The sequence below is a fragment of the Mirounga leonina genome, unplaced genomic scaffold (assembly GCF_011800145.1).
Source record: "Mirounga leonina isolate KUSES-001 unplaced genomic scaffold, KU_Mleo_1.0 Mir_200, whole genome shotgun sequence".
In the NCBI taxonomy this organism is placed as follows: Eukaryota; Metazoa; Chordata; class Mammalia; order Carnivora; family Phocidae; genus Mirounga; species Mirounga leonina.
In genome coordinates this window covers 23,887,205-24,097,334 of record NW_023270503.1, presented here as the reverse complement: position 1 = coordinate 24,097,334, position 210,130 = coordinate 23,887,205, and the positions used below count along the sequence as shown (strand labels likewise).

The window sequence follows — 210,130 nt, the reverse complement described above, 5'->3', positions numbered from 1 at the left end:
GGTGGAGGTCGTAGTGATGGTGGTGATGGGGGTGTTGGTGGAGGTGGTGGTTGTAGCGATGGTGCAGGTGGGGGTGGTGATGGCGGTCGTAGTGACGGTGGTGATGGGGGTGTTGGTGGAGGTGGTGGTTGTAGTGATGGTGCAGGTGGGGGTGGTGATGGCGGTCATAGTGATGGTGGTGATGGGGATGTTGGTGGAGGTGGTGGTTGTAGTGATGGTGATGGAGGTGGTGGTGATGGTGGAAACGGTGGTCGTGGTGATGGTGGTGATGGGGTCGTGGTGATGGGGGTGTTGGTGGAGGTGGTGGTTGTAGCGATGGTAGTGATGGGGGTGTTCATGTAGGTGGTGGTTGTAATGATGGTGGTGGAGGTGGTGGTGATGGCAGTCATAGTGACGGTGGTGATGGGGGTGTTGGTGGAGGTGGCGGTTGTAGTGATGGTGCTGTTGGGGGTGGTGATGGTGGAGGTGGCGGAGATGGCTGTGGTGGGGAAGTGCTTCCTTCTCTGAATCTATTCCTCTGGCACAATGGAGGATAATGCAGTATCCCAACCTCAACTTCCTCCACTTTTCCCGGGAAGCAGGACTTTGAGTGTGAGGATTGTGCTTAACAGAATTCTCTCTTTTTTTTTTTTTTTAAAGATTTTATTTATTTATTTGACAGAGAAAGACACAGCGAGAGAGGGAACACAAACGGGGAGTGGGAGAGGGAGAAGCAGACTCCCCGCTGAGCAGGGAGCCCGATGCGGGACTTGATCCAGGGACTCCAGGATCATGACCTGAGCCGAAGGCAGTCGCTTAACCAACTGAGCCACCCAGGCGCCCTTAACAGAATTCTCTTAAGGTGGATGGAAAGTTCCATCTAGGAGTTTAGGTACTTCTCTGAAAGCTCAGGCCCTGGGCAGGCCATACTACAGAACTCAGGCCCAGGAGGATGGGGCAGGGAGAGCCTGGGCACCACAGGGCCGAGAGTGTGTGAGCACCGTGAAGGCTGCAGTGGAGAGGATGGGTTGGGGCCTGAGACCACCCCAGGGTTTGGGGGACTGAGGCATGAGGGCCTACTGGGAAGTGCCTCTGGGGGGCTGGCTTGTGGCTTTGCTCCCCACTAGGAAGCTAACTAAGGTTAGAGACAGTGGCGTGCAGTTAATATCTAGCAACTGACCCTCTGAAAGAAAAGCATTGAAAAAGCCCCGATTCATAGTGTTTGCTGATTTCCGTGGTGTAAATACTCCTGTGATGGCTGATTTCAAGCTGCGCACGTGGTGTCACTGAATGCAGAGTCGGGAAGAGCCGGGCAGTCATGCAGCTGTGTAGTATTTCCGTCTTGCAGGAACAAAAGATGTAAATCACTTCAAGAGCAGAGATAATAGTGAAATGTAGGAAACGAACTGAGAAGTGATGATTTTTGAGTATTTATTACCTTGGCTTATAATGCAATGTATTTAATTGTAAGTTTATATAATTTAATTTTTAAATATGGCGGCATATAACCACTGGCTGGCACACTTCTTGGTCACTTCCAGTCGGTTCTCTCGCGGGATGCAAGCCGACTCCAGCACACCACCGAGAGCCTTTGCACGGGGGGCGGCCGTCTGCGCGGTTGGGGGGCTGACGGATGTCGGTGGGTCTCTCTGTTCTCCTCAGGCGGATGTTCCCATTCTTGTCGTTTACTGTGGCGGGGCTGGAGCCCACCAGCCATTACCGGATGTTCGTGGACGTGGTCTTGGTGGACCAGCACCACTGGCGGTATCAGAGCGGCAAATGGGTGCAATGTGGAAAGGCTGAGGGCAGCATGCCAGGTAGGAGCGCCCTGGGCAGTGGTGGGCACTCTTTTTCACCGAGGCTGGGCGCCCCCTGGTGGATCCAGGAGGAACCCCCAAGCCCTTGCCCCCTACACCTGAGATTTAATTCCCCATCCCACCCTTATCCCCTCCCACTTCTCACTCCCATTCTGTCTGTCCTCTTTTCTCTGTTCTGCGTTAGCCTGTCTTCTGCTCAGTCCCCTGCCCACATCCCCCCTTGCCCTGCTCCATCTGGTCCTCCCCCTGCAGCCTTTTTGACATCCCCCTCAGAACAGGCAAAGAAGCCCCACATCGCCAGGGGGTCTGGTCCCCAAGGGGGCTGCGTGCCAAAGAAGTTAACTGTCCACAGGAAACCGCCTGTACGTCCACCCAGATTCCCCCAATACTGGAGCCCACTGGATGCGCCAGGAAGTTTCATTTGGGAAACTAAAGCTCACGAACAACAAAGGGGCCTCTAACAATGTGACCCAGGTGAGAATCCTTGCCACCCCCCACCACTCCTGGCTGATTCTGTTCTGTAAAAGTCATTTTTCTTCCTCTCTGGCTCGTTCTTTTCCACACGCCTGAGGAGGTGTGGAGATGAGGTGGGAGGAAGCTGAATCTCAGGGGCAGACATGGGCTCGTATTCAGGATGACATGGGCCAAGCCAGCCTGGGGGTTTCTTCACCGAACCCCAGGCTGCCATCATTTGCGCACCATGCTGGGCATAGAGTTGGTGCCAGTTGCCCCAGGGAATGGATGCAGAGTCTCTCTGAGTTGAGCAATACTGTTAACAGAGCCCCATCCCTGAAAAGCCCCGCTTGTGCTAATATCTTGGTTACGATGCACATCTGGGTGGTAGGAAACGGGGCAAGAGGGCAGAGCTGGTGCCCTGGAGAGGCTGGGGACCGGAGCTAGAATGCCTGGGAAGTGGCATGGTAGCAGAGCAGGGCAATGGACACGATGACCTCAAGGTCCCTTCTAGCCTGGCCATCGGGCCAGCCATGGGTGGGGTAGAGGACCCTTCGACCCCCACAAGCATCCGGCTCTCTCATAGATGATCGTGCTCCAGTCTCTCCATAAGTACCAGCCTCGGCTGCACATCGTCGAGGTGAACGACGGGGAGCCGGAGGTGGCCGGCAACACTTCCAACACGCATATCTTCACCTTCCAAGAGACCCAGTTCATTGCCGTGACCGCCTACCAGAACGCGGAGGTGAGGGCCACCGGTCCCCCTGAGCTGCGAGGGGCAGGAGGGGGAGAGTGGGGCCCACGGTCTTCCTCGGTGGGGAATTCGGAAGTTCCCTAGCCCTAGACTCAGGACTCAGGTGCCTCTATTTCCCCTCTCTCTAGATTACTCAGCTGAAAATTGATAATAACCCTTTTGCCAAAGGATTCCGGGAGAACTTTGAGTCGTAAGTGCCGCTGGGTTCAACTCACCAAGGGCCTCCTCTTGATATCTCCTGAGACCTGACTCCAGACATGTGCTGAGCATGTCTCCTCTCTGCCCCTGGGGGTGGGAAGAGATGGCATGGAGGCTTGGAGGGCGGTAAGGCCAGGGAAAGAGGGTCCAGGGAGGGATGTACAACAGGCAGGCTCACAGATGACCGGTTCCGTTTGTGACCCCTGCGTTCTTGCCTTCTGTTTTGTTTTGTTTGTTTTAGCATGTATGCCTCTGTTGACACGAGCGTGCCCTCCCCGCCTGGACCCAACTGTCAATTGCTTGGGGGAGACCACTACTCTCCTCTCCTACCCAACCAGTATCCCGTTCCCAGCCGCTTCTACCCCGACCTTCCTGGGCAGGCAAAGGATGTGGCTTCCCAGCCTTATTGGTTGGGGGCCCCCCGGGACCACAGCTATGAGGCTGAGTTTCGAGCAGTCACCATGAAGCCTGCATTCCTGCCCTCCGCCCCTGGACCCACCATGTCCTACTACCGAGGCCAGGACGTCCTGGCGCCTGGAGCGGGCTGGCCGGTGGCCCCTCAGTACCCTCCCAAGATGGGCCCAGGCAGCTGGTTCCGCCCCATGCGGACTCTGCCTATGGAACCTGGTCCTGGAGCTTCAGAGGGACGGGGGCCAGAGGACCAGGGCTCCCCTTTGGTGTGGACTGAGATCACCCCCATCCGGCCAGAGTCCAGTGACTCAGGACTGGGTGAAGGAGACTCTAAAAGGAGGCGTGTGTCCCCCTATCCTTCCAGTGGCGACAGTTCCTCCCCTGCTGGGGCCGCTTCTCCTTTTGATAAGGAAACTGAAGGCCAGTTTTATAGCTATTTTCCCAATTGAGCAGTTGACATGACAGAAACCGTGTCATCGGGTTGGAGGACGCCAAGTAACGCAGACAGCCGACTCAGGACTGGGAGGCCCCAGCTCCCTCTGTCCCTTCTCCTTTTGTAGTTGGTTGAGAGAGAGGGGGGCAAGAAGGCTTCTGGGGTTCACTTGCTGCTTTGGGCCCACAAGGAAACCTGAGAGGCATGTCCCCTGCCCCTTCCTTTGCCCTAACTACGGTCATTTACCTGGTGCTGCTTCTGGCTGTGGGCTCCCAGCTGGAGAACAGACGAAACAAGAAGGTCTTGGACACAAAGGAGCTTCCTCTCTTCTGTGGGGTGGGGTAGGGGTCAGGTGGGGCAGGCTGGGCACTGCAGACTCGGCTGTCTTCCTTTGTAGAATGTACTTTCGGCAGTTCTGTTTGCGGGTGTGAAAATAAAGATACCGTGGATTTGATGACAGCCAGCCAGCCAGCCAGGGTCAGCGAGAGAACTCGGATGACTTTGGGGCTGCTGGCCTGGGCCCCACCCGCTCAGAGACAGTGGGGTCCCGAGGAAGGGGCTGGGAAGGGGGGGGTTGGTGCACATCTCAAGAAGCAACGTCTTGGGGTGGGGGTTGGTTGTGTGTGTGCGCGTGCGCTTTTTTCTTTTTTTTTGGAACGGGGAGGCTATTTATTGTACGGAGAGTGGTGTCTGGATATATCTCTTTTGTCTTCATCACTTTCTGAAAATAAAAATGAAACTGTAGAATGTGTCCTTCAGTGCCCTGGAGGGGGACATGGATGGGGACTCCAGTGGGAATTGTGAGGGGCACCATCGCTCTCCGGCTGCAGCTGAAGCTCCCAAGAACTGGAGCCTCCTAGAAATCTGGAGTGGCTTCATTCAGGGGACAAAGGGAGTCAAAGCAAGGCCACGTGCGTTACCATTGGTGCTCAGGTTGACGGTTGATTCCACCTCGTAAGGCATCTTGGGACAGAGAACGGTCCCTCTGTCCATGTAGCACCTGACCTGTGGAGGAGGGGAGGGAGGGCAAGACTGGAGGGCTGGGCCGGGTGGGGGCCTGGGGGCTCTGCTCGGAAGAACAGCCTTGATTTCTCTCGGCATGTCTAGCAGCTTTGGTTCTCCATCTTCATCAAGGGTGTTCAAAGGTTAAAGAAGTAAATGTAAATTGGATCCCATGAAATTGCTCTTTTTGACGGTCAAGAACAGCCAAATATTGGCAATTTCACATGATTCAAACTAGCATCTCTAAAGGGTTTCGAACAGTGCCTGGTAAACAGTAAGCTATCAATCTGTACATTACTGTTGCTGTAATTCTCTAGCTTTGTTTTTTTCTCTCTTTTTACGCACATACTAAATTATGTTCGTAAAATGACATCTGCTTTTTTTAAAGAACGTAAGCAAGGCAGAAAAGTAAAAAGACAGCAGTAAATTTCCCCAAATCTTGCCACCCATCCATAATTATCATTTAATGTTAAATGGGTTAAATAGATAGAAATATATTTTTATAACATTGGAATCATACGGAAAGTACTTTTTTTTTTTTTAAAGATTTTATTTCTAAGTCATCTCTACACCCAGTGTGGGGCTCAAACTCCCCACCCTGAAATCAAGAGTTGCACGCTCCACCGACTGAGCCAGCCAGGTGCCCCTGAAAATGCTTTTTCTTCATGAAAACTATTGAATTTTAGTTCACAGGATTTAATAATATAAAAATAAAAACCTCATCAAGCAAAGCGTTAGAAACTGAAAAACTCTCAAGTGAACAAAGAGATCACAGGCCTCGAGATAAGTTGGGTTTTTTTGTTTGTTTTCGACGATTAAGAGCTATTTCCTGAAAGAGCACTCTAAGGTTAAGAAAGGAGCTCCTTTCTTACAAGGGTGGAATTAGCGTTTGCCTCACCCCAGTTCAGGGCATAGCCTTCTAATGAGGCGGGGCGGGGGGGTGGGGGTGTTCTCTCACTTCTGTTGGAGCTTGGAAAATTTCATTTCTGTCACAGTTCACATCCCCTCCTTTCTTGGTCTCTCTCCAGAGGCCATTTTCATCACTTTATAGTCAGAAGAAGGAAAAGATAGGAAGGCATAGTTGGTTCCATCCTCCTTGGATTTGGACGCTCATAACTTTGTAAATGACATTAGGAGTTCCGTTATACTGAGCTCTGTGAGTGCAGATTATTCCTCCCCAGCCCCACCCCGTTCGCTGTCATTCTCTGAAGTTATTAAGTATTGGTATTAAATTGGACCTTGGGAACTGTTGTTGGTAATTACAGTACTCTTCTCCCCCATTGTTTTTATTTTTAAATTTTAAAGTTTATTTATTTACTTTTAGTAATCTCTACACCCAACACCCAACGTGAAGCTCGAACTCATGACCCTGAGATCAAGAGTTCCATGCTCTTCTGACTGAGCCAGCCAGGTGCCCCATCCCCCACTGTTTTTAAATGGTTTTTGTTCACTACATTAGATTTAAGTGAGGGGAGTTGTCTTTACACACTTTACTTTTTCCAGAAGTGTGGGGGCATATGTTTTGATGCTTTGTTATTTGACTCATAAAGGTTCATTACTATTATTCATTCACTATTAAATGTACCATTTACTGAAAAGGTAAAATACAAAATACTAAAATATATCTTTATATTATCTTTCTATGCATGAACATGGGGTATTTCTTCATTTATTTGGGTCATTCTTAAGGTCTTTCAGTAAAGTTTTACAATTTGTAGGGCTAGATCTTGTATATCTTTTATTATATTTATTCTTAAGTATTAAGGTGTTTTTCTCTATAAAGGGTATCTTCTAAAAATGCGTGTTTTCTAAATTTTTTAAAAGTAATCTCTACCCCCAACATGGGGCTCAAATGCACCACCCTGAGATCAAGAGTCATATACTTTATTGACTGAGCCAGACAGGCACCCCTCTGATTGTTTATTACAACTAATTTTTGTATGCTGATCATAAGATGCAGCCACCTTGCTAACCCTATTACTATCTTTTAGTGATTTGCTATAAATTCATCATTTTCTTTATGGCCGATCAGATTATTTCAAATAATGACAGTTTTATTTCTTCCTTTCTAATCAGCATGCTTCTAATTTCTTCTTCTTACTTTACTGTCCTGGCCAGAACTTCAAGTGCTAGTTTCTTGCCTTTTGGTGGCTAATTCTCCCCCACCTGATTTATTCCACTTTTCCCCTTTTGTTGGTTTGGCATTTCTGTAATCTATTTCTATTATTTTAGTGGTGACTTCATACATCTTAATATGTACATTTAACCTAACAAAATCTTAATGTCGAATGATATTTTGCCCTGCCTTCTGGTCAGTAAAACAATTTTGGATTAGCTCTTATCTTCCCTCTCCTGATTTGCTATTGTTTTCTCTCTTAATTTACTGATTTTGAACATTTCAGTTCTCTCTCTATATATGTTTAAAGTAAACTCTGTGCCCAGCGTGGGGCTCAAACTCACAATCCTGAGATCAATAGCTGAGTGTTCTACTGACTGAGCCAGCCAGGCACCCCTTCAGTTCTTTTTTAATCCCCACAGATTATACTCCTGTATTACTTTGTTGAGATAGTAGTTGCTTGGGTTTAACTTTCTATCACCATTCTCTTTGTTCACTATTCCTTTTTGCATTTCTATCTTTTTTTTTCTGGGATCACTTTCCTACTTCTTAAACTAAATCCTTTATAACTTCTTATAGAGATGGTATCTTTGTAAATTCCTCATAAGCTTGTTTCTTACAAAAATTATTATTTTTCCCCTCATTATTGGATAGTATTTTGCTGAGTAAACAATTTTAAGTGGATAGTAATTTTTTCTTATTTTTTAGAAGCTATTCCACCATTTTCTGGCTTCTGTTGTGAAATCTGCTGCTACTCTACTTATCATTCTTTTGTAGGTTATCTGTCTTTTTCTTTCTGCTTTCCAGATCTTCTAGATATATTTGATGTGCAACAGATTCGCTAAGATGTGACAAGGTATGAATTTATTTTTCTTGATCATATTTGGGATACATTTTACTTCCTGAATCTGTATATTCATGGTTTTCATTAATTCTGACATTTCCCAATCCTTATTTCTTTAAACATTACTTCTTTCCATTCTCTCCAATTTCACCATTTGGGACTCCAATCGGATGGATGTCAGACATTCTCATTCTATTATTATTCATGTCTCACAACTCTCTTATGTTTTTTCTCCTTGTCTCTCTTTGCTGCATTCTGTACAAATTCTTGAGATATATCTTTTAGTTTAATTCTACTTTCAACAATATCTAATATGCTGATTAGCCCACTCCTTGAAATTTCCTTTCACAGTTTACAAGGTATTTTTCATAATATTTTGTACATCTCCATTAAGATTTTTTTTAATGTTGTGCTTTGCATTTCTTTCTTTTTAAAAAATTTTTTAAGATTTTATTTATTTATTTGACAGAGAGAGAGCTAGAGAGAGAACTAGAGAGAGCACAAGTGGGGTGAAGGGCAGAGCGAGAAGCAGGCTCCCCGCTGTGCAGGGAGCCCCATGCGGGACTCGATCCTGGGACTCCAGAATCATGACCTGAGCCGAAGGCAGATGCTTAACTGACTGAGCCACCCAGGCGCCCTCTTTAAAAAAAAAATTTTTTTAAAGATTTATTTATTTGAGAGAGCGAGAATGAGAGAGAGAGAGTACATGAGAGGGGAGAGGGTTAGAGGGAGAAGCAGGCTCCTTGCTGAGCAGGGAGCCCGATGCGGGACTCGATCCAGGGACTCCAGGATCATGACCTGAGCCGAAGGCAGTCGCTTAACCAACTGAGCCACCCAGGCGCCCCTAAAATTTTATTATTTTTAAGTAATCTCTACACCCAACGTGGGGCTCAAACTCACAACCCTGAGACCAAGAGTTGCATGTTCTTCTGACTGAGCCAGCCAGGTGCCCATGCTTTGCATTTCTATGAGTTCTATTTTTTTTTCCAAATTGTATAATCCCGATGATTTCTCATTATATGTTTTCCCTTGTAACTGCATTCTTTATTTCTTTTTTTTTTAAGATGTTATTTATTTATTTGAGACAGAGAGAATGAGAGACAGAGAGCATGAGAGGGAGGAGGGTCAGAGGGAGAAGCAGACTCCCTGCCGAGCAGGGAGCCCGATGCGGGACTCGATCCCGGGACTCCAGGATCATGACCTGAGCCGAAGGCAGTCGCTCAACCAACTGAGCCATCCAGGCGCCCGCATTCTTTATTTCTGTAAACATTCTACACACAACCATTCTATATTTGTATTTGACGATTCCAGATCATACTGGAGGCTGTTTGTGGAGGGTGTGGTAGGAGTGTTCTCTAAATATGTTGATTCTTCTGATTATCACTCATAGTGGATTTGCCTTCTTGCACACTTGGTGGTCTTTGTAAAGTTACGTCTGATTTTTAACCCATGGAAGTCTTGTAAGACTAACTTGGGGGAAATTTCCTCTACAGCTGTTGCCTCTAATTCAACAGATGGAAAATACCAAATTATGGCTGGACTTTGCCCTCCAGCAATGTATTCAAATTTCTTGGCCCAGGGCTTCAAAAGAGTGAGACAGAAGCTTCCAAAGGGTAGGTCTGGGACTGAAACTGCATCACTCCCACTACATTCTATTGGTTGAGGCCAGCACATATACAAGGAGAGGGGAAATAATTTTCCTGCTGGATAATAGTGGCATGTACTTCAGAGTCATTACCCTAGGATTTTTCCTTCACCATCAATCTGGGGATTCCCTTCACATCTCTCTTGTACTGTTTTTTTTTTATTTTTTTTTAAGATTTTATTTTTTTATTTGAGAGAGAGAGCATGAGATAGAGAGAGCATGAGAGGGGGGAGGGTCAGAGGGAGAAGCAGACTCCCCGCCGAGCAGGGAGCCCGATGTGGGACTCTATCCTGGGACTCCAGGATCATGACCTGAGCCGAAGGCAGTCGCCCAACCGACTGAGCCACCCAGGCGCCCGCATCTCTCTTGTATTGGATCTCCTGTATCCTGGATCACATGTCTTTTTGTTTGTTTGTTCTTTTTTTTTTTAAGATTTTATTTATTTATTCATGAGAGACAGAGAGAGAGAGAGAGGCAGAGGGAGAAGCAGGCTCCCAAGGAGCAGAGAGCCCGACGCGGGACTCGATCCCAGGACCCTGGGATCATGACCTGAGCCGAAGGCAGATGCTTAACCATCTGAGCCACCCAGGTGCCCTGTTTGTTTGTTCTTTTATTTTTCTGAAGGAGCTTTCTGGTACACAGGAGGTAAAACTTCTGAGCTTTTAACATGTCCGAAAATGTCTATAGTTCACTTGCACATCTGAATGATAGCTTGACTGTGTATAAAAGCTTTGTTTTTTTTTCTTGGAATTTTCAAGGCATTTCTCCTTTGTCCATTTCTCCATTTTTTAGTTTTCAGTATTGCTCTTAAAAAGTCTGATGTCATTTTGATTAATGATTCTTTGTGTTATGTTTTTGGATCCTCTCCTTAACTCCAGTGTTTTGAACATTCTAGATTTTATGACTTGGTCTAAAGTACTTTTCCCCCATCTATTATTCTGGGGCACTGAATGAAACCTATCAATTCAGAAACTCTGTTCTTCACTCATAGAAAGTTTCCTTTTTATCCATTCTTCTTTTTCCTCAACTCTTTTATTTTTTTTTAAAGTAAGCTCTATGCCCAACATGGGGCTTGAACTCATGACACTGAGATAAAGAATTGCATGCTCTACCAACTGAGATAGTCAGGTGTGCCCCTTTCCTTAACTCTTTTTAATCACATGGTAGATATCTTTCACTGATTCTCTAATTTTATTTCCTAACTTTAATTTTTTCTCTATTATTATTTTTTAGAGAGTTTCTACTCTTTATCTTCCAATTCTGTTATTGACTTTTAAATTTCTCGTATCTTGTTTTCAATTCTAAGAATTCTTTCTTGTTCTCCAGATGTTTTTATACTTGTTTTACGGATGAAAGATCTTCTCATATCTCTAAGTATATTCACTGGAAGAGGGAGTTTTTCTTTTGCTTCTTGCAGTATCTCTGTTTTTCAAGTTCTATTTTTCTGCTTGTTTAGACTCTTTCATATTGGAGGTTTTGCTCAAATATTTGGTGATCTTTGACTGTTCATGTTTCAGAACAAAACAATAATAATAATAATCTTTAAAAAGAACAAGGTACTAGATCTTGTACAAAAGCTCTTGTGTGTGTATGGGGGGGAGGGATTAATCAGCCAGCGAGCTTCAGGATGATCAGATGGGGGAACTGTCAATGGTGTGCTCGAGCTGGCTTACATCAGCTTGCAAAAGCTGAATGTATACCTATGTCCCAATTCTGCATTCAGTGACATCATTTTGGTAGATTGAAATTGTCCATGAACATTTCCATCAGCAAATACTACAAGTGATGACACACTTCCTCCCAGATTGCTGGTTGTTAAGCATTTATTGTCACACCACTGGGAGCTGGTTTATTAGGTTGGGGCCCTCACAATGAAACCCGAGAGGACTGTAGAGAAGTCTTTTCTCCTAAGATATTATTCAATTCTCCTCAGTTCTCCTTTCAAATTTCTCCCTGGCTGACAGCATTCTACGAATGGGATATGAATCGGGCGCCTGGGTGGCTCAGTTGGTTAAGCGACTGCCTTCGGCTCAGGTCATGATCCCAGGGTCCTGGGATGGAGTTCCGCATCGGGCTCCCAGCTCAGCGGGGAGTCTGTTTCTCCCTCTAACCCTCCCCCCTTTTGTGCTCTCTCTTTCTCATTCTCTCTCTCAAATAAATAAATAAAATCTTTTTTTTTTTAAAAAGAATGGGGTGTGAAAAGAGAAATTGGGAATCCAATTTTTTCTTTTACAAACTTTCTGCTTTCAGCTTTGACTCACCTTTCTCAGCCACTGTCTTTGGCATACCCAAGTTCCATGTCTGTTCTCATTTTCTTCAGAGAATAATACCGTTCTTTTAGGACATATGTGCCTGCTCAGGGTAGGAAGCAGTCAAGGGCACCTCAATACCCATAATTTCAGACTTTTAGCCAACCCACCAATTTTCAGCACCATGCCTCAACTCCACCTGCCATTGTGCCTGATACCTCCAAGTCCTGAGCCTCTTAGTTATTTGGTGGTAAATCAGCTCACCTATTGCTCGTCCTGTTTGTAGGCATTTCAGGGTGTAGTTACATTTTAGGTTGTTGTTCCATCTTGCTTAATCAGATACTACTCTTCCATCTGCTTCCTATATTCCAAAAATTTGTTGAAATCTGTTGTCTGCTTCTTTTTTCCTCTCTTTGTTTCTGTGGTTCCATACATTAAGAAAATCCCTATATTATTGTGTTTGTAACCAATATACAAAATTTAAACTAAATACTCTTTATTGATTTTGAATGAAAACCTGTAAATCTTTCAGCCTTCATAAGTTGGCCTTTTAGGAAACTTTTATTTAATTTTGTCTCTGATTACCTTTTATCCAGTTAGTATTTATTTTCAGGGACATGTGTAATTCTTTCACTTGATCTCTACCCTTTGTTCTCTTTCTATTCCTTTATTTTCATCTTTTTAAACATATTCTGTGTTCTAGGAACGAATTCTAAATTTATCTTAGTAATGGAATGTTGACTTGGATGTGATTGAAGACTAATTTCTAAGGAGACAGTGGTCCAGAAGTTTAAATGCCTGTACTTATGGTTTATATGAATGCCTTGTGAGTGTCTTAGCTCATTAGTGTTGTAGCTATGTCTTAAATGTTGTTTTATAAGAGCTAATGATAACAGGAGTTATAAATAGATGGGTTTAAAAGTAACTGCTGGGGGGCGCCTGGGTGGCTCAGTTGGTTGGGCGACTGCCTTCGGCTCAGGTCATGATCCTGGAGTCCCTGGATCGAGTCCCGCATCGGGCTCCCTGCTCGGCGGGGAGTCTGCTTCTCCCTCTGACCCTCCTCCCTCTCATGGGCTTGCTCTCTCTCATTCTCTCTCTCTCAAATAAATAAATAAACTCTTAAAAAAAAAAAGTAACTGCTGGGGTTAAGATGTGAAACTAGATTAAGCACAAGTTTAATCTTTTCTCAGACTCAGCCAAACCCAACTTGTATGAGTTACCTATACTTACACTTAAATTACCAGTGCTTTCTCCAAGTAGGAAAGTGGGACACAGGAATTATTTCAGGAAATATCTAAGAAAACACAGCTGTCTATGCTCATATCCTTATGTGACAAGTATCCTTTTTCTAAAAAGTTTTATTCATTTAAGGAATCTCTACACCCAATGTGGGGCTCCAACTCACTACGCTGAGATCAAGAGTCGCATGCTCTTCCGACTGAGCCCCCCAGGTGCCCCCTATGACAAGTATCCTTATGTGATGAAAGAGGAATTGTGGCATAGATATGTGGCTGAATCGTATCTACACACCAAATCAGAATGTCTTTGACTACACTGACTTGGTTTTCCTTCAACTCAGTTGTGCTCTTTAGAGCCTTCATTGAGGGCTTAAATTCTGCGATTGAATTTTAGTTTTCTTTTCAATCCCATGTTATCTCATCTATCTCCCCTTTATCCTGGCCTGTATTTTTGTATCTCTCCTAAAGATTTCTTATATATTTTTTAATTTCTTTGATAATGAATATTTCCCTGGAATTTTCTTTTGGATCTTATAATGTTGCTCCCCCGGTTGTGCTCTCTCTCCCTCTCTCTCTAATAAATAATTACAAATCTTAAAAAAATAACAATACAAAGCTTTAAAAAAAAAAGAATCATTAGTTCGGGATATCGCTAGAGTTTGGGTTGTATAAACTGTGGTGCAACAAGGCAGCCAAATATATGAAGATGCAGAGAATGCAGTGTGTGGGGACAGGAGCAGAAGAAGATGTGCAAAGAGATAAAGTAATAAAATATGAGAGAAGGAGGGAGTGATAGCAAGAGCAAGAATGAGAGTGAGGAAGAACTTCCTGGTTCCAGTTCCTCTTAAGTTCCTACTAAACTTCCTCTCTTTGTCCTCTGAGCCACACCCATGTGTTAACAATTTTCCTTTAGTTTGGAGTGGGAGTCTGGGACTACTAAGGGAACTTTGATTAAGACATCCATTCCCAGTCATAATAAGCAAATCACATCATTGTGAGTAAGAGGATGAAGAAAATGCTGCACATTCAGTTCCTATTGTGGGAGGATGTAATCCTCAAAGTAATATCAGATGATTAGATGATTAGGAAACAAGGTAAAAAGGTGTGGGAGTGTGTTAGGGTGGGGAGACAGAGACCACATCCTCATTTTGCCCCTGTGGAAATTATTTTCTGATCCGTGAGAAGTTTGATCCTGTCATTCCTAAGTCTCAGTAAAGTATTAAAGTGCAGGTTCCATATGAGTAGCAAAAGCTTGTAAAGCTTAGCTTATGACCAATTCCTGATCACGGGGTTAAAGATGAGAGAAAGCAAAGCTTCTAGCTTGCTGGTGAAGACCACCACCAGGTGTATTTTAAAGTTATTTATGAACTTCATGATATTTCACCAAAAACTGTGGTCTGCATCTCTTAAAAATAAGGATATTTTTGGGGCACCTATCTGGCTCAGTTGGTAGAGCATGCAACTCTTGGTCTCAGGGTTGTAAGTTTGAACTCTACATTTGGTTAGAGATTACTTAAAAATAAAATCTTTAAAAAGAATGACATTTCCTTACACAGCCACAATGTCATTATCAAATCTAACGAAACCAACAATAATTCCTAATATGCTCCCATATTAAGTCCCTATTCACATTTACCTAACTAGTCCATTAGTTCCCCACTTGCAATGTCATCATGATCATATGTTAAATTCCAAGGTATACATGGGTATCTTTCTAGATATTTTCTTCCTTTTATTCATCTATTTGCCTGTTACTATGCCAATAATACACTTTTTAAATGAAATATTTTACTTTGAAATAATTGTAGATTCGTATGCCATTGTAAGAAATCATAGAGATTTCATATACCCTTTACCCAGTTCTTCCAATGGCAACACTGGCAAAACTATAATACAATATTACAGCTTGAATATCAACATTAATACAGTCAAAAGACAGAACATTTCCATGACCACAAGGATCCCTCATGATGCCCTTTTATAGACATGCTCACTTCTCTCCAGACCCCACCACCTCCTTAACCCCTGAGAGTTACCCACTAATTAGTTTGTTGTCAATTTTTCCTTCATATATTTGGGGGACTCTGTTATCAGGTGTGTATATGTTTATTATCATTATTGAAACTTTTATCAGTATATAACGTTCTTTGTGTCTTATAAACTTTTTTTGATTTTATTTATTTATTTATTTATTTTTATTCTTATGTTAATCCCCATACATTACATCATTAGTTTTAGATGAATTGTTCCATGATTCATTGTTTGTGCATAACACCCAGTGCTCCATGCAGAATGTGCCCTCCTCAATACCCACCACCAGGCTAACCCATCCTCCCACCCCCCTCCCCTCCAGAACCCTGTTTGTTTTTCAGAGTCCATCGTCTCTCATGGTTCGTCTACCCCTCCGATTTCCCCCGCTTCATTCTTCCCCTCCCGCTACCTTCTTCTTCTTCTTTTTTTTTTCTTGTGTCTTATAAACTTTTAAAAAACAATTTAAAATCTACTTTGTCTGGGCCTTTCTTTTTCCGTCATCTTGGAGTCTGGCTTTGCTGGCTTTTGTGGGGTCTCCAGAACCAGAGGGAGCACACAGCTCTTCTTAAAATCGAAGGTGTGTATGCTCGAGATGAAACAGAATTCTATCTAGGCAAGAGATGTGCTTATGTGTACAAGCAAAGAACAACACAGTGACTCCTGGTGGCAAACCAAACGAAACCAGAGTAATCTGGGGAAAAGTAACTCATGCTCATGGAAACAGTGGCATAGTTCGTGCCAAATTCCGAAGCAACCTTCCTGCTAAAGCCATTGGCCACAGAATCCGTGTGATGCTGTACCCCTCAAGGATTTAAATTTAATGAAAAGTAAATGAATAAAGGTGTAGATTTGTTCTCTCATAAAACAACACAAAACAAAACAAAAAATCTACTTTGACAATAATATAGCCACACCAGTTCTCTTTTGGTTACCATTTGCATAGAAAAGTTTTTCCATCTTTTCACGTCGACCTCTTTATCTCCTTATATCTAACATGAATCTCTTGGAGACAGCATATAGATGGATCATATTTTTTCAGTCCCTTTTGTAATATCTGTCTTTTAATTGCTCTATTTAGGCCATTTAAATTTAGTGTAATTACTGATATATTTGCTTAAAATGAATTGAGAAGTGTTTCCTCCTCTTCTATTTTCTGGAAGAGATTGTATGAAATTGATATTAATTCTTCTTTGAATTTTTTTTTTTTTAAGATTTTGTTTATTTATTTGACAGAGAGAGACACAGCGAGAGAGAGAACACAAGCAAGGGGAGTGAGAGAGGGAGAAGCAGGCTTCCCGCCGAGCAGGGAGCCCGATGCGGGACTCGATCCCAGGACCCCGGGATCATGACCTGAGCCGAAGGCAGACGCTTAACGACTGAGCCACCCAGGTGCCCCTTCTTTGAATTTTTGATACTATTCTCCAGTGAAACGATCTGGGCTTGGTGATTTCTTTTTTAGAAGTTTTAATATTATAAATGAACTTAATAGTTGTAGGTCAATTTAAATTTCCTATTTTATATTGGGCTAATTGTAGATTTTTTTTTTTGAGGAATCAGTCCAGTTTACCTATGTTATCAAATTTATGTGTGTAGATTTATTCATAGTATTCTGTATTATACTTTTAATGTCTGCAGTGTCTATAGAGGTATGCTCTGTTTTGTTCCTGATATTAGTAATCTGACTTTTCTTTTTCTCTTGCTAGAGTTTGCTAGAGTTTTGTTAATTCTATTTATCTTTTCAAAGAACCTGTTCTGGGGCACCTGGGTGGCTCAGTCGGTTGAGCATCTGCCTTTGGCTCAGGTCATGATCCTATGAGCCCCTCATCAGGCTCCCTGCTCAGCAGGGGGCCTGCTTCTCATTGAGTTTTTAAAATTTCTGTTATTATACTTCTCAGTTCTAAAATTTCCATCTTGTTCTTCTTTTTTTTTTTTTAAGATTTTTTATTTATTTATCTGAGAGAGAGAATGGGAGACAGAGAGCATGAGAGGGGGAGGATCAGAGGGAGAAGCAGACCCCCCGCTGAGCAAGGAGCCTGATGCGGGACTCGATCCAGGGACTCCGGGATCATGACCTGAGCCGAAGGCAGTAGCTTAACCAACTGAGCCACCCAGGCGCCCTCCATCTTGTTCTTCTTAATGTCTTCTATTTCTTGCTAAAACTTTCTATTTCTTGGGGCGCCTAGGTGGCTCAGTTGGTTGAGTGTCTGACTCTTCATTTCAGCTCAGGTGATGATCTCAGGGTTGTGAGATTGAGCCCCACATTGGGCTCAGCACTGACGGTGGAGCCTACTTAAGATTTTCTCTCTCCTTCTCCCTCTGCCCATCCCTCCCTCTCTCTCTCTCTCTCTCTAAATAAATAAATAAATAAATAAATATAAACATTTCTGTTTCTTTAATGAAGTTTTCTATTTTTTCATTTGTTTCAAGTGTGTTTGTTGAGATATATTTATCATGGCTGCTTTAAAATCTTTGTCAGATGATGTTAACATGTCTGTCATCTGTGTTGGCATCTATTGATTTTCTTTTTCCGTTCAGTTTGACAACTATCTAGTTCTTGATATGACAAGTGACTTTCTACTGAAATTTCTACATTTGGGCCTTATGTTCTGATACACACTGGATCTTATTTAAACTTTCTGTTTTATCTGACTTCTTCTGACACTGCTCCACAAGGAAAGAGGTGGTATCCCTTCCTTACTTCCAGGTGGAGGTGAATGTCCAGGTTCTGTACATCATTTCCGCTGATACTGTGTATGTTGGGGGTGGGGACTGCCCTCAGCAGGGATGAAATTTCTGACTCTATATTTAGCTTTGCCTTGACACCAGTCCAATGGGTTGGAGAATAGAAGAGTCAGTCACTTCTTTACAGCCTGGCAAGGTTGGAAGTCTAGGCTCCCCACTCGATCTTTGCTGGCATGTGTGGGAATTTGGCCACAGTTTTTACTGTATTGTCTGGCTCTAGTAAATTATCTGCTAAGTTATCCTTTTCCTGATATCCTTTAGCTCAAGAGAGCAATCTTTCACAGGGTTTATTTGTTTGTGTCTGTTGGTGTTTCCAGGTTGCTGGCTGCTTCAGCATCCAGTCAGGAATATATGGAGCAAAAAGAAAACCCAGAGACCTCACCACCATGTCATTTTTCAGATCACAATCTCCCTATGCCACTCTGCCTCCATCTTTCAGAGCCTTTTAATGTTTGTTTTATATATAAGATCCAGGGGTTTTTTGTTTGGTTTTGTTTTGTTATTTGCTATACTCCATCTACCTGGAAACTGAACCGTCCCCAATAACATACTTTTAATTACTGTATTTTATATTATGTTTTGACATTTGGTAGCAACTCCTCCCTTATTTCTTTTCTTTTCTCTCTTTCTTTCTTTTTTTCTTTCCTTCCTTCTTTCTTTCATTGTCTTGGTTATATCCATGCATTTCTCTTCCAGATTAATTTTAGGCTCAGCATTTCACATTCCCTTTTAAAAATCCCATTGGGATTTTGATTGGGATTATGTTAAATTTATAGATTATTGGAGGGAGGGATGTACTGCTTTAGAATATTGAATCATCCCATCTAAGACCAAGGTCTCTACTTTTATTCATGCTGTATTTTATGTCCCTCATTGAAGATTCATAGTTTTCTTGTACAATTTTTTTTAAAGATTTTGTTTATTTATTTGAGAGAGAGCATGAGTGGAGGGGAGGGGCAAAAGGAGGGGGAGAAACAGACTCCCTGCTGAGCAGGGAGAGACATGGGGCTCAATCCCAGGACCTTGAGATCATGACCTGAGCCGAAGACAGATGCTGAACCGACTGAGCCACCCAGGCACCCCTGTGCAATTCTTATTGGATTTATTCTTACATAGTTACAGTTTTTTTTTAATTATAAATGGGATATTAACTAGCACTTGTAATTGGTAAGTGTTAATGTCATCAGTTTCTATATATTTATCTTATATTTTGCCACTGTACTCAATCTTTAATTCTTTCAGTGGCTATTTTTTTTTCCTCTACTAGGCATCCCCTTCCCCCACATTTCTTCTGGTAACAGTTCTTCAGGTAATTCCCCACCTCATTTCTTCGAGTAACTTCTTTTTTTTTTTTTTTTAAGATTTATTTAGGGGCGCCTGGGTGGCTCAGTTGGTTAAGCGACTGCCTTTGGCTCAGGTCATGATCCTGGAGTCCCAGGATCGAGTCCCGCATCGGGCTCCCTGCTCAGCGGGGAGTCTGCTTCTCCCTCTGACCTTCCTCCTTCTCATGCTCTCTGTCTCTCATTCTCTCTCTCTCAAATAAATAAAAAAAAAATAAAGATTTATTTATTTGACAGAGAGAGATAGCGAGAGAAGGAACACAAGCAGGGGGAGTGGGAGAAGGAGAAGCAGGCTTCCCGCAGCACAGGGAGCCCAATGTGGGGCTCGATCCCAGGACCCTGGGATCATGACCTGAGCCGAAGGCAGACGCTTAACGACTGAGCCACCCAGGCGCCCCTCTTCGAGTAACTTCTAAAGTGCATGTGTAATCTGGTACAAGTCAATCACAACATCTCATGCTCCTGAGTGAAAGGTGGGCACATGAGCCAGACAAACCAGTCAAAACCCTTTCTGGAATTTTTATGGCTGTAGTTGACAGGGAAGAAGTTTGTTTCTTCTCTGGTCATGGAGTTATCAGATACAATTGTGGATGCCACCAGTAGCAGATGTTCCCTAATTGCACAGAGAAAGCCATTCTAATTTGGAAGACAATGAAACTGATATACAGTATGAAACCAAGACAATTAAGAGAAAGAGAGAGAGAGCAGTATTTATCCTTATTTCCAGTATACTCCTGCCATTCCTATTCCATGAGCCAATAAACCACCTCTTCTTTAAACTACTCTGACTCTAGTTGCTTTATTTGCAACTAAAAGAATCTTTTTTTTTTAAAGATTTTATTTATTTATTTGAGAGAGAGAGAATGAGAGAGAGCACATGAGGGGGGGAGGGTCAGAGGGAGAAGCAGACTCCCTGCCGAGCAGGGAGCCCGATGCGGGACTCGATCCAGGGACTCCAGGATCATGACCTGAGCTGAAGGCAGTCGCTTAACCAACTGAGCCACCCAGGCGCCCAAAAGAATCTTGACCATATACAACTGATACCAGAAGTGGGGTGTTGTAAGCAACAGAATTTAAAAGGTGGACCTGGCTAAGTGGTGTGGAAAGCAATAGGAAATCATTTCTTTCCAATCTGGGAAGATTATTATCCTCATGGAAATGGATCATCTAGCTTATTTTTATAAAGATTTTTTATTTTCAAGTAATCTCTACACCCAACATGGGGCTCAAATTGACAACCCTGAGATCAAGTGTTGCACGCTCTACCGACTGAGTCCGCCAGGCACGCCTGGATCACCTAGTTTAATCTCCTGTTGTGGGTTCAGACTATTTGCCCAATGGTATTGAAGTCACTGGGGATTTGATAGAAAAATATCAGATATTGAATGTGATATACTACCGGCAGTCTTCAGAATGGTGCTGCAAGATAACAAAAATCTTTCTTTTAAACTGGACCATCAGAGGAGGTTGGAAAATTAGCTTTGTTAAGAAAGATCTAGTCTCTTTGTGACCAATGATCTAAGACCACTGAGAGATAATTCTGTGCTACAAGTAATTGCAAAAGCTGAATTTTATTTTCTATGCTAAAGTTAGGAGGAGCCAGAGAAAACAATCCATTGTAATCGTAATCTGTTTATTTTTTCCCCCATCTTCCCCATCTTTCTTTTATGCTACCTCAGTGTTGGGTAACTTGCCTCACAGTCTTGACAACCCTTTTGGTTGACAGCAGCTCCTGGGGCTGCAAGCTTCCTTATTCAATATCATGAAGAAAGAGCAAGACAACGTCCCAGCATTTTCAGCAAAAGTCCTGTGATTCACTCTGATTGGCTGCTATAGAGCATTTGTCCATCCCTGAACAATCATTTCGACTTGGTAGATGGGAACATACTGATTGGCATACCCCCTTGATTTGGTGGTAGAAAACAATCCCAGATTAAATCTCTTGACCAAAGAATGGGGGTGTGCAGAGATGGTTCCCAAAGGAAAGTCAAGGTCTCAGTCCAGAATAGATGCTGAACAGTAAACCCCAGAAGTCCATATACTAAGGAAGAATCTTAAGGCCTAGATGGATAGTCAGAGCCTGTTGCTAAGAGACAAACCACAAGAGACCGGCTCAGAATCAAGTTTCATGACTGGGCAAGATTTCTGGCATTGGTTACTTGCACATGGCATCCCTAGGAACTGAAATGGCAGACAGCCAACTAGGATTTAAGGGAGCTGTATCACTAGAGAAATCCCAAGCCTGGCAAATGGGGGCCTCTGATTGCTCAGCCCTGAGATAATTCCAACTCTAACTATGCCAGTAGGAAGTGGGGCACTTGAGCAGGACACCTCCCAAGAGGAGAATTCTCTTTAAACTGGCCATGGAGGACAATGGATGAGATAAATCCAGGCAGCAGCCAAAATCAGGGGCAATCAGACTTGCTAAGAGACACCTAATTTCACTGCCAGGGAAGTGAGTCCTAGCAGGTCCTGTCCTTCTGCCTGTGGTATTTTCTAGACTGCAGACCTCTGTTATTTTCCCTTCCTCATTTTCTTTAAAAAATATATGTTTAAATTTTTTTATAAAAATAAGTGCTCATTTTTATAACACCAAATAAAAAAATAAAAGGTTATTAAGTGAGACCTTTGTCTGTTTCCCAGACCTTCCTCCATTGGTCCACTCCTACCCCTTGAAGGGTTACACCATTAAGAGTTGGGTATGTGTCCTTCAGAGATTCTCCTACATACATACAAGTAGGAACATACATCAAAACTGTGGAAGACAGTAAAATTGAAAAATTAAAGTCTCCCTCTATCAATTCCAAGGCCCATTCCCTAGAAGTCATCATTTTCAACCATTTATCTCTTTAGCCTTCTGATAGTACTTCCATAATGCCAGAAAATATATTAATATCTCTGTGCCTAATTCATCAAATTTAAACAGTATCTCCTGACTCCCTGCAGTGAAAGGTGATGAATTTAGCTTTCTTCCACTGCTTCCCTTCTTTCCCTAATCCCTGCCACTCACATATTTATTTACTTCTTTTATCATTTACTTTTAGGGCTTTAAATAATATATTTAAATGTCTATTTCCTAACTTCTCTTTGGATTGTTACCTGTATAAAAATGACTTTATTTTATTCTCACTCTTGATCGGTATTTTGGCTGGGTATAATTCCCCCCTACTATCAGTGAGGATTAAGTTTAGTTATAAAGAAGATACCCAAAATAGCAGTGGCTCAAACAAGTTGAAGTTTATTTTTTTCTCATGTAAAAGACTTCTGGGGAATAAGCCCCTCCCAGTTTTCTACTCTGACACATGTAAGATGTGGTCCTTGTCCTCACGGTCCAAGATGATGGCCTCATATTGGCTTTACAGGCAGCAGGATGGATGGAGGAAGGTGCAAAGAAGGAAAGGGACAGCCGGAACTTAGTCACATGGACACACTTAGCTTCAAGGGAGGCTGGAAATGTGACTTTGATTCTGGATGGCTATGTGCCCAGCTAAAAACCCAAGATTATATTACTAAGGAAGAATTACGTGCATGCTGCAGCAACTGTCCACGCTCCTGTTGGCCTACCTCTGGGGGGACAGATGCTGGGAACAACTAGTAGTCTTGCCATTCCCTTTGCCACCTGCAGGTTTTGCTCCACTGTCTTCTTGCATCGGGGTTGCTGGTAAGATGTCTGATGATCATCTGATTTTCGTTCCTTTGAAGGTAATCTGTTCTTTCCCATGAATGGTTTCAAATGAGAGAGAAGTGCATCTGCAGAGGACAAATCATTTGCTGACAATTTGCTTCTAACCTACACTTGTTCTTTTCTCAGACGCCTTTCTTCCTGTGCCCTCTGTGTTCACCCACTCATGTGGTGTGTTCGCCAGCTTTGTGTCTGCAGCTTTCCTCTCACTCTCCCTGGGTGACAGCCTCCTCCTGGGGCTCTCGCTACCAACCATTGGGATGAATCCTAATGATCTCCATAGCTTAATCTTTTCCTTCAACCTCTGGATCCAAAGCATCCAGTCATCTACCGACTTGACTGACCCTCGGCCACCCCACCACCCCCACCAAACATGCCATCTGAACTTGCCACTTCCTCTCACTGCACAGAACATTCTTCTGTGTCGCTCTTTCGAGGAACCACAGAACACTTTGCCCTTTTGCCCATGACAGAAACCTGCCATTTCTGTGTGGACATACATATGCCTCTGTATGTTCCTCCTTCTACTTGAACTTCCTTCTTCCTTTCTTCCCTGGACTAATTTTTTTTTATTTGAGAGAGAGGGAGGGGGGAGCAGAGGAAGAGAGACAAGCAGACTCCCTGCTGAACCTGGAGCCCAATGAGGGGCTGGATCTCACCACCCTGAGATGATGACCTGAGCCGAAACCAAGAGTCGGATGCTTAACCAACTGCACCCCCACCCTGGGATGCCCCCTTCCCTTGGCTAATTCTCATTCATCTTACATCGCTAGGCTGAGGGACACGTTTTTGGGAAAGTGTTTCCTTGGTTCTTTCTACCTCAGTCTCCGTGGGGTGCCCCTTTCTTGGATTCCCACGGTATCTGGAGTGTCCCTGTATCCCATCATCTTCATGATACTTTCTAATTGTCCAAACCCTTGTCTGGATTGTGAGCTATCTGATGGTAGAGACAAAATCTTGTTTCTGAATCCCCAATATCTAGTAGAGCACTTGGCACACAGAAGTGGGAGCTTCCATTTTTTGCAATCTGGCTCCCATTTCCCACATACCTCCTGCTAACTGCACCCCTTTTTCTTTGGGGGAACTCCCTCCTTCACGTGGTCTTGAGGAGCTATAAGCTGGACTTCTGCCTCTGCTTCTGCCTCCTCTACAGCAGTGGATGTGTAGCCGGGGTTGGATTAGTCACAGTCTCCCGCACCCCTGGCAACAGGTATCACTGACCAGAGCAGGACCAATCAGACTCTTCCTTGGGGTCAGATGCGGGGAAGGGGGTCCTCTTCACGCTGGGATTGCTAGTTGAGATGATACAGGCACGGGGCCATGGGTGACCATCCTCCCTCCACGTGGGAGGAGTCTCTGCAGAACACAGCCAGGCAGAGATGAGCAGAGAAAAGACATGGGCAGGGATGGAGTTCTGATGGCCTTGAGTCCCGCCAGGTCCGTCAGCTCTTGTGTTCCTTCCCTCACTCCTTCTCTCCCAGTACCTTCTCCATTTATGCGGACCAACAAATTCCCTTTTTGTTTAAATTGCTTTGAGTGGGTTTCTAACACTTGTAAGTGAAAGAGTTCTAATAGAGAACTCCGTAACAGTTTAATGAAAACCTGAATAGACGAAGTGAACTGTCCCCACTGCCTCTCTGCCTGACCCCCGCTCCCTCTGAGCATAGCGGGACACCTCCTCAACTATGCTCTTTGGAAAGGGCGATGCCCCCCCGCCTTGCCTGCACTTAACGGCATCGAGTCAGAACTCCTCAGCCTGGCAAGCGAGACCTTTGCCAGATGACCCCAACTGCCAGCCGATGTCCTGTCCTCTTCCCACGCAGCCTCTGGGCCAGCCAGATAAACGCTCCCCACTGCGTGCACTTGCCCTGTTGTTCCAGGCTGCTGAATGTATGCATAAGCCTCAACCAGGAGTATGCTTCTTCCCTCCATGAAGCCCGATCCACCCTCCAAGACCAGTCCTGAGGGGTACCTCCTTCACAGCCTCCCTGCCCCCCCAAGCAGAGTCCAGTTTCCTTTGCTGTGGCAGTCGCCACCTTGTATACCAGCACACTGACTCCTCTGATGGTTTCCTCATCTGTCCCTCCCTTGCTAGACAGAGTTCCTTAAGGGCAGAGAGCTGCTCCTCACCCACCTCTGTATCCCCGTCTCCCAACACCCACAGTGGGTTGTCAGCTAGCATGTGGTGAGTGAGTGGAGGTCTTAGGAAGAAGCTTCATTTCATTATCTGTAGATGGTAGAAATGGAGTGCTGATCCCACACACCCCCATGTTTCAGGTTTCAGAAGAGAGGCAAGTCCTATGATCATTCAGCGGGACCCATTCCATGCCGAGAGGGTAGAGAGCAGGAAGGCAGTGTGGATGCCACCTGAGTGGCCTGCGTCTACACTGGCTTCTGATGGCACCATATTGTCTCCCTGAGATTCTGAGCTTTGAGGCGCCCTGCCTCCTCCCTCACTTTCCACCTCCCAGCAGTGTTAGAAAGAAACAAGAAGGTCGGGCGCCTGGGTGGCTCAGTTGGTTGGGCGACTGCCTTCGGCTCAGGTCATGATCCTGGAGTCCCTGGATCGAGTCCCGCATCGGGCTCCCTGCTCAGCGGGGAGTCTGCTTCTCCCTCTGACCCTCCCCCCTCTCATGTGCTTTCTCTCTCTCAAATAAATAAATAAAATCTTTAAAAAAAAAAAAAGAAAGAAACAAGAAGGTCAAAAAAGAGGGGTTCTTGTAAATCTCCCAACTCTCTATTCACGTGGTAGGACAGACGCATCCCCGGGGGGCATGGGATGAGCTTTGGGGAAGTCGGAGAAGAAGCCTGGGGAGATTCTTCCTGTTGCATGCACACCTGTCCTCTGAGCGTACTTCTGTGTTTTTCTGTGTGACTTCCCACACCAGTGAGAGGCAGCATGGCAACAGTCTAGAATCCAGAGTGGCTGTGTGACCTTAGGTAAGCCACTTAACTTCTCTGGGCCACAATTTCCTCATCTGTAAAGTAAGGATGATAATGTACTTACCTCACAGTCTAGCTGTGAGGAATAAATGAGCTGATATTTGTGAAGTCCAAAATAAGTACTATGTAAATGTTTATCTAGATTATATTAGGATTTCGTGCATTGAAATCCAATTTGGGGATCCCAGAACACTTTTTGCCCTTAATAAAGAGATCCCTTGAGAGGCCTGTGGGTGTAGTGGAGGTGGTGGTTGTGGAGGAAATGGTCCTGGAACTACCTGGGGGGTGGAAAAGAGACAGTGAAATTTCTCAAGTACCCACAAGAGGGCACCCAATTGCCCCAAAGAGCCCATGGGCCTTATTGCCTTCATTTACTTCGACTTGAGTATCTGCTCCAAAGCAGGTCAGTCAAACCCAGACCACAAGGGTGTGATAATGGCTGACAGTGCTGCCCAGTCATGATAAATGACTCGTATGGAAACATCTCCAAATTCAGGCTGTGTGTACCCCAATACACACCATTTTCAGTCCTCAGACACCCAGATATCCCCAACCTTTAGCACTGTTCCTGAACATGCTATCCTGAGGACTGTCTGGATATTTAGGAAAAGGAGTGTCAAGTGCTTCTATGCCGAGATATGATGGTCCCCTCACTCCGACCCCCACCCCCGGGAGTCAGACCCGCTCACTAGCCTCACCCATTGGGTCCTCAAATGGTCCATCATGGATTCTTCTCCTACCCGTCCCCTAGCTACCGGAGGCTGACCAGAGTCTGGGCTGGGTTACTTGGCTCCAGCTCTGGTCCTCATCCTTGGTTTTTCAGAGAGAGTTGTAAGGGGGTTGGGGTAGAGGTGGTGGAACCAGAGACTTCTGTCTGCCCCCTGAGAGGGTGATGGCTGAGATGGGGAGAACAAGCCCAGGGCCTGAATCTGTACAGAACTCATGACTGACGAGAGACATCACTGCCCCTGGGTCACAAGGGGTTGGGAAGGTGGAGGATGGGGAAGGGAGGTCTTGCACACTCTCTCTCCTCCTCTCCCTTCCTCCCACAATCCAGGCCCAAGGCCACCTTTCCAGCAGCCAGCAATGCAAATATGCAGCCCTGCAGCCCAGAGAGGGCAGAACCACTCCTGACCCCTGCCCTCCACGACTCCTCCACACAGAGAGAGTCAGGGGCAGAGGGAAAAGCCCCGGCTCTAGAAGAGACCGGGCTTCCACACCTGGCCACTGTCACCTCCCTGCGCCTGTCTCCTCATCTGTAAGTCGGGGTGGGTGGGGGAAGAACGATGCCACCAGCTCAGGCAATGCAGCGACACACTGGTTCCTGCAGGAGATGGAATCGTGCTTGGAAGGTTGAGAGGAACAGGAATCCTGCCAGGCCGAGGTGGGAATCAAAAACAGTTCCTAAAACGACCTAATAGTTGGGGCGGGAACAGAGGACAGTGGAAACCTAAGTTCCCTCTCAAAAGACGGGGTCCCTCATCTCTGTGGCGCCCTCACCACCCGTCTCTGAGACAGAACACAGCATCCTTCTGTCCGTGAGCTGTCGGATCCCCTCCCTAGTCAGGGGGCCCCGGGCCGCGGAGCTCCTGCCGCCCCCCGCCCCCCACGCCCCGGGACACCTGGCGAAAACCCGCCAGACAGTCCTCAAGGCCAGCAAGGGCCGGCGGGCCAAGGTGAAGGTCGACGGGGCAGAAGTGGGCAGGTGCTCCCGGGCATCACCTGCAGCGCGCGCGCGGGCACCCCCACCGGGTGGCCGGGGCCGGCGCGGGACCGGGGCGCGTGCGGCCGGCCGGCGTCGCGGGAGCCCGGGGCCCAGAGCCGCGCCGCCCAGCCCGGCGATCGGCTGCAGCCGGCCCGGTGGCCGCGGGGCGGAGCCCGAGGACCGGAGACGCCCGAGCGCGGAGGGAGCGGGCGCGCCGCGTCCTCGGGCGCCTCTGCCCGTTGCCCCGGTTGCCCCGGTTGCCCCGGTTGCCCCGGTTGCCCCGGAGCCGGGCTGCAGGGCTGCGGGGCTGCCGCGCTCGGGACGCGCGGGGTGGCGGGGCGGCCGTCCTCGGACCCGGGGGCCCCGCGGCGGGGAAGCCCGGCTGCGACGCGGGACGGAGGGCGCAGGGAGCCCCGGCTCCGGGCCGGGACCGAGGGGGCCGGAGTCTCCGCTCACACGAAGGCGGCTCCCCTCCCCAACACCGGCACCCGGGGAGCGCGCCCCGTGCAGAGAGAGCAGGCCCACGGCACCCCTCCCACTGAGAGTTACTGACGCGAGTGGGGAGGCTATGGGACCAGACGGAAAGGCACCTCAGCTCCCACAGATTAAAGGACTGAGGGTCAAGAGGTGGTTGGATTAGGGGCGGGGGCACCTTGGAAAAAGAGGGGGGGTGTGGGCGGGAGGGGGTGGGGGGAGGTGTGGGAGACACGAGCCACTGCGAACATCATTTTATACAGGTTGAAATTCTCTTTGCACGTATTTAATTAAGTCGCTGCTGGTTTTTTTCTTGCAGATAAAAGCGATGCAAATCGATTGCCGAAAATCTGAAAATTTGCGACAAAATTCAGAAAATTATAAACTGCTCCTGATCTTATCACCCAGAGACAGTCCCTTGTCACCGAACTGTATTTAAATCCATATCCTGCTTTCAAGCTGGAACAGGATATCAAGATCCCTTCCCCATATCATCAAATAATTTGTGAAAGCATGATTTTTGAAGTTGTATCATATTTAAGTGGAAGAGTACATGACCACTTGTTTAGCCAAGTCTTTATTTGCTGGAAGGTGAGGCTGTCAATCTCTAAATAGTCTCCCGCTGCTGCAGCCAACATCCTCCCACGTGAATCTGTGCCAATGTGTAAGCTTAGTCTTTTAGCATAAGAGCTAAGAGTAGGATCATTGAGTGAATATACAAATTCTCTTTCTCAAACTTATTTGAATTCTAAAGGAAGTACCAGCTCCTTGTGAAATATAAAAGCAATCCTAAGGGTACAAGAGAGAACACGAAGTCCCACCCATTATTAAGAAATCTTAATAATCATCTTAAATGACCCGTAACCTTTCTTTGCCCACATACACCAAACCCTGTGGGTCCTCTCAGCTTGCTGGTCCAGTTGCTGGGTTGACATACAGACAGTTGTCTTTCTGCCTGAGGAAAGTGGGCTTTCATACTACTATGGCAGTTACTTCCCAGCTACATGGAGGAGAGAAGTTCGGTCCAGCAGGACTGGGTGGGTCAGGGGCAGCCATATCTGGGCAGGGAAGATGCCTCTTGGCTTGGAGGGCCAGGCTCCCAGGAGGGCCAAGAACTTGCAAGTCTTTGCTCCGGGTCCCACAAAAAGGCCAGTCCTTCCCCAGGCCCTTCAGGCCCCTGTCCTCTAGAATCATGAATCATAATGGCTCTGGCATCAAAGCTTCCATCCAACCTGCAGTAGCCCACTCTGGGGTCTCCCCTCCAGCACCCCAGCTTCAAGGGTCTGATGGCCTTTCCGCTAGACCTTCACAGAGAGTGGGCCAGGATTTATCACCATGACCACCAAAGCAGACGTGGGGACAGTGGGAGTCAGGAACAGGCCCTCAGTCCTGACTCTGCTTGTTTCCTAATGTTATTTGATTAGTTGTTTCTGTCTACAGGGAATTTGTATTTTTCTTACAATGATTGATTTAATTTCAAATAAATTTGACTTTGGTTGTGTGATCTGCGGTTGCCCTCAATCACTCAATGATCCTACTCTTAGCTCTTATGCTAAAAGACTAAGCTTACACATTGGCACAGATTCACATGGGAGGATGTTGGCTGCAGCAACGGGAGACTATTTAGAGATTGACAGCCTCACCTTCCAGCAAATAAAGACTTGGCTAAACAAGTGGTCATGTACTCTTCCACTTAAGTATGATACAACTTCAAAAATCAAGCTTTCACAAATTATTTGATGATATGGGGAAGGGATCTTGATATCCTGTTCCAGCTTGAAAGCAGGATATGGATTTAAATACAGTTCGGTGACAAGGGACTGTCTCTGGGTGATAAGATCAGGAGCAGTTTATAATTTTCTGAATTTTGTCGCAAATTTTCAGATTTTCGGCAATCGATTTGCATCGCTTTTATCTGCAAGAAAAAAACCAGCAGCGACTTAATTAAATACGTGCAAAGAGAATTTCAACCTGTATAAAATGATGTTCGCAGTGGCTCGTGTCTCCCACACCTCCCCCCACCCCCTCCCGCCCACACCCCCCCTCTTTTTCCAAGGTGCCCCCGCCCCTAATCCAACCACCTCTTGACCCTCAGTCCTTTAATCTGTGGGAGCTGAGGTGCCCTTCCGTCTGGTCCCATAGCCTCCCCACTCGCGTCAGTAACTCCCGGTGGGAGGGGTGCCGTGGGCCTGCTCTCTCTGCAGGGGGTGCCGGCCGGGGGCGCGGTCCCCGGGTGCCGGTGTTGGGGAGGGGACCCGCCTTCGTGTGAGCGGAGACTCCGGCCCCCTCGGTCCCGGCCCGGAGCCGGGGCTCCCTGCGCCCTCCGTCCCGCGTCGCAGCCGGGCTTCCCCGCCGCGGGGCCCCCGGGTCCGAGGACGGCCGCCCCGCCACCCCGCGCGTCCCGAGCGCGGCAGCCCCGCAGCCCTGCAGCCCGGCTCCGGGGCAACCGGGGCAACCGGGGCAACCGGGGCAACCGGGGCAACGGGCAGAGGCGCCCGAGGACGCGGCGCGCCCGCTCCCTCCGCGCTCGGGCGTCTCCGGTCCTCGGGCTCCGCCCCGCGGCCACCGGGCCGGCTGCAGCCGATCGCCGGGCTGGGCGGCGCGGCTCTGGGCCCCGGGCTCCCGCGACGCCGGCCGGCCGCACGCGCCCCGGTCCCGCGCCGGCCCCGGCCACCCGGTGGGGGTGCCCGCGCGCGCGCTGCAGGTGATGCCCGGGAGCACCTGCCCACTTCTGCCCCGTCGACCTTCACCTTGCTGGCCTTGAGGACTGTCTGGCGGGTTTTCGCCAGGTGTCCCGGGGCGTGGGGGGCGGGGGGCGGCAGGAGCTCCGCGGCCCGGAGCCCCCTAACTAGGGAGGGGATCCGACGTAGGATATTAGATGTAAAGGTGTGTTTTCTTCGCCGAGGCACTGTGTTGAAGTCGGGGCTTGGTATCCCCGCCTGACCACCAGAGGGAATGGGAACCTGGCCGGGAGGCACTGTGGGCAGCAGAAGGGAGGACTGTCCAGGCTGATAAGATCTCTAGTCTAGTGTCTTCTGAAGTTCATTTACTGCTTGTTTGACCCCCGATAGTTTATATTCTGCTCAGTGTCACTGCCCTCTTAGACATGTCTGTCAGCTTTTGGGGGGGGCAGGTGAGAGGAGGGATCAGGATTTAAGGCTGGGTCAGACAGGGCTGAGAAACTGACTGTCCTCGGAGTACCCATGGCCAGGGCTTTGTGCAGGAAACTGATCGCATAGGTTACGGCAAATCTGCTTTGGAGGCGCACTGGCATGGTAGATTAAGCACACCTCTGCACCCCTTTTCACACCAAATCCCAGGGAAGGGCAAGAAAGATGCAGGGGTGCAGGGATGGTGTGTGCAAACTAGAAATGCTGAAGAATTTCTATAATATGGAAATCAGTCAAGATCAGCCTCCCTGAGGAAGAAACTCACAACACACATTTATGGAGAAGACTGCTCTGGAACACGAGTCAGGGTAGCTGGTAGGCGTTGCATCTGGAGCAGTGATCCCCCTTAGTCACTGCAGCTGAGCAGCGGGCGTGAGTGACACTTGCAGAACTGGGGAAGCAGAGTGTGGGCCCCATGATGGGAAAGGCAGGATCTAGGTGTCCTCGCGTGCCGAAGACCAACTCTCAGCTCATCCCTCCGGGCAGCACATTTGCTGCCAGTGGAAGGTCTAACATCCTAAGAGTTAACTGAGCAAACAAGAGATGCATCAAGAAGTGCAGTTAGTGCCTCCAGAAGGCTGACTGGCAGTGAGACACGTGGGCAGTCCCCAGTGAACCATGCCTCCTGATGTCCGCGTCCTTGGTAGTCCCCCTCTCGCATTGGCCCTGGGCTAGCCTATGACCTGCTTGAATCAGTGCACTCTGGCAGAAGTGTGCCAGCTCTGGGTTTCAATCTTGTGCTCTGTGTTTGTGCTCTTGGCAGCCCTGAGTCACCACTTAAGAAGTCCAGATACCCCCCGCTGGCGAGATGAAGTATGGAGGGAACAGAAAGGCCCCTAGGCTGCATGGACAGAGAGAAGCCTGGCTGTCCCGGCTGACCCCCCCTCGACTGACCTGCCAGCTGAATGCAGCTATATGGGCCACCAGCAAGACCAAGAGAACTACCACTGAGGCTGCCAAGAGTACAGAACCACGAGCAAATAGTTTTTTTTTTTTTAAAGATTTTATTTATTTATTTGACAGAGAAAGACACAGCGAGAGAGGGAACACAAACGGGGAGTGGGAGAGGGAGAAGCAGACTCCCCGCCAAGCAGGGGGCCCGATGCGGGACTCGATCCAGGGACTCCAGGATCATGACCTGAGCCGAAGGCAGTCGCTTAACCAACTGAGCCACCCAGGCGCCCGAGCAAATAGTTGTTTGAAGCCATTTAGTTTCGGGTAGTTTGTTAAACAGCAGCGAGTGTCTGAAACAGGGTACAAGATAACATCACACACATACACACACACACACACACACACCCAGAAGTCCTGGAAATTAAACATTTGATTGTTGGGGGTAGGGGGGGAGAGAAACTATGTTTCCATTTTTTTTTTCTTAAGCAGTCTCATGTGTTTATTCTTCTAGAATACCAATAACATTTAGAATCACGTTGTCAAGTTGCAAAGACGATGCCATTAAAATTTATTACAAAGGTAATATATGTATATGTTCATAATAACAAGCCAAAGAATGCAAAAGGCATAAAGATGATTATAATGATCTCTCTCTCTTCCCACCCTATTCCATCCCCCCCTGACACAACCACTGTTTAGAGTTTAGTGTGTATCCTTGTATACCATTCTTTATGCTTCTAGAAACATGAAAATATATACATGTGGTCATTATTTTTTTCTTTTCACTTTAAAATAATGAATATTGGATCATATAGTTGACATTACTATGAAATTTGCTTTTCTTATTCAAGAGTAAATCATAAAAATGCTTCCTGGTCAATAAATATAAATCTTCTTCATCATTTATTTTTTTAAAATTTAGCTTTCCTTTCTAACTCATCATACAGTAGTTTAAAGAGCTCAACTATTCTGGAAAGCTTGTGAAAAGCTTTGTTGTTCTCGAGGCAACCTCCCTCAATTCCTTTAGCTCAAAATAACATGTTTAAAGATTTTTTTTTTAAATTTCATTATTTGACAGAGAGATAGCACAAGTAGGCAGAGTGGCAGGCAGAGGGAAAGGGAGAAGCAGGCTCTCTGCTGAGCAGGGAGCCCGATGCGGAGCTCGATCCCAGGACCCCGGGATCATGACCTGAGCCGAAGGCAGCCGCTTAACCAACTGAGCTACCCAGGCGCCCCAAAATAACATGTTTATATAGCTATTTATTCATTTTCCAATTTGGAGACAGTATCTATCTATTTATTTATTTAATATAAAGATTTTATTTATTCATTTGAGAGAGTGAGAAAGAGCAACAACAGTGGAGAGAGGCAGAGGGAAAGGGAGAAGCAGACTCCCCGCTGAGCAGGAGCCTGATGTGGGCTCGATCCCAGGACCCCAAGACCATGACTTGAGCCAAAGGCAGATGCTTAACCAACTGAGCCAGCCAGGCGCCCCAAAACAATTTTTTCCCTTTTTTTTTTTAAGATTTTATTTATTTATTTGACAGAGAGAGACACAGCAAGCGGGAGAGAGAGAAGCAGGCTTCCCGTGGAGCAAGGAGCCCGATGCGGTGGCTCGATCCCAGGACCCTGGTATCATGACCTGAGCTGAAGGCACACGCTCAACGACTGAGCTACCCAGGCGTCCCAATTTTTTTTTTCCTTTGAAGTTAATAGTTGTTTTTGTTTGCCTGTTCTATGAATATATATATCACTACTCCAATCCCAAACTCTTTGCCAATTATCTAAATTGCTTCTTAATACTTTTGGACACATCAGGTATTTTTGTCCATTTCATCTGATAGAAGTATCTTTCCTGAACCAAATCTTCCCTCCTGCTCTGATCTGGGCCTACTGCTGTCCACACTGCAGCCCATCGTCACTCTAGTGAGTCCTGTAGCTTTTCTCTTGAGTTGGAGTCCTGATTCCTCTGTCCCGTGTCTTTTCTTTCTTGGCTTCTGCCTTTGTTTCGGTAGAGTCTATGCTCCAGTACTTCCTGAGAAAGCTTATGTGGCAGGTAAGTATTTTCAGAATTTGCACATTTCAGATTTTTTTCATTCAGCTCACAGGAAACTACGTGTTTTCCTGGGTACAAAATTCTAAGAAATAACTTTCCCTCAGAGAAGTTATGGTTCATTGCCTTCTAACTTCCAGTGTTACTCTTGAGGGGTCTGAAGCCTTTCTGATTTTTTATCTTTCATCTGTGAACTCTTTTTTCCCTCTCTCTCAGGAAGCTTGTAGGGTCTTTTCCGGATCACTAGCCTGTGTGTTTTGTGATGATGTACTTTGATACGAATCTATTTTATCTTCACTGAAGAAATCTCTTCTGAAAGTTTTTGGCCTGCTCCAACATGAGAGGGTCAAAAATCCACATTTCGGGATGGGCTAAAGCTTGGGAAAGACTTATTACCAGGTTTGCAGACCGAGTGACCCTTTTGTCTGCTTCTGTTTGAGAACGGGGCACTAAAAATGTATTGGAAGAGCTGAGCTCATGAGTGGGCTTATCACAGCGGACTCGTGTAGAGGTCAGGCTGGACCTTTTGTGGGGAACCCTTTTGGGTCTTTCCTCATGAGCTAGTTGGACTCTCTAAGAAGGACCGTTTGACCCTTCGCCCATAAGGCTTAAGCCTCATGGCCAGAGCCTGGGCACTAAGTGGAAGAAGAGGTTTGGGAAGGCAGTTTTAAAATCTAACACGTAGACGTCGCTTATCCTCCTGGTTCTTGAAGGGTGGTCCTGCCCTCAGCTACATCTGGCATCTTGCAGCTCAGAGACCATTTATTCTGATCTCTCCACACAGTAAGCCCGCAGTTTTCTTTCGGGAATTGGAAGGGAAAGTTTCTTCAGCTGTGTAGAGTGTGAAGAGAATCTGAGGATGTACCTGTTTCTTTCCCCCCCCCTTTTTTTTTAAGATTTTATTTACTTTGGGGGCACCTGGGTGACTCGGTTGGGCAACCGCCTTCGGCTCAGGTCATGATCCTGGAGTCCTGGGATCGAGTCCCGCCTCAGGCTCCCTGCTTGGCGGGGAATCTGCTTCTCCCTTTGACCTTCCCCACTCTCATGCTCTCTCTCTCAAATAAATATTTAAAATCTTTTAAAAAAATAAAAAATAAATTTAAAAATATTTTATTTATTTTTGTGAGAGAGGGAGATAGAGAGCAAGTACACAAGCGGGGGGGAGAGGCAGAGAGAGAAGCAGACTCCCCGCTGAGCAGGGAGCCCGATGGGGGGCTTGATCTTGGTCCGGGACCACGAAAGTAGCCAAAGGCAGACGCTTAATGCACTGAGCCACCCAGGGGCCCGGAGGATGCACCTATTTCTTAAACAGTCTCTTAAATCATCCTCCCTCCCTATTTTTTCCAACCTCACCTTCTCCCCCATTTCCAGAAGTACCTGGCAACTTCCATGCCAGAGCTTTTGGGGAACCATGTAAAATCAGGGTCACACTAGGCTTTTTCCACTGCCAGGTCCACAGGCAGCTTTCTTGGGTCAGATATCGCTCACTGTTGGTTTTCAGCTTCCAAAATGTCATGGATCCTGTCTCCCATCTTGATTACTATGCTCGTCTTTTACTGTCTGTAAATGTCTTTTAAAAACAACCCTTTAGGGACACCTGGGTGGCTCAGTCCGTTAAGCGTCTGCCTTTGGCTCAGGTCATGATCCCGGGGTCCTGGGATTGAGTCCCACATCAGGCTCCTTGCTCAGCGGGAGCCTGCTTCTCCCTCTGCCGGCTGCTCCCCCTGCTTGTGTGTGCTCTCTCTTTCTCTCTCCGATAAATAAATAAAATCTTAAAAAAAAAATTAAAAAATAAAAAAAATAAAAACAACCCTTTGGATGTGATAGACAGAAATTTGGCTCCATCTAAAGAAATGGAGTGTGGTGGAAATGGTAAAAATTCAAATGACAGTAAGATTAATTTTTTCCTTATTTTTAATCCCTCTAAAGAGTATTTACTATAAAGATTAGTTCAGAACAGATCACAGATCTAAGTGTAAAACTATAAAAACATCTAGAAGAAAACACAGGAGACAGTATTTTTTATTTTAGGTTAGGCAGAAATCTACTAAATACCACACCAAAAGCATGATTTGTCAGAGAAAAAACTGGATCTCATCTAACTTAAAAACTTACACTGGGGATGCCTGGGTGGCTCAGTCAGTTAAGCGCCTGCCTTCAGCTTGGGTCATGATCCCAGGGTCCTGGGATCAAGCCCCACATCAGGCTCCCTGCTCTGCGGGGAATCTGCTTCTCCCTCTGACCCTCCCCCTTCTCATGCTCTCCCTCTCTCTCAAATAAATAAATAAAATCTTTTAAAAAAATAAATTAAAAAATATTTTATTTATTTTTGTGAGAGAGAGAGATAGAGAGCAAGTACACAAGCAGGGGGGAAGGGCAGAGGGACTGTTTCTCCCTCTGCCTACCGCTTTCCCTGCTTGTGCTCTCTGACAAATAAATAAATAATATTTTTAAAAAATAGCTAAAAACATAAAAACCAAATTCTTTTTTTTTTTAAAGATTTTATTTATTTATTGGAGAGAGAGTGAGTGAGAGAGAGCAGGAGAGGGGGGAGGGTCAGAGGGAGAAGCAGACTCCCCGCTGAGCAGGGAGCCCGATGTGGGACTCGATCCTGGGACTCCAGGATCACGACCTGAGCCGAAGGCAGTCGCTCAACCAACTGAGCCACCCAGGCGCCCTAAAAACCAAATTCTTGACAATAACAACTGTTGATGAAGATGAGATCTCACACATTCTTAGTGGGAATGCAAAATGATGCAGCCACTCTGGGAAATGATTTGGCGGTTTCTAATAAAGTTAAACATACACTCAACAATTTTTTGTAAAGTTAAGCGTACACCTAGCATAAGGTTCAGCAATTTCACTCCTCTCTCTCTCTCTCTCTCTCTATATATATATATATATATATTTTTTTTTTTAGAGAGAGAGAGAGGTGTGGGGAAGGGCAGAGGGAGAGGAAAAGAGAGAATCTCAGACTCCATGCCTAGCACGGAGGAGACACAAGGCTCAATCTTATGACCCCAAGATTATGACCCCAGCCAAAATCAAGAGTCAGATGCTTAACCAACTGAGCCACCCAGGCGCCCCTCCACTCTTCAATATTAATCCAAGTGAAGGGAAAACTCAAGTTCACACAAAAATCTATACAAGGATGTCTATTGTGGCTTCATTCATAATTGCCAAGAACTGGAAATAACCCAAATGCCCTTCAACTAGTGAATAGATAAATTATGATACATCCACACAAGGGAAAACACCCCAGTAACACAAAGGAATGAATTGTGGATACATACAACCACGTGGATTTCAAATGCATTATGGTTAAGTGAAAGAAGCCAGGCTCAAAGGGCTATGTGTTGTATTATTCCACGTATATGCCATTCGGGACCAGGCAAAACCATCAGTGATTGTTAGGGGCTGGGGGTGGGGGGATGAGTTGATAACACAAAGACAGAGAATTCTGGGAGGTGATCGTGGTGGTGGTTTCACGGTTGTATGCATTTGTCAAAAATAATAGAACTGCACTCTAAAAAGAGTAAATTTTAAAGTATGATAATTATACTCCAATTAAATGCATTTCATTTCATTTAGAGGTGCTTTGGCAGGGAGAGAAATTACGTACCAGTGCTCAATCCTTAGTCTTTACCTGAAAACCATTCCATATACATTTTAAATGTAGCTTCATAATTTCTTTTTTTTTTTTTAAGATTTTATTTATTTATTTGAGAGAGAGAGCGCACATGAGAGGGGGGAGGGTCAGAGGGAGAAGCAGACTCCTTGCTGAGCAGGGAGCCCGATGCGGGACTCCATCCCGGGACTCCAGGATCATGACCTGAGCCGAAGGCAGTCGCTTAACCAACTGAGCCACCCAGGCGCCCAGCTTCATAATTTCTATTGTTAGTTTTACTACACTTTTATATTGAAAAGCATTATATGGGATAATACAATATATCATAGACATTTAGAAATACTGCTTTGTCACTCTCCCATTTTATGAAACTATTTGATCCAAATTGCTCCTTTGGTATCATTATTCTTGTTTTCACTACTGGGACTGTTTGAGCACTTTCATCTGAGCTACTTGAAAATAAGCCATTTTTGCATCATGCAGGATGCTGTCCCTGGAAATTTTATCCCAAGATACCCACCAACTATTTGTGATCTTCACCTGTTTTGTAAATTATTAATTTTTACTATGAAAATATAAAACGGACAATGTAGAGAGGGCATATAATGAAACCCCATATTCTCGTCCCTCAAAATTAGCAATTATCAAGCTTTTGGCACACTTGCCTAATCTATTCTTTCTGTTATTATTGTTTTAAAGTCCAGAATTCACATCTCTTCAACTCTACATTTCTTTTTTTTTTTTAAGATTTTATTTATTTATTTGAGAGAGAGAATGAGAGAGAGAGAGCGTGCATGAGAGGGGGGAGGGTCAGAGGGAGCAGCAGACTCCTTGCTGAGCAGGGAGCCCGATGCAGGACTCCATCCCGGGACTCCAGGATCATGACCTGAGCCGAAGGCAGTCGCCCAACCAACAGAGCCACCCAGGCATGCCTAACTCTACATTTCTAACGTACGGATTTTTTTTTCAAAACCACAGTGCCATTATGATGCCTAAAAAAAAATAATAGTAATTATCTGGTGTCATCTAACACCCAGTCCATCTCTTTCCAGATTTTCCAAGTGTTCCAAGAATCTCTTTTTACAGTTGGCTCATTTGAATCTGGATCTGGTCAAGTCCACACACTTGACCAATGAGTGAGAGAGAGAGCGCAATTGAGGCGGGGCGAGCAGAGGGAGAGGGAGAAGAATCCCCGCTGAGCAGGGAGCCTGACTCAGGGCTTGATCCCAGGACCCTGGGATCATGACCTGAGCCGAAGGCAGACACTTAACCGACTGAGCCACCCAGATGCCCCAAGTCTGCACACTTTTATTTAAGAATTTATTTGGAGGTGAGGGATATTCTTTTTTTTTAAGTTTGTTTATTTATGTATATATTTATTTATTTAAGTAACATCTACACCAACATGGGGCTCAAATTCACAACCCTGAGATCAAGAGTCTTGTGTTGCACTAGGGAGTCAGCCAGGCACCCCAAGTCCACACACTTTTTTTCCCCCTCAGCCTCTAAGCTTCCTTTAGTTTTTCAAAATTTTTTTAAGTTTTTTTTTTTTACATTTTGTTCAAGTCCACACACTTTTAATCTAGAGTATTACTTGCTCTCACCCTTCTTCATGCTATTATCTTGTTGAAGAAACCAGGCCAGTTATCCTATACAATGTCCCATATTCCCGGTTTGTCTGTTTTGTGCCTTTGTGATGGTATTGAACTTGTTCCTTTAGCCTCTATATTTCCTGTGAACATGAAGTTAGGTCTAAAGGCTTGATTAGATTCAACTTTGACTCTTCTACTGGATAAGGACATTTCAGTGGTGCAAAGTGGTGGTGCTAAATACTTCACATTGCATGTCCCCAGAAGGCACATAATGTCAGGTTGTCCCACCCATTCTTAGTGATGCCAGTGTTGATCTGTGGCTTTGGTTGGTAATCACTCGAAGCCTCCGAACAATAAAGTTGCCCATCAACTTTTCATTGATGCCATGATTTAAAAATAACCTGATCCTCTTAATGCATAGAAAAATGTGGAAATGCAAAAAGGAGAAAATAATCATTCATGTTCCTGCCACCGAAGACCATGATAAATGCTGCCTTTTAGATAATTTCTTTCCATTTGGTGCATTCATTTTTCCTTGCTGTGGTCATACTGATGTAAAATTTTATATTCCACAGGAGCACTTTCAGGCATTACTAAAACTTTATGAATGTTACTTTAATCGCAGCAATGTACTAATTGTTGGCGTTACTAATACCTCTGAGCCTGAGTAGGGTAAGGCTGGCAGGCAATAGGGAAGAGGCTTGATTTCTCCAAGGCTGGGGGTTGGAGGGTTGGAGGGTGAGAGGTGACAATGGAGAGTTTTGCTCTTGTCCTGAGCAGCATTCACTCCTACCAGGTCCCTCAGGCTTTGGAGCTTCACCCCCTGCTTTCACTCACTCATGGAGAGAAATGCCCTTTGACTCTGGCACCCCAGTCTTGAAACTATCCCATATAAAAGCACAAAAGAGGAACGGATATTTACTGCAGTATTGGTTTTAATAGCAACAACTTAGTGTCCCACCCAGGAACAAATGAATGAATAAATAACAATAGAAATTATAAAGTTACCTTAAAAATGTGTATGGAGTGGTTTTCAGGTAAAGACCACAGATTGAATATACGCACATACTTTTTCTCTCTCAAATGAATTTATTTCAACAATATTAATTGAGGTATAATTATCATACAGTAGTGCTCCACATGCAGGAGCAGATGTGGGAAGATCCAAGGTTGGAGGCCAGTAGGAAAGAGAGGGACTAGCAAGCAGAGGGTTCCAGAGGGAGGCTGGTCCAATGAGTGAAGGCGGAGTCTAGGGGCTGAGACGGAAGCAAGGTGTGGATGGGGTTGGTGGATAGGGACATCAGTGCCCCCACCCCAGCTCAGTCCTTCAGGTGCCGTAACAGAGTACCGTAGACTGGGTGGCTTATCAACCACAGAAAGTTCTGGAAGCTGGAAAGTGCGGGATCAATGCAGCAGCAGAGTTGGTGTCTGGTGAGAGCCCACTTCCAGGTTCATAGACAGCCATCTTCTTGCTGTGTTCTCACATTGGGGGATGGGGCAAGCCAACTCTCTGGGGTTGCTTGTATAAGGGCACTAATCCCATTTATGAGGACTCCACCCTCATCACCTAATTACCTCTCAAAGGCTTCACTTCTTTTTTTTTTTTTTAAGTAATCTTTCCACCCAACATGAGGCTCAAACTTAAGAGTTGCATGCTCTATCAACTGAGCCAGCCAGGCATCCCCCCACTTCCTAATCCCATCACAGTGGGGATTGGGTCTCAACATACGAATTTTGGTGAGAGGGGACAAAAACATTCAGTTTATAGTACTAGCTGAGCGAGTGCTTTTGCTGGAAGTGGTGGTTTGCTCTTTGCTGCTCTCCCCAAAAAATTTGTGGTGCCCCTTCGTTCTGTCTTCTCACAAAACCCAAAATGCAATTTTGATAATGGTTGGAATTATGGTTTAGTTTCAATGGTATTAGGCTCAGGTTGCCATCTGCCAGAATCTATTTCTTTCGGGGTACACTATTGTACTATGATATTATTTGATTTGTTTTTATAATGAGTATGTATTATTTTATTTGTTTATTTGTATGGGGGGGGCGCTGTTGTTTGCCTGATATGCCATGTCCCCATCACATACGTATTTGGTTTTGAACATATACATGTATTTATACACATACACACACAGAAAAAGGCAGGGCCACCAGCACCAAACAACTAATGGGGACCCCCAGGAGTAGGAGAGAATGTGGGGGCAGGATGTTTATTATGTCTGAGGTCTTTTATACCTTCCTTTTTGTTTGAATATTTTTCTAGGGGGATATGTTACTTTCAGAATAAAAATAAATGGAGAGGGCGCCTGGGTGGCTCAGTCGGTTAAGCGACTGCCTTCGGCTCAGGTCATGATCCCAGGGTCCTGGGATCGAGTCCTGCATCGGGCTCCCTGCTCGGCGGGAAGCCTGCTTCTCCCTCTTCCATTCCCCCCTGCTTGTGTTCCCTCTCTCGCTGTGTCTCTCTCTGTCAAATAAAAAAATAAAATCTTTAAAAAAAAAAAAATAAATGGAGATAAAATGTTCCTACCCTTAAACCAGGGGTTGCAAACCAGGACTGCACATGAGAATCACCTGAGGAACATTTTCAAAAATAACAAGACCCAGGGGTGCCTGGCTGGCTGTCAGCAGACTGTGTGACTCTTTTTTTTTTTTTTTTAAGATTTTATTTATTTGACAGAGAGAGACACAGCGAGAGAGGGAACACAAGCAGGGGGAGCGGGAGAGGGAGAAGCAGGCTTCCCGCCGAGCAGGGAGCCCGGTGCGGGGCTTGATCCCAGGACCCGGGGACCATGACCTGAGCCGAAGGCAGACGCTTAACGACTGAGCCGCCCAGGCGCCCCGACCATGTGACTCTTGACCTCTGGGTGGTGAGTTCAAGCCCCACCTTCCGTGGTGAGCTTACTTAAAAAACAAAACAAAACAAAACAAACAAACAAACAAAAAAAAACGCAGGGCCAGGCCCCACCCAGGGCCTTTTGTAAAACTTCTCAGAGCAGTGGAATCTGCAGCCAGGCTTGAAACCACTGCATTAGATCTAATCATTCCATTTTCAGTAATTTAGCCTAAGAAGTCAGATGAGGATAAAGATGCAAGGATTTTCATTACTATATTATTATGATATATATATATTTTTTTAAAGATTTTATTTATTTATTTATTTGACAGAGAGAGAGACAGCTAGAGAGGGAACACAAGCAGGGGGAGCGGGAGAGGGAGAAGCAGGCTTCCTGCGGAGCAGGGAGCCCGATGCGGGGCTCGATCCCAGGACCCTGGGATCATGACCTGAGCCGAAGGCAGACGCTTAACCATCTGAGCCACCCAGGCGCCCCCTTAAAAATAAAATCTTTTAAAAGAAAAAAAAGATGGGGCACCTGGGTGTCTCAGTAGGTTAAGCGTCTGCCTTTGGCTGGGGTCATGATACCAGGCTCCTGGCATGGAGCCCCATGTCGGGCTCCCTGCTCAGTGGGGAAATCTGCTTCTCCCTCTGCCCCTCCCCCTGGCTGTACTCTCTCTCTCTCTCTGTCAAATAATTAAATAAAATCTTGAAAGAAAGAAAGAAAGAAAGAAAGAAAGAAAGAAAGAAAGAGAGAAAGAGAGAAAGAGAGAAAGAGAGAAAGAGAGAAAGAAAGAAAGAAAGAAAGAAAGAAAGAAAGAAAGAGAAAGACCCTCCCTGGGATATGAGATTGTGAGCTATTTGTATTTTTGCTTTTCTCTTTTTGTTATTTTCTAATTGTCCAACAATGAACATGCATTATTTTTAACAGGGGTGAAGAGGGGTAAAACAAAAGTCTTATGCGGGGCGCCTGGGTGGCTCAGTCGTTAAGCGTCTGCCTTCGGCTCAGGTCATGATCCCCGGGTCCTGGGATCGAGCCCCGCATCGGGCTCCCTGCTCAGCGGGAAGCCTGCTTCTCCCTCTTCCACTCCCCCTGCTTGTATTCCCTCTCTCGCTGTGTCTCTCTCTGTCAAATAAATAAATAAAATCTTTAAAAAAAAAATCTTGTGCTATGTTGTCTTTTTAAAAAGATTTTTTAATGTATGTATGCATTTATTTATTTAGAGTGTGGGAGTGGGAGCAGGGGGAGGGGCAGAGGGAGAGAGAGAATCTCAAGCAGACTCCCTGCTCAGGGTGGAGCCCCACATGGAGCCCAACCCCGGCTCCCATCCGGACTTGATCCCACAAACCTGAGATCATGCCCTGAGCCGAAATCAAGAGTCAGATGCTCAACCCACTGAGCCACCCAGGTGTCCCTATGTCGTCCTTTTAAAGAAATACAAGGAGAGCATGAAGGATGCCACAAATTCCATTTGGCGGCATCTTTGACACCATGAGCAAAGCTCCCCCCGCCCCGAAGTTGAAAAAATTTATGGACAAGAAATTATCATTGAAATTAAATGGTGGCAGGGATTCCATACCCTTATGAATCTTGTCCTAAATGAACGTGTGGAGATGGCAGCTAGTGGGAACAGAATAATGGGGTGGTAATACGAGGAAATAGTCTCATCATTTTAGAAGCCTTGGACCGAATGTAAACAATGAGTGTGTTCAGCGGAAAAATCAACTGCTTCCACATGTCCCCTCTCCATAACACCTGTTTTACTACAATATAAAAATCAGGTCAGGGGTGCCTGGGTGGCTCAGTCGTTAAGCGTCTGCCTTCGGCTCAGGTCGTGATCCCAGGGTCCTGGGATCGAGCCCCGCATCGGGCTCCCTGCTCCGCGGGAAGCCTGCTTCTCCCTCTCCCACTCCCCCTGCTTGTGTTCCCTCTCTCACTGTGTCTCTCTCTGTCAAATAAATAAATAAAATCTTTAAAAAATAAAAAAAATAAAAAAAAATAAAAAAATAAAAATCAGGTCATGTGCATTTTCTGTTGAACTTTTTTGTCAAATAAACATTTGTAATAGTAAAAAGAAAGAAGGAAAGAAAGAAAGAAAGAAAGAGAAAGAAAGAAAGAAAGAAAAAGAAAGAAAGAAAGAAAGAGAAAGAAAGAAAGAAAAGAAAGAAAGAAAGAAAGAAAGAAAGAAAGAAAGAAAGAAAGAAAGAAAGAAAGAAAGAAAGAAAGAAAGAAAGAAAAGGAGAGGAAAGAAAAGAAATAGAAGGAGACACTCACAACCTAGAAAGAGAACTTGGTCACCACCTCCTCTCCAGACACGGGGCCCTAGATTATTCTGCCTTCAGACATCCCTGCACCCACACCTCTTGTTCTCACCCCCTGTGGCTCTTCGGCCGCATGCTTCCCCTTTTCCATCCTCCCCTCAGCCAGGACACTCTTTTTCAGATGGTCATCCCCGGACACACCCAAAAGCCGTGGAGATGGAGGAGGGGGCGAGGGGTAGAGGGTGTAGTGTTGGGGAGGGGAGCCGCCTTCGTGTGAGCGGAGACTCCGGCCCCCTCGGTCCCGGCCCGGAGCCGGGGCTCCCCGCGCCCTCCGTCCCGCGTCGCAGCCGGGCTTCCCCGCCGCGGGGCCCCCGGGTCCGAGGACGGCCGCCCCGCCACCCCGCGCGTCCCGAGCGCGGCAGCCCCGCAGCCCTGCAGCCCGGCTCCGGGGCAACCGGGGCAACCGGGGCAACCGGGGCAACGGGCAGAGGCGCCCGAGGACGCGGCGCGCCCGCTCCCTCCGCGCTCGGGCGTCTCCGGTCCTCGGGCTCCGCCCCGCGGCCACCGGGCCGGCTGCAGCCGATCGCCGGGCTGGGCGGCGCGGCTCTGGGCCCCGGGCTCCCGCGACGCCGGCCGGCCGCACGCGCCCCGGTCCCGCGCCGGCCCCGGCCACCCGGTGGGGGTGCCCGCGCGCGCGCTGCAGGTGATGCCCGGGAGCACCTGCCCACTTCTGCCCCGTCGACCTTCACCTTGGCCCGCCGGCCCTTGCTGGCCTTGAGGACTGTCTGGCGGGTTTTCGCCAGGTGTCCCGGGGCGTGGGGGGCGGGGGGGGCGGCAGGAGCTCCGCGGCCCGGGGCCCCCTGACTAGGGAGGGGATCCGACAGCTCACGGACAGAAGGATGCTGTGTTCTGTCTCAGAGACGGGTGGTGAGGGCGCCACAGAGTTGAGGGGTGCTGCCCCCTCTCCCTTGACCCATGTGTGAGCCTCCTCACCATTTGGGGGAGATGCTTTGTATCTTTTCTTGGCAAAAGTATTGGGAAGCTTAGGGCAGCAACTGGCGTCCGCGCAGCCACACTTGGAACTCGGCTTCCCTGTCTCAGGAAGGACCTGCCGCTGCCAGGGGGTGGGGTGGGGGGCTCCTGTGCGGGGGCAGGGGAGCCTGGGGCGACACTGGCCACCGTTGCCTGGTGCTCCCCTGCTGGCACAACGCTGAGACCCAAGTTCTCCTTTGACAAAGGAGAGGAAAACCCAAGGAGGGGCTGGACTCTTAGGATTATGGCCACTCTGCAAAGGAAAAACGGGGAGAAACTGCAGAGCCAGGCCCGGAACTCAGACCCCCTGGCTCTTAGTCCGGTGCTCTCCCCTGCCCACCCTGCCTGGCAGGCAGCAGAAGGGAAGTGCGGTGGCCTCTGGTGGCCCAGCTAGGAGGGGGGAGGCTACCCTGTGCCTGAATGCCTTGCTAATGACAGAGAAGTGAGAGAGGGCCAACGGGATCTGCCTTCCCTGCCTCCCGCCTTCGCTGGCTCTCTCCAGGGGTCCTCGCTGAGTTGGCTTCCCGCACCAGCCAAGCTGGCCCTGGCCCAGCTTCCTTTTCGTCCCTAGTCTCATCCCTCCCAGGAGGCCACAGGGGGACCCTCCCCGCCATACCCTTCAGGAGCACTACGCAAGGGATCTTCTGAGGCCTGCCCTTAACATTGGGAGGGCCCAGGACAGGAGTAAAACATGGGCCCATATATCCTATGCTAAATACTGAAAGATGACAAACCGAGCTAATAGCTTACACTGTGTTCTGTCTTCCAGCCTTCACAAAATATGACTTCATTATGACCGGAGAAGGCTGGTTGGAATTTAGGATTCTCACACTCTCCTGAGCTCCTCGCCAGTGTAGGGAGACCTGGCCCTAGGCTAATGGCTGACCCCCACATCTGTCATGCATCAGGAGGGGGCAAACGCAGTGGCGGGCACAGTCAATCCTTGACAGGGTGACCTGGGAAAGATCTAGAGGTTGATCAGGAATTCCAGGGTCCAGGTATCTAGAATGTTATCTGTGAGGGGTCGGTAGCACATTCCCTCAGCCCCTCGGATCCTGGCCCCATGAGGCACTGTCATGGGCCCCGCTCCAGTGTGTCATGGTTCTAGGGGCTGCAGAAGCGGGAGGAAGCGGGAGGGGTGTTAGTAGAGACGGAGAAGGTTCTCTTCTGATGGCTCTGTTGAGGGGGGGGGTCCTGGGCCAGCTGTCCTTGGCAGGCAGTTACCTGGCAGGGATGAGGCAGAGGGGGCCTGACCACTCTCCCCCAGCCCACCTGGGCAGCTGCTAGGAGTGGTGGGGGACACCTGGGTCTCCCCGAGAAGGGGTTTCCTGACCTAGTGTTCTCTGAAAAGTGTAGGGGGCCAGTGGTTGAGTGCACTGGTGGTCTGCTGGAATGTGGGCAGGACAGTGTCTACACCGTCACTTATCACTGCTGAGCCGTGCCCCCGCCACTGCCAGATTCCTGGGGGCCTCTACTCGGAGTGGACGGTGGGTGCAGCCATCTGCCCGGTGGGCTCAGGATGTGCCTGAATTGGTCCTTTCAAGAGACCCAGGCGCCCTCTGGAGGATGCTGGAAGAATTTCACCACCTTGGTTCTGGTCGCACAGGCTCTGAAGCCAACTCTCATCCCCATTCCCTCTCCTTCCTGCTCGGGACCGACCTTCTGATTTCTTCTTCCACCCCCACCTTTCCCATAGCCCACCTCCCCATCATTTCGAGAGGCCCCTCATATTAGGAACCAGGAGGACCCAGCATCCTTAGGGTCCTGGCATCATGGGGCTAGGTGACGGCGGTTTGGGCTTACCTGGGGTTGCTGAAGGTGCTTCCAGAACCCTAGTGTATATGGAGGGAGTCCTTTCTGCAAACTGAGGATTTTGTACCATGGTGTCGGTCAGGAGCTGTGGGCACCCACCATTGCTCCCACGACTTGTCTTTCTTCTGCTGCAGAGTGGGGGGGGGTGGGGTGGCCCACACCATCCGTCTCAGACACACGCCATCGGAAGCAGGGAGGCAGGTTGGCCTCCTTCCACTGTGAACACCCACTCCAGCTTCAGGGGGATCAGGCCCTCACCCTGATCTCAAGGAGGGGATGTGAAGTGCCCGTGAGAATTGCAGAACCCAGCATATAACAAATCCATTCAACCCCCTGCACCAAACTCTAGCTCAGCTTCTAGAAGCATAGGGCTTGTTGGAGAGAATTTAGTGTTCATTCTGCCAAACACCTCCTGATAGGCCCCTGATTTACCTTTCTGAGAACATTTCCCTAAAAGGGTTTATGATGATGACTCCTTCCTCTGTCCCTTTGAGGTATACACGTATCTCCTACAACTCAGGAGTGTCTTTCTCAAGGACCTGAAAGCCATTCCTTTGAAATGTGATCATCAGGAAGGATAGGGCCTGTCTCCCAGTCTCTGTGGGAGGATAGAATCCAGCCTTTGATCATCGCCAGCTAGAAGGCACCCCTGGCCTAATTGCATTTACACCGGCCAATCCTTTGTCATTTATCACTTCTCTGACTACGGGAGCCCCCCCTCGCCCCTCCCTCCTTCCTTGAGATGCCGTGTCACCTCTGCGCGAATCGAGCCAAGCTCAGCTCTTCCCCCCACTGTCAGTGGTTACTGAATAAAATCTGTTTTCACCCCTTTAATGTCTGGCTGTGTTTATCTTTGACACCTAGCTCCCTGGCTGGCTCAGCAGTCTTTCCCTTCTCTGGTTTATTATAAACACATATGCATACACCCCCAAACCACCCTTTATTCAGAAGATTCCGGAAATTTGGAGGTTATAAGTATTCTTGGCCTTTTTGGCCCTGGCAACCCAGGTGTCCCCATCAGCTATTCAATGGCTAAATTGAAAAAGACCATTTTTACCTCTCTCTGGATGGAGAGGTTGGGGTCGGAGGGCCCAAAGTTGGTGAGGTGAGGACTGACACCTCCTGTCCACCTCCCTCTCCCTCTGCCACCATTGTTGGGCCCGTGTTTCCCTGCTTCTCAAGCTCTGACCTTTACTCATCCAGGGAAGCAGGTCCCTGGATTTACAAACCAGGTACATGCCTCGCACCTTCCCCAAGATGAGATGTGGGGCCACTAGGCCCATACTCCTCCCCTTTGCCCTATGCCCACCATATCCTCCAACCCAGACTGGGGGTCCAGGTCTGTGGGGGGCTGCCCCAAGCCCAGTGGTGAGCAGTGCTCCTGTGTGTCCCGGACTAGACTGAGATAGGCTTGAGAATGGAGCCCACTATTCCTTCGTCAGACCAGACTTGAGCACCCACACACCCATCTTCCCGGCTTCTGAAAGGTGGCCACAGTCCTCTGGACCCACAGCTGCTTTGGGCCCTGTACATCCTGTCCCCAGAGCACAGCCCAGGGCCAGAACTCCGGACTCCCCCAGGCCTGGCCTGAGCGCCCTGGCAGTGAGGACCCACCAAACCTGAGCCGGAGGAGGGGGTTTCTAAGAAGACAACAGTCCTCCAGCAGAGAATGCCCCAACAGGAGCAAAACCAATCTGAACCATCTTCCTGCCAGGGAGTTGGCACCCGGGGCTGGGAGAGGATGCTGGTCAGGCCACCGAGGGCCTGGTTCCTGTGGGCAAAGAAGTTAAAAAATAACTTTGGAATTTGGTCTGTTCGAAACCCTGTTTCTCAAAATATGTGCGAGTAGAACATGTGCTGGTCAGTCAGGTGCTGTGTTGCTCGGGGTGGAAAGGGGGAGGGGGGAGGGCAGTGGACCTTGGATTTAAAAATCCTCAATGTGTGCCTGCTTTGGCTTTTTTTGGAATGGGTTGAGGTTCTCTCTGGTACATGGTGTCAGGATGAGTGTATTTGTTTTGACTTTCACACCCTCGAAATAAACTGTGGAAATGGGAGGGGGAGGGGAGAAGAAAAGGAGTAAGGTTGGAAGGGCTGCCATAGTTCAGGGGTCCCCTCTGTTCTTGCCATACACACACACCCCCACCCAGAGAATGTGTGACTTGCTCTGGGCACATCCATCAAACCAGAGCCGGGCTTGGGGGCCTGTTGTCGCAGTGAGACAGGGTGAGGGGCTAAGGGACAGCTAATGAAATCCGGAGCCTGGGCCACTTCCCATACATTCTCCTCTGACGGAAGAGAAGCCGAATGAAGGAACGAAGTCTCTAAACTGAAAGGGAAGGCACTTGACTGAGACCACACAGCTGTGGTAACAGAGCTGGGATTTGGACTCAGTTTTGGTTCGGGTGGGGGAGCAGAACTTGTTCTCTGGTCCCTTCTAAACCCGGCCCCCAACTTCCACCTCTCCTTGGACACTCATCAGTCTGGGGTGGGGGGGGGGGAGACCTGACCACGGATTCTGGGTGCGGGGGTCAGCACTCTATGCCAGAGGGGGGCAGGGACCACACAGTTTTCAGCCTGGTGGAGAGTGTACTCGGTACTCGGTGCTTTCGGGACTCGGAAGCAATGGATGTATTTGAAACAGGCATGAGGCAGCCTATCTCCTCTTTTAAAATATCACCCTATATTATGTTGAGTGAAATAAGTCAAACAGAGAAAGACATGTATCATATGACCTCACTGATATGAGGAATTCTTATTTGCAGGAAACAAACTGAGGGTTGCTGGAGTGGTGGGTGGGGTGGGAGGGATGGGGTGACTGGGTGATAGACACTGGGGAGGGTATGTGCTCTGGTAAGCGCTGTGAATTGTGCAAGACTGTTGAATCTCAGATCTGTACCTCTGAAACAAATAATGCAATATATGTTAAGAAAAAAAAGAAGAAGAAGAAGGTAGCGGGAGGGGAAGAATGAAGGGGGGGAAATCGGAGGGGTAGACGAACCATGAGAGACGATGGACTCTGAAAAACAAACTGAGGCTTCTAGAGGGGAGGGGGGTGGGGGGATGGGTTAGCCTGGTGGTGGGTATTGAGGAGGGCACATTCTGCATGGAGCACTGGGTGTTATGCACAAACAATGACTCATGGAACACTTCATCTAAAACTAATGATGTAATGTATGGGGATTAACATAAGAATTAAAAAAAATAATAATAATAAAAATAAAAATAAAAAAATAAAATATCACCCTAAAAGTCAGCATTAGAACGGCTTCAAGGCGATAATCCAGGTAAGGGTTGCTAAAGGCCCAGCCTAAACCAGGGGCAATCCAGAGAAGGAGCCAGAGCTGAGGCATCTGAGACAGAATGGACAGGGTGTGAGGATTAAGGCAGAGAGAAGACATGGGATGTTTAGTCCGGGTGAGTGGGTAGCTGTGGGCCTTCACTGAACTCGAGCATATGTTTTTTATTCTTATTTATTATTTATAACATGGGATGGGGAGGGGCAGAGGCAGAGGGAGAGAGAATCCCTTGAGTGGGGCTCAAGCTCACGACCCTGAGATCATGACCTGAGCCGAAGTCAAGACTCAGACGCTTAACCCACTGAGCCACCCAGGCGCCCCGAGGTTATGTGTTTTTAAATGAATGGTCTCAGGCCAAAATTTGGGACGGTCTTTATTGGAGCTTGGAATGTCACTGCGATTCACCTTCCCCAGAGGCAGACTGTGCGGAAATGAGCCGCAACGGTGGCGGACACGTGGCACGGGCCGTCTGGGCTACGTGGGGGACCCTGCTCGCCTGCAAGCAGTACATGGGCACACGCACACACGCACATACTCCTACACAAACTCACACTCACGCGTGCTCACTCACTCCCAGGGGGTCTGAGGCCAGGCGCCCTGCCTGCTCCATTGGCTCCCTGCCTCTGGGACAGGCCTCTTCCACTCTGGGGGGACCTGCTGAGCTGCGACGGAAGGAAACCGCTCGAGGACAAGGCCGAAGGAGCTGGAAGCCGCAGGCATTTAGCAGTTTGGGAGAAGGGGATCCAGGAAGATGGGAGAGATTGCCAAGGACCAAGCAAAGGGAGCCCCGCCGGGCCAGAGCATGGGGCAGAAGATGCTGGAGAGGGGCATGGGAGGGACAAGGGGTGGAAGAAAACGCCATCTCTTCTCCTTCACTCACTCCAACTGCACAGCTGGGGCCAGAGCCCTGGGCACAGGAAGCCTGGGGAGCATCAAGGGGTCCCCTGTGTCCTAGGAAGGCACTAAATGGGGAACAGATCCTGGAGAGCCTCGAGTCTCCCCCAAGTACCCCAAGGGGGACAGAAGGGGAAATGACGGAGCGAGAAGGGGCTTACATGCTGGTTGTCCAGGGAAACGAGACTGGGGAAGCACAGATCCTGCTTCCCACCCCAAACAGGGGGTGGGCAATGGGCTGAGAGGCAGCCCCTCTGGCCGGCAGAGGGGACGGAGCCAGAGCTGCCCCTTTGGTCTCCAGGGCAGTGAGCGGGGGAGCCTGGCCTCACCCATGTGTCCGTGGGGGGGCAGAGGCAGGAAGGAGGAATCCGAGCCTCCTGCCCCCGAGGGCCGGGGCTACCAGAGCACGGCCCCGTCCAGGTTCCCATAGCCTGGCTCGGCCCGAAGCCTCCAGTACGTGTTGTTAGTCACCCACCACTCCTTCCCACTGCTGTCTGTCTGCCGCCTGGGGGAAGGAGAGGGGTGAACAGGCAGAATTAAGGCCAGGGTTCCTGGATGCTGCCTCCCACAGCTGTGCCCACCCCCCCATGCCCCCGCTCAGGGAGCTGGAGGGGAGCCTGGATGGCAGAGACCCTGGGAGAGGGCAGAGGTACCTGAAGAAGCGAGCCTGGTGGACGATGTTGTTCTCCTCCATCACTCTGCGCCTGTCCCGCTGAAGCTGCTCGATCCTTCTCTTCTGGGCCTCAGCAGCCTGTATGTTCCCCTCCTCCAGGTACCTGAGCTTCCAGACGGCAGTCAGCGGAACTGCCTCCTCCAGACCCAAGGCCTCTATCCCCTGCCCAGCTCCCTCCACAGAGGACCCATCTCCCTGAGGCAACTCCAAGAAGGAAGGGCAGGCCCAGCTCTGTGTGGAAACCCATGTCGGGGAGGGAGGAGCCCACGGTTCCAGGGTGAGGCCTGCCGGACACTGACCTCTGGTCTGGCCGGAGCCGCGTGTCCGTGGAAGGCAGAGACCGTTTCAGCTCTGCCGTCAGCTCATTCAGCTCCAAGGCAAACTGAGTGAAGCCGAAGTTTCGCTCATGGTCTGGGGGCATTGAGTCTGGGGGGAAGGCAAGGGGCTGGGGCAGGTGGACCGTGCCAGAGCCACCCTCACCCCTGCCCAGCCCTCCCCGACCGCCCCACTCACTGGGTTTCCAGATGCACTGACCGCCCGGCAGGGTCCCCCGGTAGAGCCCCTCGTGCCACTTCCCAGAGAGTCGGTGGAGGACGCGGCCACTCCGGCTGAACACGGCACCCTGCACCTCGTGGATGTTGGAGCTCCAGTACTTGGCCTGGGGTGGGGGTGGGGGCAGGGCACTTAGGGGTGTGCCCCTCCCCTTCCCCCGGGTGAGCCGCTGGGGGCGGACAGGCAGGGTCGGGGTGGCGTGCCCACCTTGCAGAAGGTGATCTTGCAGTGGCAGGAGCTGTCCTGTGTGTTCCGGATGAGCACCTCCCCATAGTGCTCGATCCAGCGCTGGCCACTCAGGATGTTGTGAATGCAGGACGTCACCTTGTTCCACTCAAAGTGGTCCCCGAACCTGAGAGAGACAGAGCGGGGGAGGGCAGCTGGCCGGCCCTGGGGTGCAAATGCCACCCTGAGCCAGGGAGCGGGTCGTGGGGGTCTGTGGAAGGAGCACGGGGGTCCTGGTTTTGCCTCTGCCGTGAAGGAGGACGTATTTATCAAGCAGAGCAGCCTTCGCAGAAAATTTTGAGCCAACACGTCTCCATTCATTTGATAAATCTCCTGAGGGCCTAAGTCATGGGAATAAATACATAGACAGGGTCCCTGCCCTTAGGTGCCAGGGACCAGGGTAGCTCTGTTCACATATATTATTACCCAGTTCACTTCCCACTTCTCCTGGGTACTACTCACTACTCTTATTTTATAGAAGAGCAGACTCAAGGCCCTGGGGCATCAAATCTCTTCGCTGCTTGCATTATTATTATTTTTTTTTTTTTAAAGATTTTATTTATTTATTTATTTATTAGAGAGCGAGCGAGAGAGAAACAGCATGAGAGAGGAGAGGGTCAGAGGGAGAAGCAGGCTCCCTGCTGAGCGGGGAGCCCGATGCGGGGCTCGATCCCAGGACCCTGGGATCATGACCTGAGCCGAAGGCAGTCTCTTAACCAACTGAGCCACCCAGGCGCCCTGCTTGCATTATTATTAAGTGGCAGAATCAAGACTCCCAGCCAGGACTTCTGACTCTGAAGTCCAGGAGCTTCCCGCTTGTGCACTGGCCTCTAGCTGATGCTTGGCCCATGCCGGCTAAGCCCGCTCCCCCTCTGGCTGCAGTCCCCACTTCTAAAACGACATGAGCTAATGAGGGTGTTTCAAATGTGGCTTGTGATTGGCCCTGAGGTCAGTTTAGGTTTCTGTGTGTGTGTGTGTGTGTGTGTGTGTGTGTGTCTGGGTGTATCCGGGCATTGGCTTGAAGTCTCAAATGCATTTCTCACTGTGAGTCATGGTCAAAAAGTGTGAAAGCCACTGCATCAGATGACCCTGATGAGCCCTTCCCGCTCTACTATGCTAAGATTTTTCACCTTTCTTTATACACAACACTGTAAATACGGGTGTAAAAGGTACAGACACTGCCCTGGCTCAAGCAGTCTCAGGCCAGACCTTTCTATCCTGTCCCTACTACCTCGCCACACCAGCCTGGAGGACAGCCTGTGGGCCCGGCCCGGCCGCCGAGCACTTAGGAATACTCACCTGGGCAGGCTGACGTTGACCGTCCCCACAGGCACAATCTCTAAGGATTTGCCCCAGAACTTGTTCTTCCACTTCATGTCTGGAGAGGGAGAGGGAGAAATGAGACCAGAGAGTATTCTAGCACTCCACGTGCCCTTCACCGCCATGTCCACCCCCCATGCCCCCCACTCCTCACCTTGCCAGAAGACGAAGTTCTCAGACTCCGCGTGGCACGCCGAGATGGGGGGGTGGTGGGAGACCTTGTGAGCAAAGAAGGGCTCTTGATGCTGCCCCTGAGGACTGTGGGGTCTGCTCCTGACCCCACGGCTTCCCGAAGCCCCTGACCCCCATTCCCAGTTCCCCTTCAACCCAGAAGACCAGTTAGTTCCAGGTCTCTTGCTTCTGTTGTCCTTTCTTTTCCCATGAGGCCTCACCTTCCCCCTTCTCATTCACACCCCCGAGAGCCCCAGAACCCCGGTTCCAGCCTGTGAAGTCTTCTAGCAGTGACGGCTGCGGCCCCCTCCTGCACCCTGCCTGGAAGCTAGCCCTGCCGAGGACCCTCTCTCCCCTCATCGTCTTCTCCCTCACCATTGTCACAGCCTCCACACCACAGCCCTGGAAAAACCTGGCCTTGTCCTCCTTGGAACGGCTCCGTATCTGGAACTTGAACTCGGGTAGCCCACAGCCCACAGCCTGGGAAAGCTGGCCTCTCTCCCCATTCCCTGTGGCCCCTGGCTCCTCCCAAGACATCCAGCTGCTCTGCTTTGTGGTGGCCCGTCAGCCCCGGCTTCACCTCCGTCCCCCCTGGTTGAGATTGCTCTGTCACCTGCACCCTCTCACCCGGCACCCTTGACAACCTGCTGCCACCACCTGCCACAACGCTTAGCGTCGATTGGCCTCCTCTGTGCCCACCCCTGGCTCCCTGCTCTTTAGACACAGCCACTGGGCCACAGAACACACAGTACCCACTGGGATCTTTTCATTCTACGCTGTGTCCAGCCCTGGGCCCAGTTCTCCTCCGGGGACCGACACCCAAACCATCCCCTTCACACATTAAGCCCCCACAATCAGAGGGAGAGCAGAGCTGGCGACTCCTTCCACCGACGTATGGCTCCCACCCTGACTCCAGTCCCCCGAAACCCACTGCCAGGCCCAGCCCCCCTCCTCCTCCTCCTGCCGCCTCGCTCCCCTTCCTGTGGGCTTCCTCCCTCCCCAACCCCCCTGCCCTGCAGCCTTTCCCTCTCCATTTCTCTTTCTCCCTGAATAGAAATATCTCCTGTTTCTTCCGTCTTAAGCAAGAGTAAACCTTGGAGCACCTGGGTGGCTCAGTCAACTAAGAGCGTCCGACTGTTAGTTTCGGCTCAGGTCATGATCTCAGGGTCCTGAAACTGAGACCCGCGTCTGGCTCCGCACTCAGCGCAGAGTCTGCTTGTCCCTCTGCTCCTCCCCCCTGCCCTTCTGCCCTTCTCTCTATCTCTAAAATAAATAAAATCTTAAAAAAAAAAAAAGATTCCACCTTTCTGAGGGAGGAATCCGTCATGTCTTTTTTTTTTTTTTTTAAGATTTTTACTTATTTGACAGAGAGAGAGAGAGAGACAGTGAGAGAGGGAACACAAGCAGGGGGAGTGGGAGAGGGTGAAGCAGGCTTCCCGCCGAACAGGGAGCCCGATGCGGGGCTCAATCCCAGGACCCTGGGATCATGACCTGAGCCGAAGGCAGACGCTTAATGACTGAGCCACCCAGGCCCCCTGGGAGTCATTTTCTACTGTACTATTGGACTATGTTAACTTTTCACTATGTTTTCAAAGACACTTAAAATCTAAGGTGCCTGGGTGGCTCAGTCAGCAGGGAGTCTGCTTCCCCTCACCCTCTGCGCCTCCTCCTGCTCATCTTCTCTCTCTCTCTCAAATGAATAAATAAAATCTTTTAAAAAACCAAAAACACTTAAAATCTAAACAAACAAAAAACCTGCTTCAACTCTTTATCCCCACCTCTGGCTGAAACCCTCTCTCCCTCTTCTTTCCCTCCAGGTAAAATTTTTTGGAAACAATTTGCATTTGTCTCTATTTTAATTTAATCTAATTTTTTAAAATTTATTTTTTTTAATTTTTTTTTTTGGGGGAGGGGGCTCACATACAAGGGGGGGGGGGTTGGGCAGAGAAGCCCCACACAGGGCTTGATCTCATGACCCTGAGATTATGACCTGAACTGAAACCAAGAATCAGTTGTTTAACTGACTGAGCCACCCAGGTGCCCCTAATTTTATTTTTTTAAGTAAGCTCTATGCCCAACATGGGACTTGAACTCACAAGCCTGAGATCAAGAGTCACATGCTCTACTGACTGAGCCAGCCAGGCGCCCCATTTAATTTTAAGTAGCACTTTTCTCTATTTTACTTCTTTTTACTACACACCCACTGTAATCCAGGCTCGGCCCCCAGCCTTCCTCTGAAACATCCCTCACTCAGTAAACCAACGACACTTTTTGAAGTCCTGTGGACCATCTGCCCACCCCCTCACCTCAGAGCTCCTCCGCCTTCCCTGCCCACCCTCCTGTCCAGACCCTCCCCGCGGAGCAGCCTGTGACATCATCCGTCCTCTAAGCTGGTGACTCCCAGGTCTGTTAGCCCCACCCTGTGCCCCCCAAGGAGCTCCATGCCCACGTGGTCCAGGGCCTACTGGACATCTCCCCATGGAAGTCAAGCCCACATGGATAAGGAGTCGCCCTAATTCAGTCACTCTCCTCTCGTCCTTTCCATCTTGCTCACTGGCACGGCCACACAGCCGTCGAATCCCCCAAACCAGAAATTCAAGGCCACCTCCGACTTCTCCCTCCCATCGACCCCCTCCCCTATCCCTTACGCGTGACAACATTCTGTTGACCACCGAGTCCTGTCGAGAGCGACACATACACAGCTGCCGAATCCACTGTCCACGCAATCCGGCTGCTAGCGACCAAGTGCAGGCCCTCAGCAGCTCTTACAGGGGTGACCTTCTCTGACCCATCCGCATGCGACCGCCTGAGTGCTCTTGATAGAGTGCAATTCAGAGCCTGTCCCTCTACGGCCGAAAACCCTCCGACGACTCCCCATCGCCTTCGGGATTTGAGAACAACCGCTTCGCTCACAGGGCTCCTCAGGGTTTGGCCCTGTCTGTCCTTCCAGCTGCGTCTCTTACTCTTCCTAAACATGCTCCATCTGTTCCTTTACACTGTCTGGAGCATCCCGTTCTCCACGCCCTCCCAGCCCGTACTCCTGGTGCCCGTCAATTCCTCCCTCAAGACTTAGCTCAGGATCAGCCCCCAGAGCCTGCCTTCCCGGGTAGGGCTGAAGAGCGGCCTATGAGCTTCCGGGCTCCCGGCTCTAGAACATGGCCCTGTAAAACTCCCTGGGTCAAGTCGGCCCGCACACTCGGCAGGGGGCTCCCCGGAGCAGAGAGCCCCGAGCGCCACCACCATGCAGCCCAGTGCCTGGCGCAGAGCCGGCCACCCCGCGCTCTCCCCCAAGCCCTAATCCCTCCGAAGCCCCGGCGCTTCCCGGCCCCAGGCCCCCATGAGGCCCACACCTGCTCACTGATGAAGCGGAAGCCCCGGTCAGGCCGCTCACACTCGTAGGTCTCCCCCAGGACGGGGTTGAAAGGCTTACAGCCTGCTCGGTGGTACGTGGACGAGTAGGCAGACACGGCAAAGGCTGCGATGTACACCTGCAGGGGGGAGGGCAGGGAGATGCCGCTGGGGGGGAGGGGGTCAGAGAAGGGGAAGTGCCACCCCACGGCAGGCAAGGGCTGGGGGGCCCCAGGTGGAAGTCCGGCAGCAAGGAGGGGGCCGGCCGGGAGTGGGCGGGGTACCATGCGCTCGCAGGGGTCGGCCGTGCGGCTGGCCTGGTCCAGGAGGCAGCTGTACTCCAGCTCCTCGCACAGCCGCTGCAGGGTGTTGAGCGGCTCGTTGAGCTGGACGGGCATGGACACCTTGGACAGGTCCTTGCCGATGTTGTTCCGCAGTATGTTCCACAGGCTCACGTCGGCTCCTGGCCCACTGGCTGCTGGCAGGCAGCGGCGACGCGGGGGCCCTGCAGCTCTCCCTGGAACACATGCCCCTGGGGCCCACCCGGCCACGTCACTCTCCCTCTGGGTGCGGCACCCAGACCCAGCAGGGGCACAGGCCAGCCCCGAGGTGCCCCCCCGCAGAGGGGGCTCCTAGATAGACTCACTCCCAAGCCCCCTCTGGACTCGGGGCAGGGTGGGGCAGCTGGGGAGCCAATTGCAGACAAGCTCCTGGGGGATTTAGGGGGGGCAGCGGGGCTGAGAACCACTCCGAGAGGGCGGTCCCCACTGGGGAAACCCTGCACCCCAGAAGCCCCTCCTGAGCCCCCCACCCTTATCATCAGCTCCCCACCATAAACACAGAAACCGATGTCAGGATATAGATTATTCGGCCCATTTTGTAGATGAGGAAGCAGGTTCCAAGAAGTAAAATGACATGTCCAAAGCCACACTGGTAAAGAGTGGCAAGGTGGGAGCTTCTGCCTCTGTATCAGGCCCTATGCGAACCTTCTCAGGCCTGAGCCGGACCCACCCCCGGAGCCACTTCTGGAACATTCTGTAGCTCACAGCTTAGCCTTCCTCATCTCCTAGGGTCACTTCTGGAGTCAGCACCCAAAGCTGTCAGCGCACCAGTCACCCCAAGAGACTGCCTCCCAAGGGGCCTGGGCTGTGGGCAAACACCATTTCTACCTGTTCCCCAGCGCCCCCATGGCTGCACACCCAGCGGGCACCTTTCTGATAGTGCTCAGCTCCCCTGAGGTCCAGCACCTCCTCGGACAGGCTGGTGGTGATTTCACTGGTGCACGACTCCTCCTCCTCTGAGCCCTGGCCGGGACAGATGAGAGGCTGGGCAGACTGGGCCTCCCCGGGCAGCTGGGCAGTGCCCAGGGCCTGGCAAGACTCTGCCCAGCCAGTCCTTTGATGAGAAGGGGGAAGACATGTATTTGGGTGGGTGGGGGGGCTCTGAGCCCTAAGACCGGCATCAGGGAGTGTGCCCTGCCACTTTGGGAGGGGGACGCCTGGCCCTCTCACTTTGGGGAGAAAGCTCAGGGACTTGGTGGTACACAAGGACAGGGCAGCAGGGCATTGCTGAGACCCCGGGTCCAGGGCAGGGGTCAGGGGAATGCTGGGGCCGACGGGCTCTCAGGAAGATGGCGGGTGGGACTGAGGCAGCCGTCTTGCTGGAGAACCAACGGGGATAAAGCACATCGAACTGGAAGAAGGGTCCCCAGCAGAGATTTCTGAGCAGGGACACCAACCCAGCAGGTCCGGACGTGTTGCCAGAGATAGCAGCCGAGGCGTTAGAAAGGATTTGGGAATCTACAAATTCTAGTCTCTCTGGACCCCATCCCAATTTTCCCAGGCCTCCCCCCACCACCTCACCTCATTTTCAGAAGAGCTGGCAGAGAGGAGAACCTCACAGGCATCAAAGAACTCTGTGTGGGACTCAGCGAGAGACAGGACGCTGCTCTGGGACAGCTGGGGGTTCAGCTCCCGCCCCTTCATGTACAGAGCTTCTTGCTGTGGGAAGGATGGGTGTCAGGCAGGGGAGAGAACACAGTGGAATAGGAAGGTGTGACGGAAGGAACTGGGAGCAAGGAGACACAGGTTCCCCACAGCCGCTCACCCTGCCTGGGCGCTGACTCTGAGCCGAGCTCCAAGGTTTCCGCGTGTATTAACACAATCCATCCTGATGCTCACCCTATGCAGCAGGCGCAATTATGAGCCCCCACTTTGCAGATCAGGACACTGAGGCTCAGGGTCACAAAGCGGGCGTGGAATGGAGCTAAACTGAAACCCATGGAGCCCGGCCCCAGAGTCTGTGCCAGCTCAGCCAACCAACAATCCGCAATTGTGGGAGCCTGGGTCCCCATCGGTCAGATTCTTTGAGTCTCCGTATCCTCCACCATGAACTTGAGGGTAAGGATCATGGCCTCATAGGACCCAAAACTAAAGGTAAAAGCACTCTGCACACACTGGCCAGGCAGGAATGACCACGATGAGGTTGCTGACAGTGTTACATGAAAGGGTTGGAGCTAGGACTTCTGGCCCTGTTTTGGGTCTGAGACCAACGGTGCCTTCACTTCACTTCCCCGAGGAAGAAGATGCAGGAGAAAGGGTCCCCACAGCCCAGCCTGGCTCCTACCTCCTCGGGGTTGAGGGAGCTGAAGGAGTCTGCAGTGGTGTCCGAGGAGACGGAGAGCGAATGGAGGCGCCTCGGGCCAGCGGAGGCCTGGGAGACCTGCAGGGAGAGGGTGAGGGGCCAGGGGCCAGGAGGACAAAGCCCTCCCCACCCCACCACACTGATCTCTGCACAGATTGCCTCTGCCAGCCACTCTCGCCCTGGACCCAGCTCTGCTCTCACCCCCAGGCCTGCGGGCCTCGGCCTCAAGCCCTCTCCTCCCACGGCTCCCCGGTCCCTGAGCCTCACCCCCACCTGTGACAGCTCTGAACCCTGGTGCAGGTCCCTCAGTTGGTCCCACTCGGCGGTCAGGGCAGCCAGGACGCTGCTGAGGGAGTTGTGCACTGTAGGGGCAGGGGCAGGCGTCAGACTCCTCTTCCTCTCCCTCCCCCTGCCTGCTCCCTGCCGCCCCTCCCGCATGCACTCACCCTTCTGGGCCAGGGCCCAGAAAGTACGCTGCAGGTGGGCATAGTCTGGGGGCGGCAGCCCGCGGGGGCCTGAGGGGTCCCGGGACTCCAGGTAGCGAGACAGGTTGGGAACAGAGCCGTGGAGACGACCAACCTGTAGGTGAAGGGCAGGGGTCAAAGGTGACAGCCTCCTTCAGGGCATCCCCCCCAGCGACTTCAGGTCCACGCCCCAGCTCACCCGTCCAATGGTGTCGTCCTTGGCAAAGCTCTGCGTGCACCACATGCGGCTGGTCCGCTTCCCCTTCCTGGGTCTCTCGGTTGTCACTGAGGCCTGGCACATGGAGGGGGGTTTCACTCAGGGAGAAGGGCAGCAACCATGAAAGCCAGGAGAGAGGCAGATGGCCCCGGAGGGGGGCACAGAGACATCTGACATCGCAGAGGAAGAAGACAGACGCCCCAGTAGATGAGTGGGCACAGCAGGCAGGGGTCGGCCCCAAGGGGAAGAGACGCGACCCTGAGACAGTCTGGACATGCGAGGTGAGTCAGCTAGGCCGATGCATGGCTCTCCAGGGAGTTGCAGTATATAAGGGGGCCTGGGGATCTGTCCCAGGGAAGCGGTGGGCATGCAGGCATCAAGCGGGAGAGGCCCCTGGGTAGGCCCCTGCTTCCTCCCCCCCGGCCCTCACCTGGTGCGTGGGGATAACTGGGGCTGAGGGGATTCGGTGCAGGGACTCCAGGCTCTGGAGGAGTCTGTGTAGTTCCTGGAGCTTCCCCTGACACTCAGACAGCTCTGCGGGAAGAATGAATGAGGAAGTCCCTCTCCCAACACTGACCGGGTACCCCAAAGTCCGTCCCTCAGCTTCCCTTCCTCCTCCCAACACTTCACCCGGCAGCCATAGAAACCCTGACCCTGGATCCCCCTCTTCGGCTCAGGAGCCCAAAGCAGTTCCCACGTCTCAGCCTGGGTCTGGCCTCACACCGGTCTCCTGAGAGGGCTGGCACGCCAACCCGCACTGTCTCCACAACACACCTCAACTCTGCTGCCTCCGCACGGACTGACTCTGTCCCCACTTGCTGGCACTTCCCTCTCCTGGGCCAACATCATAGGCGCAGTGCCACGGTCCCCTCACCATGAGAGCAGCGGTCTAGCCCATCACTGTCCCTTGGCCAGGAAGACACCTTCTCCCGAGGTCCAGCCCCAGGTGGAGCCGAGGCGCTGGTATCTGCTGGAAGCTGGGCACCAGGAACCTGCGGGGTGCGTCAAGGGTGAGGCGGGACAGTGCCCACATCCCTGGGTCTCATGATTCCCTGAAGCCACCACCCTTGGTGCCCCTGTCACCTGCCCCCACGCAGGGCCCTTCTTACCTTCCGGTGAGTGGTGCCGGGCAGCGAGCCTCGGGGCATGTCCAGGCGCTGGGCCAGGCGGTGGGCACGAAGCTGGGCCACCCAGCTCTGGAACAGGTCCTGGGATTTGATCTGCAGAGGCGATGGAGATGGGGAGGGAAGCATGAAAGGAAGGACTGCTTCACTGGGGCAGGAAGTCGGGGCTCTGATCCCCAGGCAAGTGGTCTCCCCCTGTGGTCCCCAGCTTGTGCTAAGGCTCCTTGCGGGGAGGCAGAGCCCAGGAGTCTGAGCGCTTAGCTCTGTGCCCATTTACAGAACAACCAAGAAGGCGGTTTGCCGTTGGCCATTGTATACGATGGGAAAGCCCTTGCTGTTGACCTCAGGGACAGACCCTCAGCCCCCGCCCCTCTCTCCGGTGTGCCCTTGTGTCTCCGCCAGGCTGGGACCCAAGCCACCACTTGGCTCCCAGGAATGTCACCTTGAGGTGGTAGATGTTATCTTCGGTGTCAAGGTCAATGCGCTGGGCCTTTTTGTTGATGGACATGACAGACAGTCGGACGTCAATGGAGCCATGAAGCTTCCCCTTGGTGATCTGGAGTGGAGGGTTAGCAGGGGGAAAATGGGACTGTTTTTAGGCCCCCGGGGACCATGGAGCCACCACCTTCCTGAGGTGACTCTAGGCTCCAGGGCCAGGCAGTGGGTTCACCCTCATCCCTGAGTCACAGCATCAGCAGGGACTTGTCAGCTGTCTGCCTGTGCACAGAACACCCCACTATGTCAAGTCACATACTGAACTCAAGGGAGTCACGGAGCCAGGAAAACTGCTCTCAGGAACCCGCAAGACCGAGAAGGCAAACACCCTCTCAGATGGTGAGCCTGAGCGTGTAGGCCTTAGGTTCCTGTTCCCAGCACAGGAACAGGACGAGGGCACGGATGAGAAAGCTCCTGCTTCCTGGACACTAATTTTTGTGCCAGGCACTGTCCCGAGGGCCCTCACCAAGAAGACTACCCTACAAACGGGGGGTCGTACTCTCTCCATCTTAGAGATGAGGGAGTTGAGGCCCAGGGAAGGAACTTGCCCAAGACCCCACACCCAGAAATGGTGTAGCTGGGATCAGACCCTGCTCTGATGGATTCCAGAAGTCCCCCGCCTATTCGGAGCATTCTGGGGCCACACACATTCCCACGACCCCCAGCAGAGGCCCTGACTCACATCTTGCCGAGTGGTTGCATAATGAAGGATCCCGTCCTCGAGCACAAAGTATCTCTGTGACGTGGCCCAGAAGGAACGAGAACCCAGGAGGCGAGAGGAAAGGGTATGGGGAGAGAGCAACCACACACATGGACTTTTCTTCTTCTCCACACACACAGCCCCTGTACTGCCCACACACTCTCCCATGTGCCCGTCCCACCCCTGCATCTGGCCCCTCCCTTGGCCCTGCCCACCCTACCTTGTGCCAGCCCTTCAGAGGCCACTTCCTTTTCTTGAGCAGGTGGCCTTCCTGCCTCTCCGGCATGATGCCCTCTGCTCCCAGCCTGCTCCGTGGCTCCTCCACCACCTCCCACAGCTCAGAGGCCTGCCATCCAGGACAGAGATGTAGGAAAGCAGCTGGGAAGGTGACCAAATCTGGCCCCCACTTTTGGGCCAAGTTCTATCCCCCCACTGCCTGCTTCCCCACCCTCAGACCTGCTGGGCACTGCTTGGCTTTGCAGACTGAGTGCTCTCGGCCAAGGAGTTAGGGACCCTCTCTTGGAAGTCCATGGAGAAGGGAGTGGCCACTCCCTGCCGAGAAGGTAGAACGGGGTGGAAGGAGAAGGATGTCACCTTGTCCTGAGGGGACCCTTGAAGCAAGAGAGAGACGCCATGAGCACAAACCCTGCTCTCACCTTCCCCACCTCCCACCCCTCCTGCATCGTCTGAGATAAGAGCTCACCCGCATCTGCTCACCTGCCAGGCCTCTCCGAGTTTGTCCCTTCCCCACCCTGGGCCGGTTTCCCTGCCCACACCCTCCAGCCGCGGCCACTGCTCAGAGAGGTGAACTAGCTGAACTAGCACGCAGCCCACAGGCCGGTGCCAAGAGAAAACCACAAAAGTCCGCCCAGCCCCACCTTGGGCCCACACTCTCAGGCTCTAGGAAACACTCAGTGCTTTCTCTGGAGGATTCCCTGGGGGTGATCAGAGATGAGGCATGGGAGTGAAAAAAGAGACTCTAAAAAAGGACAGAGGAATTCAGAAAATGGACAAGCAAGATCTCAATCCCGCTTCTCTTCCTTTAGGACCCCTGGACATCCCTCCACCCTGCCGCCATCATGGGCTGTAGACGCCTCTGCCACGATGCCTCTGCAGAGTGCTCCTAACCCCTTCATCCCAACTCCCCACCAATCGGTCTCCAGATCCTCTATCTTCTGCATGGGGAAACTGAGGCCTGAGACAGCCCTCTCCCCATTGTTCCCTGTGCCTCTACCCTAGGATGCCCACCTGAGACCCTGAGACCCCCGCCGAAGCCTCCCTTCTATCATCCCAGTCCTTGGGGCTCCTGATAAGTACCCACCCGGAGAGAGCAGGGGACTGGGCCCATGGAGGCACCGTGTGCAGGAGAAGAGGTGGCCAAGAACATGCCACGGTCCACACAGGTCCCGCAGCAGTGCCCACAGGCACCCTTGGCACCAGCCCTGGCTGCCCTGGCTCCACGGGGAGATCAATAATGCATGAGGCTCTGAGTGTGTGAGACAGGGAAGGGACTGGAGGGGCGAGGCTGGTCCGAGGCTGGGCAAACAGCTCAGATCTTCCCATGGAGCCAGCAAGCACCTGAGGAGCCGAGGCCAGGAAGGGACAGGGACGCGGTGGGGTCGTGGTGGCCAAGAGGTCGGGACAGAGGGGCCCGGAGTGCAAGAGGCTGACCCAGGGTGGGGGTGCAGGTAAAAACTCCTGCATCTGGCCATTGAAAGTTCCCAAACTTCCGGTGTTTGGGTACCTCTGTGCCCTTTTCCTGGCCCCGGATGCTCCTGGCCCCTCGCTGCTGGCGCCTGGAGGTGGAGGCTCTGCCAGGAGGTGGTACGGGGTCGAGGTGAGCCACGTTGGTGCCCCATCTCCACTTCCATTCCCACCCCCATCTCCGGAGGGGCAGACCCGCCAGCTTCAGGTGGGAGGAAGCCTGCCCAGGGGGTGTCAGCTGATGCCAGCGTGGTCCCCTTACCCCAGGGTCCATGGACGCCCGTGCTCCTTGGCCCGCGCACCGCTCTGCCTCTGAGTCACTGTCTCCGAGTGGCCCGCTCCCTCCTCACGGAGCTGAGCAGTGGCAGCAGCTGCTGCAGGAACCAGGAAGGAAGGAGACGTTGGAGCCTCCCCTCCAGCCGGATCTCCCCCCCCCCCCCCCCCCCCCCGGCCCCTCCTCCCGCCAAGCTCCGGGCGGCCGCTCAGCTCTGCCCCCCTGCTCCCGGGAGGACTCAGGGCTGAGCGGACTCCCCAGCACCGAGGTAGCTTGGGAGTGGGGGCAGAGCCCCCACTGGGCGCAGTTCCAGACAGATCATGGAGGACTGGGGAGCTGCTGGCCTCAAGCCAGTGGTGGTAAAGGGTTTACTCGGACTAGCATGGCCTTGACCCCAGTGAGTACCCAAGGCCATTTCCTTATTAACCGCCCCCTCTCGTTTTACATCTGCAAATAGATTGCAAAATTTGGAGCCAGCAAAGGAATCAGGTTGACGGGAAGGGACGGATGCCCCTGGGGGACCACAACAGACAGTGCCAACAGCACGGTCAGCAGGGCGGCCACCGCTGGGGAGGGACAGGCAGCGGCCCCCACCGAGGCTGTCATTGCGGGTGATACCCCACCAGGGCGGGACCCAAGGGGCCGGAGGCACCCGTGTGTAACACAAAACCCCCAGCTTGCAGTCTCTGGATCAGGAGCAGGTCTGCAGCAGTGACCAGGTGGCTGTTAGGGCTAGCTGGAGCCAACTCAGGTATCCCCGGCCTCCCTTTCTGAGCACCTCTTCTGCCAGAGTACTGTGTTCAGCTCAGTACTTGATTTCTAATTAAAAATCAACTCTTAAGGTCTAAACATGTAACACCTGGGTGGCCCAGTCGGTTAAGCATCCAACTCTTGATTTTTGGCTCAGGGTCTTGAAATTGAGCCCTGCGTAGGGCTCTGCCCGCTCAGCACAGAATCTGCTTGAGATTCTCTCTCTCCCCCTGTTCCTTCCCCCGTTCGGGCGCATGTGCTCTCTTAATAAATAAAATCTTTAAAAAAAAAAAAAAGTCTAGGGGTGCCTGGGTGGCTCAGTCGTTAAGTGTCTGCCTTCGGCTCAGGTCATGATCCCAGGGTCCTGGGATCGAGCCCCACATCGGGCTCCCTGCTCAGCGGGAAGCCTGTTTCTCCCTCTCCCACTCCCCCTGCTTGTGTTCCTGCTCTCGCTCGATCTCTCTGTCAAATAAATAAATTAAAAAAAAAAAAAGATTAAAAAAAAAAGTCTAAACCTCATTAAAATGAATGCAAGATGGACAGACAGCTTTAAGGACAGTGAAGCTGCTTTCTGGAAAGTGAGTTTTAATGGTGGGGCCTCAGGCATCGCCAGCAGGTGAAGAATGCAGTGCAGGATTCTTTGATCCAGAAAGGATGTGGGCCACCTCCCCCACCCAGGCCTTGGTTTACCCTACAGGATCTTACACATCCTTTGGGAGATGCCTGTTCTCTTGTCCATTCAGAACCTCAGCACGGCTCCTGCTGCCCCAGGAGGGCGTTGTTGGCACCCGGCAGGGTTCTGGGAGTCAGGGAGGGCACTGAGCAGCACTGGCAAGACCAGCTCTGACATCCACGAGCCTTAGGGGCCTTTTAATTCACTTCCTATTGATCAAGCATCCCTGGGGCATATGGCACCGACCTGGGCACTGTGGGAAATCGGTCCTGGACCAGGCCACAGAAAAGCTGCAGATCGTCACTGCTAGAGTGGTGTCTGTCCAGGACTAAGGAAGCTGTTGCACTGCCCCAGGTCTGGGAGGAAAGTTCGACAGCCACCTTCCCTGCTCCAGTCAAGGACAAGGGCAGGCTTCCAGTTAAACATTCTCTCTCCTTCATTAGGAACTTCTGGTTCTCCAAGATTGGGATGAGGCCTCCCACTCAAGAGCCTCCAGGCCCCCTCATTAATACAGAATTCTGGTTTGGCCCAGCTCTTGCTCAGAATCACCTGGGACACGTTAGCTACCGGGCAAAGTTGGCAGCTGCCTTCAAAAGGACAAACATGTAAGAGATGCCATTTGTGGGACTGGCCCAGGGAGGTAAGAGGCCTGGACACGGAAAGAGGAAGGATTTTCTAGGAGGGGAAGTGAGAATCAGAGGCAGCCCTGAGAATAAGTCTACACGGAGGATAAGCTCGCAAACAGCAAAACCGAGGAAATAAAATGCATTTCGTTTTATCAACAAGCAGTGCTCCCAACCTTTCCATAACGTGACACACCCTGAGGGTGGAGAATTAACGTTCAGACACACCCCAGACCCTAATGAGGAAGCTTGAGGGCAGAAATCCAGGGCATGGTCTTCAGAGCAGAGAGCCTGGTTCAAGCACCTGTTGGGTCTCTTATTAGCTGCATGACCTTGGGCAGACTCCTGAACTTCTCTGTGAAATGACGAATGTTAGGGTGACACGGCGAGAGGAATGGAGGTGTGTCAAGTGGTGAGCACAGAGCCTGGCTCTCAACAGATGCCATTCTCAGCACAAGTACCGAGGGGGACTACTGCAGCACGGCGGGCCCACAAGGGGGTAGGCCGGGAGACACGTGCGGCAAGGGACAGGGGACATGGAGGCAGAGGGCAACCTCCTCATCTGGTCAGCTTCTCTGCCCTGGACCCGGAGAGCCAAAAGCCTGCTCCTGTTAGGTCCCAGGGTGGGAACACTAGGGACAAAGACAGCAATTCAGAGCCTCCATTCGGAAATGGGGTGTCTCTTCATCCCTGGGTGGCCCCGTATCTGAGGAAGTCGGGGTCAGTGAAGTCAGGTCACGAACGCCACTCCCCACCCCAAGTGCTTCCACATTTCTGATTGATGGATGAGGGCGCAGCCAACAGGGGTAGAGTGTGTTTACGGGCAGGCTAGGTACAACAGGCTGGCTAGGAGTTCGGAACAGAGTCAGGAGAAGCAGGCTGCCCGCTGGCTGGCGCGATGGAGTGCCCCTCCTGTTGCTGTCTGATGTACTGGTCCAGCAGGGCCGTCAGCTGGAAGGGCTGGTGCTGAAGCAAGAGGTGGGTCTGGGCCATGTGGAAGGTGAGTCCTCCTACCAGCTCTCCGTGCACCATGGCCAGGCTGGGAAGCTGGGAGTAGCTGATGAAGCCCTGCCTGCTGAGGATGGTGCCGTCGATGCAGCCACCTGGAGGAACACAGGCTCAGCGGGGCCCCCGCAAATGCCTCTCTCCGCTGAAACCAACGGTCCAGCTCAAGGTTCCAACGCACGCTCTGCCACCCTCCTCCACCTCCCGGCCTTCCCCCAAATCTGGCTCCCACACCTGTCCCACCCAGCTCCCCCTCAGTTTGGGACTGATCCCCTCCCTTCCTTCCTAACTCTTCCCTAGAAAACACTCACATAAGACATCCACCTGGCCCACCCCCAACTAAGTCATGGTTTCCTAAACCTTCTTAACCGCAGAGGGGCGCCTGGGTGGCTCAATTAGTTGAGCATCTGCCTTCGGCTCAGGTCATGATCCCAGGGGCCTGGGATCGAGCCCCACATTGGGCTCCCTGCTCAGCGGGGAGCCTGCCTCTCCCTCTCCCTCTCGCTCCCACTTGTCTCTCTCTAATAAATAAATAAAATCTTAAAAAAAAAAAGAAAGAACCACAGAGCGTGTGTGTGTAGTGGGGTAGCTATGAAACCAGTCTTCTCTAGAAGAATCATCTCCTGGGATCCCCAGCATTAGGGGAGTCTGGGAAACATTGCTCACTGCCCTCAGTGCCCTTCCCCTGGGTTGTTTAAGTATCTCTGTCTGTGTGGCTTTCTGCACCCCACTGCTAGACTCAAGGTGTCTGAACTTCCTCTCCCTGCAGAGCCCTCTCTCTGCTTTCCCTCCTCTCCACCCCCCCGCCCCGCCCCTGCAGAAATGACACAGGACTGGGGCGCCTGGGTGGCTCAGGTGGTTAAGCATCCGACTCTTGGTGTTGGCTCAGGTCATGATCTCAGGGCTGTGAGATCCAGCCCCGCATGGGGCTCCCCGCTCAGCGCAGAGTCTGCTTCTCTCCTTCCCCCTCTCCCTCTGCCCCTGCCCCTCACCCCGCCCCCCTGCCTGAGCTCTCTTTCTCCCTTAAATAAATAAATCTAAAAAAGAAGGAAGGGAGTGAGGGAGAGAGGGAGGGAGGGAGGAAGGGAGGAAGGAAGTGAGGGAGGAAGTGAGGGAGGGAGAGAGGGAGGGAGAGAGGGAGGGAGAGAGGGAGGGCGGGAGGGAGGGAGGGAGGACAGACGCAGGGCAGTGAGAGCCAACACAGGTTCTGGAGGGACACAGGCAGCCCTCAACAAATGGTGCTACTGGGGCGCCTGGGTGGCTCAGTCGTTAAGTGTCTGCCTTCGGCTCAGATCATGGTCCCAGGGTCCTGGGATCGAGCCCCGCATCGGGTTCCCTGCTCAGCGGGGAGCCTGCTTCTCCCTCTCCCACTCCCCCTGCTTGACTTCCCTCTCTCGCTGTGTCTCTCTGTCAAAAAAATAAATACAATCTTTAAAAAAACACCAAAGAACAAATGGTGCTACTGACTCAGGCCCCATCCATGAGAGGATGTCCCCCGCAAGGAGGTCCACAGTTTTACCCACATGTACTTAGCAGATGGCACCAGGCTGCAGTAGCACCCACTCCCCTTCACCCCCATCCTCAACCCGCAGGGTGCTTGCTCACCGAGCAGTGGCAGGAAAGGCACACCCTTTAAGACTCGCACCATCTCCTTGACCTTGGGCTCCTCGCTGACCAGCAGGAAGTTGTGGCCCACAAAGAGGGGCAGCAGGTTTTGGTACTTGGAATCCTCTAGGAAGGGCTTCAGAACCTGGAACAGCAGGAAAGAGGGCTTCCTGGGGACAAGTGGGAGGAAGGGCTGCCCACCCTGATCACAGGCCAAGTCAGGCTGACGGTGCAAGCCGACAGTCTCCTCGGCCCCCAACCACAGCCTAGGCACCAGACTGGAGGGTTGCTTGCGGTGGGAGGGTCGAACACACCCGATCTGGGGAGGGGCCCCCTGTGGTCTGAGTTGGCGGGGGTGGGGGAACAGGGTGCCCGTATCAGAGGGCTGCTCTCTACCTGGTTGGGGAAGATCTTCATCAAGATCTTGTGCTTCCGCAGCCGGTGCCGTATGAGAAGCTTGTCCTCCGCACTCAGAGCCACATTCTGACAGACAGCTATCATTCGGTTCTCTCGGAAAACTGCATCTATCTCCCGACGGAGGAGCCGGATAAGGCCTGTCTCCTGTAGTCAGGAAGGGATGACCAAGGGGACATCAGCTGCCCTTCTCCTTGTCCCCCTTTCTCCCTGGGGGACTGGTGCTGGGGATGCCCAAACATGGGAAACTTCAAGTCCTTTCAAGACAAGAGAGATACTCTCCCCTACCTCCACCTGCTTGGATAACCTTCACACAATTTGGGGGAGACAAGTAAAGAAAGAAGGAAATCCAGGAGGCCCGTCTGATCCAGAGCCCAAAATGCCAAGCAGAATCAAGTGCACATTTCATTTTAAAGCAACTGGCCCACAGGGTCAAAGAGGGGAAGTAATGATGTGGAGGGCTGGGTCCTGGGGAGCTACTTCATTATGGCTTCAGAGACAAGATCACTTCAATCCACCATCCCAGCATCAAGGACAGGCAGTGTCCTCCTTACCTCCTGTGGGGGACTGGGAGGACACGGTAGGCATCTCGGGTTGACCACGGGTTTTGGGGGGATATACTCAGTCAGAGCCATCAGCTTCTGCCGCTGGAAATGCATCACACGACGATGGCGGGTAACAGCCTTGGAACCACAACGGACGGTCTGGAGGGTGGGCAGCCGGCCTGGGAGGGGAAATGGCAACACTGTGCTGTGCAGCCTCTGGGAGTCCTTAGTTGGCCTCAGATGGCAAAAAAGCCCACCTCTGGGCGAGACAACCATGGCTCAGAGAGTCTTGTGCTAGACTCAGCACGAGAGTGGGACAAGGAATTGTCTGCTAGGAATCCTAAATCCCCCAAACTCCCCTTCTCTTTAACGGGTGACCCTAAGTCCTTTGAGGCTCCCATTTCTCCAGCTCTTCTATATGCACAGAGATGGGAGAAAAAGATGAGAACAAGGAAGAAAGTATATTTGAACACATTAAAAAGGGGGGAGAGGGTTGAGCAAATTTTTTTTAAAGATTTTATTTATTGGGCGCCTGGGTGGCTCAGTTGGTTAAGCGACTGCCTTCGGCTCAGGTCATGATCCTGGAGTCCCGGGATCTAGTCCCGCATCGGGCTCCCTGCTCGGCAGGGAGTCTGCTTCTCCCTCTGACCCTCCTCCCTCTCATGCTCTCTGTATCTCATTCTCTCTGTCTCAAATAAATAAATAAAATCTTTAAAAAAATATATTTTATTTATTTATTTGAGAGAGAGTAATGGAGAACGCGAGTGCGGGTGGAGGGGCAGAGGGAGAGAAGGAGACTCCCCGCTGAGCAGGGAGCCTGACACGGGGCTCAATCCCAGGACCCCGGGATCATGACCTGAGCTGAAGGCAGATGCTTAACCCACTGAGCCACCCAGGCGCCCCGCAAATTTTTTTCTTAAATGGTCAAATAGTAAATATTTTAAGTTTGAGAACCGTACAGTCTGTCTACTACTCAACTGTGCCATTGTATCATGAAAGCAATCCTAGACAATATGAAACAAGCACATACGGCTGTATTCCAATAAAACTTTATTTATAAAACATAGTGACCAGTCCAGCCACAGTATGCCAAGCCCTGGTCTAAGCCAGTGGTCCTCAGGGTGTGCTCCCCTCACCCAGCCAGCAACATTGGCATCACCTGGGAACTTGTTAGAAACCCAAGTTCTCAGGGCCTGTCCTGGACCTACTGAGTCAGAAGCACTGGAGGGGAGCCCAGCAAACAGTTCTAAGAAGCCCTCCGGGTGTTGCAGGTACACGCTGAAGTCTGAAAACCACTGCTCTAAGCACTGCTCTGAAGCCTTCGCCCATGATTTGAAGAGAGAAAAGAAGATCCACGGCCCTCACAGCTCCTCACAGCTCCCCCAAACAAGCCTCCCTTCCCTCCGTTCTTGTTTACAGGCATCGGTGGAGAGCACCCTCAGAAGACAAGGGAGCCACTTGAAAGCTGTAAGCCTAAGTGACCCCTTCATCTTCAACGAAAGGACCCAGCTAGCACTTCCCACTTTCAGCCCTTCCCAAGATTGGGATGGGGTCTCAGGGAAAAGTTCAGCTAGAAGGTGGCTCTAACAAAGAGCATGGAGGTTTGCTGGGGTGAGAGGTTTTCTTGCCAGCAGCCACAAAACCTAAGTTAAGAACACAGGTTTGGGATCAGATGGAACTGGATTTTTTTTCCTGAGAAAAAGGGGGGGGGGGGGGGGAGCGAGAATGACAAGCGGACTCCGCGCTCAGCAGCATTGAGCCCGACGCAGGGCTCAATCTCACGACTCTGAGATCAGGACCGGAGCTAAAACCAAGAGCCGGATGCTTATATCGACTGAGCCACCCAGGCACCCCACAGATGGAACCAGATTTTAATCTCTTCTGCCACTTACTACCTGTGACCTTGACCAGTCACTCAACTGGTCTAAACTTGAATTTCTTCACCTATAAAAGGAGATGATAGGGCGCCTGGGTGGCTCAGATGGTTAAGCATCTGCCTTCGGCTCAGGTCATGATCTCAGGGTCCTGGGATCGAGTCCCGCATTGGGTTCCCTGCTCAGTGCAGAGCCTGCTTCTCCCTCTCCCTCTGCCACTCCCTCTGCTTGTGCTCTTCTGTCTCTCTCTCTGTCAAATAAATAAATAAAATCTTTAAAATTAAAAAAAAGGAGATGATAATGACTTCTTCATGACTGCTCTAAGATTTAAATGAGCTAATACATGTCAATCATTTACCACTGTGCCTGGCCTATATTATGTGCGCAAAATCATTCATTAAACAAATGTCTATTGCATGCCTACTAATGCCAGGCACCACGCCACCTGCTGGCTATACTGAACGAACACGGTTCTGCCCTTACGGAGTTTGAAGTCTAATACAGGAGACAACACATAAACCAATGCAAAATTACAGACTGTAAGAGTGAAAGGGGTCCATAAACAACCTGCAGAATACAGATTTAACAGGGGAAACCTGCTTTGCAGAAGGTGGCCAGGGCAGACCTGAGCAGGTGACATTTAGGCTGAGACCGTGGAAAGGTGGCACAGCGCCAAGGTCGGGGCGGGCAGTGGTTCAAGCAAAGGAAACTGGAGGCGACCAAGAGCTGGGTGGTGCATTACAGAAACCCAGAGAAGGAAGGGGGACTCGGGCGGAGGGAAGAAAGACTGTGGTTGTCGCCGACGCTGTTGCTGCACTGCGCCTACTACTAGTGCCTGCAGTCACAGGGAATTTTAGACGGAGGAAGGCGGCCAGCGATCTAGCTGGGGCCAGGGGTCATCGGGAGCTGTCTGGAGTAAGAGATTGCGGGAGAGGATCAGTAGTGGAAGAGGGGAGACAGAACTAGAGAGCACCGGCCGGAACGCGCCGTGAGGACCTGCGCCGCTCCTTACCCGCCTGGGGCAGGAGACCCCCTCGCAGCATCCCAGCCACGGCCGCAGCCATCGCCACCGGAAGAACAGATGGGAGCCGGGAGAGACAGAAGGAGCTAAGGATTGTGGGAAGTCCTGGGGCCGGAAGCAGCCGGCAGATCCGCCGGCTGGAGCACTAATCCGCATGCGCTAAGCCGGGTGCCTGTGAGCCCGCCCTCCCCGACGCCCAACCTGGCGTCCAGTCTCCTAGCAACGACGCTTAGCCTCCTGGGCACAGCTCTTTTCTTTTGATCCGTACCCGCCACTCTCTACCCACAATCCCCGTTTTGCTAGTCCTTTTGCACCCCTCAAACTCCAGAGCCCCCGCCTCGATTTACTTTTGTCTTCTACCCCACCTCATTAATTGGCTCTGAATCAACCACTTTCCCTTGTCCTTCGAGTCTCCGAGCGTCTCTCTCCTCATACCATCCTGGGTTCCGCCATACCCGGGACTGTCCAAGTTGGTCTGCTTCCCTTCGTTCTAATCCCATGCCAGGCCAGTAACCTTTAAATCATGCCCGGAGGTGAGTAGGGGATGGGGTGGTGAGTAGAACAGTTGGATAACAGTAGGGTCAGGCTTCAAGAATAAGAAATGTAACAACCGGACTCATCTTTTCACAGCTAAGTCTGCCCAGAGTCCAGAGGAAGGGGGAGTGTGTATTACTGAAGCCCTTATCACTAAGCGGAACTTGGCCTTCCCTGAGGATGAGGATCTGTCAGAGAAGATGTGAGTGCCAGGGGGGAGAAAAGGGGTGCTGGACGATTGAAACACACAGGATGACCGGTCCCCTGAGCTGTACTGGTTTGTCAACTCATCTTTGTCCCTCTTTTTACTTACTCCATGCATTCAATCAGTGGTCATGTCCAATTGATTTTGCCTCCTTAAACATTATTCTATTTCTTTTTTACCATGCCCACTCAACTGCCTTAAATAAGGCTCTTAAGCCATCACCTCTCAACAAACTCCTAATTAGTCTCCATGCCCCCAGTCCTGGATCCCCGTACCGTTGCCAAAGTGATCCTTTTAAATGATAGATCTGATCAGGCACACCCTGATAGAACCTTCCTTGGCTCTCTCGTACTTCCAGAATAAAATCCAAATGCCTTAGTGTGAGTTGACTTCTGATACCTTTTCAGCCTTATTTCTTGCTGTTCACAATTCCTCTAAGACCCCACGTTTTCACACCTTAGCACCTTGCCTCTCAGATTGGTGCCGAGCAGCATCACCTGGGAGGTTGTTAGTAATGAAGACAGGCCCATCCCAGACCTACTTAACCAGAATCTGCATTTTAACAAGAACCCCCAAGGGACTCCTGGGCATATTAAAGTTGGAGAAAGCCTGGATTAGCACATACTGTTCCTTCTTTTTGACATGCCTTCTCCTCATCCCCTTCTCACCTTCCCAGCCAACTTCTACTTATATGTCACCTCCTTCAAGAAGCATTCCCTGTCCCCTGATTCACGACTGAGTGCACAGTTCAGGCACTCCTTTAGTCCCTTGTACTCGTATCTGTCATCCACTTGTCATAGATGTTTGGCCTGCTTCCCTAATAGTGATGAGCAGGGACTCTCATTTGTCTCTAGTGGGCAGTAAATGTGAACAGAACAAGTGCTTTTCCTTCCACGGACCACCCAAAAGGGAAGTGAGGAAGGATCCTCCTGCAGAGATTGTCTCATCTCTGCCCCGGCCCCTGCTTCCACCATCCATGCTGGCCCAAGGAAGTCTTCCCTTGCCTCAGAGTCTCTCTAGGAACCATAAGCTGCTATCACCCATTTCCCAGTCCAAGGGCCCTCTACTCCTCTCACCCTCTGATCCTTCCCAGTGCTACTGACCAAGATCCAGGGCTCCCAACCAACCAGGTTTCATGATTTGGACACCGCCTCATGAGTCAAGAAGTTGTTCGACATCTCATCAAAGGCACTTTGCTTGAAACACCTTTCCTCCCCCCTCCCATCTTCCCTGCTGAGACACCGCAGAAGTGGTGCTCCCTTATAACATCTGCTGACCGTTCTTCCAGGTTTCACACTCTGGCTGAACTGCAGACTGTCCGCCTGGACCGGGAGGGGATTACCACTATCGGGAACCTTGAGGGCCTCCAGAACCTTCACAGCCTTTATCTGCAAGCGGTAACTTCTTGCCTCCTGCCCTTCCTCCCCCTTCACCCTCTGTGGACAGAGTCTGTTTAATCCAAAAGCAACCAATCAGGTCATCTTACCCATTTTCTGGCGTTCAGGTAGGCAGACCTTCATTGAAACTGTTCCCAGATGGGGTTCCTGGCTGGCTTATCTGTGGAGCATGCAACTCTAGATCTCAGGGTTCTAAGTTCAAGCCCCACATTAGGTGTAGAAATTATTTAAAAGTAAAATCAGAAAGGAAGGAAGGAAGGAAAGAGAAAGAGAAAGAGAAAGAAAGAAAGAGAGAGGGAAGGGAGGGAGGGAGGAAGGAAGGAAGGAAGGAAGGAAGGAAGGAACTGTTCCTAGATGAATCAGGAATTCTGTTCACTTGAAAGACCAATCCTCCCAAAAGAGATCCTGAGCATGCTCTTGAATCACTGTTTTTTGTCAGACACTTCTCTTGGCCTCAAAGTTCTTTTTGGTGTCTACCTTAAATCTCTCATGTTATATATACCTCGAGCCCATTTCCTGTTTTGAAGAAGTAGAAGAGGGAACCAGAAGATTCCTCTGCATCCTTCAGAACCTTGAAGACTGTTTGTTGTTGTTGTTGGTGGTGGTGGTGGTTGACTGGCTGATATTCAGTCTCCTCCAGTTTGAATATACCCAGCTCCTTTAATCTTTCCCCATAGAAACTTTACAAATCAAAGTAATGTATATTCATTACTCCTGTGTGTACCTAAGCCACCACCAAGGCTTTTGCTATTTCCCCATGGCCCCTTGGTTTCCTTCTTATTTCCAGGCCCCTCTTTGGTTGTGGGGTGAGCAGGGTATACTTTAATGAAGCGTAGTCAGCCCCCAAGTTGACACCCTTCACCATCCACCCAGAGAAAGCAAATCATCCCCAGGTACTGAGAACCAGTTCAGGGAGCAGGGTTGGGGGGCTGTCATTCCCAAAGTGCCAGCTCTCTGGCTGGGCCAGGAGACGTGGTCTACCCAGCTTCCCCAACTCATTTGCTTTCTGCAGAATAAGATCCAGCGGATTGAGAACCTGGCCTGCGTCCCCTCCTTGCGGTACGTGGTGTCAGGGTTCAGGCCCGCGGGAGGGGGGAGAGAGGGAGACCCGGTCACGCCCCAGAGAACTGGTGCAGACCTCTCCAAGCCTAATGTCTTGTCCGCTGAGGACCCAGCAAGCCCTGCTCTGCTTCCCCCACCCCAGGGGGCCATGGGTCCCCACTCATCATCGGGCTGCTTAGCCAGGGGCGCCGGGCGCCTGGTGCCCTCCTCCCTTCCTCCAGTGGTTCTGTGATTCAGCTCTGTCTCTGCACCCCTCCCTTCCCCCCGCAGCTTCCTGTCTCTGGCAGGAAACCAAATCAAGCAGGTGGAAAACCTCCGTGACCTCCCACATCTCCAGTTTCTGGACCTTTCTGAGAACCTGATAGAAACCCTGAAGCTGGGTAGGAAGGGCCTGGCCTCAGCTCATGGGATAAGCCTCGTGTTGGGGGCCCCCCCTCCTCTCTGCCACCATCTCCCTATGCTTGCATTAGCAGCAACTCTAATTCTCCCTAAACGGTAGCCCCATATTGTGCCTCTGGGGGGTCTGGGGAGGCTGTACAAAGAGGCAGTGGCTTTGGGCCAGAAGAAGGCTATGACACCCTCCTTCCCCTCTCCCTGGTGCATGCAGATGAGTTCCCCCAGAGCATTCTCATCCTCAACCTGACTGGAAATAGCTGCACCAACCAGGACAGGTACAGGTGAGAAGGACCTGAGGGCGGGAAGAAATGGGGGATGGCCGAGCTCCTCCTCCCTCCACGTGGGCTCCCTCTCAGCCTGCAGACCTGGGGTCACCATCCATGGCACCTTCTCCTCTGCCACCCCAGCTCAAGTGGGACGCCTTTTCTCTCCCACCCCGAGGTCCACACGGAGCCAGCCCTTAGCTCTTTGGGGCTGACCGCAGGCCCATCTCCCTGCCTGCGAACACCCACCCCTCTCGATGCGGTTGCTGCAGCTTGTGTCTGGCTCCCCCAGGCTCCCCACCCATGGGTGCTCTCCTGGGGGGCCTCTGCTCTTCCCGCCCTGCAGGGAGCTGGTGACAGAAGCCCTGCCGCTGCTCCTGGACCTGGACAAGCAGCCCGTGTTAGAGCGCTGGACCTCGGATGAGGAGGAGAAAGCCTCGGGCGATGAGGAGGAGGAGGAGTTCCCGGAGCTGAGTGGCCCGTTCTGCACAGAGCGAGGTGGCCCTGCTTTCCAAGGCTCGCACCCTTCCCAGAACTCCCCTCTGCCCCGTGGGGCACGGGGGAAGCTAAGATGGCAGTGGTGGCTAGGGAGGCAGCCCCAAGCCCAGAGCAGCATCTGGGTCAGAGACGGACAGTGCCGCTGGGGCCAGGTGTCAGCCCAGCATGCAGGTGACGCGTCCTCCCGACCCCAGCCCCGGGCCCCTCCCCACTAGGGATGGCAGCAGGTTAGTTTGCTCAGGGGGTCAGCCAGAGACCTCCCGCCAAGGGCCTTCCTGCCAAGCCTGGGGCTCCATCTACCACCTCCCGTCTTGTCCCTGCCAGGCTTCCTCCAGGAGCTGGAGCAGATGGGCAGACACAAGGAGCGCAGACAGCAGGCAGCCCTGGCTGAGCACATTCTGAGGATGGAGACAAAGCCCGCCCTCACTGGCCTCCCCCTGCTGCCTGGGGGGCCCATGGCTAGGGACAGCAGTCTCTCTGTCACTCCCAAGCAAGGGACGGAGACATCCCCCAAGGCTGCCTCCTTGCCACAGGCCACCTCTGCCAGCAAGAAACCCTGCCCTCTGGTTTCCGGCCAGCAAAGCGCTGTCCCGGCAAAGAAGGGGACCCCAGCCCCCGTGGCCTCTGTGGCTGGGGCCTCTAGCACAACCAAAACTGTGACCAAAAGAATCCAGAAGTGAAGTGCAGCCCGTCCTTACCAGCAGTACCCCAGGCACAAGGACTGGGGAAGAACAGGGCATGGGGTAGGGCCTCCCCTCCTTCTCAGACCCCGCCCCTGTGGCAGGAGCCTACCCCAGTAAAATGTCTCCCAGCCTACCCCAGTAAAATGTCTCCCGCTTCTTTTTTTTTTTTTTAAGATTTTATTTATTTATTTATTTGACAGAAAGAGACAGCGACAGAGGGAACAGAAGCAGGGGGAGTGGGAGAGGGAGAAGCAGGCTTCCCGCCGAGCAGGGAGCCTGATGCGGGGCTCAATCCCAGGACCCTGGGATCATGACCTGAGCCAAAGGCAGATGCTTAATGACTGAGCCACCCAGGTGCCCCTGAGTATGTCTTTCATGTTGTTGGGGGGCATCTGAGGGGAAGCAAGCAGTCAAGGCAGTGGGAAGGAGTCACAGAAATACAGATCCCAACTCTAAAGAACACGTTTCTGGACCTTTCGGGAACTACCCAAAGGACTGGCCCACCTCAGGTCCCCACCTGGCTGCCTGGGCCCTGAGCGGGCCTCGCCTTGGGGAAGATGCCGTCCTCCGGGGCACATCTCACTGCCACCCTTAGGGAGTGCCCTCCCAAGGTTCAAGCCAAGGACCAAAAACCCGTGGTTCTAATTCTCCCTAAACGGTAGCCCCATATTGTGCCAGGCGTGTTCTCTTGTTCACACCCGCTCACACACCTGGGGAGACCACCTCTGCTCACACGCCCCTGCCACAAAGTTCTCCATCTAGTTCCCATCACCCAAGTGAGACGACTGCTGCCCAGCAAGACGACCAGAGGCCCTGTAGTCAGCTCAGGGCTGCCCTTTGCCCTCACTTGGCTCTCCCATCCCCGCTAGACCTGGGATCATGTTCACTGAACAGCGAAATAACATACTTTATTAAGGCAAAGGCCGAGCTGGCCGCCCTGAACAAGGCTGAGGGGAGTGAAGGGCTTGTGCTGATCCTGCTGCGCCGGGGGTCCTGTGCCCGCCCCAGGCCAGGAGGCGCTGTGGCGCTCAGGCATACACCTGGCTCTCCCTCTCCACAAAGGCCTGGAAGAGGGTGCCCAGCTCCTGGGGCGGTGGGGCCCACTCCCCGGCCAGCAGTCCCCGCACAGCCTCCAGGCCTTCCTGCTCCAGATCCTGCTGCTTCTGCCGGAGCTGCTGCCCCCGATCCTGCCCAGGAAAGGTGGAGATGAGTCCCCAGGACAGGCTTCCCTCTGGATCCGGGGGAGATCCCTGCCATCTCCCACAAGCAGGCGAAAGGACAGGGTCCCCGACATTTTCCTGGGCAGCTGGCTTTGAAGGCAGAGACTCCTCTCCCCAACTCTAGAGTCTCTCCTCCACTCCCAGGCCCCCCTCATATTTCCAGAATCCCGACTGGGGGTGGGTGAAGTGAGTCATGCCCCCAGAGTAGCCCCTCGTCCCTGGGGGTACCTGCTCACTCTCCATCAGCCCCAGAGCCACCTGGTGTCCGCAGTAGAGGGTGTGCCGGCGATCCACCTGAGTCTGGAATCGGGGCTGGGTCCGAACAGGGTCCTGTGCTCCCAAAGTGGGGGACAGCACCTGGGGGGCCTGGGCCGCCCCTGCCCCGAAGATGAAAGGTTTGAACACGGACCTAATGGGACAGAGATGGAAGGAGCGAAGGTTATTACATCCCCCACCCGGCTCGCTCTCGCCTGCCTTCCCCACCCTCATTCCCCTCACCTGGATGGGTCTGGTGTGGCGGTGAGGAAGTGGACACAGGGCCGTGTGGGGTCCCGGGGCAGGATGGACACCATGCTGGCCGTGGTGCGAAAGCCTCCTGAGTCCATGCAGATGCCACTCTCCTTGTTCCTGAGGATGCCCATCATCACCTCTGCCGTGATGCCCCCTGCGAAGGAGGACAGGCTGAGGGGGGCCCCAGGGCAGAAGGGGGACCTCTGACCTTGGGTCAAAGCCGTGGGAGAGGAGAGGGGCTGGCACTGCCGAGGCCCTCCGGCCCCCAGCCCGCCACCATCCGCTCACTGACCTCTTTGCTGCCGCAGCAGCTCCCGCCCAGCCTGGAAGCGGGCTTTGGCAGCCTCCATGCGCACAGGCTGCTGGGTCAGGGAGAAGACCTGAGCGAAGTCAAAAGTGCCCTGCCCACCCCACCAGCCCTGGGCCAGGGCGTGGGTCCGCAGCTCCGAGTGTTCGGCCGAGATGTCCGTGCCAATGCTCAACTGGTTGGAGATGTTGCGGGCCCCCTCTGTGGAGGGGGCGGGGGGGAGGGGATGGCTCATTTCTCATGAAGCACCTGCTCTGTACCAGGTGCCAAGAACATGATGGTGAAGAGAATAGTCCTGCCCTCGTGGGGAGGGCGACAGACAAAAGGATCACAGAAATAAATGTGAACTTGCAGCTGTGGTGAGTGCAATGAAGAGGCACCTGCTTGCATATAAGGGGGGAACCTGACTGCCAGGGAGTCCAGGAAGGCTCCCCAGAGGAAGTGGCAGGCTAGAGCACAAGAGGACCTAAGCAAGTGAAGGGGGAAGCAAGGGTCCTGCCCTGCCCTGCTCCCATCCCACCCCCTCCCAAGGCTGGCAAAAGGGGACACCCCCGGGAGGCAAGCCCCGGTGCCAGGCCCTCACCCTGGATCCTCTGTGCGGCCCACAGCCTCCCCGCCGTCTCCAGTACCCACGCCTCAGTCCGGTCAGCCAGCAGGAAAGTGTTGTGGTAGCAGAATGGTGCGGGGTCCTCCCGGCAGCTGCCCCCTTGCCCGTAGCGCTCCAGCAAGCCCGTGATCACGTGCAAGGCCTCCAGGGCAGAGCGGCTCCGTTCTAAAGCCAGCCTGGCACGAAGAGAGGGGCAGGGACCAGAAGGGCAGTGACGTACCAGTGGCGGGTGACGGAAGCCGCAACGGAGAGACGCAGCCCAGAGAGGCCCCCGTCACGCAGTCTGCCGACAGCGGTCGTATGGAGCGCAGTTAGGCCAGCGGTTTCCAAGTTCTGCTCTGAGGGTCCCATGAAGAGGCCCGAAACATGGTCTCAGAGAGAGAAGCGCACCGAGTCCCCCAGGCTCCCTTGAACCAGAGCTGCTCTGATTTTACAGGCTTTATACATTGGGGCTCCCTATGAGATTCCATTTGGGAAAGAACAAAAAGCACTTCTATTGAAAAAAGAAATGGGAAACCACTGCCCTATTTCTGAGCCAGGAGAGGCCCAGAAGTGGTCACACTTGGGAGCTCCTTACCAGACTGGAGAGATGGGGCCCCGGGAGAGAAGAGGAGCAGGGGCAGCCTCTCTGGGGATGGCGAGGGGGACACAAAGATGGAGGCCCCTGTGACCCCGCTTGGGGGGGGAGGGGGATGGCCTGGGTCAGTACTCAGCAGCCAGACTTCCAGTGCGTAGCGATGAGGGAGGGCAGGGTCCCCACCTGAGCAGATCCATGCCCAGCAGGGCTTCCCCCTCGCCAACTGGCTCCTTGGTCCACACTGCCTCGTTGCCAATACAGACGCCATGCTCGTTGGCGCCCATCTCAGCCCCCCACAGCCAAGAAGGGCGGCTCAGGATCACAGCGTGAGTCTTTGACACCTGTTCCACCTCAATGTAGGTGCACTGCAGGTAAGGGGGGAGAAAGGGAGAGTCCACTCACAAAGGGTTCTGGTATTCCCATTTTGCAGAGGAGGCTAAAAAGAGGCTAGGGCCAGGTTGGTAGACAAGAAGGTCATGCTCTTTCCAGCACCTGTGGCGCCTTTCCGGGCGTGAGGAGCAGAGGAGGACGGTCTTAGATGGATGCCTAGATCTGCCGGAGCTCCTGACACTTCCATAAGGCCTAACCCACCTGGAGCCGGCTCCCAGGGGCGTGAGTCCCTGCCGGTACAAACACCACCTCCTGCACTTCGTCCCGGGGCCGGTCAGAGTTCTTGGCAAAGATCACCGCGGGGATGGCCGAGGCCGGGGGTACCGAGACAAAGCAATCGCAGGAACACGGGGCATCGGGGTTCCACGAAGCCATCTGGGGAGAGGTGGAGATGAGTGCGTCCCCCTCGGGCCACCTCTCCACCATCCTGGCCAGGGCTCAGCCCCTGGGAGCCCCTCCCCCAACACGTGTCAACAGACACTCGGAGGACACTGCCGTTGGATCCGGGTGCTCAGCACCGCACACACACTCCATGCGCGGCAGAGGCACCGGCTCTCGGCCCCCGGCTCCAGGCTCGGGGCTCAGCAGGCGGGCGCAGAGCGCACGCTCCCAGGGCCCTCCCGGGAGCCCGGCCCTCGGGTGCAGTCGCGGGACCCCCTCCCTCGCCACCCAGCCCCTCCAAGAGTCTCACGCCCCCCTTCCTCTCTTCCCCCCCTCCCCCGATACGGTGTGCCCCTCACCCTCTCTCCCTCCGAGATGCCCGGCTTGGTCCCGAGCGCCACCGCCTCCGCTTCGGGTCATTGGGCGGAGGCTCCCAGGTGACCTGGAAGGCTTTGGCCGGGGGGCGGAGCCGGAACCAAGCGCGTGCAGTTCTTCTGCTTTCCACCAGGGCGCGCGCCAGCACTGCTTCTTGGAGCGGAGCGGCCTCGGAAACCGTGCTAGGCTGCCCGTTCTGGCCGGCGCCGCTTTCAGTCCGGATAAAGGCTGAGACGAAGCCAGCGGCACTTCGGATGGGGTCATCGTGGGGAGCGGGAGCTGCGGGTGGAAAGAAGCCCACGTGAAAAGAGAGGAAAGGAAAACCGGGCAGATCTGTTAGAGAGCGCGGATTGCTGGGGCATCTGGAGGAAAAAACTCAGCCACTTGTGTCCTGGTTTGAATTACAAAGGTGCGACCTACCCCCAGCCCCCACCGGGGCGTAAGATCTGTCAGATTGTCACAGGGCAGGAGGTGTAGGGATAACTTAAGTTAATGCATTTTTTTTAAACGCACATATGCTCAAAAGCCACCTGACCCCCAAAAGATGGATTCCGCCCCACAGTGCTCAAACTCCTACCAAGATAGCTTTGAAAGGAAATTTGAAAATTTCTAGTCCAAAGATTTGGTGCCTTTACATATAGTGAAACTGAAACAGCAAAGAAGTCTTGGCCAAGGGGGCACATATTGATGTGTGGGTGGACTCTGATCCCAAATGTTCTGCTTTCCGGGTCATTCTCCTCTATTAAGCCTCTCCGTAACCAGCATTTAAGCAAATGCATCTCACTCCTTTTGCTCTGTGGAGACCTCCAGGAGTGGGGACAGGAGAGATATTGCAGATTATCTACTTCTCCCACATCCATCCTGCCCATCAGTCAGGGCTGCTTCTCAGAGCTCTGGCCACAGCATCCCAGCCTGGGGTCACTCCTGGGATGGGACTGAGGCCAAGGTTTCCCCAGGAGGCAGGCTATGGGCACGTGCACCAGATAAGGCTGTTGGGGGATCTGAAATCTGAGATATTTCCTAATTGCCTATAGGTATCCAAGGCTGATTCTGAAGAGGAAGCTCTCCCCCAAGAAGATGGTCTTTACTTTCAGAAGGGGCACTGCCACTTGCGGAGAAGAATTATCTAGAAGCTGGGCTGGAGGCAGGGAAGAGCATCACCTGAGACTCAGAACACTGGCATCTCATCTTCTGCAATGGATCTGGAGTGTCTCTTTGGGCAGGTCACTTTTCCTTTGAGGGCCTCAGTTTCCCCAGTGGCAAAATGACCACACTGAACTAGTTCTGTGATTCTCAAGCACAGGTGGAGAGTGGAGGGGAGGGATTCGTTTTCAACCACACAACTCCCACTGCACAACAGAATACTTTCATACTCTGTCCGTGGACTGCCAGCAACAGCATCACCTGGAAACTTGTTAAAAATGCAGAATCTGGGGCACCTGGGTGGCTCAGTTGGTTAAGAGGTCGACTCTGGATTTCCGCGCAGGTCCTAAGATTGAGCCCCGCGTTGAGCTCCGAGCTCAGTGGGGAGTCTGCTTCTCTCTCTCTCCCTCTGCCCCCCAAATAAATAAATAAATCTTTTTTAAAAAGATGCAGAATCTTGGGCCCCACCTCAGACCTACTGAATCAGAAGCTGCATGTTAACAACACCCCGCCGTGTAAAGTTTGAGAAGCGCTGTTCTAATACGCCCTCGAGGACATCACTTGGTGGGGTGCTGGAGAGTTAATCGGGTGTCTTGAGAAACTCCATGGGTGACTCGAATACGCCCTCTACCGGGCGAAGACAGCCAGACTGTTCGATTCCCGAGATGCTTTCAAACCCGCGCTGCTAGGACGCGGAGCTGTCGGGCTCTCCAGAGCTCATGGAAAGTGAAGGCTGCTTCAGATGTGCTGTCGACGGGGAGGTGTCTTGAGGTTGCCGTCGGAGGTCATTCCAGAAGCAAACGTCAAGGCTGTGTGCTGATGAATGTGAGCACCCAGAGCGGCGGGCAGCCCAGCCGGCCCCCCTCCTGCACTTCCCCGGCCGCCCGAGGTGGGGCCGGGACTGGCCGGAGGTCAGCGTGTGTCTGCGGGCCACAGCGCCGCCCCAGGCTGCAGTTCCCGGGCGGCCTGCTCCTCCGTCACTTTCCCATTCCTGATTTCACTCACCAACCCGGGAGAGGAGGTGGCCGCTCAGAGAGGTTGTCCAAAGGGTGAGCCCACATGGCCTGATTTCCCTAATTCCTCCCTGGCCCCTCCAGGGTCGTCCCAGCCTGGGAGTGCCAGATCTGAGGGGTCAGTGGTGGCCTTGGGCTCCCGGGGGGGGGGGGGGGGTGTCAGGCCAGCCGAGCAGCATTGCTGCCAATGCGGGCCAGTGAGCAAACATCAGAGCCCCACCAAAGGCCCCCGCTAAGAATGCAGGTCAGCAGGAGGAGCTGCAAGGGGAGGAGGGGTGGCCCCAGCCCTGCCCAGACAGGCCCAGCCAGCCCCACAGCTGCCCTCCTGTCCCTGGGGGCAGCGATGGGCTACAGGAGGAAAGGGCTCCCAGGTTCCTGGGGTCTAAGTTCCACAGAACCAAGAAGACAAAAGAGGCGCCCCACGGAGTGGGGCCGACAAGAGGTCACGGGAACACAGGCCTGCCCCTCCTCCTCTGGGGCTTCTAAATCCAGGAGCAAGAGAAAGCAAAGAGCTACTCCCCCAAAACCAGTCTGCTTCCATCTGTAACCCCTAAATCAGGCTGATACCCTCCCATCCCAAAGTGGCCTTAAACTTTGTGACCCCAGATTCTCCCAAACAGGTGATGCAATGAGCCAATGTGGGTACCAGATTTGGCTCCAGGCAACTGGGTTAGGGGTGGAGTGGGGGAAACAGGAATCCCACTAGGGAAGATAATTGTGGCCAAAATGTAGGCTGGGAAGGTGAAAGAACACCCTTTTGGAGCCTGAAACTGCTCTGCTGTCAACCTGCCTAGCTTTGGCCTCTGGACTCATGAGATTTTTTTACTCATTTCACCTGCATCAGGCACCTGAGTAGCAGGCATTGGGCAGCCTGGGAGAGTATGTACAGATGGGCGTTTCTGCACATCCCAGGCCGCCCGGTGGGTCCGGTGAGGGTGCGTTGGTGCGCACTGGGTTTGTGTAACTGTGGCGAGCCCTCTAGCTGGGAGTTGCAGTAGGATCCTTCCCTCATACTTTCCAGCTGGGCCGGAGCCCATCAGATATCTTGGCTGCCTTTCATCGCCTCGTCCCTGATAGGATCATCCTGGGTGAAGAAATCGCTGTCAGTCACCCCCGCCTCGCTCACAGCCAGAGGGATCGATCACACCCCCACGGGGGCGGGGTGACCGAGCCGGGAGGCTGGTTCTCCGGGGCAAGGCAGGGAACCGGCGTTCTTGGAAGGGGAGGGCAAAGAGGGGGCTTATATGTGCGGGAGGCAGGAAATATCTAGAACCTTCTCATCCCCAGGGAGGGACAGTTAGCCCAGCTATCAACCCTGAGGGAGCTCCTCCCTCCTCCGGCACCAGCCACCTCCTGGGGAAGGGTCTGACCCTTCCATCAGCTTGGCTCTGCCCCAAACAAAGGGAGGAGAGGTTGCAGCAGGGCTGCGGGATCAAAGGAAGTGTCCACCCCACCCTGCAGCCGGCCTGGTCCTCACTGCTGAGAGACACTGAGTCAAAAATGAAACAAGAGCTGGAAAACAAATGAAGCAATGATGTGGTTGATGACTTTATTATGGCATAAAAAACACAGGCTGTTTCTTCCTCCTCCTCCCCCCCCAAAGGGGGTTCACAGCAGTTAAAGGGAAAAAAAATCCTACATTTCTCCTCTAGGGGGCTGCCTACAAGGGGGTAGACAGCCAAGCAACCTAGATCTATTAAGGAGGGGAGCAGAAGAAAACCCATCCAAAGCCCTCACCCGCACCCTTAGAGCTCAAGGCCTCCATAGGGGGAACATCAGTGTCCCCCCCTGCCGCCCCAACACCCATTCGGGAGTTCCCCTTACAGTGGTCACTGGGGAAGGCTGTCCTGGTGGCACAGGGAGGGGGTGGCTGGTTTCGATGGGTGGAGGAGAAAGGCATCCCACACCCACAGGGCCCTCCCTCTCTCCCCCTGTCTCCACCTGGCCAGGCAACCTGCGGTACTGCCAACTCTCTCCTGCCCCCAACCCTCTCGACAAGGAAAGGGACCTCTGGTTGGCATAGCAAGAGGTAGGGAAAAGAGGGAGCAAAAAGAAAGAACATTACTTCTTAAACTACCCCAGGCCCATGGTCTCTCAGGGAGAGTCACCCTGTCCCTTCTAAGAAGGGCTCCCTTCTTTGCAAACGCATATTCCTAACCAGACCCCAGACCCACTTCCCATTTAGCTCCCAGTCCTGGGACTGGGCTCCAGCATCCCCAAGGGAGGGAGAGATGCTGTGGGCCTAAGCCCTAGGACTTTGGACGGGGTGAATAAGGTGGGGTCTCTCCAGCTGGAGACCCCAGGCTCAGTAGAGAAACACACACACATGCACACACAGGTACAAACAACATGCACACACACATGCCCTAATATTAAATAAAATACCTTTTGCTTATAACTTAAAAGTCAATACACAACTAATCCTTGCATAGGGCTCTGGGTGGAGAAAGAGGGGCAAGGTCAAGGGAGGTCAGAGGGAATCTTAGGGCCTCTACCTCTAGCTTTGGAAAGGGTACTAGTTCCAGATCCTTACCCCTATCAGCTTCCTTCCCTTTGCCTGGCTCCACCCCTGTGAGGCTCTCCCCTCCCCAGTCCTCACCCCAAGATCAAAATCAGGATGTATCTCTAGCATCTAAAGAAGGGGACAAGGACAGCTTCCTGGACATCACCTCAGAAGGCAGACCCCTTCCAGTGGGAGAACACCTCCTTCATATGGAAGGGGAGTTCCCCTGCCCAGAATTGAGATGAGGAGAAAGGAGCCTCCTAACACATACTCTACAGGAGGGCCAAGGCTTGCAGGCAGCAGAGAAAGGGGAGGGGAGAGAAAAGAAAGAGTGGGCCTGAGCTTCTCAGTGAATAGAAGATGGCTGGGCAGAGGCAGAGTCCTCTTCTCTGAGTGGGGACCACTGGAGGTCCCTCTGCTGGGACACCCCACCTACTCCCCCAGGCAACCCAGGTAACCCTTTTCCTTCCATCCCTAAGGGGAAGGCAAATGATGGGGGCGGGGACCCAGGATGAGGAACTACATCAATTCTAGGGTGAGGGCCGGGGCTTCCGGTTGCCTTGAAAACCTAGATCAGGTAACAGAGGGGGAATGTGAACTATACTGAACTTTTTTTTTTTTTCCCATAAAAACCATGAGTTAAGGACTGAATCCGAGTTAGAGAGGTAAGGGGTTAATTCCTTCCATTGCCCCACCAAATCCCTTTCTCTCATTTTGGAAGGGGACTTTCTGCCCTCCCCGTCCCAGTCTAGCTCCCTCCTGCACCCCACTGCTCTCGATTCTGGCCTCTTCCCCTCTTCCTTCATGGCTCCATCAGAGTGGGTTTGGAAGGGTTAATCAGGAGGCACATCAAAGGAGTTATTTCTACAGCAACAACCCTCCCAACCAGATAGAGACCCCTCCCTAAGGGGGGACCCCTGTCTCCCCTACCCCACCTCAGCTCTCCCTCGGGAAACCATAAGGATAGAAGCACTATAAGGGGGATGAAAGGGACCTGGGCCGCAGGGCGGGTCCAGAGGCACTTTTATGTCCCGGTTCCCAGGCGCTAAGGACGTGTCCGGACAGCTACCCCCAGCGCCCGCGGCGGCCCCACTCCTCTCTGCTCCGGGGACGCGCCGTCTCTTCCAGCAGGTCCCCTCCGCCCTCCAGCCGCGGTAGGGGTACCCCACCCCAACCCCCCAGCCCGGACACAGGAGCGAAGTAGTGAGGAAGGGGAGGACGGAGGGGCATGCGCAGCTCCTCCCAGCCCAGCCAAACACATCTCGTCCAGCCCCAGAGACTAAAGAAAACCCTAGCGCCCGGTCCCCCTGACCCCGCACCACTTTTCCTCCCCCTCAATAAATAACCACCTTCTCCTCGGACTCAAGTCGCCCCCCAAGGGCGTCATGCCGGCGGGGGGGGGGCGGGGGCGGGGAAATCTCCTCTGATGCCCCCAGGGGAGACCAGCGTGGGGGGCGGGACGGGAGCAGCTCAGTTGGAGGGAGCCGCGCCGCCCTCGGCCTCCCGCTTGCCTTTGCCCCCGGGGGGCTCCACCGCTCCGCCGGCCTTGCCCTCGCCCGGGGCCGCCCCTGCAGCCTCCTCTTTGGCGCCCTCGTGGGTTTTCATGTGTTTGGCCAGGTGGTCGCTGCGCATGAAGACGCGGCTGCAGACCGCACAGGGGAACTTCTTGGTGCCCGTGTGGGTCTGGAGGTGGCGCTGCAGCTCGTCGGAGCGCGTGAAGCGCTTGCCGCAGAAGAGCCAGTTGCACACGAAGGGGCGGTCGCCGCTGTGCCAGCGCAGGTGCGCCTTCAGGTGCGACGTCTTGGCGTAGGCTTTCCCGCAGCCCGGGATGTGGCAATTGTGCAAATGCTTCTTCTTGCCGCCGTCGGGCCCGCACGGAGCCCCCAGTCGCTCCGCCTCCAGGCAATTGGGGCAGCGGCAGACGGTCTGGCCGGAGCTGCGGGGCACTGAGCGCCGGGAGCCTTTGGGCCGGGCTGCCCCGTCCAGACTGGAATCCAGCCCCTGGGACTCGGGGGCGGCCGCTTCCAAGGCCTTAGCCCCGTCGGGAGGCCCCAGGAGGTGCTGCCCTCCCGCGGCCGGGAGGAGGTGGTGCGGGTGTGGGTGGGGCGGCGGGGCACAAAGCTGGTGGTCTCCGACGTAGCCCCCCAAGCCAGCCTGCAGCGCCCCGGGGTGGCCGGGTGAGGTCAGCGCGCCCTGAGTGTGGGGGAGGTCCATCCAGCTGGCGCCCGGATGAAGGTCCCACCACGAGCCATCCTCAGTGCCTGGGTGAGTTGGCCGGAACCACGATTCGTAATGGTGTGACATGTCCGGCTGCAGGAGCTTGGAAAAGGGTCCCGGGGCCAAGGGACTGTCGCTTTCCAGGTCCTCGCAGGTTACCCGAGAGGAGGCCCCCGGCAGCTCATAGCCCTGTGAGAAGTCCACCTCAGGGCCCAGCGGGAGGCTCTGCAGCTCTCCAGGCTGCAGCGGGGAGGGGTAGTCCCCGGCCTCCGGGCTCGTGTGGCCCTGGTATGTTTGGAGAGGCTGCAGGTCGAGGCGCGGCGGGGAGGCGTGGGGCGCGTCCGTGTGCTGGCTGCCCAGAGAGCCGCAGACAGCGGTTAGCATTGCCGGGATCCGGGGTGGGGTGAGGAACAGGGATGGTCAGGGGCACCTCAGGTGGGACCTAAAGGAGGCAAAGAAGAGGTGAAGTGAGTAAAGTAACCAACTCACTTTTAGTCCTGACCCAGATCCCCTCGAAGTGCTCCTCTGCGGCTGGACAGCAGGTGAAAAAGAGGAACACACCTCTGAGTGGAGACTAAAGACCAGTAAACAGAATTTGGAAGTGCTAGGAAGGGTTGAGAGTGTGAGGGTCTCAGCCAAGGGGGGAAGTTGACCTTCTGCTAGCTGATCCCTCCTACCCGACCCAGCTCATCCTGAGAGTTGGGCTGGTCCCAGGCTGGTGGGTCAGATGCACCTACAGTACAGTGCTAGAACCATCCCCACCCCGGGTGCCCAGGCCAGCACAAAGAGCGGTGGCATTTACCCCCTGCAGACCGGCCGCCACCCCCAGTGGAGAGGGCCTAGACCCAACTCTGCTTCCCTAGTTTAACTCAGGACACAGATGAGGAGAGGGTGGTGGTCTGTTTCTGGAACTCAAAGCTTGAGGTGACTTGACTTTCCAAAGCCCAAAGCAAGTTCTGAGATATTGGAGAAAGAGACCTCATTCCATCCCTGAGGCATGTTCAGTGAGGAAGAGCATTTCACTGTTCTGTACCATTCGCCTCAGCTCTCTGCCTGCCCGGCTTGCCAGGGCCCCACCAAACCCATGCCTGGCCCCCACCCCTTCCCCTCAGGCAGGGACTTCACCTCCCTGGGGGGCAGCCACAGTGCCAGTTCCCAGAGAAAGTTAAGCCTCCTCTCCTGTCCTGACCCACACAGGCGCCAGCCGGCTGTCTGGAGGCTACCCATGCCCTCCTCCAATCTAGGGGAGACTCAGATGTGAAGCTGAGAGGAGGTCAGCTTCCCCCGAGAAGGGGGCCAGCCAGAGAAGAGCTTACTAACCAGCTCAGGAAGGTAAAATTGTCACCCCGTTAAAGGATACAGAGTGAAAGTGGGGACAGCGAAGGGCAACAAGAAAAACCAGAATCACAGAAACTACGAATTACCCCAAGAGATTATAGAAAGGGGTGCATTCTAGGCATGGATCATTTTTAGGAGTTCTGCAGATGGTTCCCATATGCAGCCAAGTGTTGAGAACCACTGCTTCAGGCCAACCCTCTGATTTTAAAAAAGAAACAGAGGCAGTATTCGGAGAAGTGACTTGAACAGACATTCATTTACTTGTTCAATCAACCGATATGGACTGTATGTACCTCTGTGAACCAGGTCTCTGGACTCCCCGTCTGTTACCCTTTCCCTAAACTGTCAGCAACCTAAAGACATCCACCCCGTTCTTAACCACATTATCTTTCCCTGCCCCGGTACTTCAAGTGCAGAGTTTGTGTGCCTGGCCTCCTCTGATGGTGGGGGAGGAGGTGCGGTGGGTTAGGCCAGGGGCTTCTTCCCACAGCAGGGCTGACCCTACCACCTTTGGCCCTGGTAGTTTGGGGGGGGAGGGGAACTGGGGCGCCTACTCAGGCTCCAGCTGCCTTACCACAAGAAAGGAACAGGGTGAAGCAGCAGGAATGGAGCCTCAGGCCCAGGCGGGGCGGCCCAGAAGGGGCTGGGCGGGAGCAGCGAGGCCTGGGACCCTAATAGCTTTTAGTGTCTGGGAACTGCCCCAGGGACTAGGGGGTGGGGACGCTAACGACCCAGGCTCCAGAGTGGCCTCTCCCGACGCAGAGCCAGGGAGTCCAGCCCTGGGATGCAATGGCCTGCCTGCAAGTTTTCGGGACAGCTGGACACACACTCTCGGCTTCCCGCTCCCCAACGCAGGAAGCCGGGTAGAGACACCCTTCTAACCCCCTTCCGCCGTCTCCCTCTCCCGATCACCGGCGCTCAGGTGGTCAGGACTTCCGTACTCCCAGTCCTCAAGGTTCCAGTCCTCCGGTTGTCCCAGTCGCTCCAGTTTCCCCGGTTTTCAGCCTCCTCGGTCCCTCGTCTCGCCCTTCCGCCCAGTTGTCGCTCGGCCGGGACTCTAAGCCCCTCGGATTCTTTAGAACCACCTCCCCCAAGGCCACCGGAGGCTGCGGCGAGTTCGGGGCGCCGAGAGGATCTTTCCGAGAGGATCCCCGGAGCGCGCACCCCTCGCCGCCCCGACCCTGGCTCCTACCTCGAGGCTGCGCTCGGGCTCCGGGCACCGCAGGCTGGCGCGCTACCGACGGGCGCTCATGGGCCCTGCGCGCCGGCGGGCTCTCCAGCGGCGAGGGGCAGGAGCCGAAGACGAGCGCGGGCCGCGACCAGACCCGGCTGCGGGCGGCGGAGGAGGGGCGGAGGGCCGGCGGGAGGGCGGAGGGCGGGCGGGAGCCAGGGAGCGAGCGAGGGAGCGAGGCCAGCTCCGCCCGTGACTCACCCGCGCTCTCTGCCTTCATCCTCTGCCCTGCGCTCCTTTTTCCCCGAGTCCGCGGCCCCGCCCACCTCACCTGCCGCCGCCTTTAACCCTTGCGGGCTCGGCCGGACGGGAGGCCCGCGCGGCCGGGCCGGCGGAGAGGGGGCGGGCTCGCTAACTAGGTCGCCTCCCGCCCCTCCCTCGCCCCTCCCCGGCTCCTCCGCTCCTCGGGCGGGGGTCCTGGGCGGAGCGTTTCCCAGGCTCCGAGACCCGCCCCTCGGGTGCAAAACTGCCCCGGAGCCAGCTGAGTCTGCCGGGGGACGCGGGACTCAGACCCTGGGGGCCTGGAGAAGGGGGCGCGTCCTCGGGGCGATTAGGAGCGTCCCTTGGGCGGCGATTGCTTCCTCCGCGCTCGAGCCACCCGCCCGGCCGCGCGGCGCTGCCCCGGGTACCGAGAGGAAAGGGAAACGACTGAGCGCCAAGGATGTGTCCGGTCTACCCCAGGCCTAGGCCGTGAGAACTTTGGGCTGCCGCCCTCTTTCACCATTCGCCCCGCGCCGCTTCTCTCCGCCACCACCATCCTCCCCCGGCCTTTTCGCCCCGGCTTTCTGCCTCTTCCTCTCCGGTCACTCGCCTTTTTCGGGTGGCCTCCTCTTCTCCTCTGCCCACTCCCCTGCTCCTCCACTTGCCCTGTTTCCCCCTGCCTGCCCCTGTTCGTCTCCCAGGCCCCCTTCAGGTCTCACTCCCCATCTCCCCTTGGGCAGCAACCCCAGCGCGTCCTAAGTCCATCTTTCAAATACGCGACCCCCTCGGTCCGGGAGCTGCTCAGCCTCCGTACGCCCTCCACCTTTGCCCCCTCCTGCGCACCCGGCTCTGAAAGTTGGGGCAGGCGCCAGAATGGCCCTGGGAAGGGACACTTCTGGAAAGAATTGATCGACCCATTGGCCACGATTCTCACCTGAATGTCTAAACCCAAGGTTCTGAAGTTTGGGGAAGAATCTGGGATTCCTTTAAGGAAAACAAATGCACATACATAATGCACCATTCTGGCAAAATTTCAGGGCGCTCACGGCGCCCACCGAAAAACCTCTCTCCAGGTCCCAGTTGGTGGAGATAGCAAGCGCGGGTGGCGGAGAGGAGCTCCTCCTCCTCCTCGCCCGCCTGGCCTGTGCACCCGGGGAGTCCGATGCTCCCTTCCCGATCAGTGCCTCCTCCCCGCCGCGCTGACCTCCCGAAGTGACTCCTTTCTTGCAGGGGAATTCTGATCGATTTCCATATTTTTTTTTTCTTTGCGCTGTTTGGCTTTCCCTACGCGCTCTGCCATCGGCTTTTTAAATTTCGTTTTTTGTCTTGACAGTCTATCACGCACAGCAGGACCAGAATTAAGGATGATTCAATCTCACCTCTATAGCCTCGATTTCCATCACCATCGCTCTACACGGCTCGAATTTCCGTTGGGGACGTTCTCGAAGTGCCACTACAAAACGACTAAACTGAATCCACAAGCCCCTTGAAAAGCAGCCTTTGCCTGCATAGTTCCCCACCACCACCACCAAACACACACGGTCTTATATCCAGAGTCAATGTCTGATTCGTCGGTTTGTCTCCCTCTGTTCTAAGACTCAATTTCTTCATCTGGGCCACCTGAGTTCAAGTTGGGAGACTTTCCCGGGGCTTAAAGTAATTGCTGTACCTAAAATACTTAGCCCCTGGGTCCCCCGGTAAGCTCACAGTAAAGGGAAGATGTTGTTATAATCATTAAATAAGTGGGGTTCCCAGCAAATGTTTATTGGATTAAGGTATATTCACAAGATCTTTGGACTGGAAGTTGGTGGACCTAAATTCTCGCCCCGGCCCTGGACTTGCTAAGCTGATCTGGTGGGTCAGGTTGCTCTGAGCCTCAGTTTCCCCCTGGGTTAGAATGCAGTTAGAGCAGCTGCCCTGCAGGGTAAAAGACAGGCGCTTGGGAAGCCTGGAGGAGCTGTGGCAATGTCCGGGATTGTACTTTCTGATCAGTGGCATTTCCTTCTTCCGGACACTCAGACCCCAGCGATGTAGGTTCTCAAGCACTGCTCTGGATCTTTGTGGCCACTGCCACATTGACAGCTCTCTATCGACATGGTTTTATCTCTGTTCACAGCCACATCCAGAACAGAGCCTGTGACTCAGGCCCCTGTGTTAAGTCTGATTTGACCCATAGGCATTCTCTGCCTCCTTCCTCCCTGCAGCCCACTGGCCTCTGGCTATTCCTGAAGCTACTGCTCTTAAGGGATCTAAGCAGGGATCTGAGTCCCCCCCATCCCATTTTTTTTTCTAGGCACCAGATTATCTTATCTTCCTGGCTCCTTCTGCTCTTTCCTTGGAAAGCAACAGGGAAAGGGGTCCAGGCCCCGGATGGTAGACTTCCCACCCCGCTTTTATCCCAGGTCCCCTTCAACCCCACCCAGCCCTGACTGGCAGCCACCTAGGGTTCCCAGGAGCAAAGACCCTCCATCTGCCTGTGGTGCCTAATACAGTTGTCTCAGAAAACCCAGCCATCCTGCTTTCCTGTCGTGCCTAGCATTCTGCCTCTGACTCAGGGTGCTATCTTTCTTCCAGGTCCCCCTCTACTTGCCTTCTTCTGATTCCAGTCCTTTCCAATTTTCCACTTGCCAGATGGTTTCCTACTAAACAGTGCCCCTGGTCTGACGTTGACTTGACTGCCAATATCACCACTGCCCAGTATTCTTATGTCTTCTCAAAATTGAGCAATGCTGCCCACCTCATCTCCCACACAAACTGAGATTTTGCCCAGGACTTGGACCATTTCTGGTCTTTCTCCCTCATTTCCCCAAAGGGGTAAATAGATTTTGCCACAAGTGTCCAATCCTGCCACCCCTCTTCTCACACCTCATTTATACTCAGCAATCATTCTGCACCTGGAGCAGGTTAGTCTCCTACTCAAGACCACCATTTATTTACTGAGCATCTACTATGTTCCAGGTACTTTACACAAATATCATGAGGGGCACCTTAGTGGCTCAGTCATTAGGCGTCTGCCTTTGGCTCAGGTCATGATCCCAGGGTCCTGGGATTGAGTCTGCATCAGGCTCTCTGCTCAGCCAGGAGCCTGCTTCTCCCTTTCCCTCTGCCTCTCCCCCTGCTTGTGCTCTCTCTGTCTGAAATAAATAAATAAAATCTCTAAAAATGATATCTGTTTTGGGGGCGCCTGGGTGGCTCAGTCGTTGGGCGTCTGCCTTCGGCTTGGGTCATGATCCCAGGGTGCTGAGATCGAGCCCAGCATCGGGCTCCCTGCCCAGCAGGGAGCCTGCTTCTCCCTCTCCCACTCCCCCTGCTTATGGTCCCTCTCTCACTGTCTCTCTCTGTCAAATAAAATCTTTTTTTTTTAAGATTTTATTTATATATATACTTATTTATTTTTAAAGATTTTATGTATTTATTTGACAGAGAGAGACACAGCGAGAGAGGGAACACAAGTAGGGAGAGTGGGAGAGGGAGAAGCAGGCTTCCCGCCGAGCAGGGAGCCCGATGCGGGGCTTGATCCCACGACCCTGGGATCATGACCTGAGCTGAAGGCAGACGCTTAACGACTGAGCCACCCAGGCGCTCCCTAGATTTTATTTATTTATTTGACAGAGAGACACAGCGAGAAAGGGAACACAAGCAGGGGGAGTGGGAGAGGGAGAAGCAGGCTTCCTGCAGAGCAGGGAGCCCGATGCGGGGCTCGATCCCAGGACCCTGGGATCATGACCTGAGCCGAAGGCAGACACTTAACCGACTGAGCCACCCAGGCGCCCCTCTGTCAAATAAAATCTTAAAAAAATATATCTCGAATTCTCATGGGCATGCCGCAAAGTTGTTATTATTGTTCCCATTATACAGATGAGGAATTCTGCCAAGGATCAAAGAAGTTCAATGACCTGCTCAAGATTACAGAACTATTAAACGAGACAGAGAAGGAAACTGAGTCCAGATCTGTCAGGCTCCAAAGCCCTGTTCTGTCTGCCACTCCATCTGGCCTCGCTGGGGCAGCAGCGCTGCTGGGCCCCGGGAGTCCGGCTCCCCTAAATGCTGAAGGTAAAGAGGATAGCATTCTTCAGCTGATGTCCAGATCAAAGCCATCCATGATCCTGCCTTTAATAGGACAAACTGGTCCCATCTTGGATTGCTGGGACAAGCCACAGCTTTATCTGTGGCCCTTTCTAAACCTCAGTTGTCCTTCTATGGAGACCGCGCTAGGAAAATATCAAAGCTGGTCTGCCTATAAAAATGGTCTTGTGCAAGTCCTCATTTTACTGGTAGGAAAACTGAACCCCAGAACAGGGAGGCAAGTAGCTCAAAGTCATCGGAAAGTTAGAAGCAGAGCAGGGCCCAGAATCCCAGTCTCCTAATTCCTGGTTGTTCACTCTTCTTCTCCACTTCCCACCCCCACCTTCAGGCTGCACTTGGAAACCTGCAAACTAATGATCCTGGACACCAACACATTCCTCCTTTCCGTCCCTCTTCCTACCCTGCCCTCCCATGTTCCTAGGAAACTGGACAGAATCCAGAGCTGGGGCCAAAATGGTTCTCTTTCATGCATCTCTATTCATTCAGCCAACATTTACTGAGGGTTTACCTAGGGCCGGGCACTACACTGGACACTAATTCTATTATCCAAATTCAATATTATCCAAATATCACTAGCGTCCACATCTGTTTTTGGTCTAAAAGATGAAACCAGCTGAGGCCAGTGCATCTGTATGCTGGGGTACGTGTGTGTGTGTATGCACAGGTGCATGTGTGTACCCATCATGCCTGTGTGTACCAGGGGTTTGGAGGTGGGGTGTCTGCCCCCCCTCCTCCATCATAAAGGGAGTTCCCCATGAGATATGCACAGAGGTTTCTCCTTTACCACTTCTGCAGGTGTTCTATCATGCACGAACTTCCATGTGGCCAGTGTGTGCCCTGTGGGTCTATTAATATCTGCCCATCTTTTCTCTCAGAGTGAAGCCCCTGGCTGTCAATTAATGACCACTCCACTTCTCCCCCACATCTCAGCCTGGCCCAGTCCAAAGACGTCCAAAGGAATCCTCCTTGGTTCTCCATATAGATCCCCCCAGGATCTCCCTCTTATCTCTTCCTCCCAGATACAGAGAGAATCAAGCTTTCCAAACCCTTCTCAATGATCCCTCTAGAGTGGAGACTTGATCCTCTTGCCCCCTGAACTGGACAGGGAATGGCCCCTCTTACCAGTCCATGGAGCCCAGAGCTGGCAGCAGCAGTGAGGGGCAAGTGCGGGTGATGGGAGAGCCAGGCTTTATAAAGGAGGCGACAGCCAGAGCCAGAGGGGGGAGGTGAGAGTCGTGGGCAGGGCTGTTGCCAAGTCCTCACGGCCTCTCGGAAGCTTTTAGGATAATCCAGGAAACAGTGGCCCCCGGCTCTCCTGGGGGAGTGGTAGGGGGTGAGATCTGAGTTTCTGAGGTCTGCCAGGAAGGTAGGATTTCAGCTAGAAGAGGCAGCTGGGGGTGGGGAATGGAGGAACAGGACTTCCTTCCCTCCTTCCCTCCCCAGAGGTTGGATGGCAGTGGGGGAGGGACAAAGTGGTTCTCACAGGATCCAGCGGAGAGATCTTGGATGGCTGGAACTCTCCACATTCCATCTCCCTCCTTCTGAGGTTTTCTCCATGAATTTGATGGGAAGGAAAGAAGTACCACTTTTAAGAGACTTGAGACACACACACCCCCTTCTAGCCGATCGATCCCTCCCTGCGGAGCTCCCCATCAGAGAATGCTGTTCAAGTGGGGCTCTCCCACCTCTGCCGGAGCCTCTCTTCTCCTTTCCTTCATCCCCTTTTCAGTTACTTTCCAACTTGGAACCCCCAGGATCCAAAACAATCCACTTTTTGGGTCTGGGATCTCTCATTGTGAAATGGAGTGGGAAGACCAAGACCATCTCCCGGACTTCGGATGGGGTGGGGCAGCTTGGGTTGGACAAGAAGAGGTCACCTAAGAACAGAGGCGGAGCCCAGCCAAGAACTTTTACAGACAGTTCAGGAATCCTGGGACTCCAGGAGAGTGAAAAGCCTGGGAATACGGCCTGGAAAGGGAGATGGGGCCTGGAGCGGAATTTAGGTGGTGGCCCCACATCCCCAACCATTTACATGAACTTAATTTTAGGGTGGTTGTAAGTTTAGGCCTGTCAGCTAACAGGAGCATGTCCTGGAGCAGAGGGGGACAACAGCCCAGGAAGGAGAAAGGAGATGAAACAGAGTAAGACTGGTTTCCCAGAGCTCTCTGAAGCTAGCAACTCTGAGCCACATCAGAATGGCCTGGAGCCTTTTCAAGGGGTCACATCTCACGCTCAGCCGTAGCCCAGCACCCTTGGTGCTGAGGCCAGGCACTGCTGCACCCTTCCGGACCCGCACACGACCCAGTGACTTCGCCTCGAGGGCCACCTCCCCCCACGGAGTCTAGCACAGGGTGAGTCAGGGCGCCTTCATCCTGAACTCTTGTCCCACCCCTCCCCCTACACCCCCAGAAATCTCTAGACTGGGGATTCCCAGTCCCTTCATTAGCTTTTCAGTAATTATCCTGTAAAAGCCCTGACAGGTCCTTCCTCTCCCCATTTCAGAGATGAGAACACTGAAGCCCAGAAGAGCGCTAAAAAGCTCAGCAGAGAGCTACCCATCAGGCGGGAGAGAGTAGAGCGGTGGCGGGGGACTTGGGAGGCAGAGCTGCACCCCTTCCTTCAGCCCTGGGCCAAGTGGGCAGGACAGGGCCAGCACAACTTCCCCCGGAGGACCCAGGCGTCAGGACTGTGGCAGGCTCCAGGGAGGGGCTTCCCTGTCCCTCCCCACCTTCCAGCCCAGAAAATCAGAGTGAGGGGGGGAAACAAGCTGGGGAGACCACACAGGTGGAGTAAATAATGTTAATACGGGAGCATTATCACTAGGGCATTTCCTCATGGATAAATGTCTCAAATACCAAAGGATGCCTCCAAATTATAGTTAATTACAGAGTTGATTTGCATAAATTATAAGGTGAGCATACAAATTCTTTCAATCGGTTCCATATGCTTAGGTAGCAGGTCCAGTCCAAAAGATGGGAGAATCTTGGGGTGGGGGGAGTTGGGGGGGAGAAAACGACTCAGTCCTTGGCCTGGACCTGCTGGCCCACACCCCTTCCCCCAGCCTTTGGATCAGTAAAGGGTGTATGGAGACCCTGACTGGTTTGCTGAGACAGGAGCTATTAACACGACCCAGACCCTATCTGGCAGGGGACCCCCTTTCCTCTTCTATTCGTACCTCCGGAACAACTGAACAACGTGCTTTCCCACCACCGATGAGGGGCGGGAGGGAGAGATGAGGTAGGACTGCTGGTGGTGGGCACAGCGGGGGCCTGGAGCTCTGTGCTGGGGATGGGGCTCTGGAGTGGCGTCTGGGCTTCAGAGGGAAGGGGAGGAGTGCTGGAGGAGGCCGAAGGCCAGCGGGGTTAATGGCGCATCCAGGCCCCTCTCTTGCTCTCAGCTCCCCCTGGAGCCACGCCCTCCCCCAACTGCAGTCGTTCCCAGAGCCAACCCTGGATCCCAAGTTTGATGTTGCCGCTGCCTGCACCTTCCAGGTGGCTCCTCAGAGGCTCAGACTCCCAGACTTTTGTCTCCAGCTCCTGGGCCCATTTCCTCTGCCCTCGCCTCCCAGCCCCCACCTCCTCCCTCACCCACCTCTAGCAGCTAAGACCATACTTCCTCCTCCAGCTCTTGGGTTTGTCCCTCCCTCCTGGCCCCCATCCTCACCCAGAGGCCTGCCTCCTTCTGGTCCTCCACCTTTCTCCTCCTTACCAGCCTCCTTCCTCCAGGCACCCCATCTCCTCCACACTCCATGGCCAACTTTGCTCTTCCCATTCTCCAACAGCTTTCTGCTGCCCCAGCTGCTCACCTTCCCCACCTCAAACTTTCTTACCTCACACCACCCCACAAACCCTTACTGCATGTGGCTCTCTCATTTTTTTCCCCATATACCTGCTCCAAAGACCAAAGCTACTGGATTAGTTTAAGTAGAGACGAGGAGGCTGGGCTGAGGTCCCCCAGATGCCGTGGGTGAGAGTTTACCTTTGTCTTCTCATCCGAAAGTCAGCAAGACAGAGGGGGGAATGAAGAAAGAGCCTAAAATGGCTCCTGGTACTTAGTAAGTGCTTAATAAATATGTGTTGAATGAAGGGAGGAAGGAATTGGAAGTGGGCACTGGTCTGTGAAAATTCTAGGGAAGTGTCAACTTGGTGACAGGAATTACTTCTCCCCTGGAATATTTTTCAGGTCTCCTATGGGGTTTCTGCCACTTCTTCCCCAACCACCTAAGTTGTCCTTTATTTAAATAAACCAATAACAGATGAATCATGCTGAAATGCCACTCCGGCTTGGCCCTCTCCATCTTAAACACCTCCAGTGGCTCCCCAGTGCTACCTGGGAAGACCCCCCTATTTGGCCTCTGTCCCCTTTGCAATCTCCACCTCCACTGGTCCTTGTACAAACCCTCCAGCCCAGCCCCGCACGTCCAGCCACCAAACATGTCCAGCCTTCCTGCTTTTGCTCCAACTCTTTTCGCCCCTGCTGCCCTATCTGTGCCCCAGGAAAGCATATCAGCCTTCCAGCTCCTGGCTCAAAGCCTGCTTTCTCTAATGAGCTCTTCCCTTATTAGCACATCACTGGCTTGCTCCTCAGAACTTCCCAAGTACTAATTGCCACATGCCCCGTTTCCATGGAATTGTTTTCTTATCTTTCCCACCGGTCAGTAGGCTCCTGGAGGGCAGGGGCAATCTCTTCAATGCCATGCACTCCACCGGGCACCTTTCTCTGAGAAAGGTGGATAAGCCACGGCTGAATGATTTAGAAAATTGTTTCCCTGGAATCAAGGCTTCCAGAAGCTCCTCAGCTGGGGAGGGTAGCGGTGAGGGTAGAAGCCTGGGTCAGCTGGGAAGACACAACAGAGGCCTTGAAATCCAAAGATCCATGAAGGAAGTGAGCCCAGCTTCCCTGACATTCACACACACACACACACACACACACACACACACACCCTGCCGCCCTCCCCCACCCTGGCCCCTGCTTGTGTGATGGAGGTGGAGGGACCCAGCAGGATGTCTGGGACCTGCAGAGCTTGGGTGAGAGCTGAGGGATGGTGATGGGCTCTGCCCTGTCAGCCTGCTTGGAACAATGAGTTGGAGGTTTGGAGTAAAGGGAGCAAGGACAGTGAGCGGGAGTTGGGAGAAAGCACCGGCGGGCCAGCAGCCGTGGAGAAGAGCAGAGGCAGAAACAGCAGAGTCCTCTTTGTCCCTCTTGGGCACTTAAAATCCTCACCAGCGTGGCTGATTATGTCATGCCTCAGCTCAAAAACATTCAGTAGCTTCCCATTACCTACAGGAGAAAGTCCATACCCTCCAGCCTGGAAGGTAAGCCCCATTCCCCATCTGATCTCAGCCCACCTTCCAGCTTCATCCCTCTCCCTCCCGGGGGCCGCCACAGGGGGCTTCTACCTTATTCTTATTGCCCACAGGTTTTTTTGTTGAGATTTATTTATTTACTTTAGAGGGGGAGGAAGGGCAGAGGAAGAGAAAGAAGTTCAAGCAGACTCCCCGCTGACTGCGGAGCCTGACTCAGGGCTCAGTCTCACCCCTAACCCTAACCCCAAGATCATGACCTGAGCAGAAATCAAGAGTTGGTCACTTAACTGAGTCATCCAGGTGCCCCTGTCCACACATTTTTATGACACATCATGTTCCTTATCTTAAATGCTCTTCCTCATTTCTCTGTCTAGGAGCTCCTATTGATCCTTTGAAGCCCAACTCATATGTCCCCCTCCTCCATGAAGCCTTCTGCAGTTCTCCAAGTTACCCTTTTCTGTGTCCCAGAGTCCTAAAATACAGAGGGCTTAACACCAGTGGGTGATAGCATTAGTTGTGTGTGTGTCAGATTGTGAGCCCCTCAGGAGACTGGAATTTTCTCTGGTCATTCTCTGGTCATCTTTGTACCAACCCCCCAGCATCTCATACAGTGACTAGTATGGAGTGTACAGTAAATATATGTTGCACTGGATTTATTTGCATCCTTTGCAGAGGATAAAGGGCTACCAGGGTGGAGGTTGGTGGGTTTTCTATAAATCCCTTTGTCACAGCCACCCATCGTCTGCCTTGTGGGCATCAAGATGCTGCCCGAAAAGTGTGCCTTGACCCTTCCTCTTTCACCACCCCCCACTGTGCCCAGTGTCCTTTCAGGAATCCAAGATCAGGCTGGCAACAAGGCACCGAGAGGCCCCGCATCCCGTGTCCTGGCCAGTTGGGCACGGCCACCAACCTGCAACCAGGGTCTCCCAGAGAACCTGCAGCAGGATCCCATGAGAGGGGAATTAGAGGGGAGGGCTTGGTATCAGGACCTGGCAGGCAAAATCAGGCAGGTAGTGGGGAGGGCGGGCAGTGCCCTGGAAAGGGGGCCGGTCTCATTGTTGTGGTCTGTCTGGGAGATTCCTCCCCTTTTTAATTTGCTTCCTGATTGAGGGGTTGGCTCTGCCTGCCCAGCTCCCCCATCATTATGTGCTGCCGGCGGCTCAGGTGCTGGCGAGCCTGGCGTGGCCCCTGGGTTATTACCTGGAGCTCTGGGGGTGGCAGAGGCTACCCCTCTGGCCGGGGTGGGGGCCTGTCTGGAATTTGCCCTGATCCTACCACCCACAGGACAGTCAGCCCGATGCCTAGCATAGTGGACACACTCAGGGTGAGGGTCTGTTTTTATGGGAGACAGCTGGTTCCAGGGAGACTTCGAAACCTGAAAGAAGGTTCATCTATCTGTAAAGCGCCTACAGTATTGATTCAGGAACCTGAGACTGTTCACCCCAAATCAGAGCTCTTCCCCAAAGGCTGATAAAAGGTCCTGAAGTTAGACATCAAGAAGAACTTCCCAGCCATGTTGGCAATGAGAAAGAGAGGGCAGTGCAGCTTGGTGATTTCCACCCCAAATTCTCCCTCTACTGCAGCGTTCAGAAAGCCGAGTCCTGGAGGAGCAGGAGTGTCACTGATCCAAGAACCCATGACGACCAGAACCCAGAATCTAGGAAGTTCCTGTAGTGTGGGCTCTCCTCACTGATGCCCGGGAGGGTTAGTTAGACCTTAGACCTCTGGCCAGCCGGGGGGCACAGCCTGGAAACCTGCAGGGGAGAAGCCGTGCCTCTCCCTCTCTCTGAGTCCCCAAGGCTCCTGTCCTTTGCCCCGTCTCCGATTGGGCCTGTAGGCTTCAAGGACAAGAGATAATATCAAGACAAACAGGAAGTGCTGAATTAGAGACATGAAGTTTGCTGTTTCAGAGGGCGCCCCGCGCCAAGCCACGGTGCCAGGTTGGCAGCCCCGGAGCCCGGCGTCTGCCTGCTCTCCACAGAGCAGCCAGGGGCCCCTTCCCACCCTCACTCGGGACCCTGGCGGGAGGGCTCCCTGGGGAGGAAGGGAGCGGGGAGGCCGGGCATGGTGGCGGAGCGGTTGAACAGTGATTCTGTTTTCTCCACCCCAGCTGAACTGTTGCAGTGTCGCCTCTGATTCACCCTGAGCCTTTAGTTACTCATTCAGCAAATACCCGTGAGCGCCTACTCTATTCCAGGCATGCGCTGGGCACAGTCCCTTCCCTGTGTCTCTAACACACCACTCACTCAAACGGAAGCTCCAGGGAGGCAGGGGCTTCTGTCCACTCCATTCCCGGGGCTCGGAATGGTGCCTGGCACTCTCTGAGGGCGTTGGAGGTTTGTGGATGAATGGAAGTCAGGATGGACGGGTGGAAGGCGGGCAGGCAGGCAGGAAGGAACCCTTAGAATGGATCTAGTGGGACCCCAGGATTTTTCAGTCCGCTGGACTCTTAATGAGGACATTGATGATCCACAGATGCTCTTCTTCCCATCCTGGCTGCCCCCACATGATTCTTTGAGTCTTGACACTAGGAGGTAGCCATGGTCCATTCTCTTGCTGGGATTCCACCCAGGAGTTCTGCCTCTAGACTGTAGTCAGAGGATGAGGAAGGCGGGCTGGTGGGGCAACAGGGGCCGTGCGTGCAGGAAAGCCCACCAGGCCCCTCCCTGGGGAATCGAGGTGCTCCCTCGAGGTCGCCCAGGGCCTGGGAGCTGACTGCTCTCCTGGGTCCTGGCGAGCCGCCCTCTGCCCCAGCCTTCCTCCATCCTCGGTGATGGTGCCAAGTGAGGCTTCAGCCCGGCAGAGGCTGAACTGAGAGCCACCCCACCTTGTTCCTGCGGCTCCATCTCCCCGATCCACACCCAAGAGGTGAGATCCTGGGGCAGTTGGCATCTGACAGCCTGGCATCGACTCATGCCAACAGCTTGGAAGCTGCAGTAATTAGAAGGGAAGAGGGAGAGGGGGGGAGAAGAGAGCGAAGGCAAGCTCGGAGAGAAACCTTCTCCTGCCTGCCGCAGGGCAAACTACTTCAAACGAATTCGTTTCGCTCTTGTGAAACTGAAGACAATTTCCTTTTCTGTCATAAAACAAATTATTGCTCATCAGGAGCACTGGGCTAGTCTCTCTCCCCAGGGTTTGCTCTTACTCCCATGCAAAGCCCCAGGTGGGCAGGAAGATGGGGAGCATCAGGGGAGGGGGCCCAGAGCACAGGAGGGGATTCAGTGGGAGGCTCTGGGGGTGGGTAGGAAGAAGGTGTGGAGAGATTAATGTTCCCATCAGGAATGAAATAGCCCAGTATCCCCCTCATCAGCCTCCTCCACTGACCTGGGAAAGGGCCCAGGACCATCCCACTGGCTCTAACCCCCAGCGCTGAAAGGGACCCAGGAGGTCATCTCATCCATCCTCCTGCCTCAGAGCCAGCCTGGAGGAGGCTCCACCTCCTCCCTCAGGCACCTGTTCCTGGGGTGGGGTGGGGGCGGGGACAGGAAAGGGGAGCCCAGAGAAGCTGAGGAACTTGCCAGAGATCACTCAGCAAATTAATTAATGGCAGATCCAGGATTAGAATCCAGTGGGTTCTCTTCCAGGCCAAGATTGGAGGCTGCCTGGGGACTTTTGTTAGCACTTTTTTTTTTTTTTAAGATTTTATTTATTTATTTGAGAGAGAGAGAATGAGAGACAGAGAGCATGAGAGGGAGGAGGGTCAGAGGGAGAAGCAGGCTCCTTGCTGAGCAGGAAGCCCGATGCGGGACTCAATCCGGGGACTCCAGGATCATGACCTGAGCCGAAGGCAGTCGCTTAACCAACTGAGCCACCCAGGCGACCCTTTTTAGCACTTTTGACGACTCTGGATTGCTCCAGTCAGTCCACGGCATCCGAATCCTACTGCTAGGCGAGTAGAAAGAGGGGACGGGCGGATGGAGCAGGTTTCCTCTTCCCTCCACGATGGGCTCCCACAGAAAGTCCTTGCTTCGGTAAACTCTTCCAGGGAACCTCTGGTCAGACCCACCACAGGAGCCGTGGGACTTTCTCTCTTCCCACCCTACCCCTCCCTACGCTTTCCTAACTCTTCCTTTCTCTTCACTGCCCTGCAACCTGGGCCCGAGCTCAGGGGAGACACACTTCTTATTTCTGCTTGCCAGTTCTTTCTCAGCACCTCCCCCTGATAATCACACTCATCCCCTCCCTCACCTCTTCAAGTCCCGCTGTCATGGACTTTTCTGGGGTGTTTCTAATCGGGGTGGGGCGAGATCCAAACCCCATCCTCTGAGAACTGCTGGCTTACCTCAGCAAGAGCCAGCACACATGCCAGGAGAGACACTGGCAGACTCTGGCTGAAAGGGGGGAGGGCATCAGGACTGGGGAGATAGGCCAAGGCGCGAAGGAAGAAGCAAGGCCCGGTGAGGGCTTCCTGGAGGACAGAAGGAAGATGTGAGGAGGTGTTTGGAGTAGAAAATCTAAGCTGCAGAACTCTTGGAGATGAGGAGGAAGATGGACCCAGGTTGGGGAGGCATGCCTGGGAAGGGACTGGGAGCCAGGACAGGCAGGCACCTAGGAAGGTCCAAGAGTGGCAGCCATTTCCAGTGATGTGGAAACCGAGTTTTAAGCCAGGGTGGATGGAGAAATGTTTGGGACTGGCTGCCAGACTGGAGCAGCCAGATATCTGTGGGGAGCAAAGCGTTGGAGATGGCGTCCGAGGGCGGAAGGGAGACGGGAAAAGTCACCCAGCCCACCTCTCTGCCCCCGGGGCACACTGTTCCTTTCCCTCCCAACTAGTTGGCCAGCACTCTTGCTCCCAGGGTAAGTGGGGCCTACCACCTGCCCAAGTTCTTCACTCAGTAACACCCCTAGAAGGTCCTCCTTGGGTCCAACCACAATTCCCCTAGTGGCCAGTGGGGGCTTGGCAAGGAGAGGGGCAGGAGGGAGACCACAAGCAATCCCCCCCCCCCCTGCCCCGTGGTTTCCCCCTGGTGGGAAGAGAGACAGGCAGGAGGTGAGCAGAGGGCAGGGCTGGGAGAGGATCGTGTCAGGGCGAAGACTGTGGCTCATCGGACACGCCACGCTGGGAATCCGAGAATCCGCAGTGGGAATGGGCCAGGCTGGCAGGAACAAAGGATGAAAGGGAGGTTGAACGACCAGCTGGGACATCCACACCCACTGCTGACGTACATCAGCTCCAGTGACCTCAGCCAGCCGTCAGACCCCATCTCATTGTGCTGTGCCAGAGGGGTCCCCCTGCACCCAGCCCCTTAACAGGGCCTGAGAACATCAGGGAAGTCGGTCAGACTCCCAGAAGGACCTGCTGTCAGGATGAGTTTGGGGAATGACCTTTCCTGAGATGGACAGGGTCGGAGGAGGGGATGCAGGGAGGTGAAGAGAAATGACAAGGCTTAGGTAGAAGGAAAAGGGGGGGCAAGCGTGATGGCTGGGCCCCTTGGCCTGAGGATCAGAATACCCATGATCAAAGGTTCATGTCTAGGTAAGGATTCTGACGATGGGAGGGCAGGGCCCAGGTTGGCCTGGAATATGGAGGATTGGGTTAGACACTGAGAAGAACTTCCTTGCTTTTGGGTAATAGGACCACCTAGAGCCTGAGTGCAGAACCCCACCGACAACACGGGAAGTGTGCAATTATGCGTCCTGTGCAAGGGCAGATGGCCACTTGCTCATCTCGCCAGTCAGGGAGCTTTGACTCTCCCACCCTGGCTCCCCAGACCCACCCAGCTTCCTGGGCTTCCCAAAGAAACCCAACACCAGCAGCTCAGCTGGTCCCTTGGACCAGGAGGGATGTGGAGGACTGTGATGTTAGGGTGGTGGCTGCCTCCCACTCACCCCACTGTGGAGAAGGAATGGGCTCTTACCCCTTTTCTCTCCCAGCCTTGATGCTGGGGGCCTGGCAGGGGAGAAGCCCTCCGACTGGGGAGCTCGTCTGCTTCTAAAGAGCTCAGCCCCATTGGAAGCCCTAATCAGACCCTCAGGTACAGCCACCTGCACGTTCCTCCCCTCCGCCCTTCACACCTGCAGACGTGGGTGGATATGGCTCCTTGCACAGAGTTCCGCACGGAATCATGCAGGTGGATCCCCTGCCGTCACGCACACACACACACGCGCGCGCACGCACGTGCATGTACACCTCACTCACCCACACGCCCTCCTGGGGCATCCCTCACTGAGAGGCTCATTCAGACCCCAGTGCAGACAAGTGCTGCAGAATCACTCCACTCATACACCCGCGGCAACCTCTAGGGCACACGCGGGTGCACACGCTCATGCACCGGCCCATGCCCCCCTCGCTGTGTTGCTGGCACGCACGCGGTGGCCACACACACTCTCCTGCTGACATAAGGCCTTCCCCCACTCCAGAGGAGCCCTTCGCTCATGCGTTTCTATCACACTCTCTACTCCCACGCTGCAGCCCGTGTACTGAGCACCTGCTACGTTCCTGGGCGGGGCTGAAGACACAACGTGGCGCTTCAGCGGATTTGCTCACATGGTGAAGGGAGACTGGAACTAATTTTTTTTAAAGATTTATTTATTTATTTATTTATTTATTTTTAAAAGATTTTATTTAGGGGCGCCTGGGTGGCTCAGTCATTAAGCGTCTGCCTTTGGCTCAGGTCATGATCCCAGGGTCCTGGGATCGAGCCCCGCATCGGGCTCCCTGCTTGGCGGGAAGCCTGCTTCTCCCTCTCCCACACCCCCTGCTTGTGTTCCCTCTCTTGCTGTGTCTCTCTCTGTCAAATAAATAAAAAAAATCTTAAAAAAAATAAACAGATCACTGCAAAGCAGAGTATCACGTGCTGGAAGAGGCATAAGCATAGAGAACTGGGGAGACATACTAAGTCTTGGGGGTCCAAAAAGCCTTCCCTCGCAAAGTGGCAACTTTCCCACACTCAAATAAACCCCTGCTAGAGGCCAAGTGTTTTATGTGCATTGTCTTATCTATTCTTCACAACCACCCTGTGAGGTAGGCATGCATATCCCCATTTTACAGGAGAGAAAACTGAGGCTTACATAAGTAACACGCAAAGTCATGCAGCTAATAAAGTAGTGCAACACGGATTCCAACCCAGAGCTGCCTGAATCAGAGCCCACGTGCTCATGGTCACCATTAAACCAGCTCCGTCATAGATTTGAACTTTCGCACCCACAAGGCCCTCACCTACTCCCTGGTGCCTCTCAGCAACCCTCCTAATGCTACCCACACCCTCCGTCTCCCACCCCTCAGGTGCACACACAGGCCCACCTCCCAGCCTCTGCTCTCAGGCACCCTCCCTCCCAGAAGACAGGGCCACTTGTCCCTAGAGGAGCCCTAATTGGCAGGTGCCGAGGCTGCCGCCAGAGCTTTAGAACAGGCAGAAGGGAGGGAGGAGAAGGGTTCCTGAGGCAGGGGGCTTGGGAGCTGGGATGGGGGAAGAGGGAGGGGGCTGGCTCCAGTGCCCTCTCCTCTGCTCTGCAGGTGTAATTAGCCCTGGCAGATGAAAGGGCGTCTTTGAAAGCGGGTGAGATCCTTGTCTGTCAGCAGGGCGCTCTGGGTGGCATCGGCAGCTTATCCTGAAACCACACACGGCACCAGAGCCGGGCTGTCTGGGTGCTGCCCGGGAGGCGGAGAGGCGGACCCCAGGGGTGTGGGCCCTGGACTCCCCACTCCCCAATATCTCAGCCCTGAGCACCCTCTTTGGGCAGGAGCGTCTCAGAACAGAGAATCCTTCAGAGCCTGGCAATGCCAATCCCATAGGCTGTTGCCCCATCTCTGGGGCCTGAGGGCACAGGGTCCTCCCCTCCCCCGCCAAGCTGGACAGGAGGCCAAGGACAATGGCTCTAGGCAGTCCTTTCATCCTGAGATCTCAAAGCGCCATCTAATTAACCCCGCCCAGGTCGGGGACTTCCTCTGGAGTCCCTTTGGAGGGGTGTGGTCTGGGACCAACAGTTCCCAGATCCCAGCTTGGATAGGAGGACAAGGTCTCCCAGAATGTTCATCCTGTTTGGGACCTGGGACTCTAGAGGACTGGTGAAGTGGGGGTGCTGACACCAAATTCGGAAAGGTTCGAGGACAGAGGATCTCAAGGGAGCCTAAGTTTGAGACCTGCAGAGGCCAGTCTCTGATACATCCCATTTCTCTCCTCACAGATGTGTTCAAACTCAAGCAAAGGCTGGATCTCACAACCATGTGGAGTGAAAGAGGCCAGACACAAGGGTGCACAGTACATGTCTCCATTCATATGAAGGTCAAAAATAGGCAAAAAAAAAAAAAACCTACGTTCTTTGAAGTCAGCGATTCTATTACCCTTGGGCAGTTTAGTTCAGAAGGGGGCACAGTAAGGGCCTGGGACAGTGGTAATGTTCTGATCCTTGAGCTGAGTGCTGGTCACCCAGGTGTGTTCATTTGGTGAAAGTTTATCCCACATTTTACTTACAATTTACTGAGATCGTATATTTATGACATTTTTCTATTTGCATGTCATAGTTCAATAAATGTTCACGTTAAATTTTTTTTTTACACATCAAACCAAAACTTTGTTTTATGATTCCTTGAAGGGGCTCTCACAGCTGTCTCCTTCCTCAGCTGGAAGATCACAGGGGTCACTCCAGAATGAAAACCTGGTGAGGCCAGATTCCTGGAGAATTTCTTGACTATGTGTGTGTGGGTAAAAAGCAGGGGGTGGGGGAATGTGGAGCTGTGCAGAGTCAACATATTGGTATAGGATCCTGCACCCCTTTCCCTATCACCCCTCCCCAACACTCACACAAACACTAATCAGTTCTACTTTGCTGAAAGCCAATGGATGCTTTGATGCTAAGGGAGCCAATGAGATTTGCCAGGATCCCTGCTTGCCTCTGCCCCACCCCCTCTATCTGCTCCTGAAATCCATTCCCAGTCGGGTCCCACCCTCCCCCCCACCCCACACACACACCCATGGTCAGCTCTGTCCCTTTCATCTCCCTCCTCTGCTTCAGGGCCTAAAAGAGGCAGCTGGGGAGAGGTGGAGGGGTGTTTGTGAAGGAGGCTTTGGTCCCCACCTCATCAAATGACATCCTTGCTTCTTTGTCCTTCTAACCCTGGAAAAGGCAGGAAGCATTACATTCTTCACTGCCGCTGAGGGAGAGGGCTTTGAGCTGGACCTTCAGGGACAGCTTCCTGATAACAGGGACGTTAAGAAATCCTTGGAGAGAGTGAGAACAGAACCAGGAGAAAGATGAAGGTTGCTTTGAATACTGACCTGCCTAGAGATGAGTCCTCCTTACAGCGTCCTAGGCTTGCTGGTGTCCCACTGCAATGAACCCCTCAACCAAGCATGAACACAGCGAAGGTTCTTGCTCCTGACATCACATCTCCTGCTGGAAGGGATCCTAAATGTCCGGGTTTCCTAGCTGGTACTCCAGAACCCACAGCCATACCAGATACTGAAACTCTGCCTGTGTTAAAAGTGACCTCAGGAGGTGCCCATCCTTTCCTGTTCTGAACTCGGTGGGTGTTCCCCTGGTGACCTGGTCTCCACTGGTTTGCCTGGCTCCATGATTGAGTCTAGAGCTCACCTTCTCTAGAATTTTCTGGCAGATCCCAGCCCTCCCAGAACTCATTTTCTCTAAGTAGCTCCCCTACAACATGCTGAGAAGAGGGATTTGTACTGTTGTGACCTTCCTGCCGGCAGGCAGAGTCCATAACGTCCTCAACTATTCCCAAGGATCTGTGTTCGTTTTGCTCACTAATTGTATCAGAAGCACTCAGAACAGTGTCTGGCACATAGTAGGAGCTCTAAAAACATTTATTGTTTGATGAATGGTTCTTATGCTCAGAAAGTCCCTCCACCAGAAGTCCATCCTACATCCCTCTTGCTGCCACTTATTTGTTTTTTTAAACTTTATTTATTTATTTAAGTACTCTTCACCAGCATGGGGCTTGAAGTCAAGACTGGGAGATCAAGAGTTGCATGCTCTTCCAACTGAGCCAGCCAGGCCACCTCCCACCCCACCCCCCATTGCTGCCATTTAAATTTTGAATTGTCCTGGCCTCAGAAGAGAGGGGTCCTCTGCCATCAATTATGATCGAGCGCCTACTGTGTACAAACCTTTGTGATATGTGACTCTCTTCAAAATTTGTCTTGGCTCATCACGCTGCTTCCTACTGTCCTCCCACCTCCCCTCCAAGTCCAGCCTTTATGCAACTTCAGTGGTCTATTCGCCAAGAGTTACCCAAGATTTAATAAAATATAACAAGAAACGAGAGGTTTGCTATATTTGTCCGTTCTATTTCTTTTTTCGTCTCCATTTAAGAGAAACGGAAACCTCTCCGTTTCTCCGTCCTTTCCTCTCTGTGCGCCTCTGGCTCGCTGCGCAGGCTTCTCTGTGGCCCGGGTCTCTGCTTCTCTGCTGGAGTCTCCCCCCTTTATCTTGGGGAGTGTCGCTCTGTTTCTTCCTTGGTGCGTGGCTGTGTCTCAGGCTCCCGGGCTAGCTCCCCGGCTCGCTCTCTCTTCTCCGTTTCCTTTACAACAAACAGGTAAACAGGTGACCGAGAAGTAGGAAAAAAAGAAGCTAGAGTGGAGTGTTTTCTCCCAGGTATCGGGGTCGCAGGTAGCTCCAAGCCTAACTGGGAGCAAGTCCCGACAGGTGCAACGCCCGTCCAGATGTTGCGCAACGCGAGGCGCGTGCCCGGAGCCCAGTCCTGGGTCCGGTTCCCGGGCTGAGGACGGGGGTGGGGGGTGGATTCAGACCAGAAAGATTCTTTCAGGTCCCCGTCTGGGAGACCGACCCCCGCCGGCTCAGCTCCCGCCCACCCCGGCTCCGGGGCCGTAAGGGGAGGCCGAGCGGCGGCTTGCCGGAAGGGGACAGTTTGGGACCCGGGAGGGGAGTTCCCCGCGTCTGGGCCCGTGGGGGGAGCTGCAGGCCGGCGGGGTGAGTAAGGCCCAGCGGACGCAGGAGGCTCAGTGGCGGCGGCGGCGGCGATGGGGAGGAGGGTAATTACGCAGGGAGGCTCTCGCCACAGCACGTCCCCACAAATGAGAGGCCCCGGGCCCCAGACACCACACAACAAAGCAGGAGGCAATTATTTGGCTCCAGTGGGAGGGGACAGCCCTTCGCCGGCCCACTGCCGCTGAGCACCCGGCCTCCGCTGAGGGCGCTGGGGGGCGGGGTGGGGGGCCGGGGCCGCTCTCACCAGCCCCCTGTGAGCAGGGGAGGGCCCGAGGGGCTCCCGCTGGGTCACCCTCAGAGGGGGTCCACGTTTCGGAAGGCAGAGCGGTAGGAGGCCCTGGGCATGATTAGAGCCATCCCTCAGCCAGCCGGGAGCCTCCCCCAAGGCCTCAGGGGAGGCCTCCTGGGCACCCCACGGGAGAGAGGCCAGGAGGGCCCGGGGCGCCCGCTGCAGCGTGGAAGGCGCTTTGTCGGTTCCGGGGGGAAGCCAGTGGCCAACATCTGACCCCCCCGCCCCCTTCCCCAGCTGTGGCCACACAACTGGCAACCAGAAGCCTCTCAGGCAGGTGGGGAAACCACAGAGGAGGGAGCGGGAGCCAGGGAGATTCCAGAGCACGTGGCCAGGCCTGGAATTCACGCAATTGATATGCAAATCAAACGCAAATTGGTCCTCTTTCCCCCCACCCCTCAAAAATCATCCGATCGGGGCCCCTGTGGTAGCAGAGCATGCCCGATCAGCTGGGGGTACCCCAGCCTCTGCTGGTCTCCCTCTCCTTCTCCAGCCACCCATGTTTGCTTCAGGAAAACTGTTAGCGAGTCCTACCAATACCTTGGAATCATGAGGAACCTTCCTGCCAAGGACTTCCCCCTCCTTGATGAGAGAACCCAAAGTACAGATGGAGAAAAAGAGGCCTTAAGAGATTCAGGTACTTTCCCCTGTTCTAACAAAACACCTGGAGGATAGCAGGGCTCCTAGAACCTTCTGACAACGGCCCTAGGTTATCAGCATGCCAGCTGGGGGAGGAAAAGGAGAGCAGGACTAGGAGCCCTAAAATCTGCTCTCTGGTCTCAGCTTTGCCCCTAACTTGCTGGGTCACCTCAATCCTGTCACTTCTCTTCTCTAAGCCTCAGTTTCCCTGAATGTCAATCCTGTCACTTCTCTTCTTAAGCCTCAGTTTCCCTGAATGTCAAATGACCATCTCTGGAGGAAAAAAAAAAAAAAAAAGGCTCTTCCAGATGTGGAGTCCTCTTTTTGCACCGCGGCCCTCCAGGGTTGCTGCCCAGAGGCCCATGAGCCAACTGTCCCCTTCTTTGTCCTCACCAGCTCTACCCTCACTGCCCCAGGCCAACCAAGGATGAACCCCGAACCCCTGTCTTTCTCCATCTTCAAAATCTCACTCAAAATCCACTTGAGGGAGCCTCCTCTGATTAATTCTACTAAACTAATTGCTCCTTTATGTTGGGGTCCCCTCCGTCTATGAAAGGCCCAGCATTCACAGCTGTCCCTTATGTTTGCCTTGCTGCTATGTTGCTGAAAGAGCTTCTAAGTAATTTTGAAAATATGTATCGTGTCCCATTGTGTCCCCCACCACCCGACCCCAGGATGGAGGCAAGGGTTGTGTCTCCTCCATGAGACTAAGGACTTCCCATGGACTTGAGTTGTGTCATTGGGACAGAAAGCCCCCATCGGGGTGGGACTGTGTCTCTGCCATCAGATTAGGACTTTTCCCTAGGGTGGAGGACTCGGCCTCCTCTATCTGCCCCAGCCTGGATTTGGCAGGAGCCATTTGACAGTGGGGAGGGACCCAGACAGCCTGCCTTTCCCAGGTCTCCACTGGCCGATTTCTCATTTCTCAGCTTCCCCTTCAAGCCCGAGCAACAGCCAGGGCGGCCGCTTTCGCCATCACCCTCTCCTGCCCAGGAGTGATTCGCCTCTTCCTTGCTCAGGAAACTGCTCCAGCACTCTGCCTCGTCCCCTTCCTCCTCCTCCTCCTCTCTCAGCCTCCAGCCTCCCAGTCCCTCTCTAGGGCCTCAGGGCAAGTATTTGCCATCTGCCGTACGGTGCGTTCCTGGGGCTGGCTCCAGGCTCCCTGGGAGGCCTGAGAGCCCTGCTCAGCTGCCCTTCACCCTCAGGGCCGCCTCATTACCCCCCAGAATGCCTGGGTCCCTTGCTCTCTCCCCTCCCAGACGTCCTGGCGTCTGCAATGCTGGGCTCCTCAAGTCCCAGACTGCCCTCTCCACTCTGGAGCTGGAAAGCCTATCAGAGTCAGCCTGAGGGGCCCATGCGAGCTGCGGGCGGCCTCCCGTGCTTCCCTCCTCCACATCTCCGTCACCACCTCAGGGAGCCTCCTCACCTTGGAACCCCACCGCTTTATATTCATCTGCAGACTACACTTTTTTTGGTCCAGTCCAAGCAAATGAATGTAAATGCAATGCAAGCCGGCTGCGAAGAGGCAGCAACACGGAGTGGCCCTGCCCCAGGGTAGAGGACTCCTCATCTGGAAGAGCCTCGCCTTTCTTTCCAGAGATGGTCATTTGACGCTCAGGGAAACTGAGGCTTAGAGAGGAGAAGTGATTTATTCGGGCATTCCTGGCTGGGATGCCTAGTCCTTTGGAAAATTCCAGGAGTCGCTGGCCTGAGTTGTGCAACAGGTGTGCTCTCCTCTTCCCCCAGACCTCGTTTAGCTGTGGCTCCTCTTTCAGTTTCGGTACTTTTCCTTCTCTGTGAGGTTCCCCTTCCCGGCCTCCTGCCACTTCTTGTTCCCGGAGGATGGGTGAGGGAGGCTGTGGTTCTTGTGTTCTCTGAGGAGAGCTGAGAGGCCAGGGCTGCCCTAGTGAGAGCTCCCACCGGCCTAAAATCCCTGTGATTAGAGTATTTCTGGGCGTGCCAGTGATATATACAGATGTGTTGGGTTAAAGACCTGTGACCCAGGGAAGGGGGGGGTCCGGCTGACATATTCTGGCATTACCACTCCTCAGAGAGCAGGAACTTGGGGCCCCTCCCCCACTCCTCGAGGGAGATTGGGGTTGTTGGGGTTGTTGCCTGGCGTGAAAGGAGGGGGTAGTCACCATCTAGAAATGCATTCAATCGGTGGATGTTTATTGAACACTTACTATGTTCCAGGCCCCAAGCTGGGTGCTGGGGATGTGGTGGAGAACAAGAGAGCCTGCCCTCAGAGAGCACGAGGGGGCAGTTCTCAAGCTTGGACTGAACCAGCATCACCTGGGATGCTCATTAAAATGAAGGCTCCCGGGGCGCCTGGGTGGCTCAGTCGGTTAAGTGTCTGCCTTTGGCTCAGGTCATGATCGCAGAGTCCTGGGATGGAGTTCCATGTCGTTGGGGTCTCTGCTCAGTGGAGAGCCTGCTTCTCCCTCTGCCTCTGCCTGCCACTCCCTCTGCTTGTTCTCTCTCTCTGTGTCAAATAAATAAATAAAATCTAAAATCTATGGGGCCCAGGACCGTGCATTTAGACAAGCATTTCCCCTTCTCTTTCCCAGGGACGTCGATGCAGGTGGTCTGGGGGCCCACACTGGAAGAGCCCTGGTGGCATGTTCTGGGTTGTAAGAATGGCCTGGAGCTCTCACAGAGCCCCGGGGAGGCAGGGAGGGGAGGAGGATGCTGAGAGGAGAGTCAGCTGGGGTAGGAGCAGAGATGCAGGGTCTCCCCTCATCACTAAGAAACAGGCCTGCCTCCCTCTTCTGATGCCGCCCCTCACAGACTAGGAGTTTGCACACTCAGCCCCCCGCCCCCACACCCTGTTGATTCCTACCCCTCACCTCCCTGGGGGCCCCAGGTAACCTTCTCCACAGTCCAGAGAGGGTGAGCACCAATGGGGAGGGATGGCAGAACTGCCTAGCAGAGACCCCTCTGACCACACTCCCCCCCACCTGCCTGGTCTCAGAGGGGCTCCTGGTCTCAGTGTCCAGGCTACAGAGAAGGGGGCCAAGAGGAAGGGATTTGAGGAAGAGAAATAGAGGGTGAGAGCAAGGCGAAGGGAAGGAGGCTGCCCCTCCTCCCCTCCAGCGCCTGGCGTTTGATGCTGGGGATGCTAAGACATCTCCTCTCCCGGAAACCCGAGGCCAGACAGATAAACACAGATGGAGGGAGAGACTCAGCTGCTTTATTTATGGGCCTGGTGACAGGCCCTCTCCTGTCTCAGAGTCCCTAATCTACCGGGCGGAAGAGCCATCCCACCCCCTCACTACCCTCTTCCCTCCCTCCTGAGACTGGGGCTCAGCCAGGCTCCAAGCCTTCCCCACAGTCAGGCACAGGCCTGTGTGCCTGCTCCCCTGGGCTGGGAGAGAGTGTCCAGGGGCTCTCTCCCAACAAGACGGGGAACACACATCCCACTCCTTGCCCACCCCCCACGTCCCACCCTGTCTTCACGGGCCATTAGGAGCCATTGGCTCTGCAAGGAGACCCACCTCCATGAAGGTGCCCAGGGACAGGTGGATGGGCTAGGTGCCACTTCAGAGGGTCCATAACCACCTAGAGGTTGGGCAGTTCAAGTGTCTTGACTTGGGAAGTGCCTGAGGAGAACCTCTGGGCCGGCCCCACATGGGCCTATCCCGAGCGGGGGTTGATGGGGGATTCCCTGAGGTCCCTAGAGGCTCAGACCCAGAGCAGAAGGCTCCTGGGCCCCTGCAGTGCTTCCCTCTAAGGAATTTCCTCTAATGGCAGTTCGTACCCACACAGAGGGGGCTCTGGGGACCCACGTTAGTTCCTCTTTTGCCCCACCCCCCTGGCGCTCACACGCCAGCAGCCTCTTATGAAGGGTCAGTTCCACTGTGGCTATCAGAGTGGGGTCCAGCCCTGGCCAGGCCTCCCATCAGCTGAGAAACACGGATTTCTCCAGCTCCCTGCCCTGTGCCCAGGTACACAGCCCCTTCGTTCTGTCCCTTTTATCCAGGTCTACCCCAAATCTGGGTAGGGGGAGAAGTAACTCAGCTTTCCAGGGAGGCCCCAGGGTCAGAGGTCAGAGAGCAGCGAAAGGGCAGGAAAAGAGGGAGGTCAGGGAGGGGGCAGATCCCTACTTGGAGGTGGCTTTGAAGCTAGACCTAAGAAGCCTTGAAAGCCCCAGAGATTTGGGGATTTGGCTCATAGGATCAGAGGGCTGTCTCCCTGACTCACAGCGGCCAGACAGGGACCTGTTCAACTCGCCTCTCTTTCTTTTTCATTTAAGTGACTTTGGTTCATCCACAGGCCAGGGAGGAACTTCACCAAAATGACACGCTTCCCCCCCCCTCCCCGTCCTCCCATTTCAGCCGGTCCCCTGATTGTCTCCCAGCCCTCCCTACCTCCCACCTTCTCCTAGCGCCCTCCTCCCCCTGGGGAAAAGGGGCAACTTGGAATCCTGGCTCAGATGTTCTGATTTACTGTGAAGTCCCAGGCAGTTTCTTTTTTGGACAAATGGGCCTGGTTTAAGGATAAATGGCATTCGCTGGACTCTCCCCCTAAATCTACTTCACATTCTCTTCTAGGAGCTTCTCCCCACTGACTGCACTCAGCCAGCTCCCTAGAGTGTCTTCCCAGTCTCTGAACACCACCTCAAGAATTCCATCTCTTTGCTGTCTGTCCTTGTTTCTGGACTCTTGTTGAATCAGGGACATGCTCTATCTCCCCTGTCAGTCTGGGAAATCTTTGTGGTCAAGAACCATGTCTCCCCTATCTGACCAACAGCTCCCTGAAGGGGTGGCCTTTTGCACCTACTTCCAGCACTGGGCACAGGCCCCCCTGCCCACCGGTGGGGGAGGGGGAAGGACGGGAGGCACGTTCAGTTCTCCACTCAGTGAACAGGTCACTACAAAGGTAAGCAAAGGGGAAAGGTTCCCACTGTGGCAACTTTTAAGTTGAAACTGAAAAGAAGAAAGGAAGAAGAGAGAGCGTTTTCCCCCAAGATTCTCCCAAGAACCTCAGAGCCTTCCTCCAGCCCCACCTCCTTGTTCTACTTGCTTTCCCCTCGAGGCCCAAGACCGAGGCCAGCAGGGTCTGTCCCATCTCTTCTGTAATGGCACGGTGCTCCATCCTCCTCCCACTTGCCTGCCCTGCCTGCCTGAGGGCCCTGGCTCCGTGCCAATTGTCAACCTGCTCAGCCCCACCCAGGGTCCTTCCTCAGGGCAGAACCAGTTGGAGAGGCTGTGCCTCCCCTTCCTGAAAGCAACTGCCAAACCTGAGACCCCCTTCTCCCTGAAGACAGGCAGTATGGATATGTGAGGCAGCTTGTGGACCACTCTGAACCCAGGAGCGTGTCTCTAGCCATGAGAGGGAAGATGAATGTGCTCAGCTTGGGTATGTTTTCACCTCCTTCTGTCCCCTCCCCTCCTTCAGGTGATGTTAGAACCCATGGTCTGGGAGAGGTCACAGTGTCCATCCATGCCCAACCCTCCACCATGCTGGATAAGCATCTCTGTTGGGTTTGAGACCCCCAGCACCCTGGCAAAGATGCTGCCATGGTCTTCTGAAGCCATGAAGCACACGGACCCTACTCTCCACTTGCCTTGACAGTAGGGTCCTAACCTGAAATCCCTTCATTGCTGCCCTCTCTGTTCCGGGTCCCCGAGGTGGCCCATGCTGATCACAGCTCTCCTTGCTCTCTCCTGGAGAGAATGGACCTGGTCCGTCCACCTGGGGCTCAGCCAGAGATGCTCACAGAGCTGCCAGGCTGGCTGGCTTCCGGCCTTCCCGTTTTAAGCCTGGGCTGCTGGAATTCCATCCTGACTTCTTTTTTTTTTAAGATTTTATTTACTTATTTGACAGAGAGAGACACAGTGAGAGAGGGAATACAAGCAGGGGGAGTGGAAGAGGGAGAAGCAGGCTTCCTGCAGAGCAGGGAGCCCGATGCGGGGCTCGATCCCAGGACTCTGCGATCATGACCTGAGCCGAAGGCAGACGCCTAACGACTGAGCCACCCAGGCACCCCCATCCTGACTTCTGATGGGCCGAAAGCTGCTGTCTCCCTTGCATCGGCGGCCCCCAGAGCTAAGAAGAGCTCTCATTTACTGAGCCCTTAGTACGGGCCCGGAACGCACACGTTCTTTATAATTGTCACAACAACCGCTGAGGTGGGTCCTATTATTACCCCCATTTTACAGATGGGGCAATGAAGGCCGTGACAGACCGTGGTGGTGGCACTTCCTGCCCAGAAGGCAGCCCACTTTGGGCCAGACCACAGTCATTGTTGTATGGACAGCAGGAGTGACCTACTGTGGACAAAGCTCTGCTCTGGGCAACTGAGGGAAAGGGCAGAGTACAAACCAGGCTTTCGCTTGCAAAGACAGCTTCTTGAGGGGTTTTCAATCTGATGGAAGAGACAAGACCACTGTCCTCTGGGAGCTGCCAGTCTGAGAGAGGAGTCTGATGGTACTAAGGAAAAATCAGCAATTCCCCTGACCCCCGATGACCCCATCCTGGGGAGCACCCACCAGAGGCCTCCACAACCACATCCGTGTCCTACGTGGGAGGCTAGCTCCTGCTGACCCTGTCCTGGGAAGAAACAGGATGGGATTCCTCTTCCCTGAGTTGCTCAGCAAAGGACAAGAGAAGACCCCTTTCTGGGCGCCTGGGTGGCTCAGTTGGTTAGGCGACGGCCTCCGGCTCAGGTCAGGATCCTGGAGTCCCGGGATCGAGTCCCACATCGGGCTCCCTGTTGAGCAGGGAGTCTGCTTCTCCCTTTGACCCTCCCCCCTCTCATGCTCTCTCTCTCTCTCATTCTCTCTCTCAAATAAATAAATAAAATCTTAAAAAGAAAAGAAAAAAGAACACCCCTTTCTGAGGCTAAAGGACTCTTGTTGGACACAGAGGCCTGCTGACTTCCAGGGCTGAGGACCTCACTTGGAGGGAGATTCTCCTGATGGCATGGGGCATGGCCCCCCGACCCGGAAGCAAGGGGATGGCTGGCGTGAACTCTGAAGGCATCTTGGAATTCCTTGCCATCCCATTTCCTCTTCATCCCGGCCAAGCTCGGAGGATTATGACAGAGTGGGCAATAAAAAGTGCCTAATTGGTTGTTGTCCAGCTGAGGCTGCTCCCCGGTTCCCTCCGCGGGGGCGGGAAACCCGCCGAGGCAGTTTCACTTTTGCTGGGGCCCAGTTTCCTGAGGGTGGCTGGCGCTAGTCCCTGGGGCTGCCTCCAAGGTGGGCGGGCCCCAGGAGGCGGAGGGCCCCCAGAGAGGACCAGAACCGCTCTTTCCCTGAGCAAAGAGGACAACACGCCTGCTGGCCTCTGTGGGAGTTGGGAGGCGGCGCAGAGGGTACCCTCTGCCCTGGGTGACAGTGCCCTCCGTCTACTTCTGCATTAGGGGGCCGAAATGGAGCGTGCTGGCTCTGGAGCCAGACTGCCTAGGCTGGAATCCTGACTGTGCCATCATCCAGCCGGATGATCCCGGGCACATTCCTTAGACTTGCTCTGCCTCAGCTTTCTCATCTGTAAAGTCGGGCTACGTGCGCATGAAGTGCTTAGAGGAGGGCGGCTCTTCCCTTCCCAGCTCTTCCCTTCGCAGCTCTGATTCCAGGAAGGGCAGAGCCAGGCATGGGCTCCTCACCTTCCCCGCAAACCTGCTCTGTCCCCAGCATCGCCCCCCCACCGCAACTCCGCCAGGGAACTTTCTAACAGACTGTTCCCTCCACTGGAACCAGCCACCCTGCTTCCTCTGCAGCTCTCCCCTTGTCCTCTTTCTCCAGCCACCAATTCCCAGGCCCAAGCCCATCCCTCCCTTGCCGGCCCCAGCCCTGAGACACCCCAGGCCCTGTCACCTGAGGCCCTCCTCTCTGTCCCGTCCGGCCGAGTGTCCAGTGTCTCCCATCAGACTGGGAAGTTAAGAACTATGTTTTACTACTGAATCTACTGGACCGTGCTAGTCATGTGTGGCCCTCCACGTCGCGGGCACCATTACCCCCTTGCCCATTCCTCAAGCTCCCCATTTTGATCCAGGAAAGTGGCACAGTCACTGGGCTGCCTGCCACCTCCAACTGCACCCAGGGGCTTGGCAGACACACAGCCGCCTGTCTGAAAAGGCTCAGGTGGATGCCGGCAGGCAGCGGAGGCCAATAGGCCTCCCCACCAGAGCCCCGCAGAAGCCCCTCCAGCGCTGGATGCTGTCACAACAGACCATTCAGTTATAAGGTCCAAACCCGGCCAGGCAGTGGCTAATGCTGCAGAGCCAAGTGGGACTCTCCAGAAACCCCCTCACCCAACTGCTGCCCTCAGAAGTCCTTTAGCCTCCTTTTCCTGCCCCTGCTATGCCGTCTGCCATCTCTTGGGGGGGGGGGGGGGGGGATGCTTATGGGTGGGGAGTGGAGTGGGAGGAAGGCGGCTTGGCCCCTAGGGGGGCAGCTGAGATTTATGGGACTGGATTTTTACAGGCTGGGGAGAGGCCCCAGGCAGGAGCTGTGGAGCCCACAGAGGAGCAAAAGCATAAAAACCTCCGGACTTGAAAGCTGAGCAACAGGCACCCCCAGGCCTGTGGGTGGTGAGAGATTTACGGCTCTTGCACAAGGCCTGGAGGGGGCCTGGGGAGCTGCAAGGACACTTCAGAGCCAGAATAACTCCCCACCAAGGCCTTCACCTTTCTCCTCTAGGAAAAAAAATTACTCACCAATAGAACAGGTTGGAACCGCCAGAAAGATGGTTATCGCTGTGGGGACCCCGCCCCACCTGGAGACTAGGTGACTCCCAACTTCCTCCCCCACCCCGGACTCTCCTTTCTGCCCCCAGGTCAGGGAGAGGTGCCTGGGGCCAGGTGGAGGGAGGGGGGTGACTTCCAGAAGGGGCCTCCTTCTGGAGGTAGGGACTGACGCTTGGATGCTTGTGTTCCCATGGCCCCTTCTCCCAGGAAGTGGGGGCAGGACGGGAGGGTGGGTTCTGGCCAATTCTGGAAGAGTCCCAAGATTTACGGAACACTTTCAGAGTATGTTTGTGGGGTAGGAAGGAGTCTTCCTTGAAGGGAGACAGGAATGGCACAATAAGGACACAAAAATACAGAGAGCTCGGTGACCCTGCGCTTGGTGACCAGCTTTCATTTAAGCCAATGAACCAGAGGCTGAGCTGGGAGTCTCATGAGCAGGAAGTGCCCAGCCCAGCCCCTACCTTCAGCTCTTGCCCACCAAACTCAGCTGCCAAGTTTCCCTCAGGCTTGACCCCAGGCTCCTCTCCCCGTCCAGGAAAGAATTATTTAGTAGTCATCGGAGCTGTGTCTAGGGCTTGACATCACTGGGGGCAGCTCAACTGGTTTAATGCTGTGTTTCTGCTTCCTCCCAGACTCTGGACTCTGCACCCCATCACCCTAAGTCCCCCCCACGTCTCCTGCACCTTCATGGATCAGCCCTGAACCTCAGCTGGGTGGAGGAGGGGTGCGCTGTTAACCACTTAAAAGGGCCCCGGGGGGAGCATCCCAGGACAGGTGAGGAGCTAGAGCCTTTGAACTGGGCCAGAGGGTGGGGGTTGCCGGAAGATGGAAATCCTGGGCCAGCCTTGCAGTGCTATAGGCAGAGGGACGGCGAGGAACTCCATCAAAGGCTGACCCACCCTCTCTCCAGTCTGGCCTTCCCCTCCCCACCCCCTAGTCCGGCCTCCCAAGACCAGAGCTGGCGCTGAGACGGCCAACTGAGTCATGTCTCGGGTGCCCAGCCGGGTGGGCACAGACTTGCCCATGGCCAGGCCCCACCCTGAGTGGTCGGTCAGCACTCCCCGGGAACAGGCCAGGGGCCCAAGTGGGGAGAGGACAGAGGCACTGTCCTTCCAAGCAGGGCACTGCTCTAATCTAGCCCAGCAAGGGAGACATTGGGGTGGGGAGCCCAGTGCTGGGTAGAAGGTGGGTAGGGAGAGCCAGGTATATTCTCCTTTCGTCCTTTCTTCTGCTGATTGGCAAGCAGGGAAGGGAAGGAAGACTCACTTGAGGTCAGGGTTCTAGCAGGGAGGGAAAGGAAGTCAGAGAGGAAAATGGCTTTGCTCCCCTGGTCCCCAACCCCCCCCACCCCCGCCCCAGCTTCAGACTACAGGCTCAAGGAGTGGGCCGGGCTGGTCAGGACCTGCCTCCAGCCCGCCTTCCTCCCCAGCAGGTCGGGGAAAATTACTCTCCTCATACTGCTTTTTATTTTTTGAAGCCAGATCAAAGCTGGGACCCAGCTGGGAGCCCTAGTAAACTCCCAGCAATGTGGAGCCTTGGAGTTTCAGCCGGGGAAGCAGGAGCTGTGGGACGGACAGGCCCAGGCCCTGGTGGCCCCGGGGTCAGGGGCGAGACAGGAGTCAGGAGTGGAGCTGGGAGGTGGGGGCCAGTCAAGGATCAGGGACTTGAAGTATCCAGGCAAGGCCGTGGCTGTGGTCAGCTTGGTTTCCGCAGCTGCTCTCCCCGAGCAGGGACCCACCCACGGAGGTATGACGCCCCAATCCCAGCGCCCAAGCCAACTGGAACGGTGTTGAGATTAGCCAAACGTCATCCCACTTTTACTTCACTGCCCTCCTCCACCACCTGCTCCGGGGCACGATTTTGTGTAGCCAGGAAGCTTTTAGATTAGATAGCCGTGTGCCCTCCTGCAAAAAAAAAAAGCACATTCCCCCTTTCCATGCCTGAGTTCAGACTAGAAAGCATCTCCTTCTTTCTTTCTTTCTTTTTTTTTTAAGATTTTATTTATTTGTTTGACAGAGAGAGCGCACACAAGCAGGGGGAGCAGTGGAGGGAGAGAGAAAAGCAGGCTGCCCACTGAACAGGGAGCCCCACGTGGGACTCGATCCCAGGACCCTGGGATCATGACCTGAGCCGAAGGCAGAACTGAGCCACCCAGGCGCCCCTCCTTATTTCTTTTATACTTTTTCGGTGAGAACTTGAAACTGAGAGTCAGCCCTGTGCCTGGCACCGTCTCTCCCTGCCTCCCCTTGTTCCTGTCCACAGCAGAGTCTTCTTGTGTAGGCCAAATAAGGGTCATTACGGTTTGGGGGGGCCTCCCTCCTCTCTAGGGTGGCCACGTCTCTTTTCTGGAATCGCACTGCCGTCCCCACTACCGTGGCTGGAAGGGATGAGTGGGGTCCCCCAGGTGAATGCATGTCTGGCACTATCCCGGGGACATGTTGTGCGGGCACCCAGACAGCCCCATTTCTTCCCTCATGCGTCCTGAAGTCTGGAGAGCCTGGATCCTGACTGGCACCCTGGTAGACCTGAGAGATTCCCCTGGAGCCTTGGCTGGCCCCGAGAAGCCCTCCTCCATGGTTACCCGGATTCCCTCCTTGTCACCCCGGGCAGCAATCCTTTGCCCCTGTTCCAGCTTCTCCCGAGGTGGAGGGATGGACACTGAGCGGGTGCACGTGCATGCGTGCGTGTGAGTGTGTTCTCAGGCACACACACCTAGGTGGGTCTGGATCTAGAGGGAAGCAAGGACAGAGGGCCACTCTACCAATTCGGCTCCCGCTGATGCACTGTGTGACCTCAGCCAACCCTACCACCTTCTTAGAGCCTCGGTTTCCCCTGGCCATAAAATATGGTGTTAATTGTCCCTCCCAGGGAAGCTAGGAGGCTTAACTGGGCAATGGCTCTGAAGTGTCTTGGAAGGGAAGGAGATCTATAAATACAAGTGATCATTAGGGGGTATTTTGCAGCCATTTTGTGGGCCCCAGTGTATTATTACTATTATCATCGCTACTGCCATTGCCAACCCCGTCACCCACTTCCTGAGTCTCTGCTGGCTGGGTCGGCGCTTCCAGGTGAAGAAGTGATGTTCCTGAGCCCAGCATCCCAGCCGATGGCCTCACTGAATCCACATCCTCCACACTCAGGGCGTCTGGGGAAGCCTCAGGAGGCCAGTGATGGCCACCAAGATGGGGCTTTGACAGGAGGGGGTCAGGGACCCAGAAGAGAGAGGGAGACAGGGCCCACCTGGGGAACTTCACTTTGTCCCTAGGAACGTCTCCCGTCTGCCATGGGAAGCCTGGACCCGGAGAAGCAGACACAGAGCTGCGGTCTTTGGATCAGGAGGGGTGGAGAGGGGCTGAGCGCAGGCGAGAGGCTGGGGCAGAGATAGGAGAATGTTACCAGACATGGGAAGATGAGCTGGTCGGTAGGAACTGATTCCTTGAAGAGGCAAATGGCTCTGCAAGGAGTCTTTTTTTTTTTTTTTTTTTTTAATTGATTCATTTGAGACACAGAGATACGGAGAGAGAGAGAGAGCATGAGCAGGGAGAGAGGCAGAGGGAGAGGGAGAGGGAGAAGCAGGCTCCCTGCTGAGCCAGGAGCCCGATGTGGGGCTCGATCCCAGGACCCTGGGATCATGACCTGAGCTGAAGGCAGACGCTTAGCCATCTGAGCCACCCAGGCGCCCCTCTGCAAGGAGTCTTTGCAGCAGCTAGAACATACCCTCTTTCCAGGGGAAGCAGGGCATGGGCCTGGCAAACAGTAGGCACTCAATGCATGCTTGCTAAACTCAATTTCTATGCTCGCCTTTCCCTTCCAGTAAGGTTAAAAACCCAGCACCGGGGCGCCTGGGTGGCTCAGTCGCTTAAGCAACTGCCTTCGGCTCGGGCCCTGATCTCAGGGTCCTGGGATCGAGCCCCGTATAGGGCTCCCTGCTCCGCGGGAAGCCTGCTTCTCACTCTCCCACTCCCCTGCTTGTGTTCCCTCTCTCTCTGTCAAATAAGTAAATAAAATCTTTTTAAAAATAAAATAAAATAAAATAAAAAATAAAAATAAAAAGCCAGCACCTGCTTTTAGAAGTGCCTTGGACGCCCCCTAGTGGCGACAAGCGAAGGCTGCGCGGGCACAGGTGCTTTCGACCCTAAAGGGCTGCTCCCTGGGAAGGGAGGAGGGAGGAGGGGGGAAGGAGGGCCTGCCCTTTCTTCCTGAGGCTCCACAGACCTCATCCCAAGGGGACGAGGGGGTAGAAAGAACCAGGTAAGAAGGAAGAACTCTGTGGAGAAGGATGGGTGGAATGTTCTTGCTGGAAGATTCCATGGCAGTTGGCGGCCAGCCATCGGGTCTGGCAGGGGAACCAGGGACAGAGGGAGCTGACAAGTCAGGGCATGGGTCAGGAGCAGCATCCCTGGACAGTGGAGAAAGGGGTGGCTCTGTGCGCACCCCTGGGGTGTGGGGTGGGGTAGCTGCCAGAGTATAATAGAGAGATACACTTTACAGCCTCCATCAATGTTTCGTGCTCATAGAAGACTAAGGAAACTTAGATCACTGAAATCATAGATGGGCTGGGGAGAAAAAAAGTAATGAGGCTTCACTTAAACTAGTTGTTTGTCCCACATTTCTCTGGGCAAGTAGGAGTGGCAGGGATGGTTCGACAAGTCTGCAACTTTGATTTCTCTGTAGGTGGAAAGAGAAGGAATGAGAATGTGGAAAACCAGAGGAGGGAAATGGGAGAAGCAGAGGCTACTGGGAAGATCCTTAAGGGAGAATGAGCTGGCTTTCGAAGGCTCAATTGGTTGTAACTCTTCAAAAATAAACAATAAAGCTCGGGTTGTAGTGCTGAGTGAGGACCAACAGATAGTCAAGGGTGGGACACTGACGTTCCTCTAGCTTCTGGACATCCAGCACCCGCTGCACCATTCTTTCACAGAAGGCCCCAGAAGGAATCTGGAGCTTCCTAAGGGCAGAAACTGCAGTTCTGCGTCCCGCCCTCCCTCTGGTGCTCTTGCCCATCCTTGGGGATGGATGCACTAATGAATGAGATGCGGCAACTACATGCAAAAGAGGCCAGGGAGGGTGTCAGGAAGCAGGAAAAGCAGGGGAGAATCGAGAGGGAAGGAGGTGAAGAGGGAGACCGGGAAGGAGAAGTGAAATGGAGGTGGAGGAAGCTGGGCCTGGCAGAAAAGGGAATCCACGAAAAGTGTTAAAAGGATGCAGTCATTTAGTCAGTCAACAAACATCACCGTGCACCTACCCTACAGCAAGCAGTGTGCTGTGGGGGGCGGGGGAGAGGGGCAGGGGTGAACAAGATAAACGTGGGGCTTTAAGGGGTGGCATAAATGAGAAAGAGAGAGAAATCAACCGCTTAGAACAAGAGGCTGAGAGTAGTTAGAAACAAGAAGGGAAATATCACTGAGAGAGAGAGAGAGAGAGAGAACCTGCCTCCAGGCCCATCGCGGGTGAGACACAGCGGGAACCACCTGTCAGCCCTGGCTCCCTGAAGACCAAGGCAGGTAGGGGGAGCAGGGGTGAAATTCAGGAAGGGGAGGGACAGAAGTGGGGGAGGGAGGAGGGTGAGACTGTTCACAGTTTTTCACTTGGCACCCACAGTCGACAGATATCTTTGGGCTACTGAGACATTTGGCTACCTGAGGAACTAACTACTTAATAGGGTCGCCGGGGTCCCACCCCCGGAGATTCTGATTTTCTCCACCTGGGATGGAACCTAGACTTCAGAATTTATGAATAGCTCTCCAGGGAGTCTGAAGTGCAGCCAGGGAGAAAGTGGACATTAGAGGCTGCCCGCCTGGCCTCCTTCCCCTCATGAGGGTGGGGGCCTTCTTGAAAGCAGCGCCCTGTGGGAAGAGAAGTTGTATGGTGGTTTTAGGGGGTTGTAAATGAGGCTCAAAGACTCCAACGGTCCTGGCAAAAGTATAAGGGGCTCCTGTCTTTAGAAAGTGCCCCCTTGGGCGCCTGGGTGGCTCAGTTGGTTAAGCGACTGCCTTCGGCTCAGGTCATGATCCTGGAGTCCCGGGATCGAGTCCCGCATCGGGCTCCCTGCTCGGCGGGGGGTCTGCTTCGTCCTCTGACCCGTCCCCTTTCATGTGTTCTCTCTCTCTCATTCTCTCTCTCAAATAAATAAATAAAATCTTTAAAAAAAAAAAAATTTAAAAAAAATAATAAATAAATAAATAAAAAAGAAAGTGCCCCCTTCCTCAGCTATGCTTCTGGTAAGAAAGGAGCAAGAGAGCCTCGAAAGAAAGAACAAAACAAGGCAATGGCGGTCTTTAAAAGAGACCAATTCAAGTAACTCACAAGGGCTGCCAAGTTCTGTTTTTGCACCCTGTTCCCCCACCCACACACATGCACCCCCCCACTTGGGCTGCCTTCATGATGGGGCCTCTGGGGTGAGAGCAGCAGCAGAGCTGCCCCCGCTTTTGTCCCACAAAAGGTTTGGCAGTGGCCCAGCAGGATATTCAACCTCACCCCCCCCAAAACTCCCTGCACCCTAATACAGCTGAGTCACTGAACCGGGGTGGAGTCCTTGGCCTGACAGTGAAGCAATCTTAACTTGAAAAATGACATGGGAACAGAATGTATGGTCTACATAAACAAGTCCTATGTAGATGTAATTGTATGCAAATATTCATTTTTTAACTCCGCATTCATTTCCTGCCAGTCCTCTTGTACAGGCCTCAAACCTTCCACTGCAGCTCACAGTACAGCAGGGGTCAGAAGTGAAAACAGAAGTGCAGTGTTAGCGAGCCAAGCCCTCTGCTATGGCTCAGCAGGAGTTAGGTGTTCAGACTTTAAGCAGGATCTTGAAGGATGTATAGGAGTTTACCAGGAGAAAGGAAGGCTAAAGTAGGAAGGGAAATAGAAGAAGTGTTTAAGAAATGTGGAATTTTTCCTTGAGGCAAAAGGGTAGGTAGGATCTGTAGAAAGGGAATGGGGCGGAGTAGGAAAAATCCACAAATGAGTGTAAAGGTTACGGTTTGCCTCCTAGAAAGGAGTTTGGGCTTTTTATCCAGAAAGGCATAGATCGGGAGCCAATGAAGGATCTTAAGTAGAGGAGGGATAGCTTCTAGAGCTTTGTTTTTCCAAAGGCTAAGGCTGGGAGGGGTAGACTGGAAGAGAATATTAACATTTATTCATCAGTTCCTACATACAGGGCATTGGCTCTGCATTTTATCACTCCAACCCTTTATGATAGCGTTTTTCAAACTGCCAGTCATAATCAAGAAAAGGAAGGCAGGCAGAAAGGAAGGGAGGGAGGAAGGAAGGTTAACAGGATAGAAAATACCAGCGTCTCACGGGTAGGAAGGTTTAGTATTGTTTGCGGAAACTTTGTTATACATTCTCGCAGGAGTGTTAAGTGTACTGTATCAGGATTCAAATGTATTTCTCGCTGTGGCTTATGGTTAAAAAGAGAGAGAGAGAGAGAAGCCGCTGCTCGGAGGTGTAGGTGTGGTGGGCCTCCTCGTACAGACGAGGACGGAAGGCGCGGGGAGTTTCAGTACCCTGCCGCTCTCCAAGGGCGATGTGTAAATTTCGAACCAGGCTGGTCTGAAGCCAGAGAGGATTCCTTCTCGATAATGCCCGGCAGCGCCCTCCAAGCGCTGTGCGTACTCACACGGCACCTCATTCCAGGAGGTAAGTGGGGCAGGACCAATTCTGTCCGCCCGAGGCGCTGGTCAGAGCGCATATTCCGGGGGTGCCCCCGACACACAGAATCGGATTATTAGAGGCAGCCCCGGGAAATCTCCCTTTAGACAGCTTCAGGAGATTTTGGGGGGCCGCCCGTTAGGGAGGGGGGGCGGTCGCGGCAATAACCAGGTGAGGATGGACAGGGGCTTGCACCGAGACGGCGAAATAATCCCTTTTCTCAGAAGTGTCACGTAGCCCCAACTCCCGCTATTGTTGGACTCCGATGCCTGGCAGCACAAAATCGCCTGGGGGCTCATTTCCCTCCCCCGAGGCGCTGAAAGGCGAGGGACTAAATAAAAGGCTGGTGGCTTTCCACTCACCAGGCACGGGGCTTGAGTGGCCGAAAAGCAGGTGGCCCCTGCCACACCAGGGCGACACTGGACTGAGGTGTAATGTATGTACTATTTATAGGGCATTTCTGGGCCTCACCCTAAGGACTTCTGATTGGCTTTAGGGGAGATCTATCACTCATCTTTTGGATTCGAGGTGGGTGGAAGGTCAACCACGACCAATACAAAACCACTCCTCGGCTAAACCCCTCCTCGTCTAGCTTCCTGTTGCTGTCCATCATCCACCTAGCGGGCGGGACTTTGCCTTCCGCCAATTGGCTGGCGAACATGTCGTTCACTCTTCAGTAGGTTTCCGGTTGGTGCCCTCTACCGTCCATCAGTGACATTTCACAGGTCGATTGGCTAAACCAACGTCGCTCTAGATGCCTCTCTTTGATTGGTTATTGGTGCTGTCGGTCCCCAATGTACTGAACTTTTATTGGTGAACGCTGCCGTCGCTCGGGCGGTGGCGGGCTCCGGGATTGGCGGGTGCTGGGCGGGCGGTGTCAGGCTCTCGGTGGCGGCGGAGGCGGCGGAGGCCAGGGAGGAAGATGTCGTAATGAGCGGTGGGTCCTCGCCGCTGCCGGCGGGGTCTTCCCGGCCCCCAAGGGTCGGGAAGACGGGCAGAGGCCGCAGGGACGGGGAGCCGGGGCTGGGGGTTCCCCCCTGGGGCCGGGCCTGGCGCCGGGGCCCGGCTCCGGGAGGGGCGGGGGAGGGAGGATTCCCGCCCGGAGGAGGAGCGGGGATGGCCAGCCGGGCGGAGGCACCCGGAAGGGGGCGTTCGACTCCCCGCCCCCTCGGAGCCCGCTGGGCGGGAGGGTGGCGCTTCCGGGGGCTGGCAAGAGGTGCGGGCACCCGGGCGGGCCTGGCACCCCCCTCCGCCTGGTTGCCGACCCGCCTCAGTGCTGCTCGGCCCGTGGACATAGCCTGGGTCCGCCCCGAGGAGGCGGCCGACGCTCCTCGTCCTTGTCCTGGGTTCGGGGGACTCCTCCTGCACTCTGACTCTAGGTGCCCGCCAGCGATTCGGGGCCCTCCCGAGTGCAGAGAGGAGCAAGGGAATGCTTGAAATGCAGACGGCGCCAACCACATGGGCACTGCTGGGCAGAGAACCCAACCTGGTTCCCGATATGTCCCAATGCAGAGATGGTGTCCGGACACGAGGGCACCCCTTGGACAGATGACTTCTCGCCTTAGACTGCGGAGTGGGCAGAAACCTCCGTTTAATGTTTTTACTTGGGTCTTTGGAGTACCAGCTAGATACATGCAAGCTCTTAGCAGAATTGTTAGCCGTTTAAGAACTTGTTGACAAAGAGTTCCCAGCCTGTTAGCTGATGCTCCGTCGGGGGGACTGCTGATTTCCAAAAGCCAGGTGCAAACCTAAGGAATAACAAGAGAAACAAAACAAAACCGATACTTACTTTCTTCCTCCACCCCACCTCCATCCCCATTGCTGACTTAAGGTTTTCAGCCTCCTACCCGTGCTTCTTGGCTTATGTTCCCAGTGGCTTTCTAATTTTAGTTGAAAAGGAACTGTGTCTTCTCCTCTGGGCAATTGAGAAACCTGTCTTCACTGCGTTCCTTGGTTTTGATTCCAGTATACCCTCATGTTTGTTTCTTAATTAACTTGATCCAGAGGGACTCCCTCTGGCTCTTCTCAGTGCACATTCTCCCAAAGTTTGTTTTTCTTGAGGTTACTTCTTGCTCACTTGTTGATTCCTAGAGAAAGGGAGAGAGGAGCTAGAGATCTGCTTTAAGCAATGAATTGGCTCATGGTCCCCCATGACACTGATTTTAATCGATGATTTATAGGTGATGACTCTTTCAAGGTGCACTAGCATGCACTATCTAAAACTTGCATGCTCTAACCCAGAAGGCATTAAGTATCATAATGGAGGGCTAGGTGTTGAGTTGGTGTTTTGGGTAAGATTTTTAGGGCTAGAAAGTTAAGGGTGTTGGCCAATTCACAGAGAGGCTGTTAAAGGAACAGTGCAGGAGTCCACACCATAGAAGTCATTTTGATTAATAACACAAAGAAACATGTTGTCAGCAATAATGAATGTAACTGCAGTGTCTTGTTTTGTTTTAAATTCTTGTGTGCGATGAAGGGGGCGAATCTGTCAGACAACCTAGCAGTTGGGCTGATGATGTCAGTGTTCCAGTGGCTTCTAACAGGCATTAATACCTGTTGGAAATGGATTCTCATTGGCTGGGGCGATTGGTAAGTTTTCTAATTCTGGTTCTTCCCCTTGGTTGTAGAGAGGCTTACCCCCTTCATTTGAAAGCTGCAGCAAGGAAAAAAAAAACTGGTCTGACACAGTGTCTTTGCCAAGGAGACCCAAGTGGAGTTAGTTCATAATCAGATCCTCACCTGACTGCCCTATAGGGAGAACTGGCTCCTGGAGGAAGAGTTTGGCATCAGTGTTGACAGCACATAGACTGGCCAGTTTTTTTGTTTTTTTTTTTTTTTACCTCCGATTCTATTAGTTTGGGCCTCTGGAGGCCTGTCAGAGGAGAGAAGAAGCTGTAAGAAGATTTTGGCAAATTATCTGGGTAAAGGAGCTTCAGGGCGTAACAGCAGATAGGTTAGTTCATTTGGATATCTTGGCCTTGAACTTCCTCCTCCTTCTGTTGACTAATGGCAGCTCTCTGGAGAAGCTGCAGGGTCTCTGTAACCTGAACCATCCTTTGCCCATAGGCATGTGATAATTCGAGTCTGCTTTAAGCAAGTATTGCCCATCCAGGGCCCTTATGAAGATATTCTAAACTTGCTGTCAGCCAGTAGACCCTGGTATTGGCTTGAGTTCAGCAATCTTCTAGACTTTGTCACCCCATTTCTATGATGGAAATGTAGCATATTTTTCTTTTATGATTTATCTTTGCCTTCTTCATTCTCTGTTTACACACATATTGGAAGCCTTGCTTCCAAGGATTGAAAAATGTAATTATTTTGGAAGGGGTGGGCAATGGCCACAGAATGAAAGATGCAGAGAAACACTGCTTTAAAGTGCGTATAGAGTATTAGAAAGTGTAGAGATGTGAACACTTCTGAGTTTAAATGATTATGTGGTCCAGTTGAAACCTTGTGGGCTGAAGACTTGAAGTAAAATCTATTTGGAGAAACTCCAGTACTTTCTTATGAGTTTATTGGGTGATACATCTGGTTCCTTTGGGTAGCTCAACTGGATTAGGGAACTTCTAGTAAGTTCTAAGCTAGGAAAACTTGGCCTACATGCTGGACCAAATCAGTACAAGCTGGACTGAGAAATGTGCATCATGATGGAATGCATTTGTTGATGTTTTGCTTGTTTTTTGCTATGGATTAAGAGGGTAAAAACATGGGACATTACCAACTCAAGGGCATTGTCAGCCTAAGTAGGGAAGGGATTAGAGATCGCCCTAGAAGAGATGCTCCCAGGTGGTACTGGTAGATTTGTTCTAGTTGATAGGATTCCAGAATGGAAAACTGATTTTTCTGCTGCCTCACGGGATGATGGAAAGAGAACCCAGGAGCAAGCTCAGCCAGCACTCACTGCTTGGGGGAAGCCATGGCCTCTACCACGTGTCTAGGAAGTGGTCTTTCTGAGTGCTCCGAGGCCGTCACTGACACGGGGGATGACCAGGCTTCTCATCAGGGTGGGCTCTGGGCTGGTGGGCTCTGGGGAGATGAGCTCTGCTCAGGAGCAGCGGAGAGCGAAAGGGCTGAGTGCCCAGTTGAGATGCTCTTCAGTCTGTCCCCGGGAGCGGCTCCGAGCAGTGCTGAGATCAGGGCTGTTTGTGTCACGGGAAAAGCATGTGTGCAGGCCCAGCTGTTTGAATGCTCCCTCCGGACACCTCATTCCCTTAGCTAGTTTGTTTCAGCTGCCGAATCGCACGTGGCCAGAAGCCTCACCATCCCAGTGCCGAGGTTTAGCTTGGGTGACTGTTGTTTTTGATTCTAAGGGCTCTGAGATGCCAGTTTGTCCTTACGCACTGGCCTGCACCCTGCCAAATGTCCTCTTTCTAGAGCTCCCTCTTTGGGGTATTTGTTACCTCTCCTCTGGGACTCCGTGGAATCACAAAGCGGCTTCTCAGAGAGTGTGACTGGGGAATAAGAGATAGCAGGCAGGGCCGTGTGATTGGAAGTGGAACATTTCAGCCCCTGGTCAGTGTCTAACTGAAGTCTTCTCAGATTGGCCTCAACACAGACTGAAACATTTCCCAGCCTTCAGAACAGTAAATGGTATGAAGTCAGCACTCATCTCAGAACTGGTTCGCGCCCAGGATGAATGCGGGAGTGACTCAAATAAATGTGCTAAAGCAGAGAAAGCGTGTTTGTACAGAATGCTCTTCTAGGGGGAAAAAGTGTATCTTGCTTTCTTTTTTTCTCCCGTTCTCCAAGACAGCTCTGAGGTCAGGATTCTTTGTACCATTTCCTGGGGCTGCTCTGTCAGAGCGCAGAGCTTCCACCACCCTCCGCTGCCCTGGGTCCCCACTCACTTCTCCAGAGCCCCTTCTAGGACCAGTGGGTGTGACCCAGGCAGGATGCAAAGTAACAAATGACAGTCCCATTTCGAGGAGGGGTGTACATATAGCAGATGCTCTCATCTGAACTCATTCGGAAAAGAGCCCCCTCCCTGTGTATGTTAATCAAAAGAAGCATTGAAATGTGGTGCCTGGTGTGTGGTGATGAGGTGTGGGCTTGGAGATATTTGTCCAGGAGCAGGACTGGACCGTGCTGGTCTGCACACAAGCACTTGTCCCCTCATGACATGACTGGCAGGCTTGAGAGTTCCATCTGGGCCTGCATCAGCTGAGCCGACCTGGCAAGTGGATTCCCAGCCTCCTGCCAGGACACACACATCTGCGGGTTTTCTCTTGTAAACTCCATTTAGGCTCTCCTGCTCTACAGCCTCCAGGATTCATTCATTCATCCATTCAAAAAGAATATACTAAGCACCTACTATGTGCCAAGTAGGAGGGATACAACAGTGGGTAAAGCAAGGGGAAATCCCTGGCTTTAGGAAGCCTACATCTTAGCGGGTGACAATAAATAAATAACTCCTCGGTATTAGATATGGGAAGTGCTAAGGAGAAAAACAGAACAGAGGATAGAAGAATGGGAAAGGGTGAAATTTATATAGGGTGGTCAGGGAAAGTTTCAGTGAGATGGTGACGTGAGAGCAAAACGGGAGAGAAGGGAGAGAATCAGCCATGCTCAGTCTGGGGTGGGAGGCGGAGGGTGAAGGAGAACAGCAAGTGCAAAGGCCCTGAGAAAGGGCCAAACCTGGCATGTTGGGAAACCGCAGGGAGGCGAGCGTGGCTGAAGCAGTGAAGGGGAGTGACGGGATAGGTCAGAGGGGTCACAAGAGACAGGTCACATAGGGCCCTTATGTGTCGTGGTGGGGACTTTGGTTCTTTGAATGGGAGAGGGGATGCTGTTTGGGGCGGGGGAGGGCTCTGAGCAGAGGAGTACCATGAAGTGTGGATAGGTTTCATTCTGGATGCATGTTGCGAATAGGCTGATGGGAACAAGGTCAGAAGTCCAGATAGGAGGTTTTTGCATTTAACCAGGGGAGAGATGATGCAGACCTGAATCTGGGTGATAACAAGAGGTGGTGGTGAGAGCAGTCCGATGCTGAATATATTTTGAAGGTAGAACCTAAAGTGTCTGCTGACTGTCAGATGTAGAGTGTGGAAAATAAGAAGGGGCAAGGATGACTTGCAGGGTTTTTAGCACCAAACCGCTAGAAGGACAGAATTCCAACCCCTACATGAGGAAGTTTGAAGGAGACACAGAATTAGAGCGATATCAGTGGCTAGTTAGATTTGAGATGCTTGTTAACATATCCATGTGGAGATGTCAGTAGGCAGTTGGACATACAAGTCTGCAGATATAAATTTGGAAGTCATCATTACGTAGAACCTATGTACTGTTGGTTTTTAAAGCTGTGAGGCTAGATGAAATCACCCAGGAAACAGGTGTAAACAGAAGAAAGGTAAATGCTGAGACGGTACCCTGGGGCCGCCCAACCAATTAGAATTTGAGGAGAGGAGCACCCAGCAAAGGAATCTTCGAAGAAGTAGCTAGAGAGGTAGGCCAACCTGGCAAGTGTGTCCTAGAAGCCAAGTGGAGAAGTGTTTCAAGAAGAAAGGGGTCTGCTGTCAGATCAACACACAGAATGAGGCCTGAGAATTAACTGTTAGACTTAGCAACGTGAGGTCACTGGTGGTCTCTGTGGCATGGCAAAACCTGGAGCAGTTCCAGGAATGGCAGGAGAGGAATTAGGGGCAGCAATTATGGGTAACTGGCAAGGGGTTTTGCTTGAAATGGAGAGAAATAATGGAACTTAGCTGATGTAGGGAATTTTAACTTCTTAATGAAATGGTGGGCCCACATAAGGGTCCTGGGCTGAGGCCGGGGTCAAAGTTGGGCGCAGGGAAGGCTCCTAAAGTGTCTGGATAGAGACAAAATCTTCTTTTCCACCCTCCTCCTCTGGCCTGAGGCATTAGCCAGCTTAGCCAGCTGCCACCCACAGTGTCCTCCTGAATTGGAAGTCAGTGAAGTTCCTTTTGCCCGTATTGAGCTCTTCTGTATGGTTATTACAGTGTTGGAGACTTGCTTCTCAGCGCTTTGGAGTCTTTAACTGCCAGTGTCACTGCTCCCTCCATGCGGGCCAGTTCTCTTAGCTCATTTATGAACGCCCTTTGAGGTCCAGCTTTGTTCTCTTAAACCAGCCATGGCTTGCTTTTCCCTTACCAGCTCTGAATTCTTCCAGGCCAGGCAACTGGGAGAGACTGGGCTTAGACACTGTTTTGTTGGCTTCCGGCCCAGCTGCGCTGACCAAAATAGCCAGCAGAAGGACTGTTTGTGCAGAGTGAAATTCCTCCAGGGGAAATAACATAGCGCATGGCCAAGAAAGCCATGGTAGGAACCCATGAGGCAAAGAAAAAAAAAAAAGCCAAGTACCCCCAAGGTCTGGCTATGGAGTTTGACCCAAGTTCTCTCCAGAGGGAAAAGAGCTTCCTAAAGCCTCTTGTGGTATTTCTTTGGACCCCTTCTCTCATTCCTTGTGTCTCAGGAGTAGTGTTCTCAAGTGAAGGACCAGTGGAATGGCCCCCAGTCTGATGGCCAGGACTTCAGGGTCCTGTTGGAGGCCTCTTCCCGTTACTGGTGCTCCTTGAGCCAAACCATGGAAAGACCTCTAGGACAGATAGCACTCCCTGCTCTGTGAAGGGGGCTGTGGGGCCTGTGCATTGGCATATAGCAGGGGCACCTGACCCAGACTTGGGGGGCTGGAAGGGAAGAGGTCAGGAAAGGTTTTGCCTGAGTGAGTTATAAACCAAGCTCTGCGGACCGCCGTTGGCCAGATAAATGACAGAGAGCGCGTACACGCATGCGCGCAAACTTGGGCTCCAAGTGAGAGAGGGCAGGGCATAGTTCCAGAAATGGAAAACACTGACGTGCCTGTGGGGAGAGTTGGAAGAGCAAGAGATAAAGGAGAGGTGGAGGGGGGAAGGGCAGATTGTTTTGGCTTTTACAAGCTTATCATAAGATCATCTGGAAGCTATTGAAGGGTATAATCCGGAGTGGCTGGATGGGATTTGCATGTTAAAGATTCTTCTGACACTGATAGTGGAGGCTGGATTAGAGCGGGCAAGTCCAGAGGCTGGGGAGCCATTTTGAAGGCTTTGGGCAGTATTCCAGGCTGAGTGGAAGGTGGTTAATGCCAGGGTCATGGCGAAGGGGATGGAGAGCAGTGAGTGGATTGGAAAGAGGTTTATATTTAGGAGGTAGAATCATGAGGACTTGATGAGTCATTGGCGATGAGGTTGACGTTCAGGTTTCCTTGTGATTAGAAATACCAGGGAGAGGCTGGTTGAACCAAAGACTCCTCCGGCCTGCGGGCGCTGAAGGACCCCTGGGTTGTGTGCTGGGGCGTGGTGTAGCAGTGCATTGAAAACTGGCCTGGCCCACCCTGGGCACCCTCCTGTGAATATCGACAGAGACATTAAGCCCATGATTATTTAAAGGCGGGCGAGGGTTACCAGAGGGGTTAACCTCCTCTCAGGGGTCTGAGTAAATGACACGCTGGATCCGGAGTGGGCTCTCAATAAATTGCGCTGGGGAAAAAACAGGCTGAGACCTGAAGGGTGAGTAGGTGTTAGCTAGTAAAGAGAGAAGAGCTCTGAGCAAGGAAAGGGCAGCGGCAGAAATGAAAACTGCAAGGATCTGGAAGAGGGCCTGTGGAGGCTGGGGATGAGAAAGCTGGGGAGAGAACGGGCAAAGGTGGCAGCTCAGTGTGGGCAGTCCTGTGGCCCATCCAAGCGAAGGCCTGCAAAGGGCTCAGGAGACCGGCGCCACACACACCCCCTGGAGTCGTCAGTCTGCGGACGGTACCTGAAGCCTTGTGAGTGGGCACGGTCACTTGTGGAACGGGTATTGGGCGAGCAGGAGGGGTGTTGAGGAACAGTAGTATTGAAGGGTGGCAAAAGGCAGAGGAGCCCACAAGGCGAAGAGGAGGCCAGAGAGGTAGGAGAAGATCCGTGGGAATTTTGAGGAGGAGGAAACAGCGAAAGGGTCAAGAACTGCTGAAGAGGGTCTGTTGGCTCTAGCAGTGAGGAGGTCCTCGGTGACCTTGGCAGGAGCAGTGTCCGCAGAGAGCCGCTGCTCCAGGAAATTAGCAAGTGAGAAAAGAGGGAAGCAGTAAAGTGCTGGCAGCTTTTCCACCAAGTTTGGCCAGGGAGGGAGGGAAAAAAAGGCTGTCGCTGGAGGGGATGGTGGTGGAGATGGCTGATCTGTCCATCAAAAGCCAGAGGCTCAGCGGATGCCTTTTCTGCCGTGTTGAAACTAGACTGGCTTCCAGTATGGGGAGAGGAAGGTCAGGGGTGGTGCCGTCAAGCCCTCGACCCCACCCCCAGCCCCCCAGTCTGGAAGCCTTGCTTGATGCCACTGGAAGTTTTCCTTGGATGGAGCCTGAGAGCTACTGTTGTTTGTGTAATAAATCACGGTCAATCTTCACCAGCCAAGGGACTGTTGGGAAAGTTTTAGCCAACCTGAACTAATGAAGAGTCTGAATGACTGAACTCTGAAAGGAACGCAGCATTTCTTTCAAGAATACTCACTAAATCCCATTTACCGTGTTGCTAAATGTAGATTTCAGTGACCAGACATAAACTGTTAAAAGCAAATGGTATGATTAAAATGGTAGAAGCGGTATAAAACAATTACATGATTATGCCCAGGAGTCCCTTTGCAGTCTTCATACAATAGTTAGCCTCACTTTGAATAGTATGAAGACAAATTTAAGCACAATTTATGTCCCAATTACACGTTTAGATATAAGGTTCCAAATTAATGAGGTTCAAAGATCATAGTCTTGCAGTTACATATCTACGCCACTTCTGAACCACTTTTCATTTTCAAACACCCAACTGGAAATGCTTCTCTTTTCCCTTTCATGGTTAATCCCAGGATATAATTCTGCAATGGCAGGGAGATCAGTCTGTTTTGGTTGCCCAAGCTTGCAGCCCAGGGGCTGCAAAGCTCAGCGACACTAGGAGAGATACTTACAAACACTGGTTTGAAAGCTAGAGGGTTATTTCAGGAGCCAGCTGGGGAGGAAAATGAAACCAAACTGAAATGGTACAATGTCAGGCCCAGCAGTTCTGGCAGCTTGCTCCAGTAAATGCTGCTGTTAACTTCCTAACTGAAGAACCGCTCTGAGCCCAGCCCGAGCTCCAAACTGTTTGAGTCCAGGGTATCAAAGACTGCAGAGGGAGAGAGGAAGATGGGAAAGGGAGATGAGTAGGAAGCACGAGGCCTGTTTTCATTTCATTTGCACTCTGTCCTGTTCTAGTGCCCTTCCATTTCCTTAGCAGAAGATGTCTGTCTGCAGGAGAGTCAGTCACCCATTTTAGCCAAGGGAACCTGAGTCCAGGGGAGCCTCCTGGGAGAGCCCCCTGCCTTCCCTTCCCAGCCTTGGCCTCAAGTAACTCAGCTTGTTTTTAACAGCAACATGGTCTGAGAATTTAAAAAAATCTTCAATATCATTTAGTCCAGGTTCCCACCCCATCTAGACATCCCATCTCCAACAGAGACACACATCCTGCCTCTTGTCTAAATGATTCCAGAAAAGGGAGAACATTACCTCAAAAGGCAACTGATTCCATTTTTTGAAAGTTCCCCCTTCTGTTAATTTGAAGTCTGCCTTTTTAAAGTAAACTCTACATCCAGCATGGAGCTCAAACTCACAGCCCCAAGATCAGAAGTCACATGCTCTGCCTACTGAGCCAGCCAGGCACCTCAAAATCTGCCTTCTTGACGTTTCTATCCTGAAGTCTTTGAACCACGTATGGGGTGGATGCCCTGGTGGGTATCACTAGTCCGGCATCCTGGCCACACCACTGCAGCTGTCCTCTGAACAAGCTCCCATTGAAAATGCCCCTTTCAACATATCTCTCAGAACGAAACCTGACACTCCAGATGTGGCCTGAATGTGCAGAACACACTAGGACAATTATTTTTATCCCTCTATGATTGAACTTTTGGAAATGCAGTCCAAGATTGCAGTAGATTTTTGGCAACCACATCTAGATTCTATTGCCTCCTGTTTAGCTTTGAGGCAAACCCACTGGGGCTTTTTCACAGGAGGACCACTGTGAAGCTCTGTTGTTCCGTCCTATAGGCATGTGAATTTTTTTTTTTTTTAAAACCCAAGTGCAGGATGTACTCAACTTCAAAATTTAAAACACTATTTATTGATTATCCACTGTGTGCGTGCTGCTTCCATAGTAATTATTGACACCTCCCAGAATCCCAGGAGGATGCTGTTCCCTCTGTCCTATAGATGGCACAGTGAGCCTGAGAGGGATGTCCCAGCCACCCCACTGATGACAGCACGGCTCCAACTCTCATGGAGGTTTGGGACCTCATGCTCTAAAGCACTGCACATACTAGTTTGTAAAGATCTCTTTGAACCCTAATATCGACAGCCAGTGTATTTATAATCCTTCTCGGTCTTGTGACATCTGCAAGTTGAACGTGTCTGCTTGGTCTTTGCATGGTTTTCCAAACTTGGGTGGTGGGTCAACTACTCTAAAGCCACGTTTTCCAGCCTCTAGGGCACAGAACCAATTCAGTGAGTCACAACTAGCATTTAAAAAAAATGAAATAGAGTAGAAAAATACCCAAGTCCATCACACATAGTAAGGGCAGATTATTTTTTTCAAGAAACTCACTGCATGACCACAGGACAGGGAAGTGTGTGGGTGCGTGCATACTGGGTCTTGACGTAAACTGTTTTTATAACTGTGGCTCATGGTCTAAATAGTTTGAACACCACTGCTCTAAAGGAGAAATATTTTTGAGTCAGCTTAGATCGTTTTCATTTATAATGCTGCAACTTTACTTAATTATGCACACAAATCTGTTTATCAGCTCAATGATCCAGCTCCTATAAAATTAATTAACTACCAAAAAGCCAGTAAAAGTCACATCACCAGCCACATTCTGGGAGGATGACATCTGATTGAACCCAGATCACTGCTGTCAGCATAAGCACGGCCAACTTGACACCTCGGGCTGCTTGGGTTTCGCACGGCCTACCCTGCCATGTCTTGTGCAGAGCCATCATCCCTCACTTTGCACAAATGTAGCGCGAATTAAAACGTGCAGAATTAAGTTGTCTTAATTAGCCCACGCAGTTAGAGTGGTGCCACTTGGCACCGATACAGCTGTAAACACACACACACACACACACACGACCCCAAACAGGCAGAGCTTGGTAAAGTAGCAGTCACCCAGTGGATGTTTGTTTTTAAAAGATGCCCATCACAGTGATAACACAAGAGGAAAACATTCTGGCAGAAAAAGCACGCGCCTCCAAGGAGAAGCTGCAGACCCTCATCCTGGGACCCACCCCTAGTTTGAGACACCCCGGTTGCCCCTGCAGCAGCAAACCCCTCAGGATGTGCGGATCTCAGCACTTCTAGGGGGAGGCACATCTGGCTTAGCCCCCAGACTAGACCATCCTGCCTGCAGTTTTTTTCCCTTCTTGTTCCTAAGAATATTATGAAGATGTCAGTCAGATGCCTTGTTGAAATAAAAAAACACAGTGTATACTCTTCTCTTGATGTATCCAGGCAAAACCCCATGAGACAGCATGACTCCGTTTTTGCAGCCCTGTGCTTATTCCTCATGATCATTGTTTCCTTCAGTAATTGTAGTGTGCTGTTTGGTCATGTGTTCTCGGATTTTGCCAAGGATCAGTGTCTGTAATATTTCAGGATCTCCCTATACGATTTTGTCCAGAGCTGCCCTTTGGCTTCTCAACACAGTTTATTTCTCTGAAATAATAACCTTGTTTCTGTACTTCTCGAAAGCTACCTTCCAAAGGTTTAGGATGCAAGTCTCACTGCCTGGTGTCCTTTTCCTTTGTGATTTATGAACTACAGGATGGCATAGATTCTCTCCCCACCCCAAATTCTCATGATTTCCATTTTACTTCTATTTCTCTTATATCAGATTTCAGAGTAATTCCCCTCATTACTTCCTCAACATTCTTTATTTTTCTTTATTTAAAAAAAAAAAAAGAATAGAGTATATTGACTGTGGGAAAATGAGAAAATCCAGAAAAAACAGGAAAAAAATTTAAGTCAAGCAAAATTCTACCACCAAGAGATAATGGGTTTCAACATTCCAGCATTTTCAAAGACTTTTCCTGCTGTATTCACATATAGAAATATGTCCATGTTTAACGAAAACAGAATTTACTCTATTTTCATTCTTCTTCTTATATTCAGTCATTAGTTCTAGTCTTGGTGAAGCCTTTGGGGCCATACCTATTAGCCTACGTAAATTCACTTAAAGCGGTTACCCATATGCTGAAGATCATTACCTGGGCCATGGCGCTTTTGTGGTGAAGGCTGAGCATAAAGCACCTAAGACTTCCTCATGGAGCAGGTGTATCTTTGTCAGGGATCCTGGCTGAGAGACGCTACTCTCCCAGGCTGACTTGGCATCTGGCTATAGCAGGAGTGAGCAAGAAGCTTGGGTTGGGGTGCCTGGGTGGCTCAGTCGTTAAGCGTCTGCCTTCGGCTCAAATGTAGCGCGAATTAAAACGTGCAGAATTAATTAAAGGGTCCTGGGATCAAGTCCCACATCGGGCTCCCTGCTCCTCAGGAAGCCTGCTTCTCCTTCTCTCACTCCCCCTGCTTGTGTTCCTGCTCTCGCTCTCTCTCTCTGTCAAATAAATAAATAAAATCTTAAAAAAAAAAAAAAAAAGCTTGGGTTAGAACTAGAGGATGAACTGCAGGGGTGAGGGGGACTCCCCTGCTCACCAAATAGGGATTCCGACCCAGCTAGAGGGAGTCAGCGGTACCCCATAGAGACAGCTGTTAGGTCACTGAAGCTGGTCTTGGCAAAGTCTCGTATCTTCGTGTTGTCCCAGGCTTTACGATGGCTGGAGACAGGACCAGCTGCCCTCACAGCCCGGGATGGACAAGTCATTGGAAAGCAGAGGTCATCCACTGAACAAGACGTAGGCTTGCTAACCTTGAGTGGGGAGGCGTAAGGAAAGGTTTACCTCTCAGAGAAGCAGCAGTGAAGAGAGGCAAAAAGGGTATCTGAGGCCCGTGGGCCTGGGTTCCATTTGGGCATCTTGTGCATTATTCCGTCTCCTCTTCCAACAGATCCACAGACCAGCATGGCCGCTACTGCCGCTGTCAGTCCCAGCGACTACCTGCAGCCCGCCGCCTCCACCACCCAGGTGAGTGGGCAGCGGGTTCTGAGCGTTGGGGGCTGCACCAGCCTGGAAGCACTCGCTGAAGCTGACATTAAACCACAGCTGAAGACTCTGTCCTGGCTCACTATAAACACCCTGGGATATGAGCCCTGGGAAGGTTCGGTTGTCTGCTTTTTCTGAACTGAGAAGCCAGGGCCACTTACCTGAGGTGGCACAGTTGAGTCGGGGGGAAAAGCAGGATTTCCCCACTGACCATAAAAGGGAAATAGAGGCTGGGTCCCTACACTCCAGAGGTTCTATCCTTGTCACCTCGAAAGAGCAGCCCTCCCCACCTTACCAAAGTGTTTATTCTTCCTGCGGCCTGTCCCTTCTTCTTTCCCTCCGTCCCTCCCTCAGTCCTTCCTCAGCTGAGGAATCAGGGGCCCCTTAACGCCTGTGATGGGCCAGTGGACTTCTGCCTAAGAGCTGAGGGTGATTCCGTGACCCCCTGAGAAACAAGCCTGCTGGGAAGTAAGGGTGTTGGTTCACCCTGTAAATGGGGACTCCTGGAGAGTTCCTTCCTGAGAAAGACATTGCCTACTCTTTCTCCCTCAAAGAGGAGCCAGCAGGGAAGGGAAAGATGTTGGCACCGTGCCTACCACAGAGGTGGCGAAGAGCCTGCCAAGAGGAGAGGACCATGAAGGGCAGAGGGTGGCTGGGCAGCAGGTTCACGTCTCACCTTTCCTCCGCTTGTTCTCTCGCAGGATTCCCAGCCATCTCCTCTAGCCCTGCTTGCTGCAACATGTAGCAAAATTGGCCCTCCTGCCGTGGAAGCTGCGGTGACCCCTCCTGCTCCCCCCCAGCCCACACCACGGAAACTCGTCCCCATCAAACCTGCCCCTCTCCCTCTCAGTCCTGGCAAGAATAGCTTTGGAATCTTGTCCTCCAAAGGAAACATCCTTCAGATTCAGGGGTCGCAACTGAGTGCATCCTATCCTGGGGGGCAGCTGGTGTTCGCTATCCAGAACCCCACTGTGATCAACAAAGGGACCCGATCAAATGCCAATATCCAGTACCAGGCGGTCCCTCAGATACAGGCGAGCAACTCCCAGACTATCCAGGTACAGCCCAGTCTCACCAACCAGATCCAGATCATCCCCGGCACCAGCCAAGCCATCATCAGCCCCTCACCATCCAGTCACAAGCCTGTCCCCATCAAGCCAGCCCCCGTCCAGAAGTCGAGTACGACCACCACCCCTGTGCAGAGTGGGGCCAATGTGGTGAAGCTGACAGGTGGGGGCGGCAACGTGACGCTCACTCTGCCCGTCAACAACCTTGTGAACACCAGCGACTCCGGGGCCACCACTCAGCTCCTCACGGAGAGCCCCCCCACCCCACTGTCTAAGACTAACAAGAAAGCCAGGAAGAAGAGTCTCCCTGCCTCCCAGCCCCCTGTGGCTGTGGCCGAGCAGGTGGAGACGGTGCTGATTGAGACCACTGCGGACAACATCATCCAGGCAGGAAACAACCTGCTCATTGTTCAGAGCCCCGGTGGGGGCCAGCCCGCCGTGGTTCAGCAGGTCCAGGTGGTGCCCCCCAAGGCCGAGCAGCAGCAGGTGGTGCAGATCCCCCAGCAGGCCCTGCGGGTGGTGCAGGCGGCATCTGCCACCCTCCCCACCGTCCCCCAGAAGCCCTCCCAGAACTTTCAGATCCAGGCGGCTGAGCCGACGCCTACTCAGGTACCACACTCACCCTCTGCACCTGCCTCTCTCTCCTTCGCACTGAATGGCTGACTCTCTGTTCCCCCTTGGCTTGCTTGGAAGATGATGCTGATGCATCTCCTGGTTTGACCTGAGTGCTAGGAGTCCGTGTTGCCTGGGGTGGGCAGTGAGTGGCCATTTCTGCCGACACATGGGGTCTCTTCAGTTCAGAGGGTTATGTACAGCTCATCCTTAGAAATCAGATGAGACGTCCCTATATACCTATATTATGGTCCACTTCTTTTTGGGGAGTCTTTTTTGGAGGGTGGGTAGGGGGCAGATACATACTTGTTTTTTTAAATAAAATTTACTTTTTTTGATAGAACTACATACTCAGAACAGTAGCAAGAAAAACGAATTTCAGTCAGAACCATAGAATTTGATTTAAAGCAAGAACAAGGAGAAAAATTCTGGTCATTGTTAATGGCAAGGAAAAAAATAGGAAGACAGGGCACCTGGGTGGCTCAGTTTGTTAAGCGACTGCCTTCGGCTCAGGTCATGATCCTGGAGTCCCAGGATTGAGTCCCCCATCGGGCTCCTGCTCGGCAGGGAGTCTGCTTCTCCCTCTGACCCTCCCCCCTCTCACGTGCTCTCTCTCTCTCTCTCTCTCAAATAAATAAAATCTTTAAAAAAAAAAAAAAAAAACAGGAAGACATAGCCCAGCTTGACAGCAGGAATACTTAGGCTAGATCCATCTGGGATGTTAATAATTCAATAAGAATGTTCTTTTTGGGGGCTTATATGAAGGTGCCATATTACTCGAATCTCTTTGGCCCTGTGAGGTGGTTTTATTGTTTGTGTATGCCTAGTAAATGCCAGAGATTATGCCCATGTTGCAGATGGGAGAACCTGGAACTCAGGAAGTATCCAAGAGCTCGTGGGGCATAGATGACAAGAGCCAGGATTCAACTCAAGTTTCTGACTTCAAACCCCATGCTCTTTTCCACTTTTCACCTTGACTTGCTGTTTCTCAGTGTGGCAGGTGCTACAGTTAAAATTGAGGACAAGGTTGTTGTTGTTGTTGTTAAGGATCTTTTTAAATATAAGAATATAGCTCCTGCCATTGAGGAATTTATAATCTGGAGTTGTCTGGAGAGAGAACAGAAGCATCACAGAGAGTGACAGTGGGGAGTTATGTCCTCTCCTGGGTGGAGAAGGAGTGCCCTTGAGATTGAGCTATGGACATGGAAGTCACACAGGAGAAAATCTGAGGCCTGCCCTGGAATGCCTCCTCCATCCTGGCATATTAAGTATTGCCAAGTGATTTTCTTTACACTGTTTAATTTACTTACTAGAATTCCTATGAGGTTCCATTACCAGACCTACCTTACAGATGAAGAACTGAGGTGACAGCTCAGGTGCACACGTCCTTGGCGGTACCTCCCCTCCCTTCCCTGAGGTCCCATATCTTGAGATTGATGGAGGCACGGCTTAACCCAGGTCTTCCTAAGGAAATAATCATACATATGCAGAAAGTTTTAGCTGCCTTATTTTTTTTTTTTTTTTAAGATTTTATTTATTTTTTTGACAGAGAGAGACATAGCGAGAGCAGGAACACAAGCAGGGGGAGTGGGAGAGGGAGAAGCAGGCTTCCCGCAGAGTAGGGAGCCTGATGTGTGGGACTCAATCCCAGGACCCTGGGATCATGACCTGAGCGGAAGGCAGACGCTTAACGACTGAGCCACCCAGGCGCCCTTAGCTACCTTATTTCTTAAAGATGACATAGTTTTCCAATATCCTGAGTTGCTGTATATTACACAACTAATACTCTCTTAACTGTAGATTAGGCAGTTTACAGTCTTACAGCTAACTAAATTCCTAAAAGTGGGGCAAAGCATATGCACATTTTTCTGAAAGGTATTATATTCTGTATCAGAGATGGGCAGTCCACAGCCTGGGGTCAAATCTGGCCCACGCTTCTGTTTTTGTTGTAAATAAAGTTGAACTGGAATGCAGACATTGGAATGCCCGTGTGCACTGCATTTGCACTACAAGGCAGGGACCTCGTCATGACCTGCAGAGTTTAAAATACTTACTGTCTGCCCTTTACAGAAAAGGTCTGCTGACCCCTGCTCTATATTATGAACAAAAAATGTTCTAGTAACAGAAATTTGAGATACACAGAAATAGCATTGATATGCAAAAGGGGTACGATAAGATGTGTCTATTCATTAAGAGATGACATGAGGTTTGTTTCTTTGCTTTTAACTGAGAAACAATCCCAAACAACCCAGGAATTAAAAATAACTCTAATCAAAATCACAGCAGGATTTTTTTTTTTTTTTTTAACAAATAACTTTTTGCTCCTGGATCATTTGAGTGTAAGTTGCCACCATGATCCCTGTCACTTCCAAATGTTTTATAGAAAGTGTCTCATTATTACATGCAAGGACATTGTACATGACAACAATACAATTAGCAATGAAACATGCTAATGTCTTTCGTTCCCCAGTCTTTACTTGATATTCACGACCTTGACACTTTGGAAGGCTACAGGCCAGTTATTTGGAATACGGTCCTCAGTTTAGGTGTCTGTGATGTTTCCTCATGACATGTGGGTTGTGTGGTTTTTGTGGCTTGTTTTTTGTTTGCTTTGGGGTTTTTTTTGCAGAAATACCGCAGACGTGATGCTGTGTTCTCACTGTCCCCTAAAAGGGGTGCGTGATTTCAGTTTGTCTCAGTACTGAGGACAATTAAAGTGATGTTCGCCAGATTTCTGCACCTTTTTTTCTTTGTAACGAATTAGTATTTTGTAGGGAGGTACTTTGAGATTACGTAAATATCCCATTCCTCATCAGACTTTTTCCCACTTGTTTTAGTATCTTTTATTATGATAGAGGTTTTCTTAAAATTAATGTTTTGTTTTAGAAGAACTTTCTATTTACAGAAAGGTTGCAAAGGGAGTACATAGTGTCTCTTTCCCTCTCGCTTGGTTTCCCCAATTGTTAAACATCATACAGGTACCTTTGTCAAAACGAAGACACTGACATTGGCACATGACTGTTAACTAACTTCACACTTGGTTTGGATACCACCAGCTTTTCCACTTATGTCCTCTTTCTGTTCCAAGATCCAGTCCACATACCACGTTGCACTTAGTGGCCCAGGACCCTCAGGTGATAGCTTTTGGTCCTTGTTTTCCATGATCTTGACAGTCGTGAACTGTATCGGTCAAATATCCTACAGAACTTCCCCCACTCTGGGGTTATGGGCTTTTGGAAAGAATACTGCAGAGGTGACATGGCCCTCTCACATTATATGAGGAGCACGTGATATCCATATGACATCCTGGTGATGCCCTGTCCCTGATGATAACCTTTTGCACTGATTAAGGCAACGTTGGCCAGGTCTCTTCATTGGAAGTTGCTACTTTTCCCTTTCTCTGTTCTTCAGAAGGGAGTTGCTAAGTCTCCCGTCTTCGGGGGTGGGAATTAAGCTGTACATCCTGGAAAAGAAAGTTATCTATGAAATATTATTTGGAATTCTTCTATAAGGAAAAGTTTTTTCTTCTTTGTTCAGTTTACTTTTTCGATCATTATTTATTTATTTATTTTTTAAAGATTTTATTTATTTATTTGACAGAGAGAGACATAGTGAGAGAGGGAACACAAGCAGGGAGAGCGGGAGAGGGAGAAGCAGGCTTCCCGCTGAGGAGGGAGCCCGATGCGGGGCTCGATCCCAGGACCCCGGGATCAGGACCTGAGCCGAAGGCAGACGCTTAACAACTGAGCCACCCAGGCGCCCCTCAATCATTTATTTATTAGCAGTAGGGGTTCGTGTGTATTTATTTTATACTTTGGGTTATAAGCCAGAATCATGTTATTTATTTTGTTGCTCACATTGTTCCCAGCTTCGGCCATTTGGAGTGCTTTGAAGATGGCCCCTGTATCCCCTGGCCCACTCCCACCTTTTGTTGCTTTTTTAAATCAGCTATGAGATATTCACGTGCTATGAAATTTACCCTTTTAAAGTGTACAGCTCAGTGGGTTTTAGTATATTCACAGAGCTGTACACTCATCCCTGCTGAGAACATTTTCATCCCCCCAAAAGAGACCCTCTACCTTTAGTAGTACCTCCTCATTTCCCCTCTCCCCCCAACTCCCCTGGCAACCACGAATCCATTTTTTTTGTCTCTGTGAATTGGCCTATTCTGGACATTTCGTTTAAATACAATCTGACAGTAGGTGATTTTTTGCAACTGACTTCTTTCACTTAGTAGTAGTGTTTTCAAGGTTCACCCCTGTTGTCGTAGGTGTCAGTGCTTCATTCCTTGTATTTCTTACTTATTTAAGTAAGTAAGTACTACCTTACTTTAGAGGTACTACTAAAGGTAGAGGGTCTCTTTTGGGGGATGAAAATGTTCTCAGCAGGGATGAGTGTACAGCTCTGTGAATATACTAAAACCCACTGAGCTGTACACTTTAAAAGGGTAAATTTCATAGCACCTGAATATCTCAAAGCTGATTTAAAAAAGCAACAAAAGGTGGGAGTGGGCCAGGGGATACAGGGGCCATCTTCTTAGCCCTGGGATCGACCGTTCTTGGAGAGTGCAGTAATGGTTGTTTAAATATGTCATTCTCTTCTCCATTCGTTTATGTCAATAGGGACTATTAGGTTCCCATTTTATTCAGTGGGTTGTAATCCATTAGTATTAAGATTTTGACGTTCAAGTTACCCTGTTTGGCCAGTGGGAGCGCCCTCAAGTTGGCTCCTGTGTCCTTTTCCCGTCGTACCCCCGTTCCTTGAGGACCTTCTTACTTGCTGGTACCACAGATGTTCCAGTCTCTTCTTGTACTCTCCCTGCCCCCAAACCTGGAATCCGTTTTTTTCTCCAAGGAGCCCTGGTTCCTTTTAGTGGAGCATGATATTTAGAAGCTGAAACCCGGGTGCTGGGTGAGCTCATTGCCCCTGGAGCGTTGCTGCTCCCAGCCCTTCTCAGTAGACACAGCCAAGAACTATATATAAATATACATACATATATATGTACACACATGTAATGCCTGGATATATAGACATAGGTATGGACACACACATGTACACCTACAGATATACACACATTTATATCTATATTTCTGTCTTTATATCGAAACTCAAGAGTTGCCACAATACCTCTGATTCCTATCTAGTGCCACACACTTCATCCTAGTTTCTCCCTTTCCATATTTGTAACCTTCTTCTGACAGTGAGAAACCTAGCTTCCTTTAGCCTTAATATATTCCACATGGACACGCTCCTCAGCCTGCTGGGCCGGCGACACCCGGGCCGGCCCGCTATCATCACTGCCCCACAGAAGCCCTCCTCGTCCCATTCAGGCTCTAACGTGCATATCTTGCCGCCTTTGAGACACACTCCCAAATTTCCCTCCGGCAAGCCTAGACCACTTTATACTCCCGCTCCTGATGTAAGAATAAGTGCCTGTCTCCCTTCTGTCTCACCAACGGTGAGCATTATATTTTATTTTTCCATCTTTGCCAATCTGAGGTGGGAACAACTGTTTCTCATCGATTGTGCCTCTTAAGAGCTGTTTTCATTTGTTTGGTGGTCTTTCACAGTGCATCTTTTCTGACGTCACCATTTCGCTGCCTTCTAGTTCTCTAATTCTGAGGGCTGGCGGTGTATTTTTCCATGCTGAGTAAATTCAGTGTTGGTTTCCAATCAGCAATCAGCATTTTGCTACCTTAGTACAGGGATGCCATCGGCAGTGTGAACGTAGGTCTGGGCCAGTTGGAGAAGACTTGGGTGGACCAAGAGGCACCCCCACTTCTCACCTGGGCGGTGAGGGCGGTGACACTGCATTCAAAGGTGTGGGGGCGTGGGGTGCAGTCTGTCCTGGGGCACTGACCCTTTTCCTCCGGCCCTTCCAGGTCTACATCCGTACGCCTTCCGGTGAGGTGCAGACGGTCCTTGTCCAGGACGGCCCCCCAGCAACAGCTGCAGCCCCCTCTGCCACCACGTGTAGCAGCCCTGCGTCCCGTGCTCCCCATCTGAGTGGGACCAGCAGAAAGCACTCGGCCGCCATCCTCCGGAAAGAGCGCCCCCTGCCAAAGATCGCCCCCGCCGGGAGCATCATCAGCCTGAACGCAGCGCAACTGGCAGCCGCGGCCCAGGCCATGCAGACCATCAGCATCAACGGTGTCCAGGTCCAGGGCGTGCCTGTCACCATCACCAGCACCGGCGGTGAGGGGAGGGCCCCTGAGCCAGGGTGTGGGCAGCGGGCCTGTTTGTCCCGCCCGTGAGAACTGTGGGCCAGCCTGGGGTTCCCAGTCACCGCAGCGAGGACACTGCCCATCATTTGCCTGGCCCCTTCTAGCTTAAGAGCATGTCCTTACAGTTGCCCTCTGAGATCATCTAAGACACATGTTGGCCCCACCTGACAGCTGAAGATCTTGGAATATGATGTAGACATAAGATGTACTCAGGAAAACTCCAACTAACATACACATGCAGATTACTTTGGTACAGACACGAGGGAGATGTTCAAGGGAGGTTCCAGGTAAAGGGACATGAAAGAAGGCTTCTGGAAGGAGACAGCCTTGAGTTAAGGTGGGAAGGAGAGGACAGAGCCTTTGGCAGCGGGAATGGCTTGTCCTGCACTTCGTTTCGGTAGTTATATTTGGTAGTATTTACAGTGCGAAAGCGCCTTGCACATAATCAAGGGCACACTGTAGCTACGTAGCAAAAATGGTTCCTTGTACTTCAGCAGGGTGTTCTTTAACTGGGTGAAGAGCACTTTTCAAGGTAGTGGAAGCTCTCCGAATCTCCTCTTTCCATCCTTAAATGAGTTTACAGCACTTAACGTATTGTGCGTCTGGGTTAGGGGCATGGGATGCATCCACTCAGAGAGACACCAGTGTTAGGTCAGTGACACTCCCCCTGCTTGAGAATGGCTTTATGCAAGTCGTAGAGGACTTGATTTTGTCCTGTTTCTCATTCTTTGTACCAACGATCCCTGGAGACCTTCCTGAGAGCCTGAGCTTGGAGGAGTTTCCAAAGAAACACTCCCAAGACAAGCCAAGACAGGAACTTTCCCCACTGAAGTCACGTGGGCAGTGTAGTGACTCAGGACACCGACCATGACGTCAACTGCCTGGGTTCAGATCCAGGTCCTACCAGTGATTAGCTGTGGCCTTGATACGTTATTGAGCCTCAGGTCCCTCAACTACAAAAGAGGGATAATGGTGTCTGATTTATGAAGGCTAAGCAAGTTAACACATTTGAAGCCTTGAAAATGGTATGTGGCACATAAGAGCCTCACAGAAATAGGAGCTGCCGCCACGACCACCTTTATCGAGGGCAGAAGGGCATCCGGCTTCCGCACCCTCAACTGTGCCCCCCTCTGCCCCACAGGGCAGCAGCAGCTGACGGTGCAGAACGTCTCCGGGAACAACCTGACCATCAGTGGGCTAAGCCCCACCCAGATCCAGCTGCAGATGGAGCAGGCCCTGGCTGGAGAGGCCCAGCCTGGGGAGAAGCGGCGCCGCATGGCCTGCACGTGTCCCAACTGCAAGGATGGGGACAAGAGGTAACGTGGGGCTGGGGGTAGTCCAGACCACCAGCCTGGCACATGCCTGTTACCCCAGCCCTTCTGTGGGACACAGATGGAAAGGGGATGTCCTCCTCACCCTTCCTGTGCCCTTGGACCTGACCTCGCATTCTCTCTCCATCCTGTCCTGCCTCCATCTTCTACCTCCTCCCTTTCTCGGCTTCCCACTCCCTCTGTCCCTGCCCCTCAACCCAATTCCCAGGTCCGGAGAGCAGGGCAAGAAGAAGCACGTGTGCCATATCCCCGACTGTGGCAAGACTTTCCGGAAGACGTCCTTGCTGCGGGCCCACGTGCGCCTGCACACCGGCGAGCGGCCCTTTGTCTGCAACTGGTTCTTCTGTGGAAAGAGGTTCACCCGGAGCGATGAGCTGCAGCGGCACGCCCGCACGCACACAGGTCTGCCGCCCGCCCCCGCGGCCCCCTCGGGCCCGCACCCCCTCTGCTGCCTTCAGCAGCATCCCGACTCCTGGCCCTGCCGACGAGCTGCCCCACTGAGCAAGAGCCACAGACTGTTCTCAGGGGGGCCAGGACGACCCAGGAAATCCCTTCAAGCCAGTCCTTTACTGCAGTGTTTCCCAAACGGAGGTCATTTCCCTGACCCAGCCTCCACGACTTCCGCCAGAGCCGCAGAGTTACTTATTTAACAAGCCCTGGTGGAGAGGGCCAAGCACCGTACAGTGCTTTTTACCCATGAACTCATTTAATCCTCTGAACGACTGTGGGGAGGGCTCTTTGATTGTGCCCATTTTACTGAGGCCTAGAGAGGTGGCCGGGTCACCCAGCTAGTGACAGGTGGAGCCGGGTTCAACCCAGGCGCTCTGTCCCAGGTCCATACTCATCACTTCCCCACACTGCCTTTCCTGCTAGTATCTACCAAATGACTTCCCTCACATCGTTTCACTGTTTTTACTCATTTGTGTCCAGTGCCATGTGTTTGACCCCGCAGGCTTGATATCATAGTTACATGTTTTAACGCACTGGCAAATAGAGAACGATAAAATAGAAAAACGTTCACCCGTCTGCCACCAAGCACTGCTGCGGGAATCTCCGGCGGCCCCCAGCACACGCTTTGAGAACCGCTGCTAGAGCGAGGGCGTCCGTGAGCAGACCCCTGTCCTGGGACCGCCATCCTGGGCCTGGGGATGGGGCACACGACCCGAAGCCAAAGTCCTTGGCCGGTGAGGGGCAGGGGAGGGGGACAGATCCTGCCCCCCCCCCCCCCGCCCCGGGACTAAAGAGTCACTACTCAGAACAGCAGTGGCGGGCCAGCGAGGAGTGGGGCTTTCCTCGCAGGGGGAAGACATGGAGCCAGGGTTAGTCACAGGGACGGAGATCAGAAGGAAGCAGGTGATAGCCTTCCCTACACAGGAAGAGCCCTCGTGCAGGTACAGGGGCCCACGTTGGGGCGCTTCAGGCAGGGGAGGGAGGATGGGAACAGAGGAGACGGGGAAGTGACGTCACACGGGGGCGCAGAGAAACGAGAACTGCCGCAGGCTTTGCGTGAGTCGACCGTAGGGAGCGGATGTGTAAGCAGGAGGTGGGTAGACCAGGATGGCGATGCCAGCTTTACAGGGTGACCCCCCCCTCGTCGGCTGGGACAGTGTCTGCACGTGGGCTCCCAATGACGTGCATCTTGTCTTCCCAGGGGACAAACGCTTCGAGTGTGCCCAGTGTCAGAAGCGCTTCATGAGGAGTGACCATCTCACCAAGCATTACAAGACCCACCTGGTCACGAAGAACTTGTAAGGCCAACTGAGGCAGGAGGCCCCGAAGACACAGTCCCTCATCTGCGTCCTGCCTGGGCCCCTGGTGGAAAGGAGGTCCCCGGGCTGCCGTCGGCCCCTCCCTTCTGTTCTGCGACTGTCCCCCCAGGAAGGGGCTCCGCTGCCCCTACTCGCCTCCCTCTCAAGCCCCTCGGCTCCGCCCCGGCCCTCCCCTCTCACCTCGAGCTCCCGGCCTGCCCAGACCGTGGACGTTGGCCGTGCCCAATGAGACGTTCTAAACCAGGACGAGTGGGAACCCTTATTTCCAAAGGAAAAACATGAATTTCACTCCGTCGAGGAGCAAAGTGAGCCCCCCCAGTCCTCTCCCCCAACACTGCCGGAGCCGCATTGTGCCCTCCCTCCCCCCCCCCCCCCCCCCCCCCCCGCCCCTCCCCAGCCCACCAGCCACCTCGGATGCCCTGGGACCCTGCACCCAGGGCACCACTGGCACCCCCTTCCCCCCGGAGAGGCTCACGGGGCTGCCTCCACTCCACATGCCCAGCCCTGCCACAGCTCTCCTCCAGCACATTCCAACTTTCTATTTAAAAAGTCAAGCTACCCACCGATGCCCTCTTTTTCTATGGAGAACGTTGCCTTATACTCTACTTCAGATGATGAACACTGTGTATTGTGTGTGCTTTAAAGTTTTATTTAATTGCTCCCTTCTTCCTGTCCTCGTTACTCACCTCCCCCACGCCTGCTTCAGTTTAGGGTTTGGGGGGCAATGAAGAGCATACGGATTTTTTTTCCCTCATTCTAGCAATTCTCTTTTCTAAATGACACAGCATTTCAACTCGAATCTGGATCCAGATAAAAACACCTTCACCTCCTGACCCCTTCCCTCTCCCCCTCATCCCACCCCAGCTGTGGCCCCAGCCCTACTCGTGTACAGTGTATATTGTATAATGGACAATTGTGTCTACTACATGTTTAAAAACATATTGCTTGTTATTTTTGAGGCTTTTAAATTAAACAAAAATCCAACTTTATTTTTAGTTGTAACTGCTTGAGGTATGTTTTATGAATTAAGTGACAGATTTGTTATCCTTTATTAACGATGTACTTTGTTGGTCAGCACTGGGCTGACAAAAATTTTTTCTTGCTAATAAATTTAGTTGCCTGAGGCAAAAATCTGCAACCTGGCGGTGCAGCTTCTTTCCTCTCTCACCTCGGAGAGCTTGGAGAAGGGGACTCCAGAAGAGGGAGCCCTGGCCTCTCCCAGCAGTCCGCACGGGGACCAAGGCAGGACCAAGGCAGGACCTGGCCCTCCTGGCGTCGGCATGAGCCCCCAAAGCCCCCGGGTGGGACCTCGGGCCAGGGCCCAGCACAGGCGTTCCTGCTTCTTTGAGCCAGTTTTGCGGGAATCAAAGCTGGCGCACGCTCTGCCTGCAGACTCAAGTGACAGCAATGCCTTCCTTACGAGCGAGAGAGTTCCCCAGCTCAACTCCCCTGCCCCGGGAGGAAGGCTTTGGCCTCAGAACCTTTTAGCAACAACTCTCGGGGAGAGAGAGCCAGAGGGCCCTTGGCTTCATCACTCCCCGGAGGCTAGAGAGTCTGGAGAAAAGGCAGTTCCCTAAGGCCAAGATCCGTTCCCAGGGTGGAGGGCTGGGAGCCCAGCTTTCCCCGGGCGAGGACCCTGACCACGGATTGTGTTTTTCTTCCGTCCCCCACCCCAGACAGGCCAGCCCAAGTGCGGCACCTCTGAAATTTTGGTGGGGCTCTCGGGGGTGGGGGGGGTGGGCAGAGCTCTGAGGAGGATGTGGGTGCACGTGTTTAAACCTGGCGGGGCCAGAAGAGCATCTGGGCTGAAGGGAGAGGTGAGTGACAGAACAGTATGTGCTTTCTCCTTTTAACAACATGCCTCTTCACCTCCAAGGGACACAGCGAGGGTCGCTGCGCCGTGCAGGAGTGGGCAGGCTTGGTTTTGAGCTCTCCGCTCCCTCACTTGGGTCCTCTGCCGCTGGCGGCCTGCCTTGGCGAGCAAGCAGCTTTTCCTCAGAGCCAGTCCACCCTCACATCTAAAGACATAAAAAGGTTATGATCTCAGATAGATCACAGGTTCTCTGCCCCTGATCACTACACATAGCCCTTTGGGGGAAACCAGACCTACAGCTGCATCTGCCCCAGCACAGAAGCCTCTCGGCCAACTTCCATCAGTCCTCTATCTCATCGCTGCCCGGGCAGGGGGGAGACGTGAGGAGTGTCTCTCCCTCCCTCACGTGTGGGTTACATGGCTAGAAAAGTGTCTTTGCTGTGTCCTGAACTGGGATTGATGGAGAGAAGGGGAACATGAGCACATTGCCCACTTTTTGCCAATTTCCCCCCTTAGCTTTGCTCTTCGGCGCAAAGAACGATCCTCTCCTGAGAGCTGATTCCAGTCACGTGCTTTTATGCTTCATGTGCGGAAACTGACCCAACTCCCGGGCAACCTTTGGTGATGAGGGGGCCAGCCCCCAGCGAGCAGAACTGCCTACTGGCACTCGGATTTCCCTTCTCCAGTGAGATACTCAGGTTCCAAGTTAGGCCTGACTACCTCTGCCTCCCATGGGGCGCCTAAGTCAGACAGGCAGTGGGAGAGTGCTGCCTGGTGCGGGTGATGGCATGAGCAAAGAAGGGAGACTGGTGGTAAGGGAGCCCTCCTCTGCCTTAATCCAGCCCTGGTTTACTGGAGAGTCGTGGTGGCGGGGGGGTGGGGGGGGGCAGGGAGCTGTTGATGGTGTCGTGCGGCCCCAGCTCACCCCAGGTCAGAGGCGTCTCCGGGACACCTGCTAGGCCCTGACTGAAGATCTGGAAGCAGGCCACCCCCAGCAGCTCAAGAGTGGGGGCCATCCTGCCCAAGTTCCCTCCTCTGCCCTGCCCCCTCCTCAGGGTCGTCTGCCCCAAGGTCACCCCTCACCGCACCCTCCTGTCTGCTCAGTGATGCTCAACACTGCGGCTCTTTGACCCCAGATACTGACTGGGATTACAAGCCTGGAAGGAAAGGGGGCGGGGTTCCTCCTTTCTGAGATCCTCCCTCCTGAAGGCAATTCCAGGCAAAATACCTTTAAAAAACAAACAAACAAACAAACAAGGCAGCAAATAGAGCTCAGACTTCCTTTAAACTCCTCAGTCCATCTTCACAATCACCTTCTGAGGGCCCTTTGAGGCCCCACACTTGAGTCTGACCAAGACCCACCCGCAGCCTCTCAGGTCCCTGGACCCCATCAGGGGCTCGTGGCTGAGGTCTACATGGTGGTGGATTCCAGGGACCCTCACCCGGGGACTCACTGCCTTGGGAGACCTCTTGTGACCTGACCAAGGTCTTTGGGGCTGGGATAAAGTCACTAAAGGAACTGCAGTCATGTTGGGACAGGTGGCAGCTGGGTTTCCAAGAGGAAGAGGGCGAGGAAGGGACAGGAAGTGAGCCTGGGAAGATGGATTACAGAACAGGGGTGGCTGAAAAGAAAGCAAACCACGGTGGGATAGGGCAGAGAATCGGGGCTTGAGGAGGAGAGTCAAACACTGGCTCATCATAAGCCTGGGTGAGAGGAAATGAGAAGTGACCAGGGGTCAGGCCAAAAGCCAGGACTGACCAGGATTTCTCAAAGGAAACTAAGAAGCCGCCAGGTCATATTCCTTGGGTTCTGCCTGGGAACCCCCCATCAGGCCCCCTCCCTCTGCCTGTGGCCCCAATTACCAAGGCAGCCAGGGCTGAGACTGAGACTGATGCCCTAATACCCCTCTCAGCCTTGGAAAGCCTAACATCCCTCCAGCCCACGGAAACACTCAGCCCGGCCCCCACCAGGCCCCGAGGCCCACTCACCAAGCCTGGCACCCAGGTACAGAGAAGCTTAACGAAGGCAGTTTATGCATAAACATTACAGAAGAGCGTTTCCTGGCCAGGATTTTGAGAAGGAGCCGGAGACAGTAAGGGATGTGGTCCCTCCCAGAAAGGCACTTCTAACGAGGGCTGGGGCGGAAAATGAAAGGATGCATTTGGGAAGAGATGTGTGGGCCCACACAAGGGTCATGAGAGGGGCTAACCCCACAACCACAGGCAGGCCCCTCGGGGAAGGGTCAGCCTCCTCCAGATCCCACTACAAGCCTCTGAGGACCCGGCTCCCATCTGGGCCCCCCAACAACCATAGTACTCAGGGCTCAGGTAGCTGCTGGCAGAGCACCAGGTACCCCCCCTTCTGTGTGTCCTGAGTGCACCCCAAGGCTGGGCTCAGGAGTGCCTGAGCTTCGGGCCCCCAGCACACCTCTCTGGCCTGCCTGCCGCTGGCCTCCTCGAAGGCTGCATTTTACTGGCATCATTACCACCTTCCTGGGCCTCTCCCCTCCCCCGCCCATCCTCCTTAATCCTCCCAGGCCCTCTTCTCGGACATTCTCATCCTCCCCCATGGCTTCAGGTGCCACCTCGGGGGCTCATGATGCCCAGCCCAGTCTCATCAGCCTAGACCTCTCCCCTAAGCTCCAGACCTGATGATCAAACCTGGCCAAACATGCATGTCCCATAAACCCTCACACTCAACAGGTCTGATCGGCTTCCTCTTTCCCCCAAACCTCCTCCTCCAACATGCCCCCACTTCAACAGCACCACCCGTGATGCCTCAGCTTATCCCGGTGAGTGGATTTGCCTCCGGCCCCATCCCAGACTCCGGCACCAGGCTCCCGGCTCCCAGCTTCTGCCGTGTCTCTCGACGTCTCCCTGCCCCTGCCTTGCCCTCCCTAGCCCACCAGCCACTCTGTCACCAGAGCCAGGTCCCCAGTCACTAAGATCCAAGTGAAATACAAATTAGACGAAAAGGTGACTTAAGAACATAAAGGCAAAAACATGGGAAGAAGACAGGCAAGGCCCAGTGCCCAACCTCACACACAGCCCTTTTGTTTCATAATGAGAAACCAGGGTACCTCTTCTGCACGATGAAGCATTACCACACATTTTCTATTCACTTAAGACTCTCTGGAGAAAAGATTAATAATTTTACAAAGTCAGGGAAGGGAGGAGGGTGGCAAAGTGTTTAGGAAAAAGCAGTAACAATAAAACATTCCTTTCTCCCACGCAGACAAAACCCCTGGGGGGCTTCAGAGATAGCAGCAAGGCCGGCCCCTCTCTCGTTTGCGCTGTGGGGCTGCTTTGTGATCCAGACACCAAATCCCACTAGGCAGAAAAGCACAACACAAGCCTACTTATTATTTTCAAGGCAGAAGGGAAAAATCTAAAAAGGCAACAAATTGCAAACTTCCTTGCTAATCGCAGAGGATGGGAGAGGCTGTCGGAATCTAGTACTTTTTCTCTCCATCTGGTCTTAAAAAAACAGAAATTAGATACTCTGGTTCAACAATAGCAAGAAGGATTAAAAAAAAAAAAACCCAACCAGAATCATTGTCTAAAAGCCTGGCCCTTTCCACCTGTCCGATCATCAGCCCTATTAGGCTGGCCTGCTGCCCACCTCGCCATCTTGCTCTAGGAGAACGAAGCTGTTTGTTCCACATTTCCCTAACACACCGCGCCTTTACCCACATTGTTCCCTCTTCTGGGCATGCCCGTTCCATTGTCCATCTGGCAAACACTCAATAAGACAAATCAAATGTCTCCTCCCTTTCCGAAGGCTATCTGACCGTCTGACCCCTGGAGACCACTTTTTCATTTCTGCTCCCCTTTTCCTAATAGAAGTATCTGTTAAAGTACCTGTAGGGCGCCCAGGTGGCTCAGTTGGTTAAGCGACTGCCTTCGGCTCAGGTCATGATCCCGGGGTCCTGGGATTGAGTCCCGCATTGGGCTCCCTGCTCTGCGGGGAGCCTGCTTCTCCCTCTCCCACTCCCCCTTCTTGTGTTCCCTCTCCCGCTGTGTCTCTCTGTCAAATAAATAAATAAAATCTTTTAAAAAAATAAAAATAAAAATAAAGTACCTGTAACCCTTCAGCCTTCAGAGTGCTTCCCCTGTAGACTACAAACCCCTTGTGGGCAGGAAGCATGTCAACTTCTTCATCTTAGTATTCTCAGACCTAGCTCAGTGCCTGGTAAAAAAGAAGTCTTTAACAAGGGCGCCTGGGTGGCTCAGTCAGTTAAGCATCTGCCTTCAGCTCAGGTCATGATCCCAGGGATGGAGCCCCACGTCGGGCTCTCTGCTCAGTGCAGAGCCTGCTTCTCCCTCTGCCTGCCGCTGTTTGTGCTCTCTGACAAATAAATAGATAAAATCTTTTTTTAAAAAGTCTCTAACAAATGTCTACGGAATGAATAAAGATCTAACTGATCTCTTGGCTTTTAAGCAAACTATTCAAATGATCCTAGTTTTGGTGCCCTAGCGTCCCAGGTCCAGGGTAGCATAGCCCAGGAGTGCTAAGAGTGTGGCCCCATGAACAAATCATCTGTGTTGAAGGGCACTAATTACGCTTACACAGGTCCAAGTGCAGGGGCTTGGGAGGAGCCGAGAACAGCAATGTTCACATGTGGAAAGACAACCTCAACAAGACAGTAAATCCAGTCAACTCTCTCAGTCATGTTGATGGAGGAAAACGATGCAGCAAAAAAATTCCAACCAGTGGAGAATCCATAGATCAACATCATTAAGCCTTGAGACATGTATTATTTCATTGCAGCAAATTGGTCTTCCAGATTCCATTTGGCTCAAGCTACATCCATATAATAAAAGATGATAGGTATCTAATGCAGGGCTTTATGAAGCTTAACACCTGGTAATGCAGAGACCTGGGTAGGACAGGAAGTTCCCCTTACCTGGCACAGTCCTGGGGTGCCTGCCTAGATGGCTCTTGCAGCTCCCCTTCCTGATGTTGGTGGAAACCAGGACTACAGAGAGGACTTGACCCAAGGCTGCCCCAGCCAGGCCAAAGCCGGAATGGGCACTGGTAGGTTTTCCACGTCTCAGCCCTTTGTCCACAGCCTGCAAGCGGCTTTGCACAGCCACCTGCTCCCCTGTGCCCTCAGCTATGGCTGGCATTACCTAGGAACCAGACTCCAACTAACTAGGAAGATCAAAATGTGAAGAAGGTGGAAACCCGGCTAAGATGAGGGAGGCCCGGGAGAGGTGGGGCAGTGGCAACCTTTCCATCTACCAGAACACTGGCTAGTGTGAACTCCGCTGCACCAGGAAAGGAGAAACCATGGGCAAAGGGAGCAGCATGCTCTGACCCAGGGGTTAAAGAAATGAGGCAGAGAGGAGTTCAGAGCTGCACAAGGAAGATGGCTCTGGTCTGGGATGGCTTGATCCCAAATTTCCCTTTCCCCCTTTCCATTCAGCAGGCTTCATTCCCACCCCACAGTCTCTTCCTGGTCCCGCTGCATCTCCCCCCACTCCCCCAACTCCAGAGAACCCCCGCCCATACACTCACGCACAATACACAGCACCTATCCTGTGTGATCCACAACTCACTTCAACCTCTCCCACTCTCCAGCCCCAATTTCGTCCCCCAAACGGACTGCCCCTCCTTCTGTGTCTCCCCATCACCTTGCCTCAGAGTCTGGCCCCTAATTCCGTTTTCCATTTGTCCTTTCCCAGCCCACAGGCTTCCCCCCCAGGGGGTACTTCCTGCACTAGGCTCGCCTCCAGGCACCTGCTAGGGGCCAGCCACTTAACATTGACCACTCCCCTCAAGCCCCCAGCGACTCATTCCCCGCCCCCCGCCTGGGCGGCTGCAGTCCCTATACCTTTAACAAACCTCCACGTGCGTGTTAACGGCGGTGACAGCATTTCCTTGTCTCTCTGCTCCCGCCCCCGGAGGCGCCGCCCATTGGCCGCTGGGTTCCTCTGTTCTCGCTCTAATTGGCCTCGCTGCCGGACAGCTCCAACCAATGGCCTCTCCGCGCCTGTCTCCCTCCTCCGACCCTGAGCTCCCATTGGCTCCGAAGACTTAGGACCTGTTAGCGGGGCCTGGCGACGGGCGAATTCTTCCTTCCCCCGGGTAAACTCCCGGGCTGAGAAATTGGTTCCGAACCCAACGGAACCCAGCGCTGGGCGCCGCCGGGTCACGTGGCTGGCGGCCTCATGACGTGCGGGCTGCGAGGCGTCACCGTGACGTTCGGGCGACCTGCCGAGTGGCCCCGCTACCTCCACCACCTGTGCGGTGGCGGTGGCGTGATGGACCTGGGCCCGATGCGCAAGAGTTACCGCGGGGACCGAGAGGTGAGGCCACCGGGGCAGGGCCTCCCGCTGGGAGGGGTCCCCGAGTCATCCGCGAGGGGAGGAACCCCATGGGGTGGGTTTGGGGTCACCCCGTAGGAGAAGGGTGCCAAGGCAACCAATGGAGGGAGGAAGGGCTCTGGGGAAACAAGGATGAAGACAGGCAGCGGGTTGCAGTGGGTGAGAGCGCGAGCTCTGCAGGCGGCCCGGGGTGGGATCCTGCCACTCACGGGGTGCATCACTTGGGTCAATAACAACCTCTCTGGGCCTCAGTTTCCTCACCTGGGAAGTGAGTACCTAACTCGCAGGGATGGTGTGGACTTTGGTATTTGCAAAGTGCTTGGAACAGTGATAATCAGCTTCTAAATATTTGATAAGTAACACATGGGGGAGGGGTACTGACTCACGGAGGGAGGGGAGGAGAAAGCTCCTAGATCTCACTGCTGTCAGTCCTTTCCCTTACCTTTTGGAGAAGTTCTTTTCCTTTTCCCTCCTCAGAGGAGAAACCAACAGAACTTTTTTTGGAATTGAGGCCGGAGTTGCAGTTTCTAAATCTAGTTGTGTGTGAGCATTTCCAGAAATACTTGTTAAATAAACATGCAGTTTTTCACTGAACCTCAGACCTACTGAGAATTTGTGGGGGTGGAGCCCAGGAATATGGCTTTTTTTTTTTTTTAATGCTCCCCAAGTGATAGGTTTGACACTCATGACATGAAACTCTTGATTCATCCATCACTACTGTGGAACCTGGCGAGTTACGCCACGTTTTTATGCCTCTGTCCTCACCCGTAAAATAGAGCTAGCAGAATCTACTTCCTGGGTAGTACCACATACACAGTAAGAATTATATGTGTTTATTAAATAAAACTCTCCTTTCCCAGGCATTTGAGGAGACTCAGCTGACCTCCCTGGACCCCATGAAGCAGTTTGCTGCCTGGTTTGAAGAGGCTGTCCAGTGTCCTGACATAGGGGAGGCCAATGCCATGTGTCTGGCTACCTGCACCAGGTGGGCATAGCCGTGGGCCCGTCTGTGGGTGGGTACAGGTGAAGTAGGAAACTTACGAAGCTCTCAACTTGGTGGAATGCAAATTTATGGTTATAGCTGTGTTACTAACATGCTGTGTGGCCTCAGACAAGTTACTTGTCCTCTCTGGGCCTCGGTGTCCTTATCTGTAAACCAAAGATCAGACTTCACTTAATTCCATTTCAGTAATAAAATGTAGTGCCTCATTCATCTCTGCCCCTAATGCATTCACCCCCAGAACCCTTGTCTCCCTTATCTCCCCATCTACCCAATTCCCATCTGTCCTTTAAGAGCTACATCTCCTGGAACCTCTCCATAAAGCTCTCTCTCCCTCTCCTGAAATCTAGCACAGTGCTCGGCTGTATTATTTATTTGACAATCATATACCCCTGAGACACCTCTTCTAGTAGGCTGTTATTCAACTCTTGTCGCCCCCCCTCATTAAAGTGTAAGGCCTTGGGCGCCTGGGTGGCTTAGATGGTTAAGCGTCTGACTCTTGGTTTCGGCTCAGGTCATGATCTCAGGTTCTTAGGATTGAGCCCCGCCTCGGGCTCCCTGCTCAGTGGGGAGTCTGCTTCTCCCTTTCCCTCTGCTCCTCCCACTGCCCCCCCCCCCCAGCTTGCAAGCACACGTGCGCTCTCTCTCAAATAAATAAATAAAATCTTTTTTATAGAAGATTTTATTTAGGGGCGCCTGGGTGGCTCAGTCGTTAAGCATCTGCCTTTGGCTCAGGTCATGATCCCGGGGTCCTGGGATCGAGCCCCGCATCGGGCTCCCTGCTCTGCAGGAAGCCTGCTTCTCCCTCTCCCACTCCCCCTGCTTGTGTTCCCTCTCTCACTGTGTCTCTCTGTGTCAAATAAATAAATAAAATCTTTAAAAAAAAAAAAAAGGAATTTATTTGAGAGAGAGAGAGAGCTAGAGAGAGCACGAGTGGGGGTAGGGGGGAGAGGGGAAGCAGCCTCCCCCCTGAGCAAGGAGCCCGATGCGGGGCTCGATCCCAGGACCCTGGGATCATGACCTGAACCGAAGGCAGACGCTTAACGGACTGAGCCACCCAGGCGCCCCTAAATAAAATCTTTAAAAAAAAAAGTGTCAGGCCTTGAAGGCAGGGCTCTGGTACTGTGCCCCTGGATACCCCTCAGAGCTCTGAGCAGAAGTCCTAATGTAACTACCCTTTCTATGATCACTAAGCGTTGGCTGATTGCGTTATTGTTGGTCACCACCCTGAGAGCCTTGTTAGCCTGCTAGGACTGCCAAAATAAAATACCACAGACTGGTAGGTGTAACCAACAGAGATTTAGTTGCTCACAGTTCTGAAAGCTAGAAGTCCAAGATAAGGTGCTGTCAGAATCGGTTCCTAGTGAGGCCTCTCTTTCTAGCTTGTAGGTGGCCACCTTTTTGCTGTGTCCTCACATGGCCTTTCCATCATGCATGCTGAGAGCGGGGGGTGGGATGGGGGGTGGGGGTGGGGGGGAGGAGAAGGAGAGAGAGAGACATAGATATCTTTTCTGGACACCAGGCCTATTGGATTAGAGTCTCACCTTTATGACCTTATTTAATCTTAATTACCTCCCTAAAAGCTCTGTCTCCAAATACAATCACATTGAGGGTTAGGGCTTCAACCTAGAATTTTAGGGAGACACAGTTCAGTCCATAACAGGTCCCAGGCAGCAATGTCATACATGCACCTCTAGGACAAATCCCCAGGGTAGGGGGTGGGGGGTGGGGGGGATGGGTAGCCAGACAGTGCAGAATAAGGGGGCACAGGTGTGGGGAGCTCAGGGGAGCACCTGGGGAGAGAGATGGTAGCAAGGACAGTGATGTGGGTTCTGACCACACGCTCTGGTCTTTGCCCCAGAGACGGAAAACCCTCTGCCCGCATGGTGCTGCTGAAGGGCTTTGGCAAGGACGGCTTCCGCTTCTTCACTAACTTCGAGAGTCGGAAGGGAAAAGAGCTGGTAAGGGGCCTGCAGGGGCCAGCCCTGGCTTCCTTCATCACCCTCTGGTGCCACCCCTGCCCCAACCCACTTGCTGGCTGTGCTCAGGCACCGTCCTGCCTGTGGGCCTTGGCACTTGCCCTTCTCTTTGCCGTGAATGAGTGCTCTCTCTGACCACACCGCCTCCGTCATCTGCTTCCCTAAGTAGCTCCTGTCCCTTTGGCCCTCAGCCCCCATGTTGCCTCCTTGGGAAAGTCCTCGATCCCCATGCCACATCAGCTGTTCACCTTCGTGGTAACTCATAACTTTACTTTCTGCCTTTTTTTCAGTTTATAAGTGTGCATTTGTTTGTGTGCTTATGTGATGGATATTTGTCTCCTCTGCTAAACACCCAGTAAGCTCTGAGGAGGCAGAGGCTGCATCCGGTGTACCCCTCTTGTCCCCCCGGCACCTCTCATGGTGTCAAGCCCAGAGTTGATACTTAGTGTACATTCGATTCATGAATCCAAAGGACTCCCCGAGTCCATGCCGGCCGCAGATGCATTTCTGAGGACTTGCAAATCTATGGATGAGAGAAATGGCAAGCCTCACTTTGGTGTCCATCTGGCTTAGGTTTTCAGCACGGCTCTAGCACTTCCTGTGTGAACTTGGGCAGGTTCCTTAACCTCTCGGAGTCTGTCTCCACCCCTGTAAAAGTAGGCATACCTTTGAGGGTTTAAATGAGATGTGACAGTGAATGCATCCCCTGCAGGCCTGCATACTGCAAACTTCCTGCCTCCTTTCTGCATGGTGGAGGTGTTCTCCCTGCTGTTCGGATGGCCGACTGTGAATTCTCTTTCATTTCCAGGACTCCAATCCCTTTGCTTCCCTTGTCTTCTACTGGGAGCCCCTCAACCGTCAGGTGAGTGAGCATTCCCAGGATGGCCTGGGCCTCGTTATGGATGCGCCCAGTGGAGGGCCCCAGGCTGGGCAAACAGCCTGCCTCTCAAATAGCTCTTAATGAGCTGGTCTAGTTGGAGCCAGCAGTGGTGGGGCAGTGGAGAAGGGAAGAAAGAGAGGAAGGGGGCCTGTGTTGGTGGAGAGGGCAGATGGCATTGAATGCCATCTAGCCAGGGCCGTCCTTGAGCAGGTGCGCGTGGAGGGCTCCGTGAAGAAGCTGCCTGAAGAGGAGGCTGAGTGCTACTTTCACTCCCGCCCCAAGAGCAGCCAGATTGGGGCTGTGGTCAGTCGCCAGAGTTCTGTGATCCCTAATCGGGAGGTGAGTTGGGCTCCTCCTTAGTTCTCTGGGTGGCAGGGGCCTTAGCTCATCCCCCAACAGCTGTCCCCTGGGGGTGCCAGGGCCCTGTCTCTCCAGCAGAATGAAAGGATGGTCTCCCTGGGGGAGAGGGGGAAATGGGCTTCCTTTGTCTGACCCTCTGGTTGGACTATGCTCCCAGAGGAGAGAGGCCAGCCTCCCTTGCTCACCTGTGTCCCCAGGCCTGGCACACAGCACATGCTTAGTAAATGGTTATTAAGTGATCACTGACCCGGTCTGGGCCTTCCTCTATTTCCTTCCCCTGGACAGTATCTGAGAAAGAAAAATGAGGAACTGGAGCAGCTCTACCGAGAACAAGAGGTGCCAAAGCCAAAGTACTGGTGAGTGATATCTGGTGGTCGTCCAGACAGGGGCCCCAGAACCCTCATGTTTACTCAAAACCACTCTTACCTGCAGAATTACAGATCTACTCCCCCCACCCCCCACTAGGAATCCTCTTTGGATTCATCCCAGCAGCTTCCTTCAAGGGGCCCTGAGATGGGCTGGGGTGGGGACCGGGGGGTGACCTGCTGGAAAAATGCACAGAGTACCAAACCCACTGCCTCTCCTTGAAGGGGTGGCTACATCTTGTACCCGCAAGTGGTAGAGTTCTGGCAAGGCCAAACCAATCGTCTGCATGACCGGATCATCTTTCGGCGGGGCCTGCCAACAGAAGACTCCCCTCTGGGATCCATGACCCACCGTGGGGAGGAAGACTGGCTCTATGAGAGACTTGCACCCTGACTTCCAATCTGCTGGCACCAACTGGAGCTGGGGCCGGGTGCTAAGAGAGGGTGTGGGATGGCGAGTGGGACCCTTCTAAACTCAGCCCATTTCCCTCCCCACCCCTTATTTTTAAGGCTCTTCAGAGTTCAAGCTCCGAATTCTGTATTTTCGGTTGGCTCTCAAGTAGGTAGTCTAGTGGAGCATAAACAGTGGCGTAGAGAATCACAAATGGGGGAAAAAAAAAATCCCGTAATTATTTTCTTGACCTTGAATATGATTTATTGGAATAGCTCCCTCTAGAGGTAGTAGCTGGCGTGATTCCCTTTTCTAGAGACCCTGGGTGGGCCCCCCCGCGGCCCTGTCCACTAGGGTATGATTGAGTCATACTGCCTGAAGCTGACTGGTTCCAGCATAACCACCTGAGCCAATCTGGCTGATCCGTCCTTTTCTTGTCAACAATTTGAAATCTGAAATGGAGAGACCCAGAGCATGAGAGGCATTGTAGCTAAGTCCTACAGTGGTGATGGCAGCCAAGAAGCAAGCCTCCAGGTGCTGTTCCTGTAACTCCCGGAGTGACCTTGGATCCCGCCTTCCCATGTCTGGGCTGTGTAACTCCTCCTCCTGCCTCAAAACACCCATTATCCCTGGTTTTGTTTTGGTGTTTGTTTTTTAAAGGAAGTTTTTGGCTTGAACTAGCCAGAATCACTTTCTGTTGCTTGCAACTAAAGGAAACCTCATTAACTTACTTACTACTAGGGTATTTTTATAGCCCTGTACCCCACTGATAACTGCCTCCCGTTATCTGAAGCACAACAACGTGGAAAAGAGATGAAATGTATTCTCTGGAGCTCCAAAGAACCCAGAGGTGGGAGTTGCATGGACATAGATTTTCCTCTCTCAGTTCGGGGAGAGACTTCAGACAACCAGGGCTGCCTAAGGGGGAGTGGACTGTTAGGTAGCAAGTGTCTCCAGAAGTATTCGATCCCTGGTAGTCAGGAGTTTTATAGAAGGGATTCATGTGCTGGTACCTACAAGCCAGGCAGATTTCAATGAAGCTTTACTTTACATATTTGTTTCTGAGAGCTACGTATGTGCGTATATACACATACATATGTATATTTCATTTTCCAGGTATAAAATTGTTACAGAGATGATACCTTTTTTTTTTTTTTAAGATTTTGTTTATTTAGTTGAGAGAGAGAATGAGATAGAGCATGAGAAGGGGACGGGTCAGAGGGAGAAGCAGACTTCCTGCCGAGCAGGGAGCCCGATGCAGGACTTGATCCCAGGACTCCAGGATCATGACCTGAGCTGAAGGCAGTTGCTTAACCAACTGAGCCACCCAGGCGCCTGAGATGATACCTTTCTGACTACTCATGCATCCCCTTCACCAACTCCCCACCTCTATGGATGATGACTCCGAGACACAGGTTTTCATCCATCCTGGACTTACCCAGGGAGCTTTAATCACATGTGATTTCACTGGTTTGAGTGACGTCTGAACTTTGGGAAACTTAAGAGCTCCCCAGGGAATTCTGTGCAGCCAAAAGTTGAGACCCCGGGTTTAGATCTACTCGGTGTGGTCCACAGACCAGCAGCAACACCACTTGGGAGCCCACCTCAGACCCATGAATCCCATTCTGCATTTAATAAGCGCGCCCCCCCCCCCCCCCGCCAGTGACCGGATGCATTGTCCCCAACTTCCACAAACAAACGACCTCCCACCCTCACCACTGGATTCTTCATCAAGGCTGGGCTGAACTGTATTTGCACACTCCTTGAGCACAAGTCTGGTGACAAGGACAACTTAAATGAATGGCCTACAGGCCAGGCTGGGTAAATGTTTGCTGTGACTAAGCCAGAATCCAAGAACTATTATTTGTACGTGTTGGCATGGAACTTGCCAAGTCTGTACACGGTTTCATTCCACTGTGTGGGTGTGTGCTCTGCTTCAGTGTCTGCCATTAAGTGGTTCCTCCAAGGGAGGCCCTCTCGGTGTTGATCGCCCTCGTAAACCCAAGTGCAGGAAGGCACAATGCTAACCCTGTGGCCACTGAAGGAGAGGGTGCTGGGGTGCCCTTCTGTACCTTGTCCCGTTACTAGGAGCTCTGTATCCCCCACCCCCTAGCTCTGAGCCTGCTTTCAGCTGTCCCTTTCCTGTTCTTTGACAATCACTGTGCCAAGTCTGTAATAAAACTTCGTCAGCCGTGTGTGACATTAATGTTCAACCTGGCCTGGTCGCATCCTCCCATCCCCCACCAGCCCAGGAAGGAGGGAAGTTGGGGGGTTTAAGGGCCCCCCCCCCACCTCACTCCTCCTCTTCCTAGAGGTAGGGCGGCCAGCAGGGGGAGCCCGCCGCCCAGGGTTGGCTCCTCCTGGGCAGTGCAGGCCAGTTGGAGCCGGCCCCTCCTGCCTCCCCCATCCCCCTGTTGGGTCGTGTCCCAGTGAAACTGTGGCCGATAACCCGTAGCCTCTCACAGCTCCTGCCCATATTTGCACTCTCGGTTCCTCCTCCTCTGGCCTCATGAAAGCTTGCAGCTGCCTCCCTCTGACTCCCTGGCCAGCCAGATTGCCCTTTGGCTTTTAGCACACACCCACCCCCTGCCTCCCAGCTTAGGGATATATGTGGGGGTTTCCCTGGAAGATTCCTGCGGACATCACTTAAAGGCTGGAGCAGGATCTCACGCACCAGGCAGAGGGGCCGTAGACCCTCTCACCTAAGAGGGGTAATGGTGGCCGTGTGGTGCCAGTATTGGGTAGAAGCCGGGCTTGGTGGCCCAGGCCCAGCCTCATTCCCAGCCACCACCTCCGTCAAGGAACCTCAGGATGGGCTGAAGTGGCAGGCCCCTCTGGTCTGGTGTCTCAGAGGACACTCAGCCTCCGAGCTGGTTAGCTTTCCCCCATTGGTGCCAGAATCAGGATTCCGAGCCCCAGGCATTACCCTCTGCCACCCTACCTCCTCTTCTGCAGAAGGTGACTGGACTGCATTCTTTGTTCTGAGCCTCAGTTTCCCATCCCCCCGAGCAGAGGCGGAATCAACCGTGGAGGGGGCTGTGGGCAGCAGTCGTTGCATAGGCCAGCTCTGGCTTCAGTCCCAGCTCCACTGTGGCGAGCAGGTGGCTTCACTTCCCAGCCTCAACTCAGCTGGAAATTGGGGATAATGACAGCACCTGTCTCAGGTGATGAGGGGACTGACCAAGGAACCTCATGGAGTACTTGCCACAGGGCCTGGTCCATTGTAAGCTCTCTGCAAACCCTGGCTATTCACAGTGGACAGGGCTAGAGTAGGGGGGAAGGCAGCTCCTCCATGGGACATTTTATGGATTGGGTAATCAGACGGACCCTAGAAAGTTCTATATGGTGGGAGGGATAGGGGAAGAGGCCTTGGGCATGCTTGAACCAGCCTGCCTTCCCTCCCTCCAGCTCCTGGTGTCCCTCACTCATCCTCAGAGCTCTCCCTGGCCTGGGTGAAGCCACCCAACAAAGGTCCCCTTGTACGGGTCTGTTTGTTTTGGTAATAAATTTCCTGAGCAACACTCCCTGGGGTGGGGTGGCCCGACAGCCTGCAAGGAGCTGACCTGGAAGCTGCAGGATCACATTGCTTAGTGGCCACCTTGGTTTCTCCCTGTTCCCTCCAAGAGCTCCAGAGATGTGTCCCAATTTTTTTCTAGCTCCCAGCTCCTGGGGCTTGAGAAAGATCTGGATCTAACAGCACAGAGAGCACACTCTTTCCTCTTCCTTAACCAGAAGCTGTGGGCTATGGTGGAGTTCCTTAATAAAGGAAGGGGGAGGAAACCAATATTAACTGAGCACCTACTATAGGATTGCTTATGGGGCACTTAATACTGACCATTCCCACGAAATACATATTATTACAGAAGAGGAACTGGAAGTTTAGAGAACGTTTTTTAAAAAAAGTATTCCCCAGGGCGCCTGGGTGGCTCAGTTAGTTAGGCGACTGCCTTTGGCTCAGGTCATGATCCCGGAGTTCGGGATCGAGTCCTGCATCAGGATTCCCTGCTCAGCAGGGAGCATGCTTCTCCCTCTGACCCCTTCCCTCTCATGCTCTCAATCTCTCTCTAAAAAAAAAAAAAGTATTCCCCAAATCACCCAGCTACTAAGCAGTGGGATGAGAATTTGAGTCCTGATCCTAAACCAAACCCCTGCAACTGTGGGGTCAGTCACCAAAGGTCTCCTCCACTCTCTAGAGCCCCTGATGGTCTCTCTGTTGACCACTGAGCTGAAACTAGCCTCTTCCTTTGCGTATTTTTATACTGACAACGCCCTTTCTTTTTTAATAAAAAAGATCTTATTTTTAATAATCTATAGACCCAATGTGGGGCTTGAACTTACAACCCCCGGATCAAGAGTCACGTGCTCTACCGACTGAGCCAGCCAGGCACCCCCTGGGGACCCTTCCTGACGCTTGAAAGGAACCCTGAGCACTTCACTTACAGGCAGGGAATAAAGGCATGAGAAACAGTCCTCAGGAAATGTAAGACAAAAAGCATAAGTAGGTTCTCTGCTTTTGCAGCATTGTTTATTACAAAGAGAGAAACCTACAATTATTATTTTTTTAAACAAAATTCAAAGCTCCAGGACTCATCTCTGGGGCTTGTCCTTCTTAAATACCAGTAGGAGGGGAGAAGAGAGCTGACTGCTTTTAGGTCCTACCACAGCTTCCCTACCTGCTCCCCGATTTTGGACCCATGAGCCAGTGCAGTGTCCCTTTGAAGAGGTGTGCAGGAACCCACGGGGTCCCTCACCTGGATTTCTGCAGCAGCACCCCTCCCCCCCAGAGTGCCAGTGACCTCCTCTCCCAACACACCTGGGGGCAAAGTTCCAGGAAGTTTCCCTCTTGTGGTAGGAGGTGAGCTCAAGTTCAGGGTCTCCGCCTCCTCCAGCTCCAGGAAACCACCCCATCATGTGGCTTCAGGAAAAGTCACGTTCAGAATTGGTCCAGGGAACAGTTGTGGAAGCAGCAATCGAAACTCACCCTTGACCCTGTGCCCCAGGAGGAGGCGAAGTCTGTCCGCCCCCTCTCTCCGTCCCTCGCCATGCCCACCTCCCTGCCGGCGCCGCGACTTTGAGGAGGGCTGTCCTTCCTGGGTGGGACTTTTCATCCTTGGACTGGAGTGCCTTTGTACGTGCTGGGGGACGTGGGGGGATGCTGGGAGAACCCAGACCTTCCAGAAAGCTGGGGCACATAAATACAAACCTAGAACCAGCCATTTCCTGCCAGCAGGCATCAACTGCCCCCACAGCGTCAGCTGTGGCCAAGGAGGCCGGCGTGGCAAGCTCCTGTCTCAGATCCGGCTGACGGCAGGAGTAGGGAGGTGTCAGCGTCCTCCTTGGCCCCCCTCACTGTCCTTTGCCCTCCCTGTCGTCAAAGAGGTTGGGGTTCTCTGCCAACGTGGCCCGGACTTTCTTCTTCTCCTTGAAGCGGCCCGAATTGGAGACTTTGACGTGCTTGCCTTTTGTGTTCTTGTCCACAATCTTCTCCAGGCGGGTGTTAAAGTTGCCGTTGGGGGCCCCGCCCTCGGGCCTCGGGGCCTCGGCGCTGCCCTCGGTTTGAGCATAGGTGTCGGGGATCTCATACAGCACCTTGGGAGCTGATTTCTTTTTCCGGAGGAAGGTCAGCTTCCACCAGCCAGCCTCGGTCATGGTGGTCCCTGGAGCCGAGGGGGGTGCTTTCTGCAGGAGCAGGGTGGGACAGTGAAAGGGGTCAGTGGAGAGAAGGGGGGTGCCCTGGAGCAGCCCTCTCTAAACTCCTAATCATAGGCTATTGTAAGAGTCCAGGCCTGAGGGGCGCCTGGGTGGCTCGGTTGTTAAGCGTCTGCCTTCGGCTCAGGTCATGATCCAGGGTCCTGGGATCGAGTCCCGCATCGGGCTCCCTGCTCCACGGGAAGCCTGCTTCTCCCTCTCCCTCACTCCCCCTGCTGTGTTCCCTCTCTCGCGTTCTCTCTCTGTGTCAAATAAGTAAAATAAAATCTTAAAAAAAAAAAAAAAGAGTCCAGGCCCGAAAGGATTGAAGGTGGGAACCAAATGAACCCGGGGTTCAGATAAGCGCTACAATAGGAGAAGAGGGGGGTTTGGGGAATGATTGGCATCGGATGGACAGAAACACCCTGTGCATTTTGCCTGGAATTCATTACAAAATAAAGAGGATTTATGATTTGGAGAGTAATTTGGACTTCCCAGTGGGGGCCAGCCAGGGTGAAGGAGCTGTTGTGGTTTTTTTCTAAGTGGGAGGAGCCTCAGGGCAGGCAGGGGAAGTCCTGAGGACTGTACCAGCCTCGTGACCTCTAGCAAGGGACTTCTCTGGACCTCAGTGTCCTCACCTGTCCCTTCCCGCGCTAACATTTAGCTCTAATGTTAATCCCAGCCCTCGGAGGGAGGCACGCTCTGCACAGTAATACGTGATAACGGTGATAATTACTGAGGGATAGCTACTTTCCCCTCTAGCTTCCATGAGGACAGGAGTTTGCAGGGAGGTTTGGTGGGGTCACAAGGTCCACATGAGATACGGTTATCACAGGCCAGACTCTCCACAAGGAACCCAACGGAGGTGGGGCTTGGGGGCTGACATCCAGGCTTCTCCACTGACAAGCGATGTGCCCTGCGGTGATACGGCCCCACATGGAGGTGGCCTCATCTTTTACTCATTTCCACAGAGGTGTTGTCTGAGCTAGTGGGAGTTCTGGGAGATGAGTCTGCTGGGACATCGTTGGCAGGTGGGGCATGTAAAATGGAAGGAGACAGCAGACTGGAGGAGTTCCGAGCAGCAAAAGGGCAGGCAGAGGGGTGAGAAATCGAGGCATCTCTGGTCCTGGAGAGGTCCTGGTTCTCAGGACCCTGCATGTGGCTGGGAAGGGTCCTGGGGAGGGGGCAGTAGCCCAGAAAGCTAGATGGTCAGGCGGTCTGAGCACAGGCAAATAGATCACCTCCTTTTAAAAACCAGTGGTCTTAACTACATTTTCTAAAAAGACCAGAAAGAAATACGACAAATGATGAATAGTGGTTTTCTTTATGGAGAAGGAACAGAGGATGTTTTCTCCCACTATTTCTCATTTCTAGACATTCCATAATGAGCGTGGATTTTTTTTTTTTCTAGAGGGGGAGCAAATCAAATTTGGGGAAAACGAAAGCAGGATACTGACCTAGGCTTGGAATGGGTTGAGTGCCCGCCTCCGTGGGCCCCTTGCTGCTCTTGTCCCCTGTCCCTCCACATACTCAGCCTCATGCCCAGAGCGCATGCCTGATGGATTCCTTCCTACCTCTTGTATGGGAAGTAGATCCCACATTGCTAGCTCTGTCCCTCCAGCTGAGTTCAAGCAGCGGGAGAAGCCCAGGGGAGATCTTGTGCAGCTTCCACTTAGAAAGCGGAGGAGGGGGTGAGAGTGGCCGGGGAAATACTTTCAGGGCACCCTGGAGAGGTGAGTGCATGAAGGGGACAGCCTGAGAGGTTTGCTTTGGCAGCTTGCCCCACCTGGGCTTAGCACAACCTTGCACAGAACTTGGTGTTCCGTTTCTGGAAGGAGTTGTGGGGAGGGCACTTGCTTGGCCCATGGGTACCACTCGCCTGGTCTGGGGCAAGGCCCACGACCCCACCACCGCCCATCCGGGGTTGGATGGGAGGAACTCAGGGAGTGGAGGATCCGGCTCGTGGCTGACAGTAACCATCTGACTGCCCACCTCTTTGAGAGACCGTGCTTCTGCCCCTGCAGCTAAAACACACCTCCTTTAGCGGGTGCCACAGATCGGCATCCACAGGGCTTAACTCTCCTTGGCATGAAGGAAGTGACAGATCACCAGGAACTTACCAGGAAACCACAGAGAAACGGGAATAGTCTTTGGATCCTGCCCCGGGGCCTCCACCATGGCACGAAGGCAACTGTTGGCCTTGAACTCTAGTCTAAGATGCCTCTTGCTGTCCCTTCTGTCCGAGAGGACATACAAACCCCAGTAAGAGATGTCTGCCCCTTTTCAGCAGGACCGACATATGGAAGTCTGAACAGAACAGATAAATTAGAGGACTATTCTTTGTTTTACAAACTAACCAAACTATAAGATTCTTTTAAGTAGTGAGCCAGCCCAAGGTAGTATAAAATCTGATTTGCTGGGGGCGCCTGGGTGGCTCAGTTGGTTAAGCAACTGCCTTCGGCTCAGGTCATGATCCTGGAGTCCCGGGATCGCGTCCCACATCGGGCTCCCTGCTTGGCGGGGAGTCTGCTTCTCCCTCTGATCCTCCCCCTCTCATGCTTTCTGTCTCCCATTCTCTCTCAAATAAATAAATAAAATCTTAAAAAAAAAAAAATCTGATTTGCTTTACATCAAAAAAGTGCTGTGATATCAAAAGCTATCGAAAGTTGGAAAGAGCAATATAGCTACAACTGCATGCCCAGGCTGAATCACAGAAGGCCGGAGGGAGCTGGGGGCAGGAGGTGTACTTGGGATTTCAAGCAGACCCAGCATTTAGTGACATGTGGTGAGCCACGCAGGCGGCCTGCACAGGGCCCTTAGCTGGCCAAGCTGAGGGCTGGGCCCTTGCCCTGGGGCCCTGCAATCTGGGGGAAGATAGAAATCAGCCCTGAGGGAGCTAGCTACACCTCTGCTCTTTGCACAGCTTCCGAGCCCACAAAGGGCCTCACAGCACAGCCTGCCACCCCTCCCCTAGGCCAGCCAGCCCTACGGCGTGCGTGTGGCCAGCCCAAGACAGGCCCCACTGCCCCGGCTGAGTTTTGTGAACTGCTCTAACGGCCTTGCCCAGACTGGGCCGGGCCCCTTCTGAGCTGGAACGAGTTAACCATTGACTGTGCTGGAGGTGGGGGGCGGCAGTAGAGGGGAGTTGAGAAAGCAAGTCAGCTTCTGGGCTTTAAGACAACACCCAGAACCCCCCAGCCCGCATCCCTCCGCAGGGCCCCTGATGGCACTTCTCCATTCTGGATAAGACTGGGGTACCCAGGAGAGGAGCAGGGAGACGTCCCTAGCAGATAGCCAGGAATATCCTCCAGGCTGGGGGGTAGGCTCCAGCTTAGCAAGCGTTAATGGAGAACTGCTCGGGACTGAAACTTTCCCAGAAAGAGCTCTGCTGGAGGCCTGGATTGACTCCAAGAGCCGGTGGGATGAGTCTGACTTCTGCCTGCCCACCTAGCGAGAGATGGGAGCTGGCCTGCCTGGGCCCCCCTTCCCAGTTAGGCTTGTCAGCCACAGAGGCAGAACCGGGTGCCCTGACCGGGCTCTGTGCCTTGGTTTCCCCACCCGCTCTCCCTCTTCCTGTACCTGTAATCCTGACTGCTTCGGGCTGGAGGCGAGACCTTCCTTAGAGAAGGAGCTGAGCGTAGCAGCTGCTCGGGCGGGAGACTGGGAGAGGCAGGGTGCCGCGCCAGGCAAGGCTCAGGCCAGGAGAGCTGGGTGGGAGCAGCTGCACGGCAGGTGCAAGAGAAGCAGGTGCAGGAGCGGGTACCTGCTCCACTGCGGCTCCGGGGAGTCAAGGTGAACCTGAAACCCAGCCCCTCCCGGCTAAGTAAACAGAAGCAGAGGCCGGATTGGGCTGATGAATATTCATTACTCCAGAAATCCAATCCCAGTGCCCCTGCACCCACCCAGAAGCCAGGGTCCTCCAGGGATCGCCTCCACGAGAAGAGGAAACCCCAAGGGAGGTCTGGAGCAGGAGAAACAAGGGAGCCTCTCTCCTGTTCTCCCATTCTCATGGGCCTGGTTGCACCCCCAGCCGTAGCCAAGGTCACCCTCACCCATTTCATGCCCCGAAGAGGCTCAGACCCTCTCCAGCACGGACTGGCCCTGGACGTTGCCCCAGGCACAACCGGGAAAGGGTTAAGTGTCGCTGCTCCGTTGGCCGGGCGGGACGGGGTGCACCCCAGCTTCTTTGAACTCAGGAGCCGAAACCAGTCCCTGGTTAAACTGGTTGGCAGACCGGTTCCCAGGCTGTCCGCTCCACCCCAAAGCTCAATGCTTCTCAGGCGGGCACAGGGTGGGGGGCTGGGGTTCCCTCCTGACCTGAAGGGCCCCTCCTCAAGTTGGGGGGTGCAGTGGCCACTGGTGCTGCCCTGGGCCAGCCTCTCGAGACCCAACCACCCTCAAACATGGGCAGAGGGGCAGGGGGGCTTTTGTATTTGTGAGGTGGGAAGAGAGGGAAAGGCAGGAAGGCAGAGTGTGTGCACCCATCCTCCCAGATCACTGACCACCCCTCCTGCAAATCTGCATTAGCTCAGGTGGTGCGTGGCCTGGCGTGGCGTCCAGCCAGGGCTTCCTTTGCATCTCACTCCGGAGAAGATTATTCTGCAGCCAGTTCATGTTGGCATTCTCTCTCCCCTAGGACCGCACCGGCATCCCTGGAGAGTGGGAAACATTGGCTGCACGGTCAGGATCCCTGCAGCTGCCTGTCCCAGGGCTGCCCAGCTTTGATGCTCAATCCACCCACCCAGCTACCTTCCTCCAAGGACTGAGTGGGTATTTGCCAGGCTCTGAGTGAGGCACTGGGTGGAGAAAAGGCAGATGATTCCCCATTTCCTTGGGTTCCTCCTCCCCTCAAACAACTCCCAAACTAACCAACTCTCAAACCCGCCCTACCATTCCCAACCCTGCTTCTACTCGGTTCAGCTTCTCATGGCTTTGTGAGTTCATATTCCCCGCCTTCCTAAACAGCCCCCCTGCCCCTAGGCCTCAAGTGCACAGTCCTTCAAAGGCACCTCCCCATTACCCATAGTGGAACCCACTGGGCCTGGTCCTCTTGGGATGGGCCTCTCCCGACCCTCCATGAATACTCTCACTAGTCCCTTTCTCTGCCTACCTTCCTGGGCGCAGAAGCTGTCCAGGAGGGTGAGATTCGGAGTGCATGCTGTGCTCTTGGTCAGGAACAGCCTCCTGGGTAAACCAAGACAAACTCTTATTCATCCCTTAAGACCCTAATTCATTATTATGCCTCCTATGCCACCAGGAATTGTTTTGGTCCTACAGAGTTTGCTCATATGCTTCTATTTAACGTGATATATACCAGGGCAACCCCTTCGGGTCCCCTCCCTCCTTGGGAGCTCGTACTATCACCTTGCTTTGCTGCCCCCCCCAAAACCAACAAAAACATGATATATACCAGAATTGATTATATATATATGTGTATGTGCACACATATATACATATATAGTATTGTAATGATCTAGTCATACATTTGGCTCCCTTAGAGAATTTTAGCTCCTTGAGCCAAGAATTATCTACCACTGATACAGACCTGACATAGTAGGGACTTAATGCAAGCTTTAAACACAACACAAATGGGAAATAGAAGTCTCATCTTTTTCCTCAGAAATTCTTAATCTAGCCTGTTGCCCGTGCCCCACTCTTCCTGGGTCAGGTAAATGTGAGAGAAAACCCATCTATTTTACTTGTGATTTCAGCTACAGCAGGCTTGCTCTTAATGATCATCTTCCCAGGGGTTTATGTGAATTAAGGATATTATTTTGCAAGGTCCTCCAGCCTCCAGTAAGAAGTGCATACAGTTGGAGCTCCGGCCGGCTCAGTCGGTGGAGCATGCAACACTTGATCTCGGGGTCATGGGCTTGAAGATTATTTAAAAATAAAATCTTTGAAAAAAAAAAAAGAAGGCTACATGGTTGTCTCAGGGAGGTGCCCACAGCTTTCCAGATCTGTCACTTTCTCTGAAAGCCCCATCTCTTTGAGAGCAGATGTCCAGCCTAGAGGACACCAGAAGAGGCTAAACACTCATCCCAGCCCAGGTATCAGGAAGAGACTGGAGGGATGGTGGGATGGGCCCCAGCCTGGGGTACAGTAACCAAGGGTCAGGGCACCAATTCTATGTGTACTAGAAGGGCTCCTACTGGAGGCACTCATCCCCCAGCCTCCTTGGTTCCAAGATCTAGGCCTTTCTGCTGCCTGGGACATAGGGGGGCCAGAATCCTATTCTCTGACCCCCACCTTGGAGAAGGCACCCCAGTGAAAACTGCAGTGGGCAGGATTCGGTGGATACCCACCTGTGGCCTGCCACTGGAGAAGGCCACCAGAACCAGAAGCAGGCGTGGAGGCTCTGGCCCACCCTCCTGAGAGGGACCAGCCTGGGAAGTCCTGCCCAACCCTTGGCCTTTAGGAGATTTATTTCTGGGAAGAGCAGTGTTGGGAGGGTAGTTTGAGATAAGGCTATAAACTATGAATACCTTTTAAACAGGCCGCTTTATTGCTTTATAATTTTTTAACCTTTATTTTATTTTATTTTATTTTTAAAGATTTTATTTATTTGACAGAGAGAGACACAGTGAGAGAGGGAACACAAGCAGGGGGAGTGGGAGAGGGAGAAGCAGGCTCCCCGCTGAGCAGGGAGCCTGATGCGGGGCTCGATCCCAGGACCCTGGGATCATGACCTGAGCTGAAGGCAGACGCTTAACGACTGAGCCACCCAGGCGCCCCTTTTTTTAACCTTTAAATGCACTTCCTTAGGGGTGCCTGGTTGGCTCAGTCAGTTGAGTGGCTGACTTTTTTTTTAGTTTTTTTTTTAATTTATTCATGAAAGTCAGAGAGAGAGAGAGAGGCAGAGGCAGAGGGAGAGAAGCAGGCTCCCCGCCTAGCAGGGAGCCCGATGCGGGACTCGATCCCAGGACCCCGGGATCATGACCTGAGCCGAAGGCAGACGCTTAACCATCTGAGCCACCCAGGCGCCCCGAGTGGCTGACTTTTGATTTCGGCTCAGGTCGTGGTCTCAGGGTCATGCGATTAGGCCTGTGTTGGACTCCAAGCTCAGCGCAGAGTCTACTCGAGATTCTCTCTCCTTCCCTCTCCTCCTGCCCTCCCCTTCCCCCTGCTTGCCCTCAAGCGCACTCTCTCTCTAAAATAAATACGTAAAATCTTTAAAAATAAATAAATAAAATAAATGCACCTCCCTAAAACTAGGTTCAAGTATGATATTTCATATACAAACATGCAATGTGCATATCTTCGGAAATTTGTCCCTGTTGAGTGAAGCACGTAAAATACACCTAGGGAGCCCCAGAGGGCCTTGGTGCCCTATTGTGTCACAAAGACACAGGGCCCCATTGGATTACAGAGGGGCTAGTTCTAAGTCCTGAGCTGCAGAAGGAGGGATGCAGAAAAGAGCTGGGGAAGGTGCAGCCCTTCCCCCCAACCAAGTGACCCCAGTCCCCACTCATTACTAAATGCCTGCCTGCACACACCACACCTCTTATTCCTTCCTTTATGATCATCCATTAAAGCACCTGACATTCAGTGTCAGGTGTCATACAGGTGTTGGGGTTATAGACATGAACACACCTGTACTCCCTGCCTGCAAGGTGCTCACAGACTATGTATGGAGACAGACTGAATAAAAACTACCCAGAAACCACACTACAAACACCAAGAGACCCAGCCGAGGCTGCTGAGTTTCCAGGGTTTCAGCCCAGCAGGCAGACAGACAGACAGACAGACAGACACACACACACACACACACACACACCCAGTCGGTCTGGCTGTGAGCAAACACACAGAAACACAGACCATAAAGTAATAACCTATGGAGGATAAAAGAAATTGATTACTTGAATGTCAAGGGTAAGTAAGCCTTTTTATGGCTATTGTAGGAAGATAACTCATGGGTGTTCTTGCCCAGAATGACGGCTGGTAAGAAAGAACTTTGGAACCGGACAGGGACTGCAAGGGGGTGTTCCAAGTGTTTGGCACAACAACTGGGGAGAAAGTGGGTATCAGGCTGAAGAGGAGGGAGGAGAGACCCGAGCCCCGGAGCTGAGGTGGCTGAGTGGAGTGAACGGGGTAGGTAGGGCTGAGGGAGAAGCCGCATCCCACAGAGACCAAGAATGCAGGCTGGGGAGCCCAACAGGCCGGGTTTGAATCCCAGCCCCACCAACTACCAGCTGTATGATCTTGGACAAGTTACTGAACTTAGCTTTGGCTCCCTTACCTTTTAAAATCTGGCTCACAATAGTACCCACATTATATAGTTGTTGGAAGGATCAAATTAGATAAGGCTCGTAAAACATTTAGGTCTACATGGGCACGTGGCACACGGTTATCACTTCACAAGGAAGTTAACAACAACAACAAAGGATAGTCAGGCAGCCTGAGGGCATAGCACCCTGGGGCCCTGCACTTTCTGTCCAAAGCTGGCACTGGCCTGCCCTGTGCTTCTCCACTTCCCTCAACGTGCTGCCCCTTCGCCAGGGTCCCGTCTGCTAAATCAGCAGAGAATTGTGAGAATCACAGTCAGAAGCATCCCACATGCCACCTTCCAACGGCTGGCAGCCCCGAGGACCTGATGCCCTGGAGGCCAGACCACTAATGTGCTTCTCTGCCCGTAGGCCCCCTGAGGTTCCCTCTGGCCTTGGGAAAGGACAAACACTGCAGAATGCTGCCCAAAGCCCACACTCGTACGCTGGCTCGGGCAGCCACCCTGAGCTGAGGCCAGCAGCGAGGTACAACTATTCTCAAACCTCCTCCTGTTACACATGAGTCACCCCCCCACCCCCATGGCGCTGTGGGTGGGGTGACGTGCTGGTGGTCTCTGCCTTCACCAACTCACCCTGCCCTACCCTGCCCTGCCCCACCTGTTGGTTAAAGGAGGAGGGATGCACCTTGAGGGTGGGGCAGGGCCTGTTTCTTGGGCTGTCCCAGGGAGCCAGGAACACATAGTTGGAGCCCAGTGAGTGTTTGTTTAATCACAGGGGAGCCCCAGCAATTCTTCCAGCCTGAGTCAGGATTCTGAGATGGGAGCCAAATTCTCATGAGAGAGCCCTGAAGAGGCCTCTAGTTCTGCTCTATGAGCCATTTCCAGGGAAATCTTTCAACCCATTTTATAATAATGACGATTAATGTCCCCCCCCCACACACACAAGTCTACAAAGCCTGAGAGATACATTAAAACATGTTGGAAACTGTAAAGAGTTATATACATCTAGTTTGTTTATTTAAGCCTATAAACAGAAATACCAAGATAATCAGGATAGGTGCTATCTCCACGTTGAGGAAACTGTCTGGCAGAGGTTATGGAAATAGTCCAAGATCTCACTGGGCAGAAATCTAGGTCTTCTCACTGCTGTACCACACCACGCAGTTCAGTAACAAATTTACTGGGTCCCAAGTGCTGTGCTGGGGCAGAGGTGGGGGGTCCAAGGACCAGGTGGAGCCTTGGGGAGGAGCTAACATCCTGGAAAGGGAGGGGCCCCAAATGGCATACCCAGCCCTGGTGATCTATCCTTGGCCCACCTAGTCTCCTCACTCTAGCCATTTCTTGCCCAGTCTCATGCCCTCCCTTAGCTTCAGCCACTGCATGGATTACAGATCAGTCAGCCTGTGGCTCTCCAAAGCTGTATCCCTAGCCCTAGGGCTCCCCCGAACTCCAAAGCTATAGACCCAAGTGTCTCCTGCATACTTTTCACGTGGGGTCCTCCCAGCACCACTAACTGAGTAAGTTCAAAGCCAAGATGCCCTCCTCCCAATACCTGCTCAGCATCCTGCATTCCTCTTGCAGGTGGTGACACTCCCAATCCAACCACCTAGGTTTCATCCTTGCTGTCTATTTCCCCCATCCACATGGCCATTTGATGGCCAAGTTCTGTCCATTTCCCTCTAAAACATCTCTCAAATCCAGCCCTGCCCCCCCTCCTCACGTCTTTTCCCAGGTCAGGCCCTAACCTCTGCGTAATAACCTCCTGGCAGTCTCCCTGTCTCCAGTCTTATCTCCCATGAATCCATTCTCCCAGCAGTCAATCTGAATAGGTCCCTCCCTGCTTCAAGTCCTTCAAACCCTCCAGTGGTTCCTCTGGGTCTGCAGGGGTGAAGTCCAAGTTCCTTAATGAGGCTCCTCCCTATGATATGACCTTTTCACCTTTACAGTCTCATTGGCCACTCCTTGCCTCAAATCTTTTACTGCACCGGGGCTGGCCAGCCTTGCGATGCCACTGGCGTCATCGGTGTGAGACCTGTCCAAGTGCCTTCTTGAAATTCTTCCGTTTTTTTAAACAAGGGGCCCTGCATTTTCATTTTGCGCTGGGCCCCACCAATTGTTTCCAGTCCTGCCTGCCTGTTGTTCCTTGCACCCCTCTTGCAGTTCGTGGACTCCAAAGCTTTGTGCAGTCTCCTCCACCTGGGACACCCCTGCACACATACCCCTCTTCCTGCAGCTCTTCCTTTAAGACTCAATTTTGGTGTTATCTTTGGGACATCTCCTTCCCCTTCCCTAATCATCTACACGTAGCAGGTGCTCAACACATGTCTATCAGATACCGAACGGGAAGGCAAAGTGTGACAAGTGCCACAAGAGACCTACAAACTACTACAGACGGTAAAGCGAGGCAAGGCCGGAAGGAAGCATTTCTAACGGCCTCCGGGTCGCCAGGGTCGGCGCGAGAACCCTCTCGGCGGGACAGGTAATCCCCACACCGAAGGCTCCGCGCCCACCTGGCCGGAAGCGGTGGTAACCAGCTCTCCGGCGCCGCCTGCCGCGACCTCGCCGGCCCTGCAGCCTTTTCTCGGCGCCCCCGCCCCTCTTCAGCCCTGAGCCCGCCTCGCGTCTCCCATTGGCTATCTTCCGTTCTCCCGCCCCTCCCGGGCTCAGCCATTCGGAGCCCCGGGGTGGGTGGGGCTTGTGGCCAGGGGTGGAGCGCACATCCCGATTGGCTCGGAGGAAGGTGGCGACGTGGCCGGAGGAGGCCCGTTCGTGCCTAAACTGAGGCTCAACCAGGCCTGCGCCGGATTGGTTGTAGGGGGGGCGGGCCTGCGTCGTCGGCCGGAAGCGGAAGTGGAGGAAAGATGCAGGTGTGGGGACAGGAGCTGGGGGGAATGGGCGACTGGCCCGGGGTCCCTGGACTGAATTCAGCCCGTCGGTCCTTGGCCCGCTTCCCCGGCCTCCCTCCCGGGCGCAGCCATCGCCCCGGCCCATCATTCTGGCCCCGCAGGATGGCGGTTGGGCCCATGAAATGAGCGCGCGGGTGGCACGCCCCCTCCCCGCGCTCACGCCCCGTTCCCCTCCGTGTTTCCCGCCAGGACCATCAGCACGTGCCCATCGACATCCAGACCAGCAAGCTGATCGGTAGGAGGGGACGCCCCGCGCAACCGGCTGTCAGGGGGAGGCCCTGCCCTTTGCCCTCTGTCACCAACAGCTGGGAGCCGTGAGGCCCCAAGGCCCCTGTTGAGGCGCTGACCACTCGCCATGAACTATGCTCCCAGCGGTGGCTGCTTGCCACGCTTGAAGGAGCAGAAAGGAACCATACATAGATTCTGTACTTGACCTGCGTCTTCTACTTTATAACATTCATAATAGGTGTCGTCAAATCATTAGGCACAGAGTAATGGCTTACTTTAAAGACGGTCAGCTACTAAGTGGCAGATATGAACTTGGAGTCTGTCAGGTTCCAATATCTATGCTTTTTGTATGAAAAAAACTTTCCCTCCTTCCTTTTTAAAAGCTTCCATCTTCCCTTGATTTTAGGAGGAATAGGGACATAGACCCAGTTGGGAATAAAGACCTTTTAGTGGCCAGCCATCTCCCTGCTGTCTGTATCTGATCTAAACACCTCCTCAGCTCAGAGTCAGGCTAGGACCTCTTCATTACGACCCTTCCAGGGCAAGTGCACAACTTCTACGTTTTAAAATGCTCATTGCACCAATTGATTTGATGCCAGTTTTGTCATTAAGATACATCTGTTTGACTGCCTCATCCCCTTCTGGTTCTATGACACCTACAGAATTTTTCTTTCTGAAGATTTTAGAGGAATACATCAGAGGGAGTATAACTGGCAACTAGTGTGGGACCCCAGTGTTTGACCAGTTGGCAGGTGTATTAACAAGGACAAGGTTCTGAATTCACCACCGTGGACCATGTAGCCAGTCCTGTGCAGTGGCCACTTAATGGAGCTTTTTTAGAGTCATTTCAGATTTTTTTTTTTTAAAGATTTTATTTATTTATTTGAGAGAGAGAGCACATGAGGGGGGAGAGGGTCAGAGGGAGAAGCAGGCTCCTCGCCGAGCAGGGAGCCCGATGTGGGACTCGATCCCGGGACTCCAGGATCATGACCTGAGCCGAAGGCAGTCGCTCAACCAACTTAGCCACCCAGGCGCCCAGAGTCATTTCAGATTTGTCCCAGTTCTTCAGCACAGGTGCACTCTTGGTGTATGAGCTTGTCATTGGTTATGAAAAGGACCATGCCATTTGTTGAGTGTTTGCTCTACCAGGTGCTGTTTTAGGCACTTGACATTGTAAAATGAAGATTTTTACTAGGATTTATGGAATCCTTGCCATGTGCCAAGCATAGTGCTCCGTGTCTTACCTTCATTCCCTCTTGTATTCAGTAACTTATTATTCCCATTTTATATGTGGGGAAACTGACGCACAGAATGGCTGAGAGACTTGCTTAAGAAAGTTGATAACTAGGGGTGCCTGGGTGGCTCAGTCATTTAAAAAACGTCCAACTCTTGATATCAACTCAGGTCATGATCTCAGGGTCATGGGATTGAGCCCTGCATTGGGCTCCATGCTCAGCTGAAGTCTGCTTGAGGTTCTCTCTCTCTCTCTCCCTCTGCCCCTCCCCCCTCCCCTTGCTCACATGCTCTCTTCCTCTCTCTCTGTCTCAAATAAATCTTTTCAAAAAAGTTGATAGTTAGAAGCTAGGACCGTCAGAACACAAAGCCTAGCTCTTAGCTCTCTCCTACTGAGGAAACGTGCATGGCTCTCCCCCACCCACACCCTCTGCTAAAAACACAGATCTGGGCCCAGAGTCCAGGAGGTCAGTCACGTTGGTATTCTCATGGTGCCAGGTGGTACTTCACTGTTGAGAGTAGACCAGTGGTATCTAGTCCTTAGGGCGCTGTGGGTATTAGGGGCTTTGCAGTTGTTCATTCATCCGGTACTTGGCATAATCATCTTGTATTTTCCATTGTCATGGTTAATCCCAGCCCTGAGAAAGTGGAAGTTGAAAAGCATCCTCTGTCAGTAAGAAAGATATAATTACCATGGAAGCAAAAATATTATGGAGAATTTAGAGTGGTCAAAAGTGGCACTTTGATGTCAGGACCAATTTAAAGTTTTTCTTTATCCCTGCGTGGAGGCAGTTGCTTTATAAAAGTCACACTGCGATGGAGTCCGTTTAACCCCAAGGGTCCCTTTGAGCTCCTCTTCATTCCCACGATCCCCACACCTTAACCGGTTTGCGTACAACTTTTGGCCAGTGTCTTAGCCTATTTCGCTTGAATTAATGATGGACTTTTAGCTGTGTGAATGGGAATGCTGTGATTTGGGTGTTTCTCACATAGACTGGCTGGTCGACAGAAGGCACTGCAATCTGAAATGGCAGAGTCTGGTGTTGACCATCCGAGAGAAGATCAATGCTGCCATCCAGGACATGCCAGAGAGCGAGGAGATCGCCCAGCTGCTCTCTGGATCCTGTGAGTGCTTCTGGGCTACACCGCCAGCGCCCTCTCTTCCTTGGCGCACTATGTATCAGCTGAGCCGCTCCCTTGTTTAGCCGTAGGGCTGACCCCTAGAGAGAGATTTATTTTGGGGGTATAGATGCTGGTTTCTCCCAACACAACATGCTGAAGGGGAGAGCTGTACATGCTAAAATTCTCAGCATGTTCATCAGTCAGCCATGTGCCCAGAGTAGGTGGGGAAGATACTATAATTCCCAAAGTCTTTGTTCTTCCTTGCTTTCCAGACATTCACTACTTCCACTGCCTAAGGATCGTGGACCTCCTCAAAGGCACTGAAGCCTCCACAAAAAATATTTTTGGCCGGTACTCTTCACAGCGAATGAAGGCAAGTGTGGGCAAAGCTGGTAAGGTGCAGCTGGAAACGTCCCGTCTCCAGGGCCAGAGCCTCTGGTCTCTCTGAGGGTCCAGTGCATATGCTTATATAGACTGTTTCCTGAGCTTTCTCTCCATCCGCAAAGTTTATAGCAAAAATAGACCCTACCCCCTGGGTTTACATTTTCAGGACTGCTGCTTTGGGGAGCGCTCATTGGAACCACGTTCTTAAAATGAAGTGGGTGGTTCAGCCAGCGTTATGAAGGAGGACAAGGGCTCTGTGTCTGGTGTGATGTGAAGGCTGGGGGAGCGTCCCCTGTTTGGGGCTTGAGCTGAGATATGGCTGCTGAGCGCTCTTCCAGCTCACTTCTGTTTCTGTCCTTCCCCAGGATTGGCAGGAGATCGTAGCCCTGTATGAGAAGGACAACACCTACCTAGGTAAAGTTGCCCAGCCTGGGGGGCCCGGTGTCCGTGGGCAGCCCACTCCCCGAGTTCTGAGACACTAGGCTTCCAGGCAGCACAGTCCGTGTAGGGGAAGAGCCTGCGGTATAGATGTTTGCCAGGTGGGCAAAGAAATTCCCCAAAGAGTGTTGGGAGGAGGAGGAAGACCAGGCAGGTAGTAGGCATTGGCCGGGCCTGGCCAGGCAGGTGGGTTTTGGTCCTCCCCCGTTGACCTCTTGATGACTGACATTCTCTGCACCTCTATTCTCCCCTGGGCAGAAGAGGCATGGGTCATCTGGGGGCCACATCAGGTGCCCAAGAGAGTAATTACAGGACACATTGTACTTTGGGGTATGTTTTCTAAAAGTCCTAATAATAATAGCTCATACTTATTGAGCATCTACTGAATGCAAGGAATTATACTCAGGTTTTATGTGCATTCTCTCTTAATCCTCATGGTAAATATTCTTGCCCCAATGTTAGAGAAGAGGATTGGATCAGAGAGGTTGAATGACTGTGTGAGGTGCCACACTGGGAGGCCAAGCGGGTCCCAGGGGCATGCTTGCCTCGTGGCCTGGGCATCTGGGGTGAATTTCCTGGGCCCTCTTCAGTGGAGCTCTCTAGCCTCCTGGTTCGGAATGTCAGCTATGAGATCCCCTCGCTGAAGAAGCAGATCGCCAAGTGCCAACAGCTGCAGCAAGAATACAGTCGCAGGGAGGAGGAGGGCCAGGCGGGGGCGGCCGAGATGCGGGAGCGGTTCTACCACTCGTGCAAGCAGTACGGCGTCACGGTGAGCCTCGTGGGGCCTGAGCCCAGCTCCTCTGCCGCCCACCACTCCTGTCTCAGGCGTCCTCTTTCATCCTCGCTAGGGAGACAACGTCCGAAGAGAGCTGCTGGCCCTGGTGAAGGACCTGCCGAGTCAGCTGGCTGAGATCGGAGCGGGGGCTCAGGGCCTGGGCCAAGCCATCGACCTGTACCAGGCCTGTGTGGGCTTTGTGTGTGAGAGGTAAAGGACCTCAGTGTCTCTCCAGAGGGGAGGGGACGGCTGACCTCTGTTCCTTGGCTGTTCTGTCTTCTCCGCTTGTATTTTTCCCGCATCCCATTTGAGTTTGAGTTCACACGGGTGAGCCTGCGGGAGCCTCGGCCATCTGCCCGGAGGGCGTGGGCTTCCTGCGGGCGCGGTGGGAGGGTCAGCCCGGTGCTCTGTTGCAGCCCCGAAGAGCAGGTGTTGCCAATGCTGCGGTACGTGCAGAGGCGGGGGAACTGCACGGTGTACGAGTGGAGGACGGGGACAGAGCCCTCTGTGGTGGAGCGGCCACACCTCGAGGAGCCGCCTAAGCAGGTGGAAGAAGATGCGGTGAGACAAGCCTGGCGAGGGCAGCTTCCTCATCCCTCGCACACCACTCCCCCGTCCGCCTGCGTTCAGAGTCCCAGAAGGTAGAAAGAGGGATTCGGGTGAGAGAGACTAGAGCTGGAAGGGCCCAGAAGGCCCTCCTCCTTTATTTTTCCGGGCTTCTTGAGGCCAGAGTATAGATTAACCTTGAAGAGCCTCGGCACAGCTGGTTGGCTTTGAACTAGGAACCCTTCAGTCCTGTGAACTCTCTGAAGATGGGTTGTCCTTTGGGGCATCAGGAGGCCATTGCATTTAAACAGTGTGCTGTTACCCCCTAGAGGGGCAGCTGAGGCCTCCAGGGAGGCGCGCCCCTTTTCTTTCACACACTTTCTTTGAGCTAACACTTTTTTCCCCTCCTAGATTGACTGGGGCGACTTTGGAGTGGAGGTGGCTTCTGAAGGGGTTGACTCTGTCATCTCTGCCCAGGCTGCTGGAATCGACTGGGGCATCTCCTTGGAATCGGACTCAAAGGTTAGGAAGCCCTTCTCTCTGAGGACTTTCTGTGATCTCTGCTTTGGGGTTAAGAGAAGTGGTGTCTGTCTTTAAGGACGTTACTTGAAGTCCATAGCCCTCAGACCAGGTATAGTCCAAGGGGACGCAGAGCTTCCACAGGGACATATCAGAGGTTTGACCCTTTTTCTCCCGGTATCTGGGGGCAAGGTGTGGGGGGATAGACCGGTGGTAACTCTCCAAACAGGGATGAGGGTAGCGGCACACGTGGCCCCCACCGCCATCTTTGCTGCCAACGTCAGGGCGGCACGTCCTTCATACAGTTGAAATGTGCAGGCATTGAACTTATCAAGGGCTTTGGTTTATGCCGGCTCCTTTTGCTGGGGAAGAATCTTGCAACCCTGCTGGGGTTCTTTGCTTTCCACCCAGGAAGCTGGGGGTGATGGGATAGACTGGGGAGACGATGCTGCTTTGCAGATCACGGTGCTGGAAGCCGGAACCCAGGGTAAGCACACCCTCCCTGGAGCCCTGGCAGAAGTGGGGGCTCAGAGGTCCCTGTGTCCCCAGAAACAGTGCACTGCCGAGAGTGGGTGGCTCGCACATCTAACTGTTTTCTCAAAATCGTGTTGATGATGTGAGAGTACGGGGACGGAGAGAAGTTTTTAAAGCTAAGTCTAGAAGCTCTCAACTTTTGGGGTAGCGAATATGGGTCATCTTTTCTGGTGGGAGGTTCCAGGTCTGACCTGACCCCTCTGCCCAGCAGCGGGGAGGATGTAGCAGCAATCTGAGCCGCTAGAGGGCGGTGCAGGATGAAACTTGGTGGCCCCGCCGGAGCAGAGGGGGCCTTTTCAGGCCCTGAAGCCAGTTCTGTGGTCCTCCCAGACTGGCCGTTGGTCCTAGTGTCTGATTCGGGCTGGACGTATGGGAGAGGGTGACCCTTCCCCCCAGCCCCCCTGGGATGAGACAGCAAGTAGCTTTAGTGCATTGAGTTTGCATCCAGATTAACCCACCAGAACCTCTCAAACTTGAGGGTCTTTTTCTCTGGTCTCCAGCAACTTTATCACTTCTCCATCTCTCTTCCCGGCAGCTCCGGAAGGTGTTGCTAGGGGCCCAGATGCCCTGACACTTCTTGAATACCCTGAGACCCGGAATCAGTTCATTGATGAGCTCATGGAGGTACCTTCATCCTCTGGGAGGACCCTTCCCATTTGTGTTCATCTCCGTCTGTTCCCTTCCCAGTGGCCTGCTGGCTGGTGAGGGCCTCGTGCAGTTTGTAGTCCTCACCTGTTCCTTTCTCTTTTTGCTCAGGGAGGCCCCTCTTAGCATCCAGGGCAGAGGAGGACAAAGGGATCACGTTTCTCTGGTAGAATAAGAATGACAAGATGTGTGGCTGGTTCCCAGATTCTTCTAGCCCTTTCTTAATCCCGGGCTTCTTAAACATGGGTTCCTGTTCCCTGAATCTTATTCCTCTCACAGAAAATACCTTCACTGGGGCAGAGAGAACCCGTCGAATTTCAGTTTTCTTAGTTATCTGAGCCACACGTAGGGAGGAAGGAGGGGTATCGAGGGCTGGGGGTGGGGGCCTGAGATGTCAGGAGGGACGAGAAGAGTGGCAGTAGAGGCTGCTTCAGGCTCACGTTATAGTTGGTAAGTTTCTCACAGTTAAAGTATTCAGAGGAAATAATCTCTCATCACCCGGAGTCCAGCCCTCACCTCTCATTCTTACATTCTGAGCAGTCTGAGGGCTTGGCCTCCAAATTCTCTTCTTGGTTTCAACCAGATCCTCTTGTGCCCTCAGCTCGAGATCTTCTTGTCCCAGAGAGCTGTGGAGATGAGTGAGGAGGCGGACATCTTGTCCATGAGCCAGTTCCAGCTGGCTCCAGCCATCCTGCAGGGCCAGACCAAAGAGAAGATGCTCACCATGGTGTCGGCGCTGCAGGATCTGATCGGCCGTCTTGCCAGTCTTCGAATGCAGCACCTGTTTATGATCCTGGCCTCCCCAAGGTCTGGCCTTCCCGTTGACGTGAAGTGGGGTGCCGCCATCTTGAGCAGCCCCGACTCCTTGTGTTCCCCTTCTGCACAACCCCTCGGAGCTCTTCTCTGCCTTCCCTAGCAGCTCTGTCGCAGCTGGGGTCAAGGGTTCTCTTGGGGCAGGACGAGGTGGTTTGAGGTGTGCAGGCAGGCTCTGCTTCCCAAGCGGGACGGGGGACTGGGAGCCATGTGCCTTGCAGAGAGGGCGCACAGGGTGTGGAGGCCGAGAGGCCAGTTAGGGATTGGGTTTCCTGAGCCTCCCCTTTCCCAGCAGCTGAGTGGGCATGCGCAGGTGGCTCCACTGCATCACGCACTTACCTGAGCGCCCCGCGCAGGTATGTGGACCGCGTGACTGAGTTCCTGCAGCAGAAGCTGAAGCAGGCCCAGCTGCTGGCTTTGAAGAAAGAGCTGATGGTGCAGAAGCAGAAGGAGGCCCTTCAGGAGCAGGCGGCCCTGGAGCCCAAGCTAGATCTGCTGCTGGAGAAGACCAAGGAGCTGCAGACGCTGGTGAGACGGGAAAGGCAGACCTGCCGAGGGGGAGGGCCCCCCGTCTTACAGAACGAGGCACCTTTGCCTCTCTGCTTCCCGCCCGTGGGGTGTCACTGTCTTTCAGATTGAAGCTGACATTTCCAAGAGGTACAATGGGCGCCCTGTGAACCTGATGGGAACTTCTCTATGACATTCTCCACGTTTCTACCTGCCCGTCTTCCCAGGCTTCAGGAAGGAGGGTGGGACGTCAGGGCTGATGTGGCAGGGCCCTTCCTGGCCAGAGACCAGGCAATCAGAGGATGGAAAGCCACAGGAGGGAGCCAGCATCCCTAGATGGTGGCCTTGGCAGTCGCTTACTCTCTGGCAAGGAGCTGTCTTGGTTGGCCCTGTGGCCCCTCAGCCTGGAACCACAGTTTCTGGCCTTTCTCATCATCTAGTTGAACTTAATAAAAAAGGAAGAGACTTTTGCTTCACTACTGACAGTTTCTGTTTCTCAGGGCCTTGAGTCAAGGCTGTGCGCCTGTTGGCCGGGGGTTCTTGATCCAGTGGGTTCCCAAGGCCATTGGCTGTTCCTATGGAGCCCCAGGGTAGGGACGTCCCCCCTTTGCTTCTGGTGACAGGGAGGGCCCCAGTTGAGTACAAGTGGTTCAGCAAGGGGTTCTGGGGTAGCTGAGTCGGCTGGGCCCCTTTCCCTCCGTGGCCAGGCGAGACAGCCCCACTCAGGCCAGAAGCCCAAGGGGACCAGTCAAGTGGCAGCCTTGTAGGAGCCAGCAAAGCTGTAGTTTCCTTTTAATCACAGCTTACATCCAGGCAGAGGGAAAATGTGGTTTGGGGAGGAAGGGTCTGATAAACAAGGTGGAGACAGGACTTGTCACCTTCACTAGCCACCTGTCCACTTCCTGCCCATAACTGCCTGCGTGGTGATTGGGTAGAGCCCCCCCCCTCCCCGGGATAGCACCCCTCTCCCAAGCCACCTACCCATCCCTGTTTCCCAGGAAGGGTAGGGGTTGGGGGTGGCTGGCAATTCGATTTTAATTTCATAGCAGAGCAGTTGATTCATGGCTCTTTGTCGCTGGCATTGACTCCTGTAATGACTTTCCATCAAAATGAAAAGTGGAGTGACACCACTCATTATTCCTGCTGCTTGTTATCTCAGTTCTGGGGAGGGCCGCCCCCTCCCTGCTGCCTTTCAGCTGCCCTGGACAGTGAGTGATGGCCCCTATTAATCACCGACCCCGCGGACTCCGGCGGACACACGCTATCCAAAGGAGAGAGAGATAAGGCAGCATGAACTGCTCGAAGCCGCTCCTATCAATTAATGTCAGCCCATTGCTTACCCCCAGTCTTTGCCTGTTCACCTCCTTTTGGAGGTACTGGGGGCTGAAATTAGTCTAGGAATTGGAAAAGGAAAAATACTGGTGCGGAATGTTGAGGTAAAAGTGTCCTTAGCATCGGAGGACGTACAGGGGACCGGGTGTACCGCTTGGCCTTGGGAGTTGTCTGGGTCGCTTAGTCCCCGTCCCTCTGGAGGGTGGCGGCTGCCTCCTGCCCCACCTGTTCAGCTGCTGGCCCCGCTGGCCTTCTGGCCCACCCCTGGCAGCCGCCATCGGCTCACCGAGGCAGGCCGCCCTCCCCGCTCCGAGGCCCTGCCCAATCGCCAGCTGCTACACGGGCCGGCGCTCTCGCTTCCAGGCCCCGAGCTGGGGTGGGGGACGAGCCCCGTGGACCATGCGACCGTGGCGGGCTGGGTTCAGGCCTCAAAAGTTCTTTTGCTCCTGCCCTTCCAGAGGAGCGCCTTGCCTGCTTGCTCAGCTCTGCCTGGGGTGATGGCAGGGAGTCCCACAGGCCGAGCTTTGGCCGTCTTTGCAGGAGCGGAAGTGGGTTTAGACAGGGTTTTCTCAGATTTGGGGCACCTTGCTAAGTGGTGTGGTTAGGGGACTGTTCTCTCTCAGAGGGATCAGGCCCAGTCCACTGCTTATGTGGTAAAAGGAGGGCCTGCCCGACACCGATGACCGTTGTTCCCTAAAAGCTGTTATAACCCTGTAACATTAGGCTCGTCCAGAACCTTGAGCTCCAGTTGCCCTTGGCCTGGGCTCCACTTCCTAGGGCCCACTTTCCCGACCACGCAGACACGCTGAAGACCCCCCAACCCTGACGCTTTGACCCTGCAGGAGAACAGCACTGTGTCTCGCAGATCTGCTCCCAGGTTTGCCCTCGTGTCGCTCTGATTGCAGTTGGGATCCCGCTTGCTGTTCTCCGGATTGCCTGACAGAATCCACTGTGAGGATTAAGTGAGTTAACATACACAGAGGTCTCAGAACGGTGCCTGGCCCAGAGTCAGCGCTCCCGGACAAACGGGAGCTCCTAGTTTGGGTTTGTGAAGCAGTGGGTAAGGACCTTCCATCCTGGTCTGACTTGGCTTCCTGGAAGGGAGTGGCAAGAGGCTCTTGTGGAGCTTGAAGACCAAGTCCTGGGCCGGCAGGTTTCCGGGGCTGCAAAAAAGTGTTCTGGGAGAGGGGGAGGAGGCGGGCCGAGATTCACCCTTAGTTTGATGTGAATTGGATTGCCAAGAGCACGCCCTACTCTTGTGTTCACTTTTTTTTTTTTTAAGATTTTATTTATTTGACAGAGACACAGCGAGAGAGGGAACACAAGCAGGGGGAGTGGGAGAGGGAGAAGCAGGCTTCCTGCGGAGCAGGGATCCCAATGCAGGACTCGATCCCAGGACCCTGGGATCATGACCTGAGCTGAAGGCAGATGCCTAACGACTGAGCCACCCAGGTGCCCCTTGTGTTCACTTTTATGCCACCTTTTTCCAGAGAAGATTTCAGGCTCTTACCACGCAGCTGACTGACTGGTGACCCTGCAGTGACCAGTTTTCCCTAGACTCTCCCCCGCTGCTAACTCCAGCTGCCCGAGCCCCCTCGCCATCTCTCTGCTCACGGGAAGCCTTTCTTCCCTCGCAGACTCCCACGGCCTCTCAAAGTGCGGCTCTTTTTGTCATCAACAGAAGTAGGACCCCTTGGCTCCGCAACCCCTGATGGCTGGCCATGACCACGAGCTACGTGGAGTGCTGACAACTGGCCCTCTGGCTTCTGGCTGCCCACTAAGGGCTTGCTGAGGAGATGGGGGTCCTACACTTCTAGAACTAGTTCCCCCTGGCCAGGGTGGGCAGGGATTATCTGTCATCCAGACGGGAAATCTCCTTACCCACTGAAAGAAAGTCCTGCTTCGGAGAACTGGCCTGGAGCTGACGACCAGAGCAGAGCACGTCCCGGGGCTCCAGGAGCAGGTGCTAATTGTGGCCAGGCCTGCCGAGTCCTGCTCGCTCACCCGCGTGCGCCTCCCCGCTCCCTCTCCCTCGTTAATTCCCAGATGTTACTTCGGTCTCCCCCCTAGAAAAAGAGGTCCTGTGGCTCTTCCCTGCCTCCTCATCTGCACCTGCTTGTCCTATCACTAGTTTTCATTTCTTTTAATTGCCGCCATTCTCTATGTTCCTGTACATGCACATAGAAAATCTGATCACAGTAGTAGGTTAAGAAGGAAGCAGGCAAAGATCCGGACGGCCTGGGTCACATCCTGGTTCTGTTCTTGCCACCATGTGATCTTGGGCAAGTCCCTGGACCTCTCTGTGCCTCATTTCCTTCACCTGTAAAATGAGGACAGCGATACTACCAGCCTCAGGGTAGGGAGCCTCGGCCAGTGTGTACAGCGCCTGGATGGTCCCTGGCCCAGTCAGACTCTGATGTCAGCTGTTGTGAGAGGGGACAAACCGGAAATCACCTGGACTGAGGTCAGAAACTTGTGTTTGGGTCCTGGCTCTGTGTGTCCCAGATAGCCCAACATGTCCCGAACCAAACCCATTGTCTTCTCCATTCCACTCTTCATTCCTCTCTGATATTTCCTATCTCTGTCCATCAGCAGCTCCTAGCCCCTGCTTTGTCACCCTCATCATTCCCCTGCCAGAAACTCTGACGCCCCCTTAGCTCCCTAAGCTCCTAGAGTAGCAGACCAGCCCTTGGTAATCGGATCGCTATCCTTTCCAGACTGGGCATCCACCCATGACACCAAACCCACATGGGTCCCCAATCCTCTTCTCAGCCCCTTCATAGCCTTCCTGTCCTCACTCATATAAGGCTCAAATACTTCTCTGTGGGCATGTCCAGGCTCCGATAGGAGGACCCCCTCCTCCTCAGCAGCATCCCCGAAGCTGTGTGGAGATGCCCTTCCCCTGTCACAGCGTCCCGGTGCAGTCCTGCATCTGCCCTCCAAACTGAGCTGCCTAAGGACGGACTGGGTCTTGCTCACTTCTGTGTCCCCTTTGGAATCTCAAAATTAACTTCAAACTTCAGTTGCCTCAACGATCTCTAAAGTGACTTCGACCTGTAAAATACTACGGTCCTGGGGCTCACAAGTTAGCAAAAAGGAAAAGTCCCACAAAGCACTAGAAGTTGGGAAGAAAATTGGGTTTAAGTAGGCTTTTAAAATGGACTGGTGGTCAAAATAAAATCTCTTCTACACGCTTTCCAGGGAGAGTGCCTGCCCTGAGCTTCTCCTGGGCTCCCTCCGTCCTCTCTCCCTGTTTAGTCGAGGGCTGTTCTGAAGCCAAGGTCAGCCCCCACTGCTGAATGCCGCTCAGACGCTCGGAACAAGCTGTTCTGCCCGCTGCGGGATCAGGCCCCAGGCTGCCGTCCTGCCCAGCAGATCCCGGCGCCTGGCAGGAGGGTGTCAGGCCCGCTGCAGGGGTAGGGAGGCCAGGGGGCCAGCTGACCGCACACCCACTTGTCCTCCAGGTGCCCTTCCTCTCGGCTGATGCGCAGCTCCCCACCATCCTGGGTAAATTGGCCCTGAGTAAACTCGTACTTATCCTGCCTGCCACCCTCCTCTCATTCCCCAGGCTTCAAAGAAAACTAGTTTGAATATTTAAACTTCTCCTGTGTGTCTAATAAAAAGTTCTGCACTATTTAACGGCCCAGCTATCCATTACTGTCGGGAGCTGCCCTCTCCCTCCCAGCCTGCCCCTCCCTCCCTCTCGCCCAGACCACGTGCGGCAAAGCCATTTGTCAAAGCGCTCCCGCCGCGGGCTGCGCTTGGCTGTGTCGGAAAGGACAAGGCGCCCACAGGGGAAGGTGGGAATGAATAAAGGAGCTATGCAAATTGCTGCTTAATCTGCAGAGAAACACCCAGGCTTTGGGGAGACGCTCATTACTTCTTTTAACTGTGATTAACGGGCAAATTAAACCCAAGCCCTTAACTCTCTCCTGGCAGAGGACTCGAACGCAGAGCCCTGGGCCGGCGAGAATGGAGGGAGCTCTGGTCTGCAGCTGCAGCCCTAGGGACTGGGACGGAGTAGCACGAGTGCTGCCCCTTACCCATCAGCATGGTTGGCACTGTCGGTGGGATCGGAAGGAGGAAGCCCCAGTGGGGTGGGGGAGCAGATAAACAATGTGCGGGGAGGAGGACTGTGTGGTCTCTTTTGGGGTTTTTTCAGCCACTCCAGAAAGAACAGGTGGTGACCCTGGGATTTGCTGCCCTTCTTCCCCCACCCCCACCCCCTAAAAAGGCAAGAGAATCCCTTAGGTCTCACTTGCCACGACACACTGATAGGACCAAAGAGGCTTTAGCCACAAACAGTTCTTGATTAAACCAGCCCCAAACCCAGTCCCAGAAAGGCGCATATAAGGAACCTCCAGATGTTCAACTCCAAAACTGACCTCGAGGATGATTAGCCCAGGGAATGGGGGAAGAGGTAAAGAAGTAGGAAGTGGTGGCAGAGTCCTGGGAACAGTGTGACAACAGGTTATACAAGTTATAGGCGTACACGGTGGGACACCCAAATTGGAAGGGCTCAGAGATCCAAAGTATCTCTCTTTGTTTCTTACTTATCTATCTTACTCCATCTGTGTGTGGTTAGATAATGTGACCCAGCTCATAAAACACAGTTGACCATTTTAACCCTTTTTGAGTATACAATTCGTTGGCACTAAATACTTCCACATTGGTTTTTTTTTAAAGATTTTGTTTGTCAGGGCGCCTGGGTGGCTCAGTTGGTTAAGCGACTGCCTTCGGCTCAGGTCATGATCCTGGAGTCCCTGGATCGAGTCCCGCATCTGGCTACCTGCTTGACAGGGAGTCTGCTTCTCCCTCTGACCCTCCTCCCTCTCATGCTCTCTGTCTCTCATTCTCTCTCTCGCAAATAAATAAATAAAATTAAAAAAAAAAAAAAAGATTTTGTTTGTCAGAGAGAGAGAGCACAGCAGGGTGGGTGGAGCGGCAGGCAGAGGGAGAAGCAGGCTCACTGCTGAGCAAGGAGCCCCATGCAGGGCTCGATCCCAGGACTCTGGGATCATGACCCGAGCCGAAGGCAGATGCTTAACTGACTGAACTACCCAGACGTCCCAATACTTCCACACTGTTGTGCAACCATCCCCCCCACCCAGCGCATCTGTTTTCACAGGTGATTACTGAGCCTTTCCGTAAGACCTATAATCACCTCTACCAAAGAGCAACAAGTGGGGCGGAACTCTGTAGGTAGGAAAGTTGTCCTTGAAATCGAGAACATTGGAGAACGCCAGCCGAACTCTGGGGCAGTTGAAGCAGAGGCCTGACGCTCCCGAGGCAGTTTGGGTGGAAATCCTGTAGGGACTCCCCGTTAAATGCAGGTCCCCGAAGCCTGAGTGATTATAGGAGGTGAAAGATGACATACAATGGTGACAGACTGTCTGTCACCCTGACGGGGCCGAGAGACGCGACCCCGTATTTTATTTTGTCGCAGAGTGGATCAGTGGGTCTGTCATAGAAACCAGGCCTGACAGCTCGCTCAGCGACTGCTCCTTTTCCTTAACTCCTGCGGCCCAGCTCCGCCATCTATTAAAACATCCCGGGCTGTCAGGGATATTAAAAGGCTCTGTCACTCCTTCTTAAAACAGTCATAAATACAATCTGGACATGAGCATTTGGGCAGGAGCCCCGGTGCTGAGTGGGAAGAGACAACAGCAGGTACGCCTGCCTTGTCTGACAGCTGAGGCTTTGGCACCGTTCACATGGGCAGCCACGGACTAAATCTCCTTGTTCTCTCGCTCGCTCGCAGCAAGGCCGCCTCGTCATCTGCTGAGGCTCGTCATCTTGAAACAACTGCTCTTGAGCATAGGATGTGGCCTTTGTTAGCGGGACCACAAGCCTCAGCTTATCTCTGGGGCCTGGTGCGCTTACCCGGCCCCTGTTCTAAGTGTCTATCTGTGCAGCCGGCTCCTGAGGCCTCCCCAGGCAGTGGGCGGGGCGGGGGGTGGTGAGGAACGAAAAGGTAACAAGAGAGCCCTAAGCTCTCCCTCCACGGTGCAGCGGGCCTCCTGTCCCTCTTTTACCTTCCCTGTCCCATGAAGCCTCGGGGCCGACCCGCCTTGGTAAGAAGAGCCTTGTTGGGGGGTCGGAAGCGGACCTTCGGCCTTTCGGGTGGGCTCCCCAGAGTGCAGGCTGCTAATTGGAGGACCCCGGTCAGCCCTGAATCCTTGGATCTCTCCAAACATTGGGACCACAACTGTTTCTGCCTGGGGGCTGCTGGCCCCAAACAGGGAGGCCTCTTCCTTTCTATGTATTTGCTAAGAACACATGACCTCTGACTGCTTGTTAGGAACCGACCCCTCTTCTCAAGAGGGTCCTATTGGATGGAGGGGGTTTCTCCAGCTTGGAGCAGAGCCAAACAGCCAAAGACCGGGCCCAATCCCCTGGCAAATTCTGACTCTGGCCTCCATCTCTGTCTGTTGGGCGGGGTGTTCCCCAAATGCCTAGTTTGTTGAAACATGCCAAAGGCCCTGTCCATGACCTTCTGTGTTGGCATCCGGGTGGAGCCCAGGACCTTGGCATCTTGAGATGTCCTGTCTCCTGCTCACCTGGTGTGCAGCGCCCAGATTCGCGCCCCAGCCAGTATTTCCAGTTAGCTTTGGATAGCTTTTAAACTATGGACTGTGTTTCCAACAAAATTACCTTCTCAGCAGCTTTTCCCAAATATCTCAAGTCACGAAGGGTCTGATTGTTATCTTTTCTTTCTACAGGATTTACTAAAAGCCTACCTCATTTTGTGGTGCAGCCCCAGAGAGCAGACCTAGGCCTGTGTGTGGTGCTAAGAGGAAGACAGGTGTCCACCTAATATAAGGAAGCCCCTTCTGACAAACAGAGGTGCTCACAGGGCCCAGGTGAGAAAGTCACCATCACTGAGGACCGTGGGCGGGCACTGGATCGGTATCTGGCAGACTGCTGCAGAGGTTGGGAGATGGCGTCCGTGACTCTGAGATTCAATGGTTTGGGGGCACTCGGTACGTCCAGAAGCAGGACAAGGCCTAGCAGCTGTTCACCAGCTGCCTTCCATGTGGCCATCGTGCAATTTACTCCCAGATGGTCAGACCCCTCACCCTCCAGGGTCATAGGGCCAGCTGCAGGGTAGTGGGCCAGGCCTTCTCTGCGCCAGTAGCAGAGATGTGGCGAGGAGGAGAGAGATGAGGCTGAGAGTCCCTCCGGGTGAGAAAGGCACAGAAATCACCCCTCTGGCTCTGGCTCTGGCTGGCTTCCCAGGCCGCCCCCTCCTGCCCACTCCTCCCCCGGCTTCACCTGCCTTGCATTTTCCCTCCCTCTTTTGCTCTCTTAACCATCCCCCCCATCTCCATGGCGATAAAAGGGGAGGTGGGGTGAGCTGTGCCCTGTATTTTGAGTCGCTCCACAATAGCCCCTTTCTCTGGAGACACAGGGGCTGCCTGTGGAACTAATCTCCCCCTGCCCATCAGCTCACAAAGGACCAGGGAAGCCCCTCCCCCGGCCCAGCCGCCCTCGGTGACCCCGAGCCCGTTTCCGGGTGCGCTTCCAGCCCTCCGGGGCCTGCAGCTGGGCCTCTCTCACGGGATCCTGCACACAGGCAGGGTCACCCCGGCTGACCTCCCCCGGAGGACAGAGGTCAGGCCCCTTCTCCGGTCTCTGATGTGATTGGAAGGTTGCTGAGGCGGGGGGAGGGGGAGGGGAGGGAAGGGGAGAAGAGGGGGAGGGGATCTTCTCTTTTAATGTAAAATTGAAAGACTCCCTGTGCCTTCCTGTCTGTGCCTGTCTCCGGCTGGGTTGGGTCGCCTGGCCCTTGGAAATCCGGGCACCTTGGAAATGAGCTGAACTCCTGGCAACGGGGCTTGCTACAACCCGATTCCAGAGTATTAGAATCCTAGAAATCCTTTGGCGTGGGAAGTGGGAGAAACCGCTTGAGGGCGGCAGGGCATGCCAAGTCAGCCCTGGCCGGGAGACTCGGGTCCTTGCTTGCCGCTGTCGGCTTCTAGACACCTCTGGGCCTTGGTGTGCGCATCTGCAGAGTAGGAATGATAGAAAATAGTACCAACCTCACAGGTGGGGAGCGGAGCAAGTGAGATCATGCACGGAACAGGTTTCTGAGCATAGCGCCTGGCTCATGGCACGTACTCAGTCCACCGTAGCTGTGACGGTCTCGGGCAGGAGGGGATAACCAGGCTCCAAGAATCATCTCCTTAGCTCAGGCCAGGGCATCCCCATCTCAGAGTTAAAGATGGGGATAGCACCACCCCCAGTGAAGAATATTCGAGGCAGTGTAGCTGGTGGGAACACAGACTGGAAAGTCGGGATGGCTGGGGCTCCATCCCAGCTTCACCACCTACCGGCTAGGACACCTCCCTTTCCTCCTGCCTACAATGGGCATGATGAGACTTTCCACTGCACAGGGTTCTTATGAAGATCCAATATGTTCACACACGTAAGGTGCTCAGAAGGGAACCTGGCTCGTCATCCCTGCAATATAAACATTAGTTGTGATTAGTATCCATGTTGTGATCCTTGGGTCTCTGTGGGCCTGATTTCCAGAACAGTGCTTATTTCAAATATTCAAAGCCTTTGTCCCTACAAGTCCCCTCTCTTTTCCATGTCACACAGCACGTTCTGATTTCTGGCAAGGAATAATATATGATCCCTGTTACTTGCTTGGCTGATGGAAAACCGCACATCTTGCCCATATAGACAGCAGCTCTAAAGGGACTGGCTAACCCAGAAGGGAGTAATTGGCCTCTTATAAAACAAGGCCAAGTGAAAGATAGGAGTTCAGAAAGGTCGAGGGAGGTCTGGCAGGAGCTGCCGACAGCTCTCCTAACCTGCCCGACTTATTACCGGAATCATTTCAAGAGATAATTTAACGTTCTCCCTCTGTGGCCCAGTTTGCTCCTGAAGGGAAAAATAAATAAATAAACAAACCCAACCGCCCCAAACAACACATGCTTTATGAGAACATTACTTACTAGTTTTTAATGGCCCAGTTATTAATATAACTGTCCCGGCACCTCCCCTACATCTGATCACTGGGAAATGATGAACTTTGAATTCTGATGAATTCTGATTGCCACACCCCTTACTGCAAACATCTCTACCCCAGTCCCGCCAGGAAGGGAGAACCAGCCTTTCACAGGCCCAGAGAGCTCAGAGGCGGGAGCCCCGGCGGCTAGTTGCTACGCAGGCTCTGGGGGGCAAGGCTGGGAGATGAGGCAGGAGAGTGAGAAGGAACCCGTGGAGGTGGGGCAGGGGGATGCCTGTCGGGTGTGGTGGTGGAGAAAGCACTGGAACGTGCCTCTAGTTCCATAACCTAGCCCAACCTCTTACCTTCCGGGACCTCCTTTTCTTCTCCTACAAAATAGAGATTCTTAAGAATTCTTTTCCCTTTTGCCATTTGTAAGCATTTATGATGTGCCAGGCATTGTGCTCAATGCTTTTCTCCTTTAACACGTTCTCCTAACCGATGTATAGGATAATACTAGTTGAATCCCCACTTGGTAGATAAGGAAACTCAGGCTCCCCAAAACGCAGAAGCCTGACAAGGTCACACAGCTGGTAAGCAGGGATGTTGGTTTACAACCTGGATTTGGGACTGTGGGGGGGGGGCCCAAGCCCACAACTGCTAGGCTACACTGCCTTCCAGGGGCAGTAACACCTGTCCTCCTACCTGGCCCAGGGGTAGAGGTGGGGGGCACAGGCAGATGTGCCCACAGGAGTGGAAGGGCTCTGCCGACCACCCAGTTCTCTCTCACACGTGGTGGTGTAAAGGGCTTTCCCAGCAGAAGGCAAAAGAAGAGGCTGGGCTGGGTGAGCTGAGATTAGAGTTGCCAAAGACAGGGCAACTGTCTCGGGTCCCCTCCCTCTTTGGGAGCTCTGTACTATCGCTCAATAAACTCCCCCCCCCCAAAAAAAAAGAGCTGCCAAAGACAGCAACATCCCAAAGGGGACTGAATTTAGCAACGAGCATGGCCACATCATAGCAATACTCACTTTGGAAGAACGCATTATATAGGTTGATTTCATTTGACAATTGTGGATAAACAATGAAAGGGAGAACATTCTTATGTTCTGAGTCTTCCCACCCCCCACAAAGGGTGTTTTTTCTTTTGGTCTGGCTAGGTCATCCTCAGAGGCGCTGAGCCGAGCAGGACTCTAGTCCGCTTGGGTGAGTCAGATGCTACTTTTTCCTGCCCCCCAGGACCCTGGCTCCACACAGGGCTGACGGCCTTGGGGAGGTGAGATCTGGGAGTTCAGCCACAGTAAGGAGTTGGTGGAGTTGGCAGGAGGGCACAGAGGGGGCGGGGGGGGGGCGGTAGAGGGTGGGGCCAGGCCCTGCATGTCTTTCCTGGCCCAGCCCAGGTTTGCTGGCCACAAGGGGCAGCCTCAGGCCCAGGCTCGCTGCTTGGTATTCTGCTCAGGCCCCTGCATCCTGCCTGCCGGCCGGTGGGGCCTCCTCCCCTAGCCCAGACTGGGCCATGCATTATCCTCGCAAGATTGAGGACCTAATGGAGGCGATCAGCCCCCTGGGGGAGCCACTCCATCCAGGCTCTGGAAGGAGGGCAGAGCAGTGCTTGCTGGCTCCTTTACCCACCCTGAGATTGGGGTGCACTTTGAGAGGGGTTTCCTTGGAACTGAGGAGGGGCTCCCTGCCACCCCTCTGGGAGGGCTCTGGACAACTCCAGTCCAGGAGGTGACATTGCAGCAATCCCTCTCTTCCTCTCCAGAGGATACCCTCAATATCTGGGGCCCCTGGGGGGCAGACCCCAGCCACTGTCAGCTCTCTTGAAGGACTTTCTGCTGGCTTTGGGGCGGGCATGCTCCCACCTCTACCCCACCCCCTCGCCTGACTGCAAGCTGGCCAGAGGTGGAGCCAGCCCTCCACTGCCCATTGTTCCTGGCTCCCCTCCCACGGTGGGAGGTGGGGGGCTGAGTCTGGTCCCCCCAGATCGGGAGCACAGAGCAGCCCCTCCCCTCTCCAGGCTTCAAAGGCCCAGAGGGACTAACCCTTGCCACTGTGGGGCCTCCTCTCTGGGAGCGGTGAGGGGGGCGGCTGCCCCCAAAGCAGCATTCAGCAGCTTTCTGGGAGTGAGTAGAGCAGGCCAGGGGTGATCATGAGCGTGTTGGAGGTCAAATGAGGGGAGGGCCTGAGGCAGACGGCCTGGGAAAAGCCTGGGGCTGGATGGGAAGCAGCAAAGGTGTTGCATAGTGCAACAGTGTTGCTCCTCCCAGGAGCACCTAGCCCCTGCTCCTCCCAGGAGCACCTAGCCTTGACTGCATGCACACAGCGGACCAGCAGCTGTGTCCACGCATCATGTAATTGCATCCTCCTGGGAGCCAGGGCTTCTAGAGTTCTATTGCACAGAGGGAGAAAATCAGGCTCAGAGAGGTTAAGTAACTTACCTGGGCTCACACAGGGAGGATCTGAACAGGATTTGGACCCACATTGTTTGACTCTGGAACCTTGCTCCTCACCTCAGTGCTGGGCCACTGTAACAGGCAGCTGGGAGGGAAAGCAAAATGAGTGATGGGCACCCGCTCCAAAACACTCACCTGGCTTCATACACATCAGCAGGATACGTGTTTCTTGCCAAAGAACATCCAGGGATCCCAGAGGTAATTGTTTTCACTGAGCCCACATACCTGTTGGCTTTTTATGTACTATCTACTTTATCCTATAGGGATTTCTTTTTTCCTGCTCTTTCCAGCCCTGTCCCCCCACCCCCCGCCCCAGGCTTCTTCACTCCTCTTCTTCCCAGGCTAACATTCTCTCCTCCTACCATCTGCTCCCAAGATGGCCGGTACTGCCCACCTTGCTTCCCTGGGGATGGATGAGTCCAGGACTCATCCCTCCCCCAGGTGCTGTAATTTGAGGGGCTGCCCAGCTGGAATGGGCCCAGGGCCTCCCCTGGCTGCCCTCCCGCCACTGTGAGTCGGCTGGCCTCTGCCCTCTGCCCTCTTCTGCCATTAACCCTGTCACCTGCCGGACATCAGCCCCGGAGCCCAGTCTGTCATCCGTGGCCAAAGATGGATGGGGGGCGGCTGGGAAGCGTAAGTGGCGACCCCTTAATGAGATCTGGCGGGGGAGGGCTGGCTCTATCAGGCAGCAGCAAGACCAGGTTGGCAATAACGGCCCTTGCTGAGCGTGACCCATTTTCCTTCTGGGGAGGGGAAGACAGTGGAGTGAGAAGCTGCGGGACAGGCTTGGGGGCCATAGGATTAGGTTGCCACCTCCCTGGAGAGAGACTGGAGCAGGGAGAGATGGGCAGAGGCTAGGGAAAAAAAGATGACCGCCCCCCCAACCTCTCATTCCTTCTCCTTGGCACTGTGACCCCAGCTCCTTGGGAAGAAACACAGACACAAAGAATCACTAGGAAACAGGAGACCAGCTGCCTGGCCAGGGGCAGCCCTAAGGCAGTCCTGGGAGACTTCGTGTCTCCTCTCCATGTGCAGAGAAATCAGAGGGAGGGAGGCTCTGTGGGGTGTTGTCTACAGAGTGGGGAACATCTTCAGAAGGGCAAGGAAAGGGTCCTTTTGAAACAGGAAAAAGAGTGGGAGGTAGGAGTGGGGGAAAAACGTTATTGGATGGTCACCTACACATTCCCCCTTAGTGATCCACGGACTTTTAAAAGGAAGAGATGCTGGAAAGCATCAGTTCTCACCTTTCATTGTGCAAATGGGGAAACTGATGCCCAGGGAGGAGAAGAGGCCCACCCAGTTAGTGGCAGAACCAGAGCCAGGGTCCAGGGTTCTAGAAGATCAAGTCGTTTACTTGGCACTAGCCTCACTCTCTCCTTGCTTCTTACCCAGGAAAAAAATAAAACAACGGCTGAAATCATCATTCTTGGACTCGTCTGAAAGGGCTTGTTCTTTCCCAGCTCCTTCCTGCCCCCCTGCCCCACCATGAGGGAGAGTACCTTGCCCCAGGGCTTCCAGCAGGTCTGGCAGATAGACTGGGGGAGGGCGGGGGAGGGTGCCTCCTGAGATCCTAGCCCGGAATGGGGAGCCATCACTCCCTGACGATGTGAGTGAGGTTGGTTGAAAAGAGGGCTCTTTTGAGTTTGAGTCTGAAGTTTTATGATTTGGGTGGTTGTTGTTTTTTTCTCCCATGAAGAGTAAGGAGAAGAACCAAGTGGGTGCCCAGCAAAAGTTGGCTGCAAGACTCTTTGACCCTTTATTTGGATATTATCCACGGCCAGTCCATCCCCAATGCCGTGGCCTTGGCTTTCTCTGTGATGATTTCTGGTCTCCCCCCTCCCCCAGCTGCCTAGTGCAGGCTGAGCAGGAGTCATAGTGTGGCATCTAGAGCTTGGCGGTCAGGAGGATGCTGGTCCTGGTTAGCTGTGTGACCCTCAGCCATTCTTTTAAACTTTCTGGGCCTCAGTTGCCTTATATTTAAGATTTTTTATTTATTTCTTTATTTTAGAGAGAGAGAATGTGCACGCAGAGGCAGAGGGGGAGGGAGAGGGACAAACAGACTCCACACTGGGTTCCCAGGAGTTCAACGCAGGGCTCGATCCCACGACCCTGAGATCATGACCAAGGCCAAAATCAAGAGTCGCCTGCTCAACCGACTGAGCCACCTGGGGGCCCACAGTTGCCTTATATTGTTTATTTTATTTATTTATTTTTAAAGAGTTTATTTATTCATTTGACAGAGAGAGATAGCAAGAGCAGGAACACAAGCAGGGGGAGTGGGAGAGAAAAAGTCTTCCCGCAGAGCAGGGAGCCCAACGCGGGGCTCGATCCCAGGACCCTGGTCATGACCTGAGCCGAAGGCAGACGCTTAACGACTGAGCCACCCAGGTGCCCCGCCTTATATTGTTCAAAAGGCAGTGCTAGATAATGGTCTTCACACTTCTTTTCTTTTTTCTAAAGTAAACTTTATGCCCAACATAGGGCTCAAACTCACAACACCAAGATCAAGAGTTGCATGTCCTACTGACTGAGCCAGCCTGGTGCCCCTCCCCACACTTCTTTTAAAAAGGACCAGAGCTAGGGCTCCCAGGAATGCCTTATGTGCATTTTTCAACTTTGCCTTGGGTGACATCCCGTTGGTAGCCTGAAATGGGCTTCAGTGGGAGTATTTACACCACAGAAATTGGCAAATGCGACAAATCGGGACTTCTCCGCAAGGACCCCAGTGAGAGGCCGCTGTTCAATTTTTACCAGCTGACCAGAACTCTAACATGTTGTATCAAAACAAAAAAGCAGGGGCACCTGGGTGGCGCATTTAAGAGTCCCACTCTTGGTTTTGGCTCAGGTCATGATCTCAGGGTCATAAGATCGAGCCCCGCATGGGGTTCTGCACGCAGCATGGAGTCTGCTTGAGATTCTCCCTCTTTCTCTGCCCCTCCCCCCACCCTGCTCACTCTCAAATAAATAAATCAATCTTTTTTTTAAATTAATTAATTTATTTATTTGAGAGAGAGAGAATGAAAGACAGAGAGCATGAGAGGGAGGAGGGTCAGAGGGAGAAGCAGACTCCCTGCCGAGCAGGGAGCCCGATGCGGGACTCGATCCAGGGACTCCAGGATCATGACCTGAGCCGAAGGCAGTCGCTTAACCAACTGAGCCACCAGGCGCCCCTAAATAAATCAATCTTAAACACACACACACACACACACACAAGCAGAACTGCTTTGGTTGAAGCAGGAGTGCACCCTGCCCCATCAAGCTTTGCCCAAATCCAGGACTTGAAAACTGTCATATCAGAAAGAAGAAGGCTGAGATTCGTTCTAGCTCCCAATTCTGTGGCTCTCAGAACAGGCCACAAGAGGAGACAGAAGCCGGAGAGGGAGAGAGAGAATCCTCAAGCCGACTCCCTTGCCTACCTAGCATGGAGACTGACACGGGACTTGATCCTACAACCCGAGATCACGACCCTGAGATCCCGATCCAAGGGCTGAGATCAAGAGTCGGACACCCAGCCGAATGAGCCACCCAGGCACCCTGACAATATTTCTTTCTTTTTCTTTCTTTCTGTCTTTCTTTCTCTCTCTCTTTTCTTTCTTTCTCTCTCCCTTTCTTTCTTTCTTTCTTTCTTTTCTTTCTCCCTTCCTTCCTTTCTTTCTTTCTTCTTTCTTTCTTTGTCTTTCTGTCTTTCTTTCTCTCTCTCTTTTCTTTTTTCTTTCTTTCTTTCTTTCTTTCTTCCTTTCTTTCTTTCTTTGTCTTTCTGTCTTTCTCTCTTTCTTTTCTTTCTTTCTCTCTCCCCTCCTTCCTTTCTTTCTTTCTTTTCTTTCTTTCTTTCTTTCTCCCTTCCTTCCTTTATTTTCTTTCTTTCTTCTTTCTTTCTTTCTTTCTTTCTTTCTTTCTCTCTCTTTTCTTTCTTTCTTTCTCTCTCTCTCTCTCTCTCTCTTTCTCTCTCTTTCTTTCTTTCTTTCTTTCTTTCTTTCTTTCTTTCTTTCTTTCTTTCTTTCTT

General features: G+C 52.8%; 10 protein-coding genes across 26 annotated transcripts in view; 5 read left to right on the top strand and 5 right to left on the bottom strand.

Annotated features, from left to right (window-relative positions):
- TBX21 (T-box transcription factor 21) overlaps positions 1 to 5,212 on the top strand; it is an 11,687-nt gene extending 6,475 nt beyond the window's left edge. Inside the window, exons 2-6 of the mRNA XM_035026972.1 lie at positions 1,642 to 1,796; positions 2,149 to 2,270; positions 2,836 to 2,994; positions 3,132 to 3,193; positions 3,443 to 5,212. Of these exons, the coding sequence (XP_034882863.1) occupies positions 1,642 to 1,796; positions 2,149 to 2,270; positions 2,836 to 2,994; positions 3,132 to 3,193; positions 3,443 to 4,061 (1,117 nt within the window). The 3' untranslated portion in view covers positions 4,062 to 5,212. The remainder of the gene's footprint in view (positions 1 to 1,641; positions 1,797 to 2,148; positions 2,271 to 2,835; positions 2,995 to 3,131; positions 3,194 to 3,442) is intronic.
- Positions 5,213 to 50,997: 45,785 nt separating this feature from the next.
- OSBPL7 (oxysterol binding protein like 7) lies at positions 50,998 to 65,539 on the bottom strand. Of its 2 annotated transcripts, none has more exons than XM_035026971.1 (23): positions 65,418 to 65,539; positions 63,908 to 64,062; positions 63,672 to 63,797; positions 63,434 to 63,487; positions 62,699 to 62,812; positions 62,242 to 62,352; positions 62,007 to 62,124; positions 61,563 to 61,666; positions 61,115 to 61,207; positions 60,898 to 61,030; positions 60,725 to 60,813; positions 60,434 to 60,529; positions 59,671 to 59,808; positions 59,019 to 59,112; positions 58,093 to 58,340; positions 57,811 to 57,948; positions 54,444 to 54,507; positions 54,269 to 54,347; positions 52,952 to 53,096; positions 52,706 to 52,850; positions 52,492 to 52,618; positions 52,173 to 52,295; positions 50,998 to 52,024 (listed from the first exon to the last, which is right to left on the bottom strand). In XM_035026971.1, the coding sequence occupies exons 2-23, from the start codon at positions 63,980 to 63,982 to the stop codon at positions 51,916 to 51,918; spliced, it is 2,523 nt and encodes an 840-aa protein (XP_034882862.1). In that variant the 5' UTR covers positions 63,983 to 64,062; positions 65,418 to 65,539; the 3' UTR covers positions 50,998 to 51,915. The 2 variants fall into 2 exon arrangements, with proteins under 2 accessions (XP_034882862.1, XP_034882859.1); XM_035026968.1 differs by lacking the exon at positions 65,418 to 65,539 and adding an exon at positions 65,196 to 65,242.
- A 2,072-nt stretch (positions 65,540 to 67,611) lies between these two features.
- Positions 67,612 to 74,028, bottom strand: MRPL10 (mitochondrial ribosomal protein L10). Of its 2 annotated transcripts, none has more exons than XM_035026967.1 (5): positions 73,931 to 74,028; positions 71,054 to 71,223; positions 70,482 to 70,646; positions 70,086 to 70,230; positions 67,612 to 68,625 (listed from the first exon to the last, which is right to left on the bottom strand). In XM_035026967.1, the coding sequence occupies exons 1-5, from the start codon at positions 73,980 to 73,982 to the stop codon at positions 68,486 to 68,488; spliced, it is 672 nt and encodes a 223-aa protein (XP_034882858.1). In that variant the 5' UTR covers positions 73,983 to 74,028; the 3' UTR covers positions 67,612 to 68,485. The 2 variants fall into 2 exon arrangements, with proteins under 2 accessions (XP_034882858.1, XP_034882857.1); XM_035026966.1 differs by having other exon boundaries at positions 67,612 to 68,578.
- Positions 74,029 to 74,192: 164 nt separating this feature from the next.
- LRRC46 (leucine rich repeat containing 46) lies at positions 74,193 to 78,974 on the top strand. The gene is made up of 8 exons (XM_035027388.1): positions 74,193 to 74,472; positions 74,570 to 74,675; positions 75,967 to 76,075; positions 77,088 to 77,134; positions 77,408 to 77,517; positions 77,745 to 77,814; positions 78,143 to 78,294; positions 78,619 to 78,974. Exons 1-8 carry the CDS (start codon positions 74,463 to 74,465, stop codon positions 78,972 to 78,974), a joined length of 960 nt encoding a protein of 319 aa, XP_034883279.1. The 5' UTR covers positions 74,193 to 74,462.
- An 885-nt stretch (positions 78,975 to 79,859) lies between these two features.
- Positions 79,860 to 83,418, bottom strand: SCRN2 (secernin 2). 4 transcript variants are annotated; one of them, XM_035026962.1, is made up of 8 exons: positions 83,329 to 83,418; positions 82,790 to 82,963; positions 82,382 to 82,563; positions 81,598 to 81,797; positions 81,000 to 81,215; positions 80,696 to 80,861; positions 80,426 to 80,606; positions 79,860 to 80,164 (listed from the first exon to the last, which is right to left on the bottom strand). In XM_035026962.1, exons 2-8 carry the CDS (start codon positions 82,961 to 82,963, stop codon positions 80,006 to 80,008), a joined length of 1,278 nt encoding a protein of 425 aa, XP_034882853.1. In that variant the 5' UTR covers positions 83,329 to 83,418; the 3' UTR covers positions 79,860 to 80,005. The 4 variants fall into 4 exon arrangements, with proteins under 4 accessions (XP_034882853.1, XP_034882854.1, XP_034882855.1 ...); XM_035026963.1 differs by having other exon boundaries at positions 81,000 to 81,189; positions 81,644 to 81,797; XM_035026964.1 differs by having other exon boundaries at positions 81,000 to 81,066; positions 81,644 to 81,797.
- A 6,055-nt stretch (positions 83,419 to 89,473) lies between these two features.
- SP6 (Sp6 transcription factor) lies at positions 89,474 to 163,432 on the bottom strand. 9 transcript variants are annotated; one of them, XR_004683207.1, is made up of 4 exons: positions 147,727 to 149,921; positions 140,491 to 140,687; positions 132,417 to 132,656; positions 132,226 to 132,317 (listed from the first exon to the last, which is right to left on the bottom strand). XR_004683207.1 is itself a non-coding variant. In XM_035026956.1 (3 exons), the coding sequence occupies exon 3, from the start codon at positions 90,602 to 90,604 to the stop codon at positions 89,474 to 89,476; it is 1,131 nt and encodes a 376-aa protein (XP_034882847.1). In that variant the 5' UTR covers positions 90,605 to 90,662; positions 147,727 to 147,846; positions 163,357 to 163,432. The 9 variants fall into 9 exon arrangements, 5 of the variants coding, with proteins under 5 accessions (XP_034882847.1, XP_034882850.1, XP_034882848.1 ...); XM_035026956.1 differs by lacking the exons at positions 132,226 to 132,317; positions 132,417 to 132,656; positions 140,491 to 140,687 and adding exons at positions 89,474 to 90,662; positions 163,357 to 163,432 and having other exon boundaries at positions 147,727 to 147,846; XM_035026959.1 differs by lacking the exons at positions 132,226 to 132,317; positions 132,417 to 132,656; positions 140,491 to 140,687 and adding exons at positions 89,474 to 90,662; positions 163,368 to 163,413 and having other exon boundaries at positions 147,727 to 147,846.
- Positions 130,485 to 156,864, top strand: SP2 (Sp2 transcription factor). 4 transcript variants are annotated; one of them, XM_035026955.1, is made up of 8 exons: positions 131,460 to 131,506; positions 133,046 to 133,158; positions 144,609 to 144,685; positions 145,405 to 146,379; positions 152,265 to 152,577; positions 153,748 to 153,922; positions 154,146 to 154,339; positions 155,589 to 156,863. In XM_035026955.1, exons 3-8 carry the CDS (start codon positions 144,623 to 144,625, stop codon positions 155,687 to 155,689), a joined length of 1,821 nt encoding a protein of 606 aa, XP_034882846.1. In that variant the 5' UTR covers positions 131,460 to 131,506; positions 133,046 to 133,158; positions 144,609 to 144,622; the 3' UTR covers positions 155,690 to 156,863. The 4 variants fall into 4 exon arrangements, with proteins under 4 accessions (XP_034882844.1, XP_034882845.1, XP_034882846.1 ...); XM_035026953.1 differs by lacking the exons at positions 131,460 to 131,506; positions 133,046 to 133,158 and adding an exon at positions 130,485 to 130,557; XM_035026954.1 differs by lacking the exon at positions 133,046 to 133,158 and having other exon boundaries at positions 131,421 to 131,506.
- A 117-nt stretch (positions 163,433 to 163,549) lies between the features above and the next one.
- PNPO (pyridoxamine 5'-phosphate oxidase) lies at positions 163,550 to 170,034 on the top strand. The gene is made up of 7 exons (XM_035026951.1): positions 163,550 to 163,831; positions 164,710 to 164,834; positions 166,711 to 166,810; positions 167,637 to 167,690; positions 167,919 to 168,047; positions 168,354 to 168,424; positions 168,659 to 170,034. The coding sequence occupies exons 1-7, from the start codon at positions 163,694 to 163,696 to the stop codon at positions 168,825 to 168,827; spliced, it is 786 nt and encodes a 261-aa protein (XP_034882842.1). The 5' UTR covers positions 163,550 to 163,693; the 3' UTR covers positions 168,828 to 170,034.
- Positions 170,035 to 173,061: 3,027 nt separating this feature from the next.
- PRR15L (proline rich 15 like) lies at positions 173,062 to 174,785 on the bottom strand. Its single transcript, XM_035026950.1, has one exon. It carries the CDS (start codon positions 174,471 to 174,473, stop codon positions 174,171 to 174,173), a length of 303 nt encoding a protein of 100 aa, XP_034882841.1. The 5' UTR covers positions 174,474 to 174,785; the 3' UTR covers positions 173,062 to 174,170.
- A 10,661-nt stretch (positions 174,786 to 185,446) lies between these two features.
- CDK5RAP3 (CDK5 regulatory subunit associated protein 3) lies at positions 185,447 to 193,865 on the top strand. Its single transcript, XM_035026949.1, has 14 exons — positions 185,447 to 185,603; positions 185,832 to 185,877; positions 188,097 to 188,228; positions 188,498 to 188,598; positions 188,975 to 189,023; positions 189,638 to 189,816; positions 189,896 to 190,032; positions 190,239 to 190,383; positions 190,780 to 190,890; positions 191,299 to 191,374; positions 191,957 to 192,045; positions 192,668 to 192,873; positions 193,236 to 193,407; positions 193,514 to 193,865. Exons 1-14 carry the CDS (start codon positions 185,598 to 185,600, stop codon positions 193,577 to 193,579), a joined length of 1,515 nt encoding a protein of 504 aa, XP_034882840.1. The 5' UTR covers positions 185,447 to 185,597; the 3' UTR covers positions 193,580 to 193,865.
- Positions 193,866 to 210,130: the final 16,265 nt, after the last annotated feature.

What these genes read in the sequence shown, in the direction of transcription:
- OSBPL7 (XM_035026971.1), bottom strand. Translation starts at nt 63,982, where the DNA reads ATGGACTTCCAAGAGAGGGTCCCTAACTCCTTGGCCGAGAGCACTCAG. An exon ending in ATAACATCTACCACCTCAAG is followed by an intron (nt 62,353 to 62,698) that starts GTGACATTCCTG and finishes TCGCCTCTGCAG; the next exon opens with ATCAAATCCCAGGACCTGTT. An exon ending in CTGGGCCCTGGCCCAGAAGG is followed by an intron (nt 60,814 to 60,897) that starts GTGAGTGCATGC and finishes CTGCCCCTACAG; the next exon opens with TGCACAACTCCCTCAGCAGC.
- MRPL10 (XM_035026966.1), bottom strand. Translation starts at nt 73,982, where the DNA reads ATGGCTGCGGCCGTGGCTGGGATGCTGCGAGGGGGTCTCCTGCCCCAG. An exon ending in GGGTCTCCTGCCCCAGGCGG is followed by an intron (nt 71,224 to 73,930) that starts GTAAGGAGCGGC and finishes TTCCCCTCCCAG; the next exon opens with GCCGGCTGCCCACCCTCCAG. An exon ending in CTCCCAGTCCCCCACAGGAG is followed by an intron (nt 70,647 to 71,053) that starts GTAAGGAGGACA and finishes TCCTGACTACAG; the next exon opens with GAGACAGGCCTTATCCGGCT.
- LRRC46 (XM_035027388.1), top strand. An exon ending in GCCTGCGTCCCCTCCTTGCG is followed by an intron (nt 77,135 to 77,407) that starts GTACGTGGTGTC and finishes TTCCCCCCGCAG; the next exon opens with CTTCCTGTCTCTGGCAGGAA. An exon ending in GATAGAAACCCTGAAGCTGG is followed by an intron (nt 77,518 to 77,744) that starts GTAGGAAGGGCC and finishes TGGTGCATGCAG; the next exon opens with ATGAGTTCCCCCAGAGCATT.
- SCRN2 (XM_035026962.1), bottom strand. Translation starts at nt 82,963, where the DNA reads ATGGCTTCGTGGAACCCCGATGCCCCGTGTTCCTGCGATTGCTTTGTC. An exon ending in CCCCTGGGAGCCGGCTCCAG is followed by an intron (nt 82,564 to 82,789) that starts GTGGGTTAGGCC and finishes CCTTACCTGCAG; the next exon opens with TGCACCTACATTGAGGTGGA. An exon ending in GCTGCTGCGGCAGCAAAGAG is followed by an intron (nt 80,862 to 80,999) that starts GTCAGTGAGCGG and finishes CCTCCTTCGCAG; the next exon opens with GGGGCATCACGGCAGAGGTG.
- SP6 (XM_035026956.1), bottom strand. Translation starts at nt 90,604, where the DNA reads ATGCTAACCGCTGTCTGCGGCTCTCTGGGCAGCCAGCACACGGACGCG.
- SP2 (XM_035026952.1), top strand. Translation starts at nt 139,177, where the DNA reads ATGAGAAAGCTGGGGAGAGAACGGGCAAAGGTGGCAGCTCAGTGTGGG. An exon ending in CTGAGCCGACGCCTACTCAG is followed by an intron (nt 146,380 to 152,264) that starts GTACCACACTCA and finishes CGGCCCTTCCAG; the next exon opens with GTCTACATCCGTACGCCTTC. An exon ending in TGCAAGGATGGGGACAAGAG is followed by an intron (nt 153,923 to 154,145) that starts GTAACGTGGGGC and finishes CCCAATTCCCAG; the next exon opens with GTCCGGAGAGCAGGGCAAGA.
- PNPO (XM_035026951.1), top strand. Translation starts at nt 163,694, where the DNA reads ATGACGTGCGGGCTGCGAGGCGTCACCGTGACGTTCGGGCGACCTGCC. An exon ending in GGGAGCCCCTCAACCGTCAG is followed by an intron (nt 167,691 to 167,918) that starts GTGAGTGAGCAT and finishes GTCCTTGAGCAG; the next exon opens with GTGCGCGTGGAGGGCTCCGT. An exon ending in GTGCCAAAGCCAAAGTACTG is followed by an intron (nt 168,425 to 168,658) that starts GTGAGTGATATC and finishes CTCTCCTTGAAG; the next exon opens with GGGTGGCTACATCTTGTACC.
- PRR15L (XM_035026950.1), bottom strand. Translation starts at nt 174,473, where the DNA reads ATGACCGAGGCTGGCTGGTGGAAGCTGACCTTCCTCCGGAAAAAGAAA.
- CDK5RAP3 (XM_035026949.1), top strand. An exon ending in CCAGACCAGCAAGCTGATCG is followed by an intron (nt 185,878 to 188,096) that starts GTAGGAGGGGAC and finishes TTTCTCACATAG; the next exon opens with ACTGGCTGGTCGACAGAAGG. An exon ending in GAAGGACAACACCTACCTAG is followed by an intron (nt 189,024 to 189,637) that starts GTAAAGTTGCCC and finishes GGCCCTCTTCAG; the next exon opens with TGGAGCTCTCTAGCCTCCTG.